Here is a 251,193-nt window from a genome sequence, read left to right as displayed (position 1 = left end):
CGTTTCCGAGGATAGTAGGCGGGGCCAGGTACGTGCGTTCTTTTATGCAGAGCTACAGATTAAAAATGCCCAAGGCGAAGCGGTCAAAGTCTGGCTGTACTTCACAGCAAAAGATGCAAACTCAGCAGCCTGCAACAAGTGCTTTAAGCTGATACTGTGATACTGTCAAAGGAGGTAACACCTCGAATCCGATGAAACACCTGGCGACGCATAGCGTTTTTTTAAAAGCCGAGAAATGCGCCGTATTTGATAGCTTTCTGCAAGACCTCACACCGAGCGCATCTACTGTGCGTGGGTTGCCTGTTATCTGACCCGGAGTTAGCAACATCCCCCAAAAAACCCGAAGAGGAGAGTCCTGGCCCCTAGCCCTGCCAGTGTAGCAGAAATGATGACGGATGATGATGCAGCAGCAGCCGTTCTTCTCTGCGTGAGTAGCTTCATGTTGTCTGTGTGTAATTTACGTTGAGTAGGCTAACCACGTTATTACATTAATGCATGTAAAGTGAACTAGCAAACATCATCATAGCTACATGCGGCTGTCTTCTTGTTTGATGGCAGATACTCCCTTCACCCTGGACAAAAAGGCTAAAATGACCAAAGAAAAAGTGGAAAACAGTTAAACATGAGAGGTTTTGGACAAAGTTTGTGTTTTTTCCATTGTTTAAGCACTGCTTCCAGCCAAGAGTGATGCCATATATGCCCCATAGCTGCAGAAAAGGCTAACATTGTTATCTTTTTACAAAAAAACAGCTGAACATGAGAGGTTTTTGGACCAATTTTGTGTTCTCCATTCTTTAAGCACCGGTTTGAGCACCGTTTGAGCACCGGCACCGTTTCAAAAGTACCGATTTGGCACCGGTATCGGATAAAACCTAAACGATACCCATCCCTACTGCTGACCAAAAAAAAGGACAAAGGTTTGTCTCATATTTGCCACAAAAATACCTCGATGATCTCCCAAGACTTTGGGGGAAATATTCTGTGGACTGATGAGACAAAAGTTGGTGTTTTGGAAGGTCTGAGTCTCATCATAAAGTCCCAGCATAAAACTAACACAGCATTTCAGAAAAGGCCCATGGATGTAGTAGCGTGATGGTCTCGTGCTGCTTTGCTGCTTTAGGACGACGTGCCATAACTGATGTAACCATGAATTTTGCTCTCTGACAGAAAATCCTGACAGTCTGTTTGAGCCCTGAAACTCAAGCACACTGCAGCAGGATTGTGATCCACAACACACCAGCAAGTCCACCTCCGAATGGTTCATTCCTCTTTAATAGAATAGAATAGAATAGAATTCAACTTTATTGTCATTGCACATGCACAGGTACAGGGCAACGAAATGCAGTTTGCATCCATCCAGAAGTGCTTTAGTGATATAGATATATTACAATATATATTAGCAATAATATAGATATGTAAGTATATTACAGAAATGGGTCTATTATGGTATGTTATAATGTACACAGTATGAAGTATGTTGTGAATATTCTATAACTATAAGTATGTACAGGCTGTAGTGAGTAACTGACTAATAACTGACATCATCATTTTTACTCAGTACATTTGTATTTAATCAGATTATCTTTGTGTAATATTAAACCCTGTTTGATAATGTGAAGCATGGATGTGTGACAAATATGCAAAAAAACTAAGAAATTATGAAAGGCTTTCATAGCACCATATGTGCAGTTGAGCAATTTCACAAAATTGCATCATTTTTCAGTGTCAGCTACAGAAACAGGCCGTGCTTGATAAGAGCTCACCTAAGTGCTAGAGTGCTGGAGTTTACAAGAAATCTTGTGTAAGAAGTGCAGTTGGCATGAACCACGACTCAGCGCAGAAAGACCGACTGAGCAAATTAACAGGTTGCTGCACAGGCTACCCGTGTGGGTACAGCAAGTTCTGGGTCTCGTTGTCACGTGCCATGCCCGATCCACTAAAGTTTACCGTGTTGATACTCGTTTGGCCCTGCTGGACCCCAATAGGTGACTCATGTCAAAACAGTTTCAAGAGTTATACAATGCTCTCCAACATGGCTGGAAACCGTCAGCAACAGCTGGGCAGGACAAGTAGCAAGTCTCGGCTCTGCATTTCATCCCTGAGCAACACTTCACTGATTAATCACCCTCTCCGAGCACACTTTCCACAGCTGATGAGAACTGCATGAAGCTCTGGATCCTGATCTGCTGAGGTGGGGTTACCCCCACTCGTAACACGGGCTTTCCTCCCAACAAATACTCTGATATCAGGGAAGCAGACACATCACAGTGTGTGTGTTTATATGTTTACAGAATCAACAGGCCTCGACCCTTTTTCATGGATTGGTCTTTAATCTAACGGATTAAACAATAAATGTACTGTGATGTTGCTCTCCAATGGCTCGGGATTTACTGCAAAGACAGTACAAGAAGCATGGATTCATTAAGGTCCTGATTTTGGATTTTTCTTGCAGTGAATCTTGTTTAAATATCCGCACCAGTACCTGTTTACTGGGAAGAGCTTGGTTACTTTGCTCCCAGCTGCTTTTGGGAATTCAATGAGTATCTGGCCTCTTTCCTCCCACTGCCTAAACACTCACAGGCTGAGCACCCTTGCACCCCTGAGTTCCCTGCAGCTGTCCTCTGGGTGTCAGAACAGCTGGATACCAGACCTGACGGTGATGGTGGTGCTGCGCTAGCAGCAGCAGGCGGCTCGTATTCCCCAGCTGCTGGAAAGCCCGACTGCTCACTGTGCCGTCTCTGGGGAAGCTTCACTCAGGATAAAAAAGAAAACTGAACTGAACATAATAGGAAGGAAAAAAATCGAGCGGAGGCAGCCGGGTCAGCTCACTCTGGGAACGCAGGCTGTGGAGACATAACCTAAACAAGCACAAGCTCTGGAGAGTGGAGCGCAGACCTGCAGGCCGGTGAGGGTGGTGCATGGTACAGCACATCACTGCACACACCTCAGACACCACCACCTCCTCCTCACCCATCCACCCCCTGCCCCCCTTTGGTCATTCAGAGGCGGTGGAGGATTTCGCGGTATGACCATGTGCTTATAACACTGAGCCTATTCATGCCGTCTGCCCATTCATCATCAGCATTTAGGGAATACAGGCAGGACTGTTTGGATTCTCAGCACAAGGCCGCTCCAAAATATGAAACCTGAACCCCCCGTCTGTTCAGTGTGAGCACGGGTGGAGTAAACATTTAGTGCTCATGCCTGAGGATTTGGAGACCACAATTGTTCTGTGCAGCACTGAAGTATTTCTGGCGGAACGATGGCTTTCCTTCATCCTACTTCAGTTTGAGAAGCTTTCTTTTCTCAGAGGCTGCCAAGACGCATCTCTCAAACATTTTGTCCTTCCAGGCAGCTTCACTGTTCAGAAACACAAAAGAATAAATGCGATCTACGTGACTTTTCCAGCCTCATGCTTCTTATTTTTCTGGTCTGTTTCCCAGAGATTTTATAAACCAGAGGTGGAGCTGAAGTGTTGCAACAGTCACCGCAGACTGAAATCAAGTCACTAGAAAAACTTAAGTAGAACAATTTCTTTGTGTGCATTGTTTCCACTGGGACGTCCCAGTGGAAACAATGCACACAAAGAAATTGTTATAATTTAAGAGCGCAACAAGACATTAAACATCTGAAGACTTGATCCCAGTGTCCACACTCACAGATCTGTCTGTTGCACATTGGATACTTTATCAGGTACACCTTGATGCTGTGTATTTGTAGCATAGATTCAACAAGGTGCTGCAGACATTTCTCAGAGATTTTGCTCCATAGCATCACACAGTCGCTGCAGATTTCAGATCATGCACCAGAAGCCTTTGATACAAGGCAAGATAGATCCATACTGTACTTTAAAGTTGTTTGCACCACGTTCTGAAACTACCATCTAAATATCACAGCAGAAATCTTCTAACATTCTACTTTAGTTAGTCTGTGTAAATTTTAGCCACAGATTCCCATCCTTAGCTAACAGGAGTACCACCAGGCGTGGTCTTCTGCTGCTGTAGACCATTTCTGTGCATTTGGAGATGCTCTTCTGCAGATCTCAGCTGATTTGAGTGGATACGTTACAGTTGCCTTCCTGTCAGCTTGAAGCAATCTGGTCATTCTCCTCAGACCTCTGGTATCAACAAGGCATTCTCACTCAGAGAACAGGATGTTTTCTCTTTTTCAGACTGTGCTCTGTAAACCCTGGAGATGGTTGTGTGTAAAAATCCCATCAGACGAGCAAGCCTTTCCCATTCGGATGCTCAGTTTAAACTTCAGGAGCTCATCTTAACCATGCCTAAATGCACCGTGTTGCTACCATGTGACTGAGCGATCAGATATTTGAGCACCCTGATGATGCTGCTGCTTCTTTCCTGTTCATCGTCCTCTTGTTCCACAGCAAAAGCTCAAAAGTGATGTGATGGAAAGGAAAAACAGCTCAAAGAAGCAGCCTCAATAGTCAGTTGTTATTTTCATTAAAGTGTCAGATAGAAGAGAAGCAATCACAGCCTATTGCTTAATTCAACACTTTGGGGGATTTTTTGCATTGGAACTGAATGACTCACTCTACTGGCGTTTTCCACTTGTTTCAACAAAATAAGTCTTCAGTCACCACTGGTCCTGATGACTTGTTAACATGAATATCTTCACAGGTTCAGTCCCTGGCAGCGTTGATGGCTCTTGGCCTTCTTAGCGTTTGTTCACATGGTGTTTTTATAGAGGGTAACGTCTCCAGCGGCGGCTCTTCATTTCCCCACAGGCGAGCAGACCGCAGACTTCCTGGAAAAGGCTCAGTGGCACGTTTGCAGATCAGTGAGCCTTGCACATAGGCAGGCATTAGGTGACCTTTAAAATCAAGTCATGTTTGTTAACTGCAACAAGTAGATGGATTAAGCATCTCTTGACAGCTTAATGGGAAAACACACAATGCTAAAATCTCCATCCACATAGCTGTGAGCTAGTATATTAGAGGTAAGGCCCTATGATCCCCTATGACAGACCTTCCCAAAGTGGGGGGCGCAGAGCCATTGAAGGGGGGGGGGCATGAAAAGGAGAAAAGGAAAAGGAGTAGCCAGCACGGGGCTCCCACACAAATGCAAAGCAGGAGATGAAGCATCGCTGAATATGTTTCCAAACCAACTTCATTCTAAGCCAAAGACTAGAAAATCTGGTGAAGCAAATCTTCCCTTTGGCTTCACCTTCACAAGTGCTGAGGTAGGTCTCCCTGCAGGATTGGTTTTCCCTGTGTAGGGAGCAGCGCTGGGCTGTTTAAATCACGGACAAACAGTATCCCACATTCTTGATTTTCTACTCCTGACATTTTGGAGATGTTAGCGCTTTATACAGTAAAGTTACAGCGGGATAATATCAGGCTGATCCTGCCACGATTTGTTCCCTCGGTTCAAATCACGGACAAACAGGATCCCACAGCTGTTTATGTTTTTGAACCCATTTTGGACAGAGAGATATTTTTGAAAAATGTATTGACAGCAATGTTGAACATTATTACACAGGAACAAAACAACTACACGTAAAATAATCACACGTGACGCCTCTGCCTTTCTAAATGAAGGGACAGTAACTGCGTGTGTGTGTAAGCATGTAAACACTGCAGACAGAGACAAAATACTGTTAATCTGACTATCTGCCATTCTGCAATTCATCTCATGTAAACAATAACGTGGCGCACAGCGTGACGTGAAAAAGGGCACATACCTTTGACGTTGCATGACGAACTCTGTATTCCTCGTCCACACATAAACCCAAAAAAGGGTTTTTTAAAAATCTCCGTTTTCGGTGATTCGAAACGCTGTTTACGTGTGAACGAAACAGCTGCGTTTTCAAAATCACCCGTGTAGGTGCGGACGCAGCGTAAAAGAGTTAGTAGTTTATTTTCTTACTACCTGTAATTTATCGCAGATTACTTGTATTTGCTTAATTGTTTACTAAATGTTTGAGGTGTGAAAAAAAACGCAATGGAGCAAAATATGGGCGTGTGTGGTTGGAGGATGTTTTTGTGTGTGTGCATGCGCGGGGGGGATATTTTTCTTGTAAAACAAAGGGGGGCCCAGCAAAAAAAGTTTGGGAACCACTGCCCTATGAGCACTCTCAGCTGGAAAGAAAAACTCCCTTTCCAGAGGAAAAAACCTCCAGCACAACCAGGCTCGCGGAGGAGCAGCCGCTGGGGGTTGAAGGGAAAGAGAAGAGGGTGAAAAAAGATAAGATAGAGACAAAACCCACAGTATGAGAGAGAGGATAGAGTTTAATGACATGCAGCAGGGATTTATAAATATACAGGAAGCTATCAACTGGGATTTTCCCACACTACCATCTCTGGGGTTTATCATCTAACCAAGCAGCAGTTCTCTGGGTGAAAATGCATCGCTGGCGCCAGAGGCCAAAGGAGGGTGGCCGGACTGCTTTGAGCTGACTCAAAGAAGTCCTATTTTCCTTTAGTTTGCTGTGGTGGTGTGTTTATACCAGGACATTGTGGGTTTACAGAGACAGAGAGTGGGTGTGGGTAGGTAAACCAATTCAGAGCCACCTAAAAGAATGTTGTCTATACAAGAGATGAGTGGGAGGGGTGCTAATAAGAGGTGAGATGCAAAAGGGTCTGGTCAGTGATTATGGGGTACCAGGCTACAAGCTGACCATCTCCATCCCTTTATGTCCCAACTTCCCGCCCTCATCCCAAACCGGTCACAGCAGATGGCCCCGCCCCTCCCTGAGCCTGGTTCTTCCAGAGGTTTCTTCCTGTTAAAAGGGAGTTTTTCCTTTCCCCTGCCACCAAGAGCTTTCTCCCAGGGGCTCGTCTGATTGTTGGGTTTTCTCTGTATTATTGTAGGGTCTCTACTTTACAATATAAAGCGCTTTGAGATGACTGTTGTTGTGATTTGGCTTTATATCAGTTGAATCAATTGCAATTGAATCAAATCTATTGATGGCTGCTTCCAGCAGGATAACGTGCCATGTCACCAATCTCATTAATCACAAACTGCTTTCTTGAACAACACAGTGAGTTTGTACTCAAATGGCCTCCACAGTCACCAGATCTCAGACCAGTAGAGCCCCTTTAAAATGTGGCAGAACAGGAGATTCACATCATGGATGTGGAGCCAAGAAATCTGCAGCCACTGTGTGATGCCATCATGTTAATGCACCCTACTGAATCTTTGCTGTAAATACTTGTCTTTACTGAGTGCACCTGTGCTATAGCTGTGCAGTGGTAGATTTTAATCCTGAAGAAGCTGCATAAAAAAAAAAAATTACAGCTTGGAAACAACAGAAATGTCACCTGTAGCACAGAGTTACAGCCACTATCCACATCCACCTAGTCTAGCATGACTTCCAGGTAGGAATAAGAGTTTTCTGAGGCTTCTACTCCTTTCTGAAAATTAACAGCAAAGTTCACAATGCCCACTTTGGGAATATGATTCACAAATAAATCCTGCTGCAGTCTCCTCCTACTCCGCAGCGACAGCCGAACAGCATATTTCTATCATTCACCACCGTTTCACCCTGCGTTATAAAAGGTGTAGGAGTTTCTCTGCACAGCAGGCTGATGCTTTAGAAGAGGCAGGACAGCTGAAGCGAGGTGAACCTGGGTCAGCGGCAATATTGAAAGGGACTCGTGCACTTTGTTCCTCAGAGATGTTTAACCGAAGAGTGTCTGGTACAGTGGAGTTAAATGATGGTGGTGCAGACACTACTGAAGAAGCAGGAACATTAGTTTGCAGCAGACTAAACACATAGGTTCCCCTATCTCTCACACACACACACACACGGGTACGCCTATAAATCATCTGAAGTGTTGGGCATGACTGGCCTGCACGCCTTTCATTTAAAGCAGCTGCAGAAATAAACGTGCCGTAATTATTAAAGGTGGACCGAGACGCATGGTAATGGACTTGTGTTGAGATTGGCACCCGGATGGATTTATGACTTCACTGAAAAGGCAACTGACAGCATGAAGTCTTTATGCGCTCTGAATTTAGGTGATAAAGTAACCAAACACACAGACTCGTGTGAGGATTAAAGCCTTCAAATCTGGTGCAAATTAATAAAGTTAATAAACTAAGAAACTCAGACCTGCACAAAGACCATCTGAGCTGCTTTTTCAGGTCAAGTGTTTAACCTCTGAGTAAACACCCAGAGCAGCCCTCCCTCTGCTGGACAGACAGATTAGACCCTTTATTTTGATTTTCCAGGGAAAACCAAATCAACTCGGTTTTTCAGTTAAGAGACTGAAGAGAGAAGAGAAATCACGATAGCTGCGTCTCTTACCATCAAAGGAACATCGACAGATGTTTATTAACAAGCTGTGTCATAAACAGAGAAAATTATTTTAGGATTTTTGCCGTTTTCAACATATTCGTCGTCTTTTGAAATTCTTGTTTCTTTGACACTTGTTTTTTGTAAAAAAAATAAATAAATAAGCGAAATCCAGCATTTGAAAATCAGAAAATTAGCATGTGTGATTATTTTTGTCATTGACTGGCACCCGCATTCAGCGTGAAGTACAAAGCAGCTGCAAATAAGCTGAAATTATACATCAGAAGACAAACGAGTCAAAGCCTCAGGGCCTCAGCTCTCCAAAATCAGTTTTAGACCCCCTTCATTATCTTGTAATCAAGCTGTCTCAAATCACAGATTATCCTCTTTACAGGAAGCAAAGTATAATAGGCCAAAGCAAAGACAGCGTCACGATAACGAGCGCACAACAGCCGAGAGGAGCGTCTCTGTCGTGCTCTTTAAGAGTCCCTGAGAAAGAAGAAAAGTCCTTTGGGCTTGAAGTATTGTTGTTATTTATTACATTTGTCTGTTTAAACTTTTTAAGGACATCTTCAATCACTTTATAGGTCCCTTACTAGTACTGGTTTGGACCTGCTTCCGTTTCTGAGCTGCTGCAATTCGTCATGGCAGAGATTTGACAAGGTGCTGGAAACATCCCTCTCAGGTTTTGATCGATGTTGACATGATAGCTTCACACAGTTGCTGTAAAGGAGAATCTCCGGTTCATTTGAAATCACCGTAATGTTATGGGGTGGTGTGTTATCCAGCCAGAAGGAGCCATGGGACACGCGGTCTTAACAGCTGGACGTGTTTAGCAACAACACTGAGGAAGGATGTAGGATTTAAACGATTCTCAGCTGGTACTCAGAAGCCCAGTGTGCTAAAACTACTTGTTGTTCCTAGAGTATTTAAAAGTAGAATGGGAGGGAGAGCCTTCAGTTTTCAGGCCCCTCTTCTGTGGAACCAGCTTCCAGTTTGGATTCGGGAGACAGACACTATCTCTACTTTCAAGATTAGGCTTCAAACTTTCCTTTTTGCTAAAGCATATAGTTAGGGCTGGATCAGGTGACCCTGAATCCTCCCTTAGTTATGCTGCAATAGACATAGGCTGCCGGGGATTCCCATGATGCATTGAGTGTTTCCTTTCCAGTCACCTTTCTCACTCACTATGTGTTAACAGACCTCTCTGCATTGAATCATATCTTTTATTAACCTCTGTCTCTCTTCCACAGCATGTCTTTATCCTGTCTTCCTTCTCTCACCCCAACCGGTTGCAGCAGTTGGCCCCGCCCCTCCCTAAGCCTGGTTCTGCCGGAGGTTTCTTCCTGTTAAAAGGGAGTTTTTCCTTCCCACTGTCGCCAAAGTGCTTGCTCATAGGGGTCATATGATTGTTGGGTTTTTCTCTGTATCTATGAAGCGCCTTGAGGCGACTTTTGTTGTGATTTGGCGCTATATAAATAAAATTGAATTGAATTAAAAAAAAAAAAATACCCCACAGTACTAACACCACGAGCAGGGGCCTGAACTGACGACACGAGTAGGATGGATCAGTGCTTTTCATGACCCTACCATATGAATATTGTGTAAATGGTAGCCTCACTCTCCTCTTGTTAGCCGACAGGAGCGGCATCTGGTGTGGTCTTCTGCTGCTTAAGCCCATCGGCTTCACAGTTTAACCATATTGCGTTCAGAGATGCTCTTCTGCATATCTTAAATGTAAGAAGTGGCTATTGAGATTGCTGTTGCCTTTCTAGAGCCATCTACTACCACTGACTGGATACTTTTTCAGACCGTCCCCTGTAAAACCCCAGAGATGGTTGTGCAGAAAAATCCCAGCAGATCAGCAGTTTCTGACACACTTGGACCAGCCCCCCCGTCACCAACAACCGTGAGTGGAATTTAGGATTGTCGTCTAGTTTGATTTTAAAAGGAAAGTTTTTTCTTTCTTCATGAGCAGGCTGTGAGTTAAGAAAACCTCTCTGTCGTACAATAACCTGTTAACAGTGTCAAACGGCTGTTTGATGATTTTAATGAAGTCAAATGAAGAACTCAAAGTAAAAGAACCAACACTGAGCTGAATCCTCAAGTCTGTATGTATTGAAATCCTTCCATATTACAGGTATAACGTACAGTACATGTATATTGGTGTACAGACAGGCAATTTAAAAAAGGGGGCTAAAATTATTGAACGATACAAAGAACAGCATATACAAAAGCTTATTTAATGATTCAAGTACCTTTAACTTTATACTTCAGTCCTCTGGAGAATTCAAAAGCATCTGTACAAAATGTACAAGAATTGTATCCCAAGTTTCATCAGCCCCAGGTTTCCTCTGCGATTAACATCTGACTGTATGTCGTGTAACTTTCAAAGTGAAGTGCAGGAGAAGCGAGGAACACAGAAACTCACAGTACAAAACTTCCATCAGTGAAGTTGCAGAAGTCGAATTTGAAGATTTCACTGAACTCACCCGGAGGCGTCTAAACTGGATCCATCGGGTTAATGTCTCAGCTCAACACACGAGAGGACGGAAACAACAAATGTCTCACAGCAGGTGCATTACTCACTAACACATCCGGTTACTCTGCATCGCTCTGAGTTTACAGGTCTGTCATTTTCAAAACATTCCCAAAAACCTGCTAACAAATTTCATTGAAGGGTCGGTGTAGTTTGCTCCTAATTAGCTATGAGAGACTGTGTGCACCATTTACATGTCTGAGTAAACCTCGGCCTCTGTGCTTCAGCGACAGCCGTTCAGTGGATCTATATTTAATCTCGTCTTCTGTATAGTTAGAGGCAGGAAACAGCACAGTGCTGAATTCAGCTGGTCTGAACACGCACACAGCAGATTAATTGGACAGAAAAGCACTGATATTGCTTATAGATTCATCCATGAAATAAGAAGATGCTCATTTTCAGAATTTTTAGTTTTCTGCTGCTTTTTAGTTACGCTGTCAGGGGCAAATGTGTACTTCCCAATGAGTTGCCGAGCGGTTTCTGGCAGTTGTGAGTTGAAATTGACCACAAATGCGTATTATATAAAGTTGCTTTGGTTGCTAGCGGATTGCCACAGTTGTGGAAGTCTGCAAAGCAGATGCTAAGTACTTTTGAAGTGGTAGTAAATCTTGAAAAAAGTCTGACCAAAATAATGAAACGATGATAAGTCAGTGGTAAGGCACAACTTCCATATCTAGTTTGTGTCGCACTTTTTCGAGCTTCACTAAAACTCAGCGGTGTTTGCGGATGACTGTACACCGCCCATGCAAACTATAGGCGACAACTGCAATCTACTAGCAACCAAAGCAACTGCAAGGAGCTATCTGATGCCTTTGCGACCGCCAACAGCGACTCATCAGCCGGTCAGAGAACTCACATTTTTCAGTAACGACCAAACCGAACAGCAACCTTGCACAGAGGAAAAAACAAAGCCAACAGTTGTGCGTTGATTGCACTGAATTTTTTGGTGTCAAAGACCAAGCGTGCAATACCCTCAACCTTTAGGTGACCACGTGGGAGGGAGCGTGTCTCCAAAGAAAGCCGGGACACGGACTGACTGCATTCGCTCTCAGACAGATTGCTGAGAGTTTGCAGATAACTGTTGATACAGTCAGTCTGCAGCGGTGAGGGCGACTCATCTGTGATGCACATCTTTACAATAGGAAACTTGACTCACCTGGTCTAAACCGGTTGTACCGTGGTTATATTCCTACATCAAAGCAAGGCTGATGAGCACCTGTGTCATTTTGCAGTTAAATTGCCGTCCTGCAGCAACTACATCGTTATTTATGGAAGAATTACTGCTTCAAATTTAAGCGATTTCATGCAACTGCCAACGTGACCTCATTCAATCACAAACTGATATCAGACTGACTCCAGCATCTTCTTCCCGTCCTCAAAGCTACACCTATTTCAAAGGCAACAAGTTTATTGCACAGTCGCAGCAACGTTTTTGGTACAGCCACTGTATTTTGTGTGACTGCAGCATTAGATACGTTACAGACAACTGCTAAGCTATAAAACACATTTTACCGCGCGCTGCTGTCGTCTTATTAAAGGGCTTGTATAACGATCGATAGCCGACTGGTTTACAACAGCAGGAGGATGTTTTGTTTTTCTGACGAGCTGCTGTGAATGTCGAGCCACTCGACTATGGCAGGATTGACCAGCATTAACTGTTTTCTTTTAGTTTTTCATGGATCTACTCTGGGAAAATGCCATTATGATAAAAACAGCGTTACACTGTCACACCGACAAACACCTGGAAAATTATTGACCCATAAAATAAAGCGTTGCCTGTATCTACACAGTGAAATCATCCCAATAATGACCGATGGTTTTTCAAACCACTGCAGGTACTTGTGAGAAATTACATTTCTAAAAAAGAAAAGCATTTAAAAATCAAGTCAAATCAACTATTTAACCTTACATGTGAATTCATTCTGGGTTTGCTGCTGTCAGAGATCACTGTACACTTCAAAGCCACCATCCAAACTGGTAGACGTCTGTGGTGATTTAACATAAAAGCATACGGACACTTATACACTTACTGATGATTCTCTAAAGAAAAACTTACATTAAAAAAAATGCTGCAGCTCATTAAAAGAGTCCCAATGAAAAGCAGAAGCAGTTAACAAAAAGCATGAAACAGAGCCTTTAAAAGTCTGCCGTGGGCTTACTTCTCTGTGCAGCTCTGATGCACCACAACTTTAACTTTATTAAAAAAAAACAATAAGTGTCCTTCACCGTCACAAAGTGTGACAGCAAACATTTAACTCAGTCAAAGTAAGCGACAGCCTTGACGGCATCTTTACATTCAGTCTGAGTGTAATTATCATTGGATTTAAGACTATGTGAATCCTTCCAAAGGCGTTAACACTGTACCATTTACTTACTGTTATACATCCTATTAACATGCACAGTTTAAAAATAAAAAAAATCCACTGTTGAAGCTCCCCTTCAATTGAACGAAGCACTCGCCTTGGTGAAAACGAACTCATGAAAGGGAGCTTTGGCTACATTAGATACGGTCGCTGGCTTTGATGGGCCGTTTCTGAATGAGTGTGAATGCGAAGTGGACATCATTCCAACTTTTGTTTTTGTGAAAACAGCCCTTCTGACCGCGGGTGGACGGCGCTCTGCAGCGTCACGGCCGCTGCGAGTCGTACTGCTAGTAGCGGTTCAGCTTGTCTGGGTCATTGGAGGCCATGTGGGTGAAATCCTGGAAAATGTCCTGGTACGTTTCATCTCCTGTAAAAACACGGGGGAGAAAAGATGTGAGTAACAAAACTTTTTTTATTTTCTTAGGAAACAGTGTAAGACCATAGACTGTATATCAAAGATGGACATTTTGACCTTTAAAAAAACAAAAACAAAAACTAGATAAACAAACAAAAGGATTATAATTTACAAAAATACATCATTTTGTAATTAATAAGATTTAAAACTAGCAACTGGTCACTTCTGTACAGTAGTATTTTTTGCAACCAGAAGGGTCGCCCCCTGCTGGTCATTAGAAAGAATGTCGGTTTAAGGTACTTCCACAAAGCAGTGAATTTATGCTTCAGAGTTAAATCTGCACCGCCTTAAGATACGGCTGTGAAGTAATGAATCCTTCTTTGAAGACCACTTTAAGTCCACTCCCTGGGGGGGCGCACGTGCAGCTGGTGCACTGTAAAGTCCCCGTTGGTGAGTCTGTGTGGTCACAAAAAACAGAAACGTGGCATCCCCACAGACCCTTGCGGTCCAATCTATATCGCTCAACGTCTGTGTTAAATCTAGCCGTCAGTAACCTGAAGAAATGCATCTGTACATCGTGTTAAAGCAGCTGCAACGATATTTATTGGCCTGTTCAGTACAGTAAATTCCTTCTGTGCATTTGCTTCCACTTTTTCCACCAGAGTTTCTTTTCTTTTTTTTTTATTCATCAGTGAGAGAAAAACAATTATTGCCTCAATATAACTCGCAGATTTCAGTAAATCCCTGGAGGGAGACTCAGAAACTATTGCAATGTGAATGAGGAACAAAAAGTCAAAAACGTAAGGAACAAATATGTTTGCCTCTGAATGGTGCCAGGATTTTATTTGTTTCTATTGTAGCTGGCACCGTATCTAAAAACACAGAGTTACTGTAAAGTAATCACAACATAATCCCCGAGCACAGGTCTGAATACTGGCAATCATGCCGGCCACTTGGTAGGCTTTACAACGATTCACCAAAGTCGTCTAAATCAACCACGAAACCCTACGCTGTAACCTGACGTGCCTCTCCCTAGAAATGCACTGTGATTGGCCCGTTTAGTACCATCCTTCCCTCCTATTCACATCCAGCTATTTCTTCTGTCGTTGTATCGCAAATCAAATGAAAGAGAAACGATCAATTCAGCAAGAGAATCTTAATTGCCAACGTAGTGGCAACAATGTTACCCCGAACACAGGTGCCACTTAAGTGGTTTTTGTAATTTCCACGTTTGCAGTTCCACTTTCAGCCTCATCATCGGACAGTTATCGCAAAGGTACAGCCAGACGTCTGCGAGCCTGCCTGTTTTTGTGACTCCAGCTGCACAGACTCTACATAGGACTCAGAATTATGGAAATTATGTACATCTTTTATATACAGTCTATGACAAAAACACTTCATTGTAGATACGTTTAAGAAGGAAAAAAAACTGTTTACTGGACTGCTCATAACTTATGTTCACTACAAACTAAAGTATTGACGGAGCTGCATGAAATAATAAATCCTCCATCTCGTATCTTCTGCTGTAGCACAAATGTTTTGTTTCCTGCGTAGAGGCAGGTGTTTAAACAATGTTCACAAATAGCTGAACTTTTCCCCATATTCCCCTTCATATTCTGCCAAAGTCTTCAAGTTGTCAAGACTACAGTGATCATAAACCCCAATGCCCTCATTGTGCAGATGTAAAGCAGGTAAAACATGCACAGAGTTTCATGCAAAGTGGGGAGGGGGCTCATGCAGCGACAGTGTCATCAGTGTCAACAAGAGTGAAAAAGAAAAAATAATTAGCCATACCTGTTAAGAGTGCTGGCGTGGTTGCGAAATATGAAACAGAACAATGTAGAGGGGAGAAAAGAGGCGAAGGACAGAAGAAGCAAAAGGCAAATGTTTGAGGAAACAGTCAGCGAGGCCCTCGTTAGCAACGGGACACGGACTCGGAGAGAAAAGACAGCCCACAGACAGCAAGTTTGTTTCATCAACAACTGTATTGTGTTTAAAGTGCAGGAGTTTATGTACAAAAATACAGTTGTGTTGGCCTCAGCACCCCAAAGAAAGAGAGAAAAGAAGAAAGGCACAAACTCTGGGGAGGAGAGTGAGAAAAGCAAAATACAAAAAGTGACAGAACAGATTTACATAAAAGAGAACGTGAGAGTGTGTTAGGAGGAAGAGAAGAAAATTCCACCTTAATCAGATCAGTGGTTCTCAGTCGGTTTTAAGGGTAAATTTCTTGTTTTGGGGGGTTTTAAGAACACGACATGATGTTGTAAAAGAATAGTATTTAAAAACATCGTAAAATTATTTTAAAAAATCATTTAAATGCCAAGAAATATTAAACCGAGAACCACGGCTCTGCACTTCAAACACTCGAGTCAAGAGAACTTCTTTTAAAGAGAAAAGAAAAGGAACAGAGGACTGATGAGGTCACCTCTCCCTCACATTCATTAACCCTGAATATCCCTCATCACTCTCAGCACTCATCAGCTGATTGGAGGGTGCTGATGAAGAGGCGCTGGAGTACCAAACATGTTTTTAAATCTCCTTTTCTGCTCAACACAAACATCCTCTTACAATCACTGCTAACAAACCTGCTGCTGACCTGTTCGGCATCAGCAGCAGTTTCTAAATCAGTCTCTATCAATAACCATTAAATAAACAACAACAAGACAAAAGAACTTCTAGTTATTTGTTGTAAGGTCCAAACAGCTACTAACAGTGCATCTTCCTCCAGCTGTGCATTTCGCCCTTAGTGTAAACGCTCCGTTCTTCGAGAAGAAATGAGCTCAGCCCTCCTCTTCCTGTGTGTCAGCACACACAAATGAATAAATCCTTTTGCTCCACAATCGCACACAAACATTTCATAGAGAACTACTAAACACCAGATCTCTAACATCCAGGGACATCCACACAAATCAGCGATTAGAAACGTTGGATTGACGCTCTGCCTGCAGCAGGGGGCGCTGCTCTTTCAGTGACCGTTTCATCAAAGTGCTTTGGCGCCCTCCGAGCAGTCGGGGCAACATGAGAGAGACGATGTGGGATGAAACTGGGGTACAGTTCAATCATTCATTGCCTGTCAGCAAACCTCACCCTCCTCTCCGTCTACATTCATTTTGAAAACCTAGATTGTTTTACAGTTTCTTTGCTTGTTTTTTTTTTAAATAATAAAGCTCCCATAATGATTAACGTGAATATAAGCCAGGACAAGCAGGCGATCAAAAGCTATACATGGTTACATGTGGATACGTTTCTAGACTATTGCACTATTCCCAATGAGTTGCTGCTTGAAATGTACCACCTTCAAATCCACTAACATTCAGGACGATTAGTGCAAGGGCTCTAAAAGTCCTTTTGTCTTACAATTCTGGATTTCCCATGATTATGGGCAATGAGCAAGCACACTACAACCAAGACACTCAAAAGAAAAGTATGCGAACACAAGAGTCCTCATGGCACTTACTGCTGTGCAACCAGAGTCACTCTAAAAACATCATTTACAGCATGTACAGTAAGAATACCTAGACTTACTAGAGTCATCTCTATAAAAGAAAACTGCTCTAAAAACATCTGTCATGTAACACCAGAAAGATGCGTCATTAAATAAGTAAACAGGACTTGACAAGCAGTTAAGACTTCAAATAAGAACCATACAGTCATGGGAAAAGGTACAGCAGTTGCATAACCATTAACAGGAAGGTGCATAAATGACTTCTGAAAGGTCAGTTGGAAAGGAAAAAAGATTACAGACACGCCTCTCACGACGATTTTAAAAAGCATCATTCAAAAAGTCTTGATTATTGCCAGATACTGTAGTAGAAACTGCCCTCCCTCTGAGGTCTGAGTGTCACTGGATACTGGTGGCAGTTACTGGGCAGATTTATTTATTTTTTTATTTATATATATATATATACTTTTTTTTTTTTGCAAAGATACTGTGACTGCTGGCAGAAACACAACAGGAATTTAAAAATAACAATTACTTTAATCAAAACAAAACCCTACCTTCTAATCACCTCTAAAACCGAGGAAAAATATTTTTGTGCTATCAGTAACTTGACATGAGTAACAGTCACTTAAATGGAAAAGGTGGATGTTCCAGTTTGGAACAAAAACTAATACTGCCCAGAGTCGATGGCTTTAACCCTGCCGCTGAGGGACAAGGTGCAGAGCTGGTGGAGCACCTGGCAGGAAGTTGTAACAGCAGGACACACGAGCACAGCTGGCAGAGTTAGGCTCAGCTCACTTAAAGGCCAGTGGATTAAATTCCTCTCAATAAAGAAATCGCCCAAATTTTTAACAATACCCCTGAGAATGGATGATTGGGGGTGGTGCTCTTTTAAGTCAGCTGACCCCAACTCCGACACTTTATGTTTCCTAGGCGTCGTTGGCTCAACGCGCAGCGGCTGGTTATTCAGATTCATCCAGCTGCAAACTAATAAACTCCTGCATGCACTTCCTGTACTGCATCTCGGTGGGGCTGTTGGAGTTATATTGACCTGACTGGCTGTAGGGCCCCTCCGCCTCCCGCATCTCCTCGTTCATCTTGGCTAGTCGCAACCTGGGGAGCGAATAAAGAAACAGGGAATTAAAGGTAACAGCACATCTCAATCCACTCTGTAATCTAAGATTAGTACCACGACACTCACAGGGTGACAATGTCTGCGTTGGCCGCCTCCACCGCTATGGACAGCGGTGTTTTCTCCTCAATGTCTGTAGCGTTTTGATTCGCTCCTCGTTTCAAGAATAAACACACTTGCCTGCAACGGAAATGCAAGTTGTTTTTTTTGAGTGTAAAACATAATCCGCGTTGCATTTGTAGTAATAAAGGTGGGGAGAAGTGGAAACAAACCCCGTGTGTCCCAGCATGGTGGCATGATGGAGGGGTCCTCGGCCCTGAGCGTCCTGTTGGTTCACATTCGCTGCATTTTGGAGCAGAAACTCACAGGTGACCAGAGACCCCTGAAATTTACAGGTGTTTATAATGACACATGCCTTTCTTTCAAGAAGCACAACACATTAGGTCTAGATTTGTTTTAATTCACACACTATGCTTTTAACAGGTAAACATGGAGGAGTATAGATATTAGTATCTGCAAATGTCTCAAACCCAAACTAAAGGAAAGCTGGATTAAACTAAACAGGTGTGATATCGTTTCCATGAAGTCAAATGCTCGAGTAAATAAGAACGTCTCTGTAATTTTTAGATAATACTGGCGTTCATCACTGCTACCCTGCAGGCTCCTAGTCGATGCATGTATGGCATTAATATCCAATTTCTAGGTGACTTCCTTCTTGAGTTATCGTACAAGATATTCATAAAGCTTGACCTTAAGATCGATGTTCAGTGAGATTCTAACTCCTCACAGATTATTAAGTAGATATTTAGTAAATCGCAACCCCCAATCCCGCCCACTCTGCAGGCAGAGGAGCCTTTTACGACCGAGAGGAAAAAGCTACGAGTTTATTATTTGGCTGAAACTTGACGCAGACATCGAAGACAGGCAACACTTTATTTCATCCACCTGTGTGACATAAAACTGGTGAAAAGGTTTTAAATCTGCCGACCACTGAGTTTAGCGATGTATCGTACCAAGCTGAATTACTGTAGCCATACTGACCCCCTGCACTGCCATGATCAGCGGGGTCCTCTTTTCCTCCTCCGTATTGACCCAGTTGACCTCGGCTCCGTGGGCTAGCGCCTCTGCCATGTCCGGCAGGCTGCGGGCGCAGGACGCCCAGTAGAGCTGAAGACCCGGGCTGTACTCCTTGGGTTCATAGAAAACCATCTCCTTACAGGGTGACGGAGGAGGCAGTGTGGCGGGCATGGGCATGGGTGGAGTCTCAGCGGGTTCTGAAAATGAGAAGATGGGTGTGAGCGAAGTCAAAGAAATTTTCCTTCTAACTGAAAAATACTATACCTTCTACAACACGCCTTACAACACAAAGCATGTATGATTGCATAATGCCCTATTTCTCTCTCAGAATCTCAGCGTCTCAGCACAGAAGAAAGCAGAGGTGAGTGCGTCTTACCTGCATCTGCCAGGCTGTCATTGGAGGGGGTGGTGGCCAGCATCTCCCTGCTCCCATCAGCACTGTTCTGGATGCCGCTGTCTGCACTTTTTACTGTAAAACAGAGTCTGAGTCACTGCTTGTAGAAGAACGTGAAGATATTTGCTGAGCGTATGAAATAAAAGGAGCACTCTGCTACTGCTGCTTGTTTCTGGCAGTGGAAAGTAACTCTTATCAGAGCTTGTTTGTAGCCAATCAATGTGTTCGGCCTCTCAAACTTATTTCAGCCTGATTAACAGAAACAGCAGGTGTTCCTAATATTTTTTACTCAAGGTGCCGACAGTGTGGGAAGAGAAAGAGAACCGGATGACAGATCCCCGCCTTCACCTTAAATTCCAGGTCCCTAAAAACCAAAAATATGACACAGATATATGCGAAAATACCAACACACTAAACAAAACCATGTGTGAGAAACACTCCCCACCCCTCAGTCCAAAAGAAAAAATGCAATACGGAAAACGTGACTGGATGGCTCATTAGCACGGTCCGTATGAAGAAGGAAATGAGGAGGATGAAGAGTTGTTAGTCCTCAGCCCAACGCCGTGACTTCAAATGGACACAGGGGATGGAAAGCAAGCGAAACACTAAGCATTCAGTACTTACTGCTCCTGAGCTTGGAGGAGGTGTCAAAGTAGGAGAAGAGCGAGTCAAGCTCGTCAGGACAGAAGAGAGAGTCCCGGCGGGCCTCGGCACCACTGGCAGCAGCTACGCAAGGGATGATGGGAGTTTGGAGAGCGAAGGGTGTAAATTGAGTGGCAGGGTGGGGTTATAGGGAGAGGCAGTCAGGGCAGGGGTTAGTTCGGAAGCACAGAACAGCCAGAGGGGGAGGAAAGGACAGAGAGATTTAGGGAAAGGGGAAAAGCAGGGTGGAAGCACAGACAGTTAGACTACTGGCTCGGCTGACGCTGGAAGAGACAGACTCTACGGAAAGCAATGGGAGGCAAAGAGAGCCGAGACATACGCTATTCACAAAGAACATGCAGTATGCCGATGGGTGGACACTTCTTCATGGTAGGAAGCGTCGCACGAGCAAATCCTTCTTCGTGTGATGTATTTATTTAGTTTGTTTGTTTTTACTGGAGAAAGTTCTGATTCTGAGGGAGAAACAACCAAACTCTGAAATCAGATTAATTAATTTTGTTTGGGTGCTATAAAAAGAAACAAATTAAAAGATAAAGATACATTTAAATGAAAAAGAAAACAACAACATGTTAAAAAAAAAAAAAAAAGTATAAAAAAATATTACAAAATATGTTTTGGAGGCAATGATCCACTAACAGTTCGAATCCCGAGGCTTGCAGCGAAGCTAACTGTCGGTTTAAAGCTGTGTTTCTCATTTACTTTGAACTGACCTGACTGCCCTGAAGCATTCGAACCAGGTCGAAGTTTTGGTGTGGGTGGAGGCGCTTTTGGTGGCATGTGCTCAGAGTTGCCGCTCAGCCTCTTCTCCTGTTTGCTCAGAGAGACCACTTTGCTGCGAAGCTCCTCGTCTGACGGCCGGCGTACAAATCGACGATCCACATACTTGGCTTTGATGTAGGCCTCGACCTCGTGCCTGTGAGCGAACCAGAAAAACATTTCATTTATGAATGAAGTGAAAATGAAAGTTGGCCGTCAGTGAGTCATAAGTACAATTTACTAGGAAACAAAATAGGTTACAAAAGCAATTTTTTGGTCTGAAATTACAAGCATGCTCTCTTGTAACTCGGTACCTCGGATCTCCCGGCTGTGGTTTTCTTGCTCCAAGCTCCTCTCGCCGAGCTTCATAGATCTGGTTGATTACTTTGTTGCCCAGTTCACACATTAACTGGAAAACATGTAGATTAACATCAGTGGACTAATGTTACTCCAGCCATATGTTACTCTTCCTGATCCTTAATGGATTTTATTAAAAGGCAGAGTGATAACAAAATAAAAACTGTGTGTGTAACCAAGGCAGACCATTCATGTGCATTTGTTTGTAAACCTTCTTCTTACTCACCTTTAGCAGTTCTGGTTCCCAAGTGTCCAAAGTCAAAGAACGAACCTTGGAGAAATGCACTCCCAGACTCCTGTAGGTGGCAGAAGCAGGAAAAAAAGCAAGACAGTGTCAGCTCTGTGTACTTTAAATTGTGAAAGCGATAAAATGTTTTTGTTTTAGCTTTGTGGTGAAAACTGTGGTCTCACATGTTCACTCACAAAAACCCATGCACAGTATGGAGAGAACAGATTTACAGACAACACAGTCCCACTGTCTGTGAAATATACAAATGCACGTAGTGGGAAAGGAAAAAATTGTTTTTGATGTGTCCTCTAACAATCTTACTAAATTCACGCAAATCAGGAAAATTGCAAAAAGGCCCAGTGTATTTTTGGGTTGGTATCCTTGATGATCAATGCTGTACCGTGAAAGCGTGGGAAGCGACCTGACGCTTTTTATCTATATTAAACTTTAATTACATTTACCCAGGAAAATAATTAAAGGTTATCACAACATCTCAGTTCACACACCAGTGAGTTTACAGTTCAGAAACCCCTGAAGACATCTGTGATCCCGACGGAGGATTTTATATACTGGAGCCAACATACTTTGCATAACTTCTAGTTTTCACAGACCTAACATGAACTCTTAATGAACTGCATTCCTGCAGTGTGGTAGACAAATAAATAAAATGTTCCAGAAATGTCCAGGTTTTCTTCTTTTTTAACTTCTTTAAATTTTCTAAGCAATTAAAAGTTGGTTACTTAAGAATTTGATATTTTCCTTTAATCCTTTGTTATGTTTTGCTTCATCTTTATGTAAGAAGTTGCTCACAGCAATAATCAAAGAGCTGTTATAAGGATTTGCTTATGAAAATATAGCATTGTACCTGTGGATGCCAGAGCACTGTATACACAGGGTGATGCCCAGGTTGATGCTGGCCCAGCGGGGCTCCGGCTGCCCACAGTCGCAGCAGCAAACATTGCCTGGGATGGCCAGGACTTTCTGCAGGGCACTCTCTCCTTTCAGTGATCTCTCCTTTGGCTCCCCTCCAGAGTCCAGGCTCCCTGTTGATGTGGACGACTTCCTATCCAGCTTCTGACAGGAAAGAAACGGGGAAGGCGCACAGACAAAAATAAAGGACAAAGCAGACGTATTAAAATGAGTAAATAAAAATTGATCTTCAGGGGAAAAAATGCAAGAAGCAAACAGTCAATGAAAAACTCTGTTATTTGCATAAATCTACACAAATAAGTGTTGCAAAATTAATAGAAATCCTGCCACATTAGTTTTGAGTCAAAAGACTTTGTATCTTGGCTTTCTGGTGTATGTGTGGGTTTTTACCTCACTGTCATCTCCCTTGTCGCGGAAGGCGGTGGCGATGCTGTTCTGGACAGCTTTGATCCAAGCCTGTCGCAGCTTCTCGGAGTCTGCCTGCATCATACAGCTCCTGTGGGGGCAGACAAGCGTCACACAGCTGCTGTCGGCTCAGAGCAGGAGTGTCGGCACCAGAAGGCGGGTAGGCTGGTGCTCCACCTTGCCACCTTTTTAAAAATACTCATGTGCTCATTAAGCTGACAGAGGGCGTAACGTCACTGACTCAAACCTACTTGGTGGGTGACACGACTTCAAAACAGAAGCGACGCTCTATGTCCTCGCAGTGCTTGACTGTGCATAGCCTCAGGTCTTCTACCACCACTGTAGGGTTGTCCTGCAGGCACAGCAGAGGGACTTACATCCAGCAACAGGCGCCCACTTCTTTTACCACAAAGGTTATTGTTCGCAGAACTATATTGTCCAGTTTCCTTAACATTTTTATTAAGTTGGTAGTGACAAGTTCTGTCGCACTAATAATAATTACAGTTGGGGTTATTTTGTTGTAGCATGATGCAAAGCGCAGAGTATGTAACAAAGCCCCAACTGCTCTTGCTCTTTTGACTTTGGTACTATAATCTGGGACAAAACTAAATGTTAGGCCTCTGTGACACAAGCCTCGAGGCCGGTCGGCAAACACCTGGCAACCACAGGCTGCTAAGGACAAATTTGCTGATTGGAGAGTGGTTGCTGGCAGTCACCAGGTGAAAACAGCTGCATGGAGGTATATGGTGCTGCGCTGAAACCTTCCTTGCAATTGCCTTGGTAGCTAGCACACTGACCTGTCTGCACACATGCACCAACTCTTCACTGAGCAGCAGTGAAACTTTGAGACTGTAAGCCTTCAAAATAAAAGTTGTGTCTCACAGCTGCACCCAGCATGTTTACAGAAGCACGACTCTTCCTCGGTTTGCTAAAGCTCAGTGACTAGTTTTTGGTGCAGCACCCTCTTTCTGATCAATTTCATTAGCAACATCCAGCAACCGCTCTCCAACTGGTCATTGAAAAGATTTTTTTCCCTAGCAACCTGTGGTTGCAGACTTGTCTCTAAACCTGTGTGGTTGGAGAGTTTTCATATTCTGACAAGGATAAATGTACATAAAGTAGAGATTCATTTAAAAAAACAACTAAACTTTTCCAGTATATAAGAGGACTTTATTGTGAGCTCTTTCTATCAAACACACAGAAACCAGGCGCACAGCTGTGCCGTCCAGTTAAAAATACACAGAGAGATGTTTGTGCTGGAAGTCAAACGCGTGCATGACTGTCATGGTGGCCGTGCAGAAAGTCACTTGACATACCTTAAATTTCTTCTGGTAAACCAGCTGATTGTTTTGGATGGTGAACCAGCGCCTGAAAGAAGATCACAAGTTTATTAGAAGATAAAGTCACATGCAAGTGATGCTCCTAAAATAAGACGCTTTGATATCTTCTGATGTGGATGAGAGAGAGTAATCCTAAGGCATGTGAACACAACACACACAAAGACAAACTATGGTATTCTGCAAAAGTATATGTTGGTTTGATTCATAACATGTTTATATCCACTTGGGGAAAAAATGGTCAAGAGGAAGCAAAAACTTGAGTCTGTATGTTCTCGATTTCATTTGTGTTGATTTACAGGAATTAAAACACAAAGATGACAAGATGAATGGAAATTCTTCCAAATTATTAACACTTCCTGTGAATCTTAGCTAGCTTTACTCTGCGTCTGTGATTAATAATCATTCTTAAAATGCACTTGAAGCTTTTCCTAGGATATCAAAGTATATAAAACTCTGCAATCAGTCCAAAGGAACCACTTCAAAATAAACTCTATACATTATACCTATTCCATGTCTTGAAGGCATTGCTGGCCCTCTTAAACAGATAACCCTCCATGGCGATGCCGTTGTCTGTATCCACATTGTACTCCAGCTTTGTGTCGTCATTCGAGAAATCCTGAAAAATAATAAGGAAGGAAGAGAGGAAAGCAAACAACTGAATTAAAACAGGAAAAAACACATTAAATCTTCTGATGCTGGTGAGTTCCTCTTGTTTATCTATATCAGGGTTTATCTGTATAAGCTAAGTGAGTGTCACGGCCCCGCTGACCTGACTGACGATTCGCGAACCAGGAAAGACAAACAGCAGCCACAGCGTACGAGCACAGGCCAATAATCTATAGCTACCAATGCAATGTAATGTAATGCTTGAGAAAGAAACCTAAGTGAAAAAAAAGTGTGTCGAGATACACCGTATTTGTTAACAATTAACAAAAATCCAGCAACAAGGCAAACCAACATTTGTTATTTAAAATACTGGAGACACGCAGAAGTATACAAAGCAATAAACGTGGTGTTATGAAGCTTTTATTGCATAGCTTCTTACAGCAGTAGTGACGCACTGCTCTTCAACGTGTAACGCAGGAAAAAAAAACAACCTGTCATGCATCCCATCTCTGATTGACTCTCAGTCGTACGTGTTGTCATGTGACTGCCCTCTCAGTCTGGCTTTAACTACCAGAGCAGCTGCCACACTCCTAACACCCTCCCAGCTTTCTCAGCTTCAGGTGACACCGGACACCAGAAGCATGCGCGTGCGTGTGTGTGTGTGTGTGTGTGTGGACTCATTTTACATCAGGTGTCACCGTCTCCAAAATCAATTACAGCTCGATACATCAAGATCTGTTACTGTGGCGAGCTGGGGACTCATCCTCTTTGTTGTCCTTCTAGAAAGATCCACAGTCTTTTTTGTAACTCAGACTTAACTCATTCAACCTGCATTAGAAAAGCAGTCATCGGCTCTCAAGCTAGTTGAAGCTTAGTTGAAGCTAGTTGAAGTCTTTCTTATCTGTTTTGAAAGTAAGTGTGTGTCTGTGTATATATATATATATATATATATATATATATATATATATATATATATATATATATATATATATATATATATATATATATATATATATATATATATATATATATATATTTATTTATTTATTTATTTATTTATTTATTTTATTTTATTTTCTGTACGAGTTGTTAAGCAACTTTAAAATGTTTTTTTTTTCCCCTTACATACCTAAATCTGGGTTTGGGGTTGTGACAAAACATTACATTACAAAAATACAGCACAAAGCTACAGCACCATGATAATGCTGGAAAGTGTTGACACAGTGGGTCATTTCAGCAGTTATCAAATGTCACCTGACCATCGCAGATGTGTCAGATGCATTTCCAGAGAAACACTTCTTTATAGGAATTATTTAACATTTCAGTTTCCTAATATCATTAGTTAATTAGTCTCATTAAAAAAACAAAAACAAACAACAAAGGGATGAACGTCGGGGTGCCAAACATACACAAGTAAATTTATACTGGAGAAAATAAAAGTAAAGACCATGAAAACTTGTGAGTGTAGTAATCTGTTTTTTTTTCTAAAAAATACCCATTTTTGCTTCCATATTCCAGCTTTAATAAAATAAAAATAATATAATATAACCCTTTAGTTCACACAGGGTACAATCAGGTGTTTTCTGTTATTTTGTTTTGCTTTGTTTTATTATATTTCCTCTTTTCATTGTCTTAAGCCATTCTAAGCATACACAGGTTCACCTCATTTAGTTGTCATGTAATTAAATAAGTAAAATTGCTATAGCCATTAATATCTGTGAAACCATTTACCTGATTTGGAATGTTTAAAGAATATTATGAATATTATAAAATTATGTAAAGCTATCAACAAAATATCTATGCCTGACCTGCAAGATTGTGGTTTCTACAGGGCTTCAAATCTGCTGTCAGAGACTTCATTCTACATTAACTTTTGGTAAACTCCTGAGAGTCCATATTCATAGATTCACAGTATCAGATATTACTCTAAAATATCTGAAGCACCTAGCTCAAGCAGTTTTCTAAATAAGGGAATTTTGGCTCCTCAAAAAATTGCTGCAGGAAAAACATCTAAAATCTGCCGTTATTCCTTCCTCTGAAACATTTATATGATTAAACTAATGACAGCAGGGACCAGAAAATTTAAAAAAAAAAATCCTACTAAATCTGATTCATTCCTCTGGATTTTTTTCAAGGAACATCTGGGATTTTCAGGAGCAAACACTGAATGATCCACGAGTCTCTCATGGTAACTTCCTGAATGTACAACCCCTGTTACAGCCCAGAGATGTAGATGTAACCCATGAAAAATATGTCCTATTCCATGTTGTACCGAAAGGATATGCACACATGCACACACACAAACACACTGGCAAGCACAATTTTCCAGCACGACATACACTGGAATGAGTCGAGTTATTTTTGTGCACAAGGGGAACAAAACGTGTCTGCGTTTAGTTTCTGATTAGGGACACAATGGAAAGTCCAGGCATTAATAAATCCCCGTCTTCCTGAAGGTGGGACAAAATTTAAGTCCCATAACTTTTAACAATTATTCTTTAAACTTCAAACACTAGAAACAGCGGCCCCTAATTTCAGCTTGATGTGTGGTGGCCGTCACCCACACATCAAACAAATGCTACAAATGTTACTATTAAAGAATGACAGAGTTTCAGCTGCTGCTGTCACGTGAAAAACTTTCCAGTTCTTGGTTTCAACTACTGGTTGAGAAACCTGACGTGACCACTTCAGCTTGGGAAAGTATCGTCAAACCCATGACATAAACCTAAAAACAGGTAGTGGCTGAAACAAAGCTCATAGGCGCTTGTTCTTAGTTCCTGATTTTAAATATATTATCTAAGAAGTAAAGAAAAAAAAAGTTATGAAAAACCGCAAAACAAAACAAATATGTAGAAAAGAAAAAACCCCGGCATTAAACCAGAAGACTTCAGTGACGCAGACACTGACAATAACGATGACACATCAGAATGAAACGAGCTGCATTAGCAACACTAATGCATGTGCTGCACTTCAGAGTAAGAAAACAGACAGAGATGCAGATAAACACTGTAATGAGGTCCTGCAACGCATGCAGGGGAGGAGATGAAAGGCCGAGAATCGATGCATTGACTCTACGTACAGAGGTCGACCTCCAAGCGCAAAAGTTGCTGTAGTCTGGTAAAAAGTGGAGCTCTGTCACCTCCTAAAACACCACACACAAACACACAGCGAGAGAACGACACACAGAGAGAAGAACATTGCTTTTGCTAATGCTAACACAGAAGAATCGGTCACGGATGTAAGTGTAAGAAGCCACAGACACAAACACATGCTTTACAAGTTCTTATCGGATGCACTCACCAGATACCAAACGTAGTGAAAGCGACTGAAAATCCTCATTTTCCCCAGATTATTGCACACAAATCAATTTGAATGTGTGTTTGCTTACGCGCGTCTCTGTGCAGCATCCCAACAACAGAAGCTACCTGAAGCAGTGTGGCCTGTCTCGTCAACAAACCCTCGCCACCTCCTCTCCTGTGGCTGTGCGTCTATCAAAACCTCCGTCACAGCCTCTGCTGCTCCTCCTTTAAGTGAAGGTCACCAGTGTGTCTGTGTGTGTCTGTGTGTGTGGCTCTTGTGACTGCTGGGTTAGAATAATCAAGTGGACCACGCAGAGGAGTTCGAGCATCAAACATTTATAGTGACTACAGTTTAACACTCAGTGCGCTCAGCTTTTCCCCTCGCTCTTTCATCTCCCTTGGGTGTGTGTAAATAAAGTAGCCAGTCTTTCAGGCAAACTGAATATCTGTAGCATTTGACCCTTTAACATGAACTGCAACCAATAAATAAATAAACGTCTTCTGTAAATGCCGGCTGAGTGTAGGCGTTTCTTGCACAGCTGTTACAACTGCAGTCACTTGTTATTTGCTCACTCTATGAGATAAAACAGACATCTTCAGCCCATCTCAAGCTTTCATGTAGCTACTGAAACATGCACTGAGGTGTCAGTGCTTCGAGTTATGCACACATTAGCAGAAAGGAAGTATCATAAGCACAACCTCAGGACCCCCCTGAGGACTGAAGCCTCCTTCCACACATAATGATGGGAAAGGATTTCAACTGAGATAAAAGGCAGTTACCAGTAGCAACGACTCATTTTCTTTGGCAGACATCAAACACATAATTCAATTCACCAAAAAAAAACTATTTTAACTCCTGAGTAAATGTCTGGTTTTAACAAAGTTGGGGAGCAAAAAGTGAAGCGCGGGTGTGAAAGTCAGAACTACTACTCAACTTCTTAATCCCATAGATCTGACTCCTGCAACAGCAGATCAACAAGCGTCAAGTCAGGCCTATATTTGATTTAAGTACAGTGGCCTATCTTATCAGACTAATGTCATGTTAGGGATATTTAATAAAGAAATACCAGCTCTAGAGGTTCTCTAAAGATATAGTGGCTTTTATCAGTGCGCTTTACTTCATACAAGTGTACTACACTCTGCAAATAACAGAACCTTATTCAGGATGACAAAATCATGTGCATGTTGTCAAAAAAAGCTATTTTCACTAAAACGATGTGAGCTGAAGATTACAAAAACGCACAGTGCAGGAAAAATGAAGAGAAACACTGCTTACCTGCAGTGCAGCCTGGAGGGAGTAGAAGAAGAGAAGAGGAGGAAAAAAGAGCAGAAGCACAAGAAAAGAAGAGACAGTTGGTTAGGAGTGTCCACGTACAGCCAGACAAGAGAGCAGGGTGGGAGCCAGACCGCATAAAAATAGCATCTAGATAAATTGAGGGAGGTGAAGTGGGGGATAGGTGCTCAAGGACAGGCGGGAGCTGGCACACGTACCATCAGTGACTGGGTAAAACAGGAAACAAGGATAAATAATGAGACTGAGGGGACAAAAGGAAAGATGGAAAAAAAAGGATGTCAAATGAAAGACGGGGCAGAAGAAGCTTCGCACATGCAGAGACTGAAACGAAGGTCACTGACAGGCAGACAAATGAACAGAAGCCCAGCAAACAACAGCTGGGTAAGGACACAGGCAGTCTGGAGTTAATGATGCTGTGGGATGTTCAATTAAAGTTAAGAGCAAATTTACTGCCACCACATAATGTAATATAACAACCCACATCCTGTCGAGGATTTTGTCTGCTGTGGGTTTGTACTCTGCTATCGGAAATGCTTTCAAATAACAAGAAAAATACTAGGATTAAAAGCTAAAGAGTTTAAAAATAAAAAAAGATCTCATTTGAGAAGCTTATCTTTACTTTTGCCAAATTAACAAATTATAGGAGAAATATGAAAAGCATGACTCTGGACAGAGACGCCGAAACCAAACCTTGTTTGTTTGGAAATGGGTTTCCGTAAGCTATCAATATTGCACGGGTGTGTGGCTTAGATGCTCCACAGGGATCACCTTACACCTGAGGGTGGAGTCCTACCTCCATTCATTCAAATGATAAACATGTTTCTATAAATAAACCAGCATATTAAAGTTGTTTTGGGAAGAATTCACTTTTTTTAAATTGACTTCAACTCCAATTATAAATCCAATCTAACCATTTTACTGACCAAGATTCGCAGCAGGCCTGTTAGAGCTGTAAAGGGCAAGAGGTAAGTGTAACCGCTCGATCACAGGGCTCTACCTCAAAGTGTTTTGATACATTTCCCCCAAATGTTCATATTTGTACATAAGTTACCCTGAGAATAAGCCTGGACGCCTTCACTTGTCATTCGTGCTTTTCATTCACATTAGTGCAGCTAATTATGGTGTTCTGTGGATTGAAGGTTATTTTCGTGAGCAAGTGCTGCAAACATTTTTGCACAAAATTGAGGGAACAAAATAAATAAATAAATAACACCAGATTTTGAGTGTGTTCGCACCTTTTGTTGGATGGTGGAGTGCTTCTGCTCCATGTCCCTCTTCTCTTTGGCAGCATCCACCACCAGCTGGTCCAACTGCAAGAGACAGAACAACCAGTAAGCCAAGCACACCGAGCCGACCGGTGACAAGCGTTTCATTCAAAATGACAAAACTAAACACTAATTAAGAAAAATATCTATTTATTTCGAGTTAAGGAATGAATGATCCAATGCCACCACATCTTTAAACTGCACCTAAAAGGTCGCGTGAGCATGCGTGCGTTGATGATGCTAACGCCACTTTCCACGGGCCAGACCGAGAGAAACATGCTTTTTCTCCTCTAACCAAAATGTACTCCTCTGAGGAGAAATTAGACGGGAGATGATTAATTCTCTTTGTCCCTGTGAGCAACCGACACATGTGGAGAGGAAAACAAAAAATCTTTTGAGCTGTGAAGGAAGAAACATTTTTTTCTTTTTCTTAAAGGCTTCAGTGAAGCTCTGGAGGTCACTGGGTGATGCCGAAAATATGCCAGTTTGCCTTGCAGCACTGAAATTCTGCTCTGTGCGTCTTTATAGTCTGTCGCCGCAACGTGACCTAAATTGGCATCACCAGCCTCAAAAACAAAAGATTCAGTATGTGATTGCAGGGCACCGATTTAAGGGCGAGCGGGGTTCAAAGTTTCATCAAGCAAATTTTGCAGCAATTTTCTGCTTTGTATCAATAAACTAGATGGAAATTCATACATTTGTTTCCTTTCTTAAAGCAGAGTATAATAAACGTGTGGTTTCTTTTACAAAATACACACAAACGTGTTACTATCACACAGTTTCAGAGACGCTTTGAGGGAGCTGCGTGTTTTGTTGTGCTCAGAGAGGAAATGGGTGGATGGCTGAGCAGCAGGCTGATAACACAGATGGGAAATGTTTTCCCTGTTGCCTCTGCAACAACTAGTCCGGTCCGCCTGGAGCTCATGCCATCTATCGAGGCCTGTCTTTATTTTCAAAGATGCTTCTGTGCGTAGCTCTCCTCACATTTTGTGACAGTGACTCATATTGCCTTTAACATCTTATCTTCTCAGGCCGAGACAAACGTTTGTCTCTACTAACATCAGTTCGTCATTTACGGACCACAGCCGTCAGATTAAATCACTCCTGACATGTAGCTGCAATGACAACGTCTGTGATTCATGGAAACGATATGAAACATCTTTCTGAATGAGCATTAAGCTCACGTGTGTTTGATCCTGAGGCTCTGTGTCACGGAAACATGAAGTCAGCAGTACATTTATGTCTAGAAGCAGCATTACGGTTTCAACTAGCGGTGGAAAAGCGGCATGTTTGACACGAATCACTGTGAGCTGCCAACCGAAGCCAACAAAAAGAGAACATCAGCAATATCAATTCAAACTCTAAGTCATGTGATCTTGATTTCACCTCCCTGTGAAGCTACTGTCTACACACCAGCTCACATTTTCAATAAGTATTTAAGTCTTTGGTTTTCATCCTCCTCTGTTGTTCCATTTTTCATTTTTTTAAGTTTCTAAACGTTTCCAGGTATCAACGCCCCCCCCGCAGCTGCTTTTACTCCAGCTCAGGGTTTATTCATCTTTCTAATAATTTACTCGCACTCTTGATGACTTTCTCATAGTTTAGAAGCATCGCGTCATATTATCAGACCTGTTGGCAGCTCCTCCACACCTCCCTGCACAGCCTCTCCACCTTCTTCAGCTTCATGATGGAGGTATAATGCACCGTCCACGGCCGCTGCTTTCTTTAGCACGGCCTTTGATCTTCCTCTCCTTCTGGTTTGTGCTGCCCCAAATTCAGCACGACAGGCTTGTAATCCACAGCACAGTTAAGCTCTTACTTGTTCATCCACTTGAAAACAAACCCTCTGTCTCTTTCCCCCCTCCGTCTTCAGGGTCTTTTTCAGTTCTGTCCTTTTTTCCCCTTTTCCTCACACAACACTCTCTTCTCTCTCCGTCGGTCTTTCGAGTCCATGCCTTTCTGTGCTTCTTCAGTCACATTTAGCTTCAAGAAGATTACACTCTGCCTCTTATCCTTTCCTAAAATCTGCTTTTCAAAGAGGTCCAGCCTTCCTTCGCTTCTCTCTCTTCTTTTTTTCTGTCAATGAGAATTTTCCAACTTCAGAACACAAGGGTAAGAAACCACACGCTTCTCTCCAACCCAATTAAGAGCTGCTGAATGGGCTCCTCAGATCTGGCTGTCAAAAAAGTCCCCCAAAAAATCCACACTGCATTTCCTTCTTTCACAGTTTGGCTATACGTTCAACAAGCTCCTCTTTTCTCTACTGCTCTGCCTCTTGTAACTGCACTCCTTTCTCCTTGGTCCTGGTCCTGGTCTGCTGCTTCAGCCTCTGAGCAAACAGCCTATATATTCCACAGCCCTGCTTCTTTCACTCAGCTGACTGTCAACCCTCCGAGTCCAACTGTGGGAAAACCCATTCCAGCTCACAACCTTCTTCCTCATTCCCGCTAAATGTAAAAGCTTCACTGTGATTACAATCTTCAAGTAACATTCAGGCTCAGAGGAAGGGCTTTGTTTATGAGAGGATGCACACAGACACACACGAGGGTGGAAACTGAGTTGACGAAAGTACTGCAGTACACACAAACCCACACATATACACGGACGAGATAGAAACACAAACACAGAGGGAGAAGAGTGGCGACCTCAATTTGCAGCTGAACTTATGGTTGGGCAGATGCCAGCATTTTCGCATTGTCATTACCAGAAATACTAGTTTAAAAATACACACACACAAGTTAAAATGAAAGGTGACAACAAAGCAGACGAGCATGACAACAATGTGAAGAGATGAGTTTCAGAGTAAAGTGTTGCAACATCTCCAGAGGCTTGGTAATGAACTAATCATTTGATTCAGGTGTGTTGATCTAAAACCTGGAAGACACCGGCCCTCGAGGCCTGGAGTTCCCCACACCTGCTCTAATGGAAAAAGAAAGACAAGCAAACCTGTTTCTTTAAGCACCAGTTTCACTTTAGCCAATTAACGCCAATCATAAAAATGTAAATGCAGGACCGCATGCAGAAAAACTGAACAGAAAAAAAAATAATGTAAATATTAGTCTTTCCCTCATAATATAAAGCGTTTACTCTTTACAGTGCACTGTTATGTAAACTTGGAAAGCAATTATTCTGCTGCTCTTCTAAAAATAACATCACGAGTTTACGATATCTTCCAATTAATCAACAGGCGTGGCTGAGCGACGAGCACTGCAGTGGATTCGTTTTATGCAGAGCATCAAACTAGAAAGAATAAAACCAAAATAGCAGCGAGCTGTACGTACGCTGCGCAAGCCGAAGGAACAAAAGGGAACAACGGCAGATAGATATATTTATGTACAAATATGAGCGCCTTTTTAACTGTGGCTGTGTGTTTGGATCCATCAGTGTCTGAAAGTCCTGGAAGATTTTTATATTTGGATACAGGTAACGTAGGAACACACCAACCCTAATTATGGGTGCATGAGTGTGCAGAGTGTAGCCTGTACCTGCCCTCCCAGCTGTTTCATAAGAGGCTGCAGTTCACTGAAGAGGTCATAACCTTGGTGGAAAAACGTCAGATGGGCGTACATGAAGGACAGCATCTATAAAAAAAACAACAACAACGTGTTTATTAAAACACTTAAGAGGAAGAAGGGTCTTTCCATCTCCATTCATCAAATTTAAACAGAAAAAAACCCCAAGTGACCATCACAGGTTTGTCTTTCTACTGGAAAAAGCTCATTCTTAATAGGAAGCATGCAAAATTTCCCTACTGTAAAAGGTCCCTTAAAATCCTTTGTCTAAAAACACCCGTGTCACATCCTACAGCTTTCCAGCATCATTTTTTAACTCTCCCTTGAACACCAAGTAGGAGTAATCATGGTTTCTCTTTTCTGAACTGAGCAGTTTCTGTTTCAAGCCTGCTTCAAAACACAACGACTGGCTGTGATTTCTCTCTACAGCTTACCAGGGCTACCCTTGGAAAAACCCGGACTCTATACTAATAGTCATCAAACACCAGCTTTATTGATATATCTCGAGGCGTTAAATCTCATCGTTAAGAGTGCAGGAGAGGTCCTCAAATAATGGAGGGAAAGAGCTAAAGGAGGCATTTTAAATTTTCATTATCTAGAAAACTATCTGAGCTCAGTCCTTCGAAATCATTTAGGCCGAATATCTCATCTTATGGCTCTAAGAACTAAGGACTATAATGAGTTAACACAGGAATATTTGGATGTATTTGTCTGATCTCTGACAGCAGATTAGGAGGCCTGAAAAAACCAAAAGTGTACAGTCAGGGGACTGAGAGTTTATTTAATGATAATGAAGCTTACACATGAAAACACATTTTCATCTGTCTTGCTCCTTTCACTCAGAGCAGGTTTCTGTTAATATTACATGTAACATTTGGGATTTTGATGAGTCATTTTCCCAACATGAATCTTCCTATTTGAATTTTTCCAGGCAAATCTGGTCATGTGGGAGGCAGTTGATGAACTGAGAGTGAACGACCCAGAACAGAAAGCTCATTTCATTTGAGAGAACGAGTAAACTTACTGATTTTAGGATCTCCGACCTTCTCTTGGACTGTAGCACGTTTATCTGAAAGTTCATAAAAACCAAAACAGTGAGAAGTAGGGATTATTATGAGAAAATATCTGGGACAATGCGGTATCTGACAGAAAAATGCAGAGAGAGAGTAAAAAGTGGAGTGGAGATGGGGGGGAAAGACTTAAAGAGCGTGAGACAGAACAGAAAATGAGACGAGCTGGTGGAGATGAAACAAAAAGAAGTGCCTGAGAAAAATCAAAGAAAGCTGACAGGCGTGAAATGACTACTACTGAGGCTGGATAAAATCGCACCATCTCCCTCAGCATTAATAGGCAGCGTTTCATTATGCCAGCACCAGGGGGAGCCCTCTGCCTCATGTTTAGGGATGTGGGTTGAAGCCTGTCTCACTTTTCATCTTTGCCTCATCGCCTCCTGTCTCTCCGTCTCCTTCTGTGTGTGAATGTTTGTGAAGAAGGCTCTGCCATTCGTCCAGACTAATTACCGCCGTCCTCATCTGGCCTTGGATTTTCTCATAGCTTAATGCTGCAGAGCAGGGATGTGTTGTGGTGGAAGGCCAGCTTCAGAAGTAATCCCACACTTCGCTTCATACTTCTGAATTAACCTAAGTCCAGCGGCCCCTTTTTGTTTGTGTAGTGAAAACAGGGTCACCATGCTTCAATACCCCGGAGAATAAAAGTAAAGGAAATGTCTTTTATGGTCAGCAGTAATTTCATGGCTGCAGGTTTTAAGGCAATTTTCTCAAGCGACTCTAACCACACTTGTGTTTATACACAGATGTTAACTCCCATCCTGGGGAGGAAGCTTATTTTTTTCCATCCCCAAACCACAACAGTTGACGCATTGCGACTTTTACAAGCCCCCCTCCTTCTCGATTACAGTCAATTAGTAGCTTTGACCAAAGCAGCACCTCTAAACGATGGTTATTTAACTCTCAGTGTGCAATATAGTGTCAACACTACAGCCGCAAGCAAACTATCAGAGCAGTTATTTGGAAATTGGTTTGTAAAGCTGCAGCAATTGCAAACTTGTGGGAATGTAACATTTCAATTTGTCACGTTTGGTTTGTCAAGTTTTTACGCACAAACAACTTTCACTTATCTCTAATAGTGGTGAAAACAATAGAAGTGGTAACATACGGGGGTGGGTTACTGAGCGAGATGCTTTTCCATTTTTCCAGACTAGCAGCACACTTCACCATCAGTGAGCCAGGAAATCCCGGAAGTTTAATATTTTATGCTGCAGCTCTACGTGGCACAGCATAGTAAAAGAGACATGCTTCACTCTTAAAACGCCGTGAATGCGAGTCTGGCTTACAACCTCACTCATATATTTTCCTCTCCCGCTACCATCTTGCATGTCACTATAAACTGCGTACTGTATAATCAAGCACAAATGCCACAAAGATGAAAAAAATAAACTAAAAAGCACAAAAAATAAAATAAAGTTAAAGTCTGTCTCAAATGTTTCCTGCAAGCACCGCTGCAGAAGTTAGTTTTTAAAGTGCTGACAGCACTGTCCAAATGTGAAACTTTAATGGAGACCCATTTAAAAATCAGCTGAGCTAGCTGCTAGCTTATAGATTTCCTATAAGCACACTAAAAAGCGAGATAAAAACCACACTCGTTTCTCACAGCCAGGACTCTTTTTTTTATGAGATGGTGATTATAGAGTGGGCCAGTGGAGCAGACTGCCAAACCTATATTAAAACCTCCAGTTTGGTTTCAATTCACCATCTCATTTGCTCAAGGAGTGAAGGGTGCCCATACAGCATTGTCTGTTCTTTTGGGAGGGAGATTCAATAACAGGGCCGCCAGCTGCCTTATCAGAAACCACAAAGCATTCATCAGCACTGCTGTGGCTGAGAGCAGAGCTGATGCATTCAATGGCACAAAAGCACTGAGTAAGGTTACAGCAGAAAATATCTAAGTGGCTTTGACAGAGAAAATGAGAAAGAAAACGAGCAAAAGGAGACGAACAACATTAATTCAAAAACTGATTTTGGAAACTGAAGAAACTTTTCCGACTAACCAGGTTATTAAACCTCTTTCTGAGTACTTTTTTTGTTCACTTTGGATAAAACAGAATCAAACGCAGCATTCCTGTGCAAAAATAGCATTTTTTAATTAAATGCTGAATAATAAGTTCTCATCCAAATTCTGAACATGACAGCGTGCACCTCAGCTTTTTTGAGATCCATACTTAAAAGCTGAATGTCAGCAATCTGTTGCTATATATAAATATAGTCTGACTGAAAACTGCCTCAGTTTCAAGTCAAAATCTCCCTGAAATAGCACCGCATTTCTTTTTTTAGATCATCCTACGTGTAAGCATAAAACCCTGTTACTGCTATTTAAAATGCACAGTAGGCCACATGTCAGTGCATCCCTTGCTGTCATTCAACATCCAGCGGGCTGTACCTGTAAGACGTAGTCGAGGACAATGTGCCGGAAGCACTTGCGCGTGGCAGTGAGGATGTTGGTGGCCTCCTCCACCTCGTGCTGCTTGTTACGGGGAGCTTGGGCATTCTTGATCAGCGCCGTCTCCTTTTCCTCACTCACTTTGTCAAATTGCTTCTTGGCTTCTTTGAACTTACGCAGGTCACTTCAAAGGAAGAGAGGTTTATTAGTATAAACATGACAGCAGATCCTGGGTTTTTGTGCGTCTCTCAGGGTACTCCGGCTTCCTCCCACAGTCCAAAGTGATGCAAAGCTTTGGGTAAACTGGTGAATCTAAAGTGACCATAGAAGTGAATGTGAGGTTATAGCCTGCACGGACGGACAATAACTTATAGCCTTATGACAAAGCCACTTTCAATTGTGTCCAATTAATCTTATAAAAAGGATGTGGGCTTTTCAGCAGTTTGAGCAATCATATATGATCGTTTATACTAATCGTGATGCGTTTTACAACAACCACAAACTTTGGTGGCCGAGTAGGGCTGAACTGTACGAGCATAAAGCCAAAGGAGCTCAACATTTAGTGTCAGAACTCAAGAGACACGACAGCTAATGTCACATTTTAGACTATAAACATGTGAAAGACGAAAGCTTGCACTGAAAGACTGAATTCTTACCCTAATTTAGGACAAACTTTAATGAGTTTCCACGAAGAGTGGGACTTCAATAATCTAAGACGTTAAAGTTTAAAGGGAAAGGTCCATAGTTACAGGAATCTCTGAATATGAATGAGCACGAGAATGGTCAGGCAACAGGAACATGTCAATTTAAAACAAAGGCAAACTCCTTGACCTGCTTCTTGTTAACCACATGCCCCACACTTATCATTTGCAGCCATTTTCCTGAGTGAGATTAAGTCACATTTGAGCACCACAAGATACTGAGTAAAGTATAAGTGCTGCTGATGAGGGTGTTTAGTCCTGATGTGCCAGAGGCAAAAACTGCTAATCCTTATAATGAAATAAACCAGAGAAGCAACTCCTTCCTGTAATTATACAAGCTGCCCAAATCTCTGAGCTAAATTAGGAGAACTGAGGAGGATGTTATGAAGCCTACATAGAAATAAAAATATTCTCTTATGCAATTTAATGACAATGCTGTCCGCATCATCCTGTAGTGTATTTACTCCTGAATATTTTGTGTTTGAAGCTGTGAAAGGTAAGTTAACCAGTTTTTACTGTGGTAATTAATACTCACTCTTTGACAAAGGTTTGAAGCTGCGTCTTGATTGATCTCTGGGCCTGATCGAATAATATCTGTGAAACAAAAACAGACAGAAAGACTGAGTGACTGCTCCTTCCCATTTGAAGAAAAGGTTTCTCTCTAAACATGTCGAGGAACTTAAGAAACAAAAACCTGACAATTTTATTCTCTTTCTAAGCCCCCGTGTGATTTCTAAGTTAGTTGTCAGCATCTGCTTAGGAGGACGTTTGTTAACATCACAGGGTGCAATTAAGCAGCTAAATTTACTCAAACGCGCTGACTTTGTAAACTCCCCTCATAAAGACACAAACACGAGAAATGACGTGATTCGTTTACTCTCGCTCATGAGTCATACCCTCATTAACCTGCATCCTTCCTTAAAAATGAGCTGAACCAAGCAAAAGGAAAAAAAAGCCAGACGAATGCATTAAATAAGGCTTCGGCGCATATCTGTAGTCAAAAACAGACAATATGAGCAGTGTGATGTGGAGAGGCCTTCACTGACAAACAGATTGAGCACTGTGAGGAGATCACGTGCTGAAAGATCGCTGAGCAGCAAAATCCTATCTGACAATCAGCTGATGTGACCGCAGTCTCCACCAATGAGTAACAGTCTCAGGCTGTTAGGGAACAAGGCAGCTAAGTTAATATCTCTACTAACTAGTACTAAATATCCTGGAATTGCAGTCTGACCTAAACATAGAACTAAAACTGTGCAGAAGCCAGTTTAACCAAACCTGAAAGGCAACAAACATCTCACTGAGGTGACAACATCTACATTATGTTGCCTCACCTAAAATTTAAAGCCTTTAGAAACTACAGTATGTAACCATGTTACTTCTATTCAACTGTAAATTTTGTATTTCAACTAGCAGTAACGATCACAGTGCAACGCTAACGCCTGGAGGCTCAATCAGGACATGTTAGGCAGAGGTAGTGGAGATAATTCCTGACAAGGGGACTCTCTAAATTCACTGTAGAGAAAGAGGCTCTAGCTCAAGTCCTAATGAGAAGCCCAACAGAGGAAAGTTTCAAGCGCCACCTTAATGCCGACCAGAGACTGACAAGTAGGGAGTTTAAGAAGGAAAGGAATAATCACATAATTAGATCTCTCCTACTGGGCTCCTTGAAGAGTGGGGAAAAGGCATCATGTTGGTTTATTTTAAATGATCTAGCATGCAACACATCTGTTATGGTCAACATTATACTAAAGCTCTTCACCTGTCTGCGGGATGAACTAAACACACAAACACTTTACACCAGTTATGGATGATTTATTCCAACAGATGGATTTCAACCCACACCCACAACCAGATCTGCTTATGACATCATGGACCGTTTTACTCCAGGAATTATTTTTATTTTGTAACAAAAGACAAGAAATCCCAAAGCGTTTGTGACTAATGATGGCTGACAATGAATAAAAAAGGAATTTATTGCAGCTGACCCAAGGAGCTTTTTTTAAAACCACTGTTTACAATAGGCATTGTTTCCTGTGTGTTTTTAGCAACACCCTGCTTCACATATTTTACAGCAATATGAAATCTTCCCCCAGGAAGATGCTTATTATAGCCACTTTCTTCACATTCAGCCACCATAGTTCAGTTCTGTGCTAAGCTTTTAAAACATGTTCACTGGACATTTTCTGCTTCTCTTTCTCAGCACAAGGATTTTTTTTTTTAAAAACGATCTGGATTTTATAGTCACTTGGGGGGAAAAAAACATGCATCCGGTTTTGGTCAGCGTACCGTGTGATAGTTGATCATCTCCTGCAGACTCTCGGCAAACTTTGTGAGACTGGACTGTGAAGAGAAGGAAGAGGACAGCCATGAAGGCAGGCAAAGAGACAAAGCAAGAATAAAACACAAAACAGCACAAGGTCAAATATAATTAAAACCAGTGGTTCAAAATGCCTGCTAAGCCACAGCTGCAGGGACAAATGCTCCTCAGGTATGAGAGAAAGGAAACCCTGGTGTTTTTGAAGCAACAATAGCACTTTGGGAAAGAATTCTTTTGGCTAAGTTACACTTTTCAGATACACGCAGTGGCTCAGCTTCAAACCTAAAGGGAGAGGCGGTGAACAAAATACACAAAGGCAGCCAGGAAGTGCTTGCCTCGGCATGCAAAATTTATAAGAGAGAACAAAACAAAACATCTGACCTCTGCGAGACCCAGCGGACAGTGCGAGGTTCTGCTAGCCCTCAGTTTTCAAACTTGGATAAATCTCACCATGGATGCAGAGTGAAACCCATTTAGAGTGATCAAACAAAGAGCTAAAGGCTTCTTCACATCTGGGGACTCTCATGAAGTCAGTAATGCTTTTACACCATCTGTGATGTTTATTTTACTGAGATGTAGAGTTTTCAAAGTTTTACTGGATATTACAGGAGGACTGTCACAACACAAGCTGGAGAAGAAGCAAAAAAATACTTCAAAGCATTTTGTGCAGATAAGATGGAGCAAAATTATATTTTTGTTTACCTCAATGACCTCATCTTTGGTGGACTGCTGTGCAAGCTCCCGGATCCCATTAACAAACTGTTTGTTAGCTGCGTTGTAGGCTTTTCCAGCATCAATCATCCCGATACACAATTTCACCAACTAGAAAGGAAAGAGGCAGACGTCAGTGTTCGAGGGGGTAACGGAGAAATGAAGAAATGCATTAACAATAGAAACACTTCAGTGAACATAAACTAGAAACAGTGCTAGAGATTTCTTCAGGGCATTGTCTCTTATTAATAACAGTGGAGTTCTGCTGCTGAAAATAGATTTGGGATTTTTTGTGGAAACTGGAAACGCAGAGAAAAGGACTAAAATATAAGATACTCAGTGCTTACTCAGTTTATTGGTAATTAACAACAGCCACTTCTTTCCCTTCTGACTCATTGAGGGCAAAGATAATTCCAGGTTATGTAAACTCCCAACAAATTCTGGCCACTCTCCATCTACTCCCACACAGCTGATGACACAGAGGCTGAATGTGCATCTACAGCCAAAGCAGCTACATGACACGCTAAGAAAATGCCAATTTTAAGCAGCTTCCTTCAACAATTACTAAATGTTAATGAACACCTAAAAGCTGATCAAACGCAGACTGACCCTGCTTCACGACTAATTATGAGTGAAGTTTGAGTCGGAAAGAGAATAAGCAATGCTGTCACTCAAAATGAAGCATTTCGCTTAATATTTAACCTCCTAAGACCCGAACTCTTTCACAGCAGCATTTTTAATTTCTCTTTGATATTTGGGCTGATTGGGACACGATGAATGTAAAAACAAAGAATTACCAGATTTTTTTTTTACCTGATTTTTGTTTCTAAGAAAAATGAGAGCCACAAATGAGGATATTCGTTTAAAATTTTGATAGAACAGTAGCAGTATAATGTCCTCGTAAGTGGATATCAGGCTCTTGTAGAGCAAAATTGAGTATTTTGGCCTAAATAACCCAAAATGTGACGTCCACATATGTGGACGCCAGGTCCTAGGAGGTTAAAAAATGCTCTTTTCCCCCAATCATATAACCGTCTCAGCAGTGAGGATACAAAAGAAAAAGACAGGCTCAAAGTGGAAAAAAGTGAAAGTGCTACAAAACATTAGAAGCACAAGACAAGTGGGTCAACACCTTACTCTCACACACATTTACACACATTTCCAGCATGCACACGTGTCATTTCCTTTCCATTTGAACAAAATACTTATCTTTAAATATGATTACACTACAGCTGCCTCAGCCCTGCTGCATGTTGTTAGGGTGTTTTCACACTTGTGGTGTTTAGTCTGTTTAAATCCATTGTGCAGATGTTCATTTGCGCAGATGTAAACGAGGTAACCGCACACCGAGACCCTTTGGAGGAGGTGGTCTCACTCTGGTTTAAAAAACACCCATAGATCTAGAGATGTATTCGCTTTCTGTTGTTGCTCTGTAAATAATTTCTTGTAGCACTTCAGGAATGCTTCAGGTAGACATGCTTTTTCATTGTTCTCTTGGTTCATTTCCAGAACATAAAAAGAGACTTAACACTGATGAGGGAAGCAACAGTTTCACAGAAACAGAACCACAGTGACACCATTCAGAAGACACCAGTATGTGAAAGGTTTCTACTCCATTGTTTGGAAACAGGATGTATGAGAGCAGATGTAATGTGTACACTGTCTCTGTTGATTTACTTCTGATCCAACATGGCTGTGCACGTTATGGTCACACAGGTAAGCAAGCTTGAAGGAAAAGCTGAACTCTGGTATCTGAAGACAACTTCACTTCACCCAAGTCAACACATACACACTCAGACACACACACACACTATCACAGCCATACTCACGCAAACACACCCACTCTCTGGCAGATCCTTCCTCTCCACAGCAAGAGGGGAAGTGAGGCTGAGTCACGGAGGTGGAGTGAGGAGGAGGGTGTAAGAGTAACGCTGTAAGACTAAGTCGAGGAATAAAGAACTGGATTCTTCTACGGTCTCACTCTAAGCAAGAGAACAATTCTGTGGGCTCTGTGGCATCAAGACGGTACAACCGTTGATAAACATGACTCTGTTTGGTTGGATTAATGTCAGTTACACAGGAAAAAACCCAAAAGGCATGAATTGATTGTTGGGGGGGGAAAAGAAATCTGCACGAAAGCTGGGAAAAGTACCAAAGGCACTCTTCAGGACTCAGGACTATAAATAACACTCCCGAAATATCTCTGCACACAGAAAGTTATTGAGCCAATTATTTTTTAATTTTAATAAGTAATCAAGTGTGAAACAATTCTGTAGCTTTAATATGGATTTCATCAAGTGCTTAACAGTCTGTACTAGGGTTGGGCGGCATGTAAAAATTTTATGTTAACGTGTTAACACTGACAGCACATAAATATATATATATATAAAGTCGCCAATTTGGGATGAAAGAGGTCAATTCAAGGATGTAACCAAAGCAGTGTCCCGCCTGTGCAGACCTATAGTGCGAGCAAACTACTCAAACACAGCTAACTTGCATGAGCATGCACGTGGCCACCATCCGGCTGAGTATGCTAGGCTATCACCAGCTTCTGCAGCTCCATCAACAAGCATTTGATGGAGCTTTTTTTTTTTTTCCCCCTTTCTGTTGACTGGTTCTATTAGCTCCATCTTTATTAGCAAACTTACTCATGGACGAATAATTAAATTGCCCCTTGTAAAAATGATGGCCGATGGGCTCAGCCTATCATTGATAGTCGATATATTCGTCCAGTCGTCCAACCCAAGTCTGTACCACTAAATACGATTGTAAATACCATCCTACGCATGAGTATTTCCTATTAAAAATAAGCAAAACAATAAAAAGCTTTGATAAAAGAATAAATATGCTGAATGGTGAGTAAATGCTGAGCCAGGCAGTAGAGTGGGTCGTCTACCAATCAACAGGCGATGCATGCATCAGTGTGAGTGTGTGAATAACCCTGATTTTGTTTGTATACTACTTTGCATTACTTCATCCAGACCTATTACAAAAACTGGAAACTCTTCTTAAAACATTAACCTCGTCTTTTATCATGAATTCATTTGGCCCCTCCATGAAATCCATTTTTCAAATCCCTAATAATAGGCACACATCCCTTTTCGTGATTTTACAAACGTATGATTTTGATCAACAAAATGCCACAGTTACAATAAAAGACTTGGCATATAGATAGATATTTAATCTGGTCCAAGTAAACCATCACATTGCTGGAAGGGTAACGAGTGCGTTTACTCGTCTGCTTTCATTCAGTCTTGCTCGAAATGCCAAGGAATACAGCGAGGACAAGTCCGAGGACAAACCTGACCTGTTACAGGATGGCTTATGTTGCTGCTGGCTCACACGGTGGAGAAAACGAACAATTAAACAATGTTTTTTCATGGGCGGTACTCACTTTGTCAAGCTTGGATTCCAACTCGCACACATCCCCCTCCACTTCCTCTATGGTGGCTCTGTGAGGACAGAAAATGCAAAGGTTTGAAGTGAAGCGCAACCATGACTCAATACTTCATTGACATTCGGATGCATGAACTGTGAAACAGAGAAAGAAGGTGTACTCAGAGGCATTCTGCTGGAAAGCATGCATACCCTTCATCTTCATCCCATTATCACAGTTCTCCTTATAACCCTCCTGTGTCTACAGAGCAGTTAGGTTAATCTCTGTTCCGCATTATGGCACTTATGTTGATCATAAGTAAAAAGGAAGCAATATACTGCATGCCAATATAAGCAACATAATTTATAGCCACACAGCTTCATCTTTGTCACGTATGCAACTGAAACTGGGTCAAATATTTGTCTTTTATTCAACATCTTGATCATTTTCAGACAGAGAAGAAGAACTTAATTTAATTATAGCAGTTCGGTTCCCCCAACATTCCCGTATTCCACAATTATAGTTTCTGAAAGCGGCAGCTGCAGTAAATGACAATATCCTCCCGTTCGAGCACGTGAGACACACAGACAGACGTCTAGAAGCAGACAAACTGAGAGCTGCCATTTTGGGCCTGAAGTCAGGTCTGGCGTCCTGCCCTCTAAAATGTGACAGAGACACAGCTCGCCTCTCCACAAGATCGACAGCCTACGAGCTTCAGGATACCACAACAGAGGGAGAAGAATAACAAATACATCATCCCAGCAAAGGATCTGTGGATTAATTTTTTCTAAAACTGCATTTATTTATGCTTAATCTGGAGTAAAGAAATAATAAGAAATAACATGGCAAATGCCAACACTTGATAATGATATATGGATTTATTAGACACAGATGTATCTGCAGAAAAGCAACAAGGTCTTTAAGGTGCATCTAAAACATACAACACAACAGCGCCTTTAGCATTAAAACACCAATTTAAGGAGTGCACTGCAACGATATAAGCCCACATATCCTAGAAAAACACATTTAAAATAGGAGAAAAGCTCTGAAATGATGGTGCTAGTGGTGGCACATTATGAAAACTTAATGAATGCGCTGCTGTTAAGTCATGTATCATTAGTTATGCAGTGCAGCTCAGATGTGGCCTTTAGATAATGCATGCTTCACATTTATAACCATTTAGCAGCAGTAATCAACACTGAGGCAAGTTTATTCTTAAGACAATAGCAGCATTAAAACTGTTTACATCTACTAATACAACAGTATCTGTTTCTTATCACGGCGATTCTCTCCAATTCAGGCCTATCAGCCAATCGCCCTTAGCATAAACTCACTGAAGATAAGAACAACAGTTTTACATTTCAAATACAATTTATTCTACTGCAGGAAAAAATGTGTCCAACATCATGCAGTGCAGTGCATGAGTGCCATGTGTCAGTGTAAAGCAGAGGGATTAAGAACGTCACCCTGCAGTAGCAGCGGACGGCTTTCTCCAAACCCCCTGTAGCTGTTTGTTCTCCCATATGGCATCAAACTAAGTCGTGGACATCTGGTCAGTGCCGGGGATCCCTCAACAGGAGAGGCTTGGATGTATGCGCATACTGAACAGCAGATACTGTGAAGTGCAACTGTATGACTTAATTTTATTGTTATTTACATGTCCTCGTCTTTCTTCTGTATGTGAAAGGGATTTTGTTGTTGTTGTTGTTTTTTAATGCAGGATGCACAGATGCAGCAGTCACAATCGTTAAAACTATAAACTAGAATTAGCTTGAGTTGCTGGCTATGCTACAAGGCGCATAGGATAAACCTGGTGGTAAGGCTAATCTGAATATCATGCATGAACAGCAAATCCATCACTCAGTAAGTTCAACTGTGGGAATGCCAAAATCAAACTGCTGAGCTTTCAGAAACTGATATATGCCTTATTCAGCTAAATGCTTGAAGAACCTGCCACATAGAGAAGTCCTTTGCTTTGCAACATGTACTTTATTTATTTAAGTAATCTCATGTACTTTGATTAATACATGTTAACATAAAATTACATTAGCTGAATAGATCTTTTTTTGTCTTCTGTGCTTCATAATAAGTATAGGAGGAAGACAGCAAAGTGCTTCTTTTTATGAGTCTTAAATAGCAGTCCAAGTAAAGTCTGTGAACTGAGGTCTTAAGTAGTCCAACAGGGCAGAAACAGGGTCAAAGGCAATAGATGACTGTGCCTCTCTCACACAGATATTAACCGTGGTCAAAAGAACATGCTACAAGCCCCGTTTGTCTTTCTCTGCTGCCACGGGCAAAGGACATTTCTCCAGTGATTCACACAGAATCACCACTGCTCTGCCGACCGTGTCGAGCGTCCGACTTCAGGAGGATTTGACTTTTGCTTGGTGATGTAGTTAGTACAAACGTAAGGAGTACAAACATTTGCCAACACTAAAAACAGAGGGAAGGAAGAGTTAGTTAAAACATGTTTAAGGAAAGCTTTAGTTGTACACTTTACAAAAAAGTGAATTGAATTATTACAATAAAATTACCCAATAACAGACTGTGTTTGTCAAGTCAGTCAAATTACTATCTGATTATGTGTTATCTAACATCTTGTCAGGCCAGTTCTTGCTTGATAAAAGTCACTTGATTTCTCTGCCCAGGGGCAAACAACAACATTTAGTATCCAGGTCACAAGTATGAACTATAATAAACATCACTGAAATGAAAGAAGACTGGAAAACTCAGATACAATCTCAGGAACAGACCTAGAAACAATTGTTTTAATTGTCAGTCAGTCAGTCACTGTCATGCTTTCCAAGTAACCGCAAGAAGAAGACCATTTCCTTCTAATCTGAAAAGCTGAGCCTGCAAGCTAAACTTGCAAAAGTGCTGACAGGATAAGAAAAGGAGGGGCTTTGGCAAAACGAACATTTGGGCTATTGCCTCATAGCTCTGAACTTGGAGCATATCCAGGCTGAAACTGGATAATGAGCAAAAGAGGAGAAAGCAGAGGAAAGAAGAGCCACAAAGCTTTGGAAACACCAAGATCGACACTGAAGAGTCATAAAATGTGGTCCCTACTAGACTAAAGTCACCAAAATAGACAAAGAAAACTCTCTCTAAAAGATACCTGAATGCAGGCATTTAAATTAATGAGCAAACTCTAAGTGTGGGTTGTACAAGTGCTGCTCTACATAAACAAAGTGATACAAAATCCACTAAGTGACAAAGCCCTCTTTTCTGTACAAAGTCAGGACAGTGTGAACCACGGTTTTATCACAGCCTCATAAGACTCCTTTCAATAGAGTTGTCACCAGGTTAGTTTCATGAATTGTGATGAGTGGTATGACAGTCAAATTTCACACTGCTTTACATCATAAATCAGCAGGAAACAGGGAAAAAAATGTCAAAACAGGTCATCTGGGGGAAAAAGGCCAACAACAAAAACAAAACATCATCCTAATTATGAAGCACAGTGGTGGGATCATCATCATGGGGCTACTTTGAAATCTCTCAGAGAACCAACTGGTTTTAAAGTGTATCAAAAACAATGTTTATAGGTGAACGTCAGAACAGAAGTTCATGGCCCGAAGCTGGGGAGAGGTTAGATGGCTCAATAAGATTATGTGCTTATCAAACAAATCAACAACAGAAATATTGAAAAATCAAGTAAAATTCAGAACCAGCCCTTAAACCAAGAAATATTGGAGCATGACTTCAAAAGGGCAACACTAATGAACTGAAGCAGCAGAAGTTGAAAAGCAGTAACATGAAAGGCAGCATTTTCAGCTGGTTTGGATATACTGACTGCTGACAACTCTGTTTCCACTCCTGGAGTGAGCCAAGCTGAACAGCTGGTTCTAGCAAATGAGACTGAAAGTATACTTGTTGCAGGGGAGTCTGAATACATTTACAGGAGAAAGAAATCCATTTGAAATGTGCTTTGTAGATAGTTGTTTTCTTCTTTTTCTTAAAAACAATATACATTCATATACATATCCACACATGGTATATGCTGTCCTATCAATCATCTGGAACCTGATAAACTAAAGGTGGCAGTGTACGGCCTTCACTCTGGATTAAGTGTACAAAGAGCAAGTAGATATGACAGTCATGAGAAATGCCACATATGCACAAAGTTAACTACACTGGATTTATTATTCTGATCCATTTGATCAGACAAAGTTAAGATATCTATATGGCTTACTTTTATCTGTCATTCTTCTTAAATCCTGTTTATTATAGCTCTTTCTATATTGACTTGTTTCTCTCTTACGTATTTTGGTAAAATGCTTTGTTGCTTGAGACCATGTCTGCTCAGTCTGGTTTCAAGCATTTTACGTTTTATCCTGATTGTTGACTTAAAACTGTTAAATTAGCATCTGAGCAGGTGACACACTGACATTCTTCTTCAGCACTTGATATGGATAATACAAAAAAGCAAAAGCAAAAAGAAAACAAAAATCTCACGCTGTCTTTCACAAGTATGAAAACATGGCAAGTAAGAAGTATATACAAGTTGTTTAAGTGTTTGTATTTATTTTTCCTGGTATTCTGATACAGAAGATACTGCACAAATATGACGACCTGAGTCTTAAGCAGCTGACTTTTGGGTGTAAAAGACTAGCCGAGAAGAGAGATTTAAATCATCGTACATCAAACAACTACAAGGATAATTACATAATAATAATAACAACATATCTTGTGTTTATTCACAGCCCTCATTTTTAAATGTCATAGGGATGATATTTGAACAATTTGTCCCATTTAGGATGCATTACCATGGACTGGTGAGAAAAAAAGGGGGTTGGTGTTTATGAGCTTTATACCAACTCTTTGCTGATGTTTTTTTCCATATCTACTCAGGAAGTTGGAACACCTTGAAAAGTAAAATGTACCGTTTGTAATTGGGCAGACCAATAGTACAATTTCAAATTTGGGAACTGCAGCCCTCCTCTGTCATAGGGTAGATATCTGAGTCTTTTTCTGGGCTTTGTATTGTTCCAAATACTGAATGAATCATGTTAAAAAATGATTTCAATAACGGCAAAGGGATCAACTGAAATAAGTAAAGAAATTTTGCCAATAGAATTAAATAGTCATTTTTATCATATTGACACATCCATTAAAGAGATGGGTATCGTCATCCCCCTATCCAAAGTTCTTCTTATATACAAGTTAACATTTACAATTGCTTTTATATCTGTAGTAATTTTGACTCCTAAATACATGAATCCTTCTTTTGCATTTATAAACAGTGATTTGATTATTGGAGATTCTCTTTCTCTTGATTTAAATAAAGCACTGATGGTATCGTATAACTTATTTAATAACCTGAAAACTGTCTGAATTTATCAATTTGTTTAATGAGATTTACCTGCCAAATTTGACAAAAAGAGGAGAATATCATTAGTAAAGAGATATAAAATGTTCTTGCCCACCAATTTGGATCACTAAGAATCTACATTCTTAGTCTAAAAGGATTCTGGTCTCCAAAAACAGAACAAGAGAGGTAGTTTGTGCAAAAACAGCATTCACAGAGTGTAACCAGTAGATAAAACAAAATGCAAACTCTCTGAACTATGGTATCATTCAACAACAGAAAACTGTGCAAACTATTTGGAAGGGTCACGATGCATAGAGATACCAGATCCCTGCTGGTCCATAGCTGGTGCTGCTCATTCAAGATCTAAAGAAAACATATCCATATTCCAAACCATTAAAGCTTTAAAAAAAGCACTCTCTTCCTCCCTCTGTGACAAGGCATCCAAGAATAAATTCCAGGAAATATCCATATGACCACTAGCTTTTTTATTACATGAAACAATAAAAATTAGGGAACTAAGCCTGGTTTAAGTGCGGAGTGGGTGTGAGGATCAAGCCAGAGCTAAATAGGGAGAGACGTGTGGTATAAGACAGACTACAGGCCATGAAGAAGTAAAACGGGGAGAGAAAAAAAGTCTGCTTTGTAAACCACATCAGAGGCAATTTCAGCTTCAGCGAGGCCATGTTTATGTCCTGCTTCCCTTTATGTTGACCCAAAAAGGCACTGATCCAAAAGCTTATGTCAGATAGGACTCCACACCACTGTACATCAAAACAGAAGCCTCCTGCTTGGAATATAAATGCCAATATTACAATATTCTTATATTACTCTACATATCTTATAACACGATCCATCTTCCATTTTGTAAGCCAGCAATCTAACAACAGTAGACAGTAAACAATAGCTTGCTTCCATACTTTAGGAAATTAATTCAAGTCATTTGAATCAGTTCTAGTTAGTCGCCTGACATTCTGCCTCTTAAAGCTTTTGAGTAAACATCCACATAAAAAGGTTATTTTAGCAGGGGGTGACTAAGATTCTAACACTGCCAACAACACTAACAGCAGCTCCGGACTTTTACTGTGCTAGTCTACAAGCACTAGAGTCAATGATTTGTCTGGATAGTAAAATACTGTATAAAAAGAAAAGGAGACACCTAATTCTTTAGCAGCGATTCAGTGACCACACTCCAAAAAGCAAATAATTCCACCCCTGGAGCTCTGTGAGGCAGCTGGCATCTGCCCAGCTGCTTGTGTCTACTCTACATAAAGAAGTCAGGCGGCCGAACAGGTTTGTCATTCATGTTGCTACCGAGTCTTCTTCAGGCCTGCGGTACGGACCTCAACACTTCAAAGACAAAAGGAGACATCAAAGAATATACTTTACACGTATTTCTGTCTCACTGGAGAATATTGTGTAATGCAGAAGCACCGGTTTGGTTGAAAATCTGTTCCCCCGTTGCACAATATCGGAAAAACTATTTATCATGTAATGGTCATACAGAAGTAAAACGACTTATCGGTTCACCAATTATCTGATTTCAGGAAGTTAATATGCACTGTTGACACAGAAATACCGAGCTCCTCTACCTCCAGTGACAATAACCCGTTTAAAGCCATATTCAAGAGAATACAGGGAAGTTTCCCTAGTTGTTAACAATACTATTTTCCAAATAAAATAGCTCAAACTTCATAGTTAGCCCCAAGCAGGCTTACTTCTAAATTACTATTACTAATCCAATTTAGATGTGTCAGCCTGGCATTACATCTTTACTTTGATGTCTTCCAAATATATCTAGCGTACTGTCAGCCTCCCTCGTCTTGTCTTACTTCTGCCAAGAACTTCTTAAAATACAGGAGGAAGATTATTTTACACAGTCTGCTTTTTTTTTTTTTACTTCATTACTTCTCGCAGAAAAGCTGACCACTTTGCATGAAAACGGTTTATTCCACTGGACTGAAATAACAGTGGTGGTAGAGGCAAACAGTTGGAAACATGAAGAATAGGGTGAGATTCAGTCCCGTGACGTAGATCCTGTAATTGTTAGAGAGTGGAGCAGTGCTGTCACAGAAGGGGGTCCTCCAGTGGTAAAAACCCACCATTAGACACATACACACAAACACGTGTCGGCATCGTCAACAAGATGAAGTCATTATTTAAAGATAAACGCTTACTAGCTTTTGGAAATTCTGGTGTGGGATTGACTAAACATCAAGGCCAGCTTCACATTTGGTCTTCCTATGTCACAAGGAAGTAGCAGGAAGGAAACGCACTGATGAGAAAGAGTGGAAACTCCAGCATTTTCACTAGACGGTGGCGTTAATGTGATCCACAGATTAATGTGCTCACACACAGTTAGGTCAGTAGGTTTTTTGGATAATGACTAGTGGTGCAAGGGATCACGGTTGATCCGAAATCCGAACCCACTCCACGGTTCGGTACGCATGTGATCCGAAGAGTCGAGAAAAAAAAAAAAAAAAAAGTATGTGTATGGTGCGCGTGTTGGGTCTGTCAAGCGATAGTTATGGCCAGTGCTAGCGGTCCAAGTGGCGGAGCAGAGGAGTTTGCTGCATTTAAGCAGCCCTTTGCTGCCCAATCCGACCGGGCTAAAGCTATTACAAAAGCTATCGGGGTGTTTAGCTGCAGACGGGAGGCCGTATTCCGTTGTGCAAAACAAGGGGTTTAAACTGTGATGAACGTGCTTGAGCCACGCTATGATATCCCGTTGCTTGTCCACTTCAGTGTGACAAGATCGTTCCAAGCATGTATGAGCAGGAGAAGTTTAAAGTTATGGCTGAACTGTCCCAGCCATCTTCTGTTGATCAAACTACAAATGGGTCTAGCTCCAGGGCAACGGAAAGCCACGTGACTGGGACCGCTCGTTGTATCACAGCGGAGTGGTAGATACAAAGCCCTGTACTGCCCTATAGATTACATTAGATTAAATGAAACTTTATTTATCCCTCGGGTGGGTTCCTCCGAGAAATTCAGTTTCCAGTAGCACAGCACCGACAGAAGTTGCAGAATGTGAGCAGAAATACACACATATATAAATACAGAGTATACAAAAGGGATAAATAGAATAAATAGGAATAAGAATACAAGGGAACGGCACATTTCAAGTATTGTGAGTCTATTACACCGTTGGATATTAACAGAAACTATTGCACAGTGAAAAGGCACTACAGCTTACTTGTTCCCCCCTCCTTTGTCCCCGTTTCCCCTCCCTCTCCCCTCCAGCAAGGAGTTAAACAGATTAATGGCGTGTGGGACAAAGGACTTTTTAAGTCTGCTGGTCCTTGACTTTGGGAGAAGCAACCTGTCACTGAACAGACTTCCTCTGGTTGTTTATGGCCGTGTGCAGAGGATGCAGAGGATGCCCAGCATGGTCCATAATGTCCATATTGCACCTTAATTTGTTTTTATATAAGTGCGTGGAATGAGTCTTCAGTTGAATGTTTTTTAATAGGCAAAAAATACTTAAATAAGTAAATGGCGAGTCGAATTTGTCTTTTTTTTTTTTCTATTTTTGCTGATCCAAAAATTGATCCGATCCGTGACTTGAAACCGTGATCTGATCCGAACCGTGAGATTTTTGATCCGTTGCACCACTAATAATGACACATGTTTAGGAATTAAAGTCAATCCCCATTTACATTTTCAGTAACTAACATAATTGTTGATCTAATGATTATTTTTTAATACTTAGATAAAAAAAAAAAAACGTTGCAGTCAGCAACTGCCGGAGGTGTAGAAACCATGGACATTATCCCTATGACTGTGAAGTGATGTACAATCAGCTTTTACAGCATTTGGCTGAATCTGAGTAGAGAGTATAAACCTGTACACTTCAAAGTTAATCCTGCTAATTCTATCAGCAGTCACATCTCCAATAAACACTAGTGACCTGGTTCCACTAGCAGCCGTACATGCCCATGCCACAGCATTACTCTCATGATGTTTGACAGACCACTACTTTGGCTCCTTCTCCATACTTTTTTCTTTCCATCATTCTGGTGCAAGTTAACCTTCATTTTTTTCAGGCTCTTTTAGATGTTTTCTGCCAATGTCTAAACTGGTCTTGTTGATCTCGAGTGTACCCAGAGGTTTGCACCTTAATGTAAACTCTGAAAGTCACAGATCACCCACAATAGTTGTCTCACAGCTGGCCAGTGCATTCATTCTTTTAAAGAATGAAATAGATTGTTAATGTGGCCACTCCTTAATTATTTACTTAATTTTTAGTTTGGATTTCAGCCTAAAGAATACTAAAAGCCTCCTGTGAAGATCCCCTTTACTTGCATTAACAGCTCACTGAGCCGTGAATTAATTATCCAATCAGTTTTGAGCCACTGAAAATAGGTGACTGTGTATAAAACTAGCTGTGAACCCCTAAACAATTATTACAATACTAACTCTCTAATATTAACTGACTATTTTGCATAATCATATGTTGATTGTTTAAATTAAAATCTACTTTAATGATGTAAAGATGGCAACACTACAAAAATTGTGCCCATGTCCACAAAGTTACAGGTTTAACTGTATTTGCTGTAGACGAGGGGAAAACGATATCATCAACAATCATTGTTCAACAATATTATGTATTTGGAGAGCTATAAATAATAATTATAACAAAAGTATTTTCTTAAGGACTTACAGAATATTCTCTCATTTAACAGATCAATCACTTATAGACAGTGAAAAGCCTGCCTCATAAAAAAATCCAGAGTTAATAATTATATACCGAAGGCAATGTGTAAAATCCACAAAATCTGAGGTTTTGAAAAAGCATTTTTAGAGAGATAAATTAACAACAGCTTCTCTCTGCTTCATCCTCTCTGTTAAAATAATTGTATACTTGAAAGTTAAAGTATTTACACGGATATTTATGTGATATAAAGAGCAGCCTCAGTCCTCACATTTCATTCATTTTAATTGGCTTAATAACCATTAAAAGGAAATGGACCAGAGCTTAATTAAATCAAACTGCAAATAGCCCAGCATGATAACAAGCCCACAGGTGGACTCCCATGGGAAGCTAATCAGGATGTATCGCACTGCATGGTCACACACCCAATCAGAAGCACGTACTCGCGTAATAATGATTAAAAGGGACGCAACAACAAGGAGAACTTTTCTGCCACTTACAGAAATTACCTCACCGACAACTAGTCTGAAAACATTTCCATCATACTATAATTTTCTTGATGGGATAATTTCTTGTGTGTCCTATGTAAAAAAACTGGAAACATTTCAGTTTTACAGATGTTATGATCAGTTTAATAAATGGAGCCTATAGTATCCATAACTTTCGAGGTCCTTAAGCTACCCCCACATTGCTTATTTCATATAAAAAGACACTACAGATAATTGCTTTTGTTGGGGACATTGCAGAGTGGAACAGCATATAAAATATGTAAAACATCTGTTCCTATACTTGTGGAGAGAAAAGCTGCTGCACTCTGGAGGGAATTTTTAACTATCATACTTGAAGAGGAGCCAGGAAGCTCTCGAGTCCAACATCTATTCTCAAGTGGAAAACTAGGCTACTAGGGTTTACTGCCAAAAATACATAACTTTTTTGCACTAGTGAACCTCTCATGCAGCCCGAACACATGGTTTACAACCAAAGACAGTTTCTCCAACAAAAATGAGGATGAAAAAAAAACAAAACAAAAAAAAGTAAGTGGGGTGTGCCAAAATACCACTTAAAAACAACCCTCTCTACATTTGGGGGCTCCATATTCTCCAGCACCAAGTTGAAAGCAAACACCAAACTGGAAACAGATGTTGAGCAAGTGAGAGCTAATTCACGCTGGTGCGTATTACATGTTTTTATCCATACTCTGTGTCTCCTGCGTCGTCGTCGTCTTCCCTGGCCAAACACAACGAGAGGGGGGTTGGATAAACGGCAGCAGAGCTGCGGTGGTCGAAGTGGAAAACTATGGTGCAGTAATCTCTAATAACTATGGAGCAATGATGAACCTACAGCAGTGTTTAAGTCAGGAAATGCTAACTGATGACTCATCCAAAAGGGGGGCAAAGGTCACAAAAAAAGCACAAACAGAGACAGGGCTATATTGTTACCTTGCTCAGACAATCATGGGAAGTGGATGTGAATTAGATTAACAGAATAAAACACAAACTGGAGTTTTTAGACAAAAAGTAACGACAACATTTGTCGAGTTCTATGTGTTGTATCACATCTGCCCATACAGTGGTGTTTCCTACTCATAGATTTTACCTCATCACATACATTTGGTGACACATTTAAAAACAGTCCTCTTGCTCTCATTCTGAAAGTTCAGTTGCTGCTAGCCAACTAACACCGACCATTCCTGTCTCATGTTACCAGCTGACTCACGGGCCAGGTTGCCGTGGCGGCCCTCAATATGATTCAGCTTTTTCTACTGCAAGTCTCTCATCCCACAGCCTCCAGCCCCGCCAGTCTGAGCTGCAGCTCAGCTCTGGAGATCCACTGTCAGCTGGATGCATGGGCGTTTCCATAAGTTTATAAACCAGGGTGGGACAGAGCGGGCTAAGAACAAAATAGAGGTGCCGAAAGGAAATCAGAATATTTGATGAGAAATACAATCAGTGTAAAAAAATTGGGATAGAAATTGTCCAACTGAAAGTGGTGCTGCACGAAAGTTTAAACATAACTTTATATTTGATAACTGTTTGTTTGTTTGTTTGTTTGTTTGTTTTGCAAAGTGGAAAAAAAGTATGCTGGCTTTTTACTTAAGTAAAAGTTAGAATCCTGCTTAAGCAGCTTAACAGTGCACAGGCTGTAATATCAAAACACACTGCCCTGACCAAAAACAACCCCCCACAATCTCTAATATTTCATTGGATCACCTTCAGCATTTGGTGTGCTTATGTCAAATGCCTGAGTGTGTCAATGTACCATTTCCACCAGGGAAGAAAAAAACTGGTCACTCAATATATTCAGCTATTCAACTGACCTCAATTTTTGGGTGGTACATGATGATGCTGATCCCACACCTAGACCAAAAGTAACAGTATCCTAGACCAATGTAAAGCTCTTACACTTTGCTAAGTAAAATCCAGGTGTTGACCCAAACTAAATGTGTTTACCATTTAGAATGGCACTTGTCCAAATCATTATGACTTTAATGTTGCAGCTGTTGACTTATTATATTTCATAGTTTGATCCATAGTAATGCAATGCTTTGGTTTTAGTGTGGATTATAAAGCTGGCATCCAAAATGTAGAACAGTAGAAGCACCAAGCAGCATAACATAGAAATAACTGGAGAAAAAAAACCTGCTAGAAAACTACTACGAGAAAAAGTACTATAGTGAAATCATTGAGTTAAGCACTAAGTTACGTTCCTACAGGTTCTATCCATGATGTCCTTCAGTGGTGCAAGATTACATGTACTCTGGTCAAACAGCACCGACATCGGTGGCACCGGCAAGTTCAGTGCAACCGATGGCAAGTTCAGAAGTCCTGGAGGAGAAACTCACTGCTTGTTGTTTATTTGTCACAAACTAGGCCAAGTACTTTGCCTGCTGCATCCAAACCCCTCCAAGAATTCCCTCAATAAAAGTGATAACTTTTATACTTTTGATAGGGACAGGCAGAGAAGCAGAGTTATTTACATTTAAACAGACAGAACGAGAACTACTGTAAAGTCTAATGATTAATTTTGACTTTAGGTTAATGTTTTACAGGATTAATCAACAGATTCTTTGGTCTCCAGAAGTCAGAAAAAGAGCACCTTTTTAAAGCCCAAGGTGACCCCAAACGAGTATATATTCATCAAACATCATCTAACTGATCAACAGATTACCACTTTCCACATCTTTTGTGCATTTGTTTTTGGAATAAAGCAAGGACAAGGTAATGGTGTCATTTAGGTGCTGTAACAGGTGCCGCAGCAAAGTTACAGGTCAGAGAAAGGTCAATCACACACCGCCTCAGTGCCGGGAAAAGCAAAGCTCTAATTAAGAAAAATAAGTGCCAAGCCTTTTTATACTGCTGCAGCCTTGCAATGAATTACCTTAAAAGATGCTCGGACCTGGCTCATGATGATGACTGTTCTTATTTACTAACATAAATAAAAAAAAGTCAGGCAAGTCTTGTATACAAATGAGTGACTTTCAGTATTTCAGATTCTGCTGGATATACATCGCAAACAAAGCCTCTGCACTCCCACTGAACAGTTTCCTTTCTTTGTTTGAAAAACTGCCTCGCTGACATAGAAAACTTCAAACTGTATGCAGTGACTCAGCGCTCTGTTATCCACAATCAATGAAAGCAAACGTAAGTGTGATGACGCAAAGAGGTGAGGGCTTCAAAGCCTGTGGCAGCATGCAGCACCTCGAACACCTCAAATACCAATGAGCTGACACACTAAGCAGCACACCAGTTAGAGCGCTTTAATAGTAATAATGTGTCCCATTTAAAACAGTGAGTAAAAGGGAGCAATCGTGGTCACACAGCCTTAAACCAGGCAACAACGACCGACTGGGACATTTCCCCTTTGTTCAGCCCTATGAATACAATCCTAAAGGAAATGCTCAGTCTCAGAAAAACAACAACTGCAACAACAACTTTCGAACATCTGTTCCTCGTTTTTGTGAGAGAGGATGTTGCAGCAGCAGCAAGGGAGCGCGAGGGGCTGTGCAGGGAGGAAGAGGGAGGAAGAGGGGAAGATGCTTTTTGTCTCAAAACACTGGACAGTTCAAGGCCACTGTTAGAGGAGGGAGGTGAGAGCCATTTTTACACAAATTTCAGAAGAAGTGTGTGTGTGTGTGGGGGGTGATTTCAGAAATGACCACACAGAGAACACGTCACATGGACGGTAACACTATTTTTAAAGTCACCAGTGATTTGTCTTTTTTTCACTGATCAGCTCGTAACTGAAGGAGGAAAGAAGCTTACTGCTTACGCTACTAATATGTCTTTATATGGAAACGATCATGAATGTGTCAGGTTACTTTAAAAGCAAGATAATGAGCGGACAGTGAAAATAGACATTGGGTCTAATTAGAAATATAAGTGTGATCAAACAGAAAAGTGAATTACAGATGCAGTGCTGCGCACAGTAAACACAAAGCTGGCTGTCATGAAAAAATACACTATTAAGCAGGGTCATGCCAGTCAAGGATCCTGGGACAGACTCTAATCTCTGCGTTCATATTTAATGTATTTTACTATGTTTACATAATTTATATTGGGGGTAAAAACAGGCGCTGGAGCAGCTTTCCACTGCACCACGACTCTCAGCGAGTGTCTGTTTGGTTTCCTCGTCCCAGCAGCAGCCTCCCAGACTGGCCCCAGCTCTCTTAGGGACAAAAATAGAAAAGTAGCAGGCGACGAACAGCTAGCTACTTACTGCTGATTGGCGTGAGGGTTTAGCAGGCGGCTAGCCGTATACTTTTACCCCTGAGATAAATAAATTAAAAAGCAGCGGACGGGACAATAAAAAAGCCTGGCTGTCATCACTCACCTGAACCTTGGGGAGTCCTTCAAACACTCCTCGAAATCCACAGTTATCTTCATTTTTGCTGCAGTGGGTGAAGCCGCAGACCTATGCTCTCTTTTGATTAAAGGCAATAATCCAGGCTGAGTCTTTCTCGCTAATTAGCTTGTTTGCTAACGCTGCCGATTCTCAGTCCGACCAGCTGGCTCCACTCCGTCACCCCCTCTCTGCTAGCCAGCTAGCCCCGGAGGCCAGCAGCTACGATGAAAAAGTGGCGGTAATGCGACCATAAACGACCGTAACGTTGAGTGTGGGGACTGCAGTTTGAGGCGGAAGGGTCAGCGTGGAAAAACGGAAAGTGTCGTCCGGTAGCTAGGTCATAGCAGCCAGCGGGAGTGGAGCGCACACACTACACACACACAACTCCGAAGATCGTCTGTCGTGGTCAGAGAGGGATCCACCGGCCAGTGCGCATGTGCCCCATTGCTGAGGACGTATTGAAATGTAATTCACAAAATAACGCGCAAGGCAGGAATATGACAACTATATAACAACTAATAACTACTCATGAAAGTTCATTACTGACTTTTTAAATAAGGTTTGACCCAACAATCCTTGCTATTTCTACATAAGCGGTAAATGAATAAACTAATTCACAAATAGATCCAGTAATAACTAAGAATATAGGATATTATTGCATCCTTCAAAGTATCTATAATATTCACTGCTGTGGAAAAAGTATTTATCTCCTTTTTACTTTCTTATGTTAATTTATTTAATTTATTTATTATTATTTATTTTGCATATTTGTCAGACTTTCGTGTTTCAGATCATCAAACACGTTTTAATATTAGACAAAGATAACCCAGGAAAACAAAAAAAATGCAGTTTTCAAATGATTATGTCATTTGTTAAGGGGGTTAAAAAAAACTACCTGGCCTTGTCTGACAAAGTAAAACAAAATAAAAGATCTCAAAAAGCAGCACATCGTGCCAAAATCCAAAGAAACTCCAGAACAAATGAGAAACTGGCATTTATCAGTCTGGAAATGGTTATAAAGTCGTTCCTAAGGCTTTGGGGCTTTAGCAAACCATGGTGAGAGTCATTATCCACAAATTAAGAAAACTCTGTCAGTTTTCTTAACCGCAGTCAGGACTTAAATGCAATTGAGATGCTTTAGCATGACCTTAAAGTGTGGACTAAAAAATCCTCATCGTGAGTTGTTGTAAATGCTTGTTTGCAGTTCTTGCTGCCCGGGGTGGCACAAATAGTTATTAGGTAACAGGGAGAGGTAGGTTTGGATAACTTTATTCCTCTTGATAAATAAAATGATTATTTAAAGACAATTACTCAGGTTTGTTTAATATAAAAAAAATCAGATTATCTGAAACATGAGAAAAAAGTGGGAAATATGCAAAATAAGAAGAAGAGGGAAAATACTTTTCACTGCATTATATATACATTACTCTATAAAACATATAAAGACACAGTTCGAGAGAAACAATGTGGGACACATTAGTGATGCTGGGAGGTGGTCTGACATTTTCAAATAAACAGTAACTTATAAATAAAAAAAACAATAAACTGTGCAGATGGCAGGCTTGGTATTTAGGATGTGAATAGCAAATATATTTTAATTTAAATACAACATTTCCAAGGATAAAAGCTTAAATATATTTCAAAATTTATTATTAATCTTTTTAACACATACATGTGCTTTATATTTCATCCTGTGAGAAAGTGAAAATAAATCTTTCTCACTTTCCTTTCCTTCAGTTTTCTTGTACTCTGCACTCAAAACATTCTGTGCAGGACATTTGGAAATGAAGAGATATTTTCCCCTGATTATTACCAAAGTCCTTCTCATTTAAAGTCTCTGATATTGCCCTGCTTCATACTGTCACGTGCAATGGTCCCAAAGAGCTTTTCCTTTTGATTTTCTTTTAGGAAACCACCACAAGACGTAGCCATCAGCCCACAAATGATAAGCTGACTTTAGTATCTTTAGTAACTTTTAATTTAACTGCTTTTATGTCAGCAAAATTAAACATAATTGAAGGTTTTTTCAATAAGTTTAGACCCATTTATCAGTGCACCCCTAATGAAGAGGTAATGTAATGACACAAATCAGTGATGTGGATTTAAAACACACTTTAACTGGAATATAACAGAAGTACAAACTGTTCTGATAACACGTGGAAATCACTGTGACTTATAAAGCATCTGCATGTTTTTATTTGACAAAATAACATAAACAAATTTGGCTAATGTAGCATAAATCATTATGATTCTCTAGTCTGCTCACATATACTTTATTTTTTTTGTTTGTTAGTTAGTGGTTGTTTACAGTACAGCTCCAGATCAATGTCCAGCTGCAGGCTTTACTCACTTTGAATTATGCTATGAACTGATATGGATCCGTTTATATCTTTTATTCACTGTAACATTTAACTTTTGGGTGACGGCATAAAGACAGAGAAAGAGCAAAATAAACCGGAAGTGTGGACATGTAGTCAAATTCACCAAAAATTATAAAGCTGTAGCTTTTGTTTTACCCAGATTCATTGACGATGATTTCACTAAGCACTGTGCTGTACTGTAATCGGTTTTGGCTTTGCAACCTGCTCTTCTAGGGTTAGCCTCGGGTTTGATATCTAAACCTAAGCTAAAAAAAAAAAAAAAAAGCTCAAACCCAAAATAGGTTAAACCAGGTGGATTAGGTCTGATTATTCACTCTGAATTATTCTCAGACATTACAATAGGTCATCCAACTGCTTAGATTGCTTTTGAAGGTGACACTGTAATGTGTATCCAACTGAACTGAGTTGTGCAAATGCAAAAAGGGCTGATTATATTTGCAAACAGCATATTCCATTAATTTTATTTACAAGGCACTGCTGGCATCATGAATGAGAGCTGAGCTCCCCTAAACGTTTAAACTTAGAATCGCCACTGGTTCACATTTCCCGCACCTGCAATGTGCACAGAAGGTGTTGCATTAAATGTGTCCATGATTTCCCTACAGGTGTGACTGATACAGCTGACTAACTCTTGCCAGTATCGTGTTTTATGTTGGAAACCAGGCGTGTGAATGATAAAGTTATATTAAAATTGACGTTGAAGCTTTCAGACTGTTTTAATAGAAAATATTTTTATATAAATGAATTTATATGTAAAGAAAATATGCTCTGCTCAAAACAGACTCCCTGTTTTTCTAGTTTGGCATAAAATATGAATCTTTATTATTATAATTATAAAGCAATTATAATCTTGCTGGTCCATAACCTCGAAAACAGGCAGGAGTGATGGCTCTTTCATCGCCGACACGATCTCTGAGGTGGACGGGATGTTCCCCACTGTGCTTTACACTTCAAGTACACGAGCACTCCTCCACGAGAAACAGTGAGTGGAATAATGAGCACTTTTCCCCGGGAATGAAAACAAGTTCGCCTGCCTCGATTACAGTACAGCGACACTTTGAGGCTGAATAGGACCTCAGATGATGCATTTCTTTTCTTTTTTCCTTGCCGGAAACACACACACCAGACGAAACACGCAGAATAATCCTTTGCACGGAGAATGTCAAGCTTTATCCTCTGAGAATGACTAGAAATCCTCCGGGAAGATGAGATGTTTTGTGCGACAGCGCCATCTGGTGGCAGCCTACTGTTAAGAGGGTTTGTTTTTTGTTGTTTTTTTGTTTTTTTTGCTTATTTAAAGAAAATCTGTATGGCACTAACTTTAAATATGCTTGAAATAATTTCATTGTTGATATATTTTATGTGCTTTTTTACTTTTAATTTGTTTACGCACCATTAGCTCAGTCATTATATAGTGAAAGTCAACTGTGATGGGACTGTAACATGGTTAACGTAAAGTAGATCACCTGGAATCAGGCAGAATATCTGCTTCAGCTTAATGGAAAAACAGATTTTTATCTGTGCTATAATGCAGTGCAGACTTCTGAAATAAATCTGGGGTTGTTGGGCAGCAATAAAGTACCTTAACGTTAAAAAGCAGACCTGAAGATTTTTTGAATATTGCATATACGCACTAGTGTTAGGTACACCTGTTTGGCTGCTTGTTATCTAATGTCTAATGTGCTAATCGCTTAGTAGCAGCTTAGTCCATTTATCCATGCACGTCTGAGCATCACATTTGGGGAAAAAGGCAATGTTAAGTGCAACGTCGTTGTTGGTACTCCAGAAGCTGGTCTGAATGCTTAAGAAACTGGGAATTTCCCCATACAACCATCTCTATGGTTAACAGAGATGAATTGCTCAATAAAAGACTGGAAAAAACTTTGCCTGGTCTGATGAGTCTGGTCATTGCTGACACATTCAAATGGTGGTGCCAAAATTTCATGAAAGCATGGATTCATTCTGCCGCGTATCACTACAGGTAGTAGTGGCATCATAAATGGCTTCTTCCAGCAGGATAATGCAGCAGGTCAAAATAGCTCAAATCATCCCAAACAGGTGCGTTAAACTAATAACAATAAGTTCCCTCAACTCAAACAGCTTCCACAGTCACCAGATTTCAATCCAATCTAGCATCTTGGTGATGTGGTGAAAAGGATTCACACCACGGATGTGCAGCCAACAAATCTTCAGTATCTGTGTGACGTGATCGTGTCCATGTGGACCAAAATCTCCAATGTTTCCAGCACCTGATTGAATGTACGAGGGGGAAAAAGCAACTGTGTATTGCTAATAAAAAGTCCAGTTAGGTTAGAAGCTTCAAATATCTGCGAAGTCATTGTTAAGTATTATAACTGAGTTCAAGAGACTTTTTTTTTTTTAAAATGGGTACTTTTATTTCTGCCAACTTATATGAGGACTACTTGGGGGAAAGTATGTTAATGGAATGGACACATTTATTTCTTAAAATATGGATTTTTCTACAGCTTTTTCTTTAAAAAAAAAAAAAAAAAAAAAAAAAAAAAAAACTAGAAAAACTAGAAAAAAAATCTTTAAAAAAAATTGAATGATGACCTAAAATGGCTTCTCTCTCTCTCTTCACACTCATGTCAAGAGAAAAAGTTTAAACACCCAAAAACTAGAGGACCAAACAGTTGTGTGAGCTGCAGTTAAGAAAAGCTGTGTAATTTGTGGCTTTAATCAGACAGACACACGTTTAGTTCAGATTTTCTTGCTCCAAAACAAACCACACGACAGGAATTCCTAACAACGTGTGTTTAATGGTCAGAGACAAAAAAAAGAAAGGAAAAAAAATATATAGACAATCTGATGATGCAAAGAACATGCAGTCTGGTAGTTTAAAAAAAACAAAACAAAGTACAAACACAGATTCAACATCCATGTCACTCTGAGACAGTGCAAAGTCGTGGGGCTGCTTAACAGTCTATCATCCTTAGAAAGCAAACCGGGGGGGAAACAAGTTGTGCGAGACACGGGAAACAAGCAACGGGGCTTATCATGTTCATTTTACACACATGTACAAAGATACATGAGAGGCACGTTTTCTTTTGATGGGTAATAACCACCTACGGGGTCATCGTGTCAGATTTTAATCGTGTCCTTTTTATCTAAGTGAGAAGATGAAGTCCTCTGAACTCTTCTATCAGTCTATGGATTCAGTCATCGAAGAAGAAGAGCTTCTAGAGAACATCGACTTCCTGTTTCCTGATGAGAACCCTTTGATAATTAGCTGCTCACTTTACAGAGTTTCTCTTAGAAGGTGTTTTTATATAAGACTAAAATAAATCCAGAAGTCCAAATGTTTCAATGATTTTCCGCATTCCCACAATATAAAGCTCAATACTTTCAATCACAGTGAGGAATTAAAGGGTCAGAGGGAAATGAAAGCTCCAAACACGAGACGGTCAAGGCTCCTGCACGCTTTTCATTTCAAACACCTCCTCTTTGTTTACTAGACTCAAGTCGTACAGTGTGTAGTCGGGATCGGGACCTTTGCTTTCTTTCCTCTGTTACTCGAGTCAGACTATGTTGCAACTTCCTCGGCGCTTGCAGGAACACCAAACATTAAAAAAAACCATCGAAAACCACTTCCGACGTCTCCATTAAGGTCAGTAGCATCAGCATCTCCTTCTACAGAGATCCCAAACTGCATCACACCAAGATACTCGACAAGTCCGACAACTGGTGTGTGATGAAGATTAAAACACAAACTAAATAACATAATCACAGATTCTGTCAAAGCTCTAATGCAGTAGGCAAATTACGCAAGAGCAGAGCCAGCGCTCCAGTGGATGTTTTACCTCAGCAGCAAGACTTCAATACAGCCCCCAAAACACTGTTTAAATTACCGTTACTGCTCTGCCGAGGAAAATAAGAGAACACTCATACCGTTGATCTTCCCTCATATCCCAACATGCACCAGCAAAACAAACCGATTTTAGTTTAGTCTGATTTAAAAAAAAGAAAAAGAAAAAAAGTGCCTCAGTAGACGTCACACAGGCCGAATTTCTCAGTGGATTCGATCAGGTGCTGATGAGGCACGCACGTTTGTAAAACCGAAATGATGAAACTGAGAAATACCAGGGGAAAAACAAATCAATGTGCTGATGTAAATACAGTTAATGTGTAGCCATATGGGAGAGTATCGAGGTGAGGCACTGCAAGTAGTGGCTTATAAACCAAAAAGCCCAACAGCCCCACGGTCAAGACGCCGTCTCAGCACAGCCCTCAATCTGAGATGCACTGCTCTACATATTACAAATGTCAGGAGTTTAATCAATGTAAGGCATCAAATTTTGATTATTATTATTATTTTGGTGGCAAAATTTAAACTTTGTGGGCTACATACAGAATCCCCAACTTACTTTAATACCATTACACTAATGAGAAGTCTTCAGCATAACTGTTAAGAAACGTGAGTGTGGATGAAAGCAAACAAACAAACTGGTCATCATTTGGACCAACTTTTATCACAGACAGTACTGAAGGGGGAAGGACAACACAACAGAGCAGCGGGTTATAAAGCAAAACAAAAACATACCCAAAAAAAATAAAATATTCACAGCCATCGGTGAAGGAGCCGTCGTCATGTCTCGGATACGCCTTTGAAGAGGTCGTGGGGTTTCCCCTGGCTTCCTCCAGGGCTGATGTGCTGGCTCTGTGGCCGACAGAGGAGCCGTGTGGAGCGCCCAGACGGGAGTCCTGGTACTTTTTTTTTTTTTTTTTTTTTTTAAAGGCCTTGATCCTCCATTCAGGGTCAGAATCACACCCTTCACTGCGACGCCAGTTCAGAAGAGGCGGGAGGAAGAAATTCTTGGCAACAGGAGAGGGAAGAGGAGGGAGCAACAGTCTTCTTTTGTGTGTTGTACAGACTGTGGAGGCTGAAAAAACCAGTGTGTCATATTGCACAGTTGGAAGGAAAAGTAGAGCCAGACGTGTGACCGGGAGTTTAATGGCTGCTGAGAGTTGTTATATGGGTGTTGAAGCGGTGTTTTGCTGTGTTGCTCAGTGTTAAAAACATCAGCAGCGTTGTCTTTCTGATTCTTGAGTCGACAAATACACGCACACACAAACACACGCAGGGCTGAAGGTCGGAGACGGCATCTATGAGTCCAGAGAATCAGCTGGAGAAAGAAAGAAACAAAGACATGAGAAAAGACAGGAGTGGATATATTTTGATTTTATTCAGCTTTTTCATCCTCTAATCAAGTAATGTATTCCCTTGAAAACTTTATTCAAAAAACATAAACACAGGCTGTTGGCTATAAATTGCTACCTGGGCATATGCAAAGAGTTGAGGCATAAACAATAAGAATAATGAATAATATCACAAACTAACCACTTCCTACTACCAATTTGAATTCACTTTTTATACAAATAAAAAGTGAATTCAAAGTGCCCACCAGGGGGCCCCAGCTCACACTTTGGGAATCACTGCTCTAACAAATACCCAACAGGCCGCAGTCTCCCTCCCCTCACCTTCCTGTGGCGGGTCAACACTGATCTCCTCCGTCTCCTCCGTGTCATCTCTCATCTCCTCGTCTTCGTCAGCTTCTAGCTCGCTGGCGATGAGCTGGCGGGCTAGCTTGATGTTTAGGCCCTCATTGTAGTGCATCTTCCTCATCATCTGAAACTGTTTCTTTTTGGCTACAGGGGACAGAGACATTTGAAATCACTTTAATTTGCCAAAAGCAGCGAGTTCAATGCTGGCATGTTATAACTATAATGATAAAACAGAGCTTTACTTGTGACTCATGGAAAGGTTGATGCACTGTAAAAGCATGCAACAATACATCTGCATCTGGCATCAGTAAACAATCTGCAATAGACAATATAGTAACTATAGACAACAATTTAAGTGTCTGCAGTTTTTTATTTGGTCTAAAATAATGAATAAGAGGGAAACACACGTGCCTGTTTAAAAAAAAAAAAAAATCTCAAGCATGGCATGACCTGCAGTCTGGACATTGCAGCGAAGGTCGCTATAGCAACTAAAAGAAGAAAGCCAACATCTTCACACAAAAACCTCAGCAATCATATGGATCGGTTTCACTGACATCCAAGAGAAATGTTCCAGTTACACTTCCAGACTCAAACACTATCCTTCCTCCATCAACAACTAAACACAGAAATTTTCATTCCTTCCCTAATGCCATGTACTCCTGTGGTCATGGAAACGCTCCGATTGACTTTGATTAGCCCACACCGCATCCTCGAGGACACTGATAACCTTCACCGGTGAGTCAGAGTGGATGTTGTGAATGTTTACGCGACTCCTGCATTTCTGCTGTTTGATCCAGCTGGCCTTTGTGTAATGTAAGCAGTTTTGTGTGGAGCCTGTTTGAGACCTAACAGAGGCGCTGCTGGCCTGTGTTTACGCCTCACAGTGTCAGTGATGCGGCACTGGCCAACTCAGCATTTAATGCACACATCTGAGACAGTAAAGGTTACAACGAGGTTTGGCCAAGCAGAAGCAGAGTTTCTAATGTGTGAAACAGTGGGCTAATTAAACCATTTCAGACACTGCATGTACGCAGAAATACAGAGCAAATAAAAACATTTAGTGTCAGTACTTGTTGATGTAAGACTATTTAATAATTTAAAAAAATAAATAACTTTGTGGCTGCATAATAAAACTGTATGAATATTGTCGAGGATGAACGCTGCTACTTTTGCACGCTGGCATGTCCCACTGAGATGAAACCCCGGGATAGTTTACTTCTAATTTAATTAGATTTTCAGATTATTATACTGCAAAAAAACCCATCCAATCCCATCTTTGGGCTTGTCCATTACATAAATAAATTAACTTAATTAACAACAGATAATCTGTGGTAGAAAATTCAGTGTTAGAGTACTTTAATGACAATCCTATTAACATGCACTAACACACATCTGTTGTTATTGCTTTTAACAAATCTTATCATCCTGTTGTGTCACATGATTAAACTGCACGTCCAAAAACTGCTGATGATGCTCTTGCAGTTGGGAGGATATTGACCGGATTTGTGACTTTCCAGACTGTTCTCTCGCTGTTGCCTGCACGGGCCAGATATAAATATAAAAGCCAGCAACAGTAATACATTCTGTGTGTGTGTGTGTGTGTGTGTGTGTGTGTGTGTGTGTGTGTGTGTGTGTGTGTGTGTGTGTCTCCTAATACAGCTCTGCATCTGAGAGCGGAGTGTGCCGAGAGTGTGCACAGAAGGGCAAGGTGGGAGAACAGTTAAACGCATGCTGACAGAGAGAGTCACTGTGTGTGTGTGTGTGTGTGTGTGTGTGTGTGTGTGTGTGTGTGTAGGAAGTCAGCAGAAGGTCAAGAGCACACCGAACACTTGAGCTCTTTCTCAGTCTGTCCCCTCTCTGCCAGCACTTGGCTGTGGAGTGTCACTCTGCATTTAGTCACCCTCACAGCTGTGTAGGACACTTTGTGTTGAGGTGGAAGGAATACATAAACAGGTGAACTGCAGGACGCACACGCCAAAATAGGCTGCAAGCCCATGACCGCTTCAGAGAAAAAAATTGCAGTATTCCACTGAAATCTGAGTGGATGTCTACCTTGTTCTTCGGGAGTGAGCTCCTCTTCCTCCTCCTCGCTGCTCTCCTCCTCTTCTTTCATGAAGCGAGGCTCTGAGCCCTCTGCTGCCACCAGCCTTAAGAGAGAAACAGAAAGGGCATACATTAGGAGATTCACAATCCAATTTTACTTGTCTTAATTTCGGTTTCACTCCATTACACAAGTGTGAAACCAAACGCAAACAGGCAATGACTGATAGAGCCTCAAAGTCACTGTGAGTGGTTAAAACAAACAAATAAACTGGAGAGAAACAAAGCAGGAGAGGCATTAGGGGAGGTGGAAAAACGAGTAGGCAGAGTGAAAAGTGCAGGGATGAGAGTGTGCGAGTACTCAAGCATGAGATAAAAATAACAAAGAGCTTTAACAGAGGTGGACAAAATGAATAACGAGTCATGGCTGAGTGGATGGTAGTGAAAATGTGAAAGTGCCCACGGGGAAGCTCCCATTTACTGTGCAACTGCTCTCCAACCAACCAGCTCGAGAGCTGTTTCTATGTGCTGAAACAATGCTGGCGAAGCATTGTGAAGACAAGAGGAAGAGAGATGGCACGTGAGATACAGTTAAGAAGCAAAGGTAGCACAGGAAAAGCACAGTTGGATAACTGATGGATGACGGGAGCGAGAGAGAGAGTGGATGCTGAGGATCTAAACGAGGAAGAGCGCAGAGGAAGAGAGCAGCTGCTGCACTATCTGGAGGGTTTAGTGTAAAACAATGGCTGGCACTCATTGCACAAGCAAACAAAGGAGGCTAATTGACTTCCAAGCCTGAAGCTAATCGCTACACTCTGGAGCACACACACTCGAACGAGCTCATCCCCAACTGCGCCGATACGCTTATGTAAGCACAGTAACTCGCAGCGGACACGCTTCTCGAGCTTCCCGTTAGCGTCCGCATCACGGCTCGGAGTGGCTTCTGAACACAGACCTTTTGGATCGCAATAGCAGGAGACAATAAGATGTTATCCGCCCTCCTGCTTTCCATTTGTGTCCATGAATTATGACACAAATCACTTGTTTTGTAAAAGCACCTATCTTCAGTATGCCCTCAAGCTTCAGCTCCTAATTCAGTATTTTCACTCCAAGAGATTACATGTGGAGTGCATTCAAACTGGATTTGATAACACACATACTGTAAAATTCTCAGATTTCAAATACAGACAGTGCCATAGTGGCTTTAGCAAGCGTGTTACAGTATAGAAGAAATTTGTTGGCAGACTAAAAACAGGGTTTAGCCCCAGCCTGAGGACAGCAGAAGAACCTGCAATGTTAGCTGGGGGTTTGTTAGCATAAGCAGTAATAAGATGTCCATGAAAGAAAGCACCTCAAACTCATTGATAAGCAAATCGTGTTTACATCTGTTGTCATCACCAAATACTTATAAGCCCAATACAACACTGAAAAAAAGAAGCTTATTTCCGTTCCTACTCTTATTTGACTTCATCATCCGTGATAACCTCACAAATCTGAAGCTAATTCCTTTACAAATAGGGACACTGTTGCTGCAGCATGGCAGATAACTGCAAGGTGACACAGGCACTCAATAGCCTTGCTTTTATACATGAATATACCCAGGTGGCAACAAGTTGAGTCAACTCTCATTGCAAAGCATCGTAGACAAGTTGCACTCGGTGGCTCTGATTGACGATCAGATGGCAATTATTTGCCAACCTTGGTTGGAGACAGGTTGCTTCCCACCTGATGTGCGATTGATTCCCTTGCAATTCAAAGTGGTCACCGAAACTACTTGCAATAGGTCACATATTTAAAAACGAATCAGCAGGATGTGACTATATGCTGGCATTATAGTCCTTCCAACTTCCAGCAAAAACACTTATTCATCGGAGTATATTTGAAGTCATACTTTAACTGAATGGAACAGCTGTTAAGAAAAACACACAGACTGCTTCATATGTTTGTGGATCAGAATATTACTATAAGTTCTGTCACTGGGACTAATTGTGCAGTAACATGGCGCTCAGTGTCTGAAAGCCATCGGAGTCATTTTTATGCACATTCCCGTTGAAGGACAACAATGATAGCGTCTACAATCAGCTGCACCCTCGCTTTTCATTTGCATTTGTCTCCCAGCGCTCAAGTTCAATTCTTACTTTGATGCCAGGTCATCGACTGCAAGTCCACTTTGGCCGTCTGAGTCACTCAGTGCCCCTTCATCTTCGTCATCCCCAATCATCCTGAAAGAGAAGTTTATAAAGTGGATAATGAAAGCAGGGCAAGAAAAAGTCCTGAACAGTCAGGCACCTCTATAGAAAAAGAAACGAATGATAAACTGCCCTGTAGAGTGCTGTTTTAGTAATATTTAAAATGATATTTTGAACCTGTTGTAAGGTGTGCTGGGTTCATCGATCTTCATCAGGCCGTAATCTTTGTCAGGTGGATGGTATGTGGCCAGGATGTTCATCTCATCCCATTTCTGGGACTTCTTCCTGTAAAATGGATGGAAGAAGAAGGGTTAAACAGACAGTCACTCAATGTGGACCACTGCGCACCCAGCTACCATCCCATCCCAGTTTCCTCCAGGGAGACGAGTGAACAGATTTGATCTAGGACTGAATGTGCCCCAGTTTTCACTCAGACCGCATTATTTTGGGAACACACACACACAAACACACACACACGGCCCAGAAATGTCCTCCGCACCAGTTTGTCCCAGCAACTACCAGGAAGTGCCACGGCCTTTGCTTTTGTGTCAAGGTAACACATTGCAGATGAGGGTGTGGGTTTAAGTGGGTGGTGAGGCTTATCAGCTGTGAGTGAATGAGGCCAAAAGTCCAACAACTGACTCATTTGAAACAATCGCATCAAGAGTTGATTCTGGTTCCATCTCTCTTTAGCACGTCTGCTTCTAATCCCTCAAATGGTTTTATTCTCATCTGGGGAATAAGGTTTTCACCTCGGCTTTGTTTTGTTCAAAAATTACACTAATCCGTGCTACCCTTTCAAATCCTTAGAGGAAATGAACTGAGACAAAGACAGCAAATCAGTGCTGAATTTGAATTTTTGCTCAGGAGGATAAAGAGAACACCTGCCACCTGCCAAGAGGAGTGATGCTGGAACTGTTTCTTTTAACTCACAGAAGAAGATGTTTTTGCACTGCCAAGAGTTTGGCAGATTTCTGTAGACTTACTTGTAATAATTTCCATTTTATATTCACATTTCTTTCTCCTTTCAGTTTATTCCAAGCCAAGGAAACTTTCTACTTTTCACACATTTAAAACTTCTAATTCCAGACATGTTCAGCCAAACAGCCTCAATTCAAGGTTATCAGGGTCTGGTTAACCCAGCTCTGCTTTCTTCTGCTAAGGTACCACATCTTGACTTTGTTCATGGAACAAAAGGTCAAGTATCACGGGAGACAGGAAGGAGTGGGAGGCAGGAGATGCTTAATCCACCGCCTCCTGCGACAAGCCAAAAAAGCTCCACAGACTTGAGTGCTACAACTGCTTGATGTGAATGAACTGGTTCATTAAACTGTTTACATGAAAGCTTCAAACACAAGAGCTGCGTTTATGTCAATTTCTAAACAGTTGGACTCATGCTGAACTCAGACTACACGAGATGTTTGCCTGTCATGATGGGGACTGCCTCAGATTAAGTGATTATAGGATGACAAACTCTCTCCTTTTCATGCGTGAGAGGCATGACAGAGAGCACGTATCTCCCTGGTCAATCCGGCGCGCTGCCTTTCCTGACGACATTAGGAAAGAGGGCATAGTCAGTGTTTTTTTAATGTAAACAGATCAGATACATGTGCAACATTGTCCCTATTATGTCACCATGCTAACAGTGGTACACAGCTGGGCGGTGGAGAAAAGATTCTCATCAGCTGCCAAAATGCTTGGTGCTCACCAACCTCACAGAAGTGCCACCGCCCAACCCTCCAACGTAACAGCTTATTTTTACTGTCAGGATGTTGCGATGCATTCCAAGGCAACTTTAATTTTTGTGCATTATGACAAAAGAATCTGTTGGAGGACTTCACCCACTGCTGTTCCCAAACCAAAGCAAAGGCCCTGCGATGTCCGGGCTGGGCCAGGCTGATGTAGCTTTCCCATACATGGATTACGGCTAATCTCAGACTTACAAGACAAATTCAAAAAGGAACTCCACTGGAAGAACAGGTAGATCTCCTGGCTTGTCACAATGACACATCAAAACAGAGGATTGGAACAGAGGATTAGTAGATCTCAATACTGATATAAACCTTCCAATCGCCAAGTTTGGCTAAAACTTGAGCACCAAATGGGACAATGCTGCTAGCCTGAACTGTGGCTCACAAAGTGGCCTAGCAGTGGAAGAAAATACTCTAAATAAGCTGCTTTTGGAATGAATGCACAGAATCAATGTGCACTTTTTACAAATATATCAACCACAAAGCTTTCATCTGCATCAAAGTATTCATGACCTGAGATTGCTGTGGCTCCTTTCTTCCTACTTGACAAGTTGGGGAAAATTTCAGCTGCAAGAGTCAAATCAGACAAGACTAAAGACAAGCAGAGCTTCAGCAACATAACAGCAGACTAGGGTCTTGGAAATAAACAGGATTTTGCACATTAGTGTTTTGTTTACTTCACTCTAGTGTAGGGCTGCCACAAACGATTATTTTGATAGTCGACTAGTCACCGATTATTTTTGCGATTAGTCGACTAATCAGATCATCATCCATTGGACGTACAGCGTACAGCTTATTGCACCAGCAGCATCTGGTCTTATATAACTATCATTAGCTTACAGCTTGAAGTGTTTGTGCTAACTAAAAATAAAGACAAGATGGTAGTTTATTAATTTTTAATGAAATTTGCAGATTGTTTCGGTGAAGTTTAATAAACTCCTTGCTTTCTAAAATATAACAGGACACCGGAGTATATTCTCCAGCGTCTCACACTTCTGATAATCAGCTGTCTGCTTGACAGTTTTAGCTATGCAAAAACTATAACTTTAATCTCAGCCAAACCGATTTACTCAGGAACAAATAAAATACTAAAGAAAGCCAAACTAACATTTTTAAGTTATCTAAGTGACTTATATATATGTTTAACCTGACTAGCGAAAGACGGCAGTGGGTTTGAAAACGATTTGCCGGGAGTCCGGTGTTCTCACGGCTCTAGTTAGCCTTGCCCCCGCCTAGCTAACGAGCTAGTGGGTAACGGAGCGCTTTTGAAAATATGTGGTGTCTTGATAAACTGAGCAGATATTTGAGGTTTACACAGCTACATTCTCGCCTGAAAATATGTTAAACGTTTATTTTGTGACCCAGAAAGAATAATAAGAGTAAAGTTAAAACTAACTAGCTGCCGCCATTGTCGACAACTGCGCTGGGCTGCGCTATGAATTCTGGGACACAGCTTCTTCTTCTTCGGGGTTTAACGGCAGCTGGCATCCTTGTACATGCAGTGCTGCCATCTTCTGTTTCAGTCCGTTATTACACTCTTAAATCCTACTACTCATTCCTGCGTCCTTTGTGATCTTACAAAGCTTCAAACGATGCGTCGACTATTAAATTAGTCGTCGACGATTTTAATAGTCGACATAATCGTGACTAGTCGACTAATCGTGGCAGCCCTACTCTAGTGTTTCATTTATATTTATAAAAAAAAGAAAAGAAAACAGAAGCAGACCCCTCTGTTTCATTCCCACCAAACATCTTCACTAAGTCATTAAGAGCATCGTGAAAATTGTAGTGCAAAGATGAAGCACCTGCCTCTGCACGCGAAGAAAAAACAGGACACAACCAACTACTAGTACACACTAAATATAGAGCTCCATCTCTTATGTGATGATGACTTCCTCTCGAAGGTGGTCAACAGCTGGCGACATAACGCTTCAGGAAAACTCATTAAATAGAGTGAGTCATCACTGCGAGCTGAGCCGTGCTATCAGGTGGCATAGGCAGAGGGCGGTGAGGAAAGGTCCAGCCCCTGTGCCCTCTACCGCAGCATCAGCCCGCCAGCAGTAACAGCAGCGGGCACAGTTTATAAACAGAGGTCAGTATAAATTCACAAAATATACTGCTTCCTGAGTACTCTAAGCGAGTGCCATGACCTGGCTCACGGGGAAACAACATAAAAAGGAAGCGTGCCAAAGGGAACGCTTAATTAAACCAAATGAAAGTGCCAAATTAAATATTTACGACAGGGAGCGTGGAAAATTAGCATTAAAGCAGTAGCAGCCAGGGAAGGAAATGAATACCAGCCACAGGGAAGAGCTAATCAGTTTTTACAGGTGTCCCAGTTTAACTTTGAATTTCACCAAATATCAGCTCTGATCAAGACCACACAACAGGCAGACGGCCTGAAAAGAAGGCCATGAGCCACCTCCTCAGTTACTGCTGTGCAGACTGTGGTGGTGTGAGAGGAGAAAAAACAAAGCAAGCCAATACCAGGTTTGTGTGAGCAAATAAGGATAACTCATGGTTAAGATAACCTCCTATTAAATCCATCTGCTGACTGCAAACTGTTGAGCAAGCAATAGAAAAGATAACGTAGACAACCATTTGAACATTTATGTAGTCGTTATCATTTTCCCTTTGTCCCCTCCAACTGATCTACTGTAAACCACACTGGTAAAAGTGGCCTATATCTGCTTGCATTTACAGATGGTCACAGCCAAATAGTCTCACAATTATTAGACAACACAGCAACTTTTTGATTACTCATTTGGCAGGTCAGTGATAATACAGTGAGAATTATTAAGATATATACTTAACAAGTGTGCGCACCCTTGGGTACAGCACAGAAAAAGATTACACAAAGTTTGAGAGACGGCCAGCTAGAATTAGGACGAAAACTATTCCTTAAGCTCCTCTGATCTGCTCAGACTGTAGAGGAAAATGTTCAGGGGAGAAGCGGAGCAGGGTGGAACACAAATTAAATGCACTGGCAATCACGATGACGTCACGAATCCTAAACTTCAAAGGTCAAATGTTTCATTTTATCTGAACAAAACTACACCCGCAGGTGGTATAACACTAAATTACGACCCACTCCTGGGCCATGTGCCACAAAAGAGTAAAGATATCTGCACATTTTACTGCTTCTTAAACAAGCTGTGGTCACACTTTAACCTGGTAGACAAGAGGCTGTTAGACACCTGTTGATCTTTCCTCGATAAAAAAGCTGGCTGGTCAACTGTGTTTCCAGTTTCAACTGGAAACACAGTTGACCCCATCTGACCTGTACAGAGGAGTGTAAAATGACAGCCAGAGGTTAACAAAGTTTTGTCTACTATCCATGTTATGGAAAATCAGAGATTCACTGCCTACCAGTCTGACACTACATCATACAGCCATGATGAGGCCTGCGAGACAGTTAGGGAAAGGTTGGATTTCATGGAGGCATCAATGAATTATATATGACTGGGTGTGAGACTCAGACATTACTGTTAACTAAATAGCAGTGGGTGATTAAAGGGACAAGGAACAGTGCTTGTTTTTTAGCCTTGAATGCAGAAGGAATATAATCCCCGCTTCTAATGAACCCTATTACTTTATTTTCTTCTAAGATTTATCTTTGCTTTTTCAAATCCAAAGCAATCTCGTGGCAGTTTGTAAAGCTGTCACACCTGCTGCTCTGCAAACTCATGTCTGTGGACATGTGTTTTGTTTTCTTGAATTGAATCTGCTCTGTCGTGTTTGTAATGATCTTGGTCCACGTACAACACAAGATCAACATTTTCTGCTTTAAAAAAAAGCAAAACAAAAAAAGACAACTTCACCCACATTTAGGGGTGGCTGGTAGGGCTGCTCAATTAATCGAATTTTAATCACGATTACGATCTGGGCTTTCAACGATCATTAAAAATGACTGAGCCGATTATTAGCCCCTCCCTCATTTATCCGCGACACCTTAAAGGCCGGTCCGTGAAAATATTGTCGGGCATAAACCGTCCGTGGCGCAAAAAAGGGTGGAGACCGCTGATTAAGAGGACCCGAGGGAAGCTCGGAAAGCTAAGCAGAAGTTATTTGGAGAGGAGAGTGACTGCCGTTGGTTGAAAAGAGTTAAAAAAAAAAAACTTCAGTGGTGTTGCACACTATTTTATATTATTTTTTTAAAGTCATTGTTAACCCTTTAAAGCCGGTCAGAGCAGCACGCTCCGTTTTGCGTAACTATTTTTAAATCCCTGTAGAACCTGAACCGTGTAAGCTAGCGCAATAATTTGTTTTGCATATGAAACCGGAGGAGTTGTACTTACATCTGATGCCATCAGCTTGTCCTCGGTCACGGTTTCCTTCCACATATAGCTTTGCAAAAACTGCATAAAAAGCGCTTGCAGGAACAAAAGCATAATATTCCAGAAACACGCTTTGCCGATCCTATCAGCTGTTCGTAACACTTCCCACAGTGAAATGATGCACATGCTGTTTTCTTTGCAAATTTGCATCATAGGATTGTTTTTTGTTTTTCCTGCAGTATATAAAAATTGCTGTATCTCCAAAATAAAACTATGAAGACACTCAAAATAAATTTCCTGTGGTGGGAAACTATTTTTTGCAACTTTATTGTATTTAAAGTTTTGAGGGATAAACCTCTTAAATTTCTCCAAGTAGAAATATATGTAAACAAAACAAAAGCGATTTTCAATTTTTTTTGTAGTTTATTGCACTTTTTTGCAATTTATGTAATTACTATGGACTTAATGCATACATATTATTAAAATATGGGCTATAACAGTTGTATTGATGTATAGCAACTTGAAATGCTCCCACAAATGGCACTACAGCATGTAAAAAAAATAAATAAAAATAATATAAGCTCTGGTGGACTTGGTTCTATAGTAGGTCTTAAAGGGTTAAATAAATATCGTCAAATAATCGTGATCTCAATTTCAGTGAAAATAATCGTGATTATCATTTTTGCCATAATCAAGCAGCCCTAGTGGCTGGGGGTTGTTGACGGAGCGACTCCTTTTTCCGCTCACATCAGAGCCATATAGGAGTCACATACCATTCACACTTTTGCATTATTTATTAACACATAATATGTGATTAATTCAAAATACATAACTTGGTTAGGTTTGGAAAAAGAAAATCACAGCTTGGGCTAAAAATGCAATGGCTGCTAGTTATTTTAGAACTGTTTTCATGGTCACCATGGTAACGTGTCCAAAATTCTTGTGAACAACAGCTCATTCAGACATGCCAATCTTTCTACTGAAACACAAAACTTTGTATTTGTGCCAAAGGTCATGATAAAAAGGCCCCAATTCATGTCCATGAACACAAATTGCTGGAATAGCGGATCCTGTTTGTTTCATCTAAGAGATGATAAAGAAAAAAAATTCTAAAAGGTGCATCGCACTGACTGTAAACCACAGAGTCAGACTGAGAGTGCATGAAGCGCGTAAACACAGACAGGTGGTCACATAAATGAATGGTGGGTTTTTGTAAAGCTACTTCAGGATATCCTGCTGGCAGAGCGAGCTGGTGGAGGGAATGGGATGTTTTATACAATTGAAGATGATAAGAAGGAGAACATGTTTGTGCTGTTGCTCTTTGTTAGTGCTGCCAACTTAAAATCATGGCAGAAATTAGCCTTACCAACTCTTTTGTGAATGACATTCAACAGGGCAAATCATTCGGTATATAAACTGCCTGTATTCTACAATAAAACCTTCAGATAATAAGCCTTTAAATACATTCATGCACACACTGACTATTGGGATGTTTTAAAAAAAAAAACAAAAACCTGCTTTGTAACGCTGTGCTGGTACCTATGAAGGAGATTTTGACCTCCAAATACAGGACACTCATTAGGACAGAGATAAAAATACAAGCATTTAAAAAACAAAACAAATCCTGGATCCTGGACTACCTCACCGACCGACCACAGTATGTGAGGACTCAGGGCTGTGTGTCGGACAGGGTCGTCTGCAGTACGGGGGCCCCACAGGGAACGGTTCTGGCTCCGTTCCTCTTCACCATCTACACTGCAGACTTCTCCCACAATTCCACCCAGTGCTTCCTGCAGAAGTTCTCTGATGACTCTGCAATAGTCGGCCTCATCACTGATGGGGACGACAGGGAGTACAGAGGTCTGACCCAAGACTTTGTGGACTGGTGCCAGCTGAACTACCTCCAGATCAACGCCAGTAAAACCAAGGAACTGGTGGTAGACTTCCGCAGGCACAAGCATTCTCCACTGCAACCACTGAACATCCAAGGTATGGACATTGAGGCTGTGGACAGCTACAGGTACCTTGGTGTTCATCTGAACAATAGACTGGACTGGACTCATAACTCAGACGCCCTCTACAGGAAAGGGCAGAGCAGGCTGTACCTGCTGCGGAGACTCAGGTCGTTTGGAGTGGAGGGCCCACTCCTGAAGAAATTCTATGACTCTGTTGTGGCTTCTGCTATCTTTTATGGTGTGGTCTGCTGGGGCGGCAGCATCTCTGCTGGGGACAGGAAGAGACTGAACAGGGTGATCCGAAGGGCCAGCTCTGTTCTAGGATGCCCTCTGGACCCAGTGGAGGTGGTGAGTGACAGGAGAACGGCGGCTAAGCTGTCATCCCTGTTGGACAACATCTCCCACCCCATGCAGCAGACTGTGACAGCACTGAGCAGCTCCTTCAGTGGGAGACTGCGGCACCCACGGTGTGGGACGGAGAGATTTCGCAGGTCTTTCCTCCCCACTGCTGTCAGACTCCACAACAAAGACTTTAACTGATCAAGCACACACATCCATACATATGCAATAATACTAAGTGCAATAATCCTTTCTGTCATCGTTGTATTTTTACTCAGTTGTATATAGTATTTGTATTTGTATTCTATTTTTATCTTATTGTATATTTATTTTATTTTATTCTACTGTATATAGTATTTTATTTTATTCTATTCTGTACAGTTGTGTACTGTATTTATTCTTATTGTATTCTAATTTTTGCCTCATAACTTTTGCACTGTCCACTTCCTGCTGTGACAAAACAAATTTCCCACGTGTGGGACTAATAAAGGTTATCTTATCTTATCTTATCTTAAAAACACTGATATTTAACAAATGGCCAAAAATAACAAGACCATCTCTGTTGAGTAAGGTAATACAGAGTCATTGCTTTAACTATACGCAAACCAGTGATGTACATGTGTAACCGCCCCCCCCCCCAAAAAAAGTCCCATTTAGAGATAGAAACCCTGGACTGATAAGGCTTTAAAACTCTAGATGATTCTGAAATCAGCTTTATTGTGCATTACATCTTCCTGTGTTGCTTAACCATTTGATTCTCAACAATATCTATCAGACTAAATAAACAACTTGATTATTATATCTTGTGGCTTTTTTGTTTTGATTTATTTTGTTGTTTATTTGTTTTGGGGGGAGGGGATGACGAGCATTTACCCAAGGTTTTGAAAATTATGAAAAATGTTTGAAGACAAAACATTAACATCTATATTGGTACAATATGAGAGCATGGATGCTCTGCATGCAGACAGTGTTGACACGGTCCAGCTCGAGTTCTCCATGGATTTGGTGCTTGGCTGCACACGGGATCCATCCAGAAAACTCTTTTTCCTCCACTTCCTCGTCAGTCAAAGAGAGGCTATTTTTAGAACAGTACAGAAAAAGCTTGATTCACTGTTGAATTAGGAATTCACTATTAACTGCCATCCTGGTATGGCCTAATTTCTCATGCTGCAGCTCAGAGAGAGCTCCTCCTGTCTAGACGTGATGGCACAGGATAAACAGCAGGCACAGTGGATGGTAAATCACAGTTAGCCTCTGCCAAGTAAAAAGAACTGGATGGTTACCCTTTGAAAGTAACCAGTAAGACATGTGGAGGGTTTATTCATGAACATGATAAATGCTGTTATTGATAGAGTCCAGTGAGCTCCCAAAAATGTAGCAGCATTTGGCAGGTGGGTGGTGTTAATAAATGTCCATGACTATAAAGCACACAGAACTCATTTCATGTAGTGCCTCAAAAGCCCTCATATGTTGTGTACATTCATTTTATTGACTTCATCACATCAACATATGTAAAGCTGTATCCTGTAAGCAGGGTTCATTTTTTAAAAGTTTAGCCCATACAGCAAATGTGCTTTGCAGTGACTCAAACTTGCTCAAGGGTTCACTAATGAGGGATCTGAACCTCTCTGCATTAACCTTGATAACTTCCTGTGCAAACGTTATTCTTTTTTGCTTCAGGTATTCCTCCTGTCACAAATACCCGACTAAGTCACCATTTTTGATCTTATTAGGATTTGTGTCCACTCCTCGATCACACTATGCCACGTCTCCTAATGTCACACATTACCGGGATAATCAAAAAACAGCAGAGCCAAATGGAACCACCTTGCTTACTTATATATGGTCCCTTTGTTAAAATTTGACCTTGTTGGCACTAATACAACCTAATTCAACAGCTTCAAAAGTTTGCTTACGCACAGTTGCCTGAGGCCAGAGAGAAAACAGAAAGTTGGCTGTGGAAATGACCTAACTGGATTCGGTCATTTGGTTCATGTTCCCTGCCACAGTCAAATGCATATGAGAAGGTGAGGCTCCAGACAGAGAGAAGATAACCTGCAGCTCTTGTCAACTCAATCCTCAGCACAAGTACCTAACAGGCAACAGGATGGCTGATTAAGCAGTTCTCTGCACCGGTTTCTGCATATCAGCATTTCATTAGGTACCCTAGTCACGTCCCTGTGAGACTATTGGCCCACTCTGATTTATTTGCCCTGCAATGGTCCCGAATCTGAAGCAACCCCACCCCCATCCTTGATATCCTTTACTACTAGTGGTTATGTGAGCAGTCGCGCTGGCCAACATGAAGTTGGATGTTAAGCCAAATAACGTGAGGTGCCCATAAAATCTGATAGGCAGCTGGAAATAAAGGTCAAATTAGATGTGTTCAGAAAGCAGAGGTTATACCGAGCCTCATGAATATTCAACAGCAGTGTTATGAGATGTGAGTGTGTCCCCCCTCATATCTGATAAGAATCCCACATTATTGCTGTTCATATCAATCTGAGTTCAGTGAGGCAGGAGCGCATCTACACCCTTTTTATTTGACTAGGTGGGATACTGTCACCTGTTCTCTTCAACTTATATAAGGATAGTCTTTCTAAAACACTAAATCAGGGAGAGCCTTATTAACCATTTGATATATGCTGATGATTTGGATGTCCTGTCTCCTTATGGTGCTGGCTTGCAGCAGCTGTTTCAGGTCTGTTGAAGGTATGGTTTACAGTATGGTACTGAATTGAACCCTTGAAAGAGCAGAATAATAATCACCTTGACTAAAGTGAATCAGAATCCTTGATTTTCCCCCCACAGCAGATTTGTGGTGCTCTGGCAGTGTATCAAAAATGCAAAAGCTTGAGGTAGCATAAAGTGATGCATTCAGGATCTTACTCAAAGTAACATGATGTTTGTGACTGCTAATGTCCTGTCCTTTCATGCTTTGCTGAGCAATTCTATATGCCGATGAACTGCTTCAGAAAATATGATCGTTTCTAGTTTGTTTTTTAAGGTTTGTTTTTCTTAAGTGATACAACATATTTCTTTTGCTTTTCGAAACATGCATGAGGACGACCATGTTTACCACAGACAGTTGTTTCAGTGATAATGTCAGTGTCAGACATAAATATCAGAGGAAAATGAAAGAGGACACAAATCTGAAGTCTGGCAGACTAATCAAATCTTTGGCAACACGTAGTATTTAGTATAAAGTTTAAGCCGTAGGGACAGTGTGGTCTAGTAACAGGGTGTTGATTGTAGCTGTGCTGTAAATGTCGTAGATATCGATCACTCTAATACATCCTTTAACAGGCAAAGTGTTACACGGTGCTTGCATTAGACATGCATCGCATGCAGTGTATTTCTTTAACATGCAGAGGTTTTTTTCCTTATCCAAATCTTGATCCATAACCATAAAACAAACCACTTGCTGCTTAAAATCACTGGCAGAGAAGGTTGATGAAATTAATGGCCTTAGATTAGGTCATGAAAATCCTCGATCCTCTCGCAATACATTAGTCTACACATCCATGCGTAAACGCGCCACTTTTTGCCCAACTTCACGTTATTATGCCTATTATGGTAATGGTCATTGAGAGCTGTCACTATCGCGGTAACAGCTCCACACCTTCTTTTACTAGTGCTGATTCATGCTACTACACAGTGATGGGCACTGAAACCTCTAACAGAATAACCGTTTGTTAGCAGGCGTTACAGTCACACTGCATGTGGTGATTGTTTATTACAGGCTAACCTGCTTCGAAGGGGGTGTAATTTACACTAATTTACACCGTGTAAACGTTAGCGCTCGGTCATACCTCCCATCAAGGTTTAAATCAGAGACAAGACATCACTGTCTGATAGTTACAGAAACACCCAGAAAGTTCTCAATTCGGCACCACACATTGCCGACAAACATTAACAGCCAATGGGGTGACAGCGGGGTAACGTTAGAAAGGCTAACAAGTGTTTAGCCATCGTTAGCTAACGTTACTCGGCTACCAGCCTCAGCACAGCTCAGGCAAAACTTACTGTTGGTCATCCTCCGAGAGCCCCGGGACTTGTTCTGTAATCTCTTTTGGCTCATCGTCGGGCAGCGACTTGTTTGTAGCGCTGTTCTTGTTTTTCAGGATGCCTTTTATCGGCCGGGGAGCTGCCATTCCCACACGCTGACTGTCAGACCGGTGCTGGCTTTCAACTATTTCTCCTGCGCTGGTTTTCTTATTCTGTGATTTATACGATTCAGTTACAAAACACAGACCCTGGTTTAATGGTGCACTCCGTCATAACTCAGTGCTCGTCCTCAAACTCCGGAGAAATCTAGTCAGGATCCTGCATGTCTACTCTCTCCCCGGTTGTACACTGACTGGTTGGGCGGCGGGGTAACAGCGCTACTAGCGGGTCTGGTCGACGCGACATATCGCGGGATTTCTAAACGAGATTTCATTTTTTTCATCTGGTGCTGCGTTTTTGCGCTCGGAAAGGACAGATTTTTACAAAGACAAGCCATTTAAAAAAAACTTACAAAAGACAAAACCCCATAACAATAACAAGATTATAATTATCTAAAAATAACGTAGGCTGTCACCTTTAATTGATAGGGTCAATTCTACATAAACGTGCTAAAATTTATTTATTTTTCACATTTTTAAACACTACAACAATATTACAATGTAACTTTTTGACTTCACATATTCTCAAAAATGACAGCTTAATGATTTTAATGATTTAATGATTTTTTAAATAATTTTTGTACATTTACCTTACTCCTTCGGCAACTCTGATCAATTGCTTGCTTTATTTAAAAAAGAGAAAGAAATAAAGAAAGCAAAAAGCAACAAAAGTGTCTTGAAAACAGTTAAATAAGAAAAAATGACACTTCACTTTCACCAACAACACTTTCTACATAATTTACATGCTTCAACAGGAGTACGATGAAAGGCATTTAAAACCTCAGGAAATATTACTTCTTCAATCTCTCAGCACATTTAGTCACAGAAGAAGAGGAACGCAACAAATCCGGATGAGATTACCATTTTCAATCAGCTTTGTTAAAAGTGTGACATTTATTTGCTACAACAATGAAATTATTAGAATAAGAGTTAAAAATGAGTAATGATGGACTCCTTTTGATCTTAACCCTGAAGTCTAAAAAAAATTGATAGATGTAAAATTATCAATTTATTGTGTTTAATGTGCCGGGGGAAAACACACAGTAACACCAGTGACACACATCTGGGGACACATATGGCACACAGCTGCGGTATACAGTACTTTATGAACCATTGATGCTTGAAAGAACTGCATGAACAGCTTTTGATCAAGTTTATTTGCACAGTCAAATAAAGTCACTGGTGTTACCAAGATCCAGTTATTAAGTAAGGGCTCTAGTGTTATGTAAGGGAACATGCCAGTGACAATTTTCATGAAAAATGCCTTTTACAAAATGGCTGCTACAGGGCATCAAACCACATGGTGTCAGTCATATTTATTTAAAAAAATATTGCATTTTAAATGGTAAAAAAAATATTTTTAACATAAAAGCAAAGCTGTGGCCACAAGCACTCATATTGTGCTTGAATTGATGTATAACTGATTTAATAACCAATACTGTCAAAGTGATGGAAGGTGTACTTGTTCAAATAACATTGTTTAATTTTAGGAAATAAATAATTTGTAACTTTGAAGCATTTGTGAATGTGTGTGTGAATGGGTGGATGACTGGATATGTAAAGCGCTTTGGGGTCCTTAGGGACTAGTAAAGCGCTATATAAATACAGGCCATTTACCATTTACCATTTTTTTAAGTGTAATATTTCTTTAAGGGACAGAAAAACAGACATTTCCATTGAATGACCTCTTAGTGGATACTTTTTAATTCTAACAGTGCGTGTTTCACAAGAGACATGCAGCCAGAGGTATAAATGTCACACCACTTTAGCAGAATGATCTACGTATTTGCACTCTACCTGTGTGCCCCTCTTTTGTGGGTAAGTGTATCAACTGGTACTCAGCTCATCAATGACAACACGGAGCTCCTGCAGCTGAGCCTGTGGTGGTTTGTGAAGCACCCATCTTCAGCTGCTCAGTTTTACAAAACATTTACTTTTTTCCCCCAAAATCAAGGTGTTTTTATATTCCCATTTAAAATCCTCTTTTTTTTAATGACCAGAACTACACTTTAGCTATAACCTTTGAAAATATGATTTCAATTCTGTATCCTTGATCAAAAAGTGTGGTTTTTTTTTGTCTTTGAGTGTGTTTCACTTTCATTAAAAGAAATGAAATCAAACAGACTACATTCTTAAATTTCATTGTGACTCAGAAGACACCCAGTAGTTGTTTTTCTTAGTTGATTTATGTGAACAGCGATATGCTAAATTTGCTCTTAATAGAAACCCTGTGACAGCCATATCAATGCAGTCTCCAGCCTTAAAGTAAAGTACTGATGGGTTGTCCAACTGCAGTTATATACAGCACCTTCAGTTACATAGCCTTGTTGCCTAAAACTATTTTACAGCTGCTTCCTTTTAAAAAAAAATGGCAACTACTGTCTTTAACCGTTACTGTAAGTGTGTTACAAAACTGTGCAATGGTGACATGTTGAGTTGTGTCATCCCTGATTCAAGGCCAGTCCTGACTTGGACTTTTGTCTCATAATATGTTGCATTCACAAACACATTTTCAGCTCTACAGGATAACTTTATATCCGTGACTTCAATCTTTCTGTCCTTCTTCTTAATAAAAGGCAGAGACACAGGGTGGCAGCCTCACTAAGCCTGGGGGTAAAGTCTCTGTTTCAGTTCTTAGTTTGGTCTTAGGCTCCCTGGGTGGTTGAAGCCATCTACCAATAATTTACTCCCTAGCATGGCTCTGCAGGCAGCAGCAGTGTGCTGGGATCGATTGCAGGCTGCTTTGTTTTGCCCCAACTGCAGCAAGTGTTTGGATGCGATGGGAAGGCACATATTTCTAAGAAATACAAGTGAGCCCAGCTTGTCAGCTGCAAAGAGCGCACAGTCCTTGTGACCATGCTGAACTGCAATTTTCAAAGGTTTACAGCCTCCAGGGTCCCGAGAAGCCAAGCTCAAAATGCTTTTGGTGATAAAGAGTTCAAGGCTGAGGGTTTGGCTGCTCTCTGCAGCTGCTTGGATGAGACACTTTCCGGTGTCTTGGTGTGCTGTTGATTGGCACCACAGTCAGTAGGGACGAAGTCCCACTGGTTTCCCAGGATGTGTCCCCTTCTCAAGCAACCAACCCAGCAGATTCAGGTGGCTGGAAGTGGTGGCAACATACAGCGCCACCCACAGCTAAAACTAAAACTAATTACCTCTACAGCACTCACCATAAAACCACACACTTTACAGAGAAGCACAGAAGAAAAGCCTGACATACCTGTTTCAGTGCCATAGTCCAGCCAGTTGCATGGGTACAGTTGGACACCAGCAGGTGTGCAGAGTCTGCACAGATACCATTGTTTGCAGTTTGGTCACAGACGTACAAAGTCCTGCGACTGGTAACAATCCTCCTGTCACAGTATTGAAAAGGCACATCATAGGCCTTTGTTCACTCGGAAACAATGGCACAAAGACGTGGAAGTTGAGGCAAAAGCACAACAGCAGTCATAATCCTCGTCCTTCTATTAGTGGAAACGTTGCAATCTGTAATAGAAATGTCGACTAAACTAGCACAGATTGTAGTCAACGCCTTAAAGTGGCATGTTTTTTTTTTGTTGTTTTTTTAAAGGTTATGTAAAAACTGAACACAGGGAGGACACAAAGTATCATTATAAAATGATTCAAGAGTTTGGTGCCACACAGTGGTTGTAATTATACAGTAACATGGAGAAAAGCGCCACCTTTTTTTGACTAAATGGACTGGATTATACTGAATGTACCTGAAAGGGTAAAGAACTGCTTTACTTAAAATGAATGCTTTTTATTTACTTACATTATAAACAGAGCTCTAATGTGGATGTTTGTTTGTTTTTTTCATATACTAAATGAGTTGTTAGATGTAAAACAACACGACAAAGTGAGCCGGACCGAGGCCGACACTATAAGATGCACACAGGTGTGTGTGTGTGTGTGTGTCACCTACTAAAAATAATGAGGACAAACTAGAGATTTTACACAGCTGTAACTGATTTTTCACTCACATTGTAACATCTTGATTTTTCTGTATTAGCGTAGCAGTCGGACATAAGATCTACTAATTTCAGCACCTGCATTTAAGTGAGATGATTAATGATAGTGTGCAGTGCAGGATCCTTCAATAAAGCTTCTGTGGTAGAAAGCATTAGACCATTAACAAGTTTTAAATCCTTTCCATCTTCTCCACACCAGCATACGTCATACCTTATCATCTGCAATCTGTTGGACACACCCAGCAGTCTATAGCACCACCCTACCTTTTAATTAACCAATTACCACACAGTGTAAAGGGATAGTTCATCACTTGAAATTCTATTTTATGTTACATTAAATCCTTGAATTGTTACCTATAAAGAATATGGAAATACTAAGAATATATAACATTCTAGACTGGTTACATTGAGATTACAATGTTAAGATTACATTGTGTACATTATAAAGTCTGGTGCAGTAGAAATCTGGGCTGCACGTGACAGTCCAAACTGGAATTTGATTGATGTCACCTACACAGCTGACCTGCTTCTGTTTTCACAGTGATGTCACCACATGTGACTCTTGGTCACAAAGTTCAGATGGAGTTAAATATTTGTTGTCTGACACTGCAGTATGAGCACAGTGTGGTCTACATCAGCATGTTGCTGTTCTAATTCTTGATTTTCTTTAACTTTAGGTCAGCAGTAAGCCTGACTTCATCACTCAGCCATTCTTTTGTTTTCAGCTAAAGTGCACAAGCGAACCAAGAAGGGGACGGCCGCGAGACAAAAGGTTGCGTGGGCTCGTTTGGAAACACGTCCCCGACCCCCAGCACTCTGATGTCAGCTCTTTGCTCTGCTATTTATTGAGAAACTAAAGAACAGCCCAAGTGTGTTCAAGGTTGGAGTAATGTGAAACGTTTTCTGGATTTTATAGTTCTGTGAGGTTTAACAAGAGGCCGCCCATCTGACCTTTCAAAGTCTAAAGGAGATCCTGGTTTTCCTTTTGTTCACTGCTGACCCAAATGAAACAGTTTAACGAGATTCTCGACCTACATTTTATAAATATTCCTGTTTATAGACACAAATCAGGACACACACATACTGTCTGAATGTGGAGACATACATATATCAAACAAAGAAAGCCACAGGATTGTAAAGGTGGATGCTTTTATGGACCACACATGCTCCTCTTAAATTTTTTTTAAAAGTCCATTTGTATTTCTTTTTAATTAAACCATGAAAACTTCAACCATTGCAGGTTTCAGTTTTTTCTTATGCGTTTTTAAAAATTACTTATTTAATAAATACTCTTATATTTCTAAGATATCCCCCAAAATATTTTAATTATATATTAATCCTTCCGTGCTGGTTGATAAAATGAGAAGGGAGCACTGTAGTTCCCCTATTTTACTGAGGAATAACTTAGATCTTAAAAAATATGTAAAAGCTGTTTTAACTGTTTTGTAATAAATACTTTTTACTTGCCGATTAAATTGTGACGTTAAGTAGACGAAAAAAAAGAAATGAAAAGTGTTCATTAGGAAAAGTATACCCTTTACTGGTGTGATACTTTAGGCCTGGGTAGTAATTTTGGAGGTGGTATTTGAGATGACAGGCTGAAGTTTCAGCTTGTTCGTGGCTTGGGGGGAAATTTTTCTACATGCTGGTGTTTGTGTGGATGAATTTCTGCGTATTGCTGTGAGCAGTTCTTGTATGCACCTCAGATGGAATTCATTTCCTAATGTTTATGATGCATGACACATACAAGCTATTACTAAATGATGCACACACTTTGCCTGTCCTATTGTTGCTTTAGACAAAGGCACATAATTGGCACATGGAAGAGGGCATCATTTTTTATTATCCTGGTTATAAAACAAAATTAAAACGCGTAACACAAACTTGAAACAGGCTTTGTTATTTAGTCATTAACATTTTCAAAGGGTCAGCAGGGAGCTCCATTTTTGATTTAGCAGAACTACACACTGGATGCCATTCATTTTGCATCCCCAAAGGTATTTGTGCACTAACTGGAGATCTTTTGCTTGTTAGCCAACTGTGTGAACCACTACATTATGGAGCCATTTACTAATATACTGACTTCATGTGATTCTATTCCTGTCAATAAACAGATTAACCTCTATTTAACAATTAATTGCACAATGGATTTTATGGAAGAATATGCCACCTGTAAAGATGCTGGTAGCAGAACTTCTTTGAGTAATGTGCCCCATCACTTACCCTGAAGATTCACTAAGATAAAAAACTGAAACAGGCATGCCTCCTTCAGTGCATCTATCAACACATGACTCTAACCTGTCCTTTATGGTTGGGCTTAGCTTGAGGCAGAAAGGAAACAATAACATAACTGTAGGTTTGGAAAGGCAAATAGGTGTAGAAAATGAAAGAGCAGTTTAAGATCTAGGTAATTACAATTTGGAGTCATGGTGCCCTCCTCCCTCTAGGTGCAGAACCACTGTCTTTCTTTTTTACAACTCTTTATATTCTACTCGTCTCTACCTCTCTCTCTCTCTCTCTTTCTCTCTCTGTGTGTGTGTGTGTGTGTGTGTGTGTGTTGTGACTTTTCCAGGACTAGGGTGTGGTCCCATCTCCACTTACTGCCCTCTGCACTTATTGGAAGACTGTTGTTCTGCTCCATGTGGCAGTATACCTCAGGGCCACGTTCTACTTTAAAACACTTACCTGTCAACTTGCTGACCTTGATCTTGGGACTTACTTGCTTGTTTTCTTCCTCCTTCCTGCCTGTTTAGAAACTTTCCTGAATATCTGCGTGACCCACTCTCTCTCAGTCTCAATTGGAGACTCACCTGTTCACTCTGGAACCACAACACTCCAGAAAAGATGCAGAATACTTACCTGAGTGAAGTCCTGGTCTTTGGAAAACCACCTTTGATTATTCTCTTGAAACTGATCATTTAAACCTGTTGAATCATTCACCTGTGTCCTGTCATTGCGTCCCCAGCAATCTTCCATCATGGTATGAAGAGTGACGAAGTTTGGCCACATAAAACAAAGTTGTGAACATGTAGTAAACGCTTTACCCCCAATATTAGGTTAAGGTAAAAGCATATTTCTGTGCCTCTGTTTTGACATCTGTGTCTAATATTTTTTTGATCTCTGTAACCATCCTAAAGCCCAATTAGCCCAATTAATGAGCTTCTCAGTCAGGAATGATTGCCTTCAAATTGTTTGGAAATACCTTTATAAATCCTTTCTAAGCTGATGGGCAGCAGCAATTGTTTCTTTCAGATCACTGTTCTTCTTTGGCATTGTGTTATCTGGATGAGAAAACAGCCAAAACATCTGCTTTACTAGAGGTGCTTGCCCTCGTTGACGATCAGTCTAATGAGATGGTGTAATTAATATGTCATGTGTTGTAGCTGTGGTTTATCAGAAGCGAGATAAGGTAAATAGAAAATATTACTTAAAGTGGCATTTCTCATTATAAATCGTTTATTGTTTTAGTCAGTGATGTATACAGTACTTTACTTTTAGTGACAACTATTTTCTATTTCACAACTATTTTCTGGCATGTGTATAAAAACGTACAAATAGATAAAAACTACAACCAATGATCCTTTGAAAAAAGAAAAGATGCACCCCTTTTTCTTTAGAGGGTGCTAGAGTTTTAAAAGTGAGTCCATTGTATTCTGAGGGGCGGATGCTAACTTCTGTGGCGATAAGAAGAACCGTTTGTTTCCCCGGTTTAAAATATATGGTTTCTTCCAATTTTGACTTCTGTTAGCAGGAAATCTTCTAAAATCTCTGAAGCCACTGCAGTGCAACTCTAAATGTAGCCTGGCAAGCCCCCCTCATCCGAACAAGGCTGTTAACGGCAAATGATTGTACCGTCACGTGGATCTGTTTACGTCTTGAGTCACTTCCGGAAAAACTGACGATTGACAGGTGCTTTATCCAATCAGAAGCTGGAAGTAGAGTAGCGGAAGTGTGCGCTATCGCTTGAAAGAAGAAGCTAGCTGAGGGATTAAACTGTTTACGGTCGGGTTTTTTAACCCTCCGCTCTAACGGAATGTAGTATATCAAAACCTTGAACTTGCATATGTATCTTTACACAGCTTACAGTAGAGGAAAGCTATGTCGCTGTCAGCAGCTCAGTTCCTGGACGAGATAAACGCGCAAGCAGAAATAAAGGTAAACACCCGGGAGAAGCGGACTAGCCACCCATGCTAACCTAATGCTAAGCATTGTAGAGGGACGCTCTGTTTTTGTAGCTAGCTGCACACCTTTTAGGGTGTCCTCCCTGATTTATTTATGTACACAGCTACATCCGCAAAAAGCGTTTCTATTTTAAAGTGCTTGACATTACCGCTGTCATTATCGTGGGAGGAACTGTCTTGTGTGTAAAGGGTATAATTATTCCCTGGGGGTTGGTTAAACTGTTTTCTGATGTTTCGCTGAAAAAATTGGGGAGTGTGTTTCCTCATGTCACTCATGTCAGGCACACTAATAATTAAATATGTCCACCTTGCCGTCATTGCACGAGGTTTTTCCGTAAAATGCTGCTGTCATTTGATGTTTAGTCATCATGTGCAGGTCCCCGCGATGTTGCTTTCACTTCCCCTTTGAGCTTTTTTTAGTTATTAAGAAAGAAAACTACTATTTTACTCCGGTTTAGTCTTTTTTTTTTCTGGCTATGCTGCCACAGTTTTCACCTTACTTGCTAATAATTTGTTGGATTTGGATCTAATAGTTGTAAGCAGCTGTTGTCGTTGAGAATGCAGACTGGTAAGAAAGCATGTTTGAACATTTTTTTCTTTGGATTAATCGATAGCTCTATCACGTTGTGCAAATAAACCTTAGTGTTGGGTTACAAGTTTATGTTGTACTGTATGTACCGCCATAGCTCATCTTTTCTATGCATCACTGAGATAGGCGGCTTTAAGTCTGTATGTCATGGATCATTAAATAATAATGCATAAAATTATTTACCTTGTGAATTCATTAGGCGTAATGGCTAATTTTAAAACACATCGTGTTGGGTGGAGTCCTCAGAGATCCAGGACTAGACCCAGGACCAGGGCACAGTGTGATGACAGCAAAAATATGTCATATTTTTATTTCATCTTGATGGATGAAATTCTTGGAGTGGATTTAAGCGACTTTTCTTCTGGCCAGCGAAAGCTGGCCACAAAGTTATGAGGCTTAGTATCTCTCTGCATCACACCACTTTATTGATAGAATATCCTCCACAAACCATGCTCTCAGTTATACCTAATATAGGTGACGGAAGTAGGATTTGACTTCAGTGTGCAGCTGTGGGTGTGTTTGGTCTTCACACATTCAACCTTGATTGCCATCTCCTCACCGTTGGCATGTTGGTGCGGATTCCCAACTCTCAACTCCATGGCTTCACCTTTGTCACCTGTGTTAGGTTTGTGTGAGAGCTCAGTTTGTGGAGGTTTCTCATGGGATGGTTGTCAGTCAGACAGAATGATGGAAGCGGATTCTGGCAGCTCTTGTAACCCCAGCTCTTAGCTCAGTCTTTAGTTGCATTCCTTGTTAATCCTTTAACACCCAAGTATCACACATGCTGCCTGGAGTTATTTTGTAAGTTTGGCTGTAAAATGAAAAAGTAATTCTCATCATTCAGGAACCATTTGAATTTCCTCTCTAGCCCAATGTGGTTGAGGGGTTATGATAGTGTGAAGTACACACGGTAAACTGCTGCAGAGCTGATTTTTCTGTGTGTAGACAGCAGTACCATGTGAATGCTTTGTGCTACCGTGACACAACGTAAACTAGTCTTCTCTTCACAAATGTTAACAGAGTTAAGTTACTTAAAGAGTGCTTGTAAATAGGGCTGTTCGATATAACAATATATATTGGATGACGATATAAAAAAGTCTATCATTTCATTTTACGCTATGGCAATATTTTTTTCATCGTTTTGATGGTCACTGTAGTGGCTATATTAATTTCTTAAAGTTCTCTCTTTCTCTTATATTTAATAATATACCACACTACAGACAGACAAGCGCTTGTTTCTATGTGTTTAGCAACAACAACGGTAACACCATCGCGTGTCCGCTTGTTTATGTTTCACGTAAACCTTTCACAATAAAGCTCAAGATCCTGTTGAGACTTTTCAAAATAAACTGAATCACTTGAAAGAGCAGATTATTTACGGATGAGAAGTAAAAAAGAGCCGCCAGGTGCTAAAAAATAAACCTTAGACTCAAACGTTAGAATAGGCTTTCTAACGTTTGAGAAAGAAAACGGCAGCCGTTAAAACTTATGTCTAAAAATGTATCGTTTCATGCATCGGTTAAAAAACTCGACTCCAGCTACATGACGCACAGCTGGAAACACTTCCCGCAAGTCGAGCTGCCCGAGATTCACAGAATTTACAGAAAATGTTACATTTTTGTGATTTATATCGTTATCGGACGATAGAATTCTTATATCGGGATATGAGATTTTGGTCATATCGCACAGCCCTACTTGTAAAGTGGGCTCACTGGTGGACCCACTGGTCCTGGGTGGCAGAGCAGAATATCTACCGAATGAAAGTCAGTGGATCGATCCCTGACTTCTTCAGTCCACATGCTGAAGTAACCTTGGGCGAGATGCTGAATCTCATGTTGCATCCACTGGAGCGTATGTGAATGTTAGAAAGCTCTTAGGCATAGATGTAAGTGGTGTATGAATGTGTGTGTGATTGGGTGAATGACAATTGTAGTAGAAACCTCTTTAGGTCCTCAGCTGGGTAGAAAGATGCTATGTAAGTACAGGTACATTCCTGATTTAATATTAAGTGGATAGAAGAAACTGAATTTTTAATTAATGTAAAATTTTAAATAGTTTTTTGCTTTTTTTGTGTGAACAAAAGAATCTATTCTTTTCAAGACTTGCATAGTAAAGGGGATTTATTATGCCTCTTTCTAGCTCTATATACACATTTCATGGACTCCACTAGAGGAGCTCTGCAAGTCATCGTAAACTAGGTTTTCATGCAGGCTTTGAGTATTCAGAGCTTGCGCCTCACGGGGATTACTTTACTTATGCTAACCTCATTATTTGAAATAGTTTTTAAAGAAAACATCTCATATTATATCTGTCTATCTAGCTCTCTAAAAGAGAACAAGACAAACTCGTAATGAGTCCTGATTGGCTGGAAACAGTTACTTAAGTAAAGGCGAAGCCATAGAGAAAGTACCTAAAGTTTCAGATCTCTCTGATTAAAAGTACTTTTGTTTTGAGATTGTTTGACTTGGCTGAGGGCATCAGGCTCTGCCCTCACAAAGCAACATGCTGTACTTGAGGTGCTCAGTAAAACCTTGTTTTGTGGGAAACGGCAGCAGCATTAGCAGGACAGTAGGGAAAGTTACATAACAGCACTTTTGTTTCACACAGATGTGATCAGAGCTCAGAAGTAAACAATTTAAAGTGACTGTGCAGATTGGACGGCTAAGATGGGCGTGATTCATGATTAAATCCACAATAGTTTGTTTGTAGCTCAGATTGAAAGAAGATTCGCCTGTTATTTGTACAAGCAGATATTTTTATGTACATTTAAATCACTAATTTTAGGAAACGAAAAAGAGAACGTTGTTATTATTATTAAACTCACTTTGTATTTCCAGATTATAATGATTAAAAGAAGTTTACTTCGAGGCAAAAATGCTACAAGTCTCAAGTTTACATATAGTACCTTAATAATAAGTGAGAACTGGTGTTGCTAAAGCTGTTAGTGCCCATCTGTACCCAGCATCGCTACTAGAGCAGGGCGATATGGCCAAAAATATTTATCACGATATATATTTGAAAATTTGCGATAACGATATAACTGACGATATAATTGATGCGAGACAAAATACAACTCCACAACATTACTAGTGCAAAAAGACAACCTTCCATTTATTTTCACTTAAACAAGAAGCTGGTTTTTATGTACATTAAAGCTTTATAAAAATGTAACAGTGCAAATGCAAATTCCTTGCTGAAAGTTTAACCAAAAGGCATTTCCAGTAGAAATGGGCTGACATATCCTGAGCATAACCATGTATAATATCCACTGAAGTTAAAAAGAGGTGCTTTGCAACATTAAACTGCAGTGTGCAGTACGTATTTTTCGGCCCATAAGGTGCACGGGATTATAAGGCACATTAAGCGAAACAAAGCAGTCAGATAAATCAAACTTTATTCAACTCATTCTTGCTTCCTCCACTTCTGTACCATTGATTCATTAGTGTTGAATTCTCTGGCAGCTGCTCTATTCCCATGTTGTTGCAGTATATTAATGACTAACCTTGTATTGTGGATGGATTATCTCAGTTGTTCTCCTGACTGAAGTTTGGTCCGTTTACAGCATCCTGCCATGCGACTGAATTTGTCTCCAACTATCAGGAACCTTAACGTTAACTTTTATAAGTGGAAAAGTGTTAGTGTTCGTCCTCCAGCTTCACTGTTTATGTTATGCTAACATAGCTGTGTCGCTAGCGATCACGTAGCACATCATTATATACCAGCTAGCCCAACTTCAGTAACCCTACAAACGTCACTGCTGTTTAGTTTCCTGTCTTCATTTATGTTGGAAGTGATAGCAGAGCTGTACGTTTGAATTTTTTCAGAAATCTCTCAGTCAGAACATGCTATATCATGCTTAGGTAACTAGCGAAACTAGCGTGCTAACTTCCGCTAGCTTCCTGCTAACTTCTAACTCCGTTAAATGTAATAAATTTTGTTTTCATGGATGCCTGGAAGTTAAACTTCATAGTTACACCTGGTAAAGCAGCAATGCTGATCGTTTTATTAAAGATGAAAGAATTTAGACAGTTTTTAACTCTCAGTGATGCTGCAGTGTTGTTTGACCTGAGAAATACGGGGTTTAGGACCCAGATTACTCCCAGATTTAAGAGCATCTTAGTCCGACAAATACGACAATAAGGACAGCCGCTTGCATGTTCTGCAAAAAATGTGCTTTGTCGTGTATCTGACGGACAAACACCAAACCAGTTCCACATCACTGAAGTTAAACCATTTTTACAAACCAATTCTGGTTCATCTGTTTCACTCAACAATCGGCCATGTGCGTATGAAAACAAAGGCACTGCGCATGCGCGTTTTACTCATATTCTATCGCGATATTTCATTTTCCTATCGTTGCCTAACATTATACTGGTATTACCGTGAACGGTATAATATGGCCCAGCCCTAATCGCTACTACAGTAATCTAGATAAACTAGACATGTGGCATTAGTCTGTCAGTGCGTTACATCTTAAGCATACACGTAAGATCAAAAGTTCACATCGCATACACATCCTTCTGACTCACACGCTCTTCATGTATTAATCTGATTAGAAAACATTTTCTCTGAAAGGCTCACAGTAAACTCGAAACTCCTCATGAACTGCTCTTCCAATTTGGCAATAACACCTAAGCTTGGAAGGCCTTCAGCTCTTAGTTTCTCCTGACCAAATCACATGCTCCCCTCCACTTTGCGACCTTGATCCCTTTTAGCTCTGATGTTTGGGATGAAGCTCACTAAAAGAAAACAACATGATATTCTAATATTGACTTGCAGCGATAATCTAATGAAAATTTGCTCCAGCAGCAACCTGAAAGTCATGCTTTTTGTCTTTGTTTGCCCCCCAATAAGGGTCCCTCCCAGCATCCAAAAGAAAAAAAAAAAAGATTTTCTGATACTAAACCTGGGATTTATACCCTGCTCACACTTGTCTGTAAAGTTTATTAATAAGAGCAATGAAAGGAGACACAGGGGAGGTGCTACAGTTGATAAGTTGTCTTTTTTTCCTTGACAAAAACATTAAGTGTATGATTCTTCAAAATTAACAGATATTACACAAAATTACACTCAGATTCAAAATGAATGCTTTGTGTTTACCGGATGTACTAGAAATGGAGTAAGGCTACACTCAGGCAGAGGCTTATACATTATGCTTATGCATTGCTGCAGCAATCTCGAAGCATTAGAAAGCGTCATCAAACAGTCTAATATGTCGATGGATGAAACCTGACAGGCACTGTAGCTCATGTGTTTGACAAACCTGATACTTGGCCACTTTGAACTCTGCTGTGGACTAAATTATGGGGGGGAAAAAAGCATTTTGAAGTTAAGAAAGCAGCGTCTGGTTTAGTTGTTGGCTTTCAGTGTTATTAAAGGATTGACTTGTGAACATATATCAAAGACTTGTCTGCTGATCTGTCAGTTCTCTTCTAAGAGAACAACCTGATTCCTAGAAGGTCTTTGGACATTAAGAGGGTCTAGTTTCTACGAACTGTCTAAACCCTGGAATAAACTTTATTCCCTGCTTTATTTATTTATTTTGTCTTCTGGCTGTAAGCATTTTCAGATCCATATTTTTGTTCTATAGGCCTCTATAGACCTAGAGGCCTTTTATAAAGCTTCCTGTTGACCTAATAGAAGATTTCATCGTATTGGGGGAAGGGTGTAAAATTCAGAGAGATATAATAATCAACCAGCAATATTCTTACATCAGTCCACTGTGCTGTAGTTCATACAAAGGCTATCACCTCATTCAAATCATTACTTCTGAGTAGACCCGATTCACAAAGTTTCTTTAAAGACTGGGTGCTTATGATAATGTGGTGATACTGAGCTAAAATCACAAATATTTTTTGCTAAGTCCATTTAAAAAGTATAATTTAATTAGGTCATCTAATATTGGCATGGTGGACAGTAAACCTTATGTGTGAAGCGCTGAGTTTCCTTGACAAAAAAATGCCATTTTCCGAGTTATTCCTGGCAAATTTGCCATTTTTCTGAAATTTGCTATGAAGCTGTTGGTGTTTAGGCTTTTAAAATGGGTCTAAGTGTACACCAATGTCGTTTCCAGGTGTGACCACAACAGTTGGCGTTTCGGGGTCCAGCTACAGGCCAGCGTGCGTGGTCATTTGTGTGCCTGCTTCGTGTTGTTATAAGTGAGTGGCTTAGCAGCTGGGGGTTGCAAAGTGATGCCAAGATGCTGCTGTCCCTGGGAATGCTGATGCTGTCGGCCACACAGATTTACACCATCTTCACCGTTCAGCTCTTCGCCTTCCTCAACCTGCTGCCCGTGGAAGCCGACATCACTGCTGTAAGTAATCCTTTACACAAATGCATTTAGAAGACCAGTTATGCTTCTTAAAGGAAAACGTTAGATTAAGAAACTAAACCTGCCTCTTTATGTTTTCATAAGTGTCTTGCACTGCTGGTGAATTAGTTTTCCTTTCTTTCAGTTCTCATTTGACAACAAAACGGACACCTTTGATGATTTGCCCGCAAGGTTTGGCTACCGGCTCCCCAGCGATGGACTTAAGGTGAGTGCAAAGAGGCACCAGGTTTGTTTTTATGACTTCTGGCTTAGATGTTTGCTGGGAATTTTTCACTTTACAGCTCCATTGGATTAAAGTTTAAACAGCTAAGATGCAAAGTTCCCAAACTCGAGGAAAACTATTTTACATGTCCCGAAATCTGAGCAAAGTAAAGATTGTTACATGTACAGTCAGAACAAAACCTGGTTGTACAAAACGTGTTGATGCATGTGACAGAAAAAACCTTTTAAATGCGTGTAATCTTTAATGCTTCTAAAATTGCATTAACATGACTAAGTTTATGAAAACAGTGGAAATATCAATAGAAAACAAAATAGTTGCCAACATGAAAGGCTGATTTTTATAAAACGTGCAACTCTGCTACAGAGACGTACAGATCACACCCCAGATGGGCTCAAATGAAGAGCTGTTAAGATTTAATTATATGTGGTGAAGGTGCTGTTAACCATTGTTGCTTAGTGTTGTTGTGAGGCTTCTGTATGACACTGTGCAACCAGCAGTCCTCTCAGTGGCTCTCCTACCAAGCTCACAAACAGAAGGGGTGATTCATGTCTGCTGCCTAAGCGGGTTATTGTGGTGCTTCCCACAGTGAAGAGCTCGCTTGTTGTTATCGTACAAAGGCTTTTCACACCAGACCAAGCTGATATTGACATGCTTTGTGCCTTGTTTCGTATTTTCTGTTTAATGCCCGAGTTAAATGATCTCTACTCAGTCGTATGTACTGATCACACTTATCTGAATTTAAGAGCACCATAACATGAAATGATTCTTGTAGGATTGCAACAACTTGAATATGAACTTGGCTAGTTGGGCGAGGCATACAGCCACGTGTTTGTAATTTGGCTTTCTTTTACCACCACATCCTTCCTTTTAACACGCATACAGTGCACCTTTGCACTTGGTGTTTGGTGTAAAACTGTTAGAGCCATTTATATACAAGCCTGACCTGTATTAAGCAACTGGAAATTATTACTTATTAAAATTCTTGCAATGGGGTTGTAGACTGCAGTGTCACCTCCAAAGTTCCCTCTGAATGCATACTGCCGTTACTTGCAGTGTTTGTTAAGAACTTGTTAGACCGTAAGACTCTTGCTCCTCTGCAATGCCAATAAAAACCTTTGGCATCACAAGGCAACAGAAGCTTGTTTCCAGAGGATTCCCCCTTGGGGCTGGACGAGGCTTCAAACAGAGCCTTCGCTGTTTCCACTTGCACAGCGTGGGCTGTTTACAGTCTCGATGCAAAGCTACTGCAAACATAGCTGTACCCACCGTGCAGGGTGACATAGAGGTGGGGTTAATGTGCAGCACGACAGAAAAGTTCTGTGAGATTTGAGGATGCAGAAACTGGTGAAGGTTTGATTTTTCCTTTTAATGCTAGTGTATTCAAAACATTTCATTCAATAATTCAATTCAATAAAACTTTATTGAGGGGTTTGAACAGCCGGTTCCGCTTCCTTAATTCTTCGATAAGCCAGGGCCAAGCCAGCTCGATCAGCAAGAACCTGTTATCATGGTTCTGAATAGGTAGATATCTTCAGCAGTCAGGCTCACCCGAGCCCAGACTTCTCGTTGAGAAGGGGTGTCAATTGCATTCAGAGACCAGTTGATCAAATCCATAATTGTCTTTTAGGTTTTAGAGAACAGACTGTGAGAGAGTGTTCCAGGGAACAGTAATACAACAAACACGAGACAAGACAAGGACATTAGAGGCTAAGCAGGGAAGCTAAGGGAGAGGAGGAGGAGAGGAGAAAAGTGCAACCGCCTTCGTCAAGAGCAAGAGCAGAGCACGTGTATACATTCAAAGGTAAATGTATACATGTTTTGCACAAATACTTTTTTACTTGGTGATTTTAAGTTGTTTTTATGCCTTTTCTGCTGTAGACAGTCGTCGGCAGAGGTTTATGTTGTCTGATTCTCCATCCGTCCCATACCAGTGAATATTATACATCGGGATCACTCTGAGGGAATTTTTTGAAATTTGGTTATATTGATTACTAGGGGTGTGTATTGGCAAGAATCTGGCGATACAATATGTATCATAATACAGGGTAGACGATACGATATATTGCAATACTAAAAGCCAGACGATATTTGTGTTTAGTAGGACTAAATTTAATTAGGAAAACTCAAGTAAACAGTCCAAACTGTTTAATGCTTGACATGAAACATCTGAAACAAAAACACTCTAAGTTCAAAATGAATGGAGAAATTAACATCTGCCTTATTAGAAGTCATGTCAAATAAACAAACAAAAACTACTTTACTGAAATATCAAGTATTTTTTAACATGAAAAAAGTAAACATGTAACACTGAAGTCTTTCTAAGTACTATGATTGTAAAATACTTATCCAAAAACTGCTCTATGGAGCATCAAAACAAAGTACTTTTTATGTGACCTTAACATAAACAAATATAAATCAAAAATGAAATTGCTTGAAGAATCCATCCAAGTAAACATTAACAAAAAATGTAAAGTGCTATTACAATTAAGTGTTAATAAAATAAAGTACAGCTCTGCAGTGTCCATCAATGGAACACTTTTAGTACAACCTGAAAAAAGGAATTTACTCATCTAAATAAGTGCTTATGAGACTCAACCAAAATGTCAAACATTCTCATATCAGAGATTTTACATGTGTAGTGTTTTCTCAGTGTTTATTTTTCAATTTCCAGATTTTTGTGCAGGAATACAAGCTGATCGACATGGTCAGCTCTCAGGACACTTCTCTGTGCATTTACTATGTCTCCTGCAGAGGAGAAAACTCTCTCTGCAGAGACACTTGTTCCAGGAATGCATAGGAAACTCCTTGCTACTTTGGATAGCTGAGGGTATTCCTGTTCATGGTCCTTCCACCAACTGAGAGGATTTCCTGTGAGAGGCAAAGGGGTCTCATCTCTATACCTCTTGATCTCAGCTGCAGCAACATCATGTTCTGATTTTGGTGCAGTATTGTCACTAGTAGAGGCAAACGTAGCTCCGAGCAAGTCCACCAATGCACATGAGGTCCTCTGTCTTTTTAGGGGTGGCCGAGGGATGGAGTCAAAGTTGTCTTTGATATGTGGGTGATGAGCCTCCTCTGTGGCATTCTCTTCCTCCACCTGTTTGTCAGTCTCCTCATTCTTTTGATGCTGAAAAACATTAAATTCAAATAGTATTAATGTCAGAAAGTCAAAATTCAAATCCAAGATTCACCCTGTTTTTCACTAATATTTGATGACAAATGTCATCAATATGCTTTTTTTTTTTTTTTTTTTTTTGCTTTTTACTTTATTCACTTGCTTATAACTTCAGTTGAATTTTTCCAAATAAACTAATTTATTTACTTACATTTTCTTCCTTCTTTATCACAGTCACCACAGTGTCCAACAGTCTGGAATAGGTCTCACTGGTCTCTGCTTCAGACAGGAAGGGCAGGTCCTTAAACCGAGGATCAACAGTTGATGCCATCCATAGTGTCTCCCTCTCATTTACATATCTCTTTCCCAGATCTTCTGCTATGGCAGTCTTAATGTCCCTTACTGTCGGTGTATCATCAACACTTTCTTGTGCACCCATCACAAGCTTGGCATGAAGAGGAGCAATGATGGACAGGGTTGGCATACTCTCCTCTGACATCACCAGGGTGGCGTCCTTCATAGGCTTGAGTGCCCTGACAACTTCTTCTGCACATGTGATGTCAGACTCACTTAATGTGAAAATTTCTTTTTCACTCTTCCTAACTTCTGCAGAAAGCAGAGCTGCACAGATGGCTGGTTGCTGTTCTAAAAATCGTTCTATCATATCATAGGAGCTGTTCCATCTTGTAATTATGTCCGTGATCAATCTGTGAGCTGGTAGCTGAAGGAGGCACTGTTTCTGCTTCAACTGGTTGCTGGCTGTGGTGCTGCGCCTGAAAAAGGCTGTTACACGTCGGATCCTCCCGAGAAGTCGCACCACGGATTGTATTTTCAGTGCTTTCTGTGAGGCGAGATTCAGACTGTGTGCAAAACATTGTATGTGCGTCATGCCTGCAAGTCTAGCCGCGAGAACCATGTTTGGTGCATTATCGGTAACAACAACAAGGTCCTTTGCGTTCAATCCCCATTCAGCCACAGCGTCAGTTAGTAACGCTGCAATGTGCTCACCTGTGTGACTGTCATGCATGGCTCGGGTTTGTAGTACATGAGACTGAAGGTTCCACTGGTCTGTTATGTGATGTGCTGTAACAGTTACGTACGATTCAGTGGCTCTCGAAGTCCAAGCGTCGCATGTCAGAGCAACTGTCTCAGCCGAGTTGAGAGTCCAGCACTGTCGCTTTGACTTTTTGGTACAACTTTGGCAGAGCGATGTCCGTGATGTGTTGTCGAGAAGGAACGGTGTAACGGGGCTCCAGCGTTTTAATCATATTACGAAATCCTTTATTCTCCACAACACTCAGGGGGCGCATGTCTTTGCAAATAAAAACAAGTACTGACTGCATTATTTTTGTTGCACGAGTTGAAGTTGCTGGTAGTTTCGAAAAGTTAACTTCTTCAATTGTCCGTTGAGAGGAATCACCTCGTTTTGTTTTAAAATTAGCATTTGACGCTACGTCGCTATGGTGTCTAGACACGTGTGTTCGTAAATTTGTTGTGTTACCGGAATATTTGACTCTGGCGGTGCAGATTTTACAGACTGCATAGCTCTTGTCATAGTCTTTACTGCCTTCTTTTGTCCTAAATCCAAAATAAGTCCACACATCAGCTTTGAAAGCTGCGGGGGCCGGCTGTATCCTCTCCTCTTCAGTCATCAGTTAGCTAGCATCACACACGTCCACTGACTGTTCTACTTCGTTCTTTTGGCAAACTAGACGCTTCTACAGTTATCGCGAGACCTCGTTTTTACGTCATAGTAAAGGCGGTGAAAACTGCAAACCAGTGGCCGGAGTTTGAATTCCAACATACAAAAGAAATAAACAGTAAATGCATGTCATTTTTCAATTAAAAAAATCGATAACAGTGATTTTAAATATCGATTCAGTATCATTGCGCGAAATATCGCGATATTTCGTTGTATCGATATTTTCTTACATCCCTATTGATTACACTGGTTAGATTTCAAGTTTAAGTTCATTCTGACACAATGAAACATGTTTTGTTTTGTTAGCAAAACTCAAATTTTTAAGTGAATTTGACAAAGTTTTCACAGATTAAAGAATTTTACACCGGGTACCTTGCTGATGCAACCGCCAAGAGCTTTATGTCTCCTCCTGGAATGTGTAAACACTCCACTGTCTGATTGGTTAAAATGATGGCAGACATTGTATAGAAGAACACCCACTGAAACAATTTTAGTTTTAAATCTTTGGGAGAACTTTGCAACAGCAGAAATGGAAATGAAAGAATTACTTCGAGGAACAGGAAGCTCGACAAACTTCTTCTTCTTTTTTTTTTCATCGGGTTTTGACACAATTGATTGAAGATTCTATATTTCCTCTTTTTTAATGTCCCGTGACAACAGAAAGTGCCCGAAGGCGTTTGGAAATTGCAGCTGGATGTTGAGATTTGATTCTGTCCGGTCTTTGGTGATGACATTTTATATCTGAGAGATCAACGTTCACGTCTGGTCAGACCTGGATTAGAAGTGCAAGGTGACTGGTTGGCAGCAGCTTATGATTAGTTGTGATATTATTGCCGACACGAGCAATTACAATACCATTTGGCAACTTCATGTGATGTGAAGTGAAGTATTATACAAAGTTCACCATCATGGAAAGTTTTAGTCTTTATCAGCTCTGCAGGTGATTCTGGAAGGAATCATCTGGGTACTGCGACCTCCTATTTATTTATTTATTTATTTTTTAAGACAACAATAAATCCAACTTGAAATAACTGCCCCCCCCTCCTCCCCCCTTTTTCCTTTATGCAGTTGAGTTATTTGCATACCACCGCAGTTTCAGATGTTTTGTTTTCATTCCTTTTTTCATTTTATTTTATTTTTTTTCACCCACTTTCATTTCCCCAATCCGAGCCTGGTCAGTAGTCACAGTTTCACCTCGCTAAAGTTTACTCTGGAAAGTCCGCGGTTTGGCTCATGCAGCAGCAGATGGTGACCGACTACAACTACGCCTGGCGTTGTTGTTGCTAAATGATCCTCAGGCACCCGTTTAAAAATAAACAGCTTTCTATTATTTAAATGGGTCTAATGCTGCATTCAAAGACTAATTGGAAAAAAAAATAGTCAAAAACCTAAAAAAAACTTATCGGTATTTGTTTAGATTTCTTTTTTTAAACTACAAATACAGCGCAATATATCATTACTGTAGTACATGTAGCACATAGTGATTACTGTACTATAGCTCAGTTTGCTTGTTAAACCACAGTAGAGAGAAGGCAGGAAAGCCGAGAGGACGACCAGGGAATGATCTCAGGTCAGATTCAGACCTGAGCCTTACAGCACATGGGTTGCACCAGATAGTTCTAATTATTGTTTGTGTCTGGATGACTTAATCAAGTTTTATACTCTTTCTGTGTGTGATGAGTAACTTTGTGCCTATTGCCTAACCAGGCCATAAATGGATCTGACCAGTCAGACCACTGCGTTTGACAACGAGTGCGCTCATAGCTCAAAATACAGCCTGGTACTGAATATACAATGATATGGAAATAGGGTTATTTTACCTCAGTCGCAGCTAGAAGCTGCTCTGGGTTGATTTCTCTGCCTCCTCAGATGTGATCCCAACAAGATCTCAAGAAGTTAATGAACCCAGAATCTCTTCTGTTCTGTCTAATTCTGGGACATACACATTTCCTCAGTAAAATGTGACCCAGAAACATACCACTTTTTTTTTTTTTTTTAAACATATGTACACTGCAGCTGCACTGCGTCAGCGTTATTTCTGTACAGGATGAGTGCAATAAGTTTCAGTAAGATTGTCCCAAAACCAAAATGTAACACTAAACAGGGTGAAGTCAGTGTCTGTCTGAATAAAAGCAAGCTCTCACTCAGACAGCATGACAAGCTCGCTGGCCATGCATGAGGTCGGGTTTTGAAGTGCTTTATGCAGGTGAACTAATAATAATCATCATATCTGAGAGTGGAATCACACAGGTTTTAATCTGCTTACAGAAAGCCTCGGTCGAGCGAGTTATTAATTGCTTTGTTTCTATCTCTCTCAACCCCGAGCAAAGCTGCAAACAAGCCCTGTGGTGAGATTTACACTGACGGGATTAAGTGTAATCACTGTGCAATCATTTGAAAGAGTTGGCTTGGCTCTTGAATTCTGCAACAACACAAAGTCCCACAGTTTGTTGGCACTTAGGCACTCTGTTAGCACTCTCTGCAGTTGTTTGTACTCTAGTCAGTAGGAGAAGAAATTAAATCGTTTTCTGATCCTATTTAACGCTGACTCTCTTTAAATGTAATTATCAGTTTTATTTTGGAGAGCGCTACTCCACTAACAGGTTTTATTAATTATTAGCCTTTATTTGAAGCGAGATTTAAAGAAAATGCTTTGCTGGGTTAATTGCTACTACCGCAGCAGCTCTGCAGTCCCACCTCTTCTTTGTGTTCTTTGTGACATTCGCAGCTGGTTAGTTGTGCAAAAGTGCTTGTAAGAATATTTGAACCACTGCATTCTTTCCATCATAATCATGTTAAATGAGTTGTCCTCAGATGGTGCTTCTTCCACATGTGGTTTTCTTGCTATGATGAGCTAAAAAAAACTGTTACGGAATAAATTAGTGCTTTTTAAGAGTTACTTTTAAAATTTCTTTTATCTATAATGTGTTTACCCTTTTTTCACATCTCTGGAAGCATCACAGCTGAGGTGCACTGTCTTTATTATTATTATTTAAAAAAAAATGCCTAGATGTTGATTTAGTTAGACTTTAAGGTGATATCGTCTACTGGTTAAGTGCGGTCTTGTTGCACAAGCTGAACATTTGTGTCATCTCGGTTTGTATTTTCAGGATCCACCCCCAGGTATTTCCTGTTTCCTCCCCGGCTCCTGTCTCTGCATTCTGCAGTACTTGCAGATGTTTTGGGGGTCTTTTTTAAATTGCTTTTTATGTACAACAGAGGGCGCTCTTGCCACTGGTTTCAGGAGTCAGGAGGAATGTGAGGCAGTAGCACAGTGATGTCATTTAACAGCAAGGCTGGGCTGCGCTGGAGGCACCCAGAGGTGACGACAATGTGGGAAGCGGGTGATTCCTCACGTTCCTCCGGTCTGTGATATATCAGAGAGCTCCCTGGTCTTTGAATTTGATCTTCCCATTAATGTTAAACTAAAACCAGACACTGCCTTTAGTCAGCATCTTTCTCTTCCGTGCTGTCGTTAACTTCCAGCTGATTTGTTGGCATTTCCCGTGTTGAGTTCAGCCGGTGTTCTGGAGGCACAGAGGTGTGGCAGCTGGCAAGATGTGCACAAAGAATATCAGTTTCCTGCTGGTTGAAACTGGCCTTATGTGTGTGGTAGAAAGTGCTGACTCTCTTTGATATACTGGGCTGGCTTTGTATATGTGAGAGAGAGAAACACAGAGCGATGGAAGTGAAGGCAGAGTCCCAAAGTCCCACAGCAGCTCACACTTCCTGTCTACCACCCTGCCTTAGACACACACACACACACACACACACACACACACACACACACACACACACACACACACACACACACACACACACACACACACTGGTGTTAGTTACACTTCCATTAAAGCGGCAGAGGTTTTTGAAATAGCTCTCCTCGTGTTGATTTCTTCTCCGTGCATCTCATCTGGTTCTTTGCTTAGTCACTTCTATTTTTGTCTCCATTCAAATTTTTTTTCTGGTTTTCCTATTTTGTCTGCAGCTATCTTTTGTGTCTTTTGCTGTCTGTGCTTTTGTACATCTTTTATCACTCCCAGGCTTTCTCTTTCTTCTCACTATCTTCTTCTCGTCCATCACTTCAAAGCTGTTGTTGGCTATGTTACTAAGGCAGGAAGCAGCAGCAGAGAAGAAGAAAGAGGATCAGATTTTTGAGACAGTCTGAGAACAACAGCATCCTTGATATGTAGCTGACTGTAATATGTATGTGTCTTCATTCCAGTGGAAAGTTCTGCATTCATTATACATGCATCACAATGTCACATGAATATGGTGCATGTAGGGGTTGCGAACCAATGTTGCAAACCAGCAATTTATTTTCTCCAGCTTTCTTGATGGATGCTGCTTATCTAGGAGGACAAAGGTTTAAAGCTTTAGATTAAGGAACGAAACTCTGTTGTTGACGCATGTTAACCACACGCAGGCACACGCAGATCCCAGAAATCTCGCCTACAATGTAAATCTTGGAAAGAACTGAAAAAAGGCACCTCAGATATGTTTGAAGTTTGAAAACGTGATCTAATTCTTGTTTAACTTGTGATATAAGTGAACCAAATAAAGATAAATTTGGATGGAAGTCACATTACCCCTTCATAATATCCCCACAGGGCTTCCTGATTGGCGCTCGACCAGAAAATGCCTGCGAGCCCATCGAACCCCCGCCGAAGGAAAACTTGACGGGCAACTTCATCGTCCTCATCAAGCGGTTTGAATGCAACTTTGACATCAAGGTACCATATTCACACCAACGATCACACACAGTATATTACCCCAGTTATTGTGTTTGAGTCCTTGTCTGAACATCTCTAGTCCTGTTGTTAAGGTGCATACCCGAGCAGATCCTGTGATATTCTAATTGCACTGAATGATTTTGACTGCTTCCTGTGTGAATGCTCATTTAAAGCACTGAGAGCAACAGAAAACGCACGCTATTTCAGCAGCTGTAGACTGGTCAGGGCCCTGCCACTGTGTGCTTCACAGCGCATTCGTGTCAGCAGGTGGTGTTTCTGAGTGGATTCTTACCAAAACTCCTAGATCAGCTCATCGGGGCAGAAAAACAGGAAGAGGCCATTTCCCTAAACACAGTTTCCTGCCTCTTTCTTTTCCTCCTGCAGCTTTGTGATACCTGATGTGTGGAGTTGAAAAATGTTGGTTCCCAAATGAGTTTCCCAAAAGAGGCCTGAGAGCCGATCCTCATCAGTCAAGTCAAGTGTGTTGGGAGCATAGTTGTTTCCCTCGAATGGTAAAGCAGAGTTAGAGTAATGTCAATCATGTTGTAATCCTGACCTGTCAGTTTAAAGAGGAGAGGGAGCTTCTAAACTCGGATAAATCCAGACTAATCTATGTAATAAAGCTGCCCCCCTGGAGTTTTCTAGTTGACTAGTAGCTGCTAATTCAATGGATTAGACTACGAGTCGATTAAATACATTTCTGGGGTTAAAGAGAATGTGATTAAGCTTCATGTCGCTGCACCGAGCATCCGACTGGCTATTTCATGTGGCCAGCTTTGGGATAATTTATTGTTTTTAAGCTCAAATTGGCTTGAGGGGGCTCTATGTCATCTTTTAGCTTTTTAAAAACCCACATTTGGGGTTTCCTGTCATGTGTAACTAGGAGCTGCTGATAACGTCGCTCTGCGACTGACTGGCTTGAGTGTCCATCAGTGAGGTCACTGTTCGTCCTGTGACCAACCGACCAATCAAAAGTCCCTCTGTCCTCATTGACTGTTTGGGTGACTGTCAGGGGGAAGAGTGGCCTACAGTGACTCTGGGTTTAAGCTGCTTTTAAATGGCTCAGGTTTCGAACACATTTTATTGATTTGCGCAGATGTGGAAAAGTATTCACCAGACTTTATTCCCTCCCACATAAAATCCATCTGTAAGATGAGAGCCAAATACAAATCACAAACATTATGTGCCCTTTTTTTCCCCAGAGGTCTTGAGGACACATTTTTGCTATATGAGTTTCCATAAAGACGTTCGTCAGGAACAGCATCTATCCTGAATCTCTGCCAAAAACTTTACGGTTCCTCTCTGAATAAAAAAAAAAAAACATCAACCTTGACATTAGAATAGCCAAGAGTAGTCATTAGAATAATTTGGCATTTTACTATTGATGGGGCACCCTGACCTGACTATTTTGGATGATCTGTGCCCAAATTAAGTTTTTAAGTGTTAACTCTGATATGCCTCACACTGCCTGTTGCTCACAGATTTGGAGTAGCAGAGAGGAGAGAAAAGAGATGCAGCATTAAGATGAGTAATGGGCTAAAGGAGAGGAAGGCATGCAGCCTCTTGGCCTCTTGTTCCATTTATCTGTCTCATTTTCTTTTTTTCTTGTACTGTTACCTTTTCCATTCCCCCCTCCTCACCCTCCCCGCTCTGCCTTATACCGTCTGGGTTGTGCCTTTTTATTCATTCAGTCTCACATTTCCTGTTTTCTCCCCCCTCCCCCCCCCCTTTTTAAACTCGTTTTATTTTCATTTGCCATCTCTCTCACTTTTTCTCGCCTGCTATTGAAACTGTTGAGCAGCCATCAGCCATGTAGCCTTATAAGGTCTTACTGCTACACACACACACACACACACACACACACACACACACACACACACACACACACACACACACACACACACACACACACAGAAACATGTTGACAGACAGGGCAGTGAGGTGTTTCCTGAGCTGGATTGTAACCAGACTCCACATAGTTGTGTGTCAGACACACACACACACACACGATATATACACAATGCACATATTCTGCTCCATCATAAGCTGCCATTTAACCCTCTGTGACCCTCCTATGGAGCAGCTGAGATTTTTAAATTAATTATGTTTTTTTTTTAACCGTGTGTGTTTCTTGAGAGACTGAATCATCAGCCATTAGTCATAATTAATTTTTTTTTTAATTTTTTTGGAGCTGCTGATATTTCACAGCTTCTTCTGATTAAAGTGAAATTATTATTGTGTTAAAGCTTCACTAATTCTTGCCATCTTACTTTAAGCCAGAATTTCCCTTGTCCTTCCTAGCTGCCAACTGTGCATCCCACCACGCTTGTGATGTCAAACAGCATCACAAACAAAAAAAAAAAAAACCCAGTGATGAGTACAAATACTAAAGCTGCTGTACTTGGTGTCCCTGATAACATAATAATAATGAGTATGCCACCAAAACACGTATGATTTGACTCATGCACATGTTGTAATCATGTTTGTTGACATCTGTTCCATAAAAAGGACAAAAATATACATATATGAAAAATATTCATAAGGAAAGCTGTGGATGGATGGAGGAAAGGAGTTCTGATTCTTGTTGCTATAACCACATACTTACTATTTATAATAGTTTTAAACTTTACAGCAACACCATAAAGATAAAGGCTAAAACTAGTGAAAACTAATAAAGCCCAATTTGATAATTATGAGAGTAAACAGACATTTGTCAGTAATCTCTGGGTGTGGGTGTCGGGGGAGGTCGTCTTTATGTCTCCTACTCTTTCTTTATCACCTCTCCAATCTCCTTTCCCCCCCTCAGTCTCGCTCTCCCTCTTTCTGTGAGGTCTCAATTCGACCTTAATGATTGGTCATCTACACCATCATCACTTGGAGACACACACAGACATGTGGCTTGCCCCCTCCCCTTAGCACTCTCTCAATCACCCTCCCAGTTGTTTCTCTTTCTTGCATCCCTCCCTCCCTATCTCAAACACACACACACACACACACACACACACACACACACACACACACCTTCCACCCTTCCTCCCTCTTAGCCGGGCTCAGTTCCCTCCAGAAGCTGCAGGGAAACAAAGGAATAATAGATTCCATCTTGACTGAAACCAGGCGCTCATCTGTGGGGGTGTGTGTCTGCATGTGTGGGGTGCAGGGGTGTCACCCCTGCATGCCTGCAGTTTCGTCCTATTTCCCTCTATTTCTTTGTCCTTCTGCAGCCTCCTGCAGCTATTACACCTAGCCATTAGCATCCAGTGATCAACAGCGCAGAGTTGTAATGGATCCTGTGGCAGTAATGCCAATAAAACAGACACTCGAACACTTAACCCTTCGTCAAGCGTTAGCACCTCGTGTGTGTGTGTGTGTGTGTGTGTGTGAGAGAGAGAGAAAGGGAAGGTCGTAGGAGTCTGTATTGAAGCAGGATCGGAGATAGGGAGGGGTGAAGGGATGTTAACAGGCATGCTTGCTCATCGTGTGTGTGTGTAAGAGCAAAGCATTCCTCCATGGCCTTTTTTTTTTTCTCTTTCTTTTTTGTAAATAAATCTCCAGAGAGCGAGGGTTTGCACTTCCTGTGGACTGGGATTCTTTGAGGTGGTGTGGAGCCCCTCATTGGTGACCTTTCTGGGAGGAGGAGAGAGAACGGGACAGGAAACTCTATACCCTTTTCCTCCCCCTCTCATCCATGAGCATCCCCTCCTTTTTCCCCCCATTTCATCCTTTGCTGAATGACCATCCATCCCCCCCCCCCCCCCATTTCCCCTTCAGTAACACACACACACAACAAGTCTGTATATGTTGCGATATAATATTCTAGTTATGTAATACAGACTCTTCTTTTACTCCTATAAGCTGTCCTTTTGAACAGTCAGTCCCTCTGCTGCCCTCTGTGTGATTGTTTTCTGGTTTAAACGGTTCCTACTGATCCAGTCTGTGAATGTTTTCGCTCTTATCTGGTTTTGGGTAATGTTTGTGCAACAACTGTGGCAGGTAGAGCTGACAGCTTTCTGTCTGGTGGAAAATTCCCAATCATTGACCTAAGTCGTGCTATGATTCATTCGAAAACTTACCGCTCAAAGTCAACCATTCAGTCTGGTGCAAAAGCTCTTTGTTCTGTCAGGAAGCTGCTAAATCCAGGCGATAAGATTACACATCAAACATTAAAAAGCCTCTTGCTACCAGAGTTTAGTTAAACATAGCCTGTAACCCTGTACTGATGTGATTCAAGAGCATGGTTGGAGAAAACTGGCATATAATTAGGGCTCACATTGTTACTTTACTAATTGTAACTTTGGTTTGTTGTTCATGAACTCAAAAGTCATTAAAGAGTATTTTTAAGAAATAAAGGAAATTGGCACTAAAGGTTTCCTCTGAACATATTACATCTTCCTGAATCAGGATGAGTTCCCAGAGCATGTTTTTGTTTTAACCCATATCCATGTAATTCTACTTTTCAATTTCTTACATGGTTACTTTTTTAACTAATGCAAAGTTTTTTTTCTTACTAGTCTGAATAGAAAACTCAAAATCAAAGCCAAAGTTGAGTCTAACAATCTTGTAACTCTCAACAGTGAAGTACTGTCTTGAATTCGGACATGTTTACGCTATTAATCCCTATAATAAAAACATTTGTAATGGATTTGTCTTCCTGTTCACTGTCACATTAAAAGCTTACACTGATTTTGAGTGGAAATGGGTTGTACAGAGTAAATTCGGCAGATGTTTTTATGTGATCTGTGTCGATGAGAAGTTACAAAGTGCTTATTCACCAAGTCAAAATGTTGCTGCAGAAATCCAGTGAAGGAAAAGCGCGATAAACGGGTGACCGGTTAAACTTCATCGCTTTAGGCACAGTCAGATCATCCTAAAGATGCTGACGGGCGATCCCCGGTACCACGATTGATTTCTAGGGAAAAATGTGTATTCCCCAACAGTTTGGGGAGTGGTTTCTGTAACGACTTTCCAATAAGCTGGCACATTGGTGTCACATCACCTAAGCAGTTTCTGGTGCGTGCCCCACATCTGTACGCAAGTCCAAACATCTTTGTGTCTGCTAGTCTTTTTTTAAATTCTGTAACAGTCATAACACAGCTCTCATTCGACTTATGCACCCCAACTCCAGATTGTCACTGCCGGCATACCTGCTGCAGAAAACGCGGTCAAAAACTGTTGCGCTTCACTGAATGCATGAACCTCTTCCTGTATAACTGCAGTAACTCGAAAGATAACGGCTTCCTCCTGTCCAAATGCACAACAATAGAAACAAACAATTAAATGGCTCTTACACTTGCTGAAGGTTGCTGTCTGTTATTAGGTGAAAGTCAGTCGTAAAGATGGACTGGGGAACCTCCTTGCGATTTCTTTGGTTGATTGTTGCCATGGCTGCCCGTAGTTTGATTACAGATATTAAAGAGGCAAACTTTTCTGAAAACACTTGCTAGCTAACCATCGAGCTGCAATGACTTGGAAACATAAATGGAGAATGTTTGCCTTCAATAGGCACAACTTCCATACCGCCTCTTCTGTACAAACTACATCAGTCACAGGGAGGGTTTTAATGCAACACTGTATCCATGTGCCAGTCTCCATGTGACAAATCTCACCTTGTAACAGCAACCCATCTGCCAGCAGGTGAAGTCTCTCCTTAAAGACCCTCCCACTTGGTTACCAGGGGATTGCTGACTGATCTTTAGCCCTGTGTGGCTGTGTGTGGAATAACACAGTCCATGTATTCCTGGATATGAGTACAAATATAAATACATTGAAAAGTCACAGTTCCTGACTTTTCCTTCAACGCCACAGTCAAAGTTGGTTAGCACTGGTTCTGGTGGCTAGTAATTCCCCTCCTAACCTTGCTTCCCACATCTGCCTTACAGTAAATACTTTTCAGTGCACAGCCTGTTTGTGTTGCAGTGACCTCACAGCCCCCAAGCCCCCCCCCCCCCCACACACACACACACACACACACACACACACAGAGTCTTCAGTCTTTATTTAAACAATGATCTAGCTTCCTGCACACACTCACTCAGTCTTATGACAGGGCATGACTATGGCTGACTGGATGTATGACTAGCTCGTGTGTGTGTGAGAGGGTCCTGGTTTTTTTTGTTTTTTGGAGCTTGTTTTATATCCATTGCAGTTTGTTGCGGCAGGAAGCTGCTTAAGCTGCAGATCTAGACACACATCCATTTATATTCACATATAAAGGAACTGTAATGCACTTAATTGCACACAAATGGACTAATTTAGAGAGCTGATTTGGCTCCATGTTTCAGTCATTGACCTTTGTTCTCCTTTTCCACCTTTCTAGTTACAGGTAAAACTCTACACACATTTATACATATCTGTATTAATACAAGCAGCTATTTAAAAAAACAACAACAACAACATCCAAACATACGTGTAGTTACAGACAAACACACTTCAATACCTTCAGTTCAAACATAGTCTCTTTCAAACCCAGGCTTGGATTGCACAAATTAAAGCTGTAATGTGTTATCAGCGAAAACATGGCCCCACCCTGCAGTTTGCAGATTTATTGAACTCTTTATCTAATTGCTAGTCTGGACCTTGAAACTAAAACCCAGCTCTGCCCAGCATTCCTCTGAAAACCCGAGGGGAGGGAGGGAGAGTGAGATGAAGGAAACCTGAGGAGTTGAATGAGATGAGGGCAGGGAGGTATAATAAAGGCATGAGAGTGGAAATATCAGCAAAGGGGCTGGGCATTTCTGAAGAAGCTGGCCATCGGGGTGATATAACAAGGGTAATGAGGGGGGAGAGGAGGAGGTTAAATTTAGAGAAGAGAAAGTGATGGAAATGAAAAATGTGGTGTTTTGTAGGGAAGGGATGGGTGGGAGGAGAAAACAAGGAGCAGGAGGGGAGAAAATGGGAGAGAGGCAGTTAAGAGCAGAGAGGAAGAAGGCAGTTAAGACCTGATTTGGAGCTGCAGTAATGGGAAGCTCACATTTGCAAAAAACTTGCATTGTCCAGCTTTTAAAATCATTTAAGGCAAGAAATGTGAACAAGATGTCCTGTGCTGCTCAAACTCATTTACACAGAGCTGAGGTCAAGACTGCTCCATGCAAATTTAGCGGCTCTGAACAAGCTCCACGCTGTCGTTGACTGCACGAGACACGAGAGTGGAAGTCAAATAGATAAAGAGGCAAAAAGCATGTCTTCAGTATAAGAGGAAAGACAAGTCAGTGTTGTTGCTGCAGGACCGCATGCAGTGCTGGCAGCAGATAGATAAGAGTGAAGATGCAGTAATTCTTCACACGCACACGCAGTGGTGATGCAGCAGTAGTTAGTGATGCTATCAGCAGTCTCTTTCCACACTACTGTGTTAGAGATCCCAGTATGTGAGCAGAAAGAAGGCCGGTGTAACTGCAGCACAGCGGTATATACTTGGCTGTATTTTCTTTTCTTGAATCCTGCAAAAAATATGAATAATTTTTTTAAATTCATTTTTTTGTGTATTCTGTGACATGCATGTAACAGAACACATTCCTGATAGCTTTGTAAGGCAGCACAGTTTGGTGTACTGTGTCTCTCTTAGTGTCCAAACAAGTCAAGTCCAGCTCTGGCCAGTGTTTGTGCACCTTCAGTCAGCTGAGAGCTAGAAGAGAGAGAGTGTGTGCTTTTACACACACTCTCTCTCTTCCGCAGTAATCGAAGGTGCAGTGACCTGTAGTAGCAAGCTACTTTGAAATACCTTTTCCACCATTTTACGGTTGACTGGAAACACGTTTCTTTTCCTTCCCTCACATTCACACAGTCGGATTCATTCACAGGAAGCAGCTCGATACGAGAGCAGAATTCGGCTGCTGTTGGCCTCCAGGTGGCTTCAGCCTTCCTGCTTGAAGGTCAAATAAACTCTTAAAGCTGATGAGTCCGGAAGAAAGAAGACATTTGCAGGGAAATTTAAATTGTTCAGCTTTATTTGCATTCATCTGCGTCATTTGTTTTGATTGCAATCATTGATTGGATAAACACTCAAACAATTAGGCGATCTATTAATTTATTCAGCAGTGTTGATGAGAGGAAAATACCAGTCATTTGCTGGTTTCAGGTCCTCAGCTTCGAGGATTTGTTGCTTTTCTCTCTTGGAGATATTTTTCAGTGACATCTTTGGACGGTAGTTGGTTGGAAAAAAGGACCAGTCGAATCTTCTTATGGTCAGAATCTTATTAGATCTACTTTTAGAAAAGATTAAAGAAATAATGAAGGCCAATATAAAAACTTCAGTAATGATGAGAAATAAAGATGGGAATTCATTAGAATTTGGTGGTTCCATTGTGAATATCTCTTATTGATTCGATTCCTTATCGATTCTCAGTGGGTTCTCATCGGCTCTGCTCGCAGAAACACTACCATCGCTAAGAATCATATAAAAGACATTACATTTGTACAAATTCATTACACGCTGTGGGTCAAATGTTTGTGCATGTTGGAGGTATCTGGAGCGTCTGGCTGCTGGGCTGGGGTTAGCAGTCAGTCAGCTAACGTCACTCTGGGTTCTTGGCTAGTTTAGCGTTAGCATGCTGTTTGTCCAGGTACTTGCAAAGACTCAAAGTTGTGTTAGCAACAAAATGCAGCTGTTTCTGTTGTGGATGCAGTTTCCACGTTACCATTGTGCTCCTGTCCTTTATAAATTTCATTTATAAAGACAAGACTAAAGATTCCAAGGAATTAAACTACTAGAAATCAGTTCTCTACAAGAATCGGTTCTTAATTCCCTAATGCTCAATATATTGCTTTGTCTTTGATCTAATTATATTAGAATCCATCATCAGTTCATGTGCATGTTTCACATCTGTATTCATTTTAATACAAATTTCTGCCTTCACTGTGCGCTCGTATGCCACATTGTATTTTAACCTCCTGGATCTTGTTAAGTTCACTCGCAGCGCTCCAAAAACAGCAGCCTCTTAAGTCGAGTTTAATCAGCCTTTTTTCTTTTAAAAAGCCATAATTAGTCAGTTTTACAAATAAACCTTCACCATCTGCACTGCTGCCCAGTTTAGAATTGGTTCGATGTGCACCACGGGGTGCCGAGAAGAGAAAACATGCCGCGCTGCGCTTTGTTTGGAATCCAAAGTGTGCTGGTACAAGAAAAGAAAATGATGTGAAGGTTTTGGAAAGCAGAACCGGGGGAAAAAATGACCAGAGCTAGAAGTTTCTAGAGCCAAGTCATGCCGTCACATGACGACAAAAAAATGAAGCGATACCCTTCAGAATCTACACTTGCCCTCTCTCTGTTTAAGTTTGCAACTTTTCCTACATTCTAACCAAATTGGATGTTTTTTGGAGTGATTTGATGCTTAAGTATCATCGCACGAGGATACCTGCTGTTATGATCACCGTGATCCTCCACAGACGTTTGAAAAAGAACAGAAATCATCATTTATCTCTGTTTCTCATCACATTGACTTTTACTACGAATTTCTGTTTTTCTATTATTCCTAGAGGCTTCTTATTTTCTGCCTCCTGTCGTCACACACACACACACACACACACACACACACACACACACACACACACACACACACACACACACACACACACACCTACCTCCCTGTTTCTCTCCTTCCTCTCTGGAATGCACTGAATGTCCTTATCTTTGCCCATGCAAACACAAGGGTGAGCCAGCAGCAGAGGTTGAATTCCTCTGCAGATCCCAGGCCGACTGGCTGCACCACAAACTGGCATCTAGACAGCCTACAAGTTAAATGACTCCCTACACGCACTGAAGAATGCTCCGTAAAGACGAGACGTAAAGCATGACCTACTTGTTTATCTTTTGGCCATATTTTTGGCGTCTGGCAGCTGTTGCACTTTCCCATTTATGCAACTTCATTTCCAGCAACCTTAACTTAACAACTGAACCAGAGACATCCTCATAATTTCTATCCTGCACATTAGTCTGCCCTGTTAAAACCCAGCGCTTTCATTATACATGATGCATCTTTGGCCCCACACAGTTTGGTTGGGAGATTCAGAAGTGTTATGCTGCTAACTGCTAATGTGGCATTAGAGCTGCTGGCCTCAAGTGAAGATGACGAACAAGCTACAGAAATCACTTCTTTCAGGCTAAACATATTTTTATGAGCACTTTGAGTGTAATGGTGGCTTTCAGTGATGTTTCCTGTTGATAAATTGGTCTTAAACGTGTCCAGAAGAAGTTAATCCATCACATAAGACTGAAAATCACAGCTTTGTGATATGAACCAAAGTCACACACACACCTAGATGCAGTGTCTTGTATTCCGCTTCTCCAGACAGCTTTCCTCCAGACGCTCGCACACAGGAGCCATTGATACCTCCACACAATGCAGCCTCAGAGGCAAACACATGGAATCACAATGCGGCGGCTGCCATACACGCAGCTTTTACGTATGCTTGTGCATAAAATTACTATGACAAGGAACACACAAAAGACAGAGCTGCTCAGTGTTGGTGTCCATGCAGGCCACAATAACACACACACACACACACACACACACACACACACACACACACACACACACACACACACACAGGTCTTAATGGATTTGCTTGCATCATAGCGGAGTACAATGCTTGTCTAAAGAGCCCTACTTGAACAGCGCAGCTGGCACAAATACTCACGACCAATCATCGCTCAGATTAGTATGAGCGGCCCACCCCGCCTCCTCACCCCACCCCTTACCCCACTCCAGACGACTTTCAGATATTTTACACTGTGGCCCATGTCCTCTCTTTCTGTTCTCCTTCATGTTTCAGGTCACATGCTCTGACTCATTATTCACATCAGCAGTTCTTCAGTGGCTTCAGGTTGCGAATCGTATTTAAGAAAAATAAACCTGCGTTCTTTGCTTTGCCAAATATATTGTCTCTGCTTAGGCTCCATCATCTGCCAAATCCTTAAGAATACTGAGGGGTGAGCTGGATAGCAGGGACTATTACTTTGTCCCACAGAGAAACTTTCTGTCTTGCCAGTCATCCTCTCACCCACCTAAATATTGCAAACCAAACCCCACCCTCCCCACACCACCATGGTAGTTGTGACTGCCCCCAGCAGGACAGCACAACCAAGAATTGCAGATAGATTTAGTTTTGTTCCACTCTGCTAAATGAGATTATAAATGTATTTCTTGAGGAGCGGCAGCGCTGTGGCTGCTTTAGCTTCCATGACTCCCTCAGGATGTTACGTCATCTGACGCATGTTTTTTCCCCTCTAACTTTCAGAGGAAGCATCTACTGTCCCACTATCTCTGACCGTGTCAGAATACCTAATGATTCACTCTAAGATTATATCGTCACATCCCGTTTCCTTCACCACATCAGCCACAACAATGGCCGTACAGGATACTGTAGCCCATAAAAGCTGCCTCACAGACGAAAGATCACATTACATCAGTTTTCCCCACATCCCCTAATGCAGCACACATGACTGCTGCAGGAAGGTTCCCTATTTTACTCTGTCTATTCATGTTTTGTGTGTGTGTGTGTGCCTCACACCTGTTGCATCTAGCAACCAGAGGCATTATGCCTGCTCTTTCCAACCATGAAGCTGTGCTGATTGTTAAGATGTTCTGCTGTATTGAAAGCGTGCGGTTTTCAGAAAATTATTTGTCCGTGTTTGAAATGTTGTCTGCTGTGTAGACTCACAAGTTTGTTTTATCAGAATCGGCTTGTTTGGCCCAACGTAAGTCTGTCTTTTTACCTTTTGACCTTTTAATTAAATTCAAAGTCTTGACCAAATAATATAAGAGTCTGGACAGACATCATAGTGATAATCTATAGGAGGTTCTCATGTGGTTTGTATTTCTGATTTCACCAGACAATTAAAGTCTAGTTTACTTTCTCTTTTTTTCTTGTTTTAAGCTGATGTCTCATTTATAATTGTTAAACCATCTAAATAAGTAACCCTTTAGAGTTCTGGATTGTCAGACGGGAGACAACCCAGAGTTTTTGGGGTCGGCCTAAACGATGGAGACTATCTATTCTGTGTGTTTGACTAAATGCTAAAAATCTTTGTCCAAAGTAACTGCGCAAAGCTGGCAAGTTTTTGGAAAAACCCTGGCCTGGGACATTTCTAGATTATGAAGAGGGGAAAAAAAGGTTTCAGAGCATAGCTGCTGCACTGACCTACGCAGAAAACACGTTACACACTAGTGCAGGCGTCTGTTTTGTAGAAGAGGTGGGCGGGTACACATCTATGATTAATAAGAGTGTGATGAGGGTGGGATGTTTATGCAACACTTTAAAAAACATACAAACGCATGATAATAGTCTTTGGCTAAAGGAAATGGCCAGTACTGTCTCAGCCTGGCTTAAATTAAAGAATTGCATGATAACGAATATCTGTTTTCAAACTCACAATATTTTCAGGATATTTGTGACGATGCAGGAAAAATCTGAGTGACCTTTTATTGCAGTTTGCAGAGCTTTTTTTTTTTTTCTTCTTTTTTTTGTTTTTAATTTAAAAAAAAGGTGCCAGCAGCAGGATTATAGTGTAGTAGGTAATAGCTAGTGTTTTCCCTGGAAACTTTAAGTAAAAGTATAAAACACCTGTTTTATTTGAACAAAATAAAACTTGGGGGAAAAAAAAGCCACCCGTGGGTGGCACTTTCTAACCAGCTGGTTAAAGCCCTGCGTTTCCTCCATATTACTGCATCAGTGATTTCCATGCACTGTTTGCTTTTCCCGTCATATGGATTCTAACTTCTGAGTGATGCAGTCATGCTTGGTTGAGTCATTTGTGTACGTTTGCATCGCACATCAGCAGCTGCTAGCTGCCCGCCTGCATAGGCTGATTGTACTCAACTGTGTTTTTTGCCTCATGGTTTCCACCTTCAGCAGGAAAACCTTTCAAGTCCTGTGTTTTGATGGAGACTGTTGAAGTCGCTCCCTTGTAGGGGGAAAAATAATCATCATTTGATGCTGAAACGCAGCTCTTACTGTCAGACATGCCCGGGTTTGACTCGTCGTTGCTCACACAATATCGCGACATGACAGTTTTGCATCATGTAAGTTTATATTGGTATTAACGCGGATTAGACGATATAGTACATGCCTAATGCAAATAGTTTTTAAAGATTTACATTGCAAAGTATTAATAAATTGTCCAATTAGAATTGAAATGCAAAGCTTGTGTTTGTTACTACATGTTGTGTTCTTACTTATTCTTGATACCTGATAGTCATGGCTTGTTTTTGTTGTAGAGCACAGAAAAGCACCTGTAGGGTATCAGATTGAACCATGTTGGCTGTTTGTTATAAATAAAATAAGAAATTGTAGCACATTTGAAGCAGACCAGGCATCAGGACACAAAGCCATTCCAGTCTAAATATCTTTTCTTTTCTTTTTTTATTCGTGCTGTTCATCTGAGCCTTGGTTGAGAGGGCCGCAGGCAGAGCATTGAAGCCCAGACTCCTCTCTCTCCCTGTCCACTTACTCCTTCTCATCAATTCCTACCAAGACTTTCCCAAGCCAACTGAGAGATGCAATCTCTACTAATATATGTAATATGTTTTTGTAATTACTATTATGGGTATCTTCACATCATTGGACTCTCATATGGTCTTTAACCTGTAGCCATTACAAATACTTTGTGGCTTTCTCTGTGCCCCGTTTCCCATCGTTTCCTTGGAAGCTTCCTATTTTGTATCTTCAGTTAAAGCTCATTCAGTGTTTATGCTGCTTGTCTTTCTAGAGAGTGAGCCACAAAAATGTTGAGCGGTACCACATGCTTCATGCTGCTCTGTTAAATAATGAAAATCTAATTTGGTCACAGTATATGACAGAAACTGCTGTTATCACATATACTGCTGTCACTTTTATCCACCTGACCCCCACCACAAATTTTTTCAGATTGACAATCGGATGAAAACGGTTTTGCCGTTTGTTTGTTTGTTTGTTTGTTTGTTTGTTTGTTTGTTTGTTTGTTTGTTTGTTTGTTTGTTTGTTTGTTTCAGGTCCTCAATGCCCAAAAAGCCGGCTACAAGGCAGCCATTGTTCACAATGTGGAGTCGGATGACTTAATCGGCATGGGATCCAACGATGGTAAGATGCTCCTGTTATCTAGTTCAGTGCTTTAATGGGTGCTTGTTGGGTGGCCAAACAGTCTGAACCTCCTTTCCTTTTTGGATGTCTGTCCTGTGAAGCTAACAGCTCAGTAATGCTAAAATTTGGGATTAAGTGTCGAAGATCAAGGTCACGCAGATCGCTTTTGTATTACAATATCATAACATGTTACACAAATGTGTGATAGGACAGAAATAATGAATGGGTGAATTTTCATAGCAAGAAGATCAGCTTCACTCTGCACAAACACTTCTCTGGTCTTTGTTCAGCAGCATAACTCAGCAGCTGGTGAACCTTTAAAATCTTTCCTCACCACACTCCCTGCCGGTGGCTGATGCCCTCAGACGTCGGTGCGTTGGTGGTTCTTGGTGTCTGGGGCTGGGTGCTCATGTATGTACCGGCTCACTCCTGGTGGCCGTTTGGCGGGGCCTGGCGCCTGTGGCCCAGCTGGGCCCCGCCAAGCGGCCACCAGGGGCGTGGGGCGCCCTCTGGGCCTGGGGCCCGGTCCTCTCTGGCACAGCTGGCTGCCGGCAGAGCCCGCGGGCACATCACTGCAACCCCCTCTGGCCTCGGCTCCGTGGCTGCTGGGTGACCTCTCGTTTGGGGCTCTCCTCAGTTCTTCCCAGGAGGGTGGCACAGTTGCTCCCCTGGTGGTCCTCCTTGGGTCCTCGTACTCTGGGGCCTCTGGATTTCTGGGGCCTGGATCTCCTCCATACCTACTTCATGCCCTCGGGGATGGGGCTATGGCTCCCCACACTCCCTAGCAGATCATTACATGGAGAAACCTTTTGAATACAAGCGTGCTGATGCACACAGGTGTTCACAGACACAAACTACACCTTTCTTGGCTGCTACCTCAAAGCACATTGTGCGCTGTCGATCTTGCGTGCTGCACAATAACATTTAAAATTTAGTATCTACTGTCAGCTAGTTTATTGTGATGGTGTTGTATTTATTATGTTGCTCTTTGTTGTTTGTTTTCTCCTGTTTTTTCTTCTTCTCTTGACAGGTGATCCAGGTGTTTTTTTTTCTTTTTTGTTTGTTTGCTTTTCTTTCTTTTTTTTTCTTCCCTCCTTTCTCACCATCTCTTCTCCCCCCTAATTTGTATTTCTCTCCCTCTCTTTCTTTCATTCTTTCTTTCTCCCTGTCCTATCGTCCAGTCATGTCTGTCCCGTTTGCAACAACTGAAAATAAAATAAATACATAAGTATAATAATGGTCAATCAAATGGACCAATATGGCAGGGCCATGATGATCCACTTGGTAAAGTAAATCCACTGGGCATCTTTTTTTGGCCTTCAGACAACAATTCTGACGGCTAAAGATCCAAATGGGACAGGCAGAAAAAAAAAAAATCTTTCAAAAGGATGCATCGATGTTTGCAAACGCTCAGGTGTAAAGTATTTGACTTATTGGGGAAGTTGTTTTCTAATCAGAAGGACAGTGGTTCAAACCCTGGCTCCGCCAACCTGCTTGTCTCAGTATCTTTGTGCAAAATGCCGATCACCACACGTGCCTTAGATGCATCTATCAGCGTGTATGAACATGTGAAATGTGTGTGAATGGGTGAATGAGACTTGAAGTAAAAACGCACTTTGAGTGCTCAGAAAGGAGCTTTAAAAGCTGCAACTGAAAGTAACTGAGTAATTCTAAATGTATGTAACTTATCCATTTTGTTTGTTTTGGGTTTTTTTAGTGGATATCATGAAGCAGTTGGTTATCCCGTCTGTGTTTGTGGGCGAGGAGACTGCCAACACTCTGAAAGAGGACTACATGTATGACAAGGGGTAAGCTCAAACCCAAATCTCTCCATTTTCTTCTTCTTGTTTTTTTCTTTTCCTGCCCATCAGTATAAATAGAAGCAGCTTCCTGCTCGGCTCCTCTCACACTCCACTATGAACAATTCTTACTTTCAACACGTAGAGGAGAGCTGGCTGCTTTATAAAGCTGGATCACTCACCGGCCATTCTTTGCTTTCCAGCCAGGAGTTTAATTTGTTGTTACTGTAAAACAAAATGCGCAGCGTGAACTGTAATATATCAAGGGGAGGACTTGTCGCTGCCGATCACATGAGCTCAGAGGTCACAACATTAACGTTTCATTTCTCCACCTTAACTCGGTTGGTGTTTGTGTCAGATACACCCTAATACGTGAGGGTTATTCCCACATGCTGCGCAGCCAGGGAACGAACACCAAACATGGTATTGGCATATTTGCATCAGCGTGGGCCAGTTTGGTTGTTACATATTTGCCTGAAGCACAGATAGTCTGCTGCAGAGAGACTTCTGACTGAAATAAAATGTCATTATGTTGATAAGGGGACCTTTATGTGACTGTCACACAGCTGAAAAGCACTAAAGGGAATCTCCTTAATGTGGCAGCTCACAGCAATGAGCTATAACAGAGTGCTGTTGGTGTAGGTCACAGTCAGCAGCATAATGCGTGTCTGTGAAAAGGAAAGGTTAATGTTTACCTGTCCTGCACCTGACAGCGCTCTGCTTTTCTTTTAGCGGCCACGTGGTCCTCCTGCCAGACTTCAGTCTGCCTCTGGAATACTACCTGATCCCCTTCCTCATCATCGTGGGAATCTGCCTCATCCTCATTGTGGTCTTTATGGTTGGTAAATTTAAGATGTCTTCATTTTAACTCAGGGTTAAAGCATTTTACAAAGGAACAACTAAACTTGTGTAAAGATGGATAGTAATTTGTTGTTTTACTGCCATCGATTTGATGATTAAGAAGTAAAAACAGTCAAATCCACACTGGTCTGATACTGAAAGGGCTTTTTTCCTCGTAAGGACTCTTACTTGCTGTAAAAATAATTCTAAATTATTTTAGGAAAACCAAGTTTTAATCCCAAAACGTTGTTCTTCATCAGGCACCAGACTTCAGCCCAGGTTGAAGTCGTTTCATTTTTTATGTTCCTGTAATAATTAATCCACCAGTATTTGCAAGCTGTTTCATTGAAATGTTAGTTTTAATGCTGAATTGTAAATATTGTTGTTAATCATGAATTTTTGAATTGACAGTTTTACAGAAAAGCAGAAAAAATAGTAAAGTGCATTATTAATTTTAATTAAAATGCCAAATCACATTAATTTACTTCCATCCCTGAACAGAAAGACATTGTTTTCATGGTTGAATGTTATGCTTGATTCATTTTTTTGGCTTCTCAAAAATGTCCAGCGTGTTAGCTCAAATTTTGGTACGAAAATAATAATTCAGTTTATTTGCTTAATAAATAGCAATAACATTAAAAAGTTTTAAACGTGTTTTTGAGCAGTTTCTTGTCTTTATGACAGGTGGTCTAATAAATTTCTTATGCACTGTAAATTTAAGCTTCTTTGACTTTACTTGCACAAGATCTGTGTGTGGTTTGCGCTCATTTTGACAGTTTTGCTCTATTTGTGCTTCGACTAGATCACCAAGTTTGTCCAGGATCGACACAGAGCTCGGAGGAGCCGCCTGCGCAAAGATCAGCTGAAGAAGCTTCCCATCCACAAGTACAAGAAAGGTAGGAAAAGATCAGTGGTTAGCATCGAGGCTTCACAGGAAAATCTCAATAATTTCACTTCCTGGCTCAATAAAGGTTAATTTAAGAGTTCTAGGTGGCTCAGTTTTTTGCTAAAGCTACTGTGTAGCACAACATTATCATTATGCCCATTATGTGGAACAGTGCTACATGTCTGTTAGCAAGGTTTCATTAAGTTTGTTTTCCTTTAGCAAAAAATATTCCAGCATTGTGTTGACTCCCTGAAGCAACCAGGCGTTTACACATCTTTTAGTCTGACCTCTGACCTTCGCGATCTGTAGAGATGCTATCTTTGCTCTTTCGCTCCTTTCTCTCACATGATTCGGCCAAGAACAGAGATGTCATCGATGCATTGCGACACACCACCGCTCCCTGGAGCTCTGCACCTAATCGGATTAATATGGACTTGATTTTTTTTCCACAAAGGCAGATTAGAGCTCCTCTCTGTTGAAACTGGACACATGACTGATGGTTTGGAATGTAATCTCAGTCATGCTGGGGGCCGGCTGGGTCGAAAGCTAAGTGTAATTTGGATTTTACCTGTCAGGCAGATGTACAGTAGAGCATGTACCGCTTGTTTGTAATAGGAGAGAAAATGTGATGAAGTAAAAATAGATCTCTGCTTTTATTTTTGTGTAAATATTTGAGTGTTTCATCAAAAACCTCTGAAAGCTTTTTAAGTAAAACTCTGTGGCTTCTCCTTCTTTCTAAGTATAGGTGTCAGGCTGACTATAGCATTGTTTTGAAAGGCAAATCCTCGTTGTGTGTTGGGTAAATAAGTTTGTCTGTGTATTTAGATGTTTGCCGGCTGTGTTACCTCCAGCAGATGTATTTTGCGGGCTGGAAAGCCCCGGACTGCAGTCGTCTGTGCAGGGAAACACCGGGGAGCTTTTGTAGAGAATGGGTGGTGCATAATAAGTATCCCCCTTGCAAAGCTGCTAATTGAGGGGGGGTTGAGCTGCAGAGCTGCTCCTCCCTGCCTGGCAGTAATGGAAGCACGTGCAGCAGACCAGCTAAAAGCAGCATGTGCTGCTCTGGTCACTGTTTCTGTCACGTTAGGCTCTGTGGTTTGTGCGCTGTCACGGATGCGTCTGCGAGCAGTGCCCACTCTGACTCAGGGTTTCCACCAAGCACCGCTGCAGTCACCCTTTACTGCTCAGGCGAGTTCGGACGTTCAGGAAACAGCCTCCGGGGCGGCGTCTGCACGCCTGTCAGCTGAGTCAGAGCGTTTAACAACATGGGAAGGGGACACCAAATCTCCACCTAATCACCTTTTGAGCTCTGCTCTTTGGAGCAATGCTAACCTGGCAAGAAACAAAGTGTCAGGTTTGAGGATGGGAGGGCTGTCGCAGTGGGACAGCACCCCTGTTGTCTGATTTTGTGTTGTTAGGCGGTGCTTACCTCAGGTAAGAGGAAGGCCTCAAGCAGGATTTGGCCTCTGGATTTGGAATGACTGCAGCACTATTTCTGATGTTTGTGTCACGTAAAGGGAAATGGGCTGTTTTTGTAAGTGTTGTGAGTTAGTGATATACTAAGTACATACACCAGTGAACCTCTATGGCTATATGGTTTCCACACAAACCCTCATCTAGAATGCAAAAGCTTGTCATTTATTGATCATTGTTTACAGCAGCTGGTTGTATGTGTGTGTGGGAGGGGTTTAAGCGCCACATTGTGACTTGTATTATTTTTAGCTGTAGCCTTGCTTTGGGACAACTCGACTCCACACAATTCAATGTGATGCTAAGAAAACTTGCATCCTGCACCGTTGCTGAAGTTTTTGGCACCGTGCCTGAACTTCATCGCTGCAACGGTGCAGCTTCAGACTGGGAAAAATGTCTAATGTTGCCCTTCTTGGCCCAAGTTGCAGCGGATAATGCTGAGCTCGGACTCCGGGGTGCTTTGATCAGATGCAGCTTTAGTGAGTGGGAGTACTCTGATGCTGTGTGGCTGTTGATCTTGAAGCTGCAAATCTGAAACCCTGAACGGTTTTGCAGAATATTACATGTTCAGGTGCTTATTTTGAAATGCAGTGGAAGTTGCAGTGCAGAACGTTTTTCTGCAAAGGTTCAGTGGGCATGTTCTCGTGTTAAAGGTCTCGTAAAACATTTAATTCACTGATACCTTTTTGTACTTTGTTTAAAGTGCAGTTACCTCGATCATTTCAAAGCTGTTAAGGTTTTCGTCTCTTGGCTGATGTATCATTTAGTGCTTCCCTGTCTCAGCTTGGCTACAATAATCACACCAATGTGGAAGCAGCCAGCAAGCCCAAATCGATAGCTTACCATTTACTTCAGGAGGCTTGTTAGTGGCAGTCTTGGTATACATCTAAATCTGTAATGGCTTTGCTGTGTGTTACTGTGAGTCATAGGTCAGGGGAGCTAAGAAATGTAGCATGGTGTGGAGTCACTTTGGGAAGTGGAAAGATGCTTGCCAGCTAATAATCGTCACCGCAGCCTGAGCTGCTGCTGTGCTGGCAGGATGTCTTTCTGCTGATGAGAGTATCTGCTCCCCATCTGACAGAGGAGCTCGCATCGGCAGATATCTGTCCATCACTTCAGCAAATACTTTAGTAGAAATTGATTTGCAGGTTGTAATTTATTTTCTTTACACCTTTGATGGCTACTAAGGGGGCCAGAGTGTGCCAAGAAAATATCCTCCCCACCGTTACACCACCACAGCCAGCCTGAAGTGTTGATGCAGGATTGGATCAATGCTTCAAATTCTGACCCGGCCATCCGAATGTCATCAGACAAGGCAACATTTTTCCAGTTTTCTATTGTCCAGTTTTGTTGAGCCTGTGCAAACTGCTAACAGGAGCGGACCCTGGTGCGGTCTTATGCTTTAAGGCTTGATATGTAGGTGATCTTCTGCATAGCTTGGTAGTAACGAGTGGTTATTTGAGTTACTGTTGCCTTCCTACCAGCTTGAAGAGGCCATTCTCTTCTGACATCAAGAAGGAATTTTCTCCCATTTTTTTCCAGCATCCGTTGTGTGGGGAAAATCCCAGTAGGTCAGCAGTTTCTGAAGTACTCGGACCAGCCCGTCTGGCACTAACAACCACATTTAGAGTCACTTAAATCACCTTTCTTTCCCATTCCCATGCTCAGTTTGAACTTCATATAACTGGCATATAATTGGTTGATTAGATACTTGCATTAAGAAACAGTTGAACAGTTACTCTTAATAAAGTGGCTGTCGAATGTATTTAGACAAAATTGAATATTACAGAGTTTGTCTGAGTGACTGTGACAGTGATTTCTTCTAGGATGCCCATTAAGAAGGCACAATGGTCTCGCTTAATGGTTCAAGCATGAAAATGATGTGAATGTCACTCTGTGGCTTCACAGTCACTCAGTGGAACATTTTGGACCAACACACAAAATGCCAATTTACCAAAACATCAAATTTACGAAGACAGAACTCCATTAGAGTTCCAGACAGTCGGTGAACTGATGCCATGGCACATTGAAGCTGTGATAGCAGCAGGTGGTTGTCGTGCCGAGAGATAAAATGATAACATGGTAACCTAAATAGCATTTTTTTTTCTCATACCCAGCAGAGGACGACTTCTCTAGTTGCAAAAAAAGTCTGAGGAAGTGACCCGAGCAAGCGCCAAACACTTTCCTGATGAGTTTATGGTCTCATTGAAGCTGGTTACTATGTAGCTCCTTCCTCCATAAAGACAACATTTGATGATTTCCTGTGTACCCGTCAGTGTGTGTATGTGTATATGTATATATGTATGTATATATGTATGTATATATATATATATATATATATATATATATATATATATATATATATATATATATATATATATATATATATATATATATATATATATATATATATATCTATCTATCTCAATAAAGACGTAGTTTGATGACCATTAGAATGGTTGGTGTGTGCATAGGCAGGGACCACCCTCACTAACTTCTAATACAAACCCAGTCATTTTATTCTATAGGCAGGTCTGAAATATATGACCGAAACCGCTCAGTTCAGAAAAGAGCTTTAAGGGGTAAAGAGTGAGGGCAGGTCATGTGGTGTTACCACGTGAGCGTGCAGCATCGTTCGCTTGCTCAGTCACATCCGCTGCTTATTCATCACTTCAAGGCACTGACACGGTACAACCTAAAATCTACAGCTCAAGGCTTTAAGACGGGCGGGGCCTCACTGACCGGTGTGTGATGTCACGCTGTTTGTCCAGCTTGCACATACAGTCTGTGGGCCCGGCACCTTATTGAGACACATGATGTTTTCTTTTTGTAGTCTGCTGTCATGCAGGTCGTTCGGTTAGATAAGTTCGACTGTTGCAGTTGGCCAGCAGACAGTGCTCGTAAAGATATGGGTCAGAGGGGGTGATGGTGGATAACGTCACTTGTGTGCATGGAAATGGGATTCCTCAAGACTGAAATGAATAGTAAGCGAGACAAGGAGTGTCTGCACAATGCCTTAATGAAAGCCACAATACCCGTGCAATCAGCGCACAATGCCAGTATGTAACATAAGACCTGTGCCGGCATACAGCATTATGTAATTGCAGCTGTGCGACTGCCGGCTAAGCACCACACTGCCATTAACATGACATATGCTCCAGTTTGCTTACAGAACCTTGCATCAGCTCCACTGACAGCCTGACATTTGAAAGCGAGCTTTGACGCCAGTTTTTGTCAGGAGCCGGCGTCTGACAGTTGTATGAGTCAGAAAGTGTGAATGCACACGTGCAGCAAACTGACTGGAAAAAACAATAAATGAAGGGATTGATTTTGACCCTTGGTTTTACTCCTCCTGTGATCTTTGACCTGCAGTCTGTTCCTCCCTGTGTATGATGAGTCACCCCACCCCTCCCTGCAGCTTTGCACATTCAAACCAAGGCGAGCACGCATGCACACACACACACACACACACACACACACACACACACACACACACTGACTGGACTGAGCAGCTGCAGTGTCTCAGCCGTCGGTGTGTGAAGCATGTTGATGTCAGTATAGAGGAGCCCTCTCTGTCTCTGAGCTCAGTGGCCTCCTTGCCAGCTGTCCTTGTCTGGTCGGCGGTGACAAACTGTAGATGCTTCCCCCCCCCCCCTCGTCCTTTTACCCAGTTTCTGTCAGCCTCTCTTTCATTCGCCTGCCCGCTCCAGCTCTGCTGCTTGTCTGAAGTTCAGTAGGACAGCGTGATTCCCTTGAGAGCCAGGAATGCTGGCAGGCTGGCCGATTAATGGGGAAAAATGGAGGGGAGAGGAGCTGCACCAGCTCTCAGAGCTTTTTAACGTGTGCTACTAGCCCCGAAACGTAATTGCGAGGGATTCCCAGCATCTGAAAAGTTGCCAGATGTGGCCTAGATGTTTTTCCAGGGTCCAACAGCCCAACTTTTAAACTAGGATGAGGAGAAACCACCATCCTGATGAAAACCACGCTACTCTAGATATGTTATGTACCCCACGTAGCCTGAATCTCAGCTCACAGAAATTGCGTTATTGTGGTGGAATATTCGAGAAACGTCCCCAGCAGCTCATGGGGGTAATTTGTTCTGTGACGGGTGTCGACTCGGTTAGACTGTGTTCTGCTGCAGTGCTGTGCAGAGCCCTGGGCCTTCCTGGAGGAATCTCTTCGAGTTTTCGAGTGAACAGGCCATATTTGGCCGTTCTGAGCAGCCTTAATAAAGTGCTAACAGCTTTTGAAGTGTAGCAGAAAGCGATCCTCGATGGCATTTTTATTTATTTATTTTTAAATGTTATCTCCCCAGTGCGAGGCCTCAGAGTTCACAGAACAGAGTTCAGAAAGCCACTGAACGTTTTCTCTGCTCCTCAGAATAGCTCAGTTATTGCCACAGTTCAGCATTTCCTGAGTGGATACTGGATCCTGGATCTGTGCCTGCACAAACTCTCCCTCACCCTGCGACTGTTCAGCACTGGCAGCGAGGAGAGGAAAGGATGGAGGCCGCCCTGGAGTCGTGTCAGAGGAGTGTTGGGCGAAAAGAAAATTCGCGATGATTGTGGTTGTGTTGGTGTTTTGAGTTAAAAACAAAGCTGAAAGTGAAACGGCCGAGGCGGAGCCGCAGTCGGACACGCTGCCTCGAGTTGGAAGTCGATGATGGAGGGAAAGGAAGGAGGGGCGGTTGATGTGACTCCCCGTCCTTATACGGTCACATGCGGCTCTGGCGCGGACACAGAGAGCTCAGTCAGGGAAAACATGCTCATTTAGAGCTTACATAAACACACCGACCCACAGCCCCCTGCTCTCCCGGCCTCCCTCCAGCTCAGGCAAGGAAAGAGGAAGGGAAGGAAAAGGAGAAGAACGCTGTGGAATTTGAGAGGGAGTGCGCTGATGAATTCCTGAGCTTTCAGTGCGCACAGGGAATGAGATGCTGCTCTGCCCTGCAGGCTGAGGATGGGATGGGTGGTGCAGGGACAAAGAATCGAAGGAAATCGGACTCGCGAGGCAGCCGGACTTTGTGAACCTGCTCGACCTCAGTGACCTTCAGAAACATTAGCACTGTCAGAGATCACAGTGCATTCATTCTCTACTATTAAGCATGCGGCATCTTTATCAATGAGTCCCATCCCTATTAGAAATTATGACTCTCAGGTGCTCAGAAAGCCACTTTCTTTCAAATGTGTTCAGTTAAAGGGAGAATATGGTTTCTTTCTCCCCCCCCAGGTGATAACTACGATGTGTGTGCCATCTGCCTGGATGAATATGAAGAGGGAGATAAACTCAGAGTCCTGCCGTGCTCTCATGGTGAGTGACTACAAAATACCCACAGTTACACTGACAGAAGCCAGTTACTCTGATTTATTCCGTTTGGATCGTTATCATTTTATTAAGTAGATAACGAGGCTCCATCGTGATCTTATTCTCGTACTTTAACCTTTGCTGTGACAGCCATCAAAGGCTGGGTTGCATAAACAGGATGCCCTTTGTGTTCTCAGCCTACCACAGCAAGTGCGTGGACCCGTGGCTGACAAAGACTAAGAAGACGTGTCCGGTGTGCAAGCAGAAGGTGGTGCCCTCGCAGGGCGACTCGGACTCTGACTCTGAGGAGGGGGAGAGCGGCCCCGAGAACGAGGAGGTGTCTGAGAGCACCCCGCTGCTGCGCTCCCTGGCCTCCACCAGCGCCCACTCCTTCGGCACCATGTCCGGGGCGTCGCGCTCCGAGCACGACCAGGAATCCTCGGAGTACGAGGACGACGAGCTGGACAGCAGCGACACCGAGGAGGAGGTCACCGTGGAGACCGTGGTGGTGCAGATGCAGCAGCCGTGCTCCGAAGGCCACGAGCACGACCTGCCCCGAGCTTGACCGACGTGTCGCTTAGAAGCTCCTCGGCCTGCCCGACCTCACAGCTGCAGAGACTTTTGTTGTGGGCACAATGCAGAGTCATCCCAGTTCTTCTCTCACTGCTTACAAATCCATTGTAATTTCCTTCTCACAAAATACAAATCTTAAGTTTTTGTTTTTTATCATGATTATGGACGAAGCTCCAGTCTGCATACCTTTGGCATCGCTTTGGCCAGACTGATGCGTACAGTACACTGCCATACTGTACTCTTTATTTAGTCGTAAAAAGATGACACACAAGCAGACGAGTCCAAAGGTCCCGGACACACGATCAGTAAATGTACTGTGTATATAAATATAGATCACAATAAAGGACATCTTGCATTTATTGTATATACATGTTCATGCTACAGTGACACAGGTTGGACCACTATGCACCATTGGTTTTATAAAATTAACACTTTGAGCCACAGTGATGTGGTTTGCCAATTTATTTCTATCATTAACCTTTGTTTTGTTTAAGGAGCTCTTGTGTTTTGTGCCACAGTTTGTTACAGTGATTCACACCAAGAGAAGCTCTAGTTAAACTGGTCTGAGTGACACACTGGAAGAAGAGGGTGTGCTCTCCGTGTGGTGTCACATGAAGCTGTGGGTTACACCAGTTCAGATTGTGAGAACTGTCCGTCGCCTGTGGTGAACTTCATTTCGTTAAACTCGAGCAGTTGCTGTTCGGTAGGCCTCATGGTGCACGCTCAACTGACCCGATGTATTTTTAAGACTGTTTGTAGTAAATAATCAAATTTTTTTTTTCATAACACAGCTTGATTTTTTTCGTTCGTGAATCCTGTTGCCTTCTCATTTCACGTATTTTTTGTTTTCCTGCTCAAACATCTCTGTAAAACTTCAATAAAACGCCTGACGAAGAAACTTGACTGAGCTTCATTACTTGAGCTGAAAAACATCCTGCAATTATAGGTTTCTTGGTAACATTCAATAGTCGTCCAAAACGGCCTAAAACGTGGCAGATCTGGTCTTGGTTCTTCAACGCTTCCTCGTTTCCAGTGGAAGGGGGAAAAGAGCTTGGTTTTTTCTTCAAAAATAGTCTAATCTCAGCTGTTCTGTAGCCTTCTAATCATCTTTTCTTTTTTAATTCATATTGAAGTTTAATGTGCTTGTATAGACAGTAAATTTACAACATTTACAAAGAAATAAAATGCTTTGTTTGGTATCAAGCAATGCCACAATATTTTTTTTTTTTTCGAAGAAAAGAAAATACTTCCCAAAACTTTATTTTTTAAGAAAGAGGGAAAAGAAAAACAGCAGGGAAGAGGGACGAGGATAAAGGAGGAAAAAAAACAAAAAAGCAGACAAAATACATATCAATCACCTGTTGAGAAAGAAAGAGAGAAAACAAGCAGAAGAGCAACATAATAAACAACATCATGATCTATGGGAATATAACAGTAAATATTAAACATTATGCAGCACGTAAGATCGATGGCGCACAGTGTGCTTTGAGGTAGGAGCCAAAAAGGGTGTAGTTTGAGTGTGTGAGCACCCACGCGCTTGTAATGATCTGCTAGAGGGTGTGGGGGGCCACAGCCCCGTCCTCCAGGGCATGAAGCAGGTATGGAGGAGATCAAGACTCCAGACATCCAGAGGCCCCCAGAACACAAGAGACCAAGGAAGAAAAAGCCGCGCCACTATCCCAGAAAGAGCTGAGGAGAGTCCCAGATGAGGGGTCACCCAGCAGCCGCGGAGCAGAAGCCAGGGGGAGTTGCAGTGACGTGTCCGTGAGCTCCGCCGGCAGGCCCAGGCTCCAGGCCCCGACAAGCAGCCATCAAGGAGTGAGCCGGTGTGTACCTGGACGCCCATCTCCGGACACAAAGAACCACCAACGCACTGATGTCTGAGGGCATCTGCCACTGGCAGGGGAAGTGGAGGGGGGAGATAGGCCTCCATACCTTAGAGGGCCTGAGATGTCCCCAGAGAGGTGGCGTCTGACACCCAACCTGACATATAGACACAGACATACAGGCACACACAGACACAAACATCCATTCCCACCCTCATGCTCTCATATGCACTCACTCCACACTCACCCAACGTGGAGACAGACATAAAGAGACGCTGTACACACGATCACACTCCCCAAGTGTACTCTAAGCCCCAGGTCTAGGTACCCTTGCCCCTGGAGGGGGAAACTGCACCCAGACTCAGGTAGTGTTACCCTTTTCCCTGCGGTGGGGAGAGGCAGACCGCCCCGACTCCGCAGCAGCAGGGAGGCCCCACACTCCAGACCCCAATCGGACAGCCAACTCCTCCTCCCAGACCCCCCGCTCCAACAGGCCGCAGAGAACGGGGGTGTGAGGACTCCAAACCTCCCTCCACCCGCTCATTGTAGTGTTGATGCATGTGTGTTCTAAGGTGCATTTAAAACCCAGGAGGGCATGGAGCTACCTGCCAGAGAGCAGCAGGTAAGCGCATGGTCCCACCTGCTAGCCCTCAATGTCTACGTGTATTTAAAATTGAGAGGTGGGCAACGACGCCAGGGGTGAGGTGTACACCCTGATGGTCTTGTGGATTCCGTGTAGCGTGCCCACCCCCAAGGTCCTATATGTATGTGTTATGAAAGTGTGAGTAACGTGAATGTCTAAGTTGTGGGATAAAATTGAGGCACAGGCAGCCAGAAGGGGACAGAGGGGGGGGTAGCCTCCCCTGCACCCTGGTGACACACCTTTACCCCAAGGCCCTGCATGTGTGGGTGGTTGTGGTGGAGCGGGAAGAGGGAGGCAGCTGGAGATGGGGAGAGAAGGAAGGGCGGGGCAAGTGACCCCCTCCCTGGGGCCAGCTCCCCCCGCTGACCCCAGTAGGCACCCCCATACTCTGCAACCCACCAGGGAAAGGGGGCCCAGGCCCATCCAGACCGGGGTCCAGTTCAGCAGCGCCGCCCGGCCCCACAGAGCCCGGGACAGTCCACCCGACCCCACCACAGAGAAAACTGCACCCACCCCGTCATCCACTCATCTTCCAGACTACACAAGACAAGAGACGCCCAGGCTGAGATCTTCCTCCACCTCTCCTGTATCTCCCCCTCCTGCAGAGTGAGTTCCTGAAGAGAGGAGACCTCCTGCAAGATGTAACAGCCTCCCCCACCTGTTGAAGAGCCCCCCAGGTGGCTCGATGCACTGGCGGCACCCTGCGCCAGGGCTGGGCCCCCCTTACACCCACAACCCCGGCAACACACCAACCAGGGCCCCAGCCCAGAGACCGAGCACCCCCAGAACCCCACGCCTGTCCCGGACCCACCCAGGCTACCAGGTCAGTAACCCACGTCCATCAGCACAGACCCTCCCCTACCGCACGCAGCCACGAGGAAACCGTCACCTAAGAGCCAACAGAGCCCTTAATAGGCCATGACCGCAATCCCGGGTTGAGCCCTCCAAGGAAGGTGCTCCTGGGGAATCCTGACGCCCCCAAGCCTGTCCGTACCCCCACACCAATCACAACAGCAACCTTCTAATCATCTCCATTAACAGGAACTGTGGACTTGTGGTAAGGAAATGTCACATTATGGTCTTTTCTTAGCACTTTATGGACCTTAAACATCTGAGAGTAAAGATGAGATGCGTTTTGATGGACCTTGAATGTCTGTTAAAGTAATTAAAAGCCACCTTAAGTTCCTGAACAGCTGTAATGAAAGCAGTAATGTCTCATGCCTGGTGTGACATAAGAAAATAAATTAAACTTTTCTGTAGAGGAAAACTCATTTGAGAAGGACTTCACAATCTTACACTCAGATCTGAAGAAACACTTATGTTCTGGGACTAGCCTTAACCCGTGTCTGGGAGCTCAGGCACCTTAGATGAGGCCTAACCTGACGGTAAACACCTGCAGTTAGCTCAGTCCAAACATTACCACAGATTCACTGAGAGTAAAGTGTTCAGATCAACAGAGAAGACAGTAAACTCACAATCTGGTTGGAATAAATTTATTTGATCTGTCTGTAAACAAGGTGATAAATCAATTTATGGCATTTCTTGGTTTTATGCATATGAAATCAAATGCATTAAAGAGACTGTATCCCAGATGTAAGAAGAAAAAATAAAAATAAAAAAAAGTGGTGAGGAAAGAAAATGAATAGACCGGCAAACAGGACTTTAAACAATTTTTTTTCCTTTTTTTTTTTTTAATGAGTACACATATCCCACAAGGCCTAAACAGTGGAGCTGAAGCTAGAAAAATAAAGAAAAAAAAAGTGCCAATGAAATGACCCCTTCATGGACAGTGGGTAACAATCCGTTTTACAACAGCAACAGATCTCTCTACGTTATGGCACAGGATACACAGGTTCTGCAGTTAAAGTTTCGACAAAACAGCCATGAGCGTCTTTGTTCCAACTAATCCCATCTCCCATTAAGAGTCATTTCTACTGTTATTTTTTATTCCCCCCACTTGGACGTTGTTAGCAGTGCTGAGCGTGGACAGGCTGATTCCCCAGAGCTCAACTGACTAGAGAAAAGGCAATTTATTCCACAGTATTATAGTTGTCAACACAGCATGGGGCTGCTGAAATGCAGTTGTGTTTCTTCTAAGAGAAAAACAAAACCTAATGATCATTTTCTTCATAAACTCCCACCCTTACCTCCACTGATACTTCACTTTTTTTTTTTTTTTTAAACTTTAGTATTACTGTCTGGTTAGTGTTTCCTTCATCAGAAAGAATAAAAAGCAGCCATCCTTCACATGACTTAGAGCGAGTGTACAAATACCCGACCTTCAACTATACTTGGTCCTATATAAAGAAAAAGAAATTCAAACTGGACACACTCCAGAAGGTTATATGCTGGGATGTCTACTGTCCAAAAAAAAAAAGAAAGAAAGAAAAAGGCAGCCTTTAAAAAGAAAACAAAAAGAAATTAAAGAATATACATTACAGGAGCTGGCAAACAAAAGTATTAAGTGCCTGAGCCGTTGTTATTGTGGAATGTCCGTGGGTTGTCATTTTTCGTGTAATAGGGGAGGGCTGCTATGCCAGGAGGAGAGTCCCACACCACCACCACATTTGGAAGGACAGAGGTGATCACAAAAGTCCTCAGTTGGATCCCTTCTTACAATCTACTGTGGGCTCGAGATGATCTACAGGGAGTGGAGAGGGGCTGATCTCGCCAGGATCAAATAGTGATGCCCCAGAGCATCCTTGCATTTTTTGTTCGTTTTAAAAAACAAAACAAAACAGACTAACGGGTGATATCTGACGGGATGGGAGCCGGAGTGGCGAGTAGTGTTTGAAGACTGCCCAGTGAGGTTTAGTGTTTACTTGATTTGAAAAGGAAGGGGAGGAGCAGGGAGGGAGGAAGTGAAAATTTGGCAAGAGGGACTTTCAAAGATTGGGGTGGATGTGTAGTGGTGGATCAGAGAGGGGAGCGACGGTGGTCCAAGATGCACGCAGTCTCCCCACCAGGACGTGGAGGGGTGGGTGGGGGCAACGACAGAGGAAGACGTGACGAGCTTTAGTGCTCCAAAGGCATCGGCTGCTCGGGGAGGGAGTGTGTGTGTGATTAAGTGATGGGCACTAATGTGGACGAAAAATAATAAAAGAATAAGCTTCAAATTAACCACTAAAGCCTTAACTGTGAGTGTTCAGCGAGAATTTTTTTTTTTGCTGGTCTTTAAGTACAAATTTGTCATGACATCCTGTTAGCAACATGCTCATCTTTGCTATGGATCAACTGAAGAGTGCTTAGAGGGGTATTAAAGAGTACACAGAGCAAGTGCTTTGAGGGGGGGGGGTGGATGAGTGGGTTGGGGTAATGACAAAAAAAAAAAAAAAAAAAAAAAAAAAAAACCCACACAGCAAAGACAGATAACAAATGGGGAGAAGAGAAGGGAGAAAAACAAAAACTACAAACTAGGACTGGAAGTAGTGTGAAATGCAACAGGGTGGTAAGGGTGAGCTGCTAGGTAGCTGGGTACAGGCTGCTTTAGTATCCGGACTTCCTCAGGTACTCAGACATCTGAAATGCTTTCTTGTTGAGCTGCCCTCCATGGACACCTTCCTTCCCCATGACAATAACCAATGCTGGAGTACACAAAGGAAAAGAAACAAAATAAAATGAACAGGCATGTTGATTGCAGGGCTGGAAAAAGAATAACACTCAATGCCATCTCGGCCAAATATGGGGACAGAGCTCGAACCCTGTGCCGTTTAGAAATGCTCCTGGGGTTGTTTAAACGGGACCGTTCGGGGACGCGGGGGAAAACATGGGCTCAACATTAGATGGAACAGATTTTTTTTTTTGCTTTGTTTTTCCCCCCCAAAATTTTATGCTTTTTTTTTTAATTTTCCTTTGTTTTGTTTTTTTTATTTGTTTTTTTTAACCCTACACCGCATAAGCTACATCAAAACTAAACTAAAACCCTGAATCCCTCAAGTATTTTGCCATCGAGTATGCCTTCTTATTCAATCCGCCTCCATGGACCCCTTCTTTGCCCATTACCAAGACCAAGACTGAAAGAAAAGAGACAGAGAAGGGACATTTAGAGAAGGTGCGGAGATCACACAATGAAAAGAAGAAGAGCACAGAGCTAAAGCGGCAAAGGCAGACGAGACGGCTACAAAAGGAAGACAATGGCACAGAAAGCAGAGCGGTGCCTTCAACTCTGAAGGCTGTGCAGAGCTCCAACATTCATTTTCTTATCGGTGCTGCTGGTGGCGACAGGTCACGTTACAGTTAGGAAGACAGTAAGTGCAACAGGAAAATAAACGTGAAGGATGCATGCAAAGCCTTGTCGTCAGATCTGTGATGCCCAAACAAGCAGAGACACAGAGCTGGAGTTAGCACAGAGTCCAGTGCAATAGCAAACTGCCACAAAGACTCAATGTATTGTTTATTATTTTATAAACTATTAAGAGGACACTGCTCTCCCAGCATGCTGTGGTTTAACATGAGCTAAAAGCCAGATCAGGGCTTTACTACACTTTAAACTGCTAAACGTAGACCACAGAACTCTGAAACTAGTCCAAAGTCCCTTTACAGTGATGAACAAATTCAATGCAGAGAGGCTGAAGTTTATCTAGTCAGTGTTTTAGCCACTGATGGGAGTCTTTGTTTACCAGGTCAAATGGCTGCAAGAGTAGCTTCTATGTCCATTTTAGTTACATGAGTAAAATATCCAAATAATACCTGCTGTTTGGCCAAGAGGGTGGGGCACAAAGCCTAGCATTTCATGGCTGTTTCTGCTCCTATCAGTCTGTTTAATGTGTCATTATGCGCCATGACAGCAGCAAAGAACAAGAAAGTGAAGTTAGGAACTATTAACCATCACTAATGCAGCAGCATGCTTGGCATACCTCTCCTCAATACATGTGTTTAAAAAAAACAAAACACCCTCATGTGCCTCAAGTACTAGGACAGAGTGGAAGCGAGTGGGAAAAACAGGTGGTGAATTTGAAAGGGGGGGGGGGGGGGGGGGGGGGGGGGTGTTAAACCAGAAAGGAGGAAGATGCATGCATTCCAGAAAGGATTTCCCAGAAATCCTGATCCCAAAAGTGAGCCCAGAAACTGATGATGCAGTCTGTTAGCTAGAGTACCTTGTGGCATGAACTGGGCAGGACAGGACATCGGGGCCCACACAGGCAACATGAAAACTGACAACTCTCAGGCAAGTCCTTAAAGACTCAACTTCAGCTTACTGAAATATTATCAAGGTTGTGACCCATGACAAGAAATACATTTTAAAAAGCCTTTAATTTAACCTACTGATGGTCACATTTAAGACTGAAGCTTAACAATTTATCTACTTTATAACCATTTCCACAAAGAAATGATACCCTTTAATTGTTCCGATTCTTGGCAGCTGTAAGAAGTTCTGAATAAACTGGAGGCAAAATTATTAAATTCACATATCAAAAAAAAGGTAAACATACAGACACTTTACTAAACCATAACTGATTATGATTTTCTCATTTGTAAGCTGCTTAGTCTTAAAGTGTTAAAGGTAAACCATACCAATTAAACTGCAATATAACTCTAGCGGGGAAATAAACTCACTCTTGGATAATAGTCATAGCAATAATCTCTGAATATGAACTTCCTGAGCTCAAACAACCTGAATATGCATTTCTACATGGAAGCAACTGCGGCCTGTTATCGACCGTCACTGAAAGTAATATCCAGACATTTTACACCCATCTGTCATATATTGAGGAAAGGTGCAGTCAACATCTACCCCACATGCTTGCACAAGACAATAATATCGTTTTAAAAGCAAAAATAAACAGCTAAACTAAAATGGTAAAACTCAAAGCAGGTTACTGTGTAACTACTCAAGATTTATGCTGCTAACAGCAGTATACCTGATGCTTACCTTTGGCTGCTCTGCCTACAGAAACATTGTATGTGGGCTCTCCTCCTTGACTCTTTGTTCGGATGTCCATTGTCCAGTCGTTGTCAATTTGGAGGCTGTCTCTGATTACGGAGCACTTTTTATTGCCCAGGGTCAGCCCACTGGTGAAGAATCCCTCTCGGTCCTTTCCTACTAACACATCAATTTCTTCAGGCTAGGAGGAAGCACAGAGATCAGGAGGTCAGGTACATCGTCGTTAAGATCAATGCAGAATATTGCTTATGTGGAGACACTTGAGGGTTTCTCCACAAACACAAGTATTGCTCCATAATGTGGGTGCTGTGAAGCCTCGAGACTGAGCAAGAGCCACACACACACACACACACACAAAATTATTTGGCTGTTGGCTGCATTGTCCAGTGTTAATCTGTTGTCTTCGATCAAATTTTGGCAGTTTTAAAAAAATTGGTGCAAGATGATGCTGATCAAGAGCTGAAAGACGCTCATTACAGGGAAGTTACTCATTTCCTGTGTTTCCCTGGCACAAGAAGATCAGCCAAACTTCTTTTACACATCAGCACCAGCCCAGATTTCACAACTGCTCCATCCTCAAGTTTAATTGCCCAGCCTCCTCTCAGCTCAGAATCTGCTGTCCCTCCACAACAAAAACATCATTGCTTAATATATAAATTGAGAAACATACTGAAATAATTTGGAATTTATTGTAGTAAAATAGTTCTAATGATAAATGCCCAACTCTAGTCTGTGAAAGCCTTGTGCCCAGAGCTTGCATTCATGTTTAACCTGCAGCTTTTAAATTACAAGAGGGTAGAATTAGTATTTATTGCCACTACTGCACAACATTCAACTATGACTGAATTTATGCACAAGATGTCCAGAGCTGGCTGGACTGTCGTGTAATGATTTCCCTTAATCTATATATAGTTAATGGGGGTTTCAACATCTAACAGGAAGTATATCCTAAACTAATCTGTACATCTTACGAGTTTGTTCTGCACCAGGACCCATTTAAGGCACCAACATAAAAATGTATTTTACAGAAGACCTCCAGGCTAAATTTGCATTATCATGAAGTATTTGGTTTGACGGATTACTCTGCAAGAGGCCCAAAATATACCTATGGGATATTTTAATTAATATGGTTTACAATTCAGTCATTAAAATGTATGAGGTCATAGTTTCCATCTTTGACAGATTGCCCTTTCCCCCCTCAACCCCAGTCAACAAATTTCAAACCACACTGTATTATTGATGTTTCTCTTTAAAAGATTAAGTCTTGTTGAAAAGTGCCCCCCCCCCCTTTTTTTTTTTTAAGTGTGTAATGGTTTTTATTAGTCATCTTAGCACAGAGGGCAGTATTTAGACTGATACAGAGGACCATCCAGCCCAGGGCAGATGAAAGCACGTGGTCTGTTTCAAGGAGTCTCCTTTATGCTACCGGTGGAGAAGTCCTGAAATCTCGACCATACCGCAATGACGAAAACGTTAAGCTGCTAATATTTCACTTTTGGGGACAACTTATTTGTTTTCTTTGAAACTCAGTACAGTAAAAAAAAAAAATAATTACACACACACACATTTTCTTGCTCAAACTACTTTATTTGGAGCGAACTGCAGAACAAAAGGCGTTGCCCCTTGAGTCCAGAAGTGCAGAGTCATGGCACACAGTCAGGAAGGGAAAACGGCAAACTCAAAGCACGTCGTAAGATAACGATAGCATGGCGGCTACCTACAAGCCCAGGCCAGGGTTGCTAATTTGGTCACTTCAACCGGGAATGAAAAGCCGCCATCCCCACATGAAAACGACTTCAGATCCCCTGAAAACCTTCTGTATTCATTAAAAGGGGATTCCTTTTACCAAATGCAACCACCGGGCATGCTGGTTGACAGCCGGTAAAAGCAAGCTTCTTTTACACGCTAAAAAGTCCATTAAGGAAACTGCTGTATTTCAAAAGGAAAACGCTGCCGTTCCATAGCTCCGAGTGGGCACTCCCAGTTAACCTCAGATAACGAAACCACAGTCCCCGCCACATGAGCGGGGTTTTTTATTTTATAATAGCCAGCTAGAACTGCTAAATCTTCGTTATATTCACGTTGGAACCGGAGGAGTCCCGATTAAAAACGTAGATGACTGGCAAAATAAATTTAACGGACAAAATGGAGGATGAAGGAAAACCCCGAATGTGTCTGTTAAACAAGTTAGCTTTACTTTCAGTCGACTGAGTTTTATTTGTTGTAAAATAGGAGCATCCGACGCATGCTGTCCATAACACGGGGTGGCATGCTAATGAGAAAAAAACCGAGATCCGAGCCCAGACGTCTCGGTTAGCTCCCATGGACAAAAATGAATAAGAAACTGGGAGCGTGTCCGCCATCTTGGAAAAATGATGGGCGGTAGCGGTGGAGAGATTCACAGAAGCCGAATAGGAAAATTGAAAAGGACCAACGGAACGCCAGCACGTAAGGAATGCGTGCGAGCGCCGCCAACCCTGCGCCGTTAGCGTTAGCTAGTAATGACTGAGGATGATGGTGGTGGGGAGGGAGATGACCGGCCCGATTTGAGCTAACCGTGTAGTTCGCTAATCACTGGTAACACTGACTTAGTCTGCATGGAAAAGCTTATGGTAGCCGAAACTACTAAGCAGTTTTTAAACATGCGAATGACTAATTCAGGATACAATAGTTTTATAGGACTGCCGTTTAATTTTCTTATATTACTGTAGCTTTTCCAATGCGGCTAGTTACTGTTAGCAGCCAAGTTAGCCGCTTTAGCTCGAGTTCGCGGCAACGATGATCTCTAGCTTGAGCGCTTCGGTGCTGCACAGTTATTTTAAAAAGGAAAATGGCTTAAGCGTTAAGATAGTAGACGTACAATAAAAGCGGGAAAAGAAAGGTGGGAATTGCAGGCGACAGGTTGAAAAGCAACGGCGCACACATGCCAGTGGATCCTATGTGTGACCACCGGATACCATGTGTACCCACACTGCTTCGCTTATCCCCCATTCAACAAGGCCTGGCATGCAGACAAACGTATAAGCGACATGCAAAAATGTGCATTATGCTCATACACAACTAGGAATACCGACGTACAGCACATACGTACCGTTATGTTGGCAAAGGTACCGCCGACAAAAGATGCCCAGACATATTTGGCGTCCGCATACCCAACAATGGCCGCGTCCTGGCAGCTGCCATCGGCCATCAGGTTGTCCACGTAGCTTTGCCAGGACATGTTTGTGAAATTAGTTTTAAGGTGAAAAAAGTAAGCTAAGTCACGATCGCCTCTTGAACGACGAAGAAACTGTGAGAAAGCTGTATTTATCGGTGGTTACACGGGCCTCCAGCAAGCAAAAACCCCCCCGGCACCGTTACGTCCCGGCTTTCTTCTGGTCTAGGCAACGAAGAGGAGCCGCTGCAACCGGACAGGCGCTTGGGTGTAGTCCTGACTAAATCACTCCGCCCGAGTCGTTGTTCGTCTCTCCTCCCATTGTATAATATAGGAAGCGGCGGAGGAATATCATGCTTTATCGCGACAGCAATAAGGAAAACGGTATTTTTCTCAAGTGCATTAAAGATTTAGCCAATCTTCCAGATTTTTTAAGGCCTTAAACTTGATTAAAAAACAAGTTTACATTTGCAAAGGAGAATTTTAATGGTTTAAGGCTCATGTAAAGCTTAGACTTCAGTAAGTTAAAGTTTAAAAAGGCATTTTGTTTTTGCACAGTTTATTTTTTTCACTTTATATTGATCATTTAAGACACGCTGGCACCCATCTCTTTATTTAAACACTGAATTAGAGTTTTTTGTTAATATTAAAAATTACATTAAAAGTTTTATAGTTCTTGATTTAACATTCCAGTGATGGCTACGCAGTCCAGTTAAGCATCTGAGAAAATTCTTCCTGGACTCTGTTAACTACAATGGTCATTTGAGTTACTGTGTCATATACAGAATGACACCTGCCAGAAGAAGCACTCTCAAAAGATCACAGGTGAAAACAGAGAGAGGTAACTGAAAATTATTTCATTGTTTAAGCTCTCAGGATCATGAGAGAAAACCTGTTGTACCTGTTGGGTAGTGCATGTGTCAAACCTGTATCTTATAATCCCAAGAGAAAAATATGAATGTAATATAATGTGAGGCAGCCATCATTAGCACTGTGTCAAAGGGAAAAGTTTTTTTCCATATATGTGCCTAATGTTTACATGTTAAGCATGGTTTATGCTCGAGAATGCATTCCAGTGAATACGGAGCAATCATGTTTGTTTACTTTTTTATGGGAGTTGCTCATAATTTTATTCTGTGTTACTTCTCTAGAAGTGCTCTTACAGTGTGGCAGTATGACAGTTGTCACAAAGTATGTAAATTTAGGATTTTTATGGTGGCAGGCCTAAACTGTCCTTTAACCTTTTCCAAAACTATTTCTTTGTTGCAATTTCACTGTTTATTTGGTGTTGCTTTGCAAGTTTAGCTCAAAGAAAAGAAAAGAAAAGCCTCACAGCATCTCACACAATAACCGCACCCACTGAAAACAAAGGGGAAAAAAAACCATAAATAAATAATAAACATAAAACAAGCTCGTTCTTTGGGAGGCAGTTGGAATAAAAGGAATAAACACAGCTGTGTTTTTTTAAGAGTTCAGAGTGCACATGTGTGCATCTGTCCAGCATGCTCTGATGACCACAAATATAGGGGTGATGAGGACGCTGAGCTTCTACAGGTGCAGCAGTTTGGTTAAGGACGCGCACCAGCCAGTCACACACCTACGGATGATGTCAGCCGTGCGTCAGATCTGTGACTACGAGGCTGCTGTGTTTTGTATTTCTATCTGTTTGTGTTTGCTCCATGGAAACCATTAATAATCAGGCCACTCTTGTGATCAGTGTTCTTAAATTAGAAGACTGCTCTGCTCCTCCTACTCTGGTGATATGTGTGTGATCTTCATTTAGGGAACCCTTCCCTGGGGTTTCTTCTTCTCTTCCAGCTCTACGCAAACTAGCTTAAACGTATGTGCTCAGGCACCTTGGGTGGCCACCTCTATTTGGCAGGTGTACAAAAACAAACAGAGGTCAGCCAGCGTGTTCAGTGACAAAGAGTGAAAGGAGAAAGTGGCATTTGCTGCCCAGATTAACGTGACTCTCAGTGAAAAGACATGTGTTAGGAAGCTGGCGTGCCAAAAACTTCCCAGAGGGATTCAAGTGAAATGAACTGGGAACTTGGAACCATTGCAGGATTTGGATATCAAATTGAAAACACTAACTGGAGATAAATTGTTTAGACTCAAACTAATGTGAAAAAAGATTAAACAACTGTAGGTAAAATGGCTTTTCTTTACATTGTGGGCATTTTTTAAGTGTGCCATATACACAGGTTCCTCATTCTGAGTCTTTTCAGCACATGACAGTCTTATCTCTTTCTAGAAACATCTACTTAATCCTTGTTCTCTCTTTCTTCCTGCAGAAGAATGGGCGCGAAGAAAGTTATTAATTGACCAAGGTACAGGACTTGAGCAGGGCAGAATGACTTGTCAGTCAGGCCACACCCATATCCTCATCTCCCATTGGATGCCAACAGTTTCCATGGCCACCTCTGTTTTGCACTTCTGCTTGGGCAAAATAGTACCACTCACAACCACACCACTCAGCTTCCACATGAGTCATGGAGATACAGAAAAGAGCTTACTTGTTTGCCTTAGAAAAGGTTTGCTTTTTTGGACAAGAGCATTGTCATCATAGCTTGATATCGCCGCCCACCTCAGCCACCCCACTCCTTTTCCTTTTTGCAAATGTATGCATTCCTTATTTTTCAAGCATGACAGAACTTAAAGTTCTCAAGGATCAGTGTTTGTAATGGTATGAAAGTTTTTCATATGCTCTGATGAAGTGAATAAAAGCAGGATAAAGTTGCTGCAGTTTGTTTTTTGTCTCACTTTCTCACTGAAATGAATAGACTGGATTGGAGAAAAAAAAGTTTTCAGTGTTTTCTTGTAGTGTAGCGCACGCCCCGATTTCAACAAATGTGTTGTGGTATCCTGTTAAACAGGCTGTGTCGAGGCATTTTGAAAAAAGCAGGACATGTTCAGAGTACAAGGAAGCAAACATTGATATGATTATATGTGCACCAAATTGCACTGCACAGCCTTTTTGCATTTATTTATTTATTACCTGGACTTTGCATCACAAGGAAGTTCATCGTCAATAACCCCTGTCATGGACTGCAAATGCAGGTTGAGGAAGAAGCCTTTAAAGAAATACGTTTTTATATTTGTGGAGTATTTCTTGATAAACTAATGGGACAAGACAAAAAAAACAACCTTTTTGGTTTAAAAAAAAAACAGGTCAAACATGTTCACTCCTGCTTTATAAAAAAAGGCAATTATGCTTTCAGACAATGTAGGGTTTTATCAGATGTTTTGCACACCTGTTCAACTGCCCCTTAATGCAAATATCTTATCGGCCAATCACAAGGCAGAACTCAGTGCATTTAGGCATGTAGACATGCAGCAGAAGACCACACCAGGTGCCGTTCCTGTCAGCTAAGAACAGGAAACTGAGCTTACACTTCTCAAAGGCTCTCCTGAATTAGACACCAGATGATTGGAAAAACTTCACCTGGTCTGCTCCAACATTCAGATGGCAGGGTCAGAATTTGGCGTAAAGGACATGAAAACGTGGCTCTATCCTGCCTTTTATCAAGCGGCATTGTGTCAAGGTGTTGAGATATGTTCTGGGCACACTGTGGGCCCTTAAGTACCAGCTGAGTATCTTTTCAACACCACAATCTACCTGAATATTCCTATCGTGTTCATCCCTTTATTAGTACAGTGCACTCATCTTCTGACGGATGATGCACCATGTCACAAAGCTCAGATCATCTCAATGTGGTTTCTTGAACACAACAATGAGCTCACTGTACTCAAACAGCCTGAAGATATTGTAAAAGAAAAAAATGCTGTTCTCTCTGTATTTTTATTGAAGAAAATATCCATGAATTGCTCCACTGCATGTTTTCAAGGCAGCTCTATGGCACTGAAAGATAAATGATAACAAGGCTTCATAAGCAATGCTGAAGACAAAGTTAGAGAGGCAAGGCTAAGATAGTTTGGATATTTTTAGAGGAGGGATAGTAGATATATTGTACAAATGGTGTTGACTATGGAGATACCAGGCAGGAAGAAAAGTGTAAGGCCTGAGAGAAGATTCATGGATGTAGTGAAGGAGAACATGCAGAGGGTTGGTGTGGCAGAGGAGGATACTAGGGATAGGGTGAGATGGAGGCAGACGATCTGCTGTGTCGCCCTTTAAAGGGAGCAGCCAAAAGAAGAAGAAATGTATGAACAGTGACCACCAGCATGTTTACGATGCAAAGAGCCGAGTTATTTTTAATGTAACATTATAAATACTAGAGCAGGAGGGTTAGAAGTTACCAACCTTTAGTCCTGCACGGCAGAATCGGCAGGTAGCTCTGCTTTGTCTTGAGAAGCCTGAACTGCGCTCATTTCAGGACCTTTTTTCACCACAATTTAACAAAATTATTTATTCATGACCCCCAGTTCAGTCTTTGTCTTGTGTAGCAGCAGGAAAAAAAAGGACCTATTTTTGACTCATACATATGAAAGTAGTAGAGTCCATCTGTTAGTCGAACCTCAGATGCAGGAGGAACAGTGTGGTTTTCATCCTGGTTGTGGAACACTGGACCAGCTCCTTATTCCCTTGAGGATACCTGAGGATGCATCAGAGTTTGCCCAACCAGTCTACATGTGTTTTGTGGACTTGGAGAAGGCATTCAAACGTGTCCCCCTGAGTATCCTATGGGAGGTGCTTCAAGTATGGGGTGTCTGGCCCGTTGATACAGGCCATTCGATCCTTATATAACTGCTGCAGGAGCTACGGTCTGCATAGCCGGCAATAAGTTGGACTTGTTTCCAGTGGGTGATGGACTCCGCCAGGGTTGCTGTTTGTTACAGATTCTGTTCATAATTTTTATGGACAGAATTTCTAGGTATGGCCAAGTGGCAGAAGGCTTCCACTTGGGTGGTCTTAGAATCGCAGATGATGTGGTTCTGTTGGCTTCATCGGGTGAAGGACTCCAACTTGCACTAGATTCGTTCGCAGTCAAGTGTGAAGCAGTGGGAATGAGAATCAGCACCTCCAAATCTGAGGTCATGGTCCTCAGCTGGAAAAGGGTGGAGTGCCCACTCCGGGTCAGGAACGAGTTCCTTCCCCAAGTGGAGGAGTTTAAGTATCTCAGGGTCTTGTTCATGAGTGACGGGAGAAGAGTGGGACAGACAGTTTGGTGTTGTGGCTGCAGTGATGTAGATGTTGTACCTGTCTGTCATGGTGAAGAGAGAGCTAAATGTAAAAGCGAAGCTCTCAATTTACTGATCGATCTACGTACCCTCACTTATGGTCACGAGCTGTGAGTAGTGACCGAAAAAACGAGATTGTGGATACAAGTGGTGGAAATTAGATTTCTTTTGAAGCGTGGCTGGCCTCTCCCTTAGAGGTAGGGTGAGGCGTTTGGGCATGCGGGAGGGGCTCAGTGTAGGGCCGCTGCTCCTACATATTGAAAGGAGCCTGTTGAGCTAGTTCGGGCATCTGACAAGGATGGTTCCTGGGCGTCTCTTAGATGACCTGTTCTGAGCATGTCCCACTGGGAGGAGGCCCCAGGGCAGACCCAGGACAGGACTTGCTGGAGAGATTATATCTCTCAGCTCGCCTTGGAATGCTTTGGTGTTCCCCCAGAGGAAGCTGGAGGAGGTGGCCGGGGAGAAGGAGATCTGGGCTTCTCTGCTTAGGCTGCTCCCCCCGCAACCTGGCCCGGATAAGCAGAAGATGGATGGATGGGACATGAAATTTCTCAAAGGTTAAGATTAGTGCTGTCAGCGTTAATCTTGTTAAAGTGACATTAACTCCATAACTGCATTAACGTGGCAAATCTCCGATAGCGATAGGATCGCCCTGTGCATGGGGCTGCACGGCGTCAACGCGTTAGCGCGGTTAGCTCGTTAACGCATTAGCGCCGTGATTTGCGTTAACTCACTAATGGAGATTTGCTGCGTTAACACGGTTATGGCGTTAATGTCATTTTAACAATATTAACGCTGATAGCACTAGTTAAGATGTTTCAGAGTCACTGAATAAATCAGTGTTTTGGACAAAATTATTTCCCAAACTTTTTGTGCGCAATTCACACATTTTTAAAAATACAGTATGTTTGTCACTGGGTTGTTAAGCTGTAAAGAGTTATGCTGGGTGATTTAATGCTAAAGCGTGCTCTCTTTTGCATTTTTCCACACGCTCAGCAATGCGACTGCTTGTTTCATGAAACAAACCCCAACGTAACAACGTAACAGACATGGTTTAAAAAGGAAACTGTGCTTCTTTGTTTGTTTGTTTTTTAACTTGAATTCCTTCCTGGGGCAGCTTGGGTGCAGTGCATTAAATATTGAGCAGCAGCAGGTAGAGAAGATGGAGTGCTGGAGCAGCTCCTTTCCTAGAAAATGTCTCCTCTCTGCTCACCAGGTCCCGGCTGTCACAGACAATAGAAAATCAATAGCAGCCAAGACTGAGGAGGCGATGGATACTCACCAGTGGATGCACACATGCTCTCCATTTGAGAAAGCCCATGGACAGCTTTGACAGATGAGCCATCAGAAGCATTTTCATTGGTTCTTTAATAGATGCATGTGATGAATTTCCCTTCAAGAAATGTTTAAATATAAAGTATTTTTATCCAATAAGGTCAGGGCAGAGCTGGAGAATTAAAGTTTAAACATATTTATTGGTTAATTGAAATACAAAATTTCATGGCAACAGTAACATCTCCACACAGGTACCCACCCAGCTTGAGTGGACGTACACTGATCGTGACAGTAAGTGTGGACGGCACGCACACATGCAAATGGATTCTCAGCACACAAACGTTTTCTCATGTGAAGACACTTGTAAAATGTGGGCATGCAAATACGCGTGACCCGTAGTCCACGACACACGCGATAGCTACCTTGTGTAAACCCACCCCCAGGACGATGATGTGGCCAGAAGGACTGGCCTGCAGAGGTTAGAGGAAAAGAAAAACCTGGAGAAAGTAGAGATGAACTTCTTTGATTTCCTATTTGTTCTTAGGAATGACGATAAAGATTCGATAGACTCTTCTTCATATTCCAGCACCCATATTTTAGTCTTCTTGAAATAAAAAGGTAATAAAAAGACAAAGGAATGAATCTGATTTTATTTGTATTTATAATCCATCATTTTTGAGTGAAGCAGCCTTTCAGCAGCACGCTACTGTAAACGCAGCTCTGCATTCACTGGTGCTTCTGTGGTATGATGTACGGACTGGATATAAAGCACCAGTGTTCTGCTCAGATGAATAGTCATGATTCATAGTGAAGGATGAAGAGAATCTGAATCTCATTGTGGAGGGTTATTTTCATCCTCGGATCATTTTTTGTTCTGTGTTAGCTTCTTATGACGATTGTAGCTCCTTGTTCATTTTAGTATTGTTTTGAAGACATCTTCAGTCGTACGCAGGTCGCACAGAGTGAAGCGCACTCATGAGCAGTCAGATAGATAAACATACCTGTGGCAGGTTTATGTGAAAATAAACTGATGTTATAGAAACTGAATTTTCGAAAGTGTAACATAAGTAAGAAATATCATTTCATATATGGCGACTTAGACATGCTGTAGGTCTTGGGATGTACAAAGGCATGCATGATGCTCCTCGCTCTGTTTCCTTCAAGTCAAACCTCTTGGCTCTTTCTGCCCTGCACTATGAAAAAGTCACCTGTTCCTTATCCAAACTTTGTGGCCGTCTCTTTGAATTTTCTCTCTGAGATTCTGTAGGTGGTGCTGTTATCTCTCTGTTTTACCTTCCTACTTGCTCAGATTGAAAATAGTGAGATTCTTGAGGGTTTTATTCACCAGTGGCACATTAGTGTTTTTGAAGACAGAATAGATCTTAATGTGAGGTAACTATGAAACATTATGAACACACAGATATCATTACCCACAGCGGTGTGCGCTGCACATCGAAACATGCCACTGCCATTGTAAAAGAGCAATGGGAAAGGAAATGATCTTCAAAGCCGATAAATGTGCAGTTTTTACAGCATCTTTGAAACAATCACAAAGACATATGTTTCTTTCTGTCAAAAAACAGAACAACACCAGCCGGTTTAAATTGGAGTTGTTATATTTTCTTTATTTTCTGTCAGATGAACAATGTTACGGTGGTGGATTTTGAATAATGAGCTCAGTGTGTGTGCAGGTGGGATGTAGTGTGGTTGTAAGGCCATGTGGTCAGCTCAGGCACAACATCTGTGTGTAAGGAGCAGATAATTAGAAGAAACTTGGCTTCATAAAAACCCAGTTTAAGGCAAATAAGCATCATCCTGAGATGAGCAGAAGAGGTCTATTTTGAAGATGGGAGCTCACTGACTGTCATTGTGTTGTTGTTGGTGTTGTTGGTGGAGAAGAAGCAGGTTCAAAACACTGCGAAACTCAAGTTGAGCTAAAAAAACTCCAGTTGATGCACTTCAGAGCAGCTCCTGAGTGGCTTTTTTAGAAGACCGAAACCACAAGGTAAAATCCTAGAGAGCAAAACTGAGTCACCACTTGTGGATGTTTTGTTTGCGTTATTTTCATGCTCATTTGATTAACATAGGCAGTAAACATTTATGCACAAATGCCTTCGGTCAGGTGGACACACTCCTGAAGGTGTCCATTTATGACAGCTTGGCTCCTGGTGAGCTGCTGGACTGACCTTTATTTATTCAATTAACTATAAAGCTCTGAGGACACATTTGCGACACCTGGTTAACCCTTTGAAAACCCCACCCACTGTCGTATATGAATACAGTTACACATATCTGCACGGTACCCACCCGCAAACCACTAGCCACCCACTCACCCACACAACTCACAGCCACAATGCAAGTCTTCTTAAAAGAGCAGCTGTCATTTGCAAGTCAAAAGAATAGTAAATGGGGTGCGCCACTGCAGCATATATCGCTTTGTGTGTATGTCTGTGCGTGTGAGTGAGTTCATTTGACACCAGTGATCTTTGATTTTACTCTGCTGGATCTTTTAATTGCTTTTTGATTTATGGAGCCATAATGTTGCACACTCAGACCAAGTAATAGGATTTAACAAGACCTCCATTTCCCTTCATCATCTGTGGGTTGTGGGCTATATGTGTGAGCAGCATTCTTCTTTGTTTTTTTAATTTAATTTTTCTTAATCCATTTAGTTATTTTTCTCTTTTTAAATCTGATTTATCCTTTGTTTTATTGATGTATTTTTTATTTTATTATAATCTCTTAATAGCTTTTTTAAACCATCCCAGTTTATATATGAATAGATATTTAAATGCACACAGAGAAAGCGAGAGAGTGCTTTTACTGCCCAATGACGACACCTTGTGGTTGTAAGTGTTTATTGCAGCAGCCCAGGGGCGGCATGATGGCAGTCTGACACAGATGGTGCTGGAGAGCTGCTGGATGAGGGGAAATAAAAGACTTGGCATTGTCACCGCGAGAGGTCCTCGGGCAAGAGAGAAGACGAGTCCGAACAGGGAAGTTTATGTAGAATTACATCATAGCACTCTTCCAAATCGATGAAAGCTGGCAAGTAAGTACGGTGGGAAAAGTTGTTGAATAAGTTAAGCCAAAACTCTGTTGCTGTCCTCAGGTTTGTTTCGAGTATTAACAGATGACACAGACACACACATGCTGGCACTCGCCCGTGATTTACCCATATACCACCTTCTCATCTAAAGGCACAGGAACAGACTTCAACTGCTCAGGTCCTACAGCTTCACCACAGGTTTTCTGCAGGCTGTCTCTATAATGAGAGCTTTCTATGCTGTGTCACATTAAAATTTCAAAATGATTCATCTTTTGAAAATTCTGCAGGCATTTACCTACCGTGAAGACCGCCCTCGCTTTAATCTGACAACAAACAAATAAAATAATAGGCGTAGCTGCTGTAGGGGAAACACATTAGTTTCTGCAGGATTATTGATCTGGTGTCAGTGTTAGCAAACAGCAAGAAGTCACACTTTTGTTTAAGCTGTTTTATCCGATTATTTAATGTTCTTTGTCTATTTTTTAATTTAAAGATACATAAAAATGAAACACTGGCGCAGTTTTGTCCTCCCAGGCAGCAGCTTTGTGCTGTTTCTCGTGCTCTTCACACATCAAGACATTTTCCTTTGAGAGATAATTTTTAGAAACACTGGAGCCAACTTCTGTAATTAGGAGCAAGAAGATTCACGACTAAAGATGTCTGTGAAGATTCTCAGTCATCCAAGTCATCGTAGTCTAAGGAGCTTGGAAAGAAAAGCGTCTGGATTTCTTTAAGTTTCTTCAAGACCTTTCACCCAATGACTGTATAAAAGATTTTTTCTGCTGTTTTCTACAGTCATTGGTTTCACCTCCCATCCAAGAAGCTTCTTCAGTTCTAAGAGCAATTGGTGGAGAGTCCCAGATTCACGACTCAAGGTTTTTATCGTCATTCCAGCACATGTATTCACAGTGAAATCAAATGACCTGCACAGTTAACACCAACAATCTAATTTTTAATCAGACAATATTAAAACATCTGTAACAAAATGAATGCTGTTAATGCTCCAAAGGTAGTCGAACGTTAAAAGTCCGCTATGCCCCAGTAGCACACTCTGGTGCAGCTGTCATAGCTGATTCATTAAGTAGGCTTCAACGCAGTCACATTCTGATAGAAAATGTACATAGAAATTGCTTTTGCGATGCTCCTGCACAGCAGGGTGCACACTCATTCAAGGAAACATGTCATTCATCCTGGAAACCGCAGCAGATTTTCAGATTAAATGTGCCCCAGTTCTTGGTGGCACAGTATTGAACTGAGTCTTCCTGCAAGACCCTCTTTGCCTCCTACATGCTAACATCCTCAGCTTTTAAAAGCCAGATTCACAAAACCAACCAATGTCACCCCCTTTGAGCACAGGATCAGAACCTGCGTGGGCCTGACCATATTCATTTTGTTTATGGGTTTAGGTTGGGTTGAGAGGTGCGCGTGGGTGTCCTAATCTCCAGTGCTAGCTGGATAGATCGCTGGAGATTGGGACACCCATGCGCACCTCTCAACCCAACCTAAACCCTCCTGATGGCCCTCACTGTAATCTAGATCAAGTCTGGCAATTAAGAAAATAGGTTGTTCAGGACTTGGAACACAATGAGGAGATTAAGAGATGGAAGTACACCTGCTGGAAAAACAGTAGGGGAACATTATGGCCCGTCAGGCCAAAGGTCGCAAGACAGTGAGTCCTGTAAGGTTGGTGGGAGGAAGAGAGTAGGAAGGATAACACAATGAATGTTTGCAGATGTGCTGTTTGAAGAGTGAGAGGTTAAGTAGGCTGTCGGTAATCATTTAGTGTAATGCAATAAATCGTCATGCAGATTTTTGACTTGGGCAACTTTATCAAAATTGCCCAATTTTCCTTTAACGCTGCAGCGTAGCAATAGTCAACACCGCCCAGAAAGTACGTCTTATTTTGAAATCTATCCTATAAAGAAACCATATATGTAATTTGCTCAGAGCAAAACTCGTTGAGTCATAGGGGGCAGGTGATGACCCAAATACTCTATCAAGTGTAGGCACATATATACAGTACAGTGCACTTTCCTTCTTTCCCTGTCCCATTTAACTCGATGTCTGACGTACGGTTAGCTCCATAATTTGTTGGACTTTTTCTTTTTTGCCTCTGTACAGCACAACAGTCACGTGTGACCCAAGTGCAGGCTTTTAGCTTTAATTGAAGTGTTTTTTTGTTGTTGTTTTTTCAAAGGTTCACAGAAGCTCTTTAGTAATTACAGCAATTTTGGAGTCTGGACAAACTAACCTCATTTTAAATATTCTATCAACACTCATGTCCTCGAGAAACACCAGTTACCCCGTTCCCCCGGCAGCCACACGTGCCCACACCGTAACACTGCCGCCTCCATCTTCGACAGTAATGTGGGATGCTTCAGACGACGCTGGCTTCCTGTTTGCACATTGTTGTACATCCTCTGATTTTAGACCTTGACAGCGACTCACCTGTCTCCTCGAGAGCATTCTTGGCCTGGTTAGATATTGTGAAGTTGTTTTTCTTGTCTTATTATAGACTTAAGTTGCTTTCTGTAGTCTTTCAGGCCTGTTGGACCAGACAGCTGATTAGGCAACTCTTAAAGTTTCTGCTATCTCTCTGAGAAGTTTGTTTGTTTTTCTGCTCAGTGAATTAAAGCTGATGTCTGCACTTCAATCACATGCTGGTTCTTTGATTTAACAACATCTGTAGTGGTGTACAGAGGTAGAACTACAAACTTTGTATCTTTGCCTAACAAATTATAGTCCTAACTGTATAACTCTTTATTTTCATTGCACAGTCACAGTGTCAAACTGGAGAACCTTCCCACATCACCGCTACATGAAAGGCAATCAAATCACAATAAATAATTACCATATGTATAGAATAAAATATAGACAACATGTGCAGAGTTAAAAAAGTATGTGTGCAACATCAGGTATTAGCACTGATCAGGGCTATAAAAGCTGTCCCTGAGTCTGTTTGTCTGTGACCTCACCGTCCCAAATCTCCTGGCTATCAGATACTCATCACTGCTTATCAGTGCTGATAATCACATTAAAATAGGCCGCTTTTATTAACCTATAAAAGTCTTGGGCACAGCAGAGATAGGTGTCAGCATGCTTGCCCTCGTAAACATGAAGCAATCATTTTGCAATAGAAAAGCCGAGGTTTATGTATTTAAATAATTAACGATTAAGGAAAATATGCTTGGTATAAACTGAATGTATACTAATCTAGTAAATTTTATTTTGACCAGATTCTATGAAATTTAATGTTTTAAAATGTAGCTAAATAACACGGATGTAATGAAATTATTTAGAGTTGGTCATTCTGGCGTAAATATTTTCCTCAGCTCCTGGTCTCAAGGGCCGGTGTCCTGCAGGTTTTAGATCTCACCCTGGATCAACGCACCTGAATCAAACGATTAGTTCATTACCAGCCTCTGGAGAACCTCTAGACATGTTGAGGAGGTCGTTTAGCCATTTAAATCAGCTGTGTTGGATCAAGGACACATCTCAAACCTGCAGAACACCGGCCCTGGAGGCCTCAGAGCATGCAAGGATGCAAGCTGCAGCCCTGAGAAGTTCTTCTGCATCAATGATGAATACTTCATAGATTTTAGCTTTAACGACTGCAGAAGGAGGCGGCTGGATGTTTTAAACATCGCTTCTTTTGATTTTACTTGAAATAACCCACATCTCATCATGCTGACATGCACGAGAGCCATCTGTAGCTTGAAATAAAAGGCTGGGATCAAAGAACAAGTTTGACTTTTCACCTCTAACACAACCACAAATGTAACTACAAAAATCTATAAACATGAAATATTGCGCTCAAACAGGCACCTTTTTAAAAACAAAAACTACATTTTGATATTTGTGTGCTAGTTATGTGTGTGCTGGAGACACAAAGACGCTTGCAATCCTCCGACTATGTAGGAGGTTTGTTTAGGAATAAAGACTCTGTTTCATCAGATAAATCATTTTCTGGGAACGAGATGTTTTTGTCAAAATGATTCAGCTGAACGATCGAGATAAACATCTGAAGGTAGAACAGAATATAATAACTGCAAATTTTCCACCAAAGACAGTTCTCCTTTCCCTCACAAATGCCTGTTTATGCTCGCTCTGCTTAGGCAACATGCGCCCCTGCATTACATCATACAGTAGCTTCGACGAAATAACCCAAAATCCCAAAAAAAGGGGAAACTGTTCGAGGGGATTGGAGATTTGCTCTGTTATTGTTTTGCTGCAGTTCTAAACTTTCCACATAAGCATGAAAAACATACAAGGTCGGCTCTAAGTGGGCGTGCACACTATTGTTTGCATGCTCAGCAACCTGTAGCTGGATTCATGAATCATCGAGTTTCTCTCTCTCAGACACTTGAGAGATAGTCCTTTAGGCCTAGTGGTTGGATAAAAGAGATTTCTACTGTTTTATTTGGTCGCTGCTGCGTTTTTTTTGCACAATGAAGCCATGAAGCAGTCTCGTTCAGGATTAGAGCTCAAAAATCTGCCCTCCCAAGGAATGTTCTCTCACTTCCCCTAACAGCGTTATTCAACGTGTTGCAAGGGTTTTAAACCTCCAAGACCTTTAACTGTGTGCTTCTAATTATTGGTGGCTTGGTATTTTCATAATTAGGCAAATTAAGCACTTCCGTCTTGAACTGTTATTAGAAAATTACCGGAACATAGGAACATATGCATTTCTATTTCAAGCAAAGACACATTCAGGCTTTAAATAGCACGTCACTACTCTGACTGAGCACTCAAAGTACTTTTTTTAAATCACAAGCTTCATTCACCCCATCACACATGAATTCATGCAGTGCTTTATAGTGGGAGTACGGTTGGAAAACTCCTTACATATTATATGCATGTCTGCGCTCTTATTGTTTATGTCTTGTTCAGGAGTGGGAGTTTGCAACACAGTGTAGGAGTAAAACACCCCCAAAAAGGCTTGTCCTTTGTCTCTAGTGCAACGCTGAGTAGCACTTGTATGAGATTTTAGACCAGTGTGCAAAAGATCACGCTGCACCATCATCACCAGTTGGGGCGGCTGTAGCTCAGGAGGTAAAGTGGGCTCCTCCAGTCTGCATGGGGAAATATCCTTGGGTAAAATACTAAATACCAGGTAGCTCTTGGTGCGTTCATTTGAGGGTTTGTGTGTGTGTGTGTGTGTGTGTGTGTGTGTGTGTGTGTGTGTGTGTGTGTGTGTGTGTGTGCTCAAATACAGTAGAAAAGCATTATAACAATAATAAAAAAAAGAGAGAGATGCTGCTATGGCTCATAGAAACCATGCTTGCTCTGCATCTTTCCTGCACTGTAATTTTGTGGTTTTTCTGGAGAAATTAAGGTGGTGCAACAAAAAGGTGAGTCAAAGCACATATGACTGGTGCTCCCAGCAGTGACTGCTAATTAATTTTTACTGTAGTTTCTGTTAGTTTCAATAAATGAAAAACAAATGCAGACATCACTGTAAATCTCAGCACAACTAGAAAGCAGTTCCCTGAACTTGTGATTTGGCTCCCAGATCCAACATTAAATTAGCCTACATGTTCTAAGATGACATTGAAGTCTTAGTCCTCCAGCTATAATTAGATTTTGATAAATTGCATTACATGTATCATTATAGTGTATGTGCACTCATCTAAGTAATACTGACAAACCGCTCTGTTGCTCTGTAACGACATGAAGCCCTCTTCTCGGGGAAGAAGACAAAAGCAGGGCCTTCTCACTTCTTTGTCCCAGCTTAAAATTCTGAAGGGATTGCACTGAAGATGATGAATGCAGCTGCGTAGGGACTCAACGCCTCTGATTCAGAGTTTGAAGGGAAAATCTTGTCCAAATTCCCTGGTAGTCTCCTGAAGCATGACATTGTATGCAACCTGCCTTTGGTTTTGAAGGAAATTAGAAGGAACAAAAACACATGTTACACAAGCAGGTTCAGCAGAAATGATTTCACATGCAACGCCGATGTTGCCTTCCTTGTGTGTTGAACATCAACACACAAGGAAGTCAACTCTATTAGTCAGAGTTTTCACAGTTAGTGGAAAAAGCTCCAAAAGGAAAAAAACGATTATTCCGGTGAGTTTCGACGAGTTAGGTGACATATGCAGTACACTCAGTGTCAAAACAAGCCACCGAACATCACGTTATTTATGTATTGCAACATTACTTGAAAGCTCGGTTCAATGCCATGTCCATATAGGGGAAATCTTTGCATTTTATGGATTACATCACATACTGTGTTATATAATGTCAGAATATTGTGCAACAACTCATCTGGGCTTCCAATAGGCTTCCCCTGAGAGGATTTATGAGGTAAAACTACGGAATGAGAGAAAACTATGAGCAGTAGCCTCCAAAAATATAGCAGACTTTAACTCTGAGCTGTTTCTGTGCATTGCTGGAACTCACAGCCGGCCTCATGTGGGGGGAACAGAGCTGCACCTTGAAAAGCATACTCATCATGGCAGTTTGACTTTATTTAACACTTACTTTTATTAGCAGTCAGACATGGAGAAGTAAATGCTCCCGGTCAGGACTAACAAGTCAAGGTGTGTTTTCTGTGGAAACGGAGCCCAGTAAACCTGAAACCGTGCACAAGGTTCACTTGGATGTGACTTTTTTTCACTTTCAGGCTGGTCAAGTTGCCCTGAACCAACCCCTTGTACACTTCTCTCTTGGGAATCTCTTTTTTTAGCGAGTCCTGATTGATGTTTGGTCAGGCTGTTTGTTAATCATGTACTCTCAAGGGCCACAATGCTTTGCTAAAGGCCAGAAGTTCCTCAGGTTGGGCTGCTGAAAGTGACCGCTGGCCTGGACCCGGGCCCCAAAATACAGGCGGCACAAGGCCTGTCTTGTTCCTGTGGTGGCAAACTGAAAGTGGACCCAGCGTGCTGGACTGGGACACGCTTCGCAGCACAGCCTGGTAGTCTTCGCCCTCAGACCAGAGTAAATAAACACAACCAGCTACACAAACACTTTGGCTGGGGCTGGGAAAGCCCACGCACAGCCTGCTACTAAAGGAGAGCATCTAAGTATAGAGGGCTTGTTGCAACTGATGTTGCAATATTGTTTTTACAAGGAGTTGTTTCCAGGTCCATTTAGAGAGAAACACAAAGCGATGTTCAGCTAATAAAAACATATCTAACCGTGAAACAACATACCAGAGCTGTGTGCAACAGAAAAATTACATGTTTTTACTTCAACAGTGTGGCTTTTCCCTGCTGTGCTACCCAACGATTAAAAAGATTCTTTATATAGTTTTCAACACTTGCATTCTTGCTTCTGCTTTCATTAGATTTTAAATAAAATGAGGTCTATTGCTTTGACATTTAGTCATGAATTCTCATGTTGTGGGCTGTTTTCCATCTTTTCTGTCTTATCTAAGAACCAAATGAAATTGTTTTTGTCAAGCAGACCTTGTGAGTTGCCATCTGGACATTATGTAACTGTGTAATTTAATGAGAGCGAGTTGTGTTAGGGGAATAACATAGCAATGCTATTTTCAACCTGCGCTATTCATCATCCTTGAAAAAAAAGCTTTAATGAAAATGCAAAGAAGATCAGAGTGGAGGTAGAGGTCGTAGGGTTGAAATCTGGAGTCTCTGAGCTGAGTGAAGTGTCCTTGTGTTGCATTCAAACAGAATTCATTCGGCTTTTTAGTTTTACATCAAACAAAATATTTCCAATTTTGTTCTGAACACTTGCAGGAAGTGACCGAAGCAATAAAGTGCAACCTTGTCCTTCTCATACTTTGCTTGAGTGTTTCTTTTAAAATGAAACACTGACAGCAGCTTCCTTAACCTTTGTGTGGCATTGTGGGACTTCACACTGGCATCACACATTTATTTATACAGTAATTAATTTTAAACTCCAGCTCTCTACTATGTCCAATTATGTCAGAAGTTTCTTCCTGTTGAAGCAGAGTTTTTCTTTCCCACTCTCACCAGGAGCTTTAAGACAGCTGTAAGTCATCTGATTGTAGGGTCTTTACTGTATAATAGAAAATGTGTTGAGGCGACAGTAGTAATTTGGTGCTATAAGTAAAATTGATCTGAAATGAAAAATGTGTTGTTTGGGTCCACTGGACCCGTGGGTCATGAAAGTGTAGAGGTAACCAGCTGTAAATTGGGGTTGGGAATAAACAGCTTCTCCTGTGTTGAGCTGTTTATTTGATGAAGACACTTGAAGAAGATTCTCTGCTCAGGGATTTTAGACGAGAGAGAAGATTTGGAAGATGATGAAGAGGAAGAAGGGAGTCCTTTTGACTTTACTAGATAGTGTTAGGGTTCCTGAGTCCAGGACAGAGTGTTGAGTTTTGGGCCTTGTTGCAGTATTCAATGATGTTTCTTTGGTTTTAAGCCCCTGGCTCCTATCTTGGTTTTAGTTTACATCTCTTTCCTCTCTAATGTTCTTATGTCTGTTCATGTCTCTGTGTTCTGTTTTGCATTGCTTTGTCTTGATTTTGTCTTTGATTTCATGTTTAGTTACTTGCTGTTTTGTCTGTCCTTTGTCTGCACTGTCTAGTTTAACTTCCCTCTCCTCGGTATTCCTGATCTATCTCCCAGTTGTTTATCCCTCACCTCATTATCATGTGTATAAATGTCCTACCCTGGTCCTTCGTTGCCTGCTCAGTCATTGCTGCTTGTTTCCTCCATGTCAACACGCAGGAAACGGACTCCAACCCAGAACCTTACAACAAGGACTCCAACCTTCAGTAGACAGCCCACCGGCTCAACCAGGTGCTGTAGCAACAAAATCAATTCAGAGTGTAGTGAAAGTGAGTTTGAAGAAGCATCAGTGAACTCTGAGATGAGCCAACTTTTCAGAAATTCAAAACAGGAGATGCTCCCTGATTTAATCTAAATTCTGTTAGATTCAAAAAGAACAGCTGCATTGTGTGTGTGAAAGATTGGCAGGACGACACATCATCAAGTACAAGAAGCACTTACACAACACAGATATTTTTATAGGCTGGCACAAACAGACTATTCAACTGGGCTGAACTCTGCTTAAGATAAACATGTTTTTTTTTTCACCCATAATTTTCTGTTTGTGACAAAAATACAAAAAACAAATGGCACCTTTTTAACTAGGGTCAATTCTGAATATTAATTATGTGGTCTGCATTGTTTGGAACTGGAATAAAGTAAATATCTGTTAAGTATTTTTACTTAAATAATCATGGCTGTATTGACTTTAAAGACCCACAAATGCTGGATGAGTAACAAAAAAATGAACTCTACAAAAGAGTTAAATACATTTACTTGGAACATCTGTACTATATTTGACTAAATTAAAAGAGCATGAAGGGTGCTGACCTTAAAAACATAATTTTGTTTGTTTGTTTTATGTGGGGAAAAAACCCAAGAAACCTTCTTCCTTTGTGAAGGCAGATTAACATCTTTATTTCCCTCATGAAATAATAAATACAAATAATAAACAGAGAAATGAAGCAATACTTCTAACTACACTGTGCAAGTCTTTAAACATATTTATTCTGATGATAGAAACATGGAATTTTTCACTTGGACGTGGATGTCACTGTGCACATTTAGCTACAGCAAAGAAGAAAGTAAATAAATCAATTTATTTTCCTACATTTTAACCTTTGCAAACAATCACAGATGAGAAGTGACAGGAAATGAGAGGAAAGAGATGCAACAAAGGACCCTTGAAGGAAATTTAACTGCAGCTTTGTTCAAACCACCATGATGACTCCCCCCAGCCTGTCGCAACAGACGGCTGCCCCATCCTGAGCTGATGTCTTCCTGTTATAAGGGAGTTTTTCCTTCCTACTTTTGCCAAGTGCTTACTCATACAGGGTTGTTTGGGATTTTCTCTGCATTATTGTAGGGTCTACCTTACAATAACAAGCGCCTTAAAGTGACTGCTAATGTGATGTGGCGCTATATAAATTTAATTGTGTTGTAACCTATCATCACATTTCAATTTTTCAGATCCCTTGCAAGCTTTCACAACTTACCGCTACAAGCAAAAATAACAGAGAAATGTAAGCTTTGTGACAAGTCATGAAAAACAATCCTTCTTTACTGTAAAGCAACTGAAGCCTCTGAAATAATCAGCTATGACACATTTATTTTTCTTTGTGTCATGCACTGACCTTGTGACAAACTACCCAGCAGTTGAGCACAAGCCTTTGCTTTTTTCTGACGCAATAACCTCTAGCCATCAGGTCATTGGAAATAAGTCAATATCAGTTACTAGTGTGGATAAAATCTGGAAAAATAGGTTATGGTGTTGAAAACTAGACTAGATTAGACTTAGTTTAATGTCACTGAAAAAGTATAGAACTCAAACAATAAAGAGCAGTTTGCCATCTAATCCAAAGTGCAAGCAATATATGAACACATGCATATACAATATGTACACTCTGAGATAATACACAAGACTACACGCCCCCCATTTTGCCAAAGGTTTTATGAGCCCATATCATTAAATCTGTGTGATTCACATCTTGGGATTCGTATCTTGTGAGTAGCAATAGAGCCACTCATGCTGTCTGAGTCACTGCGGCCGCATGAATTCAAGTTTGCATTGTGAAATCACCTGGCCAGCAAACACATTACTCAGATATGAGATGTGTCACAACCGGGCTCCACCCTCCCGCTCCTCCTCCCCTTCTATTTTTAAACAGGTTTTACTTCTGTCCATAATGAAAATATTTCTGTCCCCAGAGGAGTGAGCGCTCAAGGCCACATGTGTTAATGCTCTCCAGTTTATGGGCCTTTACGTTACTATAACAAAAGCTACTTTTTAAGAATATGTTTTTTTAAATGGTAAATGGCCTGTATTTGTTTATTTTCTAGTCCCTAAGGACCCCAAAGCGCTTTACACAATCTGTCATCCACCCATTCACACACACATTCACACACTGGTGATGGCAGCTACATTGTAGCCACAGCCACCCTGGGGCGCACTGACAGAGGCGAGGCTGCTGGACACTGGCGCCACCGGGCCCTCTGACCACCACCAGTGGTCAGAGGGCCAGTTTATTTTAACAAACTTAGAGAAACAAAATGATAATCTGAGATAATAATGGAAATTACACAGCAAGAATGACAAACTAATGGGAATGACACAAAGGCCATGTTTGGAAAGCACTGACAGCAGCGCTTCGTGTCCGGTCATGCCGGATGATAACCCAGACAGTCTGAGTTTGTACCAGGATTAAAAGGCTTCATCGTGTGGGCAGTTTCAACAAATAAAAAGATATAAATGTGGATTTTGTTTCATTTTACATTTGTTTGAATTATAGTCCAAATTAAGCAGTTGAAAGCTTGTGAAACAAGTTTCCCACAGATATACTCACATATACAATTTACAGAATTATCTCTAACTCAAAAGACAAACAGCTTAACCCTGTGTGCACTGAATTTAACAAAAAACAAATACTGTGTGAACATATTCATAATAATAATAATAATAATAATAATAATAATAATAATAATAATAATGGATTGCATTTATATAGCACTTTTCGGGGCCATCAAAGCGCTTTACAATTCCACTATTCATTCACTCTCACATTCACACACTGGTGGAGGCAGCTACAGTTGTAGCCACAGCTGCCCTGGGGCACAGAGTGAGCACCATTTTTGCAGATATTGTATGAAAACGAATCGTTAGTTATGATCTGCTGCCTATCTTGGCCAGGTCTCCCTTGAAAAAGAGGTTTTTAATCTCAATGGGATCTTCCTGGTTAAATAAAGGTTAATAAATAAATAAATTAGTTTGAAATTGTGCAAAAGCCGCTTCATCCTGTGTGCAAGAATCAGAAGAAAAATACCTTATTAATCCTTAAGGAAACTCCAAGACAATAAGAACAGTAACAGTCTGAACTAAATTAAATAATACAATTTATTGCAAAGTTAAATGATATAATATATTTAAATGAATGTAATTATAAATATCCACAATATTACAGCGATTAAATATATGATATGATTGACATTTCACTGTAAACTATAAAACTTGTTATTTGTTATTTTCACTATAGAGGATGTGCAAAAGGGTGTAACTAATGTACTTGTGTACTGTACAACAAGATGAAGGAATTGTATGGAGAGAGAGAGACACAGGCAGGAATGATTTCCTGTGTTGTTCAGTGGTGCATTTGGGTAATCTCAGTCTCTCACTGAACGCGCTCCTGTGACTGGCCAGCATGTCGTGGAGTGGGTGGGAGGTATTGTCTAGCAGGTATTATAAGGTATTGCCCTTATCTTGGACAACATCCGCCTCTACAACACCACCTTAAGGGAGTCCAGCTCCATCCCCAAACATTACTGGCCTCGAGGATCAGTTTATTGAGTCTGTTGGCATCTGAGACCCTCAACCTGCTGCCCCAGCATGCAGCAGCATAGAGGATGGCACTGGCCACAATAGACTCTGACAGCATTGACCGACAAATGTTGAAAGACCTCAGCCGCCCCAAGTGCAGAGGTGTTTTTAACAGAGCCCAGTTTATTGTCTATATGTACTCCGAGGTATTTATAGTCCTCCATTGTCCACACTGAACCGCTGGATTGAAACAGGGATCACCGGTTTCCTGGTCCCTGCCACGCTGCTTGGCCATGTGTACATTCTTCCACATGTTGACTATTGCAACCCCCCTCAACCCCCCCAGCTCCACCCCCAACAAAAAAACAAAAAACAAAAACACACACAGACAAAAAAACAAAAACACTAATTATTTGTTTCTCACAAACACTCTGTCATATAATTTGACCTCTGGTCAACCTGCCCATGAGCCAAGTGAATCATTTCCTGTCTCATGGACACAACTGGGAATGACAATTGGCAGTCTTCCAACAACTGTGATGTATTGGAATTAATTGTTTTGACAAATGACACAACTGATCTGGACCCGTATTTTCTGTTAGGATGTGTGAGCTCACAGATTTCAGTGAGGGATAAAACTTTAAGACTGAGTGTAATTATCAGCTAGACGTTAATGGTGGTAAATTAATATTTTAAAAAAATTACAACCACAATCCCCCCAAAATTAGGACAGTGTGTAAAATGTAAAACAGAACACAGTGATTTTCAATTCTCATAAATCCAATGAAAAAGACACATCCAATGTTGAAACTTCCAAAACTTTAAGGAAACAATAAGGTCATTTTGAATTTGATGGCAGCAATACGTGTCAAAAAGGTTTGACAGGGCCATGTTTATCACCGTTATCACCTTTTAACAGCAGTCCATAAGCCCAAGGAGACCAGCTGATGGACTTGGATCGGAGCATATGTTGCTGTAGAACCTGTATAAGCCTTTCAGGATTGATGGGGCCTTTCCAGATGTGCGAGTTGTCAATGCCGTAGGCACTAACGCACTCCTATACCATCAGAGACACAGGCTTTTTAAAGGACTAATGATAAAATAATGAGCTTGATGGTCCCTCTTCTCTTTAGTCAGGAGGATGGAACGTCCATGTTTACTAAAATGAATTAAAAATTTTGATTCAACAGTTTTCCTTCTTTTTTGCATGATAGAGCTTTAACCTCGTTTGTGGATAGCATAACAAACACAGTGTTCACAGTGTTTCTGAAATTGTGTCCAAATTTGTGGAGGAGGATGTTTGCAGATTTGTGAAGTCTGCATCTGTAAGTTGCTCTTTTTATATTATGTTGCCAGATACCCTAACCTACAGCATGTTCCTCCAGTTGTGTCTCTCAAATATCACTTTCTTTTCCAGCTTTTTGTTGCACCATCCAAAATTTTTTGAGATGTTTTGCTCCCCTTGAATTCACAATTCGCTCATATTTTCTATGAAATAGTTATATTAAATATTACATTATATGGATTTTGAGATTAGAAAATGATTACATTGAGTTTCTATTTACATAGCACCCTTACTTTCTTTAGAATTGGGACTGTGTGATAAAAGCTTCATGTCAACGTTTTCCAGCAGCAACAGCCTAATGTGAGATCTTCTCATGTGTATGATCTGTTTTTCACTTTTAAGTTGTAGTAACTTTTAGTCACAGATATTAATACACAGCACTAAGCTGAGTTACTTAAGCAAGCTTTGAATGATTATGATAGGCGCTCTAAGATTAATTAAATGATTCATCCATAAACAATTACCCGTCATGACTCACTGCCACGACTCTATAAAATATTAGGTATGGATCAAAAGTACATGTGTCACGCATTATTCCCGTATAGAAACCGATTCTTGTAAAAGAGGTCAGTTTAAAGGCGTACAGCTAAAAATAAACTGTTGCTTTTTTAACTAAGAAGATTTATGGGGGCGCTGTCGAATATGAAACGCTGTAATACATGGCAATACACAAAAGGTGGATTTAAAATCAGTTTGAAAACACAAAAAAACTCAAAACAGTTCAATCTATAAACGAAACACTGGCGGAATCGTTCCGCTTCCACTGCGTGTGTGACGTCAACCGGAACTGACGACGGCAATGAACGGAGTCGTTTTTAATGTAAAAGGTTTTAACGTAAAATAAACTATAGTTTTTTTTATTTTTGGCAGGTTTAAATTGAAAGATTTGATATATTTAAAAATGTGCCTTTAATTTGTGAAATTCACTTTTAAGATATCCGAAAAGTAGTTTGACCTCCATACCCAGGATGCACTTCGGCTTGCCATCTTGTCGCGTAAGGAGAGCGGCGGGCAGGAGTTAGCTGCCCGTTAGCTCACAGCCGCCGTAGTAAAGTGGTTATCTGTCAGCTAGTTGCTAGTAGCTGCTGGCAAAAGTGAGCTGTCCCCACGGCGAGAGCCAAACTTCGCCGACTTTGGGACGTTTTCTTCCCACACTGCTGGATTATATATTATTTTTTGACAAGCCGAGGAGTTGTTTACATCATGATGTCGCACATGCTGGTGCCGAGGTAGGGAAAAGTAGCTAACATCAGATAACTTGGCTAACTGCTCAGAAGTACATATATAGCTGAGAGAGGAGAGTGGTCTGAGACACCGGGCCCGCCTCAGACTAAAGTACCGGTGGCAGCTGCTCAGCAAGAACTTTGACAAGGGCCTGTTTACAACTCCGCTGCCGGGACACAAGGAAGGCCGACCGTGTGTGTATGTGTGTGAGGGACCGTGTGTGAGAGGGAGAGAGAGGCCGGGAGGAGGAGAAGAGCTTCGGCCCGTCTGCTGCGACCGGACACCGCGGAAACGTTGCGGGACTCCTGTCGTGGTCTGGCCTCGGTTGTGACACGTTTTTTTTCCTCGGACAGGAGGGAGAAGAAAGAGGAACGGTATGGAAATGTACTGTGACGGTACATGCCTGTGTCAAATCCTTTATCTGTGAACACTTAGCAAGAGCAGTAAGCACAGCTCTTGGTTTCATCTGGGAGCTGACAGAACTTGACGCAGTTAGTCAACATGTCGAAAATGCAGGCGAAGAAGAAAAGTTGTTTCCAGATCACGAGTGTAACGCAGGCTCAGGTGGCGGCGAACACCATCCCTGACGACGCCGAGAGCTTGGACGATCCGGACGAATCCCGGACGGAGGATGTGTCGTCGGAAATATTTGACGGCTCTCGGGGTGAACTGGGGGTGTGTGACAGGAGCTCATCCGAGGAAACCTTAAGCAATGCCGGGGAGTCTCAGGAGGGCCAGCTGCCTAACACGGGGCCTGTCAACGGGGGGCTCTCTCATAATATCAGTATGGTCTCTGGGCGTGCTACCCCACATAGTGTTGGAGGAAGTGTGGGCATGTCAGCTACAGCTCAGCCCTTTGTTTCAGGCTCAGCCACCACTGCGGTCCCTGGTTCCACTGTATCTAGCACTGCTGCTCAGACAGCTCCCGTGAGCACCAACTTTACTTCCCGTTTCAGAGTTATCAAACTTGACCATGGTACTGGAGAGCCCTTCAGACGGGGCAGGTGGACATGTACTGAGTACTATGAGAGAGATTCAGATTCAAATATTAATCGGAGTGACAGTATAAAGTCCACTTTGACTCATGACCTCAGTTTAGACCGGGACAGTGGATTAGGAGCCACTGGTAATTCTGTCTTCACTAGCAGTTCTCAGACTTTGGACACCACCACGGAGAGCGGCTACTCTGCCTCTGTTGGAAACCCCGCCCACCCACACCCTTCAGAGTCTTGGCAGCAAGGCTACAGCTTGGCTTCTCAGATAGGAAGCGGAGCAAGTGCCTTCCAACCCACGGGGTACACAACTTCATCATCACAGCAATCATATCAGGCTCAGGTTAATATGTTGCCTGTAGCTGCTCAGACCTTCCCCTCTAACAGCTTCAATGGTGTGCACCAATCTACAATGCAGCAGAATACTTCCATGCCTGCTGCCCCACAGGCCCAGCAGTTTCCTTACTCAACTCATCAGCCCCACTTTGGCTCGAGCGCTCAGAACCTTCCTGTGACTTCCATTGCTGTAGGACCCCCAACTAGACAAGTGTCCCCACCTGTAATGACCCCTACTGGTCCTGGATCAGTGGTGCCAGGTGGAGAAGCAGCTTCAGCCCAGGGCCTATCGCTGCAAGCTGGTGGCGCACCATCTATGGTAGCCCCCTGTCAGGCCGCTGGTCAGACTCAGCCTTCAGGAGGGTTAGGCATTGCTCCTGCACCTTCCACCACCACTACCTCTCACAGCGGTGGCCATAATGTGCCTTCCACAGTGCCCAGTATAACCAACACTTCTCCGGGTGTGCCAAGTCCCAGACACCCAGGAGGACATATCCAGCTCCAGGGGGCTCACGGAGGAGCCACAGTAGGCCTTCCCCCCGTCTTCAGTAACCAGCCAGATGATAGCGGACCGAATACTGATGCCCTACCTCAGCACACTGCCGGTGTGGTGCCAGAAAAAGATGGTGTGAATCCTCTCAGCGAGGGCCCCAACCCACCCTCTCCTGCTGTCAACAGCCTCTTTGGCATCCATATTACCATGGATATGGACGGGGACAGGTAAGAGAGTAAACAAATGCCTACAAGAAATTTTCATTTATTTATTTGTACTTAAAATCTAGCACTAATAGATTTCTACAGCTAGCGACTTTGTATCTGGAAGTGTGCCCTCACACTAAGCATTGTTGTTTCATTCTGGAGCAGTGTGGTCATACTCAACACTGTGTAGAACACCTCTTTCGTCATCACTGCCCAAATAAAGCATGTTGTGACTAAGTATTCAGTAGTACAAACACAAAGCAGTATTTAATTTTTTTTTTCCGAGTTATGTTTTTGAGGAAGTTTGGATTCGAGGAGTAGAGGGCAAATAAAAACGGGTGTAGATGGGAGCTAATTTCTGTCTTTGTCAGTAATGGGGCACTCACACTGGATCAAGTCCATACTGAATAGTTGTCTTTTCACCATCCCTTAAACTCCTGTTCAGCCACAGAATGTGTCTCTGCTTTTGACTGGACGATAACGGGCTCTCGAATAAGTTGCAACACAGACAGTAGGTGTTATGCAGCCACCTCCCCAAATGTGGCTTTAAAAAAAAAAAAAAAATTCTCCTTTCTGTCGAGAGATGGTTAGCATACTCACCATGAGCAGTTTTCCCAGTCTTCCCAACCTTGTTAATGCAGACGCCTCACTTGCTTACACAGTGGGCTTCTAATGTACACGTGGTCTACTTTAGGGTCTGTCGAATGGCCTTTGCAGACCTTGAGCTGAAATGTTGCTGGTCTTTTCGACGCAGACAGTACTGCTGGAGAGGTGATGTCTGAGCCAAGAATAACCTGGATGGCGTGTACACACACACACACACACACACACACACACACACACACACACACACGTGTGTTGGTCTCTGTTTATTAATGTGCTTATTGTGCATGACATAGTTAGAGCAGTAGGGTGTGTGTGTTTGAGGAGAAGAGTCCTGATTTTTATTGCCTTTAGTCCAGATACTGATGAAGCAAGTCATATTTGCTGGAGATTTTTTGTCTTAGCAGCATTAAACAAGGCTGAATATAATGAGCGGATCGCAGTGTGCGTCATCATAAAGTGCCGATTTCTTGCTGTGCACGTGCGTGAGACTGAGTGAACGAAGGTGACATCAGTGATTGTGTAGATTGTGGCAACAGGACAGGACGTGTCAAGAAGGTGGTGTGGACAGACGGGAGACACACACCTACATGACAAACACCTGTGGAAATGATAGTAGGCACGTAAGCTGTTTGTGTGTCAGCAATGACACAGCTGACCAAGTCAGCTGAACGATAGCTACCTTCTGCTCTGTCTACTTTAAGGTCTGTTCTGAGTCGTCAATGTTGAAACATCAACTTCATTCAGTGTTGACTCATGATATTCTGATATATTGTCTTTGTGTGCACTCGCTCTGCTCTAACATTGTAGCAGTACTGTGTGCTGACATAGGTCCATCACAATTAGCATTACAGCAACATGGATAGTGTTACATTGATCTAATATCAAATGCCGCCCCTCTAAACCCAGGCTCAATAGGTTTAGTTAAAATTCCAGTTCAAAGATTCTTGGTCCTGCACATGACATGGGGCATATTCAACTGATGAAAAACTAGTTGAGCTCATTCGGCTACATGGGGTGACGCTTTCTGATGCTTAGAAATGTTGTTTAAAAGCCTTTTTTTTTTTTTTTTAAATTTAAAATTTTTTTTATTTTTTTTTTTCCCCTGCCCCGAGGTCTGACCTGAAACTGTAAGAGATGCTGTGCCCTGTTACAAGCATACAGAGTAGATGTTGACCTTTTGGTTAAAGTTCATATGTCAGTACTTCAGTTTTTCACTTTTCCTCCTTTGTTGCTGCTCGTGGCTGCAAGTGCATGTTGCTATTTATGAAACAAATATAACATTTTATCTGTTTCACGTGCTCATTTTTCACAGACCTCAAAACCTTTGTGAGGAGAGGTTGTGGGGAAAAACGAGTTGGGCTGCCGGTGGCATCATTTTTATGCACATCTCTTAAAGTGTCATGTTAACTTGTAACTCATAACTCTTGTAAGTCTCAGATAGAAACGGATTGTAAAAAAGGAAAAGTTTTTAATGAAACACACTAGGGCTGGGCGATATGACCCAAAATTCATATCTCGATATTTTTTAGCTGGATGGCGATATAAGATATATATCTCGATATTTTTTTTTTAAAGCCATAAAGTAAGAACAAAAAGAGAGTTCTTAGTCAAAGCTGTGTCCCAGATGTCACACAGGCACTTTTATTAACATAGAGCAGATGTACATAAAATTTACTCAAAAATAAATTATGAGCATTTATTAAATAATAATGCTCCATAAATAAAAGAAAACAATGTTGTTTTTGTGCATAACAAAAAGCTCACAAATGTGCAGTCAAAATGTAAACTAAAAGACGAGCACTATAACAAGGACAGATTTCACAGCTGCTCTGTTCCCAACTTGTACTGCGTGACTGACAACCTGGAGTTTGAAATCCGCTTCGCAACCACGTCTCTTAACAGGTGCCATTTATGGTCCTTATACACAGTAAGGTAATATTACGTTGAAGCACAGTACGTATCACTCCGCGAGGCTCAGCCGTAATGCTCCGACAATCCATCAAGCGCTGCAGCTCCGTAGCTTACCAAAGTCGTACTAAAACATTTTTTGACAGATTGCTGAGCGCCGTGTTCCACATAAAATCGGTGCGCGGCCATCAAGCACAACCAGAATTCATACATAAGGCGCGCTGTCAACTTTTGAGAAAAGGAAAGGATTTTAGTCCGTGCAGCACCTCTGGGCTGCATGGCGTTAGCGTGGTTAGCTCGTTAGCGTGGTTAGCTAGCTAACACGTTGACGCCGTCCAGCCCCACGCACGGGGCGATGCGCAGTAACTCGTTAACGGATTTGCCGTGTCCATCTTGTCGCTTCCTGCAGGTGAAGCGATGGGGGAGGAGGGGGAGTTGTGTTCAGTGAAGGAGAGGCGAGGCCGAGTAACGTTGCGTAAAGACGAAAGTGGACGAAAGAGAGGCAAACTTGCGGCTCCGCAAGTATAATTATAACGTAACATAGACTATATCGATATAAAGGATATTGTCACATCTTATATCTCGTATAAAAATATATCGATATTTTTTAAAAACTCGATATATCGCCCAGCTCTAAAACACACCCAGCTTGTCCTCTTCCCGTTGGGTGAACGACCGCTGTCTCGCTTAGGAATCTGTTCCAAGTTTCATTGTTCTGTTTTGAATTAGAGTGCATCACAAAAAGTGGAACAAAGCATTGTGGGGGTGGAGTTGTGAGATGACAATGATTTTCCTCCAGCTTGGAATGGTTAGTGTCTATGCTCGGCGGTCTTCGCCAAATAAAGTGATGAAGCTGCCCCGGGACAAATCGATTTCCATCAGTTGGAGCAGTTGGCTCTCAACTCTCCCATTCCTAACTGTTGTAACGCCTCAGTTAGGAATGTTAATTAATAATGTGTAATTGATGACATTGTTTCAAGCGGCCCAGCAGTGGAGGCTTAATTATGCAACAGGATAAAATGCAGTCTGCAGCTAATTCTGAGACTCTTTGCCATTTTGTTGTTTCATTTTCAGGAACTGAACATAAATCAGATTGATTATGTACCTGTAGGTCATGTGATTATGCTTTAAAAATGCCTTCTGTTTTCACGTGTTATTACTAAAAAATACTACTCCTGGTTTATTTATATCCCGGTACTTTGCCCCATGCCCTCCACTTCTTACTAGAGCCTTTTTCCTTACATCTGACTTTTCTCAGCTGCTCCCGCACAGCGTCCACCTTTCCCTGCCCGATACCGTTGCCATTTTTCTTGAGGAAGTTCAGGCAGGTCCTGTTTGTTTTCTGTTTGTCTTTTTGAAATACTGTTTTGACTCATTTTCTGTGCTAAAGTGTAGGTTTGGCTGAGATGAAGCTTCCAAAATGGTGAAAATGAAAGATTAATTACAGCTTCTGTATATTGTTGCAAGTGATTATCTTGTATGGGTGGTGATCATGTAGATTATATGGCTTTGAGACCTTTACAGAAGCAGATTGGTGGTGAGAAAGCCCACGTCCGAATCAGTCTTTACCTCAACAGACCAACAGTACAAAGTCCATGTTTTTTTTGTTTTGTTTTTAAAAGGGAAGAGAAGCAGTGTCATGTGTCTGACATGTTTTGCTCAGACACCTACTCTCACCAACAACATGAAAGAGCGTTTCTGTAGTGAGGACCCATCCGATCTGCAGAATCTGCCATCATGTGGTGACAGAGAGGGCAGTGCCGTAAACTGATTGTCATGACGTTGTCAGAGGTTTACATGTGGAAATGGCTTGTTTACCTTTCCTCACCTTTGTGCATATAAGCACCTTCATATTTGAGAGCTCCACACTGAGTTGTATGCGAAGAATATGAACGGCAGTAACCCAAGTGAAGGGAAATTTCCGGTCATTCTGCATGTTTGAAACAGCTACCATATAATCACACGCTTTGGTTTATAAACTTTAGGTTTCCACCAGATTAAAAGACTGCTGCTCTTATCTGCAAAGCAAGCTGATCTACATGTGCCAACCAAAAGAGGGCAAGACAGCTGCCAGACTTTCTCAACTTCCCTGACAGTCCACTAATGTCAGCACAGTAAAGTTGCGGAAACTCAAATATTACGCTGTGAATTTCTCCTCATTCACATTGAATGTCACACAAAGCTTTGTGAAAGGTCAGACGCACAGTGAGTTCAGTTTTAGGGGAAACTGTGATTGATCTGCCTCCAGAGGAGTTACACTCCTGCAGCATTTTAGGGGAAGAGTGATACTCAGTTAGTGGAGAGTCATTTTACTGGAAGGGGGGCAACATTTAATGCAGATGGCATTCTTTAAAGCAGCTGCCAGCAAGAATGTGTTAACAGTGGATTGACTTAAAGCTGAGTAAGAGCTTAGCGAGTAGCTCAACGGTTAGCCTGTAATGGTTCTCAGCTGACTATTTTGTCACAAATGAGTTGTTTTGGATCTCATCTAAAGAAGAATACTTAAGCCACCTTTTCCACAGTTTCTCTCTTCCATGCCTATAATATATATTGGTAACTAGGGCTGCCACAAACGATTATTTTGATAGTCGACTAGTCACCGATTATTTTTGCGATTAGTCGACTAATCAGATCATCATCCACTGGACGTAAAACTACAGCTTATTGCACCAGCAGCATCTGCTCTTATATAACTATCATTAGCTGACAGCTTTAAGTGTTTACGGTATGTGCTAACTAAAAATAAAGACAAGATGATCGTTTATTAAATTTTAATGAAATTTGCAGATTGTTTCGGTGAATTTTAATAAACTCCTTGCTATCTAAAATATAACAGGACACCGGAGTATATTCTTGAGCATCTCACACTTCTGATAATCAGTTGTTTATTCAGCTGTGTAAAAACTATAACTTTAATCTCAGGATTTTCTCAGGAACAAATAAAATACTAAAAAAGCCAAACAATAACATTTTGAAGTTATCTAAGTGACTTATATATATTAACCTGAGTAGCGAAAGACGGCAGTGGGTTTGAAAACGATTTGCCGGTAAGCCTTGCCCCCGGCTAGCTATCGAGCTAGTGGGTAACAGACTTCTCCGAAAACGTCGGAGCGCTTTTGAAAATATGTGGTGTCTTGATAAACTGAGCCGATATTTGAGGTTTACACAGCTACATTCTCGCCTGAAAATATGTTAAACATTTATTTTGTGATCCAGAAAGAATAATAAGAGTAACATTAAAACTAACTAGCTGCCGCCATTGTTGGAAACTGAGCTGGGCTGCGCTATGAATTCTGGGACACAGCTTCTTCTTCTTCGGGGTTTAACGGCAGCTGACATCCTTGTACATGCAGTGCTGCCATCTTCTGTTTCAGTCCGTTATTACACTCCTAAATCCTACAACTTATTCCTGCGTCTTTTGTGATCTTACAAAGCTTCAAACGACGCGTCGACTATTAAATCAGTCGTGGACGATTTTGATAGTCGACGTAATCGTGACTAGTCGACTAATCGTGGCAGCCCTATTGGTAACTTTTGGTAATATTTTTCCTTAAGAAAGCATGTCTACTTTCAGTTTTGATAGTCTGAATGTGCATGTGTTGTAGTGCCTTACCCCCTTTGACTTGTAGTTGGAAAAGATTGAGAACAGTGTGGGATGAACAGGCAGGTTTGGGGATGGTGTCTGTGTGTGTGTGTGTGTGTGTGTGTGTGTGTGTGTGTGTGTGTGTGTGTGTGTGTGTGTGTGTGTTGGTTGGTTTGGTTTCTATAGTGCCTGGAGACAAGGCAGCAGCTATTTTCCACAGATAGCTGACCTGCCTGAACTTCCAGGGGACATATTCCAGGACTGCTGAATGGCTGTGATTGTGGGATGCCCCGGGCTGGAGACTGAGCAAGCGGGTCTGCAACAGCTCCGTTTTTGGGCGAGACCTCTCAGCTTGCCCTCCTGTCTGTCTCCGTCTAGCGTGCCGGCTCTGTTTCTTGAAACGGAGCTGGTAACACACTCTGTCTGTTTCTAAACTGCTGATGCAGTTTTTTTGTTTGCCATAACTGTCTTTTCTGGTTTAATTAAATAACAGTGCTGTTCTTTCATCAGAAGCCTCAGGTCATACTTGGGCTTCCCTCTGCTTTAAATTTGTGCTGGAAGTTTAGGGGTTGAGCAATCACCAGCATTTTTTTACATGCTTAATAACCGACCAAATCTGGCTTTTAATCGTGCCTCCTCAAACTACCCTTACAGTGCTGATTACTGGTTTCACTAACTTGGCCAAAAATGGCCCTCTTCATGTGATGGCACAGTAAATTGATTTTAAGATTTTTTTCTTAGGTTTTTTTATTTTATTTTATTTTTATAAATAAAGACTCACAGAGGTCAGTGGTGTGAGGTAAAGTGGCGGAAAAAGTTAGCATAGCAGGACCCACCCTGTTATCGCAGCAATATGTGGTCAGGGGATCACTTCCAAATAGGACGGGTCTGCCAAGGCAAGTAAACAGCCAAGAGCCTGGCGGGCCACTGTAGCTAACTCAGTTTGTGCTGGAAGCAAAGCGATTAAATCAACCTGAGTACGTTCCAGGAATGAGGACAATGTCTGTAAACCGATGGTGTTTTTTCAAATCTGAGTATAAAACAGGTTCGACTGAGTGGTTACAGTATGATAGTTATGCTTCAGCTCTTTTCAAAGGGTGGCCTCCCAGGTGAGGGACTAGCTGTTGACAGGTCCTCGTTGCCAGTTTGTACTTCCTACATGTGACTGATGTGTAATGTTCCAGTCCATGTTAGCGATGTCACCAGAAGCAATACTTCTGCTGTACCAATCGATACCTAAATTCTGAAAACGCAGTGTTATTTGTTTTTTATTTGGAAACTGTTGACAGCGGATGTACAGAGGCAGTGAGGGACAGCATATGGCTACACGTTTTAAAGTCTAGCCTTATCATGCTGTAAGAAGAAGCAAACCCACAAACGAAGGAAAAACTACATGTGGAAGACGTACACTGGTGCAGCCTGATACTGAAAAAGCAAAAAAGCTGGATTGAATGTTGGCAACAATGAACTGATCCATGGTTTGATCCATTCAGTCCTGTAGTGTCGTGTGTTGACTGTGCGATAGCTTAGCTGCTAGCAGCAAAACTAAGCTTAGCGATGTGGCTGCAGGTTGGAGATATTTCACAGCTGCAACACTCACACATTCTGTTTGTGTGTTTGCAAAAGTGTTTTCTTAGCTACAAACGCTGAACATGAATCGACATGATCAGAAAGACTTCACCACAGCGATGCTTTCTCTCGACGCTTGTTATTTGGTTTATATATTATATTTGGTTTAACAGTTGTTGGGAAGTTTTTAGTAACATAATGAATTCTCCCCAATTCGATTATATGACACTTTACTCCAGCTGTTTGGCAGCTCCCCATGCAAAAAGCCTATGAGAAGGAAAAGTAAATAAATTCGATTAATAGCGCCTTTTCATTTTAAAACAATTTTCATTTAATTCACACAATCCTCACAGTTAGGATTACAGCTTATTAATTTAAAACTGGTATCGGATTGGTAGCTGTAGATGCCCACACCCAAGGTATTCGATTGGATTGGAAAATGCTGGATTGTTGCATCTCTGCTTAGTAATGCGTGCAGAAGGTTGGCTGACCTGTTGCTGGCTGTGAATTTACCTGATATTACACGTGCTATTTGCACATCGGTGCAGGTGGATACCATGTGGACTTTTCACCAGTCAACTTATTAGTGCAACAGCATTTGATGTGCCGATCAAACTCCGTCAGTGAAAAGCTTGTCACGTGTACAATTGTTATGTAGCAGATGATAAAATGCTTACCAGCGGTATCTGTGATTACCAGGAAACTGTATCATGGTTTGTTTTCTTGAGGTTTCTTTATTTAAAGTCTAAATGTAGTTTTGTTTTTTCTCTTTGCGACTGCTAGTGCTTTCAGTTTTAGGAAGTGAGTTTAGGCTAAGGGCCAAGAAAATCCTTTTTCCACTTTCACTGGCCTGTTCAGACCAAAATTGCATGCAACTCGGTGACCATTAGGGCACTTTTGCATGTTTAAAACGGTACTCTTTTTGACGACTGTGGCGCTTCAGTGTCTTCTTCCTCAGAAGTCACCTCACTTATGTCCGACTTTGTTATCTCCATCTGTTGGGTTACGGTAAAGTAAGATATTCTGATACAAAATAGAGGAAGTGAAAGAGAGAAAAGCTTGTCAAAGTTTATTCGTGGACTGTTTCTTTGCAAGTGTCAGATGCTACGATTTTAGGGCAACTGGGCAGAACTGGTCACACAACCAAGTTTCACTTTCTTATTCTCCTTTTGATTAATTCTAAAAAAAAAAAAAATGCTTAAAATGAGAAATCAAAAGAGGGCAGAAGGAGAAGGAGCTTGTAATGGGGAAGGGCAGGAAGAACGAGAACATTCAAATAATTTGGGGTTAATGCAGTGGAGAGGTGATTCAGCAGTTCTGGGATAATGTCTTTTTGTGGTTCAAGGCTTTCAAGGCTGACCGCAGATCAGAGCTGTTCACGAATAGAAGCCAGTCGGCTGCAAGTCTGTGGGATATAAAAGTCTTCTGCTCAGCAACAACCAGTTGCTTTAGAAAATGCGGAGCTGTGTGTCGAGCCATTCAGTCTTCTTAGAGAGAGAAGCAATGGCTGAACAACGAGGTTTTAGAGCCTCGGGCCCCGCAGAGCCCAAGATGTCTACATAGTGAGTAATGAGGATGTGTGGAAAGCATGGCAGGCAGCTGCATTTGAGTCATCCATCCTCTCAGAGCTCTCTCCTGCTTTCAGTGGGTTTAGTCTGGCTCACTGGTGCCTGTGACTCTTCACTGCTTTCTGGTCCTCCTCTGTGTATGTTGCAGTATGGCAGCGTGGGACTGACTGAAAGAGTGAAGTTGAGACTTTAGGACGGTGCTCATGTTTGGCTGCCTCTGTGATTGTCCTTTTCAGTAACCAATCACTGCCAGTTTTTTTTTCCCTCTCCTTAAGTCCGTCTTCTTCCCATTGAGGTATTTCGAGTGTGTAGCTATGCAGTTAGACAAATCAGTTTAAAATCTGCACCTCATTTGACCTGGACAATTTTGGCAAAGAAAATAAAACGCGTTACAGTGGCTTCCTTTATTTTTTTTGCATTTTTTCCCCCTCAAAAACACAGTTTAATCTGGTTATGTGGGTGCAGCACTGCAGTCAGTTTTGAATGATTTAGTCACAAGTTCTCTACAAGTAAGGAAGACGAGCACAACCTGCTCGAAAGGTCAGCCGAGATCATATTTCTTTTGCAAGATGAATCTTGCATCCATTTCTGTCATCAACTGAGAAATGTGCAAATTCTGTAAGAACTTCCGTTTCCTTTCATACTTTGATGTACACTTTCATATTCAGTGGCCCGCTTCCTCTGCCGTCTTCCCCCTTTTCCTTTTCTGAAGTTGAGTTTGTCTCGAGTGTCTCCTCTTGTCTGCACTATGCCGCAGTTTAAGTTTGCCCCCAACACCGAAACACCTTCTCTGATGTCTTACAATGAGCAGACTTCTGCAAGGAAACGGACGTGAGTCATTGTGGCTGGGTAGTCTGATAACCATACAGTCGCTCATTCAAACCAACATCTGAACAGATGGCACCTTGGCTTATCACTGCATCAGGATGGATCTGTCATAAGTGCCTAAACTTGTTGTCTTTACTTAGGGAGCCTTTGCAGATTTAAATCCCAGCTTCTAACAAATAACTTCCTCTAATTATCTTCAAGTATCTGCGGGTGTAGCTCAATGAAATATTTATTCTTTTCATAACGCTTTGTTGAACCTGTTGTGTCATCCCCTTATGAATCAGACTTGATTTCTTCAGGGGGGAAAATGCAGAAATTTGTAGAAGCACTAATCACGCCCATGTTGTTTCCCCCCCCCTTTATACTCTTTAATTGCGAGCACTAATACTTTGTTGTTTTTCTTTCTTTTTTTGAAAAACATTAATCAGTGTGAGACAAGTTGACCTCTCGGACATCACCGTGGTGAGATGGGATGACTGGTTCCTTCTGAGCTTTCACACCGTCGTGCCTTTCTACTTTACGTCTGAGTCAGCCTCTATGTTTAACATGTTAAAATATTTCACCCACATTCTTATCAGCTGCTGCAGAGCTGTGAAACATGAACACAGCTGACACAGCGCTGCGCTTCAAGAATCCATATTTATAGTTTCTGCACTTAAGGGCTAATCATCCTTAAAAAAGCACTGTTGTTTTCTGTGCACCACTCATCCAATTCATCACTTTGCCACCCCCCTTGCTCTAGCTCAGAGCGAGGTTAGCCAAAAAAACTCAGTACCAAACAATGGAAAATATTCAGCTACCACTTCCCGTGTTGTCAGTGGAGTGTACCACATGAAGCAAGGCAGCAGTTAAGGCCAAGAAGGGTAGTGCGTTGGGATTTTATCGCTGAACTAGTTGCTGCGAGAGACCACGAGAAGCACTGAAGGGTAGTTGTTTGATAGATCCTGCTGTATGCAGTCTGAAAAAGTAGCTTATAATGAGCATTGGCACAGTGGCAGGGGTGATCTGAAAGCTCTCTGTGTTGCAGTGCAGTCTGCAACAATTAAGTCTTTTTTTTTTTTTTTCATCCAGCTTTCCAGGCATTGTGAATTGCAAAAGTGCATTTTAATGTAACTGACTTTTCACTAACAAACATGATAACTTTGCACTATATTTGACATCATTGCAAAGAAGTAAAATGAACCTTTGCATTGTACCCTCCCTGTAGGAGATAAAGATCTATATCAGGTTGAGTTTACCTCAGGGCAGTAAGTGAAATGCCCACGAGACACACCCAGTGTGTGGTATTTTAAAGGAGTTGGCTGTGATTTGTCACAGGAATCTGCTACTGCTTCATCTGCATGAGGGTATGAATGCACAGACAGCTGGGAGGGTCTTGAAGAACAGGCCTTAAATCAAAGCAGCTGCACTTGCATTGGAAGTTGCTACGTGTGAGTTATTTTATTTATTTTCGGAAACAATAAAGGGAATCAACTGCTCCCAACCCAGCTTTTATAGTCACTAAACTAAACTCAGGGAGCACTTGTCAGATAACGGTGCTCCCTGAGTCGCCCTGCTTTCCTGCTTGACCTCAGAGTTACGTGTGAGTGACAGGCCACTGTTGGTACAGAACAGCTGACGAGTCAAGACAGAAACAGAGCTGACGGCCAGTGTGGCAGAGTTCAGTAGGCCAGTGTCATGCTTCAGGAACCGATTCTACACTTTATTTAACCGGCAAAGTCAGTGAACACGAACGCAGCAAAGTGAAATTGAGCAGAAATGGTGGCTTTGTAGCTCCAGGCTGAAGCTATCGGTTGCCACCCAACTGAATAAGCCACCGCAGATTGTGAATTAGACTGACTCATCGGTGCTCATGGTAACAATTATGTGTAACTCGAGCAGAAATTAACACCCAGTGCTTACGAGAATGCTCATATCAGCGTGACATATTTTCACGAGGTTTTCTCTGACTTTTACATGTTTGCTTTGCTGAAGTGTTTTGCTGCCTGTTTTAACATTGCTAAAACCTGAACTGTGATGTTGTTCATTGAGGTTTTTCTAAGTTGAGCCACAGATGCCCCAACAAACCTCTTTTATTTCCTGCTTTCTGTAGCCTCCCATAAGAGAGTGGGCGGGGTCGTGCCGTCACTGCTGGGATTTTGTCGGCTACGGACGCGGGCTCGACCCCATGAAAAGGGTTACATCCCCGTTGGCCGATGAGCCGTTTGCGCTCACCGTGTTACGAGGAAAAATTCATACAACTGCTCGGTCCGCCGTCCACTTTCCAGTATATTTGGCCCACCATCAGGTCACACCCACACAAATGTAGTTTTTGGTGACCATAAATGGGGAGATGGCGCTCCAGAGGTGGGCTCAAAGAAAAATAAGTAGCATTTCAAAACCGGGTTGCAATCCCAAGTTAGGTTTATAGAGTCTGGTTTTGTCCCTAAATTTGTATTTTTTTTTTTTTTTTAAAGTTATTTAAGAAAAAAATGCATTATTAAAATAAAAAATTGCGAGGCATTCATGTTTTCCTGTCACACCAGAGATTATGTCACTGAAGTTAACAGAACACGTAATGTAAACTGTTCTCAGAATGTTATCATTACCAAAGTATCTAAAGTCATAAATGGTGGTTACTGCTCCAAATGGTTCTTGCGTGTTTGATTTGGCAGGTCCTTTTTTCCACATGTGATAAATGGCTGTGACAGCGACCCTCCTTTATTGACAAAAGCACCGGCTGTTAAATCCCTCGTCAAGCATACATCATGAGACCAGGGAACAGCCTCTCAGATGTGACAGTATGGCGACTTTATGTCAGACTGCACAGCCAACAGGAGGCATCTTTTTTTTTTTTTTGGTAATCTTTTTGTAGAGTATTTTCTATTTTCTTTATTGCAGTAGACAGTTGATGGTGCTTTTGTTCAGTGTACCTGAGTGTACAATGGGACATAAGGTGTATCTGCTCCAAAAAGTTGTGAGAAAAACCTAAAGTAATTACATTTTTATTGTATTATAAAATGGATACATCATTCTTTCTTTTCTGCTTGCCTAGGTTTATGTAAAATGTACAAGTTAATAAGGAAAGGTGAAGTGTATGTTTTTTTTTTTTGTTTTTTTTTGTTTTTGTTTTTTTTTTTCCCCCCCGACTGGCAGCAGTCAGTTGGTGTTTCTGTGACCTGATTAAGTTTGTCATTTTTGTTCACTGTTTTGAGTCAGGTAAATAAATCCAGGACAACCTGTTCTTTGACAGCATGGATCATAAATTACCTCTCCTTAAATCTCAGGGCCTGTGATACTCTTTGAGGAGTCACGCAAGCAGTTGCTCGAGCTGGAGGCACTCTATGGCTTTTCACAACAGCTAATGCAGGAACAATGAGTAAACTGTAACTCTGATTGACAGAGAGTCAGAATAAGATCAAGTGTAGTCATGTGCACTTGTGATAAGTGACTTCCAAATTGATGCCTTAAGGCTGCGCAAGAGTCTTTTCGCGTTTTCTAACCAAAGTCCCCAGCAGCTGAAGGTCAAATGGGCAAGAAGCTGTTTTCAGTGCTCTTTAATATTCACCTTCAGCAGCAATGCAAGTGGCAGCAGGTGAAGTAAAGCAGCGGTCCCCAACCTTTTTTGCACCACGGACCGCTTTATGCCCGACAATATTTTCACGGACCGGCCTTTAAGGTGTCGTGGATAAATACAACAAAATAAAACTAGTACCGGTACCAAAAAAAAGAAGATTTATTCATAATACACGTGAAAAGACCCAGGAAAACCAAGTTAACGATAAAAACGATAACAAAATAATGCTGAAAACCGATAAAACTCCTGAAAACTATACATTTCACACCTGAGCCTCAACTCTCGCGGCCCGGTACCAAACGACTCACGTACCGGTCCGAGGCCCGGGGGTTGGGACCGCTGAAGTCAAGTACAAAAACGTCATTAATTTTTGATTATTCTGCAAATTGCCAAAAGATAAATTGAATTGTGAACTATGTTTCGTAAAGCCGAAAGTGACTTATTCATAGAGAACTCTTTTTTGATACACCAGAACGATTCACTGTTACCTTGGTCATTTACATGACTAATAACGGCTTCAGTTCCTCACATTAACTTTCAGTTTACTTGTCAAATGCAGCTCAGCAACAGCAACATGTATCCATTCTGCATGTGTGACTGTGACTTCAAGCACAAGAAGATTCTTTAAGGTTAAGAGAATGAAGCTGCGAGCAGTCTTCGTTTCTTCTGCAGCAGTGCTGTGATGTTAACAGTGGACTGCATCACCGCTTTGGTTGCTTTTTGATTGTCACACACAAACTGTGATGTCACCTCTGCCCCGAACCAACACCATACTCCGTATTAGTCAGCGGGCTGCAAAAATTGAGGTGCACAACTGACTGAAAGAAAACTGAACCATTCATGATGGCGACATCGGCAAACCAAAACTAAGAGGAAACAACAAATATAAAACTAGGTAATGATTCGATCCCTCCAACTGGGGCTGGGCAATATAGCCTAAAATCCATAATGCGGTAAAATTTGAAGCATGTGCGGTAACGATATATATCGCAATATATAATTTTTCTTCTGTATAACGTATTTTCCACACTAATACGGCACACTTGAAATCCTTTAATTTTCTCAAAAATTGAGAGTGAACCTTATAATCCGGTGCGCCTTATGTATGTATCCTGGTTGTGCTTACTGACCTTGAAGCGGTTTTGGATTGTTGGAGCATTACGGCTGCCGTAGTCAGGAGCCTCGCAGAGTAATCTGGGTCCAAAACTTCTCCTTTTGCAGTCTCTGCAATGCTTTTGACCAAAACCGGTGCAGCTTGATGACACCATCATTATGCGCTATCCCGGTATAGTCAAAACCTCTACCGCTGGCCAAATTCATATCGTTTCTACCGTATACCATTTATACGGCCCACCCCTACCTAAACCTGCATGTCTAATAAATAAAATGGCAAATTCTTTTTGTAAAACAATAAAAAAAACATTTTACACTTTACTGGAGGCACTGTGGCAAATTTAAAAATGGACAGCTTTATATTCTTATCCAATAATTACAATATTTCAGTTTCTTAAGCTCTTAATATGCTCTGCTTCACTGTGAGGCGTCAGTGAAGGGTGTAACGTGGCTGTCACAACATCTAACTAAACCTGAAATGTGAAATTAAATTGAGTTTAATAAAAGGAGGAGAACAATAATTGTTATTTTAGTTTTCGGCATCAGGGAGAAATCCCAGAGAAACAAATAAAATGTTTGACAGAGTGGATTCATATACCAGTGTATATACACATGTTGCCATTGGTGGTGTTCAGGCTTGGTGCTTCCTCTATTTTGTGATAAAGGCTCCTTTTAAACTGTCACAAACTTAAATTATGACAACCTGTTACTTTGGTGTCTCATCTCTGAGCTGGATTACCTTCTCCCTGTGGGTGAGGCTCCTGACTACCATATCTACCTCACCTGCGCTTCTTTACTATTGTTCCTTTTTTAGGGGGGAACAGAAGTGCTATGTTCACACACCATCTCTTACCAGTTGCTGACAGTGCGGAGCCTTGTAACTGGTGTACATTTTCTTTCACTTTTACTTGCTCTTCCTCCCACAAAGGCGAGTGCCAAGTAGTCTAAAGTAGACCTGCTTTATTGAGAGAGGACCTAAAGGAGCTTGCTAGCCTTCTGCCCACTTTAAAAGAAAACAAAGTCTGTTTATTTCCTTGAAATGAGATCTAAAACAGAGTGAATGCAAAGGCAAACAAAGTCTCTATAGTCCTGTGCACTGTAATATAGTGTGTGGTATGAAAAACCAACCTTTTGCTCAGGGTAATGCTGAGAGGTGTGTGGTGACACGGTGGTTCCATATTTCCTTATAACTGCTTTCCCCCCCCCTTATTTTTCCCCTCTTTCTCTACTTCCTTGATTTTTGAATGACTCCCCTTCACTCATCTTCTCTTCATACCTGGCGGCCCTCTTCTTTCATACAATGACCTCATTTTGCATGCAAAATTTTCCCCATCCCAATAAAACCAGGTATTTTGGCTCTGTCAGAGTTGATGTGACAGCTGCTGTCATGAAGTCTGTTGTTTGGGAGCTCTATAAACTGACAGTGTCTAAATACCGAAGCAGAGATGCAGAAAACTTGGGTTTACTGAGCTGCTGTTGGCTGGGAGTGGCACATATAAATCTATCAAGGGTTCGCATATGAAAACTCAGTGGTAGATCAGGCTCGACAGTCACTAGTACAGTATACAGTAGTGGATGGTTAACCCCACTCTTCTAGTTTTGGAACTGAATTCCTAAGCCACGCCGGATTTTGTTTTTAGGTCCTCCAGGGTGTTGTATATATTTAACCTGCGTAGTTTGTGATTTTGGTCGACCACCCCTGCAGACACTGTAGGAGGAGGCTCCATAGAAAGTTTTATATTGAAGATGCAGACGTGGCATATTAACCAGCACGAACCTTATAATAATTGTTTTTCTCCCAATTTGTAGTCTCGTCTGTCCAGGATATTTAAAAAAATTTTTTTTTTTTAGAAATAGTGCTGATTATAGTAAGACAGTTTCTCAGACATGGATTAAAGCAAGTCCTCAACTACAAAAACATTCAATGATCTCCAATGGAAACAAGTTTCAGTCTAAGACTATGCTTAATCCATGTCTGGGGAAATGAGCCACAAAGTTTGGAGTGGACATGTCAAAGCTTTAAGTTGGCTGTTCATACAAATGACATGATTCTTGTTTTCCACCTCAGTACCCTGCAGACTTACCTTTAGCCTCCTTGACTCACTGCTCAAACCCAAAAAGGGAAAGACCATCTCTGAATCGAGGAGGGAACCTAATCTCTCACCATCTTACAATCATGTGATTGCAGCCATTCCCCAACTCTCTGTGAATTGTACTCGTGGTAATCAATGGTCATGGCAATTCGCAAATTAATGATCATGAAACTGATCTCACAGCCCTTTGTTAATCAGTGGTTCTAGTTTCGGTCATTATGAAAATTTACTGTTTTTAAGTTGGAAACTGCAGTCAGCTGAGACTGAAGAAGTCACTCGGATGACTGACAAAATGTTTCTCTCCTCAGTTTTACCTCATTGTGGTTCAAGTTCTTGCTCTACTTCCTCACTATGCACATTTCTGTTTTTTCACTCATGCTTCTACTTTCTTTTTTCCCTTCCTAATTAAAATGCAGGAACCCGTCCACTGCTTTCTACCAGGCTTTCCGGCCTAGCCGATTACGAGGGTCAAAGCCCATCAACGATAGGTATGAGCTCGGGTGTTTTAACTTGTGTGTGGCCTTGACTTGGCTGGCTGGCTTAACCGGACCCTGTACCGCTTTCACCTTGTGCACCCTAAAGGAAAATGTCCATCTTCAGCAGCCTGTAATCTATTTATGGAGTCCTGAAGTAATTAATCGATTTTACTAATTTCAGTGTGAGCATCTGTCACAAATTTCCAGAAACAATTGGAGGATGATTGTTATGTCAGGGGTGGAGGAACACCAGGCCTCAAGGGCCGGTGTCCTGCTGGTTCTAGATGTGTCCTTGATCCAACACAGCTGATTTAAATGGCTTGACTTTCTCCAGAGGCCTGGTAATGAACTAATCATTTTATTCTGGTGTGTTGACCCAGGGTGAGATCTAAAACCTGCAGGACACCGGCCCTCGAGGCCTGGAGTTCCCCACCCCTGATTTATATAGTTTACAAGTGACTACAGCTGTACTTTAAATTTATTGTAGAAAACGATGACCTGTTCTGGATAAGATTTTATTTCCTTTTCTGATAGATGTATCTATGGATCTATTTCCATATATACTTATATTATTTAAACAGCAATTTTTCAGCCAGAATTAAACCAAAGAATAATTGGCTCCTTATGTGTCGTACAGATTTTATCGTTGAGAGGAAAAGACTGAATGTATCGAATGATTACCAGATTATTAAAGAAGTCTAGACTTTTCTCCTTTATTGAAATAAAGAAACATCACTTTGGGACTCATTACTTAAACGGCTGGTCAAACTGGACATTTCAGCAGGTGTGAGTGTGTACAGCACGCAGAAAGCATGGCAGTGGAAGAAGCACTAGAGCTGATCTGGCAGCGTTTCACATCTCTGTGACACTCAGCGTATCTGTGGTCTGCCAGTCACGAGGATCTGGGGCTCAGGTTTCCCTTGTCCCTGCGATGTGTGGAGCTAAGTGCTGAAGAGGTTTAGTACTGAGTATTGCAGATCCAAATGTAATAACATGACCAATGTTTTTGTAAGCCTGTCATTGGTATGATCAGATGAGAAGTTGGTGATTTTTAAAAGTGTTTTTAAGCTTAAGCTTAATTCTCAACCTTTAAAAGCTCATCCTTAAAAAAAAAAAGAGTCCATGTCAGAGCTGTGGCATTGTGCTTGTTACTAACATGCCTTGGCTTTCAGCTGATTTATATTAACCCATAATGGATGGGATTATGTGTAAATTTGAGAACTGTTTTTTAGTTTTTAAATTAAAAAAAAAAAAAAAGTATTAAATCCCCTGTTCCAGCTCCAACAAATGTCTCTTCAGGGAGAGCTCGATTTTTCTTGTTACCTTTCATAGACTACAAGATGACAGTAGTCAAAAATTACTTTGACAGGTCTAATAAAAGAAGAGGCGATATCTTTCATTCAAAAACGGCTACACAAAGGTAGCTGTCCAGATTGACTCAAACAAAAAAATTGTAACATTAAATTATTTTAATATCTTAAAAGTTATGTTAGACATTTGTGTATACATTTCTTGCGTGTGGCCAGATCCATTTATTTTATTCTTTTATTAAATGTTTAAGTCCTCTAAATGCTTTTACTTGCATACTACCGGTGATAATTTAATTCATTTATTTTTTTTCTTCATTATTCCCATTGTTCCACCACCAAGACAAGAGCTGAAGCACAGGTATGTGCTCTTTCTCAAAGATTACAGTAAAACTCCCAAGCTGAATTTTATGAAATTGCATAACTATGGATTTGCTTTGAGTTGCTAATGAAATAAATCAATCAACAAATGCTGTAATCATCATATTGTACGTATATATCTGTATGCTTACTTTGCACGAACACTGTCACACACACAGCGATTATTAATATCTATGTTTTTAAAAAACAATCCTTGGATTTCAGGATGTCTATTACGTTCATTTCATCGCCTCCCTGTTAATGTGATGCTAACTTAATCCGTTTCACTCGGGGCTAAATACGGGATGAAGAATTTGAAAAAGTGCCACGAGCCTGGTGTTTGCTAGTATGTATAATGCATTTGACAATCTTGCTTTATTTAGAGTTTAGGCTTCATTTTCTGTGCTTAATGATTTATTTTTTTATAAGCTATTTGTTTCGTTGCATAGGTACCTGTCAATAACGCAGACAAATGAATGGCACTTGTTTTGACTTGGGAATCCGTGGTTTGCATTTACCATAAACAGTTTCTGTTCCCATGTGCTCTCATGGAAGCTGCCAACAGATACCGGCAAACAAACTTTGAAGTTGAGGTGTATTTATCGTTTAAGTCCTTAAACATGCGGTTGACTTGTTATGTCATGAAGTGACGTGCAGAAAATTCTGGGGAGTCTTGGGAAGAAGCAAGAAAATAAATATGACTTAATAATGCCATATATTAACATTTATCCTGTGATATATATGTGACAGAATGAAATAAGAAGTAGAGTTTACAATTATTGAGCTTTAAATGATTCTTGTTTCAAAATGTCATTCTTGGGGATATTGACTAAAATTGCACATATCATCAAGGGTTGGTGGACTTTTGGAGTAGTTTATCAATGCTTGTGACTTTAAACCTCTGTTGCCAAGTGACAGTAAGTGGTGGAGGGATTAGCAACCAATCAGACATTGTGTGTGATATAATAATAATAATAATAATAATAATAATAATGGATTGCTTTTCGGGGCCCTCAAAGCGCTTTACAATTCCACTATTCAGTCACTCTCACATTCACACACTGGTGGAGGCAGCTACAGTTGTAGCCACAGCTGCCCTGGGGCAGACTGACAGAAGCGAGGCTGCCATATCGCGCCATCGGCCCTTCTGGCCATCACCAGTATGCGGCAGGTGAAGTGTCTTGCCCAAGGACACAACGACCGAGACTATCCGAGCCGGGGCTCGAACTGGCAACCTTCCGGTTACAAGCCGAACTGCCAACTCTTTGAGCCACGATCGCCCCGTAATACTGCATTAAGCACGAGATCGTCCATATGACCTAAATAAGGGTCCTTGTTTACTTGACAACAGTAGCAGTTGAGCAACAGTGCGTCGTCACAGCTGGCAAAAGACTCTGTGCTTCTGTTTGTTCCTCATCCAGCTTGGCTTTGCCTATGGGCTCTGAGAGTAACAGAGCAGCTTTATTCAGAACTTTTCAACTAACCCCAGGTAAACCTGAAGGAGACGCCTCATTCCACCTCCCTTTGTCCCGAGCCAGCTCTCCTGCAGGAGAGCTGGCTCGGGACAAGTCTCCCTTGTCCCGAGTCTCCCTTGTAAAAAAAACTCTGCACATTTATTTTTTTAACCTAACAAGATTACAACTTGAACTCTGCTTTTGTAAACATAGCAGGAAAGCAATCTGTTGTCTGTGTTGAATGGATTTATTATAAGGCTGTGATTAGTTCCACGTAACCCACAGGCAGCAACCCTTTTACAGTCCTCTGTCCACAAAGATCAACTCGATGATTATGGATAATAAAGAATAGACAGATTTATATTTGGTCAGAGAACACCTGATTGGTGGCCTCAGGCCCAGCCAAGGCTCAGCCAGCGGGGACTTATTTAAACCAGATCAGATATGTTAGCACTGTTTATGACTCAGAAACGAGCAGTCATTGTTGGGGAGAGGATTAAAGTTTAACTCTTGAATGCTGAAGTTTCACTTCTGATGTGCTGATTGGACAACACTGTCATGGTAAACTTCTTCATCAACTTAGCTGCAGTTGTCTTCAAAATAGAACTGAGAAATATAACTTTTATAAACTGTCACCATTTATTGCACCTTTGTTATTTAGAAAGGAAAAAAAAGTGTACTTTACTGTAGGGCTGTATTTCTTGGACTTACTTCAGATTGTAATTGCCGAAAGCCTGGGGGCGGGTCTTATCCTCATCAGATCCATCCCAATACATTTGCAGTGTCTTATCTGTTAAGGAAGTACAGTTATTTTTAAAAAATTTAAAGTTTACCCAACAGCTGTGTGGGAGCCAGGACAGGACTGGACGTGCACAGAGCACTGATCTCATATGGGACACCTTTTTTTTTAGATTCATGGAGAATTTGATGGATGGCAGTCATATCCATGAAAGATCTTAAAGCTTGCATAACACACCACTTGTCACAAAGATTGTACTGTTTTAGTGGCAGCATTTTCATTCTGGCTACTTTATCTTTGGAAGCTGCTGACATTTGATCTGTTTTTATCCAGAAAGGGTTTGCTGAGCACACACAGGCCTTTCCAACATCGTGTCTCCTAGAGCTCGAACAGTTAAAGACATTCACACTTAGTTATATATCAGGGTATCTCCTATAGCCACTGACTGACCATTAAATTACCAGCTGAACCACCATGAGGTCAGACTGATATATGATTTACAGTAGACGATGGACATTGGCAGTTATTGGTCAGAAAACACTAAAAATGGCTGTTTTATTTTGTCTGACCAAATCTGCAAAGTCACCAAATTAAAAGCCAGTATCCTGTTTTTTGAGGAGGAGATTAATTTTTGTCTTTGCTGGTGTTAATCATTTATTTAAAGCACAGCGATTTAGTTGGTGTTAAGTAGTCAGATTGTCTTGTGGTTGCTTTTAAAATGCAATGTTTAGAACATTAAACATCAGCGTTTCCCAAAAGTCCCCTTGAAGTGCCACTGATAAAGACACTGACATGTGTATTAGGGGTAATTAGACTGTACTACCTAACGACATTAGTCTGACCCACACCCTTTGCTTCAGAGAGTAAACCCAAATGAGGCTGAGTCATTGATCCTGTGATAAATGCTCCCCTGAATGCAGAGGCCCGTTAACGCTGAGGTGCCGGGATTTTTCCATTAAAGCCTCAGGAACAAAACTATTACGTATGCACATTCCAGCGGGGGTCTTAATCCAGATTGAGACAAACAAGTGGCGAAGCTCAAGTCTCTCAGGCGTTGAAAAAGTGTAATTTGATCTTGCAGCACATTGTGTTTAGGTAATTATGGTCAGAGGACCCTTGAGCTGCATTCTCACTGTTTGCATATGTGTTTTGATGGATTTCTGTAGGAGCTGTCGAGGTCGAGTACAGTCGCCATTAACAAAAAAAAAAAAATGTAACCAGCAGGGTTGCTGGTTACATTTTTTTTTCTTCTTTTTTTTCTGCTGGTCCGTTTGCTTCTTACCGCCTGCCCCTTCTCCTGCAGCAACACAAAACGTCAGCTTCACTAGCAGTAGTTAGTTGTAGATGGGGAACAGATTGCAGATGTTGCTTTGGTGAGCTTGTCCCCTAAACCAGCAGCTTTTGTCTAGTTGAATTGTGGCCTACATGTACGCGACTGGTCTCTTGATATGTTTTCATGCTTGTTGGTAGGTATGGACATCACGTCTAAGACTGTGCTATGAAAAAAAAAAAAAAAGGCCTTCTGTGGACTGCTTAAATTAACAGTGATGGACGAAGTTCATCTGCCGTCTGAAGAATTCAGATTTTATCCTCGCTTTATAAGCCCCGAGGGACTTGACTGCTTCTCATGCTCCCCGGTCATCCGGTTTTGTTTACCAAGATGTCTGCTGGAGCTGTCCATGTGGTGGAAGGACGGGCCGGTTCCCTTCCAGTCACATCGCGTATGTTAGACGAGGAGCTGCTTGTGCAGCAGTGTAGCGATATTGCGCAACAGATGAGGTTGCAGTGGGGCAACTCCTCCGGCCTGTTTACGAGGAAGCTCGGTGGCAGCAGACACGCCCACTTGTGACTTGGATTTAGTGCTGGAGAAATAAAACTTCCCCGTGGTCTCTCTTATTTTGTTTAGACTCCATTGTGTCAATATGGACCACCCCTTATATAGACATGCTCCCAACAATACAGCATCCAAATATGTGCCACGTTCACAGACTCGTATTAACATACTTGTCGCATCCTGCAATTGTCACAGTTGTTTGAAGCTTTGCTGCCCATGGAGGACAGAAGTAGTTTGTCGAGATTGTTGTCTTTGGGGGATTATTTTAGTTCAGTATGCAAATATATGTGCTTGCAGGAAACATAAACTGCAGTAAACCACAAGAATTCCCTGTGGGATGTGTAACCTGTTTCTCCCCTTTTTAATATTCCAGTTTCAGGTTATTTTCATGAAAAGCATTGAGGCTGTGTTGACTCACACGTTTCACACACATTAGAAGGTAAATTGTGCCCTTCCTGATAACTGATTTCAATATAGAACATTTTGACTAACGAGTTTCTAATTGCGGTTTTGCTAGTGAATAAAAAGTTTTATTTGTGTGGCAGGAAATAATCTGAAACTGTTTCTTCAGCTTCACATGTGAGGATTTGATTGATTTATTAGGCTGATGTGATCAGAAACTGAAAATCTAAATATAACATATTTCTAAAAAAATCTGTTCATGTCGGCAGACATTGCATTGACTGAAATCCAAGTTTCCTCTTCTTTTTGTTTTTCTGTTTTTAGTACTTGTTTCTGTGGAAAAACTGGATATGATCTGATTGATTTAAGCAGATGGGTAAACATGAGGGGCTCACAGGTCTGCTGCCGAGAACGCCCTGTTGCAAAAATACTGGTTTCTTTGTTTTCAGAGTGAGTGATCGTTTAGTTGAGCAGAGTGTTGTGGAGCCTGCTTGGTTGTTTGCTGGGTCACGCAGCACTTTTGACCCCTTTCAGACAGATAAAAAGAGAATTGGTCCCCTGTAGCTCCGATGGAGCAAAAACATTCTTTGTTTTTTATTTTAAAATTAATTTTACAGCTGCGTCATGATTAAACGTAAACTTCAAGCTGATTTGTGCCATAATAATGAAGTCATAGCTAAACTGCTGTCTTCCTGAAGCTGCTGAACTTTTGAATCGCAGCTAATCGGGGGCATCTGCTGACGCCAACTGGCGCAGCGGCAGAACTACACCCTCCTGTCTTTTCAAACAAGCGGCCGGCTGCAGCCAGCGTTTGCATCGGTACAAGAGCCACAGTGAGTTGTCAGCGAGCACACTCATCTGTTGTTGCAGCCCCCACCCTCCAGCTATTGTTTTGAAATATGATCGTTGAGGGGGGTTATTACTGTAAGACAAAGGTTTCATTTATTCAGCTGCCTTCCCCCACAGAGAGTGTTTATGTGCTTTGGGACGGGGACGAGTGCCGGTGCATTTGTGACCCTAATGGAGAACACATTGGCGTTCTGGTGCTGTAAAACAGTGTGTGATGATTTAGGGAGTTTGTTTGGCTCCTGCACGTGTCTGCTGTGATGTACACGGATCCAGGTGGAGGATGGGTACACCGTGCAGTGTAAGAGGAGATGGGCTCGGTGTCAAAAGGGAGGCACGCGTGGTAGAAACTCTGCAGCCAGCCCTGGTGGCTGTGACACAGATGTCTGGGTTTGAATGCATTGGCCTCGGGGCCGGAGGTGGCCAGAACTGGAATGTGCTGCCTATGGTCCCGGAGACTTTGTTTGGGGGTGGTGGGGGGTGGTGAGTACATTTGTACTCTGCTGCAGTCTGCGGGGAAGGCCCGTGTTGAGGTTAACACAGCCAGTGGTCCTTATATAAACCACCACATGTCTTCTTCCTTGAATAAAATATACAGTTTGCTTTGTTTTCCTTGAACATGGAATGACAACAACATGTTTCTTCCTTTCTAGCTTTTTCTTTAACTCTTCAAGTACAGATTGCAAAGCCAAACTTTTCTCTTTTTTTTTTTTTTTTTTGTATTTTTAATTCAACCTGCATGCCTCTTGTCTTTTGCTATTGATAACAACACATTCCAGCCAAAGCTCGTGGACATATCTCTTTCACTGTCCCAGATGTGGAAGTGCTCAGTTCAAAGGGTGGAATGTGTTCTGTTGCTGCTGCCGTCATCTATCGACTTTAAAATCACATATCTGAATGAGATTTGTGCTGGAATGCAACTCATTTACCTCACCGTCATTACACATCTCTGACGTCCGTCCATCCCTTTGCTTCCGCTTGTCCAATTCAGGATTACGGGCAGTGGAGACGCTTGAGCCTCTCCCAGCAGTCAAACGAGCCGGAATGTGGGGGTACACCCTGGCTGCCATTCTTATCGCAGACTAATCTCAGACGTTTAGTTAAACCATTTTAGGTGCTTGGTAAACCACTGAGTGAGTGGAAAAATAAGCGGGCAGTTTGAAGTCATCTCATGTTTTAATCTTGGTGTTTTTACTGGAAATGACAGAGGAGGAAGGGACTGCTTTGCTAATATAATTAGCCGAAAAGGACATGAATTTATTCCTGTGATGTTTTAATGCAGTCTTAATGTGATCAATAAAACCACCAAATTCTTTTTAAAACAACTGTTGTTTACCGCTCCTTGTTGTGTTTTATGCACAATTTATATGCCAAACTCCGCAAAGTTTGACTCAAAATTTCAAGGAAAGACAGAATAAACGTGGAGAAACAGGCCTGCAGAAGCCTTGTAATGGTGCAGATGGAGTTTAAGGCACTAACTCAAGATATAGGGTACATACAGAGCTGTGCCTCTCCTTGAATTAAAGCTGAGCCTTTAAATATGTTCCCGTGTGCCTCTGGAGTGGCTGTTCCGCACGTACGTTTCGGCTCTGAATAATGTAACTTGTGAAAGAAGCTTCTCGGAGTAAATGAATGGTGAGGGGAGGGAGGAGGCGGCGAAGGCTGAACTCCGCCTCACCATGTGACCAAGCAGTGGTTTTAAGAAACCGTGAGCCTCCACTCAAACAGGACAGTTGTTTGTGTTTGTTACTCAGTAAGAAACGTGTAGCCGCGAGAAAACTTCAGGAACCATGCGCTGCAAAATGAGCTACAGCCTGCCCTGCTCGCCGGGAACATCCCCGCCACATTCAGGGCGTTTGGTGGCCTACAGAGCGCGATGCGTCAGGTAAACACCTTTAAAAGCTGTTTCTGTGTCCGCGCGTGTGGGCTTATTTTACGCGTGCATATGGAGACCGCGTTTGGAGTTTTTACGGCATCTTTGCGTTACTAACTGAAAACATTTACATACCTGCATCCTTTTTTATAAACTCTTATTTACGAACTGCAGACATTTGGCTCCTTGTCAATGTTTTTACATGTGCTTTGAGTGTTGCTCGGTGGCCATTTGCGCTCGTTTTGTCCCCCGCATAGTTTGAGGTGTTTTGCCAGCAGCTGTTCCGAGTGTTGACCACTCTCTTCCCGAACATATGGCATCAGTTTGATCTGTGTTTATACCACGTGTCCCCCCACGAGATGTCCACGGAGCCGTACACTACGTGCGCTCTAGCACGCGGAGTGTAAATGATGGATAGACTGGTACCAGGCTGATGTTAGCGCAATGTGCGATTTCCACGTTCTTTTTTTTAATTTTAATTTTTATCTAATTACGTTTAAAAAAGATGTAAACATAACGTAACAAATGTTTTTTTTCTTAACTTAAGCTCCTTACAACCCCCAACCTCGGTACACAATAATTGCGTCTGTATTTAATTCAAAGGAAACTGTTTCACATCTACTTTTATCACATTCTTATAACGTTAACCAATTTTTAACATCGTGGACGCTCTAAAAACAATAATTAGAGGCAGTCTGCACATTGTGTTCCGTCTGCTGCTCCAGTTCCCAGTCAGAGCGCCGTCCAGCGGCTCCAGAACACATCGATTGCCTTTGTTTTCGCTCCACAGCGGAGCAGGGCGGTGATCGTTCGAAAACAAAGGCGCTTTTTGTGGAGGAGGTTAAAGGGCAAACGGTGAAAAGTCGGCGTCGTTTGGTTTCATGAGGATTTGTAGCACGGACTCGTAAGTTAATCGTCGCTTTCTGGTGAAGAAATGGTGAGATGTAATCTACAGGGTTGAGCTCCTCTGAGGCCACATCAAGATGTTTTTATAACGATGTAAGAGGCAGAGAGGAGCTAAGTGGGTGCTTGGTATTTTATGCAGATACAATTTAGAAAAGAGAGCGTGCACTGATGATGTAATCTGATTACCGAACACGTTTTGCAAGACTGACCAGACTCCCTGTCTGCCATGCATAGATGCAGTCTGACCTGGATATATGTGCAGATAGTTGAATTTTGATTTAGCTGTTATTACAAGTGGAACTTTGTCTTGGTTTCTGTGGGTTGCTGCTATGCTCTGATTCACTGGTGGCACATTTGAAAGTAGAGTCTGACAGCTGTTTATACTGAACAGATAGTGTGAGCGATGAAAGCCAACTTCACTTAATGCAGGCGTGTAGAGCAAAGGCTTCAAGTCCGGGTTATAAAGCTGTTGCTGAAACAGAGTTTGGTGTGTATAACAAGACATGTCTTCACCTTCCACCTCAATCTTTCCCGTGCTTCTGGTCTCTGAAAACGGCATCACGTTTGTAGCGTGCCGTCTTGCATTTTTGCGTTTCCAAACATGGGCCCTCTGCCAGTTTGTGTTAAACACAATGGAATATTCACTAAAAATAGTACGCGTTTTATTTTTGTTTTGTTTTTTCCTGGTCTAATCTCATTCTCTAGAAGCTAATCTGCATGAGTGAAAACGCTCGAGGGTTTGCTTTGATTCACCTGAGCGATGCAAGTGAAAACTCAAGTTGTGGGAGAGCCAATTTTGGCACTTAGTGAATGTGAAATGTCCGATGGGCATAAGCAAGATTGATATCTAAACTTCCTCCTCTTCCGTCCACAGTGCCTCGGGAGCCAGCGTCGTTGCCATCGATAACAAGATTGAGCAGGCAATGGTGAGTTTTTCCGCATATTTAAGTCATATCAGAATGAATCCTGTGATATGGATTCCTTGCCAGTCTGTACAATTACACATTTCACAATAACTTTTACCTTGCTGATGTTAAGATAAGTGCTTGAAAGAGGATGAACGTGAAACGTCTTGTAGAAGGAAAGAGGAAAAATTAGCCTCAAATCTGCCCAAACATTTGGTTTCTGTGCTGCTGGTCCCTTTTGATTGACCGGGGATTTGTTAAAAAGCAACTGCAGCAGTGACGCCTCGGTACAAAGACCACATTTATTTTTCTGTGCTAATTTTAGTTTGTCCTCCCTGTCAGGATCTGGTTAAGAGTCACCTGATGTACGCTGTTCGTGAGGAGGTGGAGGTGCTGAAGGAGCACATCAAGGAGCTGTACGAGAGAAACTCTATGCTGGAGCGCGAGAACGCCGTGCTGAAGTCACTGGCCAACTCGGAGCAGCTCAGCCATCTGACCAATCAGCTCACCCATGGCAGCAGATCGCCGCCGCTGCAGCAGCAACACCCGCTCGTCACAAACAGCACCCCCTCTCTGGTTCACCACGAGGGAAGCCAGAGCGTCCCTCATCAGCCCGACATCACCTCAGCGTGATTCCCTCTTTATAAACTGTCAGAAACACACGTCCCATGGACAGGAGTCTGTTGGCAAAGGCAACAACTAACTACTACCGTCCCCTTAACCCCAAACAGCAAATGGACTCGGCTCTGTGTTCAAAGTGCTCCACTTGAGGACAAATCAACAAAGCAACATCTGTGTTTGTCACTAAGAGCTGTGTCAGCGTGTGCTGATGTCATCAGGCCTTCACATTGTTTAAGACATTTACCATCCTGTGCAAAGTCTTATTCGGGCCTTATGTTTGGCTGCAACAGAGCTGAAAAAGGAGAAGATGGGGGGGGGGGGCAAATGGGGGGGGGGGGGGGGGGGGGGGGTGAGGGGGAGCAGGGCAGCCAGTGTGCATTTAAAAAAAATAAAATAAACAAAAACCAGCAACTGCATGTTGATGTTGTGTAGGGGATGGCGGGGGTCAGAGGGCACAGAGAGCTGGATTTGTGGGGCAACAAATGGGGGGAAGACAGCAGCGTGTACCTGCGAGGGACCGGAGGGGTGACATGGATCCTTGGAAACATCCAGCAGGGGCTGACCTCCCAGTGTCTGCACCCAACGTCATTGCAGGGCTGGAAGAGGCCAAGAGTGCAGAGAGGGTGATGGAGAGGTGGTTTGGAGGATACGTCCTTCCTGAGCGCAAGAGGACGCCGCCGGCAGGCGGCTCAGCTCGAGCGGATCGAGCCGACAGCCTCGGCTTGTTATATGCTGCATCGAAAAATCTTGTGTTGTTCTCAGAGCCACCATACGTTTGACATGAATCATAATAAATTTTCATTAGTTCAGTTTTAGTATTTGCGTTTATTTATTTCAGGGCTGCTATTTTCATAATGTAAATGAACAATGTCATGGAGATGCTTATTAAAAAACAAAAAAGAAACTTCTTTTTTTTCTTTTTGGTATTTTAGAATCTGTCGGGTATTAAATGTGATAGATTCTTGCAACTCGTAGTTCTCAACAGGTAGGCAATAAGTTTCCAAAAAAGAAACTTTTTTTTTTGGCCTCTTCATGAAATAGTGCTAACACTAAAGCTGCGCTTACATTAGATGAAATCCAGGTTGAATGTATATTTTGTAAAGTGTAAAGTATTAAGAGCATGGGCAGTTTGTACGGGAGAACACCTGTTGTTTAAGATAAATATATGTGATGGGATGTTTTGATAAAGAAAACTGTTGATTAACTTTTTCTAGACTTTCTTTGTCAAAACGGAAATGAATTTGCTGGGTTTGGCTTTGGGGTGATGAAAAGCTGTGAAAATTGTTTGACCTACTTTATAACCAAAGACACAAAGCTGTGTAAGTCTTTCTTTTCCTTTTTTATTTTAAACCGCGCACTTATATATTTTTTTTCTACTCTTTCCTTCCTTGTGCTTCTTTGTCGCCATTTTGCATATTCTGCGTGATCTGTTATCAAACCACTTCGGTACCTCATGGTTTTTATCCAGAACTCTTGTTTTTCTGTTGAATGAAAATCTGAAAGTTTCTGAGAGAGAAAATTGATAGGAGGTTGGAGTAAGTAGCTGATGGTGTGAGTTAGAAGAAGAAGAATGGAAGGAAAAGTCTTGTGCATGAGGCGAGAAAAGGAGCAGTCTTTGTTTTCATCTAAATGCTGTTAAATTTCATATGCATAGAGAAGGGTTTGTTACATTGCAGATTTTGATGAATGCACCATTTAATTGTAATGAATAACAGTTTGCTTACAGTGGAAAAAACAAAAACTAAACAGCAATACTCAAAACAAAACAATCCAAACTATTAAACATTTCTCACTTTCAAGCTGGAACTCAGTCAGCTGCGTATGAGCATATTATGGGATGTCCTGTCTGCAATTGCATCTTTTGTGCCTCCTCTGCCGACGCTTGCTGTCAGCAGGCCATCGGCATCTCTCTCTGTGGCTTAGAACCAAATTGCTTGGTAATTGTACAATCAGTCATCTTTCTTTTCTTTTTTGGCAAATGGGCTTCTCTTTTTTTCTGTTCTTTCATTTGAAGGAGATACCGTGTACATGCCAAATGTACTGTATGAAAGTGATCACTGAGCCTTGGAGAAAATATCTTAACGATGCCCTTGTAATGTGCTGTTCAGACAATTCTAGTTTTCAGTCAATGACAACAACAAAAAAAAGATAATAAATTACTGTTTTATTATGAGAATGTCTTCATGTGTCTTTATTCTTCCTTTCGCAACACACGGGGGATATGTAAAGTGTCATCCTGCCAGCATTACCAAGATTTATTTTCTTGTAAGCAGCAAAATTACAAAATAAAATTTGTCACATCCTGTGATTTCACCTTTAAATCATATACTTACTGTTTTTTTTTTTTCTTTTGCCTAAATCTGGCTTTTTGTCTCCCAGAGTGTCAAACAGGCAAATAAACAATACTGTAAAATAAAAAAGTTGCTGTAGGTTACAGGGGTCCTGCATGGGAACAAATACAGAAGTGAAGTCGATGATGGCAGAAAAACGGGGTCAACCTGAGAGTTGGCTCATTAACGTTTAGTAATTGTGTGTGAGGTGGTTTTGTCTGAAGAGGCACAGAAAACATTCGTGACTTCAATTTTCCTGTGAAATGAATATAACAAACATGAGAAACTACATTCACTGGCCACTTCATTAGGTACACCTGTTCACAATAAACTTTATATGGGTGAAAAGTAACACAAAAAGAAAAAGGGATCTGGAGAATCAGATATACACACAAAGCACTACTACTGACAAGTACTTGCATGCTAACCTGGCACCACGCTGCAGTTATATAACACCACGCACACTGGAATGCCACATCCCTTCATCCCCCCGAGGTTTGCCTCCTAGGAGACTTATCAACAATACAATTACAAACCTCTACTGCTAGAATTCTCTGCACTACTATTGCCAAGGTCTTGTGTATGTATAAAACCTGTCATTACTGGATTATCTATATCTATGTGTTAGTAATGAATTAATAATACTGTATTATAATGATACTGATTAATTGAATACCTTATTTACTCTCCACCCTGTTCACAGTAGCTGGAGCTTGAGTTCAAGGACTTGGTCAACTTGAAGAGTGGGCTGCTTTGGAGGGGCTCCAGCTCACTTTCATCATCATTCCTGTGAGCAACACAGAATTCAGTTTAATATTATCGACAGCCTGCTTATGGGCTCATCTGGGTCTTCGGGACTGTTAAAGAGGGTCAGGTCTAGGGTCGACTCAGCTCTGTAGCAGCGAACTTGTCTCCAAATTGACGTGTCCCATTGAAAGACAGTAAGACAGAGGAGAATTTTCACTCCATGAATCATAAAACAGAATTGCTGTTGACCTGGGTAACCTCTTCCAGCAAAGCTACCCTCTGTGTATAGTCTGTGAGTCGGCTCTCCATCATTCCAGTGCTGCTGACTTGGGGACTGTTAGTTATTCCATATATTCTTCACCAATATCTTTCTTAATTTTACTATTCTTTTTCTTCCTAATTCAATATTGTTATTACAAATATTATTATTTTATCTTCCCCTCCCTTTTCCCCAGACTGATATGAGGAGCCTCACGCTCACCACTTAGCATCGCTGCCAAATTCGTCAGCAGTGTCTTATCATGTTGGTGTCTAATCATGAGGACATGGTTGAGAGGACTTGCTTTAGCTCTAACTGAGCAACAGAATGAGGAAGAAAGGTGATTTAAATGACTTTGGATGTGGCATGGTTGTTGGGAACTGACAGGTTAGTTTGAATGCATCAGAAACTAATCTGGGTTTTCCCACACAACCAGAATTAAAAAAACAAACAGACTGAAAATAAGTAAGCAGCAGCTCTCTGGGTAAGAATGACTTGTTGTTACCTGAGGTCAGGGGAAAATGACCAGACTGCTTCAAGCTGATAGGAAGGCAGCGGCAACTGAGATAACCACTTGTAGGAACAAAGGTATGCAGAGGAGCAGCTTAGAACACACATCTTTGAAGCAGATGAGCCACAGCAGCAGAAGACCACACCGGGTGGCCTTCCAGTCAGCTTTGAACAGGAAAGCCAGACTACAGTTTGCATGGACTCCTCCAATGGTGGATTGAAAATAGTTGGCAAGTGACAAGTCATGATTTCTGCAGCAACATTTGGATGGTATGGCCAGAATTTGGCATCAGCCACAATGAAAGCATGGATCCATCCCACCTTATACCACTAGCTCAGGCTGGTGTAATGGATATGTGCTTGACATATTTTGCTTCCACCACCTTTGAATCTAACCCACGAAGAATTAAGTCCATCTCGAAGGAAAAAGGGAGTCTAGCAAGACTTAACTAGCAAAGTGACTGATGAATGATTGTAATTAAAATAATTCACAATGAAAACAAAGCTCTGACCAAAAATAGCTGTTTACATGTGTAACGAAGCATGCAGCCCACTATGACCTCATTATATCACCGTAACAATCATCTGTCCTCTTCCAAAATTCCTCACAGACTGATAGAGCTCTGAGGAAAAACATATCTCATTCTGAGTAATTCGTTTTTCCAAGGAGGAAGTAACTCTGCCTGCTTGCCTCAACGTCTCCTGAAGGAGGACGGAAACTGACACCAGCTCATATGAAGGCATCACTCATCGCCTGCCTGACATCTCAGGCATAAATTTGAACAAAGGTAGTTATTTTCAAACCAACACAGCTACAACACCTGAAACTGAAAGGTCTTTATTCAGCTTATTCGGAATACCGTGCTTTTCTTTTCCAAGTATCCCTCTGGCCTGAGTCTCTCAGTTAGCTGAGTTTGTGGTCACATGTAAACCAATTTAACTCTAAGTTGCTTTTCTGGGACACTCTTATGTAATAAATCCTTTTCATTTATTAAAACGGACCCTCGGCTGTCATAACCTCTTCGGTACTGGCTCAATTTGATTTTTGGCAACGACCGAACAGGCAATAAACCGAATGCCCTTCCCCATCAGCAAAATATGTGATTTATGACTTCTCTGGAAATATATGCTACATGCAAATATCTGTCGGTGTGATTATGTGAGGATAAATTAAGGAAACTGCTCTGTACGAAACTGAATAAGCATGAAATCATGTTTGCACTTCAGTTAACATTTACTTATAAAAAGTGGGAAATTTTCTAAACCCATGTGAGCTTCTTCACAGCCACCTTTTGCCTCTTTGAACTGCAAAACATCAGTCGACACATACAGCTAATGCTGTTTGCACTGGGCTGTAAGAGTCTTTCTTAAGCTTCCCTTTCTTTCAAACCTCTTTCTCTTGAAAACTGTGAATGCTTTCAACATTTATACCTAAAATCTGGAATAACATGTATCAGGAGTTGGCCTTGTCTGAGTCAAACAGCAGGTTGATCAGCCCTTACTTGCACTTTTCTGCAGAAAACAGCGACTTCCTTGGAACGCCGTTCTCTGTGTTTACAGGTGGCGTCATGTGGATCCAGTTTCCTTGTCAGAGCTTTACAGAGTTGCATCTAATCTCATCAAGGTTAATTCAAGTCAGATTAAAAAGAGAATGAAGATTTCGCCCTGTTTTATTTACCCCTTAACTTTTAGACAGCTTTATTTGAAGTTTTTGGTTTTTATGTCATTGCATTCATAATTTTTTCATTGCTCTGCCAGGAATAATGAAAGATGATCTGCATTTTGCACAAAATGGCAAAATTCATACTTTAGTTTTCTCAGTTTTTCTTCTATCTGCTGAAATTTAAAGGGCATGTATTTGTGGCTACGCTACAACACAAAGGATGCAAACTGCACGTTGCTACAAAACTAAAGAACTGGATGGACCAGGTTTTTGTGTCAGCGTGACAGGTCTTCCCAACCACATACTTTCCACACATTATAACATGCGGTCATGCGGCAGCATGTTCACCCCGTATTTGCTCAAAACTGGGAGTGTTTCAAACGTCACTGTGAGCAAATACAGTTCAGCAAATGCAACACTATGAATGAAGGAAGAACGCTAAAATCAACATTTCCGCTCCTTGATTTGACTTCGATCTTGTCACCTGACATGTTCTGACTCATGAACATGTCAGGTGACAGGTAAAATGTGTGTCAAAGGTCAAGATGGGTCATATTAAATATGTTGAGCGCAACTTAATGGTTTATTAAACCCTGTTGGAAAGCTGCTGGTACAAAGTTACATCACTCCATTCTCCTGCTTCACTAAATTTCAAATGGAAATATTGAATTTAAAAATTTAAAAACATTCTATGATCATATAAATCAGATTAGCTCTGATGAGCCAAGCAGGACACCTTATTCTTTAAAGAACATTTGATTACACAAAAATATCACATGAAAGCATTTACCCCGTCTAATACCAAAATTAAACTGTTATTTCGAGTTGGTTAAAGTAAATCCAATAAATATGTTGACAGTGGTACTTTTTTCTGGAGGTACATTCTACTTTGAAACTGAACATTGTTGATATTTCCAGAGAGTACGGAAATAAGGTCGGACGTCTCTGTTACGGTCAAAGTGTTCCTTACGTCTGACTCAGCTAAGAATGTCTAACGTTGTATAACACAGACACGCACTGTCAAATAGCACAGAGGAAGGAAGTCTTATTTAATCACAGGGGTGATTTGTACATGGCGAGGGACTGTCCACGTTATACATGTCCATGTGCGTTATGCAAGGGCAATTACTCACCATTCAGTCATTTGTAACCACGCCTGGCAGTTACTGAGGATGAAAGTTTGCTGTTACAGGGAAACACTGTACTCCGCTGACTCTCCACTGCCATCAGGCGTCACAGCAGAGTCCTACGGCCTCGTGCAGACACACAGTGTAAGACTGTGGCGCCATCATGTGGGGAGGGCAGAAAAGTAGCTTCGCCGGCCACTTTATTAGGTACACCTGCACAACCGCTCATCGACACTCATATTTAACTCCGTTAACAGCTGGCTGTAACCAAGGTCTGTGCCATTTCTGAAGGGAAAATGGGGGGTTCAAGCCGGTAGTACCCAATAAAGTGGTCTGAAAGTGAAAAAATGTCATTTCTGCACTATAATCCTTTCGACTGACTCTTCTGGTTGCTATTTATTCTTTCTATTCTATTCTTGTCTCGTTGTGAACACATTTTTAACTAAAGTAAAAAGATCTTTCTACGGGACAGAATTGAAACCGGAAGAGATTCTTCTATTCTTATTATTGTGCATACTGGTCAAGTGGGACCACTGCCACAGGGATAAGTAATAATAATAATTAATATTATTTGTATTTTTTCACGCTATATATCTATCTATAGATATAGATAGATGTATTGAAGGCATAGATACGACTCTTTAAACAGCGTGAAAAAATACAAATAATAATAATTATTATTATTTGTATAAAGAGAGAGAGAGAGTCCACTGTAGTTACAAGTAGATTTTCAGATTAATTCCCTCATTTATTATATCAGGCTGTCCTTTGTAATCATAATAATTTCTTTTTTGAGTAAATGTTTCAGTCTACTGCAGTGTAAAATTATAACGGTCAGTGGTAATTCCCTTGCTGTGGTTATGGGTTTAATCTTTGCTAATATTTTAAAGTTTCAGCTTGAAAATACAGACCTGCAGTACTACTCTGTAACAACAGGTGGCGACATGGACCGGGTTTCTATCTAGTCTTCTAGAAAGCTCTTTCCTCACCCGCCGCCTAAAAGTCATAACTCTTTATAAACTTATTTATAAAACACAACTGAGCCTTTTATTTTCAAATTATTTGCAAGTTACTGAGGGCGGTATTATCTGGTGTTATTTTAAAGTAAGCACTGTTACGTTAAATAGTGGGCAGAGCTACGCAGAACACCACCGCCCACTGATGATTGTAGCAGGTCATGCGGCCTCCACTGTTTTGATCCACGGCTCTGACAGACAGGGTAGAGATGGCGGAAGACTTTAAGTCCGGGTGACTCTTTCAAGCAACTCTGCTACTGCGATACATCTCTATTGTACCTAACAGGACGGGATATTCTCCGAGAAGCTGGCGGCTTTGTACGGCACTCGGTTCCTCCCTGAGGACATGGAGATCAGGGCAGAGGGAGAATCTGAGGAGCGCAGGTGAGTGACAGGTTAGGCAGCGTTGGTATACGGCTAACACCCATGGTTTCATAAACAAGGCAACTAAAGAGTTATGTCACTGGTTACCTGTGATCTTTGTTTAAAAAGATGACCAGCAGTGAACGCATTTAAGCTGAGTCAACTGTAAAAAAATGCGAGCCTAAGTAGGTTTGAACACTAGTGAAGAACTAATACCAGTATTACCCGTTAAGCTAGGCTAGGCTAACCTGACATGCCAAGGTTTGACAGGCTGGAGCTAATGGCTCTATCCCAAAGGTCTCCTGGTTTATTATTTACTGTGTTGTAAAAAAAATATGGCGTTGTTAGACTGCACATTTGGAAGATGACGGAAAGGCTTGTATTCGTTAGCGTTATTAGAGCTGTTAGCTGTCATACAGTGAGATGGTGCTAACAGCTAAACTGACCACATAAAGTACCTGTTGTCTAATAAGATTAAAATATGGGTTATATCAGCAAACTAAGCAGGTGGTTATTTTTATGAAGGTTTACTGAAGATCAGCAGAATTACTGACAGTGCAAGTACTGGAAGACTTTTGGGAAGTTCAAGGATTTCCAAGTGTTTTCCCTAGCAGATTAGAAGGATACATGTTTGCCGATCCTCTTAGTTTGCACAGCCCGGGGTTTCTCGTACATGAACACGCACAGATAAGAGTGGAAGGTAATCCTTAAAACCTCAATCTCTCCGAGTCTAGAGGAATTTTACCCCTGGATGTGGAGGGGCTAATTACATAACTTTACCCCTCTCACAGATGCACCACGCTCCGCAGTATGTGCAGAATGCTCGCTAACCTCCGGCCTCGTCCCCCTTACACTCCTGTGTTACACATATTATGTGATTTGATTAGTTGGCTCTGTGTCTTAACTCGTGATGCTGCTGCTGCTCAGAAATTCTGCTGATGCCTAAGAAAAGACCTTGTGCTCACTGTTGTGCTTCTTCCAGGTTTTATTGACTTTTCTAGCTGGCCGTTCTACTTTCACACACCGTCTCTGCCTGAGATACTGTTTTTGATCTATTAGGAAAATAAATTGTTGTGTTTGTCTTTGGCCATGTCAGCCTAGATCAAAGAACTCTTTAGTCTGGTTTCACAGCCTTACAACACATAATCTTCTCTATTTTGTTGCAGTTGTGTTTTTATATTATCTACTGGATTTATTTAACACCATGGAGCACATGTCCAGTTAAGTTCTCCTATAATCAAGGAGTTCACCCTCAGTTGTTAACGTGAAGGTTTCTTTGTTTAATTTTTTTCATTTGTGTGCTGCTGGTGAAGTCTGACTTGCTGAGCTGAGGGGGAATGAGGAAGTCGTGTGAGCCAGCAATTTATGGCTCTTGGGGAGTGTCTAATATCTAGTATCTGACTTTTTTTTTCTTTCTTCCACTGCTGACTGTATCCTAAAGATAAGGGTTGACTCAGTACTCAGTGGGTACATGTCAATGACTGAATTTGTTTTGCAGTATACTTCATGAAGGTACTTGTAGAATTCAAGTGGGCTCTCACTAGGTTCAAGACCTGCCTTTTATTTACATTTGTACACAAAATATTGATGTTCATGATAGAACGTCATGAACATCAATAATGGGTTCAAACGTACTGACCTTTCCTGATAGGCAGACTCTTGGCTATCGGGAAAAGTCAACATGTTCATGTTGGGATGTAATCACACTGCTCACACATTCAGTAATCCTCAGCATTTCCAATAAGTCATTGAATTTCTGATTGTTTCTGAGAAAAGAATTTTGGTCTAGATGATTAATGGATTAATCAGCTGCATTGCCAACACCAGAACCTCTGTACCTCCTCCCTCTTTGTTAAATGTCTTCTTGCTTCCCTGTTACCTTCCAGAAAGGAGCACTGGAAGCTGCTGTCCAGCCTGAAGACCACAGTGGAGGGCCTCTTGTCCACCAACAACCCTAACGTGTGGTCGCGGTATGGTGGCTTGCAGCGGCTGCACAAGGACATGAACAACATCCTCAGCCATGGACTGAGGAATGAGCAGGTCAGCACACGAAGCCCATATCGATCTCAACAACAAACCTTTTTTTTTGTTTTTGTTTTAACAGAACAAGGATGGCATTTACTAAAATAACACCAGCATATTCGCATGCTTGGGGGAAAATAAAGAATGCTGATTTTGCTAGATACGTCCTGTGTGTTTTGTATCTTATTTCCCGTGCTGTGTCTGTGCCATCTGATTCTGGTATGAAGACAAAAACACTTTGTGTTGCACTGAAGGTGCATTTACCCTGATCAACTGTATCAACACAGCATGCCTGATGAGGTTTTGGTGCATGCATGTATTGAGACTTGGGATGTTTATGTGAGTGATATTGACAGAAGTGCTGTGTTTGTATTGAAAAACCTGTTCTGATCTGACAGATACTCTCCATATCATGGTAATGGGAGTACCTGCTTTGGAAACAACCTGCCCTCATATTAAATTAAAAACAAAAGTGAAACACAAATGTGAACTAAACCGGAAAAAAATAAAACCATAATAAATCTGGCCGGGATGGAAGCGTGTGATTTTTATCAGGTGGTTTACAGTCATGTGGGGGGGAAAAGTTTTCACAGGACTGTGCAGTCTTGTGAAATCTAAATACACCCTTACGTCCGTGAATTAGGAGGATAAGACGCAGGAAAGTGCAAATGTATTTTATTAACAGATCATCAGGAAGGGTGAGGACCTCCTGTAGAAGCAAATGTTTTGGTGGTTTGATCGTCAGTTAGCATGTTAAGTGCTAAATGATGGTATAATGGGGGGGAAAAAAAACAACAGAACAGGTTTGGCTTGTTTGACAGCGTTACCAGGGGAAGACTCTTCTCTCTAAAATGAACATGGCAACAGCGCTTAGGCTTGCAAAACCACATCTGAACAAATCATAAGACTTCTGGAACAATGTCCTTTGGACAGATGAGAGCACTTTGGAGAGTTTTGTCCATAGTGCACAGCCTCATGTCTGGTGAAAATCAAACACAGTATACCAGTGCAAACACCTCATACCAGCTGTCAAGAACTGTAGTTGAGAAGTGATGATTTGGGCTTATTTTGCAGCCACATAAATTGGGACATCTTGCAGTTGTTAAACTCTTCTGCATATCAAAGTATTTTTGAGTCAAATGTGAAGCCGTTGGTCCGACAGTTAAAGCCTGGTCAAAATTATATAATGCAGCATGAAAATAATCCCAAGCACAACAGAATGGCTGAAAACAAAAAGAATCACAGTAGTGCAGCCGCCCAGTCAAAGTCCAGATCTCAGCCTGATTGAAATGCTGTGGTGGAGCCGTGAGAGCTGTGTATAAACAAATGCCCGCAAATGAACTGAAGTGGTGTTGTAGAGAAGCTGCTCCACAGCAATGTGAGAGACTAATAAATTTAACAGAAAATCATAACTTATTGTTACTAAGGGCGATTCTGTAAACTACCAATTCACCAAAACTTTCTTTTTAACTAACTGGATGAATATATATATATTTTTTCAGTTGCCCTTCTAAAATTTAAGGAAAATATGATATGAAACACAACTCTCGTTCTTCATAATGACTTGCTGTATTGGTTGAAGCTGATACTTTTGAAACTGGGTCATACACGCCTTTGGCCTTGTGTTGCAGGTGTACTACAAGCAGAGAAACTATTGGCCGTTTGTTTGGTGTGTTCGCTACATCAGCCCACAACTCGCCTCCCACGTTGAACAGGTATGCCCAGCCATGTTAAAGCTGGGATGTAACTTTTTTTTTTCTTAATCTTTCCTGACACATAAATATTTCTACTAGACTTTCTGTGCATGATTCAATTTCTTTCTTATTCGAAACTGTGATACAGACTCTTAATACATCCTCTGGCTGAAACAAGCTGCTTTAGCGCTCACCCACTTTAAGCCGGCTTTCTTCTGATTGGCTGGCCTTTACAAACAGAGATTTGGAACAGCAGTTCAAAAATAAAAAAAATTAAAAAGCATCTTTATTTAATCAAACACTGCAAGTTTTTTGTTTTTATATTGTGATTTACATTTTTTTTCCCCCCTAAATAATGTGGCAAAATACAGTATACACTCTTTTGGCTCTGGTTCTCCTTAACTAAATAATTAATAGTTGCTGTTTAGCAGTGTTTGAGAAAAATATGCTACTGTGATTTAATGCTAAGTGTGGTTTATTTACGCTACATTGGTTGCTAATGCGGTTTTCATTTCTAAATCAGTTTCTTTCTTCGTTTCTCTCGCTTCGTTTCCTACTTCTGAGTCATCTTGTTCAAAGCTTTAAACACTGTCTGGTGGTGGTGTTGTTGTTTTTTTTATTTTTTTATTATTAGTTTACTGTAAATGTGAAACCTGTAAAAAGAGCTAATGTTTCAGTTCTCCAATCCTTGTTCACAGCTACCAGGGATGCACACATGCATGTTTATATCTTTTATGTTGTTGCTGTTGCTGTGTGTTTTAGTTTTGAAAGTATAGCAAGTTTCCTGAGAGAGCTGCAAAAGCAAAGAGTAAGCAATTACATAATTTAGGCTCAGAAGCATTTGTTTACTACAAACCAAACACATCTTTAGTGTGAAGGTTGCATTTAAGAAAATGACACTGTTGGATTTGGAGGATTTATCTTTTCTGGAGGAAAAATGATAGTTTACTTTTTTTTTTTTTTTTTTTTTTTTTTTTTTTTTTTTTTAAACCTGTAATGTGCTCTTGTCCCATCAAGCCTGAAGCGCTAGATTTGCTGGAACTGCCTCCCTTTTGTGGAAAATCCCCATAAAGTGATGTTAGAATGTGTTTGAGAAAAATAACACGGGCCTTATAATAAATTTCTTGAAAAATCCCCCCCAAACTCACATGATCTGATGGCCTGGGTAGAGCCACTACACTTGCTTAGATTGCTGACTTTTTGCTTCCTAGTTTGTTGTGGAAAACGGTCTGCCTTTAACCCCAGTCCTGTCTGTCAGGAGGTAATGGAGTTGTATAACAGCAAATGGACTTGGAGTAATCTAGTTATCCTCATTATTCCCCTGGTGTTACAGACCAGCAGGGCTCACTCGGGCATAATGCAATCACCATGTGATGATTGTTGTTCATATCTGAGCTGCCGTCCTCTAGTTTTGTGCTGCTTTTTATCATCTGACATTCCACTTGTTTTTCTCTCTTTTCAAGCCTGGTGTCTATTTCTGTCTCTTCTTCCTAAACCCTCTTCGTAGCTTTAGACCAACTGGTGGGAAACACTTATGGGGAATGTTTGCAGGAAAACTCAAAAGAGGAGCAGTTAGGTTGACTCAGTGTTGGCTTAATGTTTCTTTTAACAATAGAAACTAGTTTGAAATATATAGAAGAAGATCTGGGTAGGTGTTAGAAACAATTAACTGCCAAGGATGAACTCCAAAGCCAGCACCACCTGCTGAATGGTCACAAAAACAAAATCCAGTTAAGGAAATGTTTATGGCCTCATCAGCCGAATTTTTTTTTTTTTTTTTTGGTTTACAAGTTTGATCACATAATTAGAGATGGAAATGTGCTTTTACAGACATATAAAAGTTTTAGCCTGTGTCAACACTTTCCCATCTGCTGTTCTCTGTCCATCCTCAGTTCAGGCACCTGGAGCCGGTGCTAAGCACTGGGATGAAGAGTGCTGGTGAAAGCTACAAGGCTGAGCGTTGGCTGCTTCACAGCTTACAGGTTCACATGCTGTCATCGCAGCTCCGACCTTTGCTCAAGCATCTGGGACACATGCGTAAATACTACAATGGTGAGCCACGTTAATAACAGCCCAGGTTGATATACTTGTATTAGAGATTGCTGTGGTGTATAAGTTGTGTTAACTTTGTTTTCCCCCCTCTCTCGTCTTTCAGATGATGCTTTTCTGCTGAGCGAGCCTCATGTGACCGCCATGTTCCAGTGCCTGGAAGCTGTGGAGCAGAATAATCCCAAACTGCTCGCCCAAGTAGACACTGTTGGGGTGGGTTTTCTGACATCTTTGCACATATCACCTGTTTATTCATGAAAAGGTCACTTGTGCAAATGTTTTTCATCGCTGTTTCACTCAAGTTTGACCAGACTGTAAACACATCATTCAGTTTTTAACCATCACCCATCTTTGATGAGTGGTGTCAAAGTGATTTAATTTTTCAAAGAAAAGAAACTCCTTTTACTTTTATTAAAAATCTTTCTTTCCGCTGCCCAGCTGTCCCCTCTGAAGGGCCCACCTTGCCTGGGACTACTGAAGAGCCAGAGTCTGTGTGTCTTGCCCGGATCTGGTGGGGCTTGGAGAAACGCCGACAAGGCTCCCAGTAGAGAATCTCTAAGCCGCAGACTCACCACCTCCAACTGCTCTCTGCGAGAAGCAGTCGCCACCAGCCAAAACTCTGCAAGCACTACAGCAGCTGGATCCTCAAACAGCAACAGCACAAGTGAGAAAAGAGGCTGGGTTGTGGATTTATTTTTTCTTATACTTAAAGTGTCTTGATGCATGCTCAATCATCCAGGTAAGTAAATCTCCAAAAGTTGATTCTGTTCATCTGGACGTCGCGTTCTCATTGGGAGAAACGTTTCGTCACTCATCCAAGTGACTTCTTCAGTCTCAGCTGACTGCAGGTTTCAATCTTATAAACAGTACATTTGCATAATGACTGAAACCAGCCCAGTGAAGGAACAATGGGCTGGGAGGTCAGTTCCTTCATCATAATTATGCAAATTCTCATGACCATTGATCAAGAACCGTTGATCAATGGCCATGAGTATCATTCACAGAGAGTTGGGGAATGTCCCCTCTCGGGTGGATTTGTGGCAAGGCGCTATGAATACACTACAGTTTGTATGTGAATAGGCAGGCTGAGTTAACCGTACAGAGGCCTGATTGTTTGTTGGCAAAGCCAATTGGTGAAGAATGTGTTAATGCAGTTGGCGAAGTCAGTGTCCTGAGCTGAATGTGCTCACTGAAATGGACAAGGGTGGTTAAAAAATAGCTTAAGTGGATTTAAAATCTCTGCAGCGTGTCACCATTTTTAGACAGTCGGTTTGTATAAACAAAAACAGACATGCGCGATACTTATATGTATGTAAATACTTACATACGCAAGCCCTCGTGGGGCAGAAAATTCTGGGAGTAAAATTTGAATATGTGAAAAACCAAAAACCCATAAGCAAAATCTGAGTACAAATCTTAATCTGTCCCATTTGTCTTGCAGACACTACCTCTCAAACCAGCAGCCTGGAATCTGAATGGGTGGTTGTCACCAGTCCGGGGGAGAACGCACGAGGTGCGACACCCCCACCTGGCTCAGCGTCCATCCCTTCAATCTCATTAACGGACACAAACTCCTTCCTTCAGCCCGAGGCTGACGAGTACGGTGGCGGCGGTGACTCTGACGATGGTCCAGAGTATTTGGCCATCGGTAACCTCGGGCAACGCAACGATCGACGCAATTCCCAAAGCTCCACCCACAGCAGCGAGCGGGGGGGGAACACGGACCAATCCCTGCAGCATTCTACTACACAGGCTCCGCAGAGGTGTTCATCTTTTTCAGAGGGCCAGAAGGGGCCGGGGAGGGGGCTCAAAGGACACACTCGATCATTCTCTGACACGGGGGTCAATCAGAAACTCAGGAATGGTGAGTAGGAGATTTCAAGAGTTTCCGTTTGGAAGGGATTGTTTTATTTATTTAAATTACAGTGTATAGCAATTTTCTGTTTAATTAAGGAGCCTCTCTTTCCTATGAGAAACATTTAAAGATAAACTTGTACTTCAAAATTGATTGTAATACTTCCTAAAGCGGTGAACTTCAGCTTCAGCTGGTAGCCAGTTCACTTCTTGCTTAGTTACTTTGTGTTGCATGTTCATAGATCACAACGTGGCCTGTAGTACTTGTGGTATTTATTTGTAATTGTCTGGCGTGTTTCTCTGGAGCGAGTTTGTAAATTTCTCATGAGTTTAGGTCATTTTCAGAATTAAACTAACCCTAATTTTACTGTAAGTAGCAGAAATGTACCTGACTAATGCAGTTAAGGGTGAGGTTAAGCTGTAGTTCTACCTGCGTAGTATGTGTGTTTTTTCACAGCTCTCTGATATGCGGTTAAGCCGTGTTCTCGCACGCTTCCTGTCTGAGGTTTTAAAGCTTTCACCCAGTTAATATCGGCTCTGTTTGCTCAGACTGTTTCCCCTTTCTTGGCTTGAATTAATCATCTCTTCTTCTGCTCTGTCCTTGTCTTATCTCTCCCTTCTACTGTTTGCACAAAGGAGGGGGCCACAGAAAAATCACCATAATAATAGAGGACCCGGTAGCAGGTTGGCGGTGCAGTTTCACTGTACTCCATCACATGACTTCTCATCTCCCCTCCGCTTTTTAAAAAAAAAAAAAAAAAGTTCTTTGTGTGCATGGTGAAGAACTCCATCCCTCTTATTTTCCACTCTTGTCTTCAGCCCATCATTTGTGTTTTGGATTTTTCTTCTTATTTGTTTATTTAAACCAAATCAGATTGGTGTGAAGAAGTCACTTTATCACTTTGCTTTCTTTTGTTCTGGGACTCTATTACAATTCACACCTTGGCTCATGTGACCCTTACGACTCGCATGACAATGAGGTGGCTCAATGACTCTCAAAATTGTCAGTGTTACAGCCCCATTAGAGGTTAAATACCTGGGAGTGTCCCGTCTATTTGAGAACCCAAAAAGCAACATTGCCTTTAACTGAAGTGTGATGGGGGTGACCGGCGACCATAAAGGTTCCCTAAGACTACGTGTCAGTATTGTATTCAAAGAATCATGTAGTCTTGTCTTTTCTTCTGATGTTTTGAAGTTTTAATATAAATTCTGGAGCTCACAGAGAGGAAGATTCCCAATGCAAAACATAACTTTAATGCAGTATTGTTTACATTTGCAAAGCAATGACAATGTAAACAATACTGTAAGTTTGTGGTCTTTAAGTAAAAGTGGGTCACTGAGTGATATAGACTACCTCTGTTTCACTCTGCAGTTAGGCTGGTTGGCACTCAAAGCCACATTTGTTTCAGTGTAGCCATACACTACACAATAGCCTTAGACGTCATTGTCCAACACAAAGCATTTAACCAGCTGCTTTTCCTGCACTCAAGCATGTTTGCATCCATTTCTCTTAAAAGAATACTGTAATGAGGTGAAGGATGTATTAACACACATCCTTTTTTTGTGTGTGTGTCTCTCAGAATCAGCAGGCGAGGACTGCTGCATGAAAGACTACAGCCCGTTCTCACCTCAGCACAGTGATACCAGCACATCCAGTTCTCTTTACATGGAGTCTTGTGAGTTTTCTGTGTGAATACTGACACGCATATGTCAGCTGACGTCTTGATGAGTTTTGTTTATTCAAAATGCAATTAGGTCATTAAATAGAGATCGACAGACCACGCGACTTTCGCGTATTGCATTGTAGGTACGAATGGCAGCAAAATCAAAACACTGCATCAGGCGCTAGCATTTCCAGCACCGGTAATCGTTCATTCTGCGGTTTTAATCCCTGCTTGCATTTTATTTGCCCCCAAAACAGTTGCGTACAAAACGAAGGCGAACACAGCAGGTCCGTACAAAGACAGACTTGATGAAAAGGCAAAAAAAAAAAGTACGAGGAAAAAATCAAAGGAGTGAAAGGGTCAGACCATACAAGCATACAGAGTGCGCTAAAGACGTTGGCGTGCTGCCCAACTTTCATCACACTCATATTTAGAATTATATGGTCCTAAGTGTGAGTGCATACACTCACGAAATGTTTAGTAACTTCAGATCCCTGCAACAAGCCCAGGTCCAGTTTATTTTGGTGTGTCTATTTTCTGATTTGGACTATTTCATTTTACAGCTGTCGTTAAAATTTTTCCATTTTCTCCTGTGCAGGCCAACGCAATTTATTTGTCTTTTCAGGTTGTAGTTTTACACAACATTTTCAGATCCAATAGAAATAAAATAAGTTTTTCATAATTCATTCAATTTATTGTCTTTATTTATAACTGGCATTATTGTTTCATTCTATTATAGATTCTTACAAGAAAGAGGCAAATCCATTATGCTTTATTAGCTGCTTCGGTGAAAAACAAATCAACAATGCAAAAAAACAAAACAAAAGAACCACAAAACATTTCAAAACAACATACTGGAAAACAGTTATTCATCACTTGATTGCTTCAATACAACCCTTGGGCACATATATGTCGGACTTTTCGTGGCTGTTTTGATCTCGCTCTCCCTCTTAACCGATCAAATCTCGCTGTGGTAGCAGCTTTAAACTCAGTATGACCCAGGTCGATAGAGGGTGCCCAGTCTGGACCGCAGCATTTTGTAGGCTGGTTTTCCTGCAAAACACAACAAACATTAGCAGGCAAAGCCACAGTGAACAAAGCAGCAAAGCGCAACGAATTCAGTTCAAATCCATATAAGACTTATTTGTAACCCACATCAACAATTATGTTATGATAAATTACGTGTTAACTACAACAAAAGATTTACCTTTGTGGAAATGCTTGGAGCAGACTAACATGTGAGCTGGAACGTTAGATTTGGTCTTGGAATAGCTGTAATCCAGGCCATCCGTCGCCTCTTCGTGACTTCGGAAACATGACTTGAACAATTTTTCTTCCGCGAAGGAATCCGATAAAAAACGATCTCTTTACCCGTCGGCTTCCCGTGACTGTCATGTGACCGCCTATGGCAGTTAATAATACAACAGCTTCTTGCCATTCTTTGTGTCTCAGTTTATCTCTGTGTGACTGTTGTCTTGTAATAGCTCGCGCGTGCTGCCTCTTGTACCTACAATCCTTTGCGGTTTTACCCTGGAAATGACGTCACATTTTCGATCTCTATTGTCCAATATTATGTAAAATGGATAAAAGTAAATCTGTCTTGACCAACACCCAATTAAAGTGTTTCTTCTGGCAGCCAAAAATCAGAACCTTTTGATTTGTAGGCAACATTATGGCACTAAAATTCCAGTGCAGTGTGTAAATGTCTGTTTTTATGGCTTTGTGTTTCTGTGTATGCTTTGTTTACTTCAGATGGGTCCCAGTCCAGCAGTACCTCAGAAGGGATGTTCAGGAGGCCGTCAGAGGGGCAGAGCCTCATCAGCTACCTGTCAGAGCAGGACTTTGGCAGCTGTGCAGACCTTGAGAAGGTCAGGGCTTAATTCATTGCAAATGTAAATTGAATCTCAGTGCAAACATAATTGAAATGGAGAAAAATGTAGAAATTATGGGTGAAGATATGATGATAGTTACAACCAAATTTCCCCTTGTGGGACAATTAAATTATTATTCTATTCTATTATATTCTCCTTTTTAATTACCTCTGTGTGCTGCAGGAAAATGCCCATTTCAGCATCTCCGAGTCGCTTATTGCTGCCATCGAGCTGATGAAGTACAACATGCGGCGCCAAGAGGAGGGCGAGGAGGAAGGAGACAGTGACAACGAGATTCAGCAGCTGAAGCAGAAGATTCGCCTGCGAAGGCAGCAGATCAGACGCAGCCGTCTGCCGCCATCAGCAAACTCCCAACACGGTGTGCAAACATCAGTTACATGAAATCCTTTTGTCATCTGTACACAGACACAGTACTTCCTTCATGTGATTCTAGGTCTCTCAGTAGAGAGAGAGCTTTTTAGTTGTCAATCTTCAAAAACAATGTGTCTGTTTAATTAAAGTAGCTTTCACTGATGCACAGATCTTTAAAACAAGTATCAGCTTTTAATAGATCCTCACATTTAAATCAGACAGTAAGAACCTGCTTTTTTCACTTGAGGAACATTTCTAAACTTAGATCCATCGTGTCAACAAGTGAACTCGAGATGATCATACATGCTCTTGTCTCTACTAGACTTGACTTACTTGTCTAAACAAGAAAGGGCTAGCTCGTCTACAGGTTGTTCAAAACTCTGCAGCGAGGCTACTGACCAGCTCGAACAAGGGAGCTCATATGACCCCTGTTTTAAAGAGCATTACAGGGGACCCCCCCCCCCCCCCCCATATTGCTGATTAGATTCATACACATACTTCCACTCGTAACCTGAGGTCATCAAACCAAAACCTTTTAGTGGTCTCCCACACTCGTTTTAAAACCCGAGGGGACCGATCTTTCCAAGCTGTTGCACCCAGACTGGAATGCACTTCCCCTATTTCTACGGTGTTTGGACTCAGTGGAGACCTTCAAAAAGCAGCTAAAGACATTTTTATTTCAAAAAGCTTTTAATTAGACCAGGGTTTTTATGATGTATTTATGACTGTATTGTGTTTTTGTAAAGCACTTTGTGACACATGTCTGTGAAAGGTGCTATATAAATAAACTTTACTTACTTACTTACACATACAGATGGACCACAGAAATACTGGAGAAACCATTTATGATTTTTTTTTAAATTTTTTTATTGCACGTGTTGTTTATTTCTGTGTCCTTTCTTCTGTGCAGCTTTTCACTCCACTGACAGTGGAGGCTCCAGGAGGAGCTCTCAGGACTCCTACCAGGGCCTGTCTGACTCGGGCTCAGCGGAGGAGGTGGAGGAGTGTGAACTGCGAGGTAGAGAGGGAATGAGGGAACACTGGGGTGGGGTGGGGGGCTAAATAATCAAATATATATATTTTGGAATAATTATTAGTTTTATTCCTAGATTTTATAATTCATCATTGATTCGATTAATTCACTTTCTGGTCATAATTCATAACCTCTTCATCAGCCTGTCTGCTCACCAAGCATGTCACATTTCACCGAAGACCCTAAATATGAATGTCTGAGTGCAGAGTTCACATAATACTAGCTATTTCTGCTGTTGCCATTTATATATAGCTGTTAAAGTCATGTGATCACACACGCTAAGTATTTGTATAGTCATACTCATTTTGAAAGGCGTAGCTATTCTAGGAGGTCTGTCATATTTCTCATGCTACAAACAACCGTAGTCTATGAATTGCTTTGATTCTGCTAATAAGGGTTGTGGTTTTTCTCGTGTCTTGGTGGGTTTTATGTATGAATGTATATACATGTATTTAACTGTACTTGGAAATGAACATCTTTGGGATTTCTGCTAACAGTAGGGCTGTCCTGTAACATTTAACTAAATGTTAACAGAGGATAATTGGTTTGGTTGGTTGTTAGGGGGAAAAAGAAACTTTGACCCAAAAGTTCTCAGGAAGTTACAATCATGGACAGATGCTGTGAAGCTGATATTTAGTCATTCATCTGTCGACCTGATATCATTTACAACTCGTCTTTACTTCAGTCCTTTAGCACTGGTGCTTGTTACAGACTCTCTTTACTGGTTGTTGCAATACATTCAGATGTATTCCTGCTTTTGCAATAATGAAGCAGCAGTTTTATTTGTTGTTGTTTTTTATTGTGTGGTGTTACTGGTAACATTCTTACCTAGAACTAAAATATTTTACTGTTTCCTCAGTATATGAACTCAACAGCCATTTAATTCAATATACCTGTTAAAGTACTTATTAATTAAAACATTAAGCTGGTTGTAATACTGTGTTCAAGTTCAAACCAAGCATCAGAAGGGAAGAAAGGTGTTTAGGAGAAACTGCTAACTTGTTATCTTTACACATAACCATGTGTGGGGTTTACTGAAACTGGTCTAAAAAGGAGAAAATATCCAGTGCGTGGCTATTCTCCAGGTTAAGAAGCCTTGTTGATACGAGAGGTCAGAGGAGAAGATTGGAGTAAAATCATTTCATGTGTTTTCACCCTTGTACCTGCATGACTTCCACATATACATGCTCCTCTGGATGCGGCAGCGCAGGGTGGCACTGACACACTCTGTGGAGTGTAAAAATGTATGCATGTGGTGACAGTTTGTGTCTCTCAGATGGCTGTGAGGGTCAGTCCCTGTTGGCGATGTCTCAGAACGGCCTCTCCCTGTCACTCGCCTCCCTCTTCTCAGGTATCTGCGGGCTGGAGTGGTGGGCGTGGCTCCACAGCTACTTACAGGCAGTTTACTGTGGCTGTGCTCCTCTGAGAGGAAGCTGGTGGTTCTACTCCAAACTGAAAAACCTTCTTTCATTAATCGCTCTAACTGTGCTGGATGTGGGTCCTGCATAATTGCCGTGCTAGTTAGTGTTTTGGTTTCATAGTAATACTTTTAAAAAAACAACTTCCATTTCACTCAGCTCTCACCACTAATTTTTATACTATTGTGCATATAAGGTTTTGCAATATCTTTTATAGTTTTTAAGTATTTAATTGAGAGCTATGCAAGCTGTGCACCAAAGGCATTAAAAATTGATGATACATTTCTGGGTTTAATTTACAACCGAATTACAAAAAAGTTGGAATCTGTGTAAAATGTATATTAAAGAGAACGTACAGATTTGTCTTATTTACAAAAGAACTTTGCCAACATGTCAAATGTTTAAACTGACATTATGTAACATTTTAAGCTCATTTAAAATTTTACTGGAGCATAGCATCCCTTCATTATTTCACAATAGCTGCTCTCCAGTCCTCAGTTGTCTTTGTTGTACTTTTTATTTAGTTTTTCGTTTGTTTCATTGTGCTCCAAGATCTGGACTGCAGACAGGCCAGTTCAGAACATGGAGTCTGCAACATTCAAGGTGTTCTCTGACAAACATGTCATCCTGATAGGAGCATGTGCTGCTGTAAAACCTGTATATACCTTTCAGGTCTGATGGCTGATGTACAAGCTGCTAATTCCATAGGCAATAATGTACTCGCATACCATTGTTTGAAGTGAGTGCTGATAACACGCTGGATGGTCTCCATCTTGTGTTTGTTCATGTGGACAAAATAGGTTAGAAACACTTAGGCTTCAGCCTTTTGTTTCTTGTGTCCAAACTTTTTTGAGATGTTGCTGCCATCAAATCAAAACAAGTTAATATTTATGTGTATAATATGTCTCAGTTTAAGCACTTGGTGTGTTTTGTTCTATTAAGAATAAAATGTGAGTTTATGAAATTTGCATTGCAAATGATAGCGTGCTGAATAACCACTCTTAGCAGTGGCAACATGTAGTTTCCTTCCATAACTAAAAACCAAACACAGTTAAGATGCTATCGGCTCAGTCTCATACTCACTCAGTTATTTTATTTCCCTTGTGTCCAGTATCTAATCTCTTTACAAGAACTTGTCAGTTTGGAGATGAGCCACCTGCCTCCTCACCTCAGTGAAACTGTGCTCTTGCCTTTTTGTGTTAGTGCTTGTTGCTCAATGCTTCGGGGTTTTGGTGGTGCAGGAAGACGAATGTGCCTGTACCTGTCGGGGTTTAAAGAGGCTCTCGGGAGGAGACGAGGGAGTTAACCAGTTGCATCATGTGGCTGTTGTACATTTGAGGTTATCACGTATTCATCCATCCATCCATTCATTCATCCCAGTCATTATTCATTACTTCCAACATGTGTCCAATGACCATCTGGTGTTGTCACACATGCGTCCTTCCACCACGTGTTCATATTTAAAGAAGTTAGCTCAGTAACCAGAATGGTGCTAGGATTATTCCTGATAAGGTACACTTCAGGAGGAATAACAAAGAAGCGGTTATCTCTTAGGGGGATTTCATTTAGACATCACAGCTTTAATTTTCTCGTAGCATTTTCCTGAAAATGCACCGTTTAAAGGGAAGGCAAAGAAATTGGCTAACACCACTGACTACAATATCCCAACAAATCTAACAGCTTTCTAACTGTGCTGTAATTGCAACTCACTCCTCTGAACACAGACTGATCAAAAAGATCAATTGTCAGAGCTTCTATGCACACATGATTTACGTTGTGCCACTAATTGAAAATTGCACATTCACACGATGATTTTTAATCATCTCGAGCAATCAGAACAAATGCAACCGTTCAGACCTTTGTATCTGTAGGTCTTGAGTTTGCTTAGTAGAAGCTATTCATAACACACATAATCAAAAGATTTTTAAAATCCATCTTATCTGTTCTGCACCAACTTTAATTGCCTGCAATCCTGAAATTTTGGCTGTAACCTGCACTCATATGAGCAAACAGGAATGTTGATCCTGAAAGAAACTGGTAAATCCATGCAGGCGGTCTCCTGTTCTGCCAAACCTGTGCTGCTTTTGTCTTTGCTCGCTAGTTTCTTTTCTTTCTTTTTTTTAAGAACACGTTTTAGTGATGATATTGAGACTGTTTAGCTTTCACTGCATGTTTTCTGCTTAAGTGAATTTAAAATTAGCTTGAATTAGAAGAGAAGAGATGGTGTGGGGTTTTTTTTTTTTTTTTTTTTTTTTTTTTTTTTTTTTTTTTTTTTTTTTTGTCAAATTTATCTTTCTCGATTTGTTTCACTTTTTAATCTTCAACCTCTTTGATTAATTTTTTATTATTATTTGTTTTTAACTCTGCTTTGCTGTAGCAAATAGTGGCAACAAACCAAAGAAACACCATCCACTCGCCAGTTGCTTGCAAGCCTTTGGAAGCCCTCTCTTAAAAATGAGTCCTGTTACTGTTTGTTTTCACTCGGCCAAATCTCCTTTAACGTTTTGCTGTGTCTTCTAGATGCAGACATAAAGCACAGTGTAAGCTCCAGCGGCAGATCTTTTCTCAGCTCAGATTCATTGTAAGTAAATTTTTCTCATTTCTCTTTACATCATAATTTTGTCAGTTTTACTTTAAAAACTGGCTCAGTACCTCACTAAGGAACAGCCCTCTGGCTCGACAAATCATGGAAGCTCCACTACCACATCGTCATTCTAGACAGACCAATCACTGCAAGGACAGAGGGTCTCCTGACCCCCTTTATAATAGCCACTGGCCCAACCACAGGCATTTTCAAATAGCCCTTTTCCTCTAGTACTTACTGGGGGCAGCTCAGCTCGACTCGACTCGGTTTTTCAGGTTTTCTGTTAGGTGGCAGTACCTGATACCAGGTACCTTTTTTATTACCTACTGAGCCAGGGTTCCAAACAATCTAAAGCAATTGGAAAATTTGACATCAACAGACTGCATGCCACCAATTTGACACTCAGTGGCGTCACTTGATGAGTCATGAGCGTCTCCACAGAAACCTGGCAACGAGGGAAATGACTACCCACAAAACTCTATGGTTCCCGTGGCTGACAAAGTGCCGTACACTGAGTAGCAGGTATACCGTCACCTCAATGTTGTGGTGTTCATGTCGCATGCAAATGACGTCACTGGACTTTCAGCTGGATTGCTGTATCAAGCTCGTGTACATTGGATGGTACTCAGGTCACTTTTTCATTACAACTAAGTCAAGTTGAGCCAAGTAGGTGCTAGGTGAAATAGGCCCATGCCCCATTGCTCTTACTGTTATTGTCATACTAATAACTTACTGATAATACACAAGGACCTATTTGGAGTTGAAGACCAGAGTTGAAGTCACTTAAACAAAACAAAACAAAGCGTGCTTTAGGTTTCCTACACTCCATTGACTTCATTTAGTTAGTTTAATCAATCAGTTGAATTCCAAATTTGAACATTAAAATGAATCAAGTTGTGGATTTTACTGTCCCTTTTTTAAAAATGTCTTGCTTTTCTGTGTGTAGCACCCCCTCCTTCCTCCAGTCTAACTCAGCTGAGTCAGTAGCCATGGGTTTACTCAGGCAGTTTGAGGGCATGCAGCTTCCTGCAGCTTCTGAGCTCGACTGGCTGGTCCCAGAACAGGATGCCCCTCAGAAGGTACATATCCCTGCCGCTTGCAGTTTTCCAAACATGGCACTGAACATTGTACTCAACTGATCATGCTGTCTCCCAGTTGTTGCCTATCCCAGACTCTCTGCCGATCTCTCCTGATGACGGCGAGCACGCAGACATCTACAAGTTAAGGATTCGGGTCAGAGGTAACCTCGAGTGGGCGCCGCCGCGACCACAGATCATCTTCAACATTCATCCTGCACCCAAGTGAGTCCACATCATATGCATCTTCATCTTTGTGAAAATAAATTAAAAAAAAAAAAATAAATGTATGTATGAAAAATAAATAAAAGCATACTACAGGGATTAAAGTGGATACAGTAGGTGGAGAAGAGGAGTCTAAATTAGGGTTCTGTTAGCACCAATGAACTTAATTTATATTTTTCAGGAATAATAGTGATGACTGTGGGCTCTTTCACAGAAAATTTAAAGATATGCTTATATTTATTAATCATTTCAGACATGCAGTAATCAAGTAAGAGACACAACTGTTTGCAGTTTGCATTTTTTTTAAACTTATTGTTGTCTTTCAGGAGGAAGATAATTGTGGCTAAACAGAACTACCGCTGTGCTGGCTGTGGCACCCGCATTGACCCAGGTATAACCAGCAACAACATAAAAGCTAAAGGAATTGTTCTGCGTGCACATCCTTACCTTACCTCCCTGTGTTTTTGTTGCCTGTCCCTGCCTCAGACTATATTAAGCGGCTACGTTACTGTGAATACATCGGCCGGTACTTCTGCCAGTGCTGTCATGAAAACTCTCAGGCTGTGGTTCCCGGCCGGGTGCTGAGGAAGTGGGACTTCAGCAAATACTATGTCAGCAACTTTGCCCGGGACCTGCTGAGCAAGATTTCTGGAGATCCGCTTTTCAACCTCAACGATATCAACAGCGAGCTGTACAAGAAAAACAAATCTCTGGAGACTGTTCGAGTGAGTTCAGAGGCAGCAGTGACATTATCATGTTCAGACTAACATCACCAACATGCAATATCATTAAGAAAGAGTGTTGGAAAATAATTCACACTCTGTCTTTATCTTATATCCTGTATTTGAATTTATTTTTGCAAGTGCTTCAATGAATTACTGCACATACTTCTGATTTTCCTGGAAAATATAAAGAGATGATGGTTGACTTGAGACTTTTGCATCATACAGTAACACAGCCTTACAAGTCATGTTTATTTTTCTCACGCACAGTGAAGTAAACATAATTTTCTAATGTGGTATTCAGGTTTTGAGGATGCAGCTTTTTCACATGAAAAATCTCTTCAAGACGTGTCGCCTCGCTAAAGAGTAAGAGATCTCTGCTTTCTCGTAGTCCACGATCATTTCACAAAGCTTGGTAACAAACTTAATTCGAGGTTGTGTGTGTCTCTCTCCTCAGCTTGTTGGACAAGTTCGACAGCCTGCCGGGTCACCTGACAGAGGACTTTCACCTCTTCTCCCTCAACGACCTCACTGCTGTGCGCAACGGGGAACTGGGTTCCCGAATGAAAGAGCTGCTGAAACTTGGTACCATGCACGTAGCCGGCTGTGTGGTAAGATGAGAGTCAGGTTCCTCTATAGATTAAAATGGGCTTTTGGACAATAACATCAACAAATACAATGCTTTTTGTTTTTTTCGTGTTAATCTAAAATTTCCTTATTTCCTTTCCCCTCATCTTATCCTCAGCTGTGCCAAGCAAAAGGCTTTATTTGCGAGTTCTGCGGGAACGACAAAGACATCATCTTCCCTTTCCACCTGAGCAAGTGCCAGCGTTGCGAAGGTGAGCCCTCTCTGCTGGTGGCAGGCCTGGGTGGTGCAAGGCCCTCCTCCCGCCTCTTCGTTCAGTTTACCTGGCCAGATTGGAAGATCCCCAAGCCTCGTAGCCTGGCAAAGGCCCTCGCGATGGGCATGAAAGAGGGGGTGGGTGGGGAGGAGGATTTAGGGATGGGAGTAGATGAGGAGGTGAGGAGTGGAGAGCAAAAGGAGCAGGAGGAAGTGCGACAAGCATCAAGAGACACAGCACAAGTGAGACATGAGAAAGGGGGACTATTTCAAGGTTTTACTGCTGGAAAACTGGTTAAAGCTTTTTCCCGAAATAAGCTTAATGAGGAGGAGCAGGTAATGACAAGAGGGGGGGATTTGGGGAGGAAGGAACAGATGGCGCATGATGACAACGGAAGCGTTGGTCAGCACGGTGGGGTGGAGAGCAGTGAGGGGGAACAGAGCAAGGAAAAGGAGGACAGACATACAAGAAAGGAAAAAATGAACTTCTTGAAGGTTTTTCAGATGGACAGATTAAAGAAAAGCATCTTAAAAGCAGACAAAAGGGACAGCGACAGAGAAATAGGCAGCAGCGTGGAAAGTTTAAATGAAATTGGAAAAGAGGGGAAGGGAGGTGGCAAGGCATCAGTGCTAGGAAGTCGAGTCAAAGGTTCTTCAAAAACAGACGTGGAGGATGAGCGGAAACCAGAAGTGAAAGAGGAAGACAGAAATGAAGAGTTTAAAAAAAGATCCTCAGAGGAAGCACGGGGAACGGCAGACGAAAAGAAAGATGGGGCCCAAGCTGGGAGAACGGGGAAAACTGAATCTGTGGCTGACAAACATCCCGTTATGAGGCTAGAATCTCATCAGCTGACAACTGTTGTCTCCAGAGGGAGAAGCGAGGAGAAAGAGGAGAGTAGTGGAAGTGGGGAAAGTGATGGAGGAAGAGGAAGAAACCCTGGGGAGGGAGGCCAAGAAGAAACAGGAATTGTGACGCGGAGTAACTGGAGAAATCATAAAACTCGCAGAGGCAGGAAGATGAGGGAAGGCATGGAGGAAAAATAAGACAAGAGGGGAGAACACAAAGAGACGCGACATAGATCATGATGCAGGGGGAGGTGGAGGACACGAGTAAGGAGGGCTGTGTCCTGGGATCACAAAGGATTAGGAAACCTGAGTAAACCTGGAATCAGCTCACAGCAAACAGTTTAATTTCATACATTTGCTGGATTAAAACTAGCTCCTGTTTGTCCAGAACAAGCGATGGATTTCTGGTTGCAGTTAACCAAAGGCCTCACGGTTATTTATCCTTTGAATAAGACTATCGAGCAGTTATTGTACAGTGATTTAATTTTGTCTACCCTTGAGGTACATGTTTTTTTTACAGTGTTCAGTCTTGATATTTAAAATGTTACTACCCCAAACGCACATTTTTGGCAGTTAACACTTGTGTAGCTGTGCATTAATGTTTACCAAAACCAGAAAGTCTTACAGAAACCAAGTTGGACAATCCTTATTGCCAAGAGTATGATGATGATGATTATATTGATACCACTCTTATATTTGCCTGTTAAAGGTAAAACAACGGCCTATAAACGTCTCTAAACTTTGCAGATGCACGAGTTGGGCCTCACGTGTTTACATCCAGTGTTAAATATGTAGTTTTAACTTTACTTTGCAGACATAAGAGTGGTGTTCTCTAACTGCACAGGACATGCTGAACTGTCCCTTTAGGTGTTGTAATATGTCTTGTGTGTTAAATTATTATTAGATGTTGTAGTCGTACCTTCATATTTCAGCCATCTTTTTCCCTTTACAGTTGTTTTTTGTCACTGAGGTCTGGTGTGTTTCTGTAGTTACGGTGCTGGTGGAGGGGCGATGTTTTTGGGCGGGTTTTTTTTGCGGTGGATCTCTTTCGGCTGAGGTTGTGGAGGTGCTGGCGCTCTACGTTCCCATCTTTCTCTCTGAGCTGCTTCCGTGTTGTTGGTGTGTGTCACTGTGAAAGAGATGCTGCTCCTTGTAGTTGCTGCTTTTATTCTTCTTAAGAGCTTTTCTGGGAACGGGTGGCAACTGTACTACAGTGGTGCGTCGCTCTGAAACGTTTACATCTCTGCATGCTTCGTTTCGGTGGGTGTTTGTGTTTGTCTGAGTCGTTTTCTCGCACGTGTTCCACCTGAGCTGGTGATTTCATTCCCTTTGTTCGTGTGTGATGTCGGCTGAAGAAGAGTCAAGTAAATCTGGACTCTGCTGTTGTTGTTGCTACGCTGCCTCGCCTGTCTGTGTTTTTAAACCCTTTTCTTTTAGTATTTAGGCTTTTGTCGAAGGAACTACTTTAACGTGCGGAGGTGACGACATGGATGTGAATGTGTAATTTATGCTTTTTAGTAGCTTCTGCTTCTGATTGCTATTATTTAAGCTGGTTTTTATTTTATGTCCTCATAAAATAAACATTGTTTTTGAATTTGAGTTGCCTGTTTTTTCATGAGTCCATCATCAACAGGAAAAAAAAGAGATCCCCGTTAGAGCATCGTATGGGAATGAGGCTGAGTAATGAAACGGGACATGTCTGGACAAGTTTCCTTGTGCTGAGCTTATCCCGGGATATGACTTGCCTGACATACCTGCTCCTTGTGGCTTTCTGCCTTTTTCTTCTGCGGCTTTTATACCTTCCCCGCTCCACCCATCGTCCCTCAGCTCTAATTGTGATTGGCTGCTGTTTGTGCAGTCCAAACATGAAACTAGTTAAACTGGTTTACACTGCGCAGGTGTTGCTTTCTTGTTAAGATGACACACAAGCTCAGTTAAACTGGCTTTCTTTTTAAAAAAATGTTTTCTCTCCGCTTTTTTTCAGACTGCCACGCGTGTTACCACCGCACCTGCTTCCGCACAGGTAAAGACTGTCCTCGCTGCCAGCGGCTGGCAGACCGGAGAGAGAGGATGGCACGCAAAAACATGGAGGAGCAAGAAGATGAGGGAGGCGGGCCTTAAAGCTGGCAACAGGGGAACCTCAGAGAAAGAGGAGGAGGAGAAGCACAACACGACGATGATTGTAGTGGCTGACCATCTCCCGTTCTGTTCCAGCCTTTGTAACCCGGCGAGACGGCCTTTGCAAACAGCTGATTGCCTCACATGCAGGTTTTACTACATCAGGGCAGCCGCATCACTCAGAAAGAGCACCAAGGCTGGTGTTGATTTTTTCCTATGAATCTCTTTTAGACATGCACTTTACTCTAAGAATGCGTCCTGCTAGAATGGTAGTGATTTTTAGAAATCAGCTCCCTGATTTGGCAATTGGATTAGATTTGTCTGTCCTTTGCTGATGACTTTATTTAAATTTCCTTGTAAATATGAACTGAATATTCTTGCCAGCATCTCCGTATGGTAGTGCTTCTGTTGCTCCAAAGGGAGTTTTACAACAGGGCACCTTTCTTGCTTCAGCTGTGCTGAATCATTCCTGAATTAATAAAATCGCTCCGTGTGTGTGAATGAGAAAACGTGCTGCCTTACACAGATGTTTGATGCTCTTATGTTGTAGTTTCATGTGTGAAAACAGCCAAAGATTCTCGACCTGTCAGAAAGTCCCCATTTTTCACTTTTAAATCTTTAAATTGGGATTTCAAAACGTTAGATTTGAAGAGCTGATCAGTTTCCCAGTTAAGACGGTGTATTTAAATAACCCAGGAGTGCTCTCTTCCTCGCTCCTTACTGTCCTGTTTTTAGCTATTTTACACACATTTGTGTGGCTCTTGGACAAAGCTGCATTCAAAAACACTGGACATTAGAGGAGGTGTTTCAAATCAGCATTGAGTTTTTTTTTTGTTTTGTTTTTTTTAAAGAATTGTGCTGCTGCTTTGTGTGCATTTGGTTACTGGAGAGAGGTGTATTGTGAGTGTGGGTGCTTGTGTTTATTTGCGCACACGTCTACCTGCTGTGCGTGTAGCCCAACTGGCACACGGCTGCTCGTTGTAGGTTTTGGAATATTGGAGAAGGTTTGGTTAATTGCACTGATCCCATGTTTTTGTTGGAGGGGCCGATGGTGGGACATCACTCTTTGAGTTTTTAGATGTGTCAGGAACATGAACCCTGATCTTGAACGGTCTTAAAAGTTCCTGCCGGTTGAGTTTCTCAACATTGTGAAGATCCACAAGGTAGAAGAGACCATTATCACTTCTTGGGCTAAATTTAGTTTTTTCTTCCAGCAGTTTGAAAGTGTAAACACGACGGTTCACTGTTTGAACACGGAGTTGTGTGCGAAAGCAATTTTTCCAATGGGACTGCTAGCTTGGAGTCTCCTTTAACTGTTTAAACTGACCGTAAGGTTCTGACCACGTATGAGCGTGCTGTTATCACCTGTAGCAGATGATTAATTTCAGTAGTTGAACCAAAAAATATCTTTACAACTCTGATCGTTTTATTTTGATGACTTTTTTTGCAAACCCAGTGTTGCACAGAGGAATAGAAATGTCTGATTATTGGCTCTGTTGTGAGCTGAATTGATCACATTTGTAGTCCTGAAGTCCTTTGATAGACTGGATAAAACTCCAGTGTATGTATCCCATCTGTAGATTTGAGTTGTTGAGGTTTTGGGCACATAAGGATAAAATATCTTTATTTAAAACTGCCAGAGACTGATTTTTGAATTTTGAGATGCTTTTTAGAAGAAACACTGAACAAAGTGACTGCTGAGCTCTACTGACAAACCTCCATTTAGATGATTATTACTATTGGTTTTGTTGCCTTTAACATGGACGAGCGAAGGAGCCTTACAGTGCACTACAGATCCAAATGTATGCTATTAAAAAAGTTAATTATTATGATTAATATTGTGTGTTCATTTGCTTTGGTTCTGTAATCATGTTAATAATAAATGACTGGCTAGACTGTTAATAAGTGTCATTCTTCACTTGAACTTTTCTTGGTAAATAAAACTGAAGTCTTGGAAGTTCATCTGCTATGTATGTTCATAATTAGTATTTAATACATCAGAGTCACAGCTGCCAAGACCCAGAGGTGGAGGTTTTTCTTTGCCTGTTTTGTTTTTGTGTGATTGCAAAACAATAGGCTGGCGCCCCCTGGTGGGCCATGAAGGTACTTCAGATCGACTATAGGAGATCATTAACAATAACCCATTTTGAACATTTCCTTCATACATGTAATTTGTATGCAGTTTAAATAAAAGAGAATGTATAATTTTTAATGTTGCACTTCTGAACCTTTAATAAGCCATAATCCTATTTATACGGTGAATCAAACGATTATCATTTTGGTTTGATTTCTATAAGAGTCTATAGGAAAATTTCATTGGAAGTGGCTCCAAAATCTCATAGATTTTTCTGTTTAAAAGCTCTGATTATGATAATTTTGGAGTCCTTCCATGAAAAAGAAACTGAACTAATAAAATAAAGCCAAGTTATTTTAAAAATGAATAAATCCGTAAAAATTAATCGCTGTTTTGTTTTGTTTGTTTTTTTTGGGGGGGGGGGCTACTTTCATTTTTGATCTATTTAAAAAAAAAATAAAAAAAAATCCTAATTTGCAAAAGTGAAGCTGTTAATGAAGAATCAAGTCATCAGAAAATCAAAATAAATGAAAACCCAGCTGAAAGTCTTCATTTTCTGCTGGTGTGGTGATTGGAAATGATTGCCTTAGGTGATATCCGGTCACACTGATGAATGCATTTGGAGCAAATTTGGGGTTCAATACTGAAGTGGTTTGCAAATCAAACCTGATCGGTGGACAGCCTGCTCCCAGTCGTCTCCGTACAGGTACTAATCAGGCTTGGCCCAACCCAACATGTGGAGTGCTCGAGGTGGCGGTATAACCTCAAACTGAAGCAGCTTTAATTGTCATAAAATGTAATTTTTAGTTACTCAGTTTCGATGCCAAGCTGTTTAAGTAGCAGAGCTGAAACCATCGCTTACATTTCATTGTCACAGAAGCTGATGTCTCATGTATTTATTTTCTTTGTCACAAATTGCTGTTTATGATTATGCAGGTAAACCACAACCCATGAAATTGAAAAACAATACAATAATAGTTGTAATAGTTTTAATTGCTAATGAATCTTAAAGACAAGTACAACTTCTATTAATGGCATTAGAGTCTAAATGTGTTCAAGGTTCTGATCTGCAAGGAAAATGATGGTTACTGGATGTAAGCCCAGGCCTGTAAGTTTATGACTGTGTCCCTCTTTCATTATTTTTCTCTGGCTACTGATATGTTTTGGGGGGGGGGGGGGGGGAAGCTCCAGTAAATAGTGTCAGGATACAGTAAACCACAGTTTGTGACTGTAAAATGCAGAGTTTGCCAAGGCCAGCTACCTTACAGCTCATTAACTGATGCTATTTTGATTACAGGAATGAAATTCAGATAACAGAAGCAGGGCTATTTTCATTATACTAAATAATGCTGCAATTCCTGATCTCAGCAAATCTAACTCATGCCCTCTTTGCTCTTGGTTTGTGTATTTGTCACACTAAAATGTTTCAGGTCATCAATTCCTTTGATCTGAAACATGTACGTGTGACAAATATGCAAACAAATAAGGAATCAGCACGGGGTCAAGTGCATGCGTGAAGTGAAGATTGCCATGGCACTAATCCATGTGATGCAGTTTTTGATCTAATCATGTAGCAAATGAATTATTCCATATCCAGATGCTTATTATTGTGATAAAGCTCACAAAAATGAAGATGATGTACAAGCCAAACAGCAGACGATCGATCACTGTCCCGATCATTTCCCACTCCTGCGTGGCTTTGGTCCCTTGACAGTATTTGTCCATCTGAACTCGGATGGCTGTGAGCTCTCTGCCTAACATCCTCAGTTGTTCCAGAACTGGGTCCGGAGAGTCCAGAGAAGCTGAAAGTGTAACATCTGAGATGCTCTGATGGTCGGAGAGGTTTGTGGCGCTGGTGTTCGCTGATGGTGCTGTGAAACACAAACAAAACACCCTGAGACCACAAAAAGTGGTTACTTTTTCTTAAGTCGTAGATGGTGATTAAAATCGACTTGACTATATTACTACCGGCTTAAATAAGGATAAGCATAACGTACTTTTCAGCTGAGAGATACGTGGCATGACTGTGGAGAGTTGTGACCTAAAGTTTACGTGTCCAGATTCATCAGGATCAAATTGTTTACAAGTTTTAAAAAAAATTGGTACCTCGAACTGACTGCGAGAAAATGATTCATGCGTTCATATCGAACAGGTCAGACTGTTGTAACGCTCTGTTTGTAGGACTACACCATCATCAGAGTTCTTGCATATAGGCAAATATAACCATTACCCAAGCGTTTATGTCACTTCACTGGCTCCCAGGACACACACACAGATTTGCCTTAAAAATCCTTCTATTAGTTCTTGAAGCTCTCAGTGGTTTGGCTCTCTGGTACAAGTTAATATAATTCAGTGAAGGAGAAACTTTCAACTCGTTTATTCTTCTTGCATCCCTCCATCCATGGTTTTCAACTTATCCGGGGCCGGGTCACGGTGGCAGCAGCCTAAGCGGAGAAGCCCAGACCTCCTTCTGCCCGGCCCCCTCCTCCAGGTTGTCCAGAGAAACAGCAAAGCGTTCCCAGGCCAGCTGACAGATATAATCTCTCCAGCGTGTCCTGGATCTGCCCCAGGGCCTCCTCCCAGTCGGACATGCCCGGAACACCTCACCCAGGAGGCATCCTTGTCAGATGCCCAAACCACCTCAACTGGCTCCTTTCAAAGAGGAAGAGAAGTGTTTCTACACTGAGCCCCTCCCGGATGGCCGAACTCCTCACCCTATCCCTAAGGGAGACGCCAGCCACCCTTTGGAGAAAGCTCATTTCTGCCACTTGTATCTTGCTCTTTCGGTGGGAACGTACACCGATGGATAAACTGAAAGCTTCGCTTTTACGCTCAGCTCTTTCTTCAACATGATGTACAGCCTCCGCATCACTACAGTCGCAGCACCAATCTGTCTGTAGATCTCCAGCTTCCCTCTCCTCTCACTCGTGAACAAGACCACGAGATACAGTCGTGGCCAAAAGTTTTGAAAATGACACAAATAATATTTTTTACAAAGTTTGCTTCTTCAGTTTTTATCATAGCAATTTGCGAATACTTCAGAAGGTTATGAAGAGTGATCAGATGAATTGCAAAGTCCTTTTTGACATGAAAATAAACGTCATTCCAAAAACCTGCATTTCCACTGCATTTCATCGCTGCCATAAAAGGATCTGCTGACATCATTTCCACAATCTTCTTGTTAACTCAGATGAGAATGTTGATGAGCACAAGGCTGGAGATCATTATTATTACTCATTTACTGAGTTAAAATAGCGGACTGGATTTGTTAAAAGGAGGGTCATTTTTGAAATCATTGGTTACCTGCAAAGAAACACATGCAGCCATCATCGCGTTGCATAAAAGAAATTGATTCCATCCTGTTTTTTAAAACTCCAATTGCTTATTTGTACTATGCTTTCATTTTAGAGTGTACTTAAACTCCTTTATTTGGTGCAGGAACTCGTCCCTGACCCTCAGTGGGCACTCCTTTTTCTGGCTGAGGACCATGGCCTCAGATTTGGAAGTGCTGATTCTGAATCCTGCCTCTTCACACTCAGCTGCAAACCACTCCAGTGCCAGCTGGAGGCCGTCACCTTATGAAGCCAACAGAACCACATCATCTGCAAAAGGCAGAGATGAAATTCTGAGGCCACCCAAGTGGAAGCCTTCTGCCACTTGGCTATGCCTAAATATTATGTCCATAAAGATTATGAACAGATTCAGTGACAAAGGGCAGCACTGTTGGCGTCCAACGCACCAGAAACATGTTTGACTTATTGCTGGCTATGCGGACCAAGCTCCTGCTCCTGCATCCGAGGTTCGACTAACGAACGGACTCTCTTTTCCGGCACCCTGGCATAGACTTTCCCAGGGGGGCTCAGGAATGTGATCTCCCTATAGCTGGAACACACAATCCTCAGCCATAATGCCAGCATTATGTTGTTTAACCTAACACATAGTCCACTACAGTCAATACAGGCCACAGCTGTTTCTTCAGCTTGGGCTCTTAACAAAATCTTCTAGTAATAACGGGACTATAAAAATAATAACGTACCTTTGTGAGATGGATTGAGGGAGACTGTGACTCGGTTGCTCTTTTGCTTTGGAGGGATACAAACAAGAACAGCTAGATAACGTAACACGAGGACACTGAGCCAGTGAGGCACTGCGCTGTACTCTCTGGGCTTGTACTGAATGTTTGTGATGAACAGCGTCTCCAACAGGCTGGCAACCATCAGCGCCAGACTGATGGAGAAGAAAACATCTGCAGGAAACAGCACCAAAGACAGGAAGAACTCAGAACAGTTTTCATTAAATCATTTTCACATGTGAGCTCATATTCTCTTTCTCAGTCTTAGTTACCATCGTGTTTAAGAAATGTCTGGATTACAGCCATAGATGCCTTATCTTGCTGTGTGTCATTGACATGACAACTAGAGCTAAAAAAAAAACCCCACACCCCAAGAATAAATGTGTCTTTAGTAGGTGGAGCCTTTTGGCAAGTTGACACTGATCGGGATCATCCAGTTTTGCAAAATGTACTTCGGTGAAGAGTTTCACAGTTTAGAAAACTTGTTTTTTTAGGAACTGACAGTTTTGGTGAAAATTTGATTTCGAGACGTCTGTTCCACAGATGTTTGAATTCAACCCTTCATAATCCAAAGGACACTGTATTGTCTTTCAGAAACACTGTCTCTAACCTCCTTAAGTGTATAAATACAGCACAGTGTATTTCTTCAAAAGAAGAACTATGCAGCCGATACTACATTTATGTACACTCACTGATGAGCGGTGTTTTCTCCCCGGTAACAGGCAGCAGGTCATTCATTATGAGCAGGAAGACGGTGTAGCCCAGGATGAGTGTCATCTTGAAGGAGGATCTGTCCACGCTCTGTGGGGGCAGCACAAAACTGAAGAGGTCCACTGTGATTAGGAAACAGCTGGGGACCAGGAGGTTGACCACATAGGCGATTGGTCTCCGTCTTAGCACGATCTTGGGAAGAGACAAAAGTATTAAACCTGTAAGAATTTTGTTAGATTGTATGCATCAATCAATCTTTTTCCTTTACACCGATGTGACTGACAGAAAATGATTACATCAAGTTGTTGCTGCTAAAGTCACTGAATCATAGGATGTACTTAGTTTTTACCAACTGCTTCAGAATTTTGGTCAATAAACGAGATGTCTCATTACATCAAATATTAGAAATGAAGCTTTTAAAACGGAAACTACTTCCAAAATGCTGGACGTAATCCCTGCTGTCCTGTGCCACCACAGCACAGTTCAGTTTCTTTATGTTTCACTCATGCATCATCTGCACCTGATTTTACTTTACTTTCATTCTCACGACAAACATGTTCAATATGATAGCGACTGGTTTATAAAGGCTTCCCATAATTAGGAACTATTAAACAATAAAGTGTGATCAGCTATAACAGTACAAAATAAATTATCAGAAGGATGAAAAAGTCAGTAAAAACACGCTTACATAGTATGTGATCTCAGAGTAGCTTCCACTGTCTAAATGCAGGCTGGAATCGGCAATATTTATATCTGTCAGCTCCCACTCCCCATTGGTTACTATCACATCTTGGGACTCTTTCAGGACCTTTTCAGCTGTGGCGCCTTGAATCATCTGAATATCCGTAGCTAGAGTGACATTCAAGACTTTTGCTTATTTGCATATTAGCACATAGTTTTGTGTTAAAATCAGAATATGGATGCTCTATAGGGATGTTTTAGAGTTTAAAAAAATAATTTTTAAGACTCTTTGAGATTATTATTTTTTTAAATTTTCAGGCAGCCTTACCAAAGTGTATATATGATCCGAAGGTCAACGAGCAGTTTTGGATATCAAAGGGAAAGGTGTAGATTCCCAATTGGCAAGAAGTGACCACTGTGATGGGCTTATCATCATATACATGACCTGTATTATATAAGTAGACATAGGGAGTTTTGGTAGAGCTGGCTTCGTCCAGGCTGGAATAGAACAGAATACAATAATAAAACACTGAAAAAATATATATGAAAAACAATATATTCAAATCAGGTGATGAGTGTAAGAGAACAATAATTCATTATTATCAGGATGTCCTAAAAACTAAATGAAAAGTCTTCAGCTAATCCAAAATGCTGCAGCAAGAGTCCTGACAGGGACTAGAAAGAGAGAGCAGATTTCTCCTGTTTTGACTTCCCTTCATTGGCCATCCATCCATCCATCCATTTGCTTCCGCTTATCCTTTTCAGGGTCGCGGGGGGCGCTGGAGCCTATCCCAGCTGTCATAGGGCGAAAGGCGGGGTACACCCTGGACAGGTCGCCAGTCTGTCGCAGGGCTAACACATAGGGACAGACAACCATTCACACCTAGTGGCAATTTGGATTATCCAATTAACCTATCCCCACAAGCTGCATGTCTTTGGACGGTGGGAGGAAGCCGGAGTACCCGGAGGGAACCCACGCAAACACGGGGAGAACATGCAAACTCCACACAGAAAGACCTGATGGTGGAATTGAACTCAGGACCTTCTTGCTGTGCGGCAACAGTGCTAACCACCGTGCCACCGTGCTGCCCCCCCCCTTCATTGGCTTCCTGTTAAATCCAGAATTGAATTCAAAATCCTGCTCCTCACATACAAGGTCTTAAATAATCAGGCCCCATCTTATCTTAATGACCTTGTAGTACCATATCACCCTATTAGAGCACTTCGCTCTCGCTCTGCAGGCCTACTTGTTGTTCCTAGAGTATTTAAAAGTAGAATGGGAGGCAGAGCCTTCAGTTTTCAGGCCCCTCTTCTGTGGAACCAGCTTCCAGTTTGGATTCAGGAGACAGACACTATCTCTACTTTCAAGATTAGGCTTAAAACTTTCCTTTTTGCTAAAGCATATAGTTAGGGCTGGACCAGGTGACCCTGAATCCTCCCTTAGTTATGCTGCAATAGACATAGGCTGCAGGTGGATTCCCATGATGCATTGAGTTTTTCTTTTTCAGTCACCTTTCTCACTCACTATGTATTAACAGACCTCTCTGCATTGAATCATACTTGTTATTAACCTCTGTCTCTCTTCTACAGCATGTCTTTATCCTGTCTTCCTTCTATCACCCCAACAGGTCACAGCAGATGGCCCCGCCCCTCCCTGAGCCTGGTTCTGCTGGAGGTTTCTTCCTGTTAACTCATTCACTGCCATTGACGTCTATAGACGTCAATTGAAAAACTTACGTTGACTGCCATTGACGTCTATAGACGTCAATTACGTTTTTCAATGGGAGGGGCCAGAATACAACCTCGGGCAGCTTGTCAGTGAATTTTATTTTTTCATATATTTGTAAATAAATTGTTTTGATAAAACATAACCTTTCTCAGTGTTATTTCTGTTTTATAGAAGTGAAAAACTATTTTATATGTTAGAGGTGTCACAAAGCAAGAAATATTAGTGTCAAAGGCACTTTTCTGCTTGAAATGTATTTTTCACAAAAAGCTCATTTTCTCCCTTTTTTTGGTCAAAACAGGCATTTTTGGTGGAACCCACCTCTCTTCTACAGCTGATTACTAAAGAATGGAAAATGGTAGAAACAAGCTTTTTTTTTGGATGAAAGAAGAGAGTCTGTTCTTCATTTTGGTAGGTTCAGCGTTTATATGATCATAACACACAGTTTTCTGTGGCTCTTCAAAAATGAGTAAAAATGCTCAAAAACCCTGGCAGTGGGGAGTTACCTGATTTGAAAATGGCTGGCAGTGAATGAGTTAAAAGGGAGTTTTTCCTTCCCACTGTCGCCAAAGTGCTTGCTCATAGGGGGTCATATGATTGTTGGGTTTTTCTCTGTATGTATTATTGTAGGGTCTACCTTACAATATAAAGTGTGATTTGGCGCTGTATAAATAAAATTTGAATTGAACAACACTGAAAATAAATGTCGCAGCCTGTCCAGTAGGTGGTGCAGAGGGTGGTCGGGGTTCCTGATTAGTTTATTTATCTCCTGCTCCCCCAGCAGACCACAGCAAAGTACACTGCACTCATCAGGACGTAAGCTTCCTTAGCAAAGAAAACCTGCTCTTCCACTTTCTGTTTACAGAGCAAGTGTTGGTCTCCCAGCTCAGTTGTGGACGGCGATGTCTCTCATGACTGCTTTGTCATTTCTGACATTTTTAGTGTTTTAATTAAAAGTTAGTTTCTTCGACTTGATTTAGAAAATTCATTAAACTTACAGCTGTTTTAAGTGAATGTCTGGGACCCAAAGGTTGTCCCGAGGAACCGAAACTCTTTTAGCTGCACATTCCTTCTCATCCCAGTTCAGTCCTTCGATATCCCACTCCTACATTAAACAGAACAACAGCAAAACTGTTCCACAGCACTACAGCTATCATGCTAACTGCTGAAACAGGGAAACACAACATCTGGCATTAAGTCATGTTAGACTGTAAGAAAAAGTTCCCAAGTGATAATAAATATTTGAAATTACTGTTACAGACTTAAGGAAATCTAAAATAACAAGTAATGTATTCTTTATGTATTAATTCAGTGGCCAAACATTTTGATTCATTCTTATGATCGCTCTGGATTGGTTCATTGTGCTGAAAATACAAATAGCTGCAACAGAAATAATTTACAAAATGTCAGTATAATCATATAAGAAATGTGACATTATTGTATTAGTTCTGAGAGCTGTTCAAAACATACCAGGACCTGCCATATGACTGAAGACAGTGTTTGGGATTTTTCATTCTAAAGATGAGTAACATTAGAAAGTATATTAGAGTCATAAGGATTATTAGTTCCACATAGATGACATGATATTAATATTTTGTGTATAAGCTGTGTAGACTCACCACTCCTAAAATTCCTGCCACTGTTATGCTGATGGATATGTTTATTGGCTTTGCAAAGGTTTCGACAGGACGCAGCAGTTTGTTAGGGAACAAATGATTTGTGAGTTCATCAAACAGGGCAGCAGGAGTTGGGCTGGTGCAGTTCAAAGCCGCCACAAAGCCTGAGATCAAGAAGAGAACAAGCAAATTAAACGTACCATTATGTTAAATGCTTGAACATGAAAACACGCTGGCTCAGTTCTTCCATTTGTATTTTTTTTTTTAGTGCAGCAGATGCTTATTTTATTACAGCGGGTAAACACGTGAGAGCCGAGTGTGTTTACTCGTTTCTTTTGTTTGTAATGAAAATGTAATTGTACTGAAAACACTGAAAAATAAAAGCAGATCCAGTGCTGCCCTTTATTGAGATAGATGTAACTGAATGACCTCCTTCGTTTGAAAATTAATGACAAAAATAATAGTGATGGGAAAGTTTTTAAACATTTAACCATTTAGCTTCTCTGTTATGTATTAATCTGCATGTATATCACGTATAAAGAAATGAAGGCAATACTTTAACTTTAGTCTCAAAGTTAGGTTTGTTTTTCTTACAGGAAGTTTTAATGCTAAATTTTAATAAATCCTTCATACATTAGTAAATATGTGTAAGGTGTTACGACTGTGCAGGAAGTAAATCAACACATTGCTGTCGCTTTCTTTGTTGTGAAATGTGTTGATAAAATGTTTTCTTGCCTTACCTTGTAGCAACATGAAACAGATGACGATCAGCTCAGCAGCTTTCACACCGGCCATTTTCTGTCTCAGCTTTATTTAGCCCTTATTAACATGACAAGTGGCTGATACTCTAAATTACAACAGCTTGGGTGCCGTCACATACAGATAAAGCTGTGAGGATGCGCAGGTGAAACCAGTAACCACCTTCAGAAACTAATATTGACTTTGCAGTGTGACACACGTACCTGATGCACGCGTCCATCCACACATTGTTGCAAGTGTTTGGATTCAAAGCAGGTTTTTATCACTTATCATCTTCACTTGGATTTGTTCCGTATGAGTCAATCACATGATGACTGTTGTGACAGCTTTTTTTTGGCAACAGGCTCTGCTGCTTTCAATTTCCAATAATGTGACATAGGTACGCAATTATAATTTGTGGTGTGATATTAGGAGATCAGTGAAGATTTTAACTGGCAAATAGTTTTTACAGACCAATTTGAGCTGGTTTGATGGAGATAAATGGGCAGCAAGCAGCCTCTCCATTGCCAGAGAGCTCTAGTTTTGTCTCGTCTGACTAAAGGACGCACTTCTAGTGTGCATAATCTTTCTTCAGGTTGTCCTTAGTATACTTCAGTCTGCTGTGAAGGTGTCTCTTTTGCAGAAGTTGAGTTTTTCTTGGTTTGCAATCTTGCAGTCCATTCCTGTGCAGGGTTCTAGTGATTGTCTTCTTTGAGACCACAGTTCCTGACTTGACTAAATCATTCACTCATCTCTTAGCATTTGTTATGGAGTCTTTAAACACACATTCTCTCTCTCACTAGTTTTCTTTCCAGAGTCTTTGAACTCTCTTGATTCCTGCCTCTATGTTGGAAATCCTGTTAAAAAGTCCTTAGGACAATTGTGTTGGTGACAGCTTTTGTTATAGTATCAATAATATATATAAATATGGAATACTGATACATGTTTGCATAGACTTCTGTGGAATATGGAGACACTCCTGGCATTATATGAGCAAAGTGAGACTCATTTTGTCAGGTTTCGTGGAGATGAGTGTAAAGACCCAAACAATCCCTGTTATGATCTCAGTGATGGAGAAGCTTTGATGAAATAATTTGGTAAAAAGTTCAAACTTACTTAGGAGGACCCCACCACGCCTGCTTAAAGAAAAGTAAATGTGCTGATGTGATGGCTGCCCTTACAGCCACACAGTGGTAATATCACCATATTAGTGTAGAGGCTTTTACATAACATTGCATTCACACTTGTCTTTAAGTATAAGAATTAATTTACAGGACAAATAACTGATTTGGTTCAGAATTAATTCACATTTCCACATAACACTGCATTCTAAAATAAGTGCGCACATTTTAGTTTACACTGTTATGTATGACTAATCTTTTGTTTTCTGAGTTACCTTAGTTGCAGCTGCTCCAGTCTCTTGTTTGAGGAGCCAAGAGGTGGAAAAGGGGCGGAGCGAGCTTTAAAGGAAGACTGCAAATTGGTTCATTCCATAACTCGGGACCATGGGGGGAAATTGGAGTTTATTATGTTGGTTTCAGTTAGGCTTTGTGTTAGGAGAGTTAGGAGTTAGGAGAGGTGGAGGAAGATCTCAGCCTGGGCGTCTATTGTCTTGTGTAGTCTGGAAGATGAGTGGATGACGGGGTGGGTGCAGTTTTCTCTGTGGTGGGGTCGGGTAGGCTGTCCCGGGCTCTGTAGGGCCAGGCGGCGCTGCTGAACTGGGCCCCGGTCCGGATGGGCCTGGGCCCCCTTTTGCTGGTGGGTTGCAGAGTATGCGGGTGCCTACTGGGGTCAGCGGCTGGCCCCAGGGAGGGGTCACTTGCCCCGCCCTTCCTTCCCTCCCCATCTCCAGCTGCCTCCCTCTTCCCACTCCACCACAATCACCCACACATGCAGGGCCTTGGGGTAAAGGTATGTCACCAGGGTGCGGGGGAGGCATCTCCCCCTCTGTCCCCTTCTGGCTGCCTGTACTTCAATTTTATCCCACAACTTAGACATTCACGTTACTCACACTCTCATTACACATACATATAGGATCTTGGGGGTGGGCACGCTACACGGTATCCAAAAGACCATCAGGGGGTACACCTCACCCCTGGCGTCGTTGCCCACCTCTCAATTTTAAATACACGTAGACATTGAGGGCTAGCAGGAGGGACCATGCGCTTACCTGCTGCTCTCTGGCAGGTAGCTCCATGCCCTCCTGGGTTTTAAATGCACCTTAGAACACACATGCATCAACACTACAATGAGCGGGTGGAGGGAGGTTTGGAGTCTTCTCTCACCCCCGTTCTCTGCGGCCTGCTGGAGCGGGGGGGCTAGGAGGAGGAGTTGGCTGTCCGACTGCGGTCTGGAGTGTGGGGCCTCCCTGCTGCTGCCGAGTCGGGGCGGTCTGCCTCTCCCCACCGCAGGGAAAAGGGTAACACCACCTGGGTCTGGGTGCAGTTTCCCCCTCCAGGGGCAAGGGTACCTAGACCCGGTTCGTAGAGTACGCTTGGGGAGTGTGATCGTGTGTACAGCGTCTCTTTATGTCTGTCTCCACGTTGGTTGAGTGTGGAGTGAGTGCATATGAGAGCATGAAGGTGGGAATGGATGTTTTTATCTGTGTGTGCCTGTATGTCTGTGTCTATATGCCAGTGGCGGACTCCCTCAGACATCGGTGCGTTGGTGGTTCTTTGTGTCCGGGGATGGGCGTCCGGGTACACACCGGCTCACTCCTTGGCGGCCGCTTATCGGGGCCTGGAGCCTGGGGCTTGCTCGGGCCACTTCGGAGGTGGGTGGCTCGGTCACTCAGGCACAGCTGGCTGCCGGCGGAGCTCACGGGCGCGTCACTGCAACCCCCCCTGGCTTCTGCTCCGCGGCTGCTGGGTGAGCCCTCATCTGGGACTCTCCTCAGCTCTTTCTGGGACAGTGGCGCAGCTGCCCCTCTGTTGGTCTTCCTTGGTCTCTTGTGTTCTGGGGGCCTCTGGATGTCTGGAGTTTTGATCTCCTCCATACCTGCTTCATGCCCTGGAGGACGGGGCTGTGGCCCCCCCACACCCTCTAGCAGATCATTACATGAAGGAACCTTTTAAAAAAAACAAGCCCGTCCATGCTCACAGGTGTACACACGGGTGATCACACCCACAAACTACACCCTTTTTGGCTCCTACCTCAAAGCACACTGTGTTCTGTTGATCTTATGTGCTGCACAATAATGTTTAACATTTAGTATTTACTGTCATATTCCCATATATCATTGTGATGTTGTTTATTCTATTACTCTTGTTCTCTTCTGCTTGTTTTCTTTTTTCTTTCTCAACAGGTGATCCAGGTGATTGATATATGCATTTCTTTTTCTTTTTTTTCTGCCCGTTCTGTTGGTTTTTGTTTTTTGCCCTTCTCCCCCGTCCCTCTTCTCAGCTGTTTCTCTTTCCCTCTTTCTTTCTCCCCTTCTTTCCCCCAGTCAAGTCTGTCCCGTATTCAGCAAGTGAAAATAAAATAAACAATAAAAGGTGAATCAAATGGACCATTACGGCAAGGCTGGGATGGTCAATTTGGTAAAGTAAATCCGTTGGGCATCTTTCTTTGCCTTTAGACAATAATTCTGATGGCAAAAGAGCCAAACGGGACAGGCAAAAAAAACAAAAAAAAACAAAAAACGACTAAATAAAACAAGCAATAAATTAACCAAAAGCAGTTTAAAAAAAAAAAAGAAAAAAAAGAAAAGCCAGTGTGCATGGATTCATCCGTGTTTGCCATTACACACTTCAGCACCATTGGGCAGTGATTTTCAGGTTCCTTTTCACATGTAATGTACAGCTGGCCACTACACTCTTTGCAAAAGCCTCTGATTTTAATAAAACAAGATACAGTTCTACAGAAGTTTGACTCTTGCAAAAAATATAGGTCGGCCCTTTCATGTAACATTGACAGTTACCTAAGGTTCACAGTTCTGCAGGCTGTTTGGAGCCTTTGAGTCCAGATTTGCTGAATCACTGAAGTGCACTCCTGTGTATGTTAATTTTATACAACTTGCTCATGACAGCCCACATACAAATGACAGCACTTTTGTTAATATTAGCATTTGACTTAAAAGCTACAGTTCACATATTATTAGGTTAATGTTTTAACAACCATTAGCATTTTAGCATATACCCTGCTGGTAGCACACTAGATGGAGTAAGGTAATGTTAAGAAACATGGTAGCCAGTGATCCACAACCAGCTTATTGGCTCAAAACACCTTATCTAATTATAAACTGATACGCACCTACTGGCATGCCCCTTTAAATTTCTTCATAAATGTTATTTAATGTTATTATTACGGCAGCACGGTGGTTAGCACTGTTGCCGCACAGCAAGAAGGTCCTGAGTTCAATTCCACCATCAAGCCAGGGTCTTTCTGTGTGGAGTTTGCATGTTCTCTCCCCGTGTTTGCGTGGGTTCTCTCCGGGCTCTCTCCAAAGACATGCAGCTTGTGGTGATAGGTTAATTGGTTAATCCGAATTGCCCATAGGTGTGAATGTGAGTGTGAATGGTTGTCTGTCCCTGTGTGTTGGCCCTGTGACAGACTGGCAACCTGTCCAGGATGTACCCTGCCTCTTGCCCTATGACAGCTGGAATAGATTCCAGCACCCCCTGTGACCCTTAAAAGGATAAGCAAATGGATGGATGGAATTTTATTAATATCTTTAAAATAATAGCACCACAAACAAAAATTTTTGCAGCACAAACCTGTGACATCAACTTCTGTTTGATTTGGGTGATGTGGGGGGCTGGTTGACCTTTTGACGTTTGCATTTTCATTAATATCTTTAAAACAGAGGCAGCACAAACGACAATTTTAGCAGCACAAACCAGCACAAACGTAGCACAAACGTTTGATACCACTTTTGTTGGATTTGAAGAAGGTGGGGGGGCCAACTTCACTCACATGGTATCACGTTGTTCCACCCTCACCTTGCTGTGTTTCTTCCTTCGGTTTCTTGGCTAAGCTTTAGCTCTCAGTTCCTGGTTTGTTTTCTAGTTTGTGTTTCCAGTTTCGTCTCTAGTTTTCTGAGTTTTTTTCTATAGAAAGTCTTCCCAAAATTAAAAGCGGCTGCTCTAAGTTGTCAGTCTGTGTACGAGTCCTGCATTTTGGATCCTTCATCCTGCCACTGCACCCTCCTTGACACAGGCTCAGTTCTTTTAATTTTATTGGTGTTTCAAATGCTTTTTTTTTTTTTTTTTACTGCTGCACCAAGTTTGCTTAAGTACTTTAAGGCTGCCTGTTCATTCAAGGGAGATGAAAAATACATTATAATTGTAGCTAGTAATATCACAGATGATTAAATAAATATATTTTAGGTAGATGCTTGTGCATTCTTAAAGTCTTATTGAAGTATGTCATCCATACATGCCAACCCTCTCGATTTTTCCGGGAGAATCCCGAATTTCAGTCCCCCTCCCGAATATCTGTACAATAATAACATTTAACTTATTTTATCCGATAAACACTGTAAAATTCAAGTTTTTTGTATATATATGTATATGTACAAATGTCTCCCTAATTCTGAGGTCTCAAGGTTGGCAAGTATGATGTCATCTGTTATGATATTTTGATACCACGGTTAGCATTTACAGAAGATTGTTTTATACAGGAAAACTGTTACTCAATATGGCCCATCTACTAGTTGTTTTTCTCTTTCTCTGTGACCCAAGAATTAATGTGTAGGACTCACAAGCTGGTACCCCAAGGTCGAAAACACCACAGAGATGAGACCACTTCCTTACTCCCATCCTCCCTTCCTTATCTCTTAGAAAAAGGCTCGTTAAAGGCTAGGTGGTTTGTTTCAGAATTCACTAATGAAAGAACTCTGTATTTTATGTCTAGGAGTGTATTTTGCTGGGATGATCATAAATTGTAGCTGAACTGATAAACTACACACAGGATACTTCTTTGCTCACAAGGCAGGAAGACGTTTCCTTATTTGGTCTGTACTGGTTTGAACTGAGAACTTGCTGACACACGAACCTTTTTTCATCTATATAAGCTGTTATGTACTAAATAAACCTTTGAGTCGATTGGGAAGGCAACCTAAAGCAGTCTCTGTTTTCTTGTTCTCCCAAGCTGCTCCCGAGCTCGTACTAACACGCTGAATGGCATACCTGAGTGTTACTTTAAATAATTAGGAATCTTATAAGGAAAGGACAAAACTCTGCTTATCGCTCACGCCACGGAGGAAACCCGGGACGGCAATTTCCTTCAATTTTGGTGTCAGAAGTGGGATCCGCTGACAGAAGGTAAATATGCGTCTTTCATATTTATATAGAGACCATATTATACCTCTCTCAGTGATCGATCCATAAAAAAAACGGGATATGCTGACGAAGTTTCACTTAGTGATCCAGAGAGATACACTGACTGACTTCCTCAGTCCCCGAATAAAGTAAATTAACCCTTGTGTGGTGTTGGTGGACACAGGAAGTTGCCTGTTGTCTTGAATATTTTAATTTTGTTTAAGTTGCTCACTCAAAAGAGTGACACAGGAAGCTGCCTGTTGTCTTAAATACTTCTCGTTAAGTGAGAAGTTGCTCAGAAAGAGTGACACAGGAAGTTGCCTGTTGTCTTAAATACTTCTCGTTAAGTGAGAAGTTGCTCACCAAAGAGTGACACAGGAAGTTGCCTGTTATCTTGAAACGTACGTTAAAAAGTGAGAAGTTGCTCACTCACAGAAAGCTAGTAAATAATTAAATTTAATTTTGTTAAAAAAAAAAAAAAAAAAAAACGAAAGAAAACTGAAAACGGGTCTCACAGACCCGATTACCATACAAGGGTTAAAAGCAGTAAATTAAAAGCAGAAAGACACAGGAAGTTGCCTGTTGTTTTACGAGAAGTTGCTCGTTAAGCGAGAAGTTGCTCGCTAAGTGAGAGTTGCTCACACAAACAAAAAATTGCTAGCAATAAATTTAAAGTGACCTCAGCTGTGCCGCAGCGAAAATACTAACATAAATCCTCCTAGCGTGTAAACCCCTCTGGAAATCACTGAACATGGGTCAGAATTATTCAAAGACCACAGACAGGTCCGATAAAAAATCTAAAGTACCTGTAAAACCAAAAATTAATAAAATACAATTTAAAGTCTCAAACAACAGCTCAGTACGACTCCCATTTCCAGTTACGTGTAACCCACGTCCACGAATCGGCGAAGACTTCCATGATTACGTATCCAGAACATGCGGAAGTGCTTATGTGACTGACTTTGTTTACAACTTACGGACTGTGAGTACAATGCATTCTAATCTCTTTTCGGAGCCTTATCCCGAACGATTATCGCCAGAAAACAGGTCAGTAGAAATGTTGAATATCATTTGTGATAAGAAAAGTAGTCTGCTTAAAAAGTCCTGTAGAAAATATGATAGAATGCCGCGACGTGATGCATCAAATGTTACCGCTATGGACAAAAGGACCGGAACCAGGCGTAGATGCTTTAACATCAAATAAAACTAGTGCAGGCTCCAGCATAGAAAATAAATCTACCGCGGGAAAAGCTAGTCTTGCATGTTCAGCCATTCAGCCCACAGCCCCACCGCCTTACGAAGATGAGACTGAATTAATAGTTGCTGCCGCAGCCGCATGCAAACAACGTCAGCGCTTTGATCCAACCAGCTTAAAAGACAGTGACAAAAAACCTGAATCACATGCAACGGATCTTAGCCATCTCTTTAAACAGGATCAGGAAAAACAATATATACGCCGCAAGGAAGAATTAGCAGAACATAAAAAAAAAGAGAAAAACTTTTGAAAGAAGAATGTGAGGAACTTATGAAAAACAATTTAGACGTCTATGAAGAAAAACTTTTGCATCAGGCAGTGTCCACAATAGACACCCACATGAAACGCCACGATATCGTAGCTAGAGGTTTAGAGGTAGCTAAAGAAAAACCTGTTACCCGAACTTTAATAAAGACTTATCTAAAAGGAAAAAAAGGAAAAACAAAGCCGGAATGACAAAGGTCCTCACGCCAACACTCGCGGTAGTAAACAAACAGACCCAAAGCATGATAAAGCATCCACAACTGCAGAGTTTTTGTGGGTAAATAATGACAAAATCACCAATTTCTTTAAGAATCTAAAGAAATTCCTGCTAACAATGTCCAGAGACAAAATTGACTTAAATGCAATAACTATGTGTAAACAGAAGCCTGATGAATCCATCCTAGTATTCATAAAACGCTTTATGCACTGTTGGACAAGCTAGAGGTGCAAATTTAGCTCAGTTTTCCAGCAGCCGCAGACACCCAAAGCAAAAATGAATTTGTGTATTTAATTTAACATAAAGGGTGAAATGTTTGCTGACACTGATAACAGCTTATGTTTTCTCTGCCCTATGTACCGACATGATGGAGAAGGAACATCCTCTGTGTCAGCTGGACCCTCAGCAGAGAATGAACTCAACATCCTTTTTGTCCGGTACTCTATGTCACACACTGTGCCAAAAAAACGTGTACAGACGCCACTAACAGGTAATCCCATGACTGGGAGCCACACTTTTGTTTCTCTCACACTTTTCAACAACATGATAACTGCTCACACAAGTGAAGGTCAAACAGTGATTTTGTCACATAACTCAGACATAGGTTATGACATAACTACACCATGTCGTCACATAGATCTAACCTATCCTATCCACTGTACTATTTCTGCACTTACGTTGCCAGCTGAATACCAGAATATGACATTGTGGTCTAAAGGTGAGAATGATGTAGGATTTATTGACTGTATACCTTATCACGCACAGCTAAAAAAAAAAAACAATAAGCCAGTATATGTCA

The 251,193-nt window shown here is 41.6% G+C and overlaps 7 protein-coding genes and 1 long non-coding RNA gene across 12 annotated transcripts in view; 4 read left to right on the top strand and 4 right to left on the bottom strand.

Moving 5' to 3' along the window:
* Positions 1-10,298: 10,298 nt before the first annotated feature.
* LOC308396970 (arf-GAP with coiled-coil, ANK repeat and PH domain-containing protein 2-like) lies at positions 10,299-60,002 on the bottom strand. 2 transcript variants are annotated; one of them, XM_080882639.1, is made up of 24 exons: positions 59,574-60,002; positions 44,797-44,854; positions 41,394-41,513; positions 40,661-40,714; positions 38,907-38,965; positions 37,671-37,854; positions 35,239-35,283; positions 34,188-34,283; positions 30,673-30,747; positions 24,742-24,854; positions 24,215-24,266; positions 23,150-23,250; positions 22,884-22,989; positions 22,429-22,637; positions 21,561-21,630; positions 21,292-21,386; positions 20,932-21,134; positions 20,183-20,284; positions 19,541-19,633; positions 19,129-19,361; positions 18,360-18,469; positions 18,157-18,267; positions 18,007-18,068; positions 10,299-13,525 (listed from the first exon to the last, which is right to left on the bottom strand). In XM_080882639.1, the coding sequence occupies exons 1-24, from the start codon at positions 59,624-59,626 to the stop codon at positions 13,446-13,448; spliced, it is 2,484 nt and encodes an 827-aa protein (XP_080738765.1). In that variant the 5' UTR covers positions 59,627-60,002; the 3' UTR covers positions 10,299-13,445. The 2 variants fall into 2 exon arrangements, with proteins under 2 accessions (XP_080738765.1, XP_080738766.1); XM_080882640.1 differs by lacking the exon at positions 20,183-20,284 and having other exon boundaries at positions 10,300-13,525.
* Positions 60,003-64,464: 4,462 nt separating this feature from the next.
* Positions 64,465-84,425, bottom strand: ppp1r2 (protein phosphatase 1, regulatory (inhibitor) subunit 2). The gene is made up of 6 exons (XM_080882171.1): positions 84,067-84,425; positions 71,896-72,003; positions 71,668-71,751; positions 69,542-69,636; positions 67,466-67,633; positions 64,465-67,110 (listed from the first exon to the last, which is right to left on the bottom strand). Exons 1-6 carry the CDS (start codon positions 84,192-84,194, stop codon positions 67,091-67,093), a joined length of 603 nt encoding a protein of 200 aa, XP_080738297.1. The 5' UTR covers positions 84,195-84,425; the 3' UTR covers positions 64,465-67,090.
* Positions 84,426-92,132: 7,707 nt separating this feature from the next.
* Positions 92,133-134,887, top strand: rnf13 (ring finger protein 13). Its single transcript, XM_080882127.1, has 10 exons — positions 92,133-92,332; positions 99,021-99,260; positions 99,403-99,483; positions 108,929-109,051; positions 123,013-123,100; positions 124,818-124,908; positions 125,632-125,737; positions 126,542-126,635; positions 133,325-133,405; positions 133,597-134,887. Exons 2-10 carry the CDS (start codon positions 99,147-99,149, stop codon positions 133,962-133,964), a joined length of 1,146 nt encoding a protein of 381 aa, XP_080738253.1. The 5' UTR covers positions 92,133-92,332; positions 99,021-99,146; the 3' UTR covers positions 133,965-134,887.
* A 3,031-nt stretch (positions 134,888-137,918) lies between these two features.
* On the bottom strand, positions 137,919-145,741 carry LOC308396558 (profilin-2-like). 2 transcript variants are annotated; one of them, XM_080881960.1, is made up of 3 exons: positions 145,417-145,722; positions 142,314-142,506; positions 137,919-140,025 (listed from the first exon to the last, which is right to left on the bottom strand). In XM_080881960.1, exons 1-3 carry the CDS (start codon positions 145,543-145,545, stop codon positions 139,928-139,930), a joined length of 420 nt encoding a protein of 139 aa, XP_080738086.1. In that variant the 5' UTR covers positions 145,546-145,722; the 3' UTR covers positions 137,919-139,927. The 2 variants fall into 2 exon arrangements, with proteins under 2 accessions (XP_080738086.1, XP_080738087.1); XM_080881961.1 differs by lacking the exon at positions 137,919-140,025 and adding an exon at positions 140,063-140,454 and having other exon boundaries at positions 145,417-145,741.
* A 23,818-nt stretch (positions 145,742-169,559) lies between these two features.
* On the top strand, positions 169,560-200,690 carry tsc22d2 (TSC22 domain family 2). Its single transcript, XM_080882652.1, has 3 exons — positions 169,560-171,850; positions 199,725-199,776; positions 200,098-200,690. The coding sequence occupies exons 1-3, from the start codon at positions 170,304-170,306 to the stop codon at positions 200,386-200,388; spliced, it is 1,890 nt and encodes a 629-aa protein (XP_080738778.1). The 5' UTR covers positions 169,560-170,303; the 3' UTR covers positions 200,389-200,690.
* Positions 200,691-208,020: 7,330 nt separating this feature from the next.
* Positions 208,021-233,217, top strand: rubcn (rubicon autophagy regulator). Of its 3 annotated transcripts, XM_080881973.1 has the most exons (22): positions 208,021-208,412; positions 210,278-210,431; positions 212,045-212,128; positions 214,000-214,159; positions 214,263-214,369; positions 214,595-214,820; positions 215,598-216,020; positions 216,647-216,694; positions 217,591-217,686; positions 219,427-219,542; positions 219,729-219,924; positions 220,828-220,935; positions 222,227-222,301; positions 224,889-224,949; positions 225,899-226,031; positions 226,108-226,253; positions 226,580-226,644; positions 226,740-226,978; positions 227,280-227,341; positions 227,433-227,586; positions 227,721-227,814; positions 230,647-233,217. In XM_080881973.1, the coding sequence occupies exons 1-22, from the start codon at positions 208,375-208,377 to the stop codon at positions 230,781-230,783; spliced, it is 2,922 nt and encodes a 973-aa protein (XP_080738099.1). In that variant the 5' UTR covers positions 208,021-208,374; the 3' UTR covers positions 230,784-233,217. The 3 variants fall into 3 exon arrangements, with proteins under 3 accessions (XP_080738099.1, XP_080738100.1, XP_080738101.1); XM_080881974.1 differs by lacking the exon at positions 216,647-216,694 and having other exon boundaries at positions 208,026-208,412; positions 230,647-233,216; XM_080881975.1 differs by lacking the exon at positions 222,227-222,301 and having other exon boundaries at positions 208,026-208,412; positions 230,647-233,216.
* Positions 233,218-234,049: 832 nt separating this feature from the next.
* Positions 234,050-242,455, bottom strand: LOC308396486 (5-hydroxytryptamine receptor 3A-like; the record flags this gene model as incomplete). The annotated part of the gene is made up of 9 exons (XM_080881831.1): positions 234,050-234,725; positions 236,891-237,100; positions 237,619-237,829; positions 238,326-238,486; positions 238,647-238,816; positions 241,043-241,149; positions 241,515-241,559; positions 241,664-241,824; positions 242,401-242,455. 9 exons carry the CDS (start codon positions 242,453-242,455, stop codon positions 234,421-234,423), a joined length of 1,425 nt encoding a protein of 474 aa, XP_080737957.1. The 3' UTR covers positions 234,050-234,420.
* A 5,513-nt stretch (positions 242,456-247,968) lies between these two features.
* Positions 247,969-251,193, top strand: part of LOC308396488 — a 4,534-nt gene continuing 1,309 nt past the window's right edge. The window contains exons 1-2 of the long non-coding RNA XR_013971575.1: positions 247,969-249,441; positions 249,537-251,193. The exon at positions 249,537-251,193 is cut by the window's right edge and continues 1,309 nt beyond it. This is a non-coding gene — a long non-coding RNA (uncharacterized lncRNA). The remainder of the gene's footprint in view (positions 249,442-249,536) is intronic.

The sequence above is a fragment of the Rhamphochromis sp. 'chilingali' genome (assembly GCF_963969265.1).
Source record: "Rhamphochromis sp. 'chilingali' genome assembly, chromosome: 5".
Lineage (NCBI taxonomy): Eukaryota > Metazoa > Chordata > Actinopteri > Cichliformes > Cichlidae > Rhamphochromis > Rhamphochromis sp. 'chilingali'.
This window is presented reverse-complemented; position numbering and strand designations above follow the sequence as displayed.

What these genes read in the sequence shown, in the direction of transcription:
- ppp1r2 (XM_080882171.1), bottom strand. Translation starts at nt 84,194, where the DNA reads ATGGCAGCTCCCCGGCCGATAAAAGGCATCCTGAAAAACAAGAACAGC. An exon ending in CTCTCGGAGGATGACCAACA is followed by an intron (nt 72,004 to 84,066) that starts GTAAGTTTTGCC and finishes TCCATTTTACAG; the next exon opens with GAAGAAGTCCCAGAAATGGG. An exon ending in GCTCACTCCCGAAGAACAAG is followed by an intron (nt 67,634 to 69,541) that starts GTAGACATCCAC and finishes TGTCCCCTGTAG; the next exon opens with CCAAAAAGAAACAGTTTCAG.
- tsc22d2 (XM_080882652.1), top strand. Translation starts at nt 170,304, where the DNA reads ATGTCGAAAATGCAGGCGAAGAAGAAAAGTTGTTTCCAGATCACGAGT. An exon ending in ATGGATATGGACGGGGACAG is followed by an intron (nt 171,851 to 199,724) that starts GTAAGAGAGTAA and finishes TTCCGTCCACAG; the next exon opens with TGCCTCGGGAGCCAGCGTCG. An exon ending in ACAAGATTGAGCAGGCAATG is followed by an intron (nt 199,777 to 200,097) that starts GTGAGTTTTTCC and finishes CCTCCCTGTCAG; the next exon opens with GATCTGGTTAAGAGTCACCT.
- rubcn (XM_080881973.1), top strand. Translation starts at nt 208,375, where the DNA reads ATGGAGATCAGGGCAGAGGGAGAATCTGAGGAGCGCAG. An exon ending in AATAGAGGACCCGGTAGCAG is followed by an intron (nt 216,695 to 217,590) that starts GTTGGCGGTGCA and finishes TGTGTCTCTCAG; the next exon opens with AATCAGCAGGCGAGGACTGC. An exon ending in AACATTCATCCTGCACCCAA is followed by an intron (nt 226,254 to 226,579) that starts GTGAGTCCACAT and finishes GTTGTCTTTCAG; the next exon opens with GAGGAAGATAATTGTGGCTA.
- LOC308396970 (XM_080882639.1), bottom strand. Translation starts at nt 59,626, where the DNA reads ATGAAGATAACTGTGGATTTCGAGGAGTGTTTGAAGGACTCCCCAAGG. An exon ending in TGACAGCCTGGCAGATGCAG is followed by an intron (nt 19,362 to 19,540) that starts GTAAGACGCACT and finishes TCTCATTTTCAG; the next exon opens with AACCCGCTGAGACTCCACCC. An exon ending in ACCATGCTGGGACACACGGG is followed by an intron (nt 18,268 to 18,359) that starts GTTTGTTTCCAC and finishes TTTCCGTTGCAG; the next exon opens with GCAAGTGTGTTTATTCTTGA.
- rnf13 (XM_080882127.1), top strand. Translation starts at nt 99,147, where the DNA reads ATGCTGCTGTCCCTGGGAATGCTGATGCTGTCGGCCACACAGATTTAC. An exon ending in TGGAAGCCGACATCACTGCT is followed by an intron (nt 99,261 to 99,402) that starts GTAAGTAATCCT and finishes CCTTTCTTTCAG; the next exon opens with TTCTCATTTGACAACAAAAC. An exon ending in TCCCCAGCGATGGACTTAAG is followed by an intron (nt 99,484 to 108,928) that starts GTGAGTGCAAAG and finishes ATATCCCCACAG; the next exon opens with GGCTTCCTGATTGGCGCTCG.
- LOC308396558 (XM_080881961.1), bottom strand. Translation starts at nt 145,545, where the DNA reads ATGTCCTGGCAAAGCTACGTGGACAACCTGATGGCCGATGGCAGCTGC. An exon ending in GTACCTTTGCCAACATAACG is followed by an intron (nt 142,507 to 145,416) that starts GTACGTATGTGC and finishes GCTTCCTCCTAG; the next exon opens with CCTGAAGAAATTGATGTGTT. An exon ending in TGTAGGCAGAGCAGCCAAAG is followed by an intron (nt 140,455 to 142,313) that starts GTAAGCATCAGG and finishes CTTTTCTTTCAG; the next exon opens with TCTTGGTCTTGGTAATGGGC.